Source organism: Meles meles, chromosome 1, assembly GCF_922984935.1.
Source record: "Meles meles chromosome 1, mMelMel3.1 paternal haplotype, whole genome shotgun sequence".
Classification (NCBI taxonomy): domain Eukaryota; kingdom Metazoa; phylum Chordata; class Mammalia; order Carnivora; family Mustelidae; genus Meles; species Meles meles.
The window spans coordinates 200,107,782-200,365,809 of record NC_060066.1 but is presented as its reverse complement, the minus strand read 5'-3'; the positions used below and the strand labels follow the sequence as shown (position 1 = coordinate 200,365,809).

General features: G+C 45.2%; 4 protein-coding genes and 1 non-coding gene across 12 annotated transcripts; 1 reads left to right on the top strand and 4 right to left on the bottom strand.

Moving 5' to 3' along the window:
- Positions 1 to 8,434: 8,434 nt before the first annotated feature.
- TEX46 (testis expressed 46) lies at positions 8,435 to 10,916 on the bottom strand. Its single transcript, XM_045982300.1, has 2 exons — positions 10,740 to 10,916; positions 8,435 to 8,632 (listed from the first exon to the last, which is right to left on the bottom strand). The coding sequence occupies exons 1-2, from the start codon at positions 10,914 to 10,916 to the stop codon at positions 8,435 to 8,437; spliced, it is 375 nt and encodes a 124-aa protein (XP_045838256.1).
- Positions 10,917 to 15,365: 4,449 nt separating this feature from the next.
- KDM1A (lysine demethylase 1A) lies at positions 15,366 to 77,323 on the top strand. Of its 4 annotated transcripts, XM_046023721.1 has the most exons (21): positions 15,366 to 15,869; positions 25,007 to 25,172; positions 39,153 to 39,212; positions 44,597 to 44,730; positions 48,664 to 48,742; positions 49,313 to 49,405; positions 50,284 to 50,390; positions 52,367 to 52,448; positions 53,598 to 53,692; positions 61,132 to 61,143; positions 63,613 to 63,755; positions 64,120 to 64,210; positions 65,412 to 65,546; positions 66,283 to 66,356; positions 67,311 to 67,422; positions 71,075 to 71,207; positions 72,851 to 73,038; positions 73,678 to 73,792; positions 75,067 to 75,194; positions 75,838 to 75,984; positions 76,859 to 77,323. In XM_046023721.1, the coding sequence occupies exons 1-21, from the start codon at positions 15,519 to 15,521 to the stop codon at positions 77,042 to 77,044; spliced, it is 2,631 nt and encodes an 876-aa protein (XP_045879677.1). In that variant the 5' UTR covers positions 15,366 to 15,518; the 3' UTR covers positions 77,045 to 77,323. The 4 variants fall into 4 exon arrangements, with proteins under 4 accessions (XP_045879677.1, XP_045879693.1, XP_045879684.1 ...); XM_046023737.1 differs by lacking the exon at positions 39,153 to 39,212 and having other exon boundaries at positions 15,367 to 15,869; XM_046023728.1 differs by lacking the exon at positions 61,132 to 61,143 and having other exon boundaries at positions 15,367 to 15,869.
- A 1,372-nt stretch (positions 77,324 to 78,695) lies between these two features.
- On the bottom strand, positions 78,696 to 181,051 carry LUZP1 (leucine zipper protein 1). 5 transcript variants are annotated; one of them, XR_006820874.1, is made up of 5 exons: positions 174,996 to 175,037; positions 109,550 to 109,655; positions 84,101 to 87,288; positions 81,383 to 82,638; positions 78,696 to 80,400 (listed from the first exon to the last, which is right to left on the bottom strand). XR_006820874.1 is itself a non-coding variant. In XM_046023701.1 (5 exons), the coding sequence occupies exons 4-5, from the start codon at positions 87,167 to 87,169 to the stop codon at positions 82,483 to 82,485; spliced, it is 3,225 nt and encodes a 1,074-aa protein (XP_045879657.1). In that variant the 5' UTR covers positions 87,170 to 87,288; positions 97,615 to 97,664; positions 109,550 to 109,655; positions 180,857 to 181,051; the 3' UTR covers positions 78,696 to 82,482. The 5 variants fall into 5 exon arrangements, 4 of the variants coding, with proteins under 4 accessions (XP_045879657.1, XP_045879666.1, XP_045879643.1 ...); XM_046023701.1 differs by lacking the exon at positions 174,996 to 175,037 and adding exons at positions 97,615 to 97,664; positions 180,857 to 181,051 and having other exon boundaries at positions 78,696 to 82,638; XM_046023710.1 differs by adding an exon at positions 97,615 to 97,664 and having other exon boundaries at positions 78,696 to 82,638; positions 174,996 to 175,031.
- LOC123928858 lies at positions 160,803 to 160,880 on the bottom strand. Its single transcript, XR_006815834.1, has one exon. It is a non-coding gene; the product is annotated as a small Cajal body-specific RNA 20 (non-coding RNA).
- Positions 181,052 to 197,872: 16,821 nt separating the features above from the next.
- On the bottom strand, positions 197,873 to 216,403 carry HTR1D (5-hydroxytryptamine receptor 1D). Its single transcript, XM_046016470.1, has 2 exons — positions 216,283 to 216,403; positions 197,873 to 200,181 (listed from the first exon to the last, which is right to left on the bottom strand). The coding sequence occupies exon 2, from the start codon at positions 199,476 to 199,478 to the stop codon at positions 198,345 to 198,347; it is 1,134 nt and encodes a 377-aa protein (XP_045872426.1). The 5' UTR covers positions 199,479 to 200,181; positions 216,283 to 216,403; the 3' UTR covers positions 197,873 to 198,344.
- Positions 216,404 to 258,028: the final 41,625 nt, after the last annotated feature.

The following is a 258,028-nucleotide window of genomic DNA, read 5'->3' as shown; positions in this document are numbered from 1 at the left end:
TTAGCCCCAACTCACCCTTTTCTGAAAGGCTCAGGAAGGACAGGGCAACTCAGGCCCGGCCATGGCTGGCCAGGGTCTCCAGGAGTCCCCGTGGTCCAGGGGACAGGAATGGCGTCCTGGGCTCCGAGATGCAGACTTCACCCAGGCTCCCCAGGGCTGGCAGATGTAGCGCGGATTACCCCAGCACTAATCCCTCCACGTGCCCTCCACCATTAGGATTAGTTCCAGGGGTCCCTGGGCGGCAGGGATGGGGGCACATCTGTCAGGGAGCCTGGGCAGCACCGCATGATCCAAGATGCTCCAGGCTGGTGGGCAAGGGAATGCTCTCTCCGGAAGGAGTGTCTCCCAAGCCCGGTGTGCCAGAGAGATGACCCACAGGCCTCCCAGACCCATCCGTTGCCCCCACACCAGCTCCTCAGCTGCCTCTGAGGCACCTGGGGTTCCAAGGAACATAGTTTGAAAACCACCAGGGGTCAACCCAATTGTTAAATATTCAAATAACCAGTTCTGTCACTGCTCGTGTAGCCCTTTTTATTTCTTCCTCTATGAAATGGGGATAATCCTATCTTGGTGACCGGGAGGATTAAAGGGCAGCATCCTGGTGAAGCAGGTAGCCTAGGACCTGCCACTGAGTAAAGACCCCATAAAGGCCAGCTGCTTGTGACCACGTAGCTTTGTGGTGCAATTCTACCCAGCCCCCATGTCAGACATCAGATCCTTCTCAGTGAACATTCTAGAAAGTTACTATCCCATTGGGTTTCCTTGAGACAAAAAGGGTAAATGTATTTGCCTTCCTGCCCCTAGACACGGCTGCACATTGGAATCACCTGGAGAGCTTCAAACCCACTGGTGTCTGGGTCCCACACCTAGAGATGCTCAGGGACGTGGCCTCGGTGGTGCCACCATGTGGTCAAGGTTAGGAAGCACTGTCCCAGAGCAGGATGTCTCCAACTCACTTTAAATGTCTGTAGGAACAGCCTGGGGTCAAGTCGAACTGCAGGCTCTGAGTCAGGGTGTCGGAGCAGGACACGAGATTCTGCACCTCTAACCAGCTCCCAGGTGAGGTCAAGGCTGGGCCATGGACCACATTTTAAGGCGCATGTCTCTTCTACAGTTCGTGGATCACACCAGCTTCCATACCCTTATCTCAGTAGGGCCCCACAGTTGCCTCCCAGCCACCCCGTGGTTGACAGGACTGGAACGATTCTCCCCACTTTGTTGATGCTTAGGGTCCCCTACGTGAAGGGGTGGAGGCAGGCCTTCTGGATCTCAGTCTGCGTCCCCTGTGACCAAAAATCCGGGCTGGCCCAGAATAGAGACTTACTAAATTAGAACAAGAAGAGGGCTGGGTGGTTTTGCCCCAGCTGCACGTTGTAGGGCTGGTGAAACCGGCTCTGAGGGAGGAGGTGACTTCCCAGAGTCACATAGCAAGCTTAGGGACAGCGGCGGGGTGGGAACCAGTGTCTTCTGTATCCAGCCACTTGGTCAGTCTTTGCCAGGCAGCCTGCTGCTGGGTCACAGATTGTGTGCCGACACTGTTTCCTGAATATTGGGGCGCTTCCCATGTTGTCTCCCACCTCCTCAAGAGTGAGGACCACATCTCACTCTGGTTTGTCCCCAGATCGGGGCCAAATACTCACATCAGTCCACATCAGGGTTCCACACCTCTGCTGACAAAGACCCTCACCCCCAGGACACCAGCTGCTTCCGGAGCTCCTCCCTCCCCAAAGCAGCCGCCTGTCCTCAACCCAGCCCAGTTTTGCCCCTTCTGAAGTTAGGCCAGGGAGAATCCGCAGCATGTCATACAGCAAAACGGCCACACGGTGGCAGCAGAGGCCCGTATATAGAACCCTTGGGCCCAGGAGCGCTTCCCTTCCTCTAAGCGTTTGTCCTGGGCTTTCTGTGCAGGAGCAAAGATAATCCCCACAACAGCCCCCTGAGGGAGGAGTTGTCGTCCTCTTTATACAGGAGAGACATCATATCCGTCCTTTACTTAAATAACCTTCCACGGCTGCCCATTGCTCTTCGGAAGAATCAAAATTCATCCCTTGAGTCAGACTGCGGGGGTTCGAATCCCAGCTCCACCACTGACTACGCGCCCTTGGTTGGATTTCTTGGGCTTCTGTTGAACCCCCGTGTGTCGATCGGTAAAGAGAACAATAAAATAGAGCCTGCCCCCTTACGGTGAGAGTGTGGATTGCACCAGCTAAGCACATGTGAGCCACTGTGATGACCAACATCCCATTACTTCTCCTCCCAGTGCTCCCCGCTCATGCCCCTGCGGCTGGTCCCTTCCCCTCTCTTCTGCCCCCCTTCCCTTCTCCCCCGCCTCCCCTTCCAATCCCTTCCACCCTCTTCTCTCCATCATTCTCGCTCTAGTTTCAGAACTCGCTCCAGCTGTCCCAACACTTCCTGATGTCTCTTCTGAAGACCATGCTCAGGTTGTTAGAACTAGGAGCAGGACTTGTAACACAGAGGGGTAGAAGGGGCTCCCGAGTTCAAGTGGACTGTGGGCTTGAGGGGCTCTTGCTGGCTTCCTCTGTCTGTCCCCGTCCTGAAACTCTCTCTCTCCGGTGGTCCCCGTGGCTTGCTGCCCAGCTTATTTTGAGATTGCTCTCTTGTCCCCAAATCCACTCCAGAACATCCCCAGAGAGAGAAAATGACTATACCTACCCTCAGCATCAGGATTGTTTGGAATGGAGAAAGGGGTCAAAAAGATGTCAAGGACAAACTAAACTTGAAAAAGGAAATATCTTTCCCAGAGGATCTGGGGAAGATACTTAGCATTTTTCCCCAGTCAGGCTCATGTTGATTAATTGATCCATCTGTCCACTCACTTTCCTTTTCTTTTTTTTTTAAGATTTTATTTATTTATTTGATAAACAGAGATCACAAGTAGGCAGAGGCAGGCAGAGAGAGAGGAGGGAGCAGGCTCCCTACTGAGCAGAGAGCCCAATGTGGAGCTTGATCCCAGGACCCTGGGATCATGACCTGAGCCGAAGGCAGAGGCTTTAACCCATTGAGCCACCCAGGTGCCCCTGTCCGCTCACTTTTCCACTGAGTCACCAACAAACACTTACCAAGGATCTACCATTTGCCAGATCTTATGCTCGGATCTGGGGGTGGACATAGGGCAAAGCAGAGGTAGCAACAAGCACTCATTGTCAACACATGTGTATTTTTAAAATTTATATATTTAAGTAATTTATACACCCCACATGGGACTTGAACTCATGACCCAAGACCAAGCGTTACAGGTTTTTTTGACTGAGCCAGCCAGACACCCCAGCACGTAGTTGTTCAGCACCTACTAAGCGCTGGACACTGTTCTAGGTGTTTGAACTATCTCCGTGTCCCTGACCCTGTAGAACTTCCACTCTAGCAGAAGCAGCCAAGCAAGTAAGTAGTGCGTTAGACCGTGTTGCAGGCTATGCAAAGTAAGCAGAGCTGGAGGTGGGGGTTCTAGGGTTACACTGGGAGATCAGGATGGCCTCCCTGAGAAAGAAACATCCAGTAAACCACCCAAAGGAGGTGAGGGAGTTAGGTATATGGCCAGGAGAGGAAGAGTCCCTGGTGGGGGGAACATCCAATGCAAAGGCCTCTCAGAGGGTGAGAATGTGCCCAGTGTGCCAGAGGAAAAAGCAAGGAGATGGGAATCTGGAGCAGCCTGGGGGGCAGGGCAGTCAGCCAGGTGGGAAAGGTAATGGGCAACCGGGTCATGGGAAACCTCACGGGCTGCCGGAAGGACATTGGTTCTCACTCTGAGTGACATGGGAGCCCTTGCAGGGTGTGGAGCAGAGGAGTGGCAGGACTTGACTCACATTTTTTTTTTAAGATTTTATTTATTTATTTGACAGAGAGAGATCACAAGTAGGCAGAGAGGCAGGCAGAGAGAGTGAGAGGGAAGCAGGCTCCCTGCGGAGCAGAGAGCCGGATGCGGGACTCGATCCCAGGACCCTGAGATCATGACCTGAGCCGAAGGCAGCGGCTTAAACCACTGAGCCACCCAGGCGCCCCTTGACTCACATTTTTAAAGGACCACTCAGGCTTGTGTGTGAAGGGCCAGGATAGGGGCAGGGAGGCAAGGGCTCTGTTCAGAAGCAGCCGTGGAGGCGCCTAGAGTCCCAGACTCTGGACATGTTTCAAAGTTGGACCCCGTAGGACTCGCTGGTGAATTAGAGCAGAACAGGAGGGAGAAGACTCAGGAAGGGCCCCAGAGGTTTTGGCCTAAGCCACCAGAAGGGGGAAGCCTGTGTGGGGGAGGGGTTTGAGGCAAAGGGACAGTGTTCAGGACTGTCATTAATTCTGAGCTGAGTGAAAGTACAGAAGTAGGCAATGGGCCATTTGAATCTGGAACTTAGAGGTCCATATCAAAGATATAATTTAGAAAATCACTGACATTAGAAAATAGTAGGGAATATTTAAAGCCATCACCAGGGAGTGAAATGAAGTGAAGGAGGGTGTGAGCCCTGAGCCCCGAGGTCGAGGAGCTGTGAGTGCAGGATGAAGGCAAAGACCACGAAGTCAGGCATCATGGGTGCGAATCGGCTTCACCGGGGGACCCAGACGCGGCGGGTCAGCAGTTAATGAGGTGCTGGTGCGTCGTGCAGTCTCTCATCATCATATGGAGAGATGTTCAAGGGTCAGGCATAGACAGAAACAATCCTGGTGTGTTCTCCAGAAGGTTCCCCCCCCGCCCCAACTACTCTACTGTATAGACTGAGTGAGGTCAGCCTTGCAAGTAAAGAAAAGCTGGTCTGAGCTCAGGCACCAGGGAAATTGCTTGTGGGGCTAAGGTCCCTGAAGACCCTGAGGGAAGGGGAGACCTTGTGCAGTGGTTTCTGCTTTGGGGAAGGGAGCCCTCGCGTGGAGCCCACCTGCTGTCATCTCATTGCTCGAACCTGGAGTGAGCCCCCAGGGTCTTCCCCTACAATCCAGATTTTTCCAAGGTCCATCCCCTGACCTAGGGCTCATCAACATAAGCCTGCCTACTAGGGATGGAGCTCAGTAAGGGTGTAACAAACAACAGGGGTGGAAGTCCTACCCCTGGGCTCCTAAGAGAATTTCCAGCTGTTGTTGGCATTGAGGGGGTGGGGAGACACCAGAGAGGGAGGGAAGAGCCTGGAGTGATGGTACAAAGTCCACAATGGCCGTGCAGTCCACACCAGATGCGAGTGGATGGATGCGAGTGGATGCGAGTGAGGGATGGAAACATGGTTGTGGAGGCCCAAGACACAGCTGTTGGTGACTGTGGCCAGCTAGGAACAGTGTCCTTGCCGTTGTCAGAGAATGAGTCGCTGGTAAGTCTCCTATAGTCGGGGATGGTGCAGGGTCGGGGGGTGGTCAGTGTGGAGGTATGTTCAGCACCGTGATAGGTTCACGCCGTAGGCTCTGGCCTGAGCAGCTGCTCGAGGCCCTTCGGTGCTGCCTGGCCCACTCTGGAAAAGAAGGCAAGTTTATTCAGCCCTGCACCCTGGTCTTTTTCCTCAGGTCTCTGGCGTATGTTTTTGATGGATCATCGCCTGTGGACTGTCGTGAGCCTGGAACGAGCCGGATCACTTGTGCTCTCCCAGAGCCCTGCTCTCTGCCAGAACCCAGAAGTCAGCATTCTGCCTGACACATTCAGGTGTACCCGTCCCTTTCCTAGCTGCCCACAGATGATGAGGGAGTGCTGATCTGATTGCATCTTGAACGAGCCATACCAAAGCTCCCTCGCGCCCACCCTCTGCAGGGGGTAAGTGTGGAAGAGCAAGAGAATTCTGTGTTGACGGGGCCCACAGCTGGGAGGCAACAGCTACAAACAGAGTTCCGTCGTCAGATTGTATCATATCGGGGAAATCTCAGCACCTGGCAAAGGTGCTCATCAGAACCTCAGGAATCCAGCTGGGTGAAGAGAATAGCCCCCCATATCCTAAATCAGGTCTACAGCAGTCAGAATCCACTGCCGCCAACTTGGCTATTATGAACCGGTCAGATGCCCACGTTCTTGAGATAGACCTTGAGCCACAGGCCAGCATTTCTTGCAAGTGAGTCATACTGTGTGAGTACGAGTGACTTCCTGGGTCAAGTGGATCTTCACTGGGCCACCTCAGGCCTCCGTGATGGTTTCGTTATTGGTGGGTCCAGGTAAGGATTTAGTGTCCAGTGTTTTATTGTGAGCTCGTTCACATATCACCTACCTTTGGACTTGGTGGCCAAATTGCTTTATCTGTTTCCACAGCAGAGATGCTCCTGACGGTCCAGTTCTAGGTGGTCCCATGACCTGGCCATACAGCAAGACCATTAGCAATGGCCCATGAGGCTACGTGAAATAGACTGTTGACGAAGGTGTGAGAAGTATCTAAAGAGAGTGCAGTCCCCCTGGGCTGGAAAACTGGGGATGCACCTCCCCCCGGCTCCAAAGGGAAACTGGAAGAAGAAGGTCCTATGGAGAGAGCCTCCCTGAGTGACCCTCTGTGAAGGAACCCAGCCAGCCCTAAAGCAGCCTGATGCAACCCCAGAGTGGAGAGTGGACTTGCAGAGGCAAGGGGAAGGTACCTGACCCACAAGGGAGGCTTGTGGTTTTAGGTAGGGAGGTCACGGGAAGACAGACCTGAGGGCATGTGGTCACTCACCAAACCCTCACAACACGCAAGGAGGGTGATAGTGCTACTCTCCCCATTTGACAGTCGAGTGAACTGAGGTACAGCGAGAATGAACAACTTAGAATTGTCTGAGAGCACACAGCTGGGTGGGGATAGAGGTGGGATTTAAAGTCAGGCTGTTAGGATCCAGAGATCCTGCTCTTAAAAAAAAATAGGGTATAGGAGAGTCATCATGAAAGGAGGGTGCAGAGAACCTGTCAGGACCCATAAGACTGTGATCAACCATCAGAAATGCTATTTAGGAAGCACTGACTGACTGTGGGGCAATAGACAGAGGAACAAGATGCTGTCCTTGCCCCCAGAGAGTTTATAATCTAGTTGGAGGATGGCGAGGGAATCCAGAAATGTGCACAAATCAAATCCCAGCAAATGTTGATACTTTCTACTGCCAAACTGAAAATAAAATGCTGGGAGCTCACCAAGGACAGATACTATTCCCTGCTGGGTTAGGGAAGCTTTCCAGAGGTGTAGTTTAGGAACTACTAAAGAAGTTTAATAGTTGAAAGGGGAAGATAGGGGTGCCTGGGGGGTTCAGTTGATTGGGCGTGTGCCTTTGGCTCAGGTCATGGTCTCAGGGTTTTCAGGATCCTGGGATCGAGCCCCGCATCAAGCTCCCTGCTTAGCGGAAAGCCTGCTTCTCCGTCTCCCACTCCCCCTGCTTGTGTTCCCTCTCTTGCTGTGTCTCTCTGTCAAATAAATAAATAAAATCTTTTTTTTAAAAAGGAGGGGGGAAGATAAGGAATTCCAGGGAAAGAAATCATGCAAGCAAAGATGTGGATGTGTTTGGGGGATGACCAGCCATCTGATCTGATTAGAAATGCTTTTGGGTGGTGCCCCAACAAGGCACTAAGCCACACCGGATCCCACGGTGAGGTAGTGATTTCCTTCTAGTTCTCCTTATGGAGAAAAGTCTTAGCTTGGTGCTAACGTATCTCTCAAACACTAATAGTTACTGATCTCTCTTTTTAAACCCAAGTTCCCAGGCTCAGACTTTTCCAGTGGGCAACCAAGCTCTGGTTGGAAATTTAGTAACATGGTTCTGTCTTCACTGTCTGCTGCTGCTGCTTCTTTGACAGTTATGTTCTATTTTAGCCAAACGATACAGCTTTTTAATGTACAGTTAGTTATGTTTATTATGGCTTTTCTTTCACAGGTACATTTATTGAAGGAAACGAGTCCCTTTAAAGGGAAGATATTGAGTTAAACATTCAAGTGGTTCGTGGCTCTGGCAAAAATTACACAGGGGGCACCCGATGACTGACGTTTAGGATACTCCAGCACATGTGGGAGGGCAAAGGGTTGGGGGGAAAGCCTGGAAAAGGGGTCGGATCATGGAGGATCTGAACACCACGGTAAGGAGTGTGGCCTCTCTTCTGTCAACCACAGCAGGTGTAGGCTCAAGAACAGGCAGTGAACTTGTGCACTTGGCAGAGCTTGGCTCTGGCCTCGGAGCAGAGGGGAAGGGGAAGGGGAAGACTGGGAGCTGCGGCAGCCCAGGAGCGGCCATTATTAAGACTCAAGGTGAACAGGGACAGGGCCCTGGACTAGGTTAATGTGGTCAGTCGAAAGAGAGGAGGAGCCGGGTTCTGGAGCCCCCTCAGGTTGTTCTTAGAGCGTAACACGGCTGACCGAGTGAGGACTGCTTTCTTTCCCAAAGGCGATTGGCCTTTCAGCCTCCAATCCTGCTCTCCAGTGTGATTTACTAAGAAAATCCAAGAGTCTCTGACTGGGTTTTACTGAGTAAAGGTAACATCCGAAGAGGCCAGCCCACCCCAGTCTGTCGGACCTCTTTAGGGGGAATTTGAAGTGCAGTCAGAGATGATGGAGAAAACTGAGTCATGTCTCCTTACTCTGTTTTTCCTCATGGGGAAAGTCCGCTGCCGGCTCGACCTCTTGCGATGACTCATTCTATTCCATACGATGAACATCTGATTTTCTAAGACCTTCAGCTTCATTTCACTGAACATAAGCCGTTCAAGGACCTTGTCCTGGAGGGCAAAGCAGGCGTGCAATCTCTCGACTTCTTTCGTGTTCAAGACGTGGCTGTTGGGTTTGACTTCAGGAGGCTTTGGTTTCTCTGCCTCTTCCTAGACTCCCCGCACCCCCAAAAAGAAAATGTTGGTTAATAGCGATTTATAAACAGCCCGTTAATCAGTCCACACAATCAGCCTTCAAGGAGAGCATCTTTGCTACATCTTGTGGGTGAGAGAGTTGGGGTCCAGTGGGGAAAGGTCCTCTTCTCACTTTGGGAGCCCCTGAACTCCTAGGACCCATACTTGCCTTTGGTTCCTAGGAATAAATGAAATGACCTGCTCATCTGTACTCACAGGGAACAGAAAGCACTTAACCAAGATATGGCTGTCTCCTGGAGAGTGTGTTTCTCCCAGTGTGCCTGAGACTGTTGTCTGGCCTCATAAAAATCACCACCTGCCAGCTTTTCCTGTGGTCTCATGACACGCTCTGATCTCTATAATTCTCATCTTTTTCTACACCATTAATAATACTTAATTTTTTTTTTTTGGAGTCAGCTACAAGTTCCTCATCGTTAAAACCATTTTAAATATTTCAGGCGTGCAGGGGCACTTGGGTGGCTCAGTTAGTTAAGCATCTGCCTTCAGCTCAGGTCGTCCTGGGATAGAGTCCTGCATCAGGCTCCCTGCTCAGCGGGGAGCCTGCTTCTCCCTCCCCCTCTGCCTGCCGCTACCTCTGCTTGTGTGCTGTCTCTCTCTCTCGAGCCAAATAAATAAATAAAAATCTTAAAAAATTAATTTCAGGGTGCCTGGGTGGCTCAGTGGGTGAAGCCTCTGCCTTCGGCTCGGGCCATGGTCTTGGGGTCCTGGGATCAAGTCCCCCGTCGGGCTCTCTGCTCAGCGGGGAGCCTGCTCCCCCCTCCCCCGCCTGCCTCTCTGCCTACTTGTGATCTCTATCAAATAAATAAAAATAAAAAATCTTTAAAAAATTAATTTCAGACACGCAAAAAAGTGAATATTACAGCAAATACCCACATTCCCATACCAGCATGAGAAATAAAATGTGACAAATGTAACTGGAGTCCCCTGTGGGTCCTTCTCATAGAGTTCCCTCTCCCTCTGAACCTCATCTCAACGGCAATCCCGAACTCAGAAGTTGTTTTTCCCATATATTTCTTTACAACAGTGGTTCTCACTGGGAGGCTCTTTTGCCTCCCCCACCGGACATTTGCCAATGTCTGACATTGTTGGTTGTCACAATAGGGGGGCCGGGAGGTGCTCATAGCATCTGTGGGTAGAAGCTAAGGATGTCACTAAACATGGTACAATCCACGGGACAGGCCCTCACAGTCAAGAATTATCTCACTCAAAATATCAAACGCCCAGAGATGGAGAGATCCAAACTTAATATATTTTCCCTATAAATAGGCATCCATAGACAAGGCGGGATATGGTTTCACGTGCTTTTTTAACTTTTCATAAAAGGTGTAGTAATCTGCATACATTTCTGCCATCTTCCTTATGCTGTTCTAGAGATGCGTCTATGTTCTACCGGTATCTTTAGTTCATCCATTTAAAATTTTTCCACTTTAACGTAATGGTTACTGTTGCCAAACCATGTTGACATCAGACATGAAGTAGGAGTGTCTGGGATGGTCCCCCATTTTTTTAACAAGTTTTTTTCTCTTTGTTTTCTTTCTATTGAAGTATGACTAGTATATAGTGTATACTAATTGTTGTATACTCGGGTATACAACATGGTGATTCTATGACTGTATAAATACATTTTTCAGTGCTCATCAAGATAAGTGTACCCTTAACCCCCTTTACATATTTCATTCCTTCCCCACCTACCTCCCCACTGGCAACCACCGGTTCTTTGTTTTGTTTTGCTTTTTGTCTAGGGATGGTCTCTATTTCACAATCCAGGCAACTGACGCCTTGTAAAAGAAGTGCTTTGTCCTCCATCCCCCAAGTGGGAGTTGTAGAACAGGGGCTTAGACTCAGAGCTGTGAATATTTCAGTCCTGCCCCCATTATCCTGACATCTTTTCTGTCCCCCATCCCCCAGTCTAGCTGTAAATATCCCATCATCCTTAGCTGAAGCTAAGGCCCCTCTTGCTCACCTTCGGGGGCTCTGGGGGAGTGGGCTTGAGTTCATGCTTGACCAACCAGTTGCTAAGCAACAGCAGAAGGAATAGGAAGCCAAACAAGGCTGGCTTATAGCCTATCAGCCAAGCCACCAATGCTCCTACGGTGCCAGAGGAAGCAAGTATCCCATGGAGATACCTAAAAAGAGACATTATTTCCCCCAGCATTATGGCTTGGAGGGACCCAGGCCCCAAGACCCTGCCTTGGTGACCCCTCTAGGACAGTTGCCCTCCATGACAGGAGCTGTGGCTGCTCCCTCCTCCGAGTCATAACCAGCTGCCCTGCTGCCGCATAACAATAATATTAACTATTCCTATGTCTTAAGCAGCCACTATGTGCCAGACTTTGACAGGCAGTTTGTAAGCAATATCTCATGATGTCCTCATAACAGCCAGGTGATGCTGGCTAGAGTGATACCTCATTTATTCAACAGTACTTCTGGGCCTCGCCCTGGGAATAAAATGGCCACAGCACAGAGTCCTTACCCTCATTGTGAAGGAGACTGCAAAGAAAAACTACCCAAGATCTGGAAATAAGACGAAGAGATTACTCCAAGCTTGTCTATGCAGTCATATTAGAATATTGTCCAGTTGGTCTACCTGCTGGTCATCTGATGCTTTAAGGGAAGGTAACTTTGACAGTGCTGTTTAATATTGGTTAGAGTCCTGACTCTGTGAAGTCAGATGTTACCTTTGTAAAAGTTGGGTAAGTTGCTCCAGCAATTACACTTCGGGATATAGATCTAAAATAATTGAAAGCTGGATCTTTTTCTTTTCTTTAAGATTTTACTTTTTTATTTGACCGAGAGTGAGCACAAGTGGGGGTGGGGGCGGTGAGGGAGAGGGAGATGTAGTCTCTCTGCTGAGCAGGGAGTCCAATATGGGGCTTAATCCCAAGACCCTGGGATCATGACCTGAGCTGAAGGCAGACGCCTAACCAACTGAGCCACCCAGGTGCCCCAAAAGCTGGGTCTTAAAGAGCTATTTGTACACCCATGTTCATAACAGCATTATTCACAATAGCTAGAAGGTAGAAGCAACCCCAAAATCCAACAACAGATGAAGGGATAAACAAAATGTGTGTACACATACAATGGAATTGTTCATCCTTAAAAAGGAAGGAAATTCAGAAAATCCTGAGGGCTATTGCCACGTTCTCTTTTCCCACCATCCAACGTAGAACTGCTGCCAAGGGAAAGACCATCATTCTCAAGGCTGAACCCTCAAATACAATAGAAAATGCAAAGGCCGAGAACCAGGAGAAGGAAGGAATTCCTCCCGATCAGCAGAGGCTGATTCTCATTGGCAAGCACCTGGAAGGTGGACATACTATGTCTGGCTACGACGTTCGAAAGGAGTCCACTCTTGTATTGAGACTTTGTGTTGGCATAAAGAAAAGACAGAAGTCTTAGACCACGCCCAAGAAGAATAAGCATAAGAGAAAGAAGGTTAAGCCAGCCATCCTGAAATACTATTTTTAAGGGAGATGAGAAGGGCTACATCAGTCACCTTTGCTGGGTGTGCCCTTCAAATGAATGTGACGCTGGTGTTCTTATGGCTAGCACTTTAACGGATGTTATTGTGGCAAATGTTGTCTGACCTACCGCTTCGACAGACCAGAGTACACGTAATTGTATATGGGTGGAAAAAAGACAGGAACTAACATTAAAAAAAAAAAAAAGGAGGAAGGGTGCCTGGGTGGCTCAGTGGCTTCAGCCTCTGCCTTCAGCTCAGGTCATGATCCCAGGGTCTTGGGATCAAGCCCCGCATAGGGCTCTCCACTCAGCGGGGAGCCTGCATTCCCCTCCCCCCGCCTGCCTCTCTGCCTACTTGTGATCTCTCCTTCTCTGTCAAATAAATAAATAAAATCTCAAAAAAAAAAAAGAAGGAAATTCTGACATACGCTACAACATGGATGGACTTTGAGGTGATTATGAAAGCAGCCAGTCACAAAAACACAAAAGTCATCTGACTCCACTTACGTGAGATACCCAGAGTAGTTAAATTATAGAGACAGAAAGCAGCATGGTGTTTGCTAGGAGCTAGAAAGCAGGGAGAAATGACGAGTCATGGTTTAACGGGCACATAATTTTATAAGATGATGAGAGTTCTGGAGATTGTACAACCATAAGAATGTAATTAACTGTAGTGAACTGTACACTTACAAACGGTTAAGGTGATAAATTTTATATTATGTGTCTTTTACCACAAAATTTTTAAAATGGGTTAAGTTGCAAATGATTTGTTGTTGTTGTTGTTGTTTTTGGAAATAGAGGCAAATGAGTTGCGTCTGATAGAAAAGAGAACCTCAAAGTCTATAGTTTTATGTCCTTGGAAGATATTGAAACCATTTGTTTCTTATTTAACTTTGCAATTTTATTCCAGCATTGTTTTCCACTGACTAGTGACTATATATCAGATTTTCATGTTTTCCTTTGAGCCAGCATTGTCATCTTACTGGTTCTCTCAATAATGAATTAAATAAATCTTTGACATACGCTCACTATTTTGTATGAGAGTTCTTCATGTTGAAGTTCAATTTTAATGGCTATGATATTCTAATATATTCAATTAGTGGCCATTGTTGGGTCTTTAGGTTAATTCTTCTTTGTTGCTATTATATATAATTTGAGGTAAACGGTACTAAAGTTAAATCTTTGTACACATACTTAAATAGTTTCCTACAATATCCTCTGGAAAGTGGAATTGCTGGATTAAAAAATATACATATTTTTAAAATCTAATTTTAAGTTTTATCAAATTGTTAAATGTACAATCAGATCTACAGGGTTTGAAACAAACAATCTTTGCTGTATCTGTCCTTTTCCATCCTCAAGTTATATGACCCAGACAACTCGTTCCAACTTTTTAACTGTTTCTTCTGGTATTTATCTTGATATATCTAAATTGTATGCTTGGACTGTTAGTTCTTGATTTTTCAATTTTGATGTTATATATTATCTTTTTATGATGGAAGATGAGAATTTAGTTCCCATGCAGAATCTCCCCCATTCCCATTTCGTCTCTGATTCTGTAAACCCCTCTCATTCCTTTCCTCCACACACCTTTTCTTTCCTCCATCCTCTCAGTGTAATTCTATCGCTTTGATTAAAACAATATTAATACTCATGTTATTATGGCTATGTCAGTGTAGTTCATAGCTAAGCCATATGTTGAACTATGATTACATTTTTTTTTTTCTTGCACAGCTTCTAAGTTTCTTGGACTTAATTGTCTCTTTTTTCCTGTTTGCCTAGTTTTAAAAAAAATTCAACTTACTTGACGTAAAATTGACATAAAGTAAAATATGAAAATATTTTACGTGTAAAGTACAGTGAGTTTTGACTAACATGTACACCACCTAATCAAGATTTAAAAAATTTTTTTTCCATCAACCCCAGCAAATTCCCTACTGTTTTGCAGTCAGCCCTCACTCTCATCCCAAGTCATCACTGATTGGATTCTATCACTAGAGATTAGTTTTACCAGTTCTTGAACTTCACGTAAATGGGATAATTTTTTGCAAAATTACAGTTTGAAGGGGTGCCTGGGTGGCTCAGCCAGGAAAGCTTGTGACTCTTGAGTTCCACCACACGTTGGGTATAGAGATTACTTTAAAAAAAAAAAAAAACTTTTTTAAAAAAGAGAATCATAGCTTGAAGAGAGAGAGATATACAAAAGCAATTATAGTTGTGTGTAATAAGTAGAAACAAGGTTGAAGAACACAAGTTGTTCCAGTGTTGGGTCACTAAAGGAGTCTTGGAGGAATTAAAAATACAAACCACCATCACCATCTGCAGCACTAGGAAGAATTAACCTGGAATAGAAAGAGGTGTTATGGGGCGCCTGGATGGCTCACGTGGGTTAAAGCCTCTGCCTTCCTCTCAGGCCATGATCTCAGGGTCCTGGGATCAAGCCTGCAGAGCTCCCATCGGGCTCTGCTCAGCAAGGAGCCTGCCTCTCTGCCTACTTGTGATTTCTGTCTGTCAAATAAATAAATTAAATCTTTAAAAAAAAAAAGAGAGAGAGAGAGAGAGGTGTTATGTATGGAAGACAGGGAGTGCTAATGGGAGGGAGGTCCAGACAGAAGGAAGCGACGGAGCACCGCCCCGGAGGCAACAGCAATCCAGTTTCGACTCAAACGTGGATTTCCTAACTTCTGTCCATTTTATTACCACGAAATTAATTTTCTCTCCAAGATTTCCCCAGAGCAAGCAGGACAATTATGAAACAGTAAGATGACGTCTCAGATACGGTTCAATGTTTTCCCCTCACTAAACTGTAAACTCTTTGAAAGAAAAACTTCGTAATCAAGCCCTTGTCACGTAGTAAGCATTAATACTGGTCCAACTGACGAATGAATGAAAGAACGAACGAACGAATTCACGGGTGTATGCAAGTCCCTGGAAGAAATGGTCGCCTTCGGAGGTGCAGTGTGGCCCAGAAGCCCCAGGACCGGGAAGGTGCTGGGGCCGACTCCAAAGGCCAAGGCGACGCTCTAGGAGAGCATTGGGCTGCGTACGGTGGTGTCGCTCTAGCCGCGAGGGCGCCGCTCTATGGCAGCCGGGGAAGGCGGGGCGGTGGGCGTCCCGGGCCTTTTTGTCCCGACGCGGCTGGAGCGCGCTCAGCGCGTGCGTACGCGGCGTCGGTTGGCAGCGAGCTCCCGTGTGAAGTGAGGCAAGGCGAGGCGCCTCCGGACCCACGGACCGACAGACCGAGCGGCCCCTCCGGCCGTCGGCGGCCAGGCGGCCAGAGATGTTGTCTGGGAAGAAGGCCGCGGCGGCGGCAGCGGCGGCAGCCGCGGCGGCGGCCGGGACTGAGACCGGCCCCGGGGCAGCGGGCGGCGCGGAGAACGGCTCCGAGGTGGCCGCGCCGCCCGCGGGCCTGTCGGGCCCTGCCGAGTCCGGCCCGGGGGTGGCCGGGGAGCGCACTCCCCGCAAGAAAGAGCCTCCGCGGGCCTCGCCCCCCGGGGGTCTGGCGGAGCCGCCGGGGTCCGCCGGGCCTCAAGCCGGGCCTACCGTCGTGCCTGGATCTGCGACCCCCATGGAAACGGGAATCGCGGAGACTCCGGAGGGGCGACGGACCAGCCGGCGCAAGCGAGCGAAGGTGAGCCGCGACCCCGTCCCGCGCGCCTTAGCCCCGGGTGCCCGGCTCCCTCGAGGTTGCCAGCCCCCGGCCACCCCCACCTCCCCAGCCCGTCTGGTCTCCACCGCAACCTCCCCACCAGCTGGGTGGGTGAGTGGCTGGGTGTTTGGGGTGAGGGAGGCGGAGGGCTCGCGCCGGCTGAATGCGCTCTTTGTGCGGGGACCCGGGCGTCTCGGGAAAGGGGCACTGATGGGAGGGGTGGTAGACTCCTTACATCTGTACACCTTTTCTTTTCTGGGCTGGGAAATATGGCTCCCTGACATGGAGTTCTGGCTGGCGTTGCTGGAGACTGGCACGGTTTGTTTGTCCGCAGATGTCTGGAGGCCCCCGGGCAGTGTTTAAGGAGTTTCAGCCGGGCGCGCGTTGAGGCTGTGGGGGTAATGCTAAAGAAATGGCTTTAGCTATGGAGACGGAAAAGAACATTTTTTTTTTAAAGGCCTGCTGTGCGCTAGTTTTCCTCTTTTTACTCTCTCAACGATCTTTTAACATAGAATATTTACAGATGAGGAAGCTGATGAAGAGAGCTAATGCCAGTTAGTCAAGGTGCAAAAATATATGGGAAGAAAAAGACTTGTCACCCGAACAGTGTATAGAGACAACACCTGCCTCACATCTCCAGGCGCCAGATGCTGCGTTCAGGGCGTCACTAACATTTTATTTTTGCTAAACACCAGTGGGCAGGTATTGTTAGCCCCGCTTTAGGAAATGAGTAAGCCGAGGGCACACAGTGGAAGCAACTTGCCCAAAGTCGCAACAACTAAGTCAGTGGTGTAACTGGAATCTAGGCTTAAATTGTAAGAAGGTAGCCTCGGCCTCAGACAAAGGACCACATGGAACACCAGCTGTGCAAGGCCCTAAGGCAGAACTAGGGCATGGACTTTTTAGACTTGGGTGTTTTCTGGAGAGTTATACTTTTAAAATAAATACTGAAAATCATGCAATTCATATCGTTTATGCATATAACAAGTTTTCTGTCTGTATATAATTTTTAAATGGATATGTCAGGTCTGCGTGCGAAGAGCTTCTTGAGAAGAGCATTAGCCAGACTGAGCCCTCAGATTCAACTGCCCACTTGAGACATCTCTCCAAGAATAAAAACCCTTTGCTTAAAAAAGGAAAGGCTTTTGGGGGCTTTTATCAACGCATAGGTTAAAAAAGACACAGGTTGGAGACTCCCAACTCTCAGAAATGAAACAGAGGGCAGAAGCCCAAGGGTTTTCTTTTCCTTTCTTTTATTTATTTATTTTTTAAGATTTTATTTATTTATTTGACACAGAGATCACAAGTACGCAGAGAGGGAGGGGGAAGCAGGCTCTCCACTGAGCAGAGAGCCAATTCCGGGCTGGATCCCAGGACCCTGAGATCACGACAGGAGCCAAAGACAGGCTTTAACCCACTGAGCCACCCATGAAAAGGGTTTTCATTTTACTATTTTAATAGGAAGTATGGCCAGAAACCATGTGATAAGATATTTCTTTCTTTCTTTCTTTTTTTTTTGGTGAATGATTTTTTTTTTAAGATTTTATTTATTTATTTGACAGGCAGAGATCACAAGGAGGCAGAGAGAGAGGAAGGGTAGCAGGCTCCCTGAGCCACATCCCCAGGAAGTGGGGCTCCATCCCGGGACCCTGGAATCATGATTTGAGCTAAAGGCAGAGGCTTTAACCCACTGAGCCACCCAGATGCCCCGATAAGATATTTCTTAAAAACAGGTTTATTGCAGGGCGCCTAGGTGGCTCAGTCGTTAAGCGTTTGCCTTTGGCTTAGGTCATGGTCCCAGGGCCTGGAATCGAGCCCCACATCGGGCTCCCAGTTGGTTGGGAAGCCTGCTTCTCCCTCTCCTACTCCCCCTGCTTGTATTCCCTCTCTCACTGTCTCTCTCTCTCTTTGTCAAATAAGTAAATAAAATCTTAAAAAAAAAAATCAGGTTTATTGGGATAAATCACACGATAAAATTTACCATTTTTAAGTTGTATAATTGAATGGTTTTTAACATATATTCACAAAGTTATGTAACCATTACCATAGTCAGTTTTAATTTCGGGACATTTTCACCACTCTGAAAAGACACCTCTACCATTGGCAGTCATTCCCCATTCTCCCCAACCCCCACCCCTGGCAACCACTAATTTATGTCTGTATGTATTCACCTCCATTTTATATAAACGAAATCAGACAATATGTGCCCTTTGTGTCTTGCTTTAGTCTGTTTTCAAGATTCATCCATGTTGTAGTATTTCTATTTGGTATTTGATGGCTCTGTGGCATAGTAATGTCCCGTTATATGGATATACCACATTTTGTTTCTCCATTTATCATTTTGATGGACATTTGGGTTTCCTCTTTTCGGCTGTTGTGAATAATGCTGCTGTGAGCATTAGTGTACAGTTTCTGTGTGAACACAGGTTTTCAGTTCTCTTAGGTATATACTAGAAGTGGAATTGCTAAGTCATGTGGTATCTCAGCGTTTTTTTGTGTTTGTTTCACTTATTTAAATTCAGTTAACATATAGTGTATTATTAGTTTCAGATGTAGAGTTCAGTAATTCATCAGTTGCATATAACACCCAGTGCTCATTACATCATGTGGCCTCTTTATTTCAGTTGTTGTTGTTTTTTCTTTTAAAGATTTTGTTTATTTATTTGACAGAGATCACAAGTAGGCAGAGAGGAGGCGTGGGGGGGGGTGGGGGGAGGAGGGGGGCTGTGAAGCATGCTCCCTGCTGAGCAGAGAGCCCTATGCGGGCCTGATCCTGGGACCCCGGGACCATGACCTGAGGCAAAGGCAGAGGCTTTAACCCACTGAGCCACCCAGGCACCCCCCCTTTTTTTTTTTTTAAAGATTTATTTATTTATTTATTTGACAGAAATCACAAGAGAGGCAGGCAGAGAGAGGAAGGGGAAGCAGGCTCTCCGCCAAGCAGAGAGCCCAATATGGACCTCGATCCCAGGACCCTGGGAGCATGACTTGAGCTGAAGGCAGAGGCTTTCACCCACTGAGCCGCCCAGGCGCCCCTATCATGTGCCCTCTTTAATGCCCATCACCCAGTTATCCCATCCCCCGCCCTTTTTTAAAAAGATTTTATTTGTTTGAGAGATAGAGAAAGAAGGAGCATAGGAGGGGCCTAGGGAGAGGGATAAGTAGCCTCCCTGCTGAGCAGGGATCCTGGTGGGGAGCTTGATCCCAGGACCCCAGGATCATGACCTCAGCTGAAGGCAGATGCTTAACGACTGAGCCACCCAGGCGCCCTGATACTGTCTTTTTTATTATAGCCATTCTAGTGGATATGAAGTGGTGTCTCATGATGGTTTTGATATGCATTTCCCTAATGACTGATGATACTGAACATCTTTTCTTATGCTTATTGGTCATTAGTTGTATTTCTGTGATGAAGTGTCTGTTCAGATCCTTGGCTTGTTTTTAACTTGGGTTGTATTTTTATATGGTGATTATGAAAGTTTTTTATTTTGATGTCCAATTTATCTATTTTTCTTTTGTTCCTTTTGCTTCTGGGGTTATATCCAAGAAACCGTTGTCTGATTCCGTGTCATGAAGATCTGGTTCCATGTTTTCTCCTAAGAGTTTAGGTTTATTGGATCTATGATCATTTTGGAGTTAATTTTTGTATATGGTATGAAGTAGGAGTTCAACTGCATTCTTTTTCATGTGGATATCCCCTTGTCCCTGCACATTTTACTGAAGACTATTCTCTCCCCCTTTGAATGGTTGGTACCCTCATTGGTTGGCCATAAATGTAAAGGTTTATTTCTGGACCGTCATTGCTGTCCCATTGATCTGTATTTTTGTTCTTATGCCAGTACCACATTGTCCTGATTACTATGACTTTGTGTAATAAGTTTTGTGTGTGTGTGTGTGAAATAATGAGTTTTTTCTTTGTGAAATCAGGAAGTTTGATTTCTTCAACTTTGCTCTTTTTTCAAGATTGTTTTTGATATTCTGTGCCCCTTGTATTTCCACATGAATTTTAGAATCAGTTTATCAGTTTCTGAAAAAAAGGCAACTGATACTCTGATTGGGATTGCCTTGAATCTGTAGGTCAGTTTGGGACATATTATAAGATTTCTGTCTTTATAATTTTCTTGTGTTTAATTCCTATTATACTGTTTTTCCATTGTGATTAGCTTTGAAACTCTAAAGAGAAAAGTGGGTTACCTGTTTATTTGGATGAGCAACTAGGAAATAAGGTACTAGGGAAACTCATCTATTCCTGGCCAGTCTTGGGAGCCAGAGGAAACAGACCTCAAGGGATAGAGTATGCATTTAAGGAGGAAAAAGCAACCTGAGTCCAGTATAGACTGACCTTGCCTCAAGAGTTTTGAGGTATATGCAGGGGGGTATATCTGTATGTAGAAATGTAGATTTAATAGGGGACATAGATACAGATGTTTATATATATAGTTATGTAACTAAAACAAGGTTCAGGGTATTGGAAGAGGTCTATGCATTAAGGTCCTTAAAGCTTAAGTTTCATTAGTTCCAGAATATAGTCACCTCTGACTGTGTATGCTAATATTATGGTAAATATTTAAGATTTGGATTTGTTAAGTTGGGTTGGGACTTTAGTTAGGAACTTTAGGGTTGGGACTTCAGGAATGGTGGCGTTCAACTGGGGCCTTGAAAAAGCACAGAATTTAGAAAAATATTCGGAAAAGGAGTTAATTTTTCTCCCTATGATTCATTTTCCTCAGGAAAATAAACCGTACCTTGTAAGGTTTTTAGGTTTAGATATAATGTAAACTAAGCACTTATTATGGTGTCTGGCTTAGAGTAAGATGCCCAGTAATTAAGTACTACCAGTGGAGAAAGGTAGTGAAACATGCTTAATATATTCTGGGGTTTGAGAATCAGCAGGGAGTCCAGAATGGACAGTCGAACATTGGGATTAAGGGCAAATGAATTTAATTACAAATGACATTTTTCTAGGAATAAGATAAACTGGAGGGATCAGTAGTATTTAGGTTGTAGAGTCATGTCCAGGTTATAGAGAGAGCCAAACACTAAACCTGTGCTAGTCAATATGGTAACCAGTAGCCCACATTACTAGTATGACTGAGGGAACTGAGTTTTTCTTTTAAACTTGAATCACATGGTTAAGTGCTCAATATCAATAGCCACATGTAGCTACCGCTGCCATATTGGAAACACAGATCCAAACGTTGCCATTATCACAGAAAATGGTATCAGACAGCACTGTACTAGACTGAGAAGTGCAGACCTTAAGTGCTGTGACAATTCAGAGAAAGAAAAGATAGTATTTGCAAGTTTGGAATAGTTAGGAAATAATTTGCAGAGGGGATGAGCTTTGAATTCTGGCATTGGATTAACAGAAGCAGGTGGGAGAAGCTTTTAAGGAATCCATAGAACAACGTTGAGGACTTTTTGACTAGTGTGTAAGAAAATGGCTAAAAGTAAGTTCATCTGGTTAGAGCCAGACAGTTTCTATGCTGGTTTGAAAAATTTGGCATTCACCTTTAAACTATCTAAAAATATCACGTATTTGGGAAATCAGTATGGCAGTTGTGCCCTAGCTGACTTAAAAGGAAGAGAGATGAAAAAGACTGGAGCCTTAAGATAATTGGAAAGTGAATGAAGCTGTGGCAAGGGTGAGGAAGAGAAGGGAGAGACTAGAGGTGTAAATTTCAGAGTCATCTGACTTATATCTGCCTGTTGGACATCTTTATGTCCTTTGTTGTAAGTAGTTGCAGAACCTCCAAAGTCTTCGAGGATTTTACTTAGGGATGAGAGGGCCTCAGTACTTTGTGAGTATTGCTTTTCTCAGGGGAATAGTTTTTAATTTTTTAGACATTGTAAGATTCTTTCAGATGGTTTAACTTTTTATTAAGTAGAGAAACTCTTTTTTTTTTTTACAAAATAAAACTTTATCCAAAATCAAGTAGTATTTGCCTGTTTTACATTAAGTTTTTTAAAAATTTAATTTTTATTTATTTTTTTAAAAGATTTTATTTATTTCACAGAGGGAGTGAGAGAGCACAAGCAGGGTGAGCAGCAGCAGGAGAGGGAGAAGCAGTTCCCCGCCAAGCAGGGAGCCCGATGCAAGGCTCGATCCCAGGACCCTGGGATTATGGCCTGAGTCAAAGACAGATGCTTAATCAACTGAACCACCCAGACACCCCTATATTAAGAAGTTTAACTTTATAACCTTTATTTTAGTTGTCAGTCTTTGAGAAAATGAGGCTTTTCTTATATAGAGAGATCACCAAATTTGACAATGGAGATTAAGCTTTATTGTTGCCATCTTATTTTGGTCTCAGAACCCGGTTTTATTATTTCAGTTGTTTATGAAGTATTGTGAAGACCCAGTGCTTGATAAGATCCAGTGATTGAGAAGTAGTGCAAATGGTTGTTGTTTTAGCTTGTCTTGTCATCTCAGGACACTGTCTTGGTTGAACAGACTGCAGAAGAAATTTCATTGTTAGGTCTACCCCAGATTTATTACCCAGGCATTACAAGTTCATGTGTTTGTTGTTGGTCTCCAAAGGATTATGGTTTGGAGTAACACATATAAATATGTATTTAAATGACATCCTGAAGAATCTTAGGGTTCTGTGAAACACAGATTTTTTTTTTTCCTTGTTTTTGCTGTTTTTAAATACTACCTATAGATATTTTTGCTCCTGCTTTTAGGTGCTTTTCTGATCTCTTTCTTTCCCTGAAAACTAAGAACTCTGTATTCCTTCTTAGTAGCTACTACTTCATGAAAAGATTGGGTTAAACAATGTTAAAAGGAGTGTTTTTGCTGCACAACTTCTCAGTAGCTTTAATGGGCATTGTGATTGTCCTAGAGGGGGCCTGCAGTGTTTCCCAGACTTGATCATGGGTTTTTCTTCAAAGGGTATACAGTCCTGTGGAACATCCTTTGGAAAGAGCTGAACTACTGCAGTAGAAAGGATCTTATATTATTTCAGAATTTGCACATTGCCCAGTTCCACGATAGGCATTTGTTAAGTGATTATTGATTAAATGGATGAGATTGATGAACAGAGGCTTAAAGGGCCAAATCTTTGGGGGTAGGGAAGGGGTCAAGAACTGTTGAGGGCTAAAAGAAGGGAAACTGTATACTCATGTAACATGTATTACATTTTCTGACCCCTCTCCCTCTTTGAAACTTTTCCCTCCTTGCAGCTTTTTTGCCTGTTGTCCTGAGATCTGTTCTTACAGTGTATCTTAATCAAGTAGGGTGAAGTTTACTATCGAGATTTCTAGAGGTTTTATTGTAAAGTCTCTCGATTTACCTGATAAGGCCAATAGTTTTTAACTAGAATTTCAGCTTATTAAGGGCAAGGAGACTTTCTTTTATAATTGTTTTCTCTGTTGTGGCCATGTACTCAGTGTTCTGTATTTGATAGATGAAACTATTATTCATGTGTTATAAATAAGAATCTTATTAGAGTATGGATCAGAACTGATTAATTTATCCTTAATTTTTTGTTTCCATTTTCTGACACAATCCAATTTACAACCCCTAGCCACCCACTCCCCTGCCTGACTGTATTCATGTCATTGAAAGAAAGAAAGGAAGGAGGGAGGGAGGGAATAAAGAAAGAAAAGAAAAGAAAGAGGCAAATATAAAAGCCGGCCATATGGAGGTATTTCAAAGATATTTCAAAAATTAAAGTAGATTACACTTGTTGTAATCCACAGGACTATTAATTTCAGAAACCAAATAAATTACATTTAAATTACCAAATAAATTACAAAATAAAAAAACAAATAAATTACAAAAAAAAGTTACATGTGGAAACCATAATGTCTTTGCTCTGTCTCCAGATCTAATGAATTTTTATTTCATTCATTTTATTGTTTCATTGAATCTGAAATAGAGAGCTGTTGTTGCTTAGGTTTCCTGGAATCTTTCTAGGGTAGGAGTTACAGTGACAGTTAGTGTTCTAAAGTTGATGACTGTTTGTAATACCATATTATACATTCTGGCAAATAGGTCCATTATAATCTTCCCTATCTTAAGTTGCTTTATCCCCAATAAGACAGTCGCCAAGATTGTTTCCTCTTTATACTTATTTCCTAGTTCTCTCCTTTTATAACCAGAGTGTGAATTTGTAGTAAGACCAGTGGTCTCCATTTCTGTTTCACTTAATTTGTTGTAGTAAAGATTCTTTGCTTTCATCATTCAACTCTCTTAGGTCACCGGTTATTTTTTAAGCAAATGTACTTTTTCATAGTTTTAGTTTGGCTGCTGCCATTTGCAGTTTTTATTAACTGCCATTTCTCCCCATTTGGTTTCTGGGATTTTGCTGTTCTGCCATTCAATAGTAGAAGTAAGGCCTGGCCTGCCTGACAGTCTTTTGTTATTTTGGTTAACTGTTTTTTGTTTGTTGTTTTTTTTAAGATTTTATTTATTTATTTGACAGAGATCACAAGTAGGCAGGAGGAAGCAGGCTCCCTGCTGAGCAGAGAGCCTGATGCAGGGCTCGATCCCAGGACCCTGAGATCATGACCTCAGCTGAAGGCAGAGGCTTTAACCACTGAGCCACCCAGGCACCCTTGGTTAACTGTATTTTTAATCTCAGGGTTATTTTAGTCTTTGTTGAAACTTAAGTACGTGAACATGATGTATACATACATGTGAATACATAAGCACATACAAACATACCTGTATATACATACACATATTTTGAAAGAGTCTCAGGAGTTATAGAGAGCCTCAGATTCATCTAAATGTCAGTACTGTGATGTAAAATTGATAGATTAAGCTAAATCTGAACTGACACGAGATTGTTTCATGAGAGATTTTAGGTGTTTGGCTTTGTTTTGTTAGGTTTGTTTATTTATTTATTTATGTAATCTCTGCACCCAGCATGGGCTACACGCGAACTCATGACCCTAAGATCAGGAGTCACGTGCTCTTGCGACTGAGCCAGCCAGGTACTCCAAGATTCTGTTTTTAGTAGCTACCTATTATGAACTAGCTTGTTCCTTGTTATTTGCTTATTTAAAATTTGAAGTTAAAAGGCAGTTCACATTCACTGATGGTTCCAAATTGAGTCCCTGGTTTTAGATGTTCACTATATTTAGCTTTCCCTGGTGTAATCTCCATATAGGTAGAGTACAGAGAGATGGATGAAAGCTTGGCCAACCTCTCAGAAGATGAGTATTATTCAGAAGAAGAGAGAAATGCTAAAGCAGAGAAAGAAAAGAAGCTTCCTCCACCACCCCCTCAAGCCCCACCTGAGGAAGAAAATGAAAGCGAACCTGAAGAACCATCTGGTGAGTTATAGTAACCAACTAGTTTTGTTTTATCTTGGAAGTAAGAATAAATGGATTAATTCCTATTCTGTAGTGTTGTTTATGTCTTTATCTTCAGTTTATAGTCTGTTGGCCGTGTGTGTCTGTAGTGTATGTATGTGTGTATTTTTGCACGCACACTTGCATACAAATACAGTGGTACTGACATTTTGTGTGTGTGTACACATGTAGAAGGAAAGTAAAAGATGGGGATGGAAGGATAGTGACGGTATAAGGCACTTGGAAGTTGGAGAAATAAACAATTCGAGAAAACATACAGAAAGCCAAATCTGAAGACCAAACCCCTCAGATTCATCTCTGATTCAGAATTTGTAGATTATTCTGGTCAAATTATGCATTTACCACATAGTTAGATACTTTCTGATAAAACCTTCAGAGTGGGGATCATTTTTGAGAACAATTTCCTGGTGAACAAATGTTAAAATACATTATAAAGTCGAGAAGAAAAGGACTTAAGTGGCTTTTCAAATGGCCATTCAAAAGAATGGTAGAAGAAAAGGTTATGAAGAGATTCTAAACTGAGTCTTCCTATGACAGTGGAAGGATTATTGGGGACTGTGATACTGGTTTCAAAGCTTCAGACATCTTCGAAGAACTCTCACTAACGTCCCCTGAGACTAAGTCCTACTGAGGATACCCAGACCAAGTAGGGGTACACTTCTGGTTTGGAGAGACCAAACAAAAGCAGAATCTTAATTAATTTTTCATATCTTCTGTCCTTAATGGCATTTCATTAACTTTTTGATTTTGAATTTTTACTGAGTTCTTCTCCTTAACGTTCTTTTTGTATTTCTAATAGATCCAGGCTCATTTATCTCTCTAATTCTTCTAGTCCTGCATCTTTTAAAAACAAAATGTTTGTTTCAGATCCTGTCTGCTGTGTCTTGCATGACTATCATAGGTACCCAAAGAGACATATTTAATTTGAGAAATTTTACTTTTGTTTTAGTTTTTGGGGGGCGGTTCTCCCCTGTGATGTCATATAAATCACCAGATGTTATTATTTTTTAAAAAAAAGGATTCTTACTGATGTATCACTTGAGAGAATTACAGGTCAGGTGTTATTTCGATTACAACTTACCAAATAGATTCTGGCCGAAACTCTCAAAAATTAAAATTTATATTATTGTAAAATGTAATAAAAACATGGTTTGAAAACATTTAAACAAGATGATTAGATTCTGGGTTCAATTTATCTCAGGAATCAAGGGTTTTCTAAGAATGGTTTCCCTAAAACTTGTTAAAATGACTTCTTGGGGAATTACTGGCAGTGATCTGTTACCTCTGGGTAACCGCAAAACACCACCTCTCTTTTTGTTGATTTTTTTTTCTTTCTAGTCTTTTATATTTAGCTCTCATCCCTTCTTTCTGCCATTGTCTTCAACTTCTCCCTTGATTCTCTATTCCTTTTTCTTCTGTATTCTTCTGTGATTCTTGCCTTTCTTTTCTTCTACCTTTGCTGTGGACTTACTGATGAATAAGGTATATGGGGGTAAGCCTTGATATCTGTCATAGTTCAAGAGGCTTCTGATTTCTTGGCTGAGTGTTCTTCAGTATGTGACTGGATAGTTTAGATGCTGCTCACCCTCTTGGTGTGTGGGTAGTTGTCAGTCTCCAGTGAACAACTAACTGACTTATACTTTCTTGTTCTTCTGAACATTTTAAACCTGGTGTTGATACTTTCTTTCATGAAAAAGAAAAGGTTTTTTATATTGTTTTTATATGTTTGTTTTTCCATTAATGTGGAATGTAGCGCTGTTGCTACAAGAAGTAAATATCTTATTAAAGAGGTTTAGGATTTGGGGAACCATCTTCATGCTATTATGTTGTGGTTAAATTTTCATCCAGTAGTTTAAATAAGTTATATTAGTATTTTGGGAGAAAGTTGAAGTTTGAACTATCTTCAGTGCTCAGATATGTGTTGATAACAGCCAAAACTTGCAATATATTATTCGTGATTATGAAAATAAAGTTATTTTTCCTTTAAAACAATTTGAAATTTAAAAAAAGATTTCCAGGGTGAATTAGGGAAGTATTTTCCTCAGAAAAGTAGTGGCAACCTACTGACCTATTTAATTTAGAAATAAATTGGGCCCTATTAGTGAATCATAAAATACTGTCAAGTAAGTTCAGGCGTTGAAAAGCTGTCCAGGGTTTCCAGATCTCTTGTCCTATCAGAACCAGCTCTTTCACTTGCGCTTTCATTCAAAGATTGACTAGAACCATTGTCCTATGGGTATCTTAAAATCTTTGAGAGAAGACGCGGGTCTCATTCTTCACCAAATATTTTTATCTTAATCATTTTAGGTAATAACGAGAAAGTTACTTACTCTTTATATAAGTATAAAGATATAAAACCTTATATAAGTAAGGTTTGAATACATTGCATTTTTACCAATTTTTAAGTTTGCTTAGAAAATTTTGCTTGGCTTTCCACAGTGTTATTCTTAAGAATAAAATTATTTTTTAGCGCTAGGTATTCCAAAGTCTGTTGAGTTGGACAGTATTACTGGGGAAGATTCCTTTAGGAGAATTCTGAGAGGAGGCCAGAAAGGAAGGTTGGAGCCTTTGTTACCAGGCTGAGGAGTTTGAACTGTGTGTCCTTTAAACATTGGGAGGATCTGGCTGGGGTAGCACTGAGGTATTTTGTATTTTGAGTGAGAGGCATTGTACCAAAATACGTTTTTGGGAAAAATGAATCTGATGTGGTCTCTAAGAGTAAACTAAAGGAGTAAAGAGACTGGCTTGGAGAGATGATTTAGGTTGTTTTGATAATCAAGTTTAGTGAATTCTGGTCAGTGGGGAAATGTTCTCGATATGAAAGTTGAATTTTTATGGTAACAAGATGTTTGGGTTTTTTGTTTGTTTGGATTTATGTAATTGGGAAGAAGTTTTGTTGTGGCTTAAAAATTATTTTTAGATTTGTCTGTTTTTGATGATATCTGGATGTGGCCTGTAGTCTGTGGTAGTTACATGAGTAAATAATGTATTTTTCATACTAAGTATTGCTGCTTATATTTAAAGTTAAAATGATTTGTTTTCCTAAACATTTCCGTGTATTTTTACATTTACTGTACACGTCCGAATGTATTTGTTTTAACAAATGATGCGTTTATTTGGTTTCCTAGTAGTTCTTCTATTAAGATAAAAAGATAAAATTTTCTCAAAGTCATGCCAACTAAACCTGAAAAGTCTTTGGAATTGAGTGGTTATTAGTAGTGTCACAGAGTAGTGGAGCATCTGTAAAACAGAGTAAAAATCTCTGTTGGGTTTTACTGGTTTAGAATAATACCTGTTAAAGTAACTGTTAAAGTAACCTTCTGTTAGAGAATTGCTTTTTTTCCTTTCTTGGTTCAGTTGGTACCCTGTGTGCCATTGATTCTTCAAAGAGGTTTTACATATGAATGGTTTGCTAGCACTTAGCTTTTTTATTTTCATACAAAAACATTTTTTTTCCTCACTCTGTTGCCTTACAATAGTTGAACATTTTCAGAAAAGTCTTAGTAGTTTCTGAATCTAAATTTTGTGTAGGCTAGCTGTTAGGAACTCTGGTTTGGAAAGATATTTGGGGTTAGAAGTAGCTTAGTTGTGTAAAGCTTAAGACTTAAGGAAACTTAGGGGCGCCTGGGTGGCTCAGTGTGTTAAGCCTCTGCCTTCCTCTCAGGTCATGATCTCAGGGTCCTGGGATCGAGCCCGCAGAGCTCCTATTGGGCTCTCTGCTCAACAGGAAACCTGCTTCCCTCTTTCTCTCTCTGCCTGCCTCTCTGTCTACTCGTGATCTCTCTCTGTCAGATAAATAAAATACTTAAAAAAAAAAAAAAAGACTTATGGAAACTTGCTTTAAAATAATAAAATGAAATTTGAAATGGGCTATTAAGATGCTTTTCTCAAGATTTCTTCAAGTTAATGAATTTCAGAGATATCAGAAGTATGTTTAAAAATAAATATGTAAAAGCAGGTGCACGTGTCTCATGTACCATTTTTCTTTTTCTTTCTTTTTTTTTTTTCAAGATTTTTATTTACTTATTTGACAGACAGAGATCATCACAAGTAGGCAGAGAGGCAGGCAGAGAGAGAGAGAGGGGAAAGGAAACAGGCTCCCCGCTGAGCAGAGAGCCCGATGCGGGGCTCAATCCCAGGACTCTGGGATCATGACCTGAGCTGAAGGCAGAGGCTTTAACCCACTGAGCCACTCAGGCGCCACTCATGTACCATTTTTCTAAATCGGTGATATGCTCTTTACTGTAATGAAGCTCCATCAAATCATTGGTTAATTTTGTTAGATATGGTTAGCTGATTGATGACAGCTCTGTATAATAATCTATTTTATTGATTCTATTGAATGACTCTAGGAAGAATCACTTCATCTCCTTGTTTATATTCTTTTAAGAATATGTAAGAATTCTTTTTTTTTTTTTTTAAAGATCTTATTTATTTATTTGACAGACAGGCAGGCAGAGAGAGAGAGAGAGAGGAAGCAGACTCCCTGCTGAGCAGATCCCAGGGCCCTGAGATCATGACCTGAGCTGAAGGCAGAGGCTTAACCCACTGAGCCTGACCCCAAGAATATATAGGAATTCTTATAAGAATGTAAACAAAAGAAAAGTACCTGGTCTCTGTTATGCGGGGTAATTATGGATGTGTGTATGTGGTATGTGTGTTTGAAAGAGATGTAGGCTGTTAGACAGATTACAAAAATCATTGATGTGAGAGATTGGTATGACCAAAAAAATTGGTGGTTTTTAATAATTTTGGGACCCTGTTCATGTAATATTTATACTGTAGGTTGAAAGAATATTTTTAAAAAGCACATGAAAGGAGATGCAATATGAATTAGTAAAAGTACCAAATAACAGAAAATATACAAAATATGTGTGTATGGATAGAAGAATTTAGTTTAAAATGCAATTAAATTTGATCACAAATACTGTTTTAGTGAAAATATTTATGATAAAAGATTGATGACTAAATACTTTATGAATTGATTATTCAGTATAGCAAAAATCTAAAAGGCAGAATCTTTTGGACTAGTCTTTAGAACTTAGTATAATAGAATTTGACCAGAGAAGAGTTGAAGATGAATTTCCTTACTTTAAAAGAAAAGAAAATCAGTGGTCCTAATATTTGTGTAATGGCCCTTATATTTTTATAGTTCTTTGTTCTTAAGATCCTGTTTGAGGCAGTTGTACTGATAATAGTAGAAGTCCTGGGTTTGGTTGGCAGCATGGATAGTTATGGTCAGTGTTCAGTGAATAATTTAATTTATCGTGCCATAACTATTTTCAAGTGGCTTCTCCCAGGGTTTCTCTTGATTTCCCTTGTCATACCTTCAAGCACAGTCAAATAGGAATACCTTTCAGATTTCATGAGAATGGATTCAGATGACCTCCACCGGGAGGATTATAGAGTTCTGTTATATCCCTATACCCAGCAGGAGACCCTCTTTTGTAGATTTACTAGAAGTTGCTAGAAATTCATTCCTAACAGAGTTGTTTATGTTGCCATTTTGTCCTGCTTGTGTCAGGTAAGTGCCTGAAAATCATGTGAGTTCTCATTATATGAAGTATGGTTCATACATTTAGAAAGCAGACCTAGGAGTAATTTTCTTGCATAGCATTATTTCAGTGTTCTGATTTGGAACTGTGCCCCAGAATAATTTACTGGAGAGCTAAGTATAAAAAGTCACAGGCTGAAAAGGTGTAATCTAGGTTAATTCAAAATTTTTATATTTTGAGAGGTAACTAAAAATGGGTCAAGATATATATCACTATGCAACACATGGTCCCCATTCACAGATAATTTATGGCCTAGTATGAGTTGTAAGTGCATACATAAATCCAATAGAAGGTGAAATAACTCTTAAATATCACATTTTAGTATAAACATTTGGAGGGACTTAGAGGCAGAAAGAGTGGAAAGGAAGTAAGTCTTCCTAAATCCTTGGCTTAATGGAAGAATTTTTTAAGAAGTCGTGTGGAAGGAATTTTTTTTTTTTTTAAGATTTTATTTTTGAGTAATCGATACACCCAGCGTGGGGCTTGAACTCACAGCCTCCAGATTGAGAGTCAGAAAAAAAAAAAAAGAGAGAGAGACATTTTCTACACAAAGTAAAATTGCCCCGAATTTGGCAGTTCCTCATTTACTTTATTCTACACATTAATTGTAAACCTACAGTGCTTTGTGCTTTGTTCCAGGTGTGGTTCTGGGTTCTGAGAGTTCAGAGCTGAAGACTGGGTCTTCCTGCAAAGAATTCATAGTCCTGGGCACCTGGGTGGCTCAGTGGTTTAAGCCTCTGCCTTCGGCTCAGGTCATGATCTCAGGGTCCTGGGATCGAGCCCCGCATCGGGCTCTCTGCTCATTGGGGAGCCTGTTTCTCCCTCTCTCTCTGCCTGCCTCTCTGCCTACTTGTGACCTCTCTCTCTGTCAAATAAATATTAAAAAAAAAAGAAGAAGAAAAAAAGAATTCATAGTCCACTTTAGGTTTACGGGTTTAATATTTGGCTACAATGGAGAAACAGTACAGTAAACGTGTATTCAAAGTATGGTGAGAATACAGAAGTAGTTTTTAAATATTTTTCCTAAAATTGGATTTTGGAAGTTTTATATTAAACGTGAAGGAATTCAATTAGTCCCTTATGAAGCAGTTAATATCCTTATCCTTGATTTTTAACTGTTTACTGCTTTTGGCTGATAACCATTGAATCAGATGCTGCCAGTTTTATGTTCTGTCTTTAACAGATTGAGCTGCTTTTCTTAATGATTCCCTTTCACTCATCGTTTTTTTGTTTTTTATTAAGACAAAATGGTACTTTGGTTAGCTGACAACTTTATTTGTATAATTTCCTTGAATTCTTTTTGCTACCATCCTTTACTTGGTATGGTCGTGGTGTACTAGAAGAATAGGGTACTTGGTCTGTGAGGACTTGCTCATCTCCAAAATGGGGCTTGGTATGGGGATCAAAAGAGAATTCCACCTTTGTGTATTTATTAAACACAGTGTTGAACTAGGAATAGCCTGGATTGATGTCTTATTCAGGAAAAAATGAGGGTTGGTTGACACCTTATCACTTTTGGAAACTGGAAAGTATTTGTGGTAACCCATTTTCAGTAACATGTCACTTGCAAAATCACTTAAGCTTTTGTATGTTAAATCACAGGAAGAATGGCAAATCTTGGTACTTTCCTAATATAAATTTTCTCTCCTCGGAGTAACCTAATCAAAATCCATATATCAAATACTGAGATAAGCTAATGTTAACATTTTTGCAGTATTTCCTAATCACAGAGGTCTTAAACATTTAAAGATAGAGTGGTGTTTTTGCTTTCATTTGTTTGGTTTTTTTGTGTTTTTTTTTGCATCTTCTGATACGTGAAAGTAGAATACATGTGATTAATTAATGCCTAAGAAGTTTTATCTCCCTCGTAGCAGTGTAGACTCAAATCATTGAGGATGGGAAGAGCCCCTAATCATGATCTGAGAAGATGTAGAGATAGCTAGCATTCTGAAAAACTTACTTGAGCAGGAAAAAGGGATTCTTTTGTTGGAATTCTTTCGTGGTTATCATCAGTTATGAAAAGTTACTATGGTTCTTTTAATAGGTCCAGGGTAAACTTCAGTATTGACCTTTTTAGAAACAGGTGAAGACTGCCTGGCTGGCTCAGTCAGAAGGGCGTTCCACTCTAGATCTCTGAGTTGTGAATTTGAGACCCACGTGGGTGTAGAGATTACATGCGATATGTAAACAAACTAACTTAAAAAAAAAAAGTAAGGTTTGTTGTTAATTACTCAAACTCATTTTAAGCTTGGTAGTTAAGCAGTAACAGCATGTAAATTGTAGACTTTGTCTGGAACATTTTGAAAAGTGAACTAGAAACCAAGATTTTACAGCAAAATAGGTGAGGAAAATCCTGCTATTGAATGTGGGAAACAGTATATTAAAAAAGTTAATTCTTCCCATTGGAAGAATTCTTCTAAAATCTTTGTTTTCCTCATTGGCTTATAGGGCTTTTACTTTGTGTAGGGTTTCTGCTACTGAGTTTCTCACTTCTGCCCCATTGTTGTCTTTTGGTGCAAATCAGCAGAACTACTGCTTCTCCTGGGGGCAAAATGAGAAAATTTTAGGCCCACTTCTCCCTCAAGCAACACCCATTTTCTTGCATTCTAGACCTTATTGACAGTGTAACCTTAAGATTGCTGTTTTAGTTGGAATCCTTAGATTCCATTCATTCTGGATAATTTTGTTGGAAAGTATTGATCAGTGTTAGCTGTGTTAAAATGCCTCTGATGTGCTTCAAAGGAATGCCTGAGGCTTTTCCTTCAGGTTAGTTTTATCTACCTCTGTGAGCCCAGTTCATTTCCCTTTGCATTTCTTTGAACTGCTGTAGATGATTTATTCTTCTGCCCAGATTCATAGTCGAAAAGTTAGGAAGGAGATACATTAAGAGCAGTATACTTGAGGATGTTTTTATTTTATTTTATTTTAAAGATTTTATTTATTTGACAGACAGTGATCACAACTAGGCAGAGAGGCAGGCAGAGAGAGAGGGGGGTGGGGAACCAGGCTCCCTGCCAAGTAGAGAGCCTCATATATATGATGCGGGGCTGGATCCCAGGACTCTGAGATCATGACCTGAGCCAAAGGCAGAGGCTTAACCCACTGAGCCACCCAGGCGCCCCGAGGTTGTTTTTAAAGCCACCTTTCACTACAAGAGAGGACTAGAAGTCAGCATGAAGTGGAGACAGTCACCAGTAACTCACTACCTTTCAATTATTTTAACTTTTTCTTATTATTTGTCTGTGTTGACCAATTCCTCTTTGAAGCTGTGACTTTGCTTTTGAGATTAGTCCTACATTTACAACTGATTCAAACTCTCTGAGCCTATTACTATTTTTTATTTTTATTTTTGTCAGAGAGAGCATGAGAACACAAGCAGGGGGAGCAGCAGGCAGAGGGAGAAGCAGGCTTCCTGCTAAGCAAGGAGCCTGATGTGGGATTCCATCCCAGGACCCTGGCATCATGACCTGAGCTGAAGGCAGACAATCGACTGAGCCACCCAGGCATCCTTCTCTCACTGTATAATTATCTCCATGTTATTTTAAAGTTTTGACCCCATACTAACTTTGGAGTTCTAGTCTTTTTTTCTTTTCAAGATTTATTTATTTATTTGGCGGGGTGGGGGGGGAGAAGAGAGAGAGAAACCTCTGAGCCTGACATGGGGCTTGATCTCAGAACCCTGAGATCATAACCTGGGTCAAAATCAAGAGTCAGCTGCTTAACCAACTGTGCCACCCAGGTGCCCCTGGAGTCTAGTCTTTAATTACTTTAAGGACTTTAAAGACTAAGTAATTAAGTAAAGAGCATTTCTTTTTAGTTTGCCTAAATTTTCCCTAAATTCCCCATTTTGTCCATTGTATTACCATTCTTTTTTTTTTTTTTTTTTTTTTTTTTAAGATTTTATTTATTTATTTGACAGTGAGAGAGATCACAAGTAGGCAGGGAGGCAGGCAGAGAGAGAGGAGGAAGCAGGCTCCCTGCGGAGCAGAGAGCCCGATGCGGGGCTCGATCCCAGGACCCTGAGATCATGACCTGAGCCGAAGGCAGAGGCTTAAACCACTGAGCCACCCAGGCGCCCCCATTGTATTACCATTCTTGAACTTTTAAAACCTTGGAGTCATCTTGATTGTCCCTTACCCTTTGATCAAGTCTGTTTTAAAGTCCTGTATGTTCCTGTGAACAGCTTCTTTGACTTGCTATGCCTTATCCATTTTCATTGTTACCTTTTTATTCTAGTGAATTTTGCTTCATATCTAAATTATTTAAACAGCCTTTCAGTTGACTCTTCTTTATCTAGGTCACCTTTTCCCTGTGATCCATCTGGTACAAAGTGACTACATTAGATTAATTAAAATATCACTTGTTTTGCTGCCTTTTCCTGTGACAGATCATACAGTTCTGCCCCATTACTATTAAGATCCAGTTTAGGTTTTGGCACTGAAAGCGGGCCATTTTACCTATCCTGCTCTTCCACATCTGCAAGTACTGTGTGGTTCTCTGTACATTCCCTGTCTGTGCTTGTCTTCTTGCTTTTATAAGTGTTCTGGACCATGCTGGTGGTTTTTGCCAAATCTCTGGATTTGTTCAGAAAAGCTTTCTTGATTCCTCGAGTCTGTGTTCTCTTCTTGTTTCCCTAAAAAATAAAGTTTCTTTCAGGATATTTTTCATCTTTCCCCAATTAGATTATAAGCCCTTTGAAAATAGGTACTTAATGTGTTCAACTTTCTACTTGTGCTCAGCTGTTTTGGAATAGGTATTTGGTGAACACTGAATTAGTGAGATTATTTAAAATATAAACTAAAAAAAGTGTTAATAGAGTGGAAACTTACGTGTTCAAAGATGATTTAAACTTTCAAGTTTGTTTTTTTTTTCCTTCTCTGCTAATTTGTCAGATTTAATTGAAACCATTAGCTTGGCAGTCACTTTTATTCTATAAATTTGTACAATTTTGATTAAATTTTGGTAACTTGATTTTCTGTTTAAAAATCATTGCTTCCCAGAAGACTTAGAAGTTTCTCAAATTGTCTACAAAAGTTATAGATTTGAGTGTGATTTCAACAAACTGAAGTCAAAATGTGGATCTGTTGGTCAGTGTGTTCCTGGGAACAGCACATCAGTGATCCTGTCCTTCATGCTTGTCAGATGAAAATATGTGAAAGACATCATAGATTTCCTTTTAAGATGTTGGAAGAGTGATCTGCTAGGGATTTGAACAAGATGAGAAAGCATCCAGTAGTGGGACTGTAAATAAAATACTTCACTATTCTTCAATAATGATCTACCAGGTCTGTGGGAGGTTTATTAGAGAGCAGCCGAAAGGCCGCTATGTAAGCTAAACCAAAGATTTTATTTTCAACTTGTAGAAGACATGCACAAATACAGGTATTAAGGGTCTGTACTTCAAACTTGAGGAGTATGTGTGTGGTGGGAATGAAAACAAAAGGTCTCCTGTGCAGTAGTGCCAAAATCAAGGTGATATGAAAGAGTTGCTTTTGTATATTTCTATTTTCTATCTTGAATTTGAGCTCATGCAGGATAATAACTATACTTGCCTGCTGTTCCTTGTCCTTGTGCCACTGTCAGAAGCAGAGTCGCAGGCCAGAAGGACCCAAAGAACAAGTCAATATGGCATTTTATATGTTCTAATCAGAGGCAATCCTGGATGGAAAGTTAGCTGCAAACATTTGTATGTGTGTTGTTTTTAAGAAAATGATGGAAGAATTGGTCTGGAATACCACTGATGCTGTTACCTGTCTTTGGAGAAGTAGGCACCCTCCAAATACTGGAGTGTTATGATTAGAAAGTAGCAATCTCATCTCTAAACGTTCATCAAGTTAAGAGACACGTTGTTTCTTTACTTAATTATAAGCACTTTTTGTTTTGTTTTTCATCATTTCTTGCATGTTTATATCACTTATTTGGTTTTCTCCTATTTCTCTGTTTATGCAGTACTTTGGAGTTTCATTTCTATTTTGACTTTCTGCTGTTAAAAGGGATCCCTTTAAAAAATCATTGCAAGGTATTGAATATTTTTCATATTACTCCTACATATTTTTATCGAAGAACAGTATCTGAGTTTTGTTCCTTTTTTCAAAAGCAGAAGTCAAAAAAGACCTTGCTACCTTGTAAAAGAGCAATGTTGTTAAGCTTTTGAGCACAGAAGTCAGGCTTAAGAAATCCACATTTGTATGGAATTTTTGTCTAAAGACTGTGACAGTAAACAGTCAACCAAGGGCTACCTGTAGGTTAAACTAAATTATTTTAGCATATTCTATGACATATAGTGGGGGAAGAAAGCAAATGAGAGAAATAGGAAGGAGAAAATAATTCAGGACTTAATGGCTAGCTTGAAAGTGGTGTTTGTTTTTATTTTTAGAAGTGATGAGATGCCTTCCTGACAGGAGACTATAGCTTTCATTCTTTGCCAACTGGGCTACATAATTTGAGAGAGTCAGGAGCTTTATTGTTCATAGTGCTTAAATGTTATTCTTGGAAACTGTATTTATATCATTGTTCTGAGCCTCTCTCTCCCTGCCTGCATAAAGATTTTATTTGAGAGTGAGTGAGGGAGTGAGAGAGAGCACAAGCAGCGGGGAGGGGCAGAGGGAGAGGGAGGAGACTCCCCATGAGCAGGGAGCGGGATGTGGGACTTGATCCCAGGACCCTTAACCGAATGAGCCACCCAGGCGCCCACCTCTCCCCCTTTTTAAAATAGGATTCAACCTTTGGTCCAGGGTGGTTCTGTTCGGAATCAAATAGAACAATGACAGCTTCTTAAAAAATAAAATAAAAATCTAAGTTTTTTAATGAATAAATCTAGAAGTTAAGAAGGAACATTTTTTATTTAAATTTTTAAAAAAGATTGTATTTATTTGAGAGAGAGTGATTGAGAGAGCAGAGGCAGAAGGAAAGCAGACTCCCCACTGAGCAGAGAGCCCAATGTGGGTCTCCATCCCAGGACCCTGGGACCCTGAGCTGAAGGCAGATGCTCAATTGACTGAGCCACCCAGGCACCCCTTATTTAAATTTTAAAAGTAAAATTTAAAATGGAGGACCTGCATTTTCAAGATGTTTGCAGACTGGATTTTGTAAGGAGTCATCTCCTTAAAATTATATGCCCTTTTCCAAAGACTGTAAACAAATCCTGTATCTTGAGCCTTGTCTGAGAGCCATACCCTTCTAAAACCTCAAGCAAGGGTCATTAAGACAGGAGCATAGTGAAATAATTTTAGAATGAGATTCTGTCCTGTCCTCAGAACATATACCTTCTAGTAACACATTCTAATGTCAGAAATCATTTCTATCTAAGTACCTTCAAATACGTGAGGATGGAGATGTCATTTTTACTTTCCTGCTCCCTTTTAACTCAAATAGTGGTTAATCAGTCTGCTTTCTCATTGAGATTCTTCTAAAATAAACTTTTAATGATGCTTGTCTAGTTTTAGATCATTGGAGAGTATTTTCGTATCTTTCAAAGATCATGCTGTAGTTTTCTCATAGTGTACTAGGTAGCTAGAACCTTAAGAAGATCATAGCATCTGTCTTGGTGATAGATTTTGGAAGAGTCTGGAAGATGATCTATTCGGATTTCGTCAGATTGAACTTTCAAGCTGTGATACCTTTCTTGAAGTTATTTCTACATATTAGTCACTGAGGAAAATCTCTTAGCTGGCTTATTACGTAGCTTGAGGTAGAAGCTCCCCCATATCTTGCCTTCCTCCAGCCCCTACTGTGTGTGTCTATCTACATTACTTGGCATATGACTGCAGGGTGTCTTGTGGTGTGTTTGAAAGTTTTACTAAGGAAGCACTGGTGTATTCAGATCTGGTGCTGTCTGGCATGCATTGTAAATGAAACTTGTCTTGGAGCCGAATCTTTACAGCCCCTGCTTTGAAGTCAAAGGGAGAATTTTTCATTAAAACTATGTCTTTTGCCTGTTATTTAAGTATATTCTCTGTGGATAGAAAGGTAAAGATAAAGGGAGATTGAGCAGATGCTGAATTGTTGGAGCTCTAGACCCTAGAGCCCCTGTGACACCTAACTCAGTCTAGCAACAAGTAGTAAAACACGTTTGGAATTCGTTTCTTCCCCCCATCCAACCTTGATTCAATAAGACTGACAGCAAGGATTTAGTGATTAGGAATACTGTGTATTTTGTTCTGCTACCTTTCAACAAGAATCAGTGTGTAAAGTTGAAATTTTCTGACCAGAATTTGGAAGACTATGATGTGATTCCCTGGGCCTGATTCGAGAAGAAGGAGCTCTCTCAATACGGTTTTACTAGTTGGTGGTGAATTTGTGAGTCGCCAACTATTAGGCCTTTATGTCCAGATATTATCTTAATTTATGGAGTAAGGTCCCTGAGTTCTCCTCTTTCCTTCCACAGGGCAAGCAGGAGGACTTCAAGACGACAGTTCTGGAGGGTATGGAGACGGCCAAGCATCAGGTGAGGGTGGCATTAGATGCTTGCCACTTAGGAGCAAGAGCCGCCAAGTCAGGGATTGATGCTTGCAAGTGTTTTTGGCTGTGGTTTCCACATTTTAGCCAGAAGCGCAGGGCAAATAGAACCCTCAGGACAGAGGAGTAGAGTAGGAGAGCGTGTAGCCAGAGCAAAGGCAAGCAAAACCTTTTGAAGTCCTCAGGCCGATCTCAGCCCTCCACTCTTCACGTGTTTGAGGAGATGGCGGGTCCTTTTCTTCCCGGCAGCTTTTACAGTACTAGGAAACATGATATAAAACATAGATTTAGGAATCACGGGACCTTTAAAAAGGAATATAGCTAAATGCACAGAGAGGAGAAGCCATAGGCTGAAAGCCTTCAAAAAAAAAAAAATAAGGAAGGACAGAAAGTCATTCCAGGACTAGTTAGAGGAATTATTCAGGCACGGGACTCTTCAGAGATGGTTGTTAGATAGTGTTGGATACAGTTTTTCAATTAACATTATATAGTTAATTATTTTGTAGTTTAAACATTTGTCACGTGAAAATTGCTTTTTTTTTTTTAAAGTTGAAATGCTGTTTCTTTTCAGATCGAACTATGATATTTTTACTTCTAGGAAAAAGTAAAGGGTTAAATGATTGATAGGGCCCACCTAGAGCTATTAAAGTTTGTTCCAGGAATCCAAAGCGGTATGGCTGGATTTTATCCTTTGCCCTGGATGTCTTTGTGTGGTTCAGTGCTCAAAGCTGACTGATAACATACATTTTGAAAAAACTGGAATAGGTATTACTTCACTTTTGGAGTTCGTCACTTTTCAACTGTTAAGTCTACTTTAAAATTGTTTGTCTTTTGCAGTTGTGTACAGTGGGTCCGGGAAATATTTATATTTTACTCTTGGGTCAAAGTTCAGTGTTAGTGAAGAAATTAGTATATAGGGGATCCAGAATGTTAGAAGTAAACTTGTTTAAATGCTGTCCCAAGGATTGGAGGTTGACAATAAGTACATGGTTCTCTTAGAGGAGTTAAAATCCTCGTTCAGAGTCTCTGTGGCAGATAAACGTTCAGGAATGCTACTCATCACATGATGCATGATCGGCTCTTCCATAGAACTGTTGGGGATCAGGGATAGCCTGTAGAGCTTGAATCTTGAAGAAATACGCTGAGTTTTCTTACTGCTTTTTGTTTTAACGTGGATAAATTTACTCTTTTGCTTTAGTAAACAGTATGTTGTATTGCTGAAAGTAAAAACAGACTTCCGTATAGAACTGTGGTACTTCTGACTTACTGTTCAGTAGAACATGAGGTTTTTTGTTTTGTTTTGTTTTTTTAAGTGTTTCCAAGAATGGTGGGGACTATTCTTAACCCTTTAGGATCTCTCTTTGGATCTTTGCCGTGTTCAGAAGCATGCCTTTGTGAGATGATCAGTTAGAAGGACGTGCTTATAAGCGATCAGCATTCTGTTTTTAATAAACCAAATGACCGTCATGAGTATCTTGGGACCAGGATCATATCTTAACTTCTATAAATCCACATCAAGCTGGTGTATTCATCCTACATCTTAAAAGTTAGAAGGGAACTTAAGGTCATTTTCTCTAGCTTCCTGCTGTCAAACATTATATTGCATCCATCCCTGTTTTATGGATTAGGACCCGAAATACAATTAAAATGCTATGACGGAGGATACACCAACAGTTTGGAGGAGTGAGAACCCAGGGATCTTCTCTAGAAGTCTAGTCTAGAAGACTAGTCCTTACACCCTCCCTCAGAATCATTTAAAGTGTATATTTACCCTAGAAATAAAAGATGTAAAGCATAAGAAATCACATGATTCTCCTCCTTTTTTTTCTTTTTCTCTCCTTTCCCTCTGTTCTTAATTCTGTTTGTCTTTTTAAACTATTATAGGACTGGATATGGTGTATCCGTAGGTACTAATTTGAAGTCATCTCACACGTAGGTTCTTGTCAAGCTTTTGTTTTCACTCATCAACTAGAAATCTAGTTTTTCTAGTTAATTTATTTACTTCATGAAAAAAAAAGGCAAGTATGTTTCATGGAGGCCTTCTTTTCTGTTGATTTTTATATCTCTGTTCCTCACTCTACTCAAAATGCTACCTGTATCATCAGAATCAGGGAGGAAGTGGTTTCATGGAATAGAGGAGTTCTGTCCTTCCCATCCCCTGCCCCTTCTTTGCGTCTCTAATCTATCAAAAAAGGTCTTTGCGGTCCCTTAAATATTTTATGACTTTTACTGTGTCTTCAGAGAAAGTGCAAGCCGGTCAGACCATTAGAAAGGGCATTTCTGGTTTAGCATGACTGCATTTTGAAGGATGATGCTGGAATTTCCTGTGTGAAGTATAGGGAAAAAAGAATTGAACTGAGGGGGCAAGAGAGATACATAGGCAGTCTTGGGGCTTCTAAAAAATTAAGGTTGCCTCTTTGAAACATTCTCAATTTCCAGAATAACCAGACTGTGTTAAATCCACACAAACAGCAAGTATAAATTACTTTTGAATGAAATGTACTACTAGTACTTCCCTTGTAATAAGGATATTATTAAAGTTAATTGTGTTCTTTAAGATTTTTTCCTCTAAAGGAGATACTTATGAGTTCTGTTGTCCAGAATGGCCTATTAGTTCATTTTGGAAATATCCTATTAAAAGACTGCATTGATTGAGCTTCTGAATAGCTTGGGTTCCAAGTTAACATTTTTTGTTCCTTTGATAAAGGCTAGACCTTTTCTTAAAGTTTTCACCTTTATATTGATAATGGTCTTCCTTCCTTGAAATAATAGTCTTCAAACTAAAAACCAAAAGGGAAAAAATAATTGAGTTTTTAGAAACTTTTTCATTCTTAAAAATTGACAAGTATTTAAGAATAGGTGTTTTCGGATATTATGTGGAAGATAGAGATGGAGAAGATTATTATTCTGCACATAGTTTAGCGCATACTTTAGTGTCACAATATTCGGCTTCTTTAATTCCTTTTGGTAATCTTTGGTTATTAGATTTAAAGATCCTCTTAAAACTGCCACATGACTTATGTAGATCACATTTCTTAATTGTTACATAGTCTCAAGGTTCCCAAAGTTAGTCAACTAATTTAGAGTGATATTTTTTTAAGTTTTTTTTTTTAAGATTTTATTTATATATTTGACAGAGAGAGATCACACGTAGGCAGAGAGGCAGGCAGAGAGAGAGGGGAATGCAAGCTCCCTGCTGAACAGAGAGCCCCATGCAGGGCTCAATCCCAGGACCCTGGGATCATGACCTGAGCTGAAAGCAGAGGCCTAACCCACTGAGCCACCCAGGTGCCCCTAATTTAGAGTGATTTTTAGAGCACTTGGAATGAGGAGCCAAGTATAATTCAAAATTTAGTGTCTTTCCCTACATGGTTTTTTTTTTTTTTTTTAAGATTTTATTTATTTATTTGACAGAGAGAGAGAGATCACAAGTAGGCAGAGAGAGAGGAGGAAGCAGGCTCCCTGCGGAGCAGAGAACCCGATGCGGGGCTCGATCCCAGGACCCTGAGATCATGACCTGAGCCGAAGGCAGCGGCTTAATCCACTGAGCCACCCAGGCGCCCCCATGGTTTTTTTTTTAACTGTCATTGGCAGTATTTTGCAGTAGGATTGATGTTCAGTGATGACTTAATAAGCATGTAGAAGGTATAGCTAAGAAAACTACCCCTGTTTGGGGGAGGGAGGAGTCCAGTTTATAGAGTAAATTGATTGTCATGTTAATAGTATACACTTATGAAGGTAACGTATTTTAAGAAATCTGTTCTGAGTACTTGGGATATATAGATAATTGTTATTATAATGTGACATGATTTTGTTCTTGGCTTGATTTTTTGTTTGTTTATTTGATTGGGGGTAGGGGACTAGGGACATCAAAGCTATGTGCAGTTTTAGAAAAATTCACATTACTGAAATAACCTACCCTTGTTCCCAGCATTTCTTCTCTCCTTGCCTTAATTTCATGTTCCACTCCCAGTAATACGGCTCTTACCGATTTTGTTTTTCCTTAGGGAATAATTAATTGTCCTGACAGTCTTTAATTTTAGGTTGAGATTCACTGAATGAGAGAATTGCTGATTTGATTTTATAATGTGAATAGAGTACATGTGCCTTCGTTATCTACTGTGAGTGGATAGATTTTTTTCCTTCTCTGTCAAAATTATTGTTTCTTAATGTGCCAGCCATATTACTTTAGGCATTTTTGCTTGACCTCTTGTTAACCACTTTTGTCTGAGTTATTGCTTATAAATGTCTTTGTGGAGACAGCTCCTTAATAACTTAGCTATCATTTTCTAAATTACATCTTTACCTATCTTGTTCTTTCTATTTTCTTAATCTTACTTTGCCTTTCCTTTAATTTTATTTCCATTATCAGTGTTTCTAACTTCTTGTTTTATGTGTTTTAAATGATTAAATATGGATATCTGGTGTCTATTTCATTACTTATATATAACTATTTCAGTGATACTGAATTTTGAAACTTTATGTCTTGATATTTGCATAAGCTAGTGGTTAAATATGACTTTTATAAAGTGATCTTAGAAATACAGGTAGAATACATGTAAATGTGTTTCTAAGGACATCTTATGAAGATGTACTTAACTATCAGCTTATAAAAAAGAATCGATTTAATACCCAATTTTAAGTTTCAAAACAATGTATATTTTACTTTCACAGAGGGTATGTATATGTAGTATATAGTATATATAGCGACATACTTGTGTAGTATAGTAAAGGGTTGCTAATGTTTTTGCTGGGAAAGGTAAATTCCTTGCTTTTTTCTGTGTCCTCATTGTAGTCTGCCTAACTTATCTCACTGTTTGCCAGCATTGCATTGTGGGAACTAATGAATGGTACCACTGACCAGATAATCATGCGTTTCTTACTGTTGGTGATTAAATCTTAAAGTCCTCTCCATGTTCCCTGCTGTAATCTTAAAAGAAGGCATGTGGTTGTGTTTTTCATTCTATAGTCTCTTTTGCTTTCCTTTTAGTATGTTTTCCTTTATTCTGGTTCCCTAGTTTTCAGATTCTGGGAACACCGTCAGTGATGCTAATTTTAATTAGAGTACCTTCCAGTATTATAAAGCTATTTTGTGGATGAAGAAAATACACTGCATGCTCTGTTCTGTTTTCAGAGATACAGTGTTTTGCTCATTGGTAAAATGTAATTTTTGGAACATTATGCTCAAGAGTAAAGTAAATTCTAAAGATGTTTTGGCTTTTGAGCAAAATAAAAGATTTTTAAAGGAGGTGAGATTGCTCTGTGAATGAGGCAGAGCTTTACAGAGGTTCTTCAGGCTAAAAAGGAGTTTCATTATCCCTGGTTTGGTATTCACTTGCACTTTTCCCAGAAGTCCTTTGCTTTCTTTGCTAGGTGTGGAGGGTGCAGCTTTCCAGAGTAGACTTCCTCATGACCGGATGACTTCTCAAGAAGCAGCCTGTTTTCCAGATATCATCAGTGGACCGCAGCAGACTCAGAAGGTTTTTCTGTTCATTCGAAACCGCACAGTAAGTTTCCATGTCAGCCTTTTTTCTGTTTGGATTATTAAAAAGCATGTATTACTTTTATGGACAATAATGGCAAAAAAAGAAAGGGAAGAATTACAAAATTAGCTATAACATGTACCATTACCCAGAGATAACCATTGTTAAAAAAATTAGTTTTTTCCCTTCAGTTATTTTTTTTTTAAGATTTCATTTATTTATTTTGACAGACAGAGATCACAAGTAGGCAGAGAGAGAAGGGGAAGCAGGCTCCCTGCTGAGCAGAGAGCCTGATGCGGGGCTCGATCCCAGGACCCTGAGATCATGAACTGAGCTGAAGGCAGAGGCTTTAACCCACTGAGCCATCCAGGTGCCCCCAGTTATTTTTTTAAATATGTATTTAATTTTTGTTTTTAAAAATTGAAATGCTGTTTCCATATATCCTTTGGATCCTTTTCATTTTTCATGACCTCATAAACAAAGAATCTTCATTTAAACTTTTAATTTTTTAAGTAAACCAGGCCACACTTGGGGCTCAAACTCACAACCCTGAGATCAAGAGTTGCATGCTCTACTGACTGAGCCAGCTAGGTGCCCTGAAACTTTTTTTTTTTTTTTTAAGCAGGGGAAGGGCAGAGGGAGGAGGAGACAAAGAATCTTAAGCAGGCTCCATGCCCTGCGCAGAGCCAGATGCAGGGCTCGGTCTCAAAACCCTGAGAGCCTGACCTGAACTGAAATCAAGAGTCAGACGCTTGATTGACTGAGCCACTCAGGTGCCTCCCCACACCCTGCCTCTTTCCCCCCCCCCACCCCTTACTATTTAATTATTCTAGAGAGAGAGAGAGCATGAATTGGGGGAGGAGCAGGGGAGAGAGAGATAGGGGAAAGAATGCCAAGCAGACTCCAACTGAGTCCATTGTGGGACTTAATCCATGACCCTGAGATCAGATCCTGAGCTAAAACCAAGAGTTGAGTGCTCAGTGACTGAACTGGCCAGGTGCCACCCCTCCCCCCATGTTTTTCAAATTTTTAATAATCATTTTGTCTGTCTTTCCCAGGATAAGACAAACTCTTATTCTGTTCTGCTCTTCTGCTTCAACCTCCTCCTCTGGCTAAGTGCTTGATTTTAATGTCTGCATGATATTTTGTCTGACAGTTGGGTATACTGTTAAGTTAGGCATTTATATGTCCATTTGTGCTTTATTAAGCTCTGAACAGCTTTATACATTCTTGACTATCTCTGGTTATTATTTCCTTATGACATATATATCTATATCTATATATATACACACACACACACACATATGTACACATACATATATATAAACCCGAATACAATACATACATACATATATATATACATATGTCAATTGGTATAGATAAATGATAGATGGATATGGTCACATTGCTTCCCAGAGAGACTGAATCAGTCAGCATCCCTATTGCCCTGCCCATGCTTTGGTTATTAAAACAATGATAATTTGTGCTGCTATAATAGACTAAAAGTTTTTCATTTCTTTTCCATTTTCAAAAGACTGTTTTTTTCCACATTTATTAGTCATTTTTTATTTCTTTGAATTTTTCTCTCATGGCCTTTATTCATCAGAAATTTTGAGCCACAGAGTAGAGGAGGGCAAGGTACTGTTCAGAATACATTCAGTGTACTCTAGGGTGATACAAAGTAAAAGAAATTTATGTTGTAATTTCAGCTACTTTGAGTATAGCTCAGAGATGTCATTTTAGCATGTCTTCTTTTAGCTACCACTAACTTCTTTACTTTGGCTATTAGTTTGCAAAACCCCTGCTGAATTTAGATTGTTAGCTAGAGTGGGTGGTGGGTTATACTGGGTTTTCATAGTACAGAATAAAGGGATTTTTGAATGAAGAGAAAACAGGGTGATTTTTTTAAAAAGTGAATGGAAACTTTTTAATGTATATTTCTGACGCTTACTTGTCTTAGAATCAGCTTCTGTGTATAACATCAATATTTGATCTGAATGGTTTTTTTAGGGGGCACCTGGCTGGCTCAGTCAGTAGAGCATGCAACTCTTGATCTCAGGATTATGAGTTCAAGTCCCATGTTGGGTATAGAACTTCCTTAAAATTGATTAATTAAATTCTTTTAAAAGTGTATTTTTTTAGATAAGGTCATTTTTTGTTTCATCTGAGGAAAGTTTTCACTCTTTACTTGAATTTGAGTGGTACATTTACAGTGATGTCTGTTTTCTCTGATTTACATTCTGTGACCAGAATCTAGATTGGGAGAAGGAAGGACTGGCCCAGGTTAGTTATGGGCCTCTGGCTATAAAACTGAACATAAATCATTCTCTTACAAGAATTGTGTCCGTTCTTTTGCTTTCAGATTTTGAAACCACAAACAACTTTAGGATTATTGAGCTAAGAACTATGACCTGAGCTTTATTATTTTTTTATAGGGTGGACAGAGGAAGAAGGCTTGTATTGAGGGGTGAGGAGCTTGGGCCTGTTGTGTACTTAAGGAATTCCATTTTGCCCTGACAGTGGCCACAGAGAAAAGTAGAGGGTGCTTATGAATTTGGTCATATCTTTTTTGTAATTGGGTTTATTTACACACAGCCACATGTCTTTGTTGACACTTGTCTATGGAGCAGTTAATTTTTAGCTGGGACTTAAATATGGTGACATTTAGTTGGTCTGTGGCCTGTTCAGTTTGAAGAGCATATGTGTTAGAGCCTATTGATTGTACCATGATATTTTTCGTTCCTTATCTTAATGCTTTTTCAGCAGTATTTGAAACAACTGACTACTCCTTTCTTCTTCAACTTCCCTTCCCTTAGCTCAAGATGATATTCTTGTTCTTCTGCCTCTCTGGTTGTTAACTTCTCTGACAGCTTTGTAGGCTTATCTCTATTTTTTTTTTTGAGATTTTATTTATTTATTTATTTTTTTTTTTTTTTTAAAGATTTTATTTATCTATTTGACAGAGAGAAATCACAAGAGAGGCAGGCAGAGAGAGAGGAAGGGAAGCAGGCTCTCCGTTGAGCAGAGAGCCCAATGCGGGACTCGATCCCAGGACCCTGAGATCATGACCTGAACCGAAGGCAGCGGCTTAACCCACTGAGCCACCCAGGCGCCCCGAGATTTTATTTATTTGACAGAAAGTGAGGGAGCATAAGCAGAGGGAGTGGCAGGCAGAGGGAACGGGAGAAGCAGGCTCCCTGCTGAGCAGGGAGCCCAGTGTGGAGCTCAATCCCAGGACCCTGAGATCATGACCTGAGCCGAAGGCAGACACTTAACCAGCTGAGCCACCCAGGCACCCCAGGCATTATGTGAACTCATTGGAGTTCCTTAAGGCTCGTTATGGTCTTTTCCTCCCTCTGCTGTGTATTCTCCCAAGGAGGCCTCTTCTGCACTTTGGCTTCAGTTATCCCCAAAAGCAAATGGCTCCAGATTTTAACTGTCCTCAGAACCCTACCTCTGTATCCAGATGCCACTCTTGTATCTCTTGTTTTTTTTTGAAACTAAACCCACCTCTTCTTTCAGTGACCCTCATTTAGTGAATAGCATACCAACTCATTTAGTCATGCAGGCTAAAAACTGGAGTTTTCCTTGGTACCTTTTACCTCCCTTCCATCTTCACCTATCTAACTGATCATTTGATTTCATGGATTTTTATCTACTCAGTATCTCTGGAGTCAGATAACCCAGTTTAAATCCTAGATGGTCCCTACGAGCTGTATGATACTGGCAAGTTACTAGGGTTTTTGGGTTTTGTTTTAGGCTGAGTATCTTCCAGCTTCTTCAGTTATTTACTCATTTAACATGGTTTCGTGTTTCATCAGTTTGTCAGGAGTATAACCCTCTGCTTCAGTGAAAGGAAAACCTGTAGTTGAGGCCTTAAAGTTGAAAAGATATTTTAAAGTGGTCATGTGGTCTACATCTACTTGTGTAAAAAAAAATTTTGTCATTTAAATACAGTTGCAGTTGTGGTTGGATAATCCAAAGATTCAGCTGACCTTTGAGGCTACCCTTCAGCAGTTAGAAGCGCCTTACAACAGTAAGTAGTGTTTTCCATGGGACTAGTTTTGACTCATGGTTCACTGATAATGAGTTTTTTCAGTTCATATTATCATCGTACTTTACCTTGTGCTATCCAGAAATAAGCCTTATAAAAAACTATTATGTGTCTTTGTAATTATTTTCTTGGTTTTTAAGTTGTGAGTTCAGGAGATTGCTAATAATTTCACCAGGACTGTGTTCCAGCTTTAATCCCTGGAGTACTTTGTTGACATTTGGCTGGCTGGCTGGCTTTCTCATTTTCCACTTACCACCCACAAAGTCTTGAAAAGTTTTTGCCAATGTAACTGATTATAACTGCTTTAAAAAGGGTTGGTTTTATCCTTTATTTCATCTGTAATGGAATGTCATTCTTAAAAACTCCAATAGGCATTTGGGACTACATCACAGACTAAAAGTTTTAGGAATCACCTTTCTAAAGGAGTCACATGATCTGAAGCTTATGGAAAATATGTATAGAATAACTTCATGATGGAAAAACAGAGTTAAAGAGCTTTCTGTTTAAATTGCTAAAAATATGAACATGTTTTAAAATTCATCTGTTCTGTAGGTGATACTGTGCTTGTCCACCGAGTTCACAGTTACCTAGAGCGTCACGGTCTGATCAACTTCGGCATCTATAAGAGGATAAAACCCCTACCAAGTAAGGACCTGGCAGATGGACTTCATAGCTTTAACTTAGAGTTCTAGGACTCTCTTTTATTTTCAGGAGGCTTTTGTAGCATTTTATTTTGATTTCTAAGTCTAAATTTGGAGTCCGATATTCACAAACTTATCTCATTATACGTCAGATTTAAAGTAAAATCTCTTTGTAAATATGCATTGCCTGTAATTTCTGGTTTGATAAGTGTACTTTAGTCAAAGATACTGAATTTCCAACATAAGAAAAATCAGTCAGAAAACAAAATTTGTTAAAAATGAGAGAAGTCTTAAAAAAAAAAAAAATGAGAGAAGTCCGTTATGAAAGCAGAGATTTGAGGTTTTCTTTCATTGACCAGTTCTTTATCCTGGGAGGAATCCAGGAGTTAGGGGTATTTTGAGAAGTAGCACTTCTATTTGTTTTTAATTAATTTATGTTTGATGCTTTAATAATTTTAATAGTTCTTCAGAAAGGGATAATAAGGACAGCAGAGGTAGAGCTTAAAGAAAATGGCTTTAAGAATAATTTGGCTGTCAGGTTGTCCTAGTATAACTAAGAGATAAATGAAGCAGACTATTCATAATAAACTAACCAGTCACAGATGCCAAAGCACATGACCGCAGTGTAATGAGAAAGTAAATCTTTAACGATAAAGGATTTCATTTATAGGTTTTTAACATTGAATTAAATTTTATGTTTCAGTTATGTGCTAATTTATTTACGTAGTTTCTCTATTTGGAAAATAAATGAGCTGTTTACTTTGTAAGACATCATGACATGTTGAGAACCTAGAGGTTTTCATGATGTAAAAAATGGTAAAACAAACTCTTAAATTAACCTACAACAAAATACTGTAATTTTTGTTTGTTTTTTACTTTTAGCAAAAAAGACAGGAAAGGTAATTATTATAGGCTCTGGGGTATCAGGCTTGGCAGCAGCTCGTCAATTACAAAGTTTCGGAATGGATGTCACACTTCTGGAAGCCAGGGTAAGAATTTTATAATGTATTTAGAAGCCGGACCTAATGGAAATAGGTATTTATCAATGCAATAAGAAATTCTCTATTGCAAGTTAGTGAATTCTACAGCTTGAAATAAACCAAACTGATTTGTATACTAAAAGTATTTTAGAGGGTGCCTGGGTGGCTCAGTGGGTTAAGCCGCTGCCTTCGGCTCAGGTCATGATCTCAGGGTCCTGGGATCGAGTCCCGCATCAGGCTCTCTGCTCAGCAGCGAGCCTGCTTCCCTCTCTCTCTCTCTCTGCCTGCCTGTCTACTTGTGATCTCTCTCTGTCAAATAAATAAATAAAATCTTTATAAAAAAAAATTAAAAAAATTAAAGTATTTTAGATAATGTTACTTATATTGGATAAAGCATTTTTGACAGTGAAACTTTGGAAGGTGCTCAGTGAGTATGAAGACTTTGTAAATGATCCACATAACCCTTTGATGGATATTTTCAGGTTACTGCTTCTTGCAGTTAACTTTCAAATTTGGGGCCTTCATGGACATGCCCTTTGTAGGTGGCAGTTATTTTTAGTGGTGGAACAGAGTGGATTGTATTCTCTTTTTGATAGTAAAAGAAAAGGAGTGGTCTCAGGCAGCAGCCATTTTTCTTTTTTTTAAAGATTTTATTTATTTATTTGACAGAGAAAGAGATCACAAGTACGCAGAGAGGAAGGCAGAGAGAGAGGGGGAAGCAGGCTCCCTGCTGAGCAGATAACCGATGCGGGGCTCGATCCCAGGACCCTGAGACCATGACCTGAGCCGAAGGCAGAGGCTTAACCCACTGAGCCACCCAGACGCCCCTAGCCATTTTTTAGTGCCTGATGCAGCCAAGATATGTTGGTTCCCTTATCAGTCCTTGAAAGAGAAATGGAAATTAAAGGAGGAAAGGGATGATGGCCCAGAGTGGAAAAAAAGAACATCATGTTAAGTTGGTACTATTCAAATTATTTTCATGAGTGATTTTTGACATTTTGTATTCTTCCAGTGGCTTATAGGCTTCCTTGGACTTAACAACATTTAAAAAACAACACTTCTCGGATAATCTAAACAATCTAAAATTTGTAGAGGCTTTCAAAATGTTTTGTGCAGTACTTCTAAGTTGCTTTTTTATAAATTGTACATTTAAAAAATATTTTTTCAAATAAAGTATGGGAAATCAAAATAATTTTTAATATAATCTTGCTAAAATAATATTTCATAAGTAATTTAGGAAACATTTGTGTGTTCTCTTATCCTGTGTACTAGCAATACAGTAATGAATAATGGGACCATTATGATCCCTACCCATGCGACTCTTAATCTAGCTTACAGGTTTTTAGTTTTGTTTGCTTTCATTTATTTGGAGGTTAGAGTAGTCTCAAAATATCCATGACTGAAGTGTCACTACAGCTCAGTAATTTTTCCCCATATTTGAAAATCCCGAGTTAGCACAGATAAACTTGGGCCTGTTGAGAAATGAGAGATATTGTCAAAAGTTTATGCTCCGTACACACTCTGCCCCTGGGCAGGGGCTGCACTAGAGGACCATTTGTCAAGAAATCATCTGTCATTCACAGGTGACTTTGGGAATGGGGGCAAAAGTCAGAACATGGTGATAAAAAGATGGCGTGTTGCAATTCGTGAGCCGATATTTTCTGTGTGAGTGGCCCTTGCTCAGCCTGTACTGTAAATGGTATTAGAGACAATTGAGTAGAGAGATAATAGTACCTGTGGCTAAATATGTCTGGTTGCCAAATTGTTTCCTATCTCCTATCACTTAATTCTGTGTCATTCATTACCCTACCACTCCCTCAAATAGTTAAAACTTTGCTGGCTCCTTGTTCCCACACTGCATACCATATATACTCCATACCTTTCTTTTTAAATTGTAAGAGACAGAGGCCTGGGGTGGTACCATGCCAGGTTCTTATGGTTAAAATAGAATTGATGATTTTAGCCATTTAATTTCTAAAAAACAGGATCGAGTGGGTGGACGAGTTGCTACATTTCGCAAAGGAAACTATGTAGCTGATCTTGGAGCTATGGTAGTGACAGGTCTTGGTAAGTAGTCCTTAGTTTTGTGCCATTATATAAGATCGTGATTAAGCTAATGTTTTAAAGCCATCAATGTGGTTTTAAAATATTTTGGTTTAAGATACTGTTCTTAGTAAGAGGTGAATTGACAGATACTGTCTTCCTAAAAAGATATATCAATATGTACAAAATTTAAATTGTACATATGTTTTGACTTCTAAGAAATTATCTTTAGAAAATAGACAAGGTGGACCATGTTGTATGGAGCTTTTAATTTTTTAAATTTTATTTTTCTGTTAAAAGATTTTATTTATTTGTTTGAGAGAGCGCATGCAGGGATGCCTGCACATGCACAAATGGGGAGGGGACAGAAGGGAGAGAGAACCTTAGGCAGACTCCGAGTTGAGCACAAAGTCCATCGCCGGGCTTGATCTCTTAACCTGGAGATCACCACTTGAGCTGAAACCAAGAGCCTGACGCTTACCGACTGAGCCACCCAGGTGCCCCTGGAGCTTTTTAACTGTGGCATGTAGCAAAACATTAGAATCCATGGTTCCAGTGATTATATTGTTATACAAAGAGAACCATATAGCCACTAAAAATTATGTAGCTTTATATTAACATGAAATGATGGCCACGGTTTATTGCTAAGTTGAAAAAAGATGACAAGACAATACATGCATTATGATCCTTATGTGTGTGTGTGTGTATGTGTGTGTGTGTGTCTATAATTTTATGCCTGTAAAATCTAGAAGGATCTATGATAAAATGTTTTTTAAAATTGATTTGAGAGCGAGCGAGATAACAAGAAAAGCATGAGGGGGGAGGAGGAGAAGCAGGCTCCCCACTGAGCAGGAATCCCAACATGGGGGTCATTCCCAGGACCCCTGGGATCATGACCCTAGCCGAAGGCAGATGCCCAACTGGACTGAGTTACCCACATGCCCCTAGAATCTATAATAAAATGTTAACATGTGGGGTTATAGGTAATTTTTTACTTCTTACGCTTATCTTACATATTCCATATATTACATATTATTTTACTAACCATTTTTTTTACCTATAATTCACGTACCCTAAGCTTTGAGTATTTTAAATTTTGAATAAAAATATTTTTGCTTTGATGTGTTCTCTTTTCATAGATATGTTGAATTTAATAGTTTGAGTTTTTTTTAGGAGGGAATCCCATGGCTGTGGTCAGCAAACAAGTAAATATGGAATTGGCCAAGATCAAGCAAAAATGCCCACTTTATGAAGCCAATGGACAAGCTGTAAGTTGAGGACAAACAGATTTCTTTGGTTCAATTGAAACAGCAATTTGGGGAAAATGTGTGGATGAATATATACACATATCAGTAAGAACCTGAGGGTAGAAATTATGTGAAGAGATTATTATTGCATATATGCAAATTTACATGCCTGTTTAGGCATTTATCTTTAGACACTTAATGAAGGCTAGCTAGACAGTTGATTTTTTTTTTTTTAATTTGGCTGTGGCCGCCTACTCGAAGAGACCTGTGGAATTGACACCTGATTCTTCATTTCTTTGTATTGTGCTTCCCATCCTGTGCTTTAGCTCTGTGTGCTTTTTATGACTTCAGTTTTGTGTGTGTAGGTTCAAGATTTTGATGAACTAATAGCCAGATGATAATACTGAACTCAGATGCTTAGGTAGATGAAAGTATTTGTTGACCAGAGGCAGAGAAGTTTCCCATACTTAGTAGGCAGTAGCATGGCAGTGATGTTTGCTATGGGAGAGTAGGAGTAGTTTAACACAGCTATGTTGAGAGGCTTAGACTATGTAAGTCAGTCCTAATTTTGGGGGGGGGGGTGGATTGCGATTCAAAAGGTCATATTCAGAATTTTACCAACCTGCCCCTATCAGGAATGAGCAAGTTTGCCATTCTCAGGATATAAGCATGTTACCATCTTTATATTTTGAGGAACGGAAGATTCAAGATGCATATGACAGTTTAGCTATTGTTGCTAAAAGTGGTAAGATCCCAACTCTTGAATTTAGTCTGCTACATCCAATGGACATCCTCACTAAAGCCCTTAGGCTTTGTGGGGTTCATACCAGAGGAGGACAGACTTAAGGGAATGCTTTGGCTCGTATCCTCCCCATTCTGGATTCAAATTCCTCCCAGGACTTGTTTTGGGGGTGGGACATCCTTCTGTCAGAGTAAACAAAATAGAATGAAGAAGAGAAAAAGGAGGAAGTAGAGCTTAACTCAACAATTCAATAAATTTTTGTTACTCTGCAAAGATCTGTAAAGGCTATAGAGATGAATAAGACAGTCCCTGCCATAGGAGACCCCCAGTCTAGTGGGACTTGTACATAGATAATTGTTTCCCAACTTTTTATTACGGAAATGTTTAAATCTATACAAAAGTAGAAAGAATAGTATAATAATGGACTTTGATTTATTCTAGTCTTGTTGCATCTATTCAGTCCCTTTGAGGTGTTTTTGGTCTGGAGTATTTTAAAGCAAATCACAGTCAACCAGCAAGTATTTATTAAATATGTGCCAAAATATAGGCATCGTTCTCAGCAATAACTGTGTATTCCCTGCTCTCAAGTGTCTTAAATTCTAGTGACTCTAGAGATCTTATGAACCCAAGAAGGTCAGGAATTACAGGGTCATTAAATTCTGTGGTACACCCCCTCCCGTGAAAAAACACACCCCAACCAGAAACGTACTACTCATGCATACACCAGAACACAAGGCAGATTTGCTGAGGGTTAGATAAAAGGATAAATTGCGATGGAAGAACCAGTGGGGGCGGGGGGGGGGGGGGGGGGGTGGAGAAAGAGTCAAGGTCTCTGAAAGTGGGAGGGGCAAGAGCAAGGAGAGATTTGGAGGGAAAGAGCATTTGTGAAGGTGGCTTAGGACTTAATGGAGTTGTAGAGGAAGGTTTAAGACTGAAGAGAGGTCTGTGAAGGAGGGTGCGGTGGCAGTGGGGCTGAGATGCAGACTGCAGTAGAGGGCGAAGGGTGTTGCTCACTGGGCTGACTTGGAGGCTGGGACCTCAGAGGGCTGAGAGCAAGAGCAGTACCGTGACCAGAAGGGTGTTTCAGGTAGGTGGGCGGGACTGTACAGAGCTGCACTGGAGCAAGGCCTCTGAAGTGGGTATTCGTGTCCTCAGGGAGTACCGCAATCTAAACCAATGGTTGTCGCTGATCTTTGAGACACCGGATTTTTCTTCAGACGTTCCTGAGTATAGAACAGCTTTATTTAGTCTAACAGTAAGAAGTTCTTTTCTAATAGAAATATCCAGAGAAACTGTCTCTTCTTTCTTGGTATTAGAGGAACTTCTAACATTTTTAAAACATTCGTTTCTAAATAGTATACCAGTACCCCCTCAAGTGTAGCATGCAGCTGGCTGCTAATTCATGAACTAAGTGCTGGTTACCAGTTCAGGATGAGACAAATACATAGCTTGTGCCAGAACGTAAAATTAACTACATTAATCACTGCTAGTTCAAATGATGACTTGGGGAAGTGGGATGCGTAGCAAGACTTGAGTAAAAGAAGTGATGCTCCAGTTATGATCTGGCATAAGCTCCTCTCACCAGGACCAGCCCTTTGAGTAGCACTGTAGGAAACCTCTGTTGAGGTGGTGTGTGGTTTTCAGCATTTTATATATGCAGGAATATTTTTCCAAGTGAAATGTGCAGTTGTCCCTCAACTCTGATCTTTGCAAAAGGAGGTCTCTAAGTCAGTTTGTATTTGGTGCAGTAGCCAAGTGGTGAGAAGGATTCTTCAAGCACTCTCAAATTTAGGAGAAAATTCGTCACAGATTTGAGTTCTGTTTACCTTAAGTTAATCAAACAGAAGAAGTCATGCTAATGTTTCTGTAGTCTAGTTCAGAGTAGAAGTGGACAACTCTTAACCAGTAGATTGGCTTTTGGCTTATAGGACAAGAACTAAAAGCTTACTGTTCCATTAATTTTGTTTATAATTACAAATATGTTTCTTGACTTTTGGAAACCTGAGGAGTAAGTACATAGGTCAGTTGCTTCATTCTCTCATTTCGCAGGGGAAGCATCTAAAGCTCAGACATGGTCACTCCAGTCAGTAATTTGTAGGCCCAGGATACATTGCCTGCTAGCCCAGATTGGGTTCCCTGGCAGACACATGTTGTTTTATTGTGCTTTGCTTTATTGCATTTTGCAGAAATTGGCCCCTGCCTTTTTATACAAATGGAAGATCTATGGCAGCCCTGCATAGAGCCAAGTTTTTCGGCACCATTTTTCCAACACTGTTTGCTCACTTAGTGTCTCTGTGTCACATTTTGGTAATTCTCACAATATTTCAGATTTTTTCATTATTATTCATTATGGTACTACGTAATCAGTGACTGCAACTTACTGAGAGCTCGGCTGATGGTTAGCATTTTTTACTTTACTTCAGGCATGTGCATTGTTTTTTAGATACAGTGCTGTTGCACACTTAGACTATAGTACAGTGTAAACCTAACTTCTATATGCACCGGAAAACCAGACATTTGACTGACTTTGTTATGGTGTTCTGGAACCAGACCTGCTGTATCTCTGAGTGTGCCTGCCCTTGTGCTGCATGTCTGGCCGACATTTCAGAGAAGATGGGGACTGGAGTCGGTGCATTCAACTCCAGCTGCCTGTGTGACTTCATCAGCTGAGTCTCCTTCTCCAAGAGCTTTCTTTTCATAGTTACTCTAAGGAGGCAACAAGCCCCCCCCCCCCCACCCCGTCCCCCCAGAGTGGACATTCACTCAGTCATTGATTTTTCTTTAATCAACTGTTGAGTGAAATGGGATTGTCTTCCTCCATTCTTCGTGCACAGCCTCGGTGCAAAAGAGGGTGATTCAGTGGTTCTGTTGTTAGTACATAGAAATCAATTCCCTCATCTGCACAAAGCCAGCAGTTAAACTAGAGTGGCAAATATCATTTGCAATATTGTCTTTAGGAACTGTCACCAAACCTAGTCATGTTGCTGGTATACAAACAAAAATCGCACAGCAAGTGGTTTCTGTTCTGTTACCTTGTTATTGTTTTAAACACAGTCACAAGAATCCCTGAAAGAGTTCACTTCCTTATTCTCTCCAGTCCTGCGCTGGCAGGTAGAATGTTGAGCTTCTGTGTTTGTTTTTGACAGAAGCTGCTTTTATGACTCCAGATGACTAGAACAAGGGCTTTCTTATTTGGTTCTAATATTGGATGTCCCTATAAATAGAAGTTATCTTCTAAACCCGTAAGAACAGAGCTAATACAGCAGCTGCCCTCAGACTGACTGATGCTGGAGTTAGACTCTGAACTCTGCAGTGATCAGCTTTAACTGGAAATGGAGATAGTTGGGAAATAAGGTAATTCATATTTCAGGAATATTTTGGGAGTCATCAGTGAGGAGACTGAAACATGGATTGGCGGGGAGATGGGGTAAATATTTTCAGTGTGTCTCCTAGACAACTAGTAACTCAGGGGTTTTAAATTCTAGTTTTGTTTTGGCTTTTTTGAGTAATGAAACAGCATCTTAAATTACTTCAGTCCTATAGTATTTTGCATTATAAAATCTCTGGTCTCCATTGAGGGGAGGGAGTTAGGTGTTTTGTTTTTTGGGTTTTTTTTTTGTAGTCTTTGTTTTGTTTTGTTTTGTTTTTACCAAATGAGGCCCAAAGACTCAGTAACAACTTGGAGAAACAGATCTTGATTTTTTTTCTTCAGAATAGCTCATCTGTTATGAGGAAGAAAGAACACTTGAAAGGTAAAGAGTGCCTTTCAATTAATCGGCCTTTTACAAAGGCCATTAATTGGGTATACTCCATACCTACCTCAATCAACAAGTTTTCATTTGCACTCATATGGAGTGATGCTTAGATTAGTTATACTTTTGACACAGGCCTGCTGGCCTTTTCAGTTTTCCTATTCTTTTGTGGAAACAGTTTTGGTATTTTTTTTTTTTTTAAGATTTTATTTACTTGAGTGTGAGAGTATATGAGCTGTGGGAGGAGGGAGGGAGAAGCAGACACCCCAGGTGAGTAGGGACTCCCTGATGTGAGGCTTCATCCCAGGACCCTGAGATCATGACCTGAACCAAAGGCAGAAGCTTAACCTACTGAGCCACCCAGGCACCCCGAGTTTTGGCATTTTAAAGGTGGTTTTTCTCTACCTTTAAAATCTTCCAATCCCTGCTTTTTATAAATGTAAAAATACTATGCTTTCAGTGTTTCTAAAGTTGCAAAATAGTTACTTTCCTTTCAAATATAATACTGACTTTGCTTTTCTAAACTTTACTAATTTATTCATTCATAAGAATTTACAGAGCACCTCTGCCGTGAGCTAGAAACTGCTAGAGTGAACTCCTTGGACATGCATGTGCCGTCTCCACACAGCGTAGTTACTGCTTTAGAGAACTCTGTTGTTTATATCCCCTAAAAGAGTCTAATGAAATGAGAAAGTGGGGGTGGACAACTGTCTCCATTTATAAAATCACAGTGAATTTTATTTGGATTAAGGATATACCTGTTGTCCTTATTCTGCCTTTAAGGATAATAGCCTATCTCATTTCCTTTATTTGGGAATCTGAATTAGAGACTTCAGATGTAAATTTTTCTTCCAGGTTTTACCAAAGGAACTAATGTTTTTTGTTTTTTTTTTTTAAGATTTTACTTATTTATTTGACAGAGATAGAAAGCACACAAGCAGGGGGAGTGGCAGGCAGAGAGAGGGTGAAGGAGAAGCAGACTTCCCACTGAGTAGGGAGTCTGATGTGGGGCTCGATCCCAGGACCCTGGGATTGTGACCTGAGCTCAAGGTAGACGCTTAACGACTGAGCTATCCAGGCGCCCCCGCAAAGGAACTAATCTTAATCTTTCGTTTTATCATAATTCTAGATTTGGCCATTACATCTGTTTTTCATTGTGTAACTCTTCCTGAGGCTTTCTCTGGCTAAATCTCCAACCTTTGGGTGCCCGGAACCTAGCTGCACCTAACGCCCTTTTGCTCTGCTGCTGGAGAGCTTCTGCACACTGGAAGCAAGAGAAATGGACAGGGTTTTGAAGACTTAAAGGGTTTGTGATGGTAGAGTGTAACCAGAGGTAGAACTGAGGAGAGCTGTCCTTCCTCTGAGATGACTTCCTGCAGGATTAGGACCCAGTCCAGAAAGTCACTTGACTCTCCCTAAATTTATTCTGCATGGGCTACATACCCAAGCTGCTGTTCCCCACCCATGCTCAGGGATGCTCCATGTCATCTCTACAGGACCAGAGCACTTAGCATTGTACCTGTTTAGGGCAGTGGGACACGACAGATTCTTAGTTTGAAGGAACTGTTCAGAGTCTTTCATAGAGAAGTAAATGGCTTTGAAAAGTCATAATCAAAATCTGTTTCAAAAAAAGGTCTGTTTCAAATGATATCCTTTTTGCGAGTCTTTGCTAGAGAACAACATTAAAGATACTTTCCCGGGGCGCCTGGGTGGCTCAGTGGTTTAAGCCGCTTCCTTCGGCTCAGGTCATGATCTCGGGGTCCTGGGATCGAGTCCCGCATGGGGCTCTCCGCTTTGCGGGGAGCCTGCTTCCCTCTCACTCTCTCTGCCTGCCTCTCTGCCTATTGTGATCTCTCTGTGTCAAATAAATAAATAAAATCTTAAAAAAAAAAAAAAAAAAAGATACTTTCCCTTCTGAGTTTGCTGTTCTGTTCTCAGTATGTTGTCGTAGAAACCCAGCTGCCAGCAGACCTGCTGCTTAGCCCCATGTAGTCGTTTGCTGAGTTCCTTTCTCAGGGTGCAGTCGAAGAAGCTAGCATAGAATAGGTAAAAGTGAAAATTTTTGCGACCCGTGTTTGAAGATTGCCAATATTTCGGCTCCTTTCCATAATTATTTATGGAACTAACAGTTCAGAGGTTCTCACCGAGGGGAGGGCAGTGACCCAGAACAGGTACTTAAGAAGTGCTCAGGGGCTAGTCAGTTGCTAAACTTGTTTTCATTGTGTGAGTATGTCAAATAGAACATATCTGACGAGCTTAATTTTAGAAGCAGATTCAAGATTTAAATATACCAAAAATACATTTTGGTTTTTTCCCCAGTGTTGGTTTCCTAATGGACAACTATTTGCTATTTTCCAAATATTTTAATTTCAAAGTGGGATTCTAAAGTTAATGGGATTAAAATCCAGGTTTGAAACTTATCCCTGGTCTCTTTGGCAACAGTCCTAAAATTTGCTTAACCAGGTGGAAAATGGTGTGGCCTCGGTCCTCTTCTCTCCTGTTCTGGAGAGTGGAGTCTCCAGTTAGAGCAGGGGACCCAGTCAGCCGGCCAGAGATGCAGCCTGCCATCCTGGTGTCAGTCAGATGAGGCAGTCATCTTTCAGTTTGGTTTTTGTTTGTTTTTGTTGTTATTCCTGTTACTGTTCTGTGTTTTTCCTTTTCTCTTTTATTGAGTTTTGCTTTATTCCTCACTGCTTTCTGACACCATCTCCCTTTACCACCCTCACACCCCACCCCGCAAACTGCCTTTCTTTTGCCCATTTCTGTGCCTTGACTTTCCCATTTCGGTCTCTATACAGTCTGTTCCTTGTTTCTCTGGTGGTTGCAGCTTCTGAGCTAACAGGATGCTTCTGTCATGCTGTGTGTTTGAAGCCTTGATTTTACTGCTGTCATACGAAACTAAACTTGACGTGGCTGTTGGGCTGTTATTTACAGTTTATTTCTCTCTCTGCTGCACTGGTTAAAAGGACACTGTCAAGGTATTTTTTTTTTATAATTTTTCAAATCATTTTCTTCACTGTTTACAATAACCCATTAAAAGCTTGAAACTTAGATCTTTCCCTTCCAAAGATCCTCTCCATCATACATTCACACTGGTTTGTTGTTGTAGAGTTGCGCCTATATGTTGGACTGGTGCCATTTGAGTTTTTGTCATTGAAAGCGCATGTAAAAAGGTTTTTTGTGGGGTGGGGTGGGGGTGGACTAAAGGGGAAAGTGTTATGAATCAAGTGGGCTGCTCAGCAAACAGAGGGAAGAAACAAAAGGTCAAATTTGGTCCCTCTAACCTTGACAGTGTCCCTTTAAATGTTTCTCTACCACACACCCTGGACCCTAGTTACTGAGCCTGAGTGCTGCGTACTTTTTCAGTATGAACTTCCCTATGTGACTGTCACCCTAGCTACAAAGATTAAAGCTTGTCTGAAGCAAGCCATCCAGTTGACACTGGGAGAGCTTTAATCTGTACCATTTGCACACTGTGTATTGGCACATTCTGCCCCATTGCAGAGGCACATGTGATCTGGTCCCTCTTGCTTCTGTAGCATCCTCTTGCTAGGCTTTTTTGAAGCCACACGTAGAAATATCACTATTTTGTACTCGAGGAAAAGCAGTCATGCACACTGCATCTGAGATAAGTTCAGATCTCATAGCTATATAGCGCTCATGTTAAAAATGTCATTGTTTCCTTTTTAAAAGAAACGCCAAATTTAGAGTTTCTAGAACCATCTTTGGTAACATCATTGCAGGAATCACACTGAGCAAAATTTCAGCATTGCTGTGAGCTGCTCTGTATATGACCCATCACATCAGTGAGGAAAGCGGCTAACAGGAAAGTAAACGAAATTCCTGACAGGAGGGTGTCTTCCGTCAGCTGTGATAGCTGCGTCATCAGAACAGTTAGGGATGTCACCGGGAGCTCCTTCCTTTGGCCATGGAACTGAATGGGTAGGTCAGACGTGTTTGATCCACCAGGTCTCAGGTACGACTCGCACAGAAAGTGCACCAAGCATCCCAAGTCCGATTCTCTGCCTTATTTCTCAACCAGAAGATTCTGAGGGATTTCTGTTTCTTAGGCCAAGGGCGATTCTCTAATTCATAAAGATTTCCTAATCGCTCCCACCTTTGGCCTTTTAGAATTTGATACTTTCGAATGTGATTCCGACTGGGTCAGTTATGGGGTCATATTTACAGTTCCAGAAGAGAGTTGCGGTTCTTTGCCCTTTCTTTTTTGGGTGCAGATGATACTTCTTGCCGTGTTCTTTTGCCACACCGTGGCTCATCCTGTAGAGATAATCGTGTGACCCCCTCAGTGAAGGGGCAGAGACTAGGTCCTTACAAATTGTCTGTTTAATTGGAAAGGGCAAAAGCGCGGGCATTTCAAATGAGAGGAGGAATCTCACTGTGGTGATCTCATCCACAAGTTCCCCCGATTGTAAAACATCACTCCTCCTTGGCCTCAGTGTTTATTAGAATGTTCTTTAATGCTGTCTTCTTATTACCAATTTTGGGTTGGCTGTAAAGTGAAATTCCATATTTTGAATCCCATTTCCCAGTTGATGTGCAGTTAATTCTAGCAAGAGATGCTTGCTTTAGACATACTTGCTTTGGATATGCTTTTCCCTTCTTGCTGCTGCTGTGAATTCAGCAATAAAGTTGTAGATGCAGTTTCCTTTAGGACTGAATTGAGCAGCAGCAGAGGGATTCGTGTCAACCAGCTGATGGTATCAACAGGCAGGGGCACAGCAGGGACTAGGAATGTGATCTTGCAGCTTGATGATCTGCTTTGCAGTCTGCTCTCTTCCTGCACAGTAACGCGCCAGACCTGGTGCCTCAGTCACGCATAGTCTCAGCGCTTTGGACATTCAGCTCTGAACTTAATTGGTGCCATAAAACACACTGTTACTCTGCAAAAGCATGAAGGCGCTATTGTGTTCTTACTCATCGTCGTGAGTTTCACTTCTCTCTTCCTACTCCCACATCTTGAGGGAAAGGCAATACCTTGGGCTTCTTATTTTTTCATCCTGCCCTTTTTCTGGAAGGTCCTCAGGTGTGTTGACATAGTTTTTGTTCTTTGAGACTTTTCCAGTGTGTCGTTTGCATGTCAGCCCAGCTTCTCTCAGTGCATGTCAGCGCCAGGACACCTTGTGCCCCACACTACCTGAGTTAGCACCAGCTAGCACCAGTCTGAATTCTATGGCCATTAATAGAGATGGAGTCCAAGCTTGGAGGCCAAAATTGGGAGTATAGAAAATATCAGGACCAAACATTTCATACCTCATTTAATGGAGTTGACCACTTCATAGAAAAGAAAGTTGGCATCATTGTCCTCAAAGGTTCCCCCTTTGAGGTGCATATTTTGACCTTTGAAACTGTGGAGCATTTGTGTTTTCATGGATGATTATGTTCAGTCTTATTATAAGGACCAACTCTGCTATACTTCGGATTTTCAGGTTCCTAAAGAAAAAGATGAAATGGTCGAGCAAGAGTTTAACCGGTTGCTAGAAGCTACGTCTTACCTTAGTCACCAGCTAGACTTCAATGTCCTCAATAATAAGCCTGTGTCCCTTGGCCAGGCACTGGAAGTTGTCATTCAGTAAGTACTTTGATACTGCTTATTGAATAGTGAATTCCACTTAGAGATTTGCTGTTTATGCTTTGATGTTTTCAGCAGGTCTTATTTGAGTGAGTTTTCACGTATTTTCTTGTGAATTAATTAAGTCTCAAAACCATTTTTGAAAATGATCCTTAAGACCCCTCTCAGTTCTAAAATTCACAGCTTTTATGGTATTGAACTATATTTAACATAGCCTAGAAAACAGTTTGCCACCTGCCAACTTTCTTGTTCCAAAGTATTAGAAATTTCAGTGGGCTTTGATGTCCTTGAATGTTTTTGATACATTCCTGTCTTGGGTACAAAGCCGGCTGTGTGACCAGGCTGTATGTATTGTCTCTTTTAGGTTACAAGAAAAGCATGTCAAAGATGAACAAATTGAGCATTGGAAGAAGATAGTGAAGACTCAAGAGGAGTTGAAAGAACTTCTTAATAAGGTGAAATTTTATATTTTCTTCATAGCTGAAGATGTATTAGTGCGGGTTGGGGGGGCTTGAGAAATTTTCAGTTTTGTTTTTTTCCCTCGCAGTCCCCACGCAGCTGGGACTCATTATTCTTTAAAAAAAAAAAAATGACTAACAAAAGACACGGTTTTATCTGTCTTTCGGTATGGTATTATTGGCAAGTTGTTGCCAGGGGAAGTAGATCTTTCCTGTGTCAGTTTCCCTTTGGCAAAGCTAGCCCAGTGCCCTCTGCTGGCTTCTGTGATGAGAGGGAGATCAGCTGTGCTGGAGTCGAATTCCCACTGAGGAGGATGACAAGTCTGCATCCGGGACCATAATTCATTGCCGTAATTATTTCGCTTGAGGTGCCAGTTATGGGGATAGTCCTTAGTGGTGTGTCTGCTGAGGACTCTTCTTTCCCACCACTTCACAGCGTCCTGGTTCCAGACTGGGAAACCATTTGTTCTCTCCTGATCCTGCCAGCTGCGAATGTAGTATCAGCTTAGGGAGAAAAGATGAAGTGGGACGGCCCTTGGGGGGAGCTTTTTAATGCAAAATCTGGATGCATCTTGTGACCATACTCTTGCCTCCCTCTCTCACTGTGCTTTGTTTCTTCCTCCTGTCCAGTGAGAAGAGGTCTGTGCCCACCTTCTTCATGGATTGTGTGTGGCACGTGTGAATTGAGCAGAGGCTGGAGGACAGCCAGCTGGCAGGATAGCTGTGGGGCCCAGTGCCATCAGAAAGCTGAGAGGCTAACATTAGGAATGGCTCTGGAAGGTTCTGTGTGGTGGTATAGCCTTTACATAATTTAGAAAACAAATCATGACAATTTGTTCCCCAAAACAATAAGTTTAAGTGGTGCTTTGTCCTGGAATTTGATTTTTATATACATATATACATACACACACACACACATTTTTAAATTAATGGAACATTTCTGGTTCTCTCTTTGTTTTAGAAGGCAGGGATGATCTTACTTCTCTGATAATGGTGTGATTCCTATGTGTTGAACCGTATAGGATTTTTTCCCTATTCTAAAATGTCATGATGTAGAAGAGGTATTGAAGAGTCTCAAGGACCTTGCATTGTAACCTGTTTTGGTGTAACTAGCAGCTTAGGGGGAACTGACACATGTGATTTGGAGATGGATTACATCACTATCCGAAATGGTAAATGCGTATTTTTTCCCTCTTAGATGGTAAACTTGAAAGAGAAAATTAAAGAACTCCATCAGCAATACAAAGAAGCATCAGAGGTCAAGCCACCCAGAGATATCACTGCCGAGTTCTTAGTGAAAAGCAAACACAGAGATCTGACTGCTCTGTGCAAGGTGGGGTGTCCATACCTAGACGGTTTTCCTTGGAATCCTAAGAAAGAGCATAGGTCTGGGAAGCGCTGGAAAAGGGAGAGCCCCTGACTAATCACGGGTGCCTGTGGTAGGAAGAAGAGGATTTAATACACAGGAACCAAGGGGACTGAATGGGTCAGTTTGGTTTGAGATCTGCTTTTTCTGCAGAATTTCTACTTTGTTTTCACAGTCTTGTGCTTTAACTTACCTACATCTCAGTGCAGCTCCCTGTCATAGTTTGTCCCTGTCAGCTTAGAATAGTAACATAGACTGTCGTCATTTGATACCAGAACTCTCTGGTTGAAATCCCTCAGTATCTCTCAGCCACGGGAGCTTAGATTCCGTGACCACCTCATCTGTGACACAGTGTTAATACTTCTCCTTTGTAAGAGATCTAAAATGCTTTGTCCTGTGCTAGGGACATGGGAAATGCACAGGAAGTCATAGTTGCTGGTCTTTCTCACTCTTTCTTTGTAGCGCACTAGTGTGCTAGTCTTCCTTTATCTCCTCCTCCTGCACGCCCTCTCCCTCCTCTGCATCCCGCCTTCATTCCAGGCTCACATTGTAACTGGTCTCCAAGAACAATCAAGAGCCCTGATCCAGCCTTAAGCCGAGGCCCACTCGCAGATGTGACCTGGACAGGGAGGTGGTCCAGGCCTTACACTTTGAGGTATAAATGAGATTGGTCTCTGACCCATTAATCTCTTAATTTTACCAGGAATATGACGAATTAGCTGAAACACAAGGAAAGCTAGAAGAAAAACTTCAAGAATTGGAAGCCAATCCCCCAAGGTGAGGAAAATACACAAATGTTCAAAGGATAGCAAAAGCTATCCTTTTGCTCTTCTCTGTCATATTTAGAGGGAAAATTACAAACCACTGTGGGCTTTTATTTATGTCCAGTGAATGGATTGTGATTTTAATGGGTAGGAGTGCCCTATTTAAATACATTTGTTTTTGAAAAGGTAACCTTTCTCCATAAGATACCGTATTTGAATGAAATATACCGTCTTCCTGTGAGTGGAGTAGAAGGTGGTATTGCTTTAAATTCCCCTAATTCTGATGACTAGGAAAGTATTCTACTTTGTTTCCATTGGATTTTTGATAGTGAGAACTTACATGCTGGTACTGTCTGTGCTCCATGGTGCATCTGGCCTCCCGTACTTCTGCTCTGTTCTGGAGCTGGGGATGCTACCCACTCTTGCTTTTTTTTTAAAAAAAAAAAATTTTTTTTTTTTTTTGCTTTATTTATAAAACAAATAAGCTTTTATAATGCCAGGTACTGATATGAAGAAGTTTTTTCTTTTTAAGATTTTTATTTATTTGACAAAGTGAGAGAGCCAGCAAGCGAGCACAAGCAGGGGGAGAGGGAGAGGGAGAAGCAGACTCTCCACCAAGCAGGGAGCCCTATGTGGGACTCAGTCCCAGAACCCTGGGATCAGGACCGGAGCCGAAGGCAGATGCTGAATTGACTGAGCCCCCCAGGCGCCCTGTCTCCACCACCGCCCCACCCCCAGGCAAATGAAGCCTGATAGTAATTCGCTTTATGTAGTGCGCTTGGCACTGCTCTTGCCCGGTAATAAAGGAGTTTATGAGACAGATAAGGTCCTACTTTTTGACTTGTAATTTCTTTGTATAAGGCACACAGTACCAGGCTTAGGTTTCCTGTTACTGAGATGGTCCCCATTCGCCCACTGAGGATAGTAGTCCTTTAGTGACCTGTCCCTCTCTGTTTTCATCTTGCAGTGACGTGTATCTCTCCTCAAGAGACAGACAAATACTTGATTGGCATTTTGCAAATCTTGAATTTGCTAATGCTACACCTCTCTCTACACTCTCCCTTAAACACTGGGACCAGGTAAAATTCCTTTATCATTTATTTTGTTGCACATTGTCTTTGAGAGGGGTCTTAGGAGAAACTTAATTTGTATGTGTGTGTGTTTAAATAGCTTTGTTAAGAGAGGATTTACATTACAGTACAGTTTACCTATTTTTTTTTTTAAGATTTTATTTATTTATTTGACAGACAGAGATCACAAGTAGGCAGAGAAGCAGGCAGAGAGAGATGCGGGGCTCGATCCCAGGACCCTGGGATCATGACCTGAGCCGATGGCAGAGGCTTTAACCCACTGAGCCACCCAGGCGCCCCCAGTTTACCTATTTTAAGCAAACAAGTTCAAGTTTTGCCAAACATACATAGTCTTGAATCACCACCATAATCAAGATACAGAACATTTCCATCCCGGAAGGTTCTTCCTTGCCTTTTTGCAGTCAGTCTCTAGCCCTCCCACTCCTGGCCCAAGACGGCCCCTGATTTCCTTTCTGTCACTGTAGTTTTGCTTTTTCTAGAATTGCCTATATGTTGAACCATATGGCATATGACCATACAGAATGTAGCGTTGTGTGTCTGAGTTCTTTCACTTAGCAGAGTTGCTGAGATTCACGTGTGTTGTTGGCATATCAGTGGTTGGTTTCTTTTCATTGTTTAGTCTGTCGTGTGGTGCGCGGGAGATGGCTTGTCCATACACTGGTGCACCGGTGGGCACTCGGATTGCTTCCAGGCTTTTTGGCTATAAGTGACTGGAGCTGCTGTGAACAGTCACATCTTTGTTTTGGGTATATGTCTAGGAGTGAGATTGCTGGGTCTTAAATGTAGATTTTTTTTTTAAAGATTTTATTTGACAGAGATCACAAGTAGGCAGAGAGACAGGCAGAGAGAGAGGAGGAAGCAGGCTCCCCGCTGAGCAGAGAGCCTGATGTGGGGCTGGATCCCAGGACCCCGAGACCATGACCCAAGCCAAAGGCAGAGGCTCTTCCCTCTGAGCCACCCAGGCGCCTCTCAAATGTAGATTTTTAACTTTATAAGAAACTCCAAACTATTCCGAATTGCGTTCCCACCAGCAGTGTATGAAAGTTCTAGTTGTTCCACATCCACACGAACACTTGGTACTGGCAGTTTTTAAAAAATTCAGCCATTCTAATGGGTGTATAGTACATTTCACTGTGGTGGTTATTTGCATTTCCCAAATGATGGGTGATGTGAAACACCTTTTCTTGTACTTACTGGCCATTTGTCTGTCAGTTCTTTGGGGAAGAAATCTGTTTAGATCTTTTGCCCATTATTTTATTTTTTTAAAGATTTATTTATTTATTTGACAGAGATCACAAGTAGGCAGAGAAGCAGGCGGAGACAGAGGAAGGGAAGCAGGCTCCCGCTGAGCAGAGAGCCTGATGCGGGGCTCGATCCCAGGACTCCCAAGACCATGACCCAAGCCAAAGGCAGAGGCTTTTCCCCCTGAGCCACCCAGGCGCCCCTGATCTTTTGCCCATTATTTTAAAATCTAGTTGTCTTCTCATTAAATTGTGTAAGAGTTCATTATGTTCCTTCGATCCTTGATATAATTCCTTTGTCAGATTTTTGTTTTGTAAATATTTTCTTCTGGTCCTCCCCCCCCCCCCCCATTTTCTAAATGGTATCTTTCACAGAGCAAAACTTTTTAATTTTATAAACTTCGTATTTCCTCAACTCTCTTTTGTAAGCTTCATGCTTTTTGTATCCTGAAAAATCTTAGTCTAAACTTAGATCACTATATTTTCTCTTGTTTTCTTCCTGAAGTTTTATGGACTTAGCCCTAATGTTAGGTCTGTGATTCATTTTGAGCTAATTATCGTGTACAATGAGGTATGAGGGTAGGGTTCATATTTTTCCATATGGTTTTGTTTTGGTTTTTTTTAAGATTTTTATTTATTTATTTGACATACAGAGATCACAAGTAGACAGAGAGGCAGGCAGAGAGAGAGGAAGGGAAGCTCCCCACTGAGCGGAGAGCCCGATGCAGGGCTCGATCCCAGGGACCCTGAGATCATGACCTGAGCTGAGGGCAGAGGCTTTAACCCACTGAGCCACCCAGGGGCACCTCCATATGGTTTTCTAATTATTCTAGCACCATCCTTTTTCTTCATTTGTCTTGGCACCTTTTTTGAAAATCGGTTGACCATGTGTGAGACTGTTCATGGTTACTCCTTCTAGTCACTCATTTGTCCACATGCCACTATCATATGGTCTTAATTACTGTTCCTTTATGGTATGTCTTGAAATTAGGTAGTGTAAGTTCTTCAACTTTTTTTTTTTTTTTTGGTCTACTTTAAGTCTTCTGTATTTCCATAAAAATTTTAGAATCAGCTTAACAGTTTCTATTAAAAAATGCCTTCTGGGATTTTGATTGGTATTGGTATATCTCCATTTATTTAGGTTTTCTTTAATATTTTTCAGCCATGTTTTACCGTTCTCAGTGTACAGGTTTTACACTAGTCAAATTACTGTTAAGTATTGTAAGTGTGAGTTACTCTTGAACTGCTGAGAAGTCACCGGGCTTCTTAGAAATTAAATGGCTCAATCTCTAAATCTGAGACTTTGGCCAGACCTAAGACTACAGAAGTAAATATTAGACTCCTACTCACATATTTTCATTTCCGTTGTACATTTTGCTCATAAAATTAGTTCAAATTCTTAATCTTTAGGTTATACTTCTGTATTCTTTAGTGTTTGACTTAGAGTGAGGATTGGACCTATTAGTGGTAAAAATCTTACAGAATTCCAGTTACAGAATAGGTAATTACAGTTGTTGCTGTTGTTTTTCCATGTAATACTAAATTAGACCCTTGTCACTGATTTATCATTTGAATTTTCAATATATATCCATTCGTCATCTTATTAAATTCCGGGTGTAGGTGAATTGAACTGATCAGTATGGGGAGCAGATGAATCAGTCACTAAGTAGTGAGAGTTCTGCCAACCCAATATTTTTATCTAATTCAAAAGACTCATGCTTGTTTTCTACCAGAAATTTCATGAGATTAGAAAATACTGACTAGCCTTCAGAAAATTTTTCAGTAAATTCAAAGAAGTAAGATCATTTTGGGGCTCCTTCCAGGCCACATGTTGACTTCTTTACTCTAGGGAGCCTCTTGGGCCAGTCTTTATAATCCCAGATTGTTTTTATCTAGTTTGACCAACTTTAGTTTTGGAAGTCTTCCTCATCTTTCAAGTCTGTAAGTTTAAGAAATAAAAACTGATTTTGCTCTTAGGTAAAAGAAAACGTAATTAGGATGGTGAATCTGATATTCTACCAAATCTGTAGTGCATTCAAAAGCCAAACATCTGAATTTATTGAATCCTCTTTCTCCAAGAGATCCCACCCTCCACCCCCAGGTAGTCTGGACTGAGGGGTTGGGTGTGAGACTGTGAGGAGAAAACTCAATCTAGAGAAGAGCAAACTGCCCTAATGTTACTGCCCAGAGATGGCCATTAGGGACACGTAAGCATTTTGTCTTCTCCCTCTAGTTTCCTGGGACAGCTGTCACTGAATACTGAATGGTGGTTCTTTGATTTCTGCCTTAGAATATTGGCTGTTTTCCACAAACAGTTGTTTTTTAGTGTTAATCTTACAGAATTCAGGATGTATGGCATAAATTAAGGAAATATGGATGGACTTTTCTGTCCTCTTTAGGATGATGACTTTGAGTTTACTGGCAGCCACCTGACAGTGAGGAATGGCTACTCGTGTGTCCCTGTGGCTTTAGCGGAAGGCCTAGACATTAAACTGAACACAGCGGTGCGGCAGGTTCGCTACACGGCTTCGGGTATGTCCCTGCTTCACTGGGGTGATAAGTCTCTGACTCTGAAATATGGTACCAATCTTTCGTTGAGTTTGACCTACAGGAAAAAAATCAGGTACATTTCCTGATAAAATGTCATATCATGTAAACTATGACTCGTAATTTTAAAAATTTGTAATGACAAAAGGATTGAGCCTGTAGAGCCTTTGGGCAGTCTGATCCATCGTTACGTAAATCAAAAAAATTGAGGCAAGTTTCCAATTTGTGTGTGAATTACTTTGATATCGTAACAACTGCCAGTGAGCTTGGACTTTTTTTTTTAAAGATTCATTTATTTGAGAGCGAGAGCAAGCACAAGGCAGGGGTGTTGGGGAGAGGGAGAAGCAGACTCTCTGCTGAGCAGGGACCCTCACATAGGTTCGATTCCAGGACCCCGGGATCACAACCTGAGCCAAAGGCGGACTCTTAACTGACTGAGCCACCCAGGCGCCCCACAGAGTGTATTCTTAAAGACTGGGATTTGGGCCTCTGGGCACAGTGGGACCCACTCCCTATATTTTACCCTCTGGGTCTTCCTCTTTGGATCCATTCTAGCCTTTCCTGTTCAGAGGGGCTAACTGCTCAGGCTGGTTTCTGGTACTGGGAGCATCACACTTCAGAGATGGCGTTGCCCTGATTCCCACAGGCAGAAGGCTCAGTGCTCACTGTTGCTGGTTTCGGGGCACATTTACTGCAGAGCACACAGAACCTGCTGTCCACCCATCTCTGGAATCAGTAGTCGAGAACTCTTGATGAAAGCTAATAACTGCACTCCCCTGCCCAGGGCCCTCATGACAAGTGGCGTTGTGGCCATAAACCTTGCTTGCCCATGGCCGCTTTTCTAGAATTGCAGAGACGACCGCAGATGTTCTTATTTTTACAGCCCCCGAGACCATTTTCCATTTGATTCCCCTCATTTGCAGCTTCTAGGTGATGTTGAGGCATGTAGCCTTTAAATAGCCTTCTGCAGGAAGGTGAAGAACAGTGGGAAAGGGGACATGAACCGAGCTTTTCTACCAGTTTTGAGCTGTTTATGTATTTTCTGAAATTTTCTGAAATAAATGGGTACTTACTGAAGAAAATAGAGGAAAAGGCACTCTTTTCAGTGCCGTTGCTGTGGTCCACTCTGAGCTTTCTGCAGACTCTGGCAGGCGAGGCCTCCCAGTGCCATCTCCGGAAGAGCACGCCCTGCGCCCCGGTGGCACCCGTCGGTCTGCACCGCAGTCTTCTGGGGTCGTTCCTCTCGGTCCTTAGCAAACACCTAACCACCGTGGGGCGGCACTGCTTTTACTGTTACAGACCTTTATTCTTCACTTTGGTTGCAATTTACTTAACTCTTGGTAACTAATAAGGCTGTTAGCCTGGAAGATGACCAGTGTATGAGGAAGGGAAGACACGTACGGTGGAGAGCCGGGACTCCGGAGCTGACTGTTAGCGTTTGAGTCCTGGCGGTTCGTACCTGCGGGGCCCTGTCTAGTCACTTCGCCGCCACCTTGGTTTTCTTGTATTAAAAAGTGAAGAGAACAGGATATTAATGGGATCGTATGTAGATGCTCCCACGCATTGAATGTTCTGTACCATCCTTATCGCCAGTCGCCAGTAAAATCTTTTCCCTCCAACGTCTCTAGGGTGTGAAGTGATAGCTGTGAACACCCGCTCGACGAGCCAGACGTTCATCTACAAGTGCGACGCTGTTCTGTGCACGCTGCCCCTGGGGGTGCTGAAGCAGCAGCCCCCTGCCGTCCAGTTTGTGCCGCCCCTTCCTGAGTGGAAGACGTCCGCCGTCCAGAGGATGGGATTCGGCAACCTGAACAAGGTACTGGCCCTGGGCATCTCTCCACGGGCCCGTGGTGCGGTCCACGAGGATCATCGGGGTTTGCATTTCTGCACATTTGCTGTGCTCTCGGCTCTGAGAGATGAGGGTGAGAGGCCTGTCATTCGCTCATTTCCTTTCATTTCAGTGCCTGATTTTTTTAATAAATACACACACAGATAGATAGATGATAGATAGATAGATAGATAGATAGATAGATAAGGACCGAGTCTTCTGGGATCATTTTGCAGACCTAAGCCCACAAAAACAGCTCTAAATGTCTTTAATAATACATTCATGAGGGCGCCTGGGTGGCTCAGTGGTTTAAGCCGCTGCCTTAGGCTCAGGTCATGATCTCAGGGTCCTGGGATCGAGTCCCGCATCAGGCTCTCTGCTCTGCAGGGAGCCTGCTTCCCTCTCACTCTCTCTGCCTACTTGTGATCTCTCTCTGTCAAATAAATAAATAAAATCTTTAAAAAAAAAAAATACATTCATGACACGGATTTCTGGGCTTATGCGGAGAGTAGATGAGAGGAAACTTTGGTAACGCCTGAGAAGCAGTATTGGTGTCGAGGCCCAGCTCTGCTTCAAGCCCTGCTCTCTGAGCCCTGTCATCAGTCACAGGCTCCTTTTTTACAACAGGTGGTGCTGTGTTTTGACCGTGTGTTCTGGGATCCAAGTGTCAATTTGTTCGGGCACGTTGGCAGCACGACGGCGAGCAGGGGTGAGCTCTTCCTCTTCTGGAACCTCTATAAAGGTAACTGCTTCCTGGTTCTAATTTTTTTCATATTCTTATAGGAATAGAGAATTAGGAATATTCTGGGTTTTCTCAAATACATATTGTATTGCTTTTTTTCACTGATTCAACCAGCAATCCCAGAAATTCCTGCTAGCTGCTGGGGATATGGGAAAAAAAAAGTACCCATCATCAAAGAGCTCACATCCTAGTGGGAAGTACACTAAGGAGGCGAGCCTTCTAGGAACAGGGCTGTAAGTAGAGGCCCAGAGGGAAAGCCCAGGGCACTGCATAAGGAACATAAAAAGAAGAATCAACCCAGCCAGGAGGCGCAGAACCAGGGAAGCTTCCATAGGGGAACTTTATTCCTAATTCTCAGACTTTTGTACCTGACTGGCCCCTGAATCTTTGACTACTTCCTTTAGAACACATGTATCAAATCCCTGCCTCCTGTTTTCATTTCTGTTATAATTGGATTGCTCTCCTCTGTGGGTGCTTGAAACGTTTGTGTGTGTGTGTACAAGTAGACCTCCTGTCTTCTACCTCACGGTGTCTGTGTGTACTGTGTGGTCTGGGCCCGCAGAGCTTTTTTTCTTCTCTTTCTCCCCAGCGTAACATACTCTGCCCAGCCTTTCTGGCCTTGACCTGCCGCTCTTTCAGAGAGGCCTTCCAGGACACATACTTCTGCCTCAAACTAAATTAAGTCCCTGTATTCTTTTCTCTGTATCTTTTTTTTTTCTTCATTTGCTTTTATCAGCTCGTAATTACAGCCGTGTGATACATCTCTATGGATCCGTGGGGTTCTTCAGTCTAGCTTTTGTGTCCCAGCATCTCGTACTGTGCCTGTTACACAAGTCTGTTGCCTAAATAGTCTCCCAATGAGTGGGCGAAGGTGGTGATGGGCTTGGAGGGGCTTGGAGTAGTTAGAAGGATGTAGCTCTTGTCCTGGAGTCTAAGAGTGGTCAGGGCTAAGGACTCTATGCCTAAAATATAGGATTACCTTTTGGGTTTTTTAGCAGGGTCTGAAGTTATGTCTTCAAGATTTCTGTATTCTGCAGATTATAAGCGGTTAAGTACGTGAGTCACACTTTACTGACTAGAGTTTGCCAGCTGCCTTCTGAGGGATAGATTTTGAGTTGCAGTTTCAGAAACAGAACTTGTCTCTTGCAGGAGTGTTGCATGTCTGTCTGTTGGTCCTCCTGTTTCCGGGTGCCCAGAATAATGTAGGGCCTGATAAAGAAGTTCTTGAGAAGAGTCTGTAGGAACCCCTGGCATTGTTCTTTCTGTTTCTCCAGCTCCAATACTACTGGCGCTAGTGGCAGGAGAAGCTGCCGGTATCATGGAAAACATAAGCGACGATGTGATTGTCGGCCGGTGCCTGGCCATCCTCAAAGGAATCTTCGGCAGCAGTGCAGTGCCGCAGGTAAGAAAGTGGGAAGGGCCACGTGGGGATCAAGGTTCACACTAGCGCAGGGTTTGACACAGCAGTTTCAGCCGGAACTGAGAGGTGTGCTGGGTTTCCATGAAGACGAGTGTTTGCGGTCTGTGTGTAAATGTGGGATTCAGGAAAACCCCCCCACCCAGCACCTGGGCTGGGGGACTGAGAAGGGTTTGCTGCATATCCCTGCTGGCCCCATCCGGCACACCTGCGTGTGGAGTCCTGCCACTCCCGCCTTTGAGTCAAAAGGGTCAGACTCCCTCATGGAAGAGCAGCTTGGCACTTTGTTCGGTTCTTTAGGCCCACTGAGAGAAGCACTAGATCCTTATGATTCCTTTGAAAGAAGGCACATTAATGCTTCATGGGAATTAATGAGAAAATAAAGGTCAAGTCCTGGGGAGATCTATGGATTTCCTAGGCAGGGGAACGTGGATGCTTAGTTGGAAGCCATTTGCGTTGTGTGTTTGAAAGCGGAAGCATCCATCCCATGGCTGACTCGTGTCTCCTGCCTCTTTGCCTTTGCTCCTCTGTTGTATCCCCACCCACCACAGCTTTCCCACCTTTCAGAGAGGACTGGTTTGTCCTCTGCCCTGTAGTTAGTAACTTCTGCTCGTGCTTTTTTCTTCAGCCCAAGGAGACTGTGGTATCTCGCTGGCGTGCTGATCCCTGGGCCCGGGGCTCCTATTCATATGTAGCTGCAGGATCTTCTGGAAATGACTATGATTTAATGGCTCAGCCAATCACTCCTGGCCCCTCAATTCCAGGTGCTCCACAGGTAAGAAACTGGCAAACTACCTGGGCTTATTTGGGAAAAGGCCAGTATCCCAGGATTTCAAGGTAAACAACCATGCCACAGGGGGGTTGTTTTTGCCGGCGGGGGTTGGGGGGGGTTCTGGTGCTGGTGGTTAGATTTTAGTTGTTCTCTCCTTGGACCCTTTCAAATAACCAAGAGCAACATAAAAGGGAGGATCAGTATTACTTGTGTCTGATTCCTCACATTCTGGCACTGTAAATCTGGGCAGTCCATATTCAATTCAGAATGGAAGAATCCATAGGAGAAGCCAATTACTTTTCCCTTATTCAAACTTTTTCCCCTTAAAAAAATTTTTTTTAGTTGCACCCCGTTTTGTAATGGCTCACAGGATTGTTGCAGGGTGTCCGTCACTAGGGACATGTCAGTCTCCAGGACATGCCCCTGAGGGGTCCTTGTTTAGATGCCAGACCCAGCTCCAGAGCTCAGGACCCTGTGAGCCCGCTCCGGAGCTGAGAAGCAGGGCTGTTCCTGAGTTAGACGCTGGGTTCTGTGGCAGAGTAATCAGGAACCCCTGTGCCCCAGGAGGTACTGTAGGAGGCAAAGGAAGCTGTAGAACTGGGTGTCCCCCAGCATCCAGTGATAAGTAAGAACAGGTTCAGTCCTGCTTTACTCTAGGACTAAGGCTGACTTGGCTGAGTTTTACTGTTGCATTTCTACTTTGGTCATTTCTAGAATACTCACTGATGAGGGAGATCCTTTTTGGTAGAATGATGGTCTGTGACTGGCGGGGCAGCCTTCAGAGGCCAATAGGAATGTGGCAGTTCAAACACAACAAAAAGGAAAGTTCCTGTTTGCAACCGGCTGATGCTTCTCTCCATTTGTTTTCCTGCAATAGCCAATTCCACGACTCTTCTTTGCCGGAGAGCATACGATCCGGAATTACCCAGCCACCGTCCACGGCGCTCTGCTGAGTGGGCTGCGAGAAGCAGGAAGGATTGCAGACCAGTTCCTGGGGGCCATGTACACTCTGCCTCGCCAGGCCACACCAGGCGTCCCCGCACAGCAGTCCCCAAGCATGTGAGACTGATGGGTTCTGAGGGAAGCAGACACTGTGAGTCTTCTGCCGTGCGAGCAGAGCTCTTGGAGCAATACTGGATCCCACTAAGGAACTCATGATGCTGGGTGGCCAAGGTGGTGGCCTCCTTTGAGTGACTTAGAGCTAGAGGGGCAGTTGTCCGTTAGTGTGGAAGTCGGTGTTCTTCCTCAAGACTGAGGTAAGCAGGTGTCTTGAGGGGACATCGTAGTCTCTTGGTGTGTGGTGGTTTTTTATATTTTAAAAATAAAGCTTCATATAAAATTCTTTTTCATTGTTTCCCCTTTAGATTTATATAGCGGGTGCTGTGCCTTTAGAAATGCCAGTTTTCTCCATGTTTAAATAAGGAGGATGTTTATATAAAGGCAACAGATGGCTTGGCCAGGTCTCAAGGTAGGGTTGAGGGGAGCTCCGCAGAAGCAAAGGGCTTCGTGATCCTTGGAACTAGGGTGTTCCCCACTGGGACTACGTATGGGGTGATTACGCCAAGAGTATAAAGCTACAGGTCAAGCCTAAGGAATCAGAGGAGACTCTGAATTTTTAAAATAAAACAAGGCACAGAGTTTGGGTGGATCTCTGAGCTACTACTATTCCGGCTTCACTCCCCAGGTTCCCTCCATGGGTCTAACTTTCCACTCTTGTCCAACACACTGGCATAGAAATTTTAGGAAGTGTTACACAAGGAGATCGAGGGTTTAGGTGACTTAGCTATCATTGTCAGTCTCCTAGCGCTGCTGTTGGCAGAGGACCACTGCAGGCGCTGAGGAAGATTCCATTTCCTTGCCTTTTGAGCTTTTTTTGCGGCCCCTTCCTCCCTTTTCAGAGCACATCACTCTAGTTCCCGCTTTGCTTGTTCTACCGTCCTGTCTCCCTCGTACAAGGATACTTCTGATTTCATTTAAGGCCCACCCAGATCATCTCCCCATTTCAAAATCCTTACTCATGTCTGCGAAGTCCCTTTTGTCATATAAGGTAAAAACATTTTTACAAGGGAACAGTAACTGTTCCTTCTCAAGGGCTCCTAACACTGTTACTACAAACGCGCGTACATTATCTGTTTGCTTTTACTTGTTAGTCAGTTCTTCCTTATAATTAGCCTAAATGAGGTTTATTCTTAGTAAGATTTGAGGGTTGTTACAGGGTGGGCTAACAATAGGATAAAGATGGAGGTAAAGGGGGCTTCCCCTAGTCTTCGAGTAACAGCGGCAGGGAAGTCTGTACACCAGGACCAGGGCGAGTGGTGGAAAGTATATAGACTTTGAACTACGACCTGTGTTTAAAATAAAACAAGGCACAGCTCTGCCACTCGTACTGTTACCTCAGGTGGGGGGTCCAGCGTTAGGTGCTTTAGAAGTTGTTTTTTTAAATAAATGGCATAGGTACCTTCAGACAGACCCTTCCATGTGCGGACAGACAAGCCTAAAACTAAGAATCCCAGCAGCTGTTTGCTGCATGTCAGGCCAGTTATGTGGGTGCTAGGCGTGTCCTCTTCCAAGCCCCAGCATGTCGCCTGTCCTTGCATCAGCATCACTGAGAAGTTGGTTTATCAAATACAGTGAGATACACTAGCTGCGCCGATGCCCAGACGACAGCTGTACTCAGGTGACGACAAAAATGGCACCAGGGACTCACACACGAGCACATGGAAACTAGGGAGCTTTATTGGTTACATATTGTGCCGCAGAGCCAACAGCAGAGCCAGCAGCCAGCATTCGAGCCCGAGGATACGTGCAGACAGGCAGCTTCCACTATACACATGCACCCAAGGCGCCCTGAGTCCCTGCTCATGGCTTCGCCCTGGTTTCCAGCAACAGGGTCCGGCCTCCTTGGTCCCAGGCTTGGAGCAGGAATGTAGAAGCTGCTGCACCTAGACTCCAAGGGGCGGGGCTGAGGCCAGAGCGCCTGCCGGAACGAGCAGATGTGGACTGAGAGACGGAGGCCCCCCCAGCAGAGGGGGTCTCTGATGCATCGACAGTTTTGTGAGGTCTACTCTCCCAGCCCTCCCAATCTTTAAAATACAAAAAAATAGACTTTATTCTCTTAAAAATACATTCCTTTCAGTACATGTTCTGAGCTGTGAAGCAGCAGGAAAATAGGGCCCCTTCCTATGATCTTGGCTATGAGGCTTCGAGGAGAACCCTGGGCCCCACCCGGGGTTGTCAAAAGATAATCCCTAAAAGCAGCTCTTCCCAAGCAGTCCTGTCAGAGTAACAACAAATCCCACATCCACAGAGGCTCTGGGTCCCTGTTCCTTACTGGGCAGGGGTAGCACTTGCCACTGACCCACCACATGTAGAGCACTAAAGCTGCCCCAGGATCCCAGGTCCTAGACAACAAGAGGAGGGGGAGGATTTATGTGTGGACCTGCTGGTGACCGAGGCCAGAGTCTCGGGCCCAACTGCAGATCCCCTTCAGCCCGCGCTGGCTCACTGTCAGGCTAAAGCAGAAACAGCCATGGCTTCCTCAGGTGGTTTTAGTGCCAGAGTGGTGAGAGCGTGGCCTCTGATATGCAGCCACCTCGCGTACTTTCTCCAACCACGCAGCTCTGAGCACAGGTGCCCCGGGGACCCCCCCCCCCCCCCCGCAGCTAGCCGCCGGCCAGTAAGAGCTGGGGTTAGAGGCACGCTGCGGTGGCGGCTTGTCCTGAAAGTGGGTCTGTTGGCTGGGACGGCAGGGATGTTTGGTTGATCGGACAGCTATTTAATCACTAGGTCTCCCCTATTTGGTGAAAGTTTCCTCCAGGACCCCTGACCGTGAGGTCCAGATGGTCACACACAGGTCGCTTTTCAGAAAGGGGCCTTCGAACTTTGGAATTTGAGAGCCAGCCTTGCCAGCCACTTGAAACCTAGAGGAACCGAGCCTCCAGCCTTCGTTTGCTATTATAAATGGTATCGTCTGCAATGCTGAGGACACTTAAAAATAAAATCTATTTTATAACGGTTCTAGAAAGTATGCAGAGTAAGGAAACACAATATTTATCCTGAAATAATTGTTACAATCAAACCCTATTGCACTCAGATTTTTAAGACAGCAGCCCCCAGCAAGAGGGCAGCACCGCTGTCCTCTTCCACAGAGCATCCTGGGGAGTGGCAGATGTTGATGCTGCTGCAATGTGGAAAGATCCAGACTTTGGCACCAGGAGCTACAGCACCAGAATCCAGGGCTCCAACGCCCGAAGACGAGAATTATTGGCGAAATCTCTGTAGGCATGGCTTGGCACCCTTTTGTTTCTACCAGCAGAGAAGAGCCGCAGAATTCGTTTCCTGTAACCTCAGCTGACCACCGCAGAGGCCCATTTCCTTCGGACTCTCAAGGTTGCCAGCCAGTGAAGAATGGCAGGGAGGCTGCAGGGGAGAGGGTGCAACCTCAGGTAAGCTAGTTTCTAGCCAGTGACCCGGGAGCAGCAGCAGGTAGAGATTCTGAAAAGAGCATCTTGAACTGAGCGTGTGAGGCAGCAAAATGGAGAAGCTACACGGCAAAGCCCTCAGACTGGCAACAACTCCAGAAAATGGAAGTCGGCGCACAACTTTCCTGCCCCCGAAAGGGAGCTAGGTGTGCCCCCACGCCGTCTCCAGGGTCACTAGGACTGATGGCACACAAGGGCGTGATGAGCGCTGGTTCCCACCGAGTGCAGGCCGGGAAGACGCTCGCAAAGCACAGCAACACGAGATGGCGGACTGGTGGCCAACTGGGGTCCCGAAAGCCAGGGAACGCTACGGGCCGCGTGGGCATAGAAGCCATCTGATCCCCATCTGATCCAATCCCTCCTCTCACAGACCAGAAGAGCGACCAAGCTTCACGGAGTCCATCCACATGATGTTTAAAACACGGAAAGAACAAAGGCCCACGAAAACATGGCAGGAGGGAGGACACCTTCCCTGAACCCATCTGGATGCTACCTTCCAGAAGCAGAATGAGACCCCACAGGACAGTGTAAACAGAACAATCTCAGAATGCCAGACTTAGGACCCTTAGAGACCATTTCAAAGAATTCACTTTACAGATAAGGAAACTGAGGCCCCAAGAGGACAGTGACTTGCCCAAAGTCACACAGCAACACAGTACAAAGCCATGAAGAAAACAGCTTTCCTGACTCCTAGTTATGCTCTTTCCCTAGGAAGGAACAGTGTCTGCGTCATTACAAGTAGCCTTTGAAAAGGGATCCCTTCTTTGAACTGCGTGTTATACAAAAAGCCGTGCCAAGAATATATGGTTCTTTGTAACTGCCGCCCCCCCAACCCCCCCGGTGACTGGTATAAGAAAACTAATCAATTGTTTATTTGTGTGGCTTCCTGAAAGCTTTGCTGCCTTTTGCATTGTACAAACCTGGGGCCCTCGACAGGCATTTAGTATGACCTGTCCTCCAGTGAAGTCCTAATGACAGTTTGCAGAAGCCAAGGGCCCGCTCCTGTAGGAATGCCTCAGCCTGGTAAAGTGCAACACCTCCTCCCCGGGGCGCGAAGGAAGAGGAACGAGTCGACGCCTCTCATGGAAATATTGCTTTGTGGAGTGACGGCAGACGCTTCTTCCTGCCCACTTTCCCCCTTGCTGGGCACTTCCTAGAAGGCAGAGTACGCTGGGTCAGGCCCAGTTTAGTTCCGGAATATTCCAAAGGGTGGAAATGCCAGAGTTGGCCTAAGTCTCCAGCCGAGGGAGAGGGGCAGGCAGTGCCAGCAGCATTATTGGTGCCCAGGAAAGGAGATGCGTGAGGCTTGTGCGCTTCCAGGTGCCTTTGGAAGGTGAGCAGAGAGCCAGGGAGGGGGAGGGATGACATCATTCCGAGAGGTGGGTACCCGTGTGTTCCGCCCCAGGGGGCCATCGTCAGCCAGGGGGCCGTGTCCGAGAAGCGCCAGCCTGAAGGTTGCTCCCACAGTCCCTTAGAGGCAGCACAGACCTCTTCTGCTGTCCAAGTCTGAGGAACGCCAAAGGGGAGAGGAGCGGGTGCCCCCCAGTGGAGCCAACGGCTGCTGAGTCTCAGCAGGTACTCGGGCCCCTAGAGCAGACAAGGAGTGAACGGGGTGCGGTGAGGAGACCAAGAAACTAGCCGCGCTGAAGGGGTGCCCTCTGCCCCACCGAGGAGCAGAGAAGGGCCTCCGGCTGCTGTTGTGCTGTGAGGATACAAGGGCTTTCTATAGCTTTCCCCATCTGGGGGCCAGCGGGGCCTACGCGACCTGGGGACAGGGACGAGGAGAGAGGACTCATGCGTCGGGGAAGGCTGAGCCCGCGTGACTTATGTCCAGCTTGTAGTTTCTGAGCCCCTCTGGCCAGTTGGCAAAATGACCTGAGCCACAGCCTGGTCTGCCGTCGTCTCCCAGCCAAGGCCTGGTGTCTAGCCGGGTTAACGGGCCTTGCATCCTTCGTAGGGCAGGAAGGCAGGAGAGAGGAGAAGCGGGAGCAGAGGAGACAGCAGACCTCACCCAGCTGGCTCAGTTGTCCTCGGCGCAGGGCCGGGCTGGCCGTAACCGCTCCTCGGCCCAGGCTCGCCCCGACTCTGACGGCCCCGGCTTTGCAGGCAGCTCACACCGCTCCAGGGGGTTGTGCGGTCGCCTGTGGACACCGGGTGTGCAGTCGTACCCGTCCTCCTGTGCCAAAAAGGACAGAAGTGAGCTGTGGAGGACAACAGCAAGTGACATGCTCATTCCCTACCCCAGGCCAATTTAAACATTCTTTGGAAGCGAGGAGAGACCACACCCCCAGGCTGCTGGGGCTTGTCAGGTGGGACAGGGACTGGGATGGGGGCACGGGGCCAGCCCCATAAGCAGGGGCCCGGCACTCCTTGCGTTCTGCCTGTGCAGGCTGTGTGCTTCTTGGGGTGAGCCATTTCCCTGCTTGGGGAGTGAGAAGGTATACTGGAGAGGAAGCCAGACCAGGCTCTTCCTACTTCCCACCTATAAACTACCAAAAAGCCAGGTCTCTTCCCTCTCAGGTCCTGTGCATATCCCTCATCCTCCCTCAGATAGCCAAAGCTTCGGGGACCTAAACACACTCCCCCCCGCCCTTCACTCCTCTTGTACCAAAATTCTGCCTTTTCAATGTTCTCATTGGTCCTTCGAGCAAATGCAGATCGAAGAACTCAAGTATGAGTGAGAAAGTTTCAAGTTGGCAGGGTAGAAAGTGCGGGATTCAGAAACAGGAAACAGGAATCTTCGATTCACATCTTAGCTCTTCCAATTCACTCAGGTGGCCTTGGGTGACGCACTTTGGGTCTCTGACCCTCCATTTCTAGATCTAAAGAATGGGGCTAATACCTGCCCACAGGGCTCTTGGAGAGACGGAGACGGTGGGGAAGTGCTCTGTCAGACGCTGAGTGCCCTGTGAGGGCTTACAGGGCATTTGGAGTTAACGCACCATCGCGTGCCTTCTAAAAAGGAAACAACATCTGCGTCCAAAACGTCCTGCGTCCTCGCAGGCTCCGAATCGAGACACTCGCAGAGGCTGCCCCTTCACTTCCCTGACGCTCCGACCCTCACATGAGGCGGCGGTTGTGGATTTCTCACTCCTGGAATGAGCCTACTATACCGGCCCGCCCTCAAGACGGAGGATCCGATGACTTAGACGCGTGTCTGGGGCAAAAGAGAGTGATCCGTGGGCACAAAAGCGTGTCAGCAGGGCCCAGGAAAAGCCCTCATTCTCACGCCCCACGTGCCAGCAGCCAGCCGAGCTCCACTGGGGAGACACTCCCCGGCTCTCCTCTCTGGCCGCGGCTTCCTGTGCTTCTAGGTGCTGCTCTGGGGGGCTTTAAGGGGAGTTCCTTTGGCTCCTCTGGCAAACCCAGGGGATGGAGGCCCGATCTCTTCCTTTTGTGTGGCCTTCATACACGGAAGAGACAAACTGGCACAAGGGTTTGGGAAACTCGTGCTGCTCCCTGCTGAAATACCTTCTTCAGCGTACTGCCTTCTTCAAGGCCAAACCCACCTGATTCTCAGTTCTCCGAGCAACCCAGCTCTCCCCGTTATTTCCCAGCCCCATAATCCTGAGTCACACTGGCCAGAGAAAAGGAAAGTGCAAGGGAGGGAGGGAGAGGGAAAGGGCGGGGGGGCTCACCGCGCCTGCCGCGTGGTTCCAGGCTGCCGCAGCGGCAGCATCTCCCACCCGGTTCCGACGACTGAGCACCTCGGACACGGTGAGGCTACTCTGGGTCCTTCTGGAGGCAAGCTCGGGGGCGTCCCCTGAATTTCCTGCCCTTTGAGTGCCCTGCTCACAGACGTACAACCTGGGCTGTCCGAGGTCCGAGCAGTCTGTGGCGGCCCTCTGGGTGTAGGCATTGGCAGCTTCCACGTTTCTCCCTACTCGGGCCGGGGGGTCCTCTGAGGAGTTCAAGTCCCGCCTGCTCTTCCAGGCGTTGCGCACCGTGACGTGTCTGGTGTCCGCAGAGCCCGCTTCGGAAGGGGCGCTATGGCTTTTCCACCTGATTGTCTCCGCTGGGGGTGCATGGCTGTTTCTCTCCGAGGGATCTGATGGCTTGATTATAATGCTGCTCCGAGAGACCACGGTTTCTGGCCTGTTCTTCGGGGGCCCATCTGCCGTCCTTTCAGCTTCCGTGAACTGCAGGGCGATGTCGTGTTTGTGAATGGAGAGCTCGAAGGGGGAGCTGACGTGGTTGCTGACCGCCGTGAGCTCTGCCGGCCCCACCTGGATGTTGCTGGTGGACGTGTGCCTCTCCCGGGGGGCCTCGCCCGGGCTAGGTCGAGGGCTGCTGCTGTCAGAGGGGTAAATAGTTATGCTGCTCGTCACCTTGTTGGGGCCTGGTTTGGAGGTGGATTTCTGCTTCTCTGTGGCGGCCTCGGTTCCAGATCCTCCCATAATTTTTTTCACATCCTTATCAATGATGACGGGTTTGATGATGGCTCTGGACCGCAAGGCCTCTCTGGGGCTGAAGGGCCGTTGGCTTTTGACCCCAGCGCCGTTGGCATCTGGGAACTCGACGGCATTGGTAGAGGCTCTGACAGGCTTCACAGATTCATTTTCTGTCCCGACATCTTTATCATTCTCAAACAGGGAGGTTCTAAGTCCTCCTCGCGATTTGGCTTTTTCCCTCGAGCTGGGCTGGTGTTTGGGCTCTGGCTCCGGAGTGATGGTTGTGTTTACCAACTTGGCAGTAACCAGAGAGGCCGCATCCCCATCATCATCGGAGTCCGCCTTCTCTCTGCCACTGGCTTTGATGACTCGGCACCTCAGGGCCTCGTGCTGACTGCTGTCTTCCATCACAACGGCTACGGGTTGATCGATGCCTTCTTTATTGGGGGTTGAAAAGCCCTGAAGGATGTTCTCTTGGCTTCTGGAGCTATAGGGATATTTTGATAAGAGTGGAGGCTTAGAATTGGGGCAACTGCTATCAGCCTCTGGGCCACTGGCAGCCTTTTTGCCCTTGCAGAGCCCTTCCGAGGACGATCTCCGAGATGAGGCCAGGGATCCAATCCCCTTAGGACTGCCGCAGTCTGCAGCCTGATTTAACGGACTTCCGTTGCCGGGTACCTGCCCCCTCTTGCCTAAGGGGGCCTCCACGGAGGTGTCAGAAGCCTTGTCACCTCTACCCAGTCCGTCACTGGGAACAGACCCATGGGTGGTATTGTCACTAAACGTTCGTGTTGTCTTCTCCACTTTCCCCTTCAACCCACTCTCCGCTCCTGGCTTGGGAGCGCCCTTCCAAACCTTGCTGTGCTCCTGCGCCGCGGGCGGGTAGCGGCTCAGCACCGACGGCTGCTCCCTGGCCTTCCTGCCTTCACTCTGAGAAGAGCCCGACACGTATCGCTCTTCCGTCCTTCTCGTCTCCTGAGTCCCACTGTCCGCAGCCGCCCCCGCGTTGGAAGCTTTGGCGGCCCTCCTGTTGGTGAAACTAGGAGAGGAAACCTGCCTGTTGCCCAGAGAATAGTTGTCATTGTTGAGAGCAAACTCCCTGTTGCGATGCCTCTCCCGCTTGTGCTGAGGGGACAGCTCCCGGGTCGTGTGCTTGGACACAGGTGCCTCAGTCCCGTGGCCTCTCAACTTAGTCCTCTCGTGCCTGCCTTTGCTGGACAGGAAAGCCTCGTCCCCTTCCAGCTCCCCGTTCTCTAACTCTTTCTGTTTCTTGATTTGTAGTTTTATCTCCTCCAGCTGGCTGGCTAAGAGTTTGTTCTTATTTTGTTCACTTAGGTAATTATCCTGAAGATCATTATTTTTGGCCCTCATTTTCTTAAGCTCTTCTTCCAAAAATTCAAAATGTTTGATTTGTGTCTTAAGTTTCTCAATCTCTTGGTTAAGGTCTTTCACTTTGTTGTCTTCCTGATTTCGGTTCTTCTCGTTTTCAGATTTGTTTCTGGTTTCGTTCTCCACCTGCTTTAGATAGTCCAGAGCGCCCTTCCTCCTCGATTCTTTGCATGGCAGCGTGGAGCAGATCCCGTCCTCAATCCGCAGGTCGTTCCTTTCCAGAAGATTAGAAGCGTTCCTGGTATAATCTCGGTTCATTTTTTTGTTCTGCTCCAGTTTCTGGGTGAGCTCTCTGATCAGCTTCTCATTTTCTTTCTCCTTTTCATTCAAGTATTTTCTCTCACTCACAAAGCTCAGAGTCAACGACTTCAGCTTTTCTAACTCTGACACTAAACTCTGCTCCGTTTTATCCAGGCGGTCCTCGGAACATTCCAGTTCTTTCACTTTGACCCTGAGCATTTCCAGCTCGGAGGAGATCTTCTTGGTCAGGTTCCTCTCCTCATTCAGACTCAGACAGAGTTGGGTGCAATCATTCTTGCTCCTGCCAAAGGCCTCCTCCAGCTTCTCCAGCTCGGCCATCCGTTTCTGAAGCCGCTCGATCTCAGACTTCAGCTCCCGGGTGAGGTTTTCTTCCTCTTCCAGCTTCTCCTTCATCAGCCGACACAGGTCCTCTGCCCTCTTGATTTCCTCATCTTTGCCCTCGATTCTCAGCACTCGCTGGCGCAGCACTTCGATCTCTGCCAGCATGCTGGAGTTGCTGCCTTCCGCCTGAATCACCTTGTCCTGGAGGTCCAGGAGCTCGTCCTCTGCTTTCTGGAGGTTTTTTGTGGCTTCCTCCAGCTCATCGAGACGGCGGCTTAGACTCTGTAACTTAAACCGCAGGTGGCGGCTGGAGGCGGTATCCTTGTAGCTTGTAAGTTCAGCCATGCCTGCTGCCAGCTGCTGTGCGCTCCCAGAGGCATCCAGTTCCGCTCGAGGGGACGGGAAATGGTTACCTTTCTCCTGGTGTCCACAGCCTTCTTTGGCAGCTGGAGACCATTATCAGTCTACAGAAAGAAAAGCAGGAAGCATGTCAGGCAGCAGATCTAACATCTGTACTTCAGCCCCCCGTTGTTTTAATTCTTGTGCCTAGAACATAGCAGGTGCTCAGATGTGTTGAATGAATTTTAATAATCCTGCAGGAATGACTAATACTGAGGTGACTGTCTAGCTTAATCCTAATGAAGAATGCTACCAGTGGCCGCACGGCAAAAATACAGAGGGATGCCTGATTCCTCTTTACCGTGTGCCACCTACATACTCCCAGGACTGTCCTTATGTTTCTGCAAATCACTAAGTAAACAGCTTCAGTTTTACTGAGTTGTAAAATGGGTATAATGATCCTTACCATATCACTCCCCGTTATTGTTCCCAGATAGTGTGCAGAAACCTCTTGGTAATAAAGCAGTAAATAATCGTAAGATTATTAAGAACTATGACAGCTTCAGGGAACAGATTAGTGAATGGGACGCCTGGGTGGCTCAGTGGGTTAAGCCTCTGCCTCCGGCTCAGGTCATAATCTCAGGGATCAAGCCCCACATTGGGCTCTGTGAGCCTGCTTCCCCCCCACCCCTCTCTGCCTGCCTCTCTGCCTACTTGTGATCTCTCTGTCAAATAAATAAAATCTTAAAAAAGAGAAAAACAGATTAGTGAAAAAGAAAATCACCTCACTGACATTAGGGAGATAATAGGACCTAGGCTCTGGGAGGGGAGAAAGAAATACCCCTGGAGAATTTATAATTTGGGGCGTGCCTTCACTTGAGTTCTGAGTTCTGAGTTCAAATTTAGACTGCCTTGAGTGGTCTGGTATCAACTTGTCCTTGCTGACAATCTAACCTAAAATGGTCTCAGCCTCGTAAAATCCCTGGGAAACCTACCAGAGGTAAACAGAAATACTCTGGAGAGATACACTCTCTACCCAGGTCACACAAGAGTCCCACAGATAAAGTCCCGCTGAACCCTGGGTTTACAATTCTCAATTATAAGGACGGGCACCTGGCTGGCTCAGTCAGTTAAGCATCTGCGTTTGGCTCAGGTCATGATCCCAGGGACTTTGGGTCCTGGGATCAAACCCAGCGTCACACTCCCTGCTCGGGGGGGAGGGGGGGGGAGCCTGCTTCTCCCTCCCTCTCTGCACCCCACCTATGCTCTCTCTCTCTCTAGTGCTTTCTCTCAAATAAAAATCTTTAAAAAAAAAAAACAAACAAACCATAAGGACCGCTCTTTTTACTATGACTGAATAAAGGATATTTATACCAATAAGAACAAAAGTTTGTAAGACAGAGACCCTAAATTAAGCACATTCCAGTGTTTACAGTTAAAAAAAAAAGAAAGAAATCCAAACCAGATTAGAAAGAGATGGCATCAACTAAGATCAGAAGATTTTAAAATTAACCAAAAAGAATCACTAGAAATGGAAAGAAAAATGGCAAATTCGATGCAAATGAAGAGAGTACAGTGGTTGAGAAGAGATCCAAGATTACAAAGGGCAGCACAAACTTAAAAAGATTTTGTGAAAGAAAGTCTCATGTGGCACCTGGGTGGTCAGTCAGTCGAGCACCTGACTCTTGATTTCAGCTCAGGTCTTGATCTCAGCTTCATGAGTTCAAGCCCCCTATTTGGCTCCATGCTGGGCATTAAGCCTACTTGAAGAAGGAAGGAAGGAAAGAAAGGCAAGAAAGAAAGATTAATAGATGGGGAATAAAGATGTCTAAAAAGGAGGAAGTTTTTAATGTGTGACCCAAAAGGAAGGAACAGAGAGAATGAAGGTGTTGTAATATTTGAAGAACCACCAGTATTTTCCAGAGTTGATGAAAGACAGGAAGCCTAACATTCAGGAGGTAAAGTCCCAACCAAGCAGGGCAGGAAAGTTAAATCGGCACCTAGACTCGTAAGTAAGGACACAGCAGGACACCACCAAGAGGAGAAGCAACAAAAAGGAAAATCATCGTAACCTAGAAGAAAATACCCGGAAACTATGAAAGAAGATACAATTAGAAACCCTTTCAGAACAAAACAAAAAAAAAAGAAAAGGAAAATAAAAACCTAAGTGTTTATTATTAATAGACCTTCACTGAAAAAGCTACTTATGGATGTACTCAGTATCAGAAACTGGGGCAGCACCTGGGCGGCTCAGTCAATTAAGTGTCATGTCGGTCTCTTTATTTTGGCTCAGGTCGTGATCGCAGGGTCGTGGGGATCAAGCCCCACTTTGGGTGCCATGCTCAAACGGGGAGTCTGCTTCTCCCTCTCCCTCAGCCCCTCCCCTTGCTCTTGGATATGTCCTCTCAAAAAAAATCTTTAAAAAAAGTGAATATAGAAATTGATCACTTAAGGCAGGCATGACATGCAAGAAGGAACGGAAAGCAAAGAGATTTTTCTTTTAAGATTTTATTTGAAAGAGGGGCACCTGGGTGGCTCAGTGGATTGGGCCGCTGCCTTCGGCTCAGGTCATGATCTCAGGGTCCTAGGATCAAGCCCCGCATCGGGCTCTCTGCTCCGCAGGGAGCCTGCTTCCTCCTCTCTCTCTGCCTGCCTCTCTGCCTACTTGTGATCTCTCTGTCAGGTGGATAAATAAAATCTTAAAGAAAAAAAAAAAGATTTTATTTGAGAGAGACAGCACATGAGAGTGGGGGGTGGGGGGAGTCAGAGGGGAAGAAGCAGACTCCCCGCTGAGCAGGGAGTCCGACTCAGGGCCGGATCCCAGGACCCCGAGATCGCGACCTGGGCTGAAGACAGACACTTAACCGAATGAGCCACCCAGGCGCTCCAGGAAAGCAAAGAAATTAACCCACACAAGCACTGGTTCAGTTAAACAGTAAACAAAAATTAACTGGGGATAGGAGGGGAAGGAGGGGTAGGGCAGGATAAAACCAAAGCGGAAATGAACTAAAATGCTGGGTAATAACATGTAAGTCATAAAGAAAGAAATCAGGATTCAAGTGTTCTTAAAAAGTTGTAGTTTGGGGGAAGAGGACAGAGTAATTTTAAGTAAATTTAGAATGTGTTAAGAGTAACTATTAATCATATGTCTGATAAGGCATTAGTAAGCAGAATATATATAAAGAACTCCTACAACTTAACAAAAAACAAGTAACATGATTTAAAGATGGGCAAAGGACTTGAAAAGTCCTTTATCTTTATCCAAAGATAATATGGCCTACAAGCATATGAAAAGATACTCAACCTCACTGACATGAGGGAAATGCAAATCAGAATCAACAAAGGGAGATCACTTCATGCCCATCAGGACGGCTACTATCCTAAAAACCAGTGTTGGTGAGAATATGGAGAAACGAATCCTTGTACACTGCTGGTACAAAACTAAAATGGTAATGGTAAAAAAGAAATTAAAGAATTACCATATGACCCAGCAATTTCACTTCGGGGTATAAGTACAAAAAAATTCAAAACAGGATCTTGAAGAGATATCTGAATGCCTGGGTTCACAACAGCACTATTTGCATTGGCGAAGAAGTGGAAGCAACCCAAGTGTCCATCAGAGGGTGGATGGAAAGACAAAATGTAGCAGATGCTACAGTGAAATAGTCATCTTAAAAAAGGCGATTCTGTCACCTGGTACAACCCGGATCAAGCTTGAGGACAGTGTGCTAAGTGAAACAATTCAATCACAAAAGACAAATACTGTATGATTTCACTCATGAGGTACCTAGAATATTCCAGTTCACGTAAAACGCAGCAGAATGGTAATTGCCATAGGCTGGGGGAGGTGGAAATGGGACTGTTACTTAACGAGTATAGAATTTCAGTCATGCAAGATAAAAAATGTTCTGGAGATTGGTCTGTACAACAATGTGAATATATACTTAACACTACTGAACTATAAATAATGAATATGATAGATTTTATGTTACGTATTTTTGCCACAATAAAAAAAACAAAAAAATCTTAAGGCAGGACAGAAGTAAAAATCAAAGAGAAGGTAGGGCAGACTTGCAGTTTCTAGCCCAGCATGTAGGGAAATCATCACTGTGTCTGAACATATAAAAAGCAGAACAGACTGAAAATTCACAACTCTTCTTAGATCCATGAGAGAAATGAGGTCACAAAAACCACTGCTCCAAAACTTAGACGAGTGGATGCAGGGAGTCATAATTTAACACAACAGAAATTCACAAGTGCCAGTTCCCGTGGGCACTCGTGAATTTCTGTTGTGTTAAATTATGACTCCCTGGGAAACCTAACAACTTGCTGGAAGCTCAGTGAGGACGGCTCTGCGAGCTGAGAGCAAGAGGGAATCTCAGTCTTGAGGGGAACGCAGCGCAGCCGGCTTTATGAGCTTTACCTCCAGAAGCCCTACAAGGCTCTCACAGTGAGGATGAGAGGAAACTCCCTGTGCACCCAGCAGGGGAGGATTAAAACAAGTATTTTGAAACCAGAGCCTGGGGGAAAGGAAATACCCAACTCTGGCTCCGGCTCCCTCTAGCCAACCTGTACCACCTAAGGGGCATGAGAGTTTGAGGGGAGAAGGGGAGAGCACCATCACTAAAGGCCTACTTACCTCAGTCATTTTTATCCAGGACATCATGTCCTGCTTTCATCAAAAAATTACAAGGCATGCGAAAAGGCATAAAAAACACGGTTTGAAGAAACACAGCAAGCATCAGAACCAGACTCAGATATGGCAGAGATTTTGGAATTACCAAAAATTTAAAACAATGATTAATACACTAAGGGCTCTAATGGAAAAAGTAGATCTCATACAAGAACAGAAATGGAAATTCTAGGAATCAAAAAAATATTAGAAATCAAAACCACTGTAACAAGCAAAGAATGCCTTTGATTATCTCATTAGTAAGTACACTAACAGAGCTGGGTAAAGGACCTCTGGGCTTGAGGGTATTCAATAGAAACTTCCAAACCTGTAAAGTAAAGAGAAAAATTACTTAAAACAGCAACAACAACAAAAAAACCCAGAACATCCAATAAGTGTAAGACAACTGCAAAATTTATAACATTTAATGGGAATACGAGAAGAAAAAATTTGAAGCAATAATGACAGATTTTCCAAACACCACCAAGCAGGATAAATGTCAAAAAGAAAAACAAAAATCAACACCTAGACATAGCAAATTCACACTGCATAATATCAAAGACAAAGAAAAAATCTTGAAAGAAGCCAAGGGGAAAAAATCACCTTATCTATAGAGAACAAAGACTAGCATTACATCTGACTTCTCAGAAGTCATGTAAGTCAGAAGGGAGTGGAGTGAAATACTCACAACGTTGAGAGAGGAAAAGAACACCACCAGTCTACAATTCTGTACCCTACAAATGTGGAAAAAAAATTTTTATACCACTTCAAAGATGAAGAAAAAAACAAAGACCTTCTCACACAAATAAAAATTGAGATCTGCGGCCAGTAGACCTGCCTTGCCAGAAATGTTAAAAGAGTTCTTCAGTTAAATTAAAAATTCAGATCACATAAAGGGAGAACATTAAAGTGAAAGTAAAATAGCACTTTTAATTTTTCTTACTCTTAATTAACAGGTAACAGTTTGTAGAAAATAACAGCAACCATGAGGGCACCTGGGTTGCTCAGTCGGTTAAGCATCTGCCTTCGGCTTAGGTCATGATCCCAGGGTCCTGGGATCAAGCCCCACATGGGACTCCCTGCTTCTCCCTCTCCCTCTGCTGTTCCCCCTGCTTATGTGCTCTTTTTCTGTCTCTCTCATAAAATAAATAAAATCCGAAAAAAAAAACAGCAACAATGTATTCAATGGTTACAGCTTATGTATAAATAAAATTAATAAAGCATTGAAAGGGACCCAAGAGGAAGTAGAAATAATTATAAGACACTTGTACGACTTATAAATGCACATTGTAAACTGAAGGTCAAACACTTAAAAAAAATGTTTAACTGATATGCTAAGGACAGAAACTGGATCCATAAAAATGCTCAACTAAAGCCACAAAAGGCAGCAAAAAAGACAAAAAGGAACAAAAACAAAAAGCATATAATCACTTTAAACATCAACAGTCAAAATATACCAATTGTAAAAAATTGGTCAGAGTAGATAAAAAAAATCAGGACCCAACTATACATTTACAAAAACCTACTTTAAATTTTTTTTTTTTAAGATTTTATTTATTTATTTGACAGAGAGAGATCACAAGTAGGCAGTGAGATAGGCAGAGAGAGAGTTGGGGGAGGCAGGCTCCCTGCTGAGCAGAGAGCCCGATGTGGGGCTCGATCCCAGGACCTTGAGATCATGACCTGAGCCGAAGGCAGAGGCTTAACCCACTGAGCCACCCAGGCGCCCTACTTTAAATTTTTTTTAAAGATTTTATCTTTAAGTAATCTCAGCACCTAAAGTGGGACTCTAACTCACAACCCCAAGATCAATAATAGTCATGCACTCCACCGACTGAGCCACTCAGGTGCCCCAACAATTTCTTTTAATTCCAGTATAATTAGTGTACAGCATTATATTAGTTTCAGGTGTATGATACAGTGATTCAACAATACTATGCCCTACTCAGCGCTTATCCACTTAAAATTTTAATAAAGATACATAATGACTAGGGGCTTCTGGGTTGCTCAGTAGGTTAAGCACGTGACTCTTGATTTCAGCTCAGTTCAAAATCTCAGGGTCTCTAAAATAAACTAATCTTTTTTAAAAAATCATGATTAAAGTATTGCTTGTAATTGATTAATGATTAAAAGTAAAGGGATGGAGAAGGATCTGCCATGCTAACTAATCCAAAGGAAGTTGGAGTAGCTTCATTAATTTCAGACAGATTTTAGAGCAAGTGAATTTATCAGGGATAAAAACATCGTGATAAAGGAGTCGAACTTTTCCAAGAAGCCGTAACAATCCTTAATGTATATGCACCTAACAACGGAGCATCAAAATAGGTGAGGCACGAACTTACAGAACTGCAAAGAGAAACAGATGAGTCCACTACTACAGCTGGAGCCTTCGGCACTCCCCTGTCAGAAATGGACAGACTCGGCAGGCAGAAGATCAGCAGGGACATAGCTGAAGTCAACACCACCATCAATCAACTGGATATGATAAACATGTGTAGACTATTTCCTCCAACAACAGCAAAGTACACATTCTTAAGTTCAGATGGAACATTCGCCAAGAGAGACCACATTCTGGGCCATAAAACACAACTTGAACAGAATAGAAATGATATCCTGTGTACTATCAGACCACAGTGGAATTAAGCTAGAAATCAGTACCAGAAAGACAGCTGAAAAATACCCAAATATTTGCAGATTAAACAATACATTTCTAAATAATACATGGGTCAAAGAAGAAATCTTGAGAAATTTTAAATATTTTGAACTGAATGAAAATGAAAATACAACTTTATCAAGATTTGTGGCGTATACCAAAAGCAATGTTTAGAGGCATGCATCTATCAGGAAAGAAAAAAGATCTACAAGCAATAAGCTAAGCTTCCATCCTCAGCAAACAGAAAAAGAAAAGCAAATTAAAACCAAAGTAAACGGAAGAGTGGGGTGCCTGGTGGCTCGGTCAGTTAAGCACCTGCCTTTGGCTCAGATCGTGATTCCGGGGTCCTGGGATCAAGCCTCACGTCGGGCTCCCTACTCAGTGAAGAGTCTGCTTCTCCTTCTTATTCCCCCTGCTTGTATTCCCTCTCTCACTGTCTCTCTCTGTCAAATAAATAAAATCTATTAAAAAAAAAAAGTCGGAACACCTGGGTGGCTCAGTCTGTTGAGTGTCTGCCTTCAGCTCAGGTGATGATCCCAGGATCCTGGGATCGAGTCCCACATCGGACTCCTTGCTCAGCCGGAAGCCTGCTTCTCCCTCTCTCTGACAAGTAAATAAATAAAATCTTAAAAAAAAAAAAAAGTAAACTAAAGAAAAGTCAAATTGAAGCAGTAATCAACTAGTTCTTTGAAGAGATCAACAAAATCAGTGAGCCTCTAGCCAGGCTAATGAAGGGGAAAAAAAAAACCACCAGAAATTATTAATACCAGCAGTTAAAGAGGGGACAGCACTAGAGATCCCATGGATAGTAAAAGGATAATAAAGAATTATGAACAACTGTATACCCACAAATGTTATAACCTAGATGAACTGGACCAATTGCTTGAAAGATATAATATCCCAGAATTCACACAAGAAGGAAACAGATCATCTGAATCGACCATATACCTTGTAGGACCCAGGGAGGACTATTTCTCATCTATGAAATGGAGACCTGTCCATCTTCTGAGCAGAAGAGTAACATATTCTGACACGGATTTAAAGGGACTGATCTGGACTATATCGTTTCACTTACACGTAGTTGAAAAACAGGCAAAAACTAATCCATGGTGATCGTGGCTACCTCTGGGGAGACCATGACTAGAAGGGTCATTAGGGATGGCAGATTCCTGCCATCAAGCTATATAACTTAAGGTTCGTATATCCTACGTTACACCTCAATAACAAAAAACAGAGATAGATGACCTGTGAAACAAGATACAGATTGACATGACTGCTGTGCTCAAAACAGACCGCAGCGGTTAAGGGTGAGAACAGGAATCCAGGCAAAAGGCAGCTGTGGCCTGGCCCAGGACAGCAGCCACACACATGGTAAGAAGTGGTCTGACTCCGGCCATTTGAAAGGAAAGGAGAATCACAGCACCTGCTCTTAGGCTGCATGTGAGGTGTGAGACCAGGGGATTAAGAATGACTCTGAGGGCCCGAGCTTGCGGGTAGGGGGAAGCGTGCAGTCAGCTGAGCATCCAACTGCAGGTTTCCGTTCAGGTCATGATCTCAGGGTTGTGAGATCAAGCCTCGCGCCAGGCTCTGCACTCAGCAAAGAGTCTATTTTCTTTCTCTCTGCCCCTCCTGCTCATGCTCTCTCTAAATAAATAAATCAGTCTTAAAAATAAAATAAAAGCTCTTAAAAGAAAAGAATGAGACTCCAAGGGTTTTAGTCTGATTTTGTAGGACTGAGTTGTTATCAATTCAAACAGGGATGACTGGATGGAGCAGTCTGAGAAGGAAGATGAGGAATTTGGTTTGGGACGTATTATTTATGAAATATGAGTTAGTCATCCAAATGGGGACACTCAAAGGCTGTCGGAATATACGGGGCTGGATTTCAGCAGAGAACGGGGTGGCTGTATCAATCTGTGAGTCAACAATGAATGGATAGCTGGGAAAGCCGTGATCTGGGGAGACTGTCAAGGAATGAGTGAACACAGAGAAATCAAGAAGTCAGAAGTCTTAGCCCCGAGGTGGCCAATATTTTTTTACAGGTGGAAATGTAGAGAAAGCAGCGAAGACCCAGGACAAAGCTGTGAGGTGAAGGAACACAGGGAGAGAGTACAGGACCATCGGGGCTCAGCAAAGGAAGCCTTTCAAGGAAGAAGCGTGCTCAGTTCTGTCGAGTGAAGCTAATGGCTCAAGTGAAATGAAGCCACGACCAGACCAGAATTTCCCAACTTGGAAGTCCCCCTGCCAAGAGCAGCACTGTGAAGCGATGAAAGTGAAAGTTCTATCAGAACGAGGTTGAGAGACACAATAAGGTGATGACTTAGAGAAAACAAGTATTAGATGATTTCTGAATTCTATTAAAAGCAGAGCAAGTAAAAATAAAAATGAATACATAAATAAGCAGAGCAAATAGGCAAGGAGGCCACTAACAGAAAAAGTGGTATTTAGGTTTTTTTGGGGTTTTTTGAGATGGAACAAAAAGTATGTTGGCATACTGATAAAGAGTATGATCCAGGAAAAAACAGAAAGTTGGACAAGTTCTGAAAGACAGGGGGAAACATTCTAGAGCAACGTTCTTGGGTAGGAGAGAGCAAACGGGGCCGCGGCATCAGGTACCAGCAGCAGCGCTGGAGAACAGCGCATGCGTGCTGACCGGCAGGAAGGCAGAGGACGCGTGCGTCTGCTCACGGGCAGGTGGGAAGGCAGGTGTGGTGGTAGGAGTCCAGCCAGGTTCTCTTCAGGTGGTTGTGTGTCTTCACTGATGAAGAAAGCAAGATCATCATCTCAAAGTGGCAATGGGGGAGGAAGTATCACCAGTTTCAGATCTGGTCAGCCAGGTGAGCGGGAAACAGTGCATTAAGGGCCCACTTAAAATTCATGGTTAGGATTTAAAGTGAATCCCATCGGCAAGGCTGTATTTCCATATCTTACTCAGCCGACCAGAGGAAGGCACAGAGGAGACCACGCTGGACGGAACCCTGCTGGAGCTCCATGAATATAACAAAGCAAGAGAAGGCCACAGGAATTGCAGGCACGGGCAAGAGAATGCACGCTCGTTCAGTAAAGAGGGACAAGAACAGGTGGAGAACAGTGAAAATGCCATCGGACCAGATGAACGGAACGTACCAACAAAGGACGGAAGGACCACTGGAGTCGGGGGTACTGGCAGCAGTGACCTTGAAAGACAGGAGACGGTCATCAGAGAGGGATCTATCTCTAGGAGCTGAAATTACCGAGGGGCTGCAGACATGGAGAATGCCAAAAACTAAGGTAGGAATAGGTGCCAAAGGATGTTTCGGGCAGTGACACTACTCTACCGGACACGGTAACGGGGGACACATACTGTGCATGTGTCCAAACCCACTGGATGTGCTCCCGCAAGAGCGAACCGTAACACAACCAGGCTTGGGGGGATTACAGCGTGTGAGTGTAGGTTTGTCGGTCATCACATACACCGCTCCGGTGAGGAATACTGGTAACGGGGAAGGCACGCGGCCAGAAGCATATGGGAAATCTCTTCCCGTCAATTCTTCTGTGAACCAAAAAATAATCTAAAATAGTCTTTTTTCCTTTTTTAAAATATTTTATTTTTTTAAGTAATCTCTATGCCTACATTGGGGCTCCAACATGCGACCTCAAGTCAAGAGTTGCATGCTTCACCAACTGAGCCAGCCAGGTGCCCCCCAAGATCGCCTTTTGTTTTTAAAGATTTTATTTATTTGAGAAAGAGCACACACAAGCAAGGGGAAGCGGCAGGCAGAGGGAAAGGGAGAAGCACCCGATGGGGGGTCTCGATCCCAGACCTGGGCTGAAAGCAGATGCTTAACCAACTGAACCACCCAGGCACCACCCGAGAGAGTCTTAATAAAAAAACAAAAATAAAAATCCTAAAGTTTTTGGGCATCGATGACCATGATCATGGGACTGCTGGGAACGGGGATGGGCTAGGAAGATCCCTGGAAGAGAGAAATAACCGAGAGGCAAAGGCACTGCAAAGGCCACAGAACTGTACCTTGAAAGCACCACAAATTAACAGGACCAGAGCTGGAAAGAGTGACATTAAGTACAAAGCTAAAGTCACTGAGAACTCAGAGGCACTTCCGGGGCTGGGGCGTCAGAAGGCGACAGCAGCACTAAGGGTGTGTGGGGGGTGATGGTCTGATGAGATTAGATCTAAAACTAGGCAGAAGGAGTGAGGGAACATGGTCTGAGCCCTAACAGGAAAAAAGCTACCACTCAGAAGCGAAGGACCCACTCAACAGCGAAGGACCCACTCAACAGCGATCCCACAAGAAAACCCAGGACCAAAGAGAAAGACTTGAGGGAATACCAAAAGCCACTAGTATCCCACCCCAAGATCCCTCTCCCTGGCCGCACCGTAAGCTACCAGCCACCAGATGGAGCCCATGCACAGTCCTAAAAAAACCCTGGCAAGGCAGTGAAGGTGCTAGAGGTACAGGGCCTCCCTGCCTCCCTCCCCCTGGCTCCGCTCTGGGACCCTGCCCTCCCCCTGGCTGGTCCTCCCTCTCCACCACTCTGCTTCCTGGGTCCATCTCTCTCTCCTGCTGCTTCTCCCTGCTTCTTTTGGTCTCCTTTCTCTTTCCAGTTTATATGCTTCCTCACTCTCAAAAATGGAATGGGGGAAAAAAAACCTACATTTATATATTTTTATAAGAAAAAAACCTTTCCCTTCTTCCCATCTACTTTTCCTACTTCGGGTGCCACTTGTTTTTGCCCTTTTGCCTAGAAGTCCAGTAAAAACACAAAACAAAACACCTGACCAGTGCGCACACACAGGGTGAAGGCAATGGGAGCTGAATAAATATGGGCCATACTGATTTTGAAAAGGTTCTGTACTGGCATAACTTACTAGAAGAAAAACATGATGTTTCTACTAAGTATGGTGAATCAGCTCATCCTCATAAATATGCTAGAAAGCCATTAAATTGTACACTTTAAAGAGATGAACTTTGAGATGTAAATTAGATCTCAATAAAGCTGTTTAAAAAACAAAACAGGGGCACCTGGGTGGCTCAGTGGGTTAAAGCCTCTGCCTTCAGCTCAGGTCATGATCCCGGGGTCCTGGGATCGAGCCCTGCATCGGGCTCTCTGCTCTGGAGGGAGCCTGCTTCCCCCTCTCTCTCTGCCTGCCTCTCCACCTACTTGTGATCTCTGTCTGTCAAATGAATAAATAAAATATTTTTTAAAAATAAAATAAAAAACAAAACAAAAAAACAGCTTACCCCAAACTGAAACATCTCCCTCAGCAACTCTCACTTACACTATAGTTTTCATAAACAAATTTCCTTTTCTAGAAGAGAGAAATGTTACTTTTAGTACAGCCCGTCTACAAATTCTAATTCTGAATTAGTAGAATGCAGGAATCCTATTGCTTGTTTATTCATTTTGCTTTTAGTTCCAGTTTTACATGTTCTGGTCAAAACTCAGACATGAACCAGCGAGCGCAGCACAAGAACTGAAAAAGATAAGCCCAAAAATTATGCAGAAAATACTTACTGGCGACACGAAAAGAAGGAGCTCTTACACATCACTACTTAAAACCCTTTCAAGGTCCTTGCTGCTCTCGGGATAAAGACCAAAGTACCCAAGGAAGCCTGGGAAGCCCCGAAGGATCTGGCCCTGCGCCTCCTCTCCAAAGGTCCTGTGACTCCTGCAGCCCACAAACCTCATCCTCCCTCCCCTTCAGGCCTTCACTAGTTTGACTGGTCGTCTCCAAATCCTGCCTTGGACAATACGTCCTCCTGGAAGCTCCTGGAGCACGTCCCTCCCCAAATCGCAGGCCCGATCGGGCCTCTCCTCACTCTTCCAGTGAGTGTGCTGTACTGGTCCCATCACAGCACACAATGCAGGGTATTCAAGTGGTATCGACCCCTTCTGTCTCACCAACTTGTTCCTTATTCAGACGGTATCCTGAGTACCCAGCAGGAAGTCTAGCACATAATTAATGCTTAAAATTTGATGAATGAATGGCTGAAGGAGCCCCCCAATTATTAAATGACTTAGCCCTTTGCCACTAACCATTAACACAAAATAATAAAAATGATGTCAACAGGCTACTCATGGATTACAAAGGCAAGAACAATTGCCAAGAGCAGATACAGTCGCAGGGGTATCAGGTCCTGCGGTGATGCTCTGAATGACCTCATCCCAAACCCAGGGCCACCTGCAGTGTCTCCCTCCGGGGGCTTTTTCCTGGGGGCTTTTCCCTGCTCGAACACTGCCCCTTCTGGCTTTCAGGTCTATGCATAGAAATGGGGCCTAAATACCAAAAAACCCACATCATTCATAGGCTTTCTAGCTCTAGTTATTGGACCACGTGTTGGAAAGAAGGGGAAAAAGAAAATCTGGATCTTCTTCCACTCCGTAGAATGGGATTTCAGAGCCAAAATATAGTTCAAAGATCATTTAGTCCACTGGTTTTCCAACTAGGCTCAGCGAATCCCCTCAGAGGTCATCCAGGGCAAAGACAAGAGAGAAGATCTGAGCAGGCCAAGCTTCAGCTCCGTCATTCACTTCATCAACCAAAGGAACTCCTATTGGTTTCTTAACGTACTGGGTTCCCCCATATGACAATAAAGAGTTCCACTGCTTTGATTTATAATAAAACCACCTCCTATCTGGCCCAATGCCCTTGTTTTAAAAATGAGCAAACTGAGACTCAGAGGTAAATACTGTGGTTTCTCTGGCAACTCTAAACTCTAAAAGACTAAAGGTAAGGACTTTAGTCTCCCGACTGTCTCTTTAGGATTCTTTCCATTGTATAGAATCATCTTCCCAGAAACTCTGAAGCATTTTTACAAAGTGAGGAGCTCTGATTATACACAGACCAGTAACCAAAAGGTGCAGAGGACAACCCCCAGTGGAGCATTACTGTACTACAGACAATATATTAAATAATTAATAAATACATATAGCATAAATGCTTTCTCTAAGAATCCCAGATCTACCACTTACTTTTTCTTAAAACAAATTACCTCTCTGAGGCTCTCTCTTCCACAAACTATGGTAATCCCAGGAGATATAAGGGACTGAGCAGAATGCCCTGCGCATAAGTCACAACCAACAGTAGCTATCCACTACTATTCTACTCAGCCTTCACAATAACATTATGGGATTGGGACCTCTGACCTCCGAAGGTCACACGGCTAGCAAGGAGGACAGCCAGATGGTGAACCCAAGTCTACTTCCATAATCCGTATTCTTTTAAGAATGTTACCCTGTTGGCCAAATCAGTGATCTCTGTGCCCCAACCTTCCTCTGAGCAAATAAAATACCAACCTGACCTACCTCACAGCAAAAAAACAAAAAAACAGTCTGCTAAAGAACTCTGAAAAGTCCTGTGCAGACCTAAGGTTAAGTTTCATCCGGAAAATCCTCCTAGAAATAGCCTCTCACCCAAATCAGCCCTTCTTCACCCAGAGAAAACAAGAATATTGACTGAAAATGGGGTCAGAATGTCACTTTTCTCTGCTCTGTTGGCCCTAAGCATAACCGGAGTCGGAAATGCTTTGCTACCTCCAACACCATCCAAAAGGAAGCGGTAGACACCTCTCTTCCCAGTGCCTCCCACATGCTCTAGTTCATCCAGGTAAAATTCATTTACTTAAATAGACATCTATGGAACACCTGTGATGCACCTAGTATTTTTGCCAAGTGCTAGACAGATTATCATGACCTGACCCTTGCCCGGCCCTTGGACAAAAGAGAACCAATCATAAAACAAAAACAAAGCAGCCTCCCCGACAGTCCTAGACCAACCATACAGCGCCGATCCTCCTGCTTCCTGTCCTCCTACGGTCCACAGTTTACCACTTGATACATGCTGCACTGGAAGCCGGAAGAACTGACTGACTGTGCCCAAGGGTGGGTTCTGGGAAGGAAATGACTGACAGTAAACCTCAGGAATCATAGGAAAGTGAAGAGAGGGAAGGGTTGTCCCATCCTTTAGTGCCAACATGCCCCCCACCAGCGTATAACTCAGTTCCAAGTTCACCCTAGAAGGATCCAGCACCAATTCCCGCTCACTCAGGGTTCCTTTCTGCCAAAGCTCTTGAACCCGGTTTCCAATGGCTCTACCCAGCACCTCGGAGGCTGGCTCTTCTTCCTGTCCTCCTGGGCCAGGAAAGTCTGAAATAGAACATAATCAAACCTGCCCTGCCTTTTCCCCCAACACAGCTACCATGATTCACACTTCCTCTTCCCAACAGTCCCTGAAAGGAAGGGGTCGGCAAGCTCCGTCTTCAGAGTCTGCCAGTACCGACTGTGGGGAGCACGGAGTAGAAGGGCGGAGCCGATATGTCATATACCTGAAACTAACACCATGCTGCGTGTTAATTACACTTCAACTTTGGAAAGTATGATAGTATCCACAGAAGTAGACAACTTAAATAGTAAATAGTTTAGGTTTTGTAAGGCCTAAGTTGGGGTCTGTCCCAACTACTCAATTCTGCCACTATAGCATGAAGCAACTGTACCCAATGTGTAAGTGCTCGACATCGTTGTTTTTAACAATGTAAATCGTTGTAAATTTCTAATCGTTGTAAATTTGTAATCAATTTGATTTACAACAACAGGCAGTGGGCCTGTGGACTACTATTTGCCAACCCCCAATAGAAAGAAAAATGGGAAGACTGTGTTTAAGCAGCTTCCTCCTGACCACTTCTGGTCACGTGTCTTAAACTCTTGGGCTGTCCACATCTCCCCTTCTTCCTCAGGGCTTCTATGTCATGACTGGGCTTCGATTATTTTTCCCAGAAGCACAAATTCATGTCTTTTCGATATGCAAACCTCAAGCGTTAGGAGCCGACCTAGCACAGAAAGATTCCCCAGGTGGGAAAGGACTGAGAGACCCTGTGATCTAACCTCCCGCTCTCTGCAGAAAGTACCTTCGGAGTAGCCACTCCACTCCTGTTCAAACACTTGTAACAACAGGCAGGACATGTCTTTCTTCCCCAGACAATCATTCCAACTTTGGACAGCTCCTTTTCTTTCTTTCTTTCTTTTTAAGCACACTTAACTACTTGGTTACTGCCTGACCCTTTCTACTAGAATGTAGACTCCATGACGCCAGAAACGCAGGTTTTCGTTTGCACATGCTTTTTACTGCTGTCTCTTCAAACTCTGCATGGTGTCCAGTGCGTAAAGGGTATAAAATAACTGTTTTTGGAAGGAAAGAAAGAAGGAGGGAGGGAGGAGAGAAGCAGAAAGGGACAAAACATCACTGCATCTGGGAAGCTTCCCCCCACAAGACGGAGCGGAGAGGCATGAGGAGGAGGAGAGCGGGTAACTGGTGAGGCTGGAGGGCAGATGGCGCAACGCAGGGACCCTCGCGACCCGCCAGCAGGCACAGAGGCTCAGGTGGCCATGTCTGAGGAACGAGTCTACAAGTGCGCTCTCAGCTTCTCCCCTTCCTTCGGGTGGCCTCCGCCTCGTTCCAGTGAGACCATCTCTCACGGAGCGGCCGGTCCTCTCATGTCTTCAGACAGCCCCACCCCCCCGCAACATAGTGCGGCGCCCTATGCCGTGTGGGAGCTCCTGCCGTTGTGCCCACCGTGCTCCCTTGCTCGATGCTTGTACTCCTCTCCTGGGCTCGGGGCTCCGAGGCCAGGGACTTTGTCATCCTTATTTTCCCTTCATGGGCACACAACACTGATGGAGCAAGGCAAGGAAACTTACGAATGTTTGGAAAATAACTGAAGCTACTGTGTCCTGTACTGACCAAACTATATCTAAGGAATTGTCTCCAGATCTGGGTACTGCATTCAAGGAAAGAAACCCAGACTATTGCCCCAGGTTACAAATGTAAATGTCAAAGAGGTCAGGCCAGTAATGTCAATGAGTGACGGGGCCTGGGAGGATACTGGCTAAAAGGGGAAATCTTGTGCTACTTATATCTCAATCTCTTCAATGTGGCCAACTAATTCAACAAGGAAATAAAAAGACCACCGCTGTACAGACCCTCCTCAACACATCCTACATGTCTACAAATGGCCATGGGAAGCAACATGCTTGGGACAAAGGGATTTCCGCAAGGGAGCCACACAATGAGAGCTGCATTTGTGGGGGGCCTGGGGGGAGGTCCCTTAAGCATCCAACTCTTGGTTTTGGCTTAGGTCATGATCTCACCATCGTGAGACGGAGCCCCACATTGGACTCCATGAAGTTTCTCTCTCCCTCTGCCTCTGCTCCTCCCCACACCATGAACTCATTCTCTCTCTCTCTCTAATAAATAAATAAATCTAAAACAAAACAAAACAAAAAAGAGCTGCATTTGTGAAAGATCAGTCTGACAGGATAAACTAGGCAGCTATTGTAATAGTCAAGGCAAGAGACAGAATAAGGCCTGAACTAAGGCAGTACCCGTGGAGTAAAGGGGTGCGGGAGGATTTGAAAGATGACCTGGTTAATCCAGCTTTAATAATGAACCTAAGACTGCATGAACTAATCTGGCAGCCACACTACCAGTTTGTAGGTTCATACTGAATTTTTTTTAAAAGATTTTATTTATTTGACAGAGAGAGATCACAAGTAGGCAGAGAGACAGGCAGAGAGTGAGGAGTAAGCAGGCTCCCCGCCGAGCAGAGAGCCCGATGCGGGGCTCGATCCCAGGACCCTGGGATCATGACCTGAGCAGAAGGCAGAGGCTTTAACCCATTGAGCCACCCAGGTGCCCCCATACTGAATTTTTAAAAAAAAATAAACTGTTATTAAGTCCAATTAATTTTAATAACCTAAATATAGGACTTATTTCTTATATCTTTTATAGGCAGCATGGTATAAGGATTAAAGATTAACAGACACTGTAGCTAGACAGCCTCAATTCAAACTCTGATTTTGTCACTTACTAGCTGTGTGATCTCAGATAAGTTACTTGACTTCTCTGTGCTTCAATACCTACCTTTGAGGGTTACTGAAAGTGTGAATGAGTTAATACATGACGTGCTTAGACTAGTACCTGTCCATCTTAAGTGCCACATCAGTTATAGCTTAAATTATTAACCATTTTTCACATTTCAACCACTTGAAAGTTAGCTTCAATCAACAGTTTCAATTCTCTAAATACTTCTACACATTCCGGCTTGCAAATATTCACTGCAAATATGACAGGCATATCTTTTCTCTATCTGACACTTATTCCAAACTGTTAAAATGTAACGAAGAACAGCCATCCAGAACTCCACTGAAAACAGTCCCTCTTGGTAAACACTGATCCATTATTAATACTTACATAATACCTACTAGTAAGCCAGCCCAAAATTTTGTCTTGGGATCACATGAGAAAGTGTTAAATACCTAACTGTAGTACTAACACCACAGTATCTCCGTAGCATATTCCGGACCATCTAGCCTAGAATCCTTGCAAAAATGAATTGTCCTGATATACAACAAAACGTTATATGCAGTAATCATCTATGGATGGTCTGATTTTTTCCCCCATTATTTTTATTTTCTGTATTTCTATAACTTGTAGTGATGCTATAGTTTAAATAAAAACAAGGCACACCATGGGTGCCTGGGTGGCTCAGTTGGTTAAGCAACCACCTTCAGCTCAGGTCATGATCCCAGTGTCCTAGGATCAAGTCCCATGTCAGGTTCCCTGCTCTGAGGGGAGTCTGCTTCTCCCTCTGTCCCTCCCCAGCTCATTCTCTCAATCTCTCACTCTCAAATAAATAAATAAAATCTTAAAAAAAAAAAAAAAAAAAAAGACAAGGCAGAGCTTAAAGAAAACAAAGAACTGTTATCAGTTAGCATGGCTTACTTAGGGAACACAAGTGGCTTCTAGGGGACACTGTGTTCTCATCCTCTGCTCAGTTTTAGAATTTCACCAGGGATTACTGTCAAGTGTCCACTGATGCCCTCAAACTCATGTGACCTAAAGGTTAAGTCCAGAGAAATCAAACATTTCAACAGGGAGAATCAGAATTTGACTCTACCTTCAAAATAAGTCCAGAATCCACTGCTTTCTGGCTACACACCCTAGGACCCTAATCCAAGCCATCACCCCTCCCCTAGACTGTACTGATCAGGGCAAGACCTTCCTAACTGGTCTGTCTTACTTCACACTGCCTGCCTTGCCCTCCCCTCCGCCCCCCACCAGTCTATTCTCCCACAGCAACCAGACGAAGCCTTTCAAAACAGAAGTCAGCTCATTCACCCTCTGCTCTGACTCTCCAGTGCCTCCCCCATCTCACTCAGAATAAAACACGCTCCAGGGGTCCTACCCGGGCTCTGAGCGGCTCCCTGACCTGGGCCCCACTGCTTCCCTGCTCTTCCTCCGACTACTCCTTCCCTCCCACTCCACTCCAGCCACACAGGCCTCCTTGTCAAGGCTCATACCTCAGGGCTCTTAAACCTGCTGTTCCTCTGCCTAGGATGCTTTTCTCCCAGATATCCCTGGCTGGATCCCTCACCTCTTTCAGACCTTGCCTGAAACTATCACCTCGGGGCGCCTGGGTGGCTCAGTGGGTTAAGCTGCTGCCTTTGGCTCAGGTCATGATCTCAGGGTCCTGGGATCGAGTCCCGCATTGGGCTCTCTGCTCAGCGGCGAGCCTGCTTCCCTCTCTCTCTCTCTGCCTGCCTCTCTGTCTACTTGTGATCTCTCTTTCTGTCAAATAAAAAAAAAAAAAAAAAGAAAGAAAGAAAGAAAGAAACTATCACCTCCTCAGAGGCCCTTCCTGATCTCCTTACGTCAAGGAGCAGCCCCCAAGCTCCCTTATCCCTTGGCCACCTTACCCGGCTTTTGTCCTTCTGAGCATATATCACCTAGCGGACACTATTTCTCTACTCACCCGTTTGTTTCTATCTAGTTATTTATTTTCTCTTTTTATGTTTCTACCCTTCAGTATAGAATCCTTGAGAGCAAGGACTTTTCCTGGTTTGTTTAGTGCTACATTATTGTTTTGTTGAGAGCTGTTTAGCTCCAAGAATTGTGCTAGGCATGGAGTAAGTGGTCATTGTGTATCACTAGAACATAAGCCCAGGACATAACAAAGTACTCTACGAACAATAGGTATGAACAATTGTCAAAGAAAATGATTACCTGCCCTGTCAAATTCAGCAAGTATATTAAAAACCACAGGTGCTTCTTAACTACACAGAACACATGCTGCTGGAGAGGAGGTGGGCGGGGGCTGGGCAGTAAGGAGAGCACTTGTGGTGAGCACTGGGTGTTGTATGCAAGTGATGAATCACTAAATTCTACTCCTGAAACTATTATTACACTATATAGTAACAAAGTAGAACTTACCTAAAAACTTGAAACATAAAAACACACGTAGGAACAAAACACTGCTGCTCCCATGAAGAGACTGAAACCATCCGAAAGATCAACGAACAATGAATGCCGGCTGCCACACCACCCAACCAGAACGAGTTTCCTCACCCAGTCCCCTAAGGGAGGAAAAATACTCTAGGGAAAGGAACAGAACAAGAATCCTGAACCAATTTTTTTAAACATTTTTATTTATTTATTTGGGAGAGAGAACAAGCAGAGGGGAAAATCAGAGCAAGAGGGAGAAGCAGGCTCCCCGCTGAGCACGGAGCCTGACACGGGACTCAATCCCAGGACCTGGAGATCATGACCTGAGCCAAAGGCAGACGCTTGCTTAACTGAGCTACCCAGGCACGCCAAGAATCGTGAGTCAAGTAACAGGGCAAGAGTTTGCCTTGAAGTTTCCCACCCCCTTAATAAGAGCCTGAGCTATGTGTGACGTACCCCCTTTCCTGGGAGGGGTCACCCTGAGAGTGAGAGGTCTTGCTGAGATTCCTTTCCTACATCCTGTCCTGTCACTGCTATGCCTAGAACCAGGTCCCAGACTCAGTCTTCGGCCTCCCCATGGCTTTCCCTTTCCAGAGAACCTTCCTCTAGCCATTCTCCAGCTACCACTGATGACCCAGACCCCTCCATTCGGTCCTTTGGCCACACAAGTGTGAGCTCCTTCTACTTCCTCACTGCACTCTGCCTTGGGCAGCAAAAACCAATAAAATAAAAATCAATATATAAATAAATAATCAATAAAATAACTAGCGTGCAGAACCCAGAAGGGCCAGGAAAAGGAGCTAAGCTGTCAACCACAAGGGGTTTTTGTTTATTTTGCTTTGCCTTTTTTTTTCAAGATTTTATTTATTTATTTGACAGAGAGAGATCACAAGTAGGCAGAGAGAGAGGAGGAAGCAGGCTCCCTGCTGAGCAGACAGCACAACTGGGACTCAATCACAGGACCCTGAGATGACCTGAGCTGAAGGCAGAGGCTTAATCCACTGAGCCACCCAGGCACCTCTGCTTTGCTTCCCCCCCACCACCAAGATTTTATTTATTTATTTGACAGAAAGAGATCACAAGTAGGCAGAGAGAGAAGGAAGCAGGCTCCCTGCCTAGCAGAGAGCCTGATGTGGGGCTCAATCCCAGGACCTTGGGATCATGACCTGAGCCTAAGGCAGAGGCTTTAACCCACTGAGCCACCCAGGCGCCCCTGCTTTGCTTTTTAATGAGTGAGTCAGTCACTGTCTCAACCAAAAAAAGTAACTTTCTCAAAAGAGAAACATTCTGGTACAATGAAAAGTGAAATCCAGTCCTCCCCTTCACTCCCTGTGTGAAACTTAAAGTGCTGGCCAGACCTATTTCTGAAAGTTGTTGACTAAATCCAAGGACTTTTTTACCTTGGGTAGGTTGGCTGGTTGGCTGATTACATTAGAAAACAAATGAAGGGGGCCGCCTGGGTGGCTCAGTCAGCCAAGTGTCTGCCTCCAGCTCAGGTCATCATCTCAGGGTCCTGGGATGGAGCCCCACGTCAGGCTCCCTGCTGAGCACAGAGTCTGCTTGTCCCTCTCCCTCTCCGCCTCCCCCCAATTTGGGCTCTCTCTCCCTCAAATGAACAAATAAAATCTTAAAAAAAAAAAAATTAAGTACTTAGCACAGTGTTTGGTTCAACAACAAGTATTAACTTTCCTCCGCCTCTTGCAGCAGTGCAGGAATTACAGAGACTTCAGACACCACGCGATTCCATAGGGTTGGCCAGGCTTCACTCTACCATATACTTACCATTTAGGTAATTTAAGCTTTCTGTTAATGCCTCTGGTGGCTCCCCTGGTGCTTGCTGTCTTGGAAACAGGCACTCGCTATCTTTCAATGGCAGCTGCCTCTTGACCTGGGCAGAATATAAACAGAAAGCAGAAAGCAAGACATAGGTAAAGCGGGAACTGTACCAAGACCGAGCCGAAGGGAGAGGTGATTTCCCCTTTCCTTTCAGATGGTCTCAAGTCAGACCGCACTTTAAGTGACTTAAGTGGACTGCCTCCATAGTCCCCAAAAGTCTAAAACTCATGACATCTTACAGCTTTACAGCTTGGGAGGGATCTCAGAAATCAACTAGTTAAATACCCTCAATTTAAGGGAAAAAACTGAAATTTGGAAAGGGTGAGTCACACAACTGCTTAGAGCTAAAGCCAGGATTCCACTAAAAATACGATGTTCTAGAAGATGGGTAAGGAAAAAAACCCAAACATCTGTGGAGTACCTACCACACCCTAAGCAATATGTTTTATATTTTATACAAGACAATAATACAATAATATCATCCCCTAAGAAAGAATCTAAATTTCAAGAAGTCAGTGATTTGTCCAAGGTCTTACAGCTTGCTAATAAATGGCCGTCAGGATTTAAACTGACGCCTGTCTAACAAGAAAGCCCCTTCACCAGGCTGACCCTCATAGGGCTGCCTTCTAGATGTGGTCCTTCAAAAGGCCCTTGAACCACCCAGTATCAATTAGAACCAAATAGAGCTTCTCTGTCTGCAAATTACCCTCTGGTTTTAAAACGAGCGTTCTGCCAGAGACCCGAAAGATCTACTAACCCACTGAGTATTACCCCTAAAATGTTTCAGAAGAATTACTGGAGGGAGAAGATCTGGGGCAAACTTCTGTCTATCCTTGTCTTGCCAAAGAAAGGAAAGATACCTTCTGCACTGGAAGTAAAGTTTCTATACTTGGATCTTAAACACAAACTAACTCCCTTCTTTCATCAGGACTGCACATCCCACAGACTACCTTGTGACCTCTTTCCGAGGCTGTTGGTTCCTTCAGTCTGACTCCCACACCTCCACTACCAACCCCATTAACACACGGCAGAGTCCATCCCTGCCTCTGTGCTCCTAGAGAGTGAGAAGGCTGAAAACAGATAACTGAGTGATACTTTTTTTTTTTTTTAATATTTTATTTATTTGACAGAGAGAAATCACAACTAGGCAGAGAGGCAGGCAGAGAGAGAGGAGGAAGCAGGCTCCCCGCGGAGAGCCTGATGTGGGCCTCGATCCCAGGACCCTGGGATCATGACCCGAGCCGAAGGCAGAGGCTTTATCCCACTGAGCCACCCAGGCGCCCCGATACTTTTTCAAATGGCTTTAAAAGAAACATGAGGGGGCCACCTAGGTGGCTCAGTTGGTTGAGCATCCAAGCCTTGGTTTTGGCTCAGATCATGATCTCAGGGTTGTGAGATCGAGTCCCCCATCAGGCTCCTCATTGATCCTTTCTCTCCCTCTGTCCCTCCCCACTCTTGCACATGCTCGCTCTCTCAAATAAATAAAAAAGTAAATCTTTAAAAGAAAGATGAGAGCCTGAAGCCTCAAGCCAGTAAGACCAGAACAAAAAAGAAGGAGTGACAGGCAATAAAAATAGAAAAGTAGGAAAAAGGATCTACACCAGGGTCAGCACCCAAGGGATGGCCTGAGTGGTGTGGGATAAGTTTTAGCCCCCCCACCCCACACTTTTTAAAAAGTCAGTCTAAGTACACCATGTATAATTGCTATTTCAATCTGCTTTGTCTCCACACGGCCCAACAATGACAGCAGCACCACTGCTGAGAGCTGCTGTCCCCACGGCCTCCTGCCACATTTCCCGGCCAGCCACTAAGGCCCAGGGGGCTATTCCTTTCAAAACACGATAGAATGCGCTGCCCAGAATCAAACAAACAGGAACTCCGATGATCTGGATTTATTTTCAACTGTCTACATTCTCTCCTTATTTCTAAGGGATGAAAGCAAAAGCAGCAAACAAGTGCTTTCCTTTGCTCCTGAATGTCACTTATTTCTTGCATCCTTGGCATACTGGCCTTCTGTCCCCAGAACAAGAGGAGGACTGTAGACTCCGCAGACTCTGCGCTGTTGCAAATTCAGAGCCCGTCCCGCCCCGCAAGACCCACCCATACCACTTCCCTCTGGCACCCCTTCTGCTATTTCTCGTCGTTCACTTTTGCTGGAGACAGTGGTAGCAGTCTGCGTGTGTGGGTAGTGTCTGTCTGTGTGTCTGCCTGTCCAGAAGCAGAGAAGAAAGGACCCTTACAGTTCATGGGGAGTCCAGCTGCCTCATGCGCCAGAGGAGAAAGTGAGTCCCGCTTCCCTAAGTGAGAAGAGACCTAGCCGAGGTTGCGAAGCAAGTTAAAATGAACACCGCTGAGTTCACCTGAGCTCACACGCTGCACTGAACAAAATGTGTCCGATCAACCTCATCTGACTGCTGCAGACTGAAACTCTCTTAAATATGTATCACGTTTGTTGCCAAAGCACTTTGATAATGGATAAAAATGCTACTAGGTAATTCTGGCTCCAGTACCATCCTCCGACAGACAACGATGAACTCTGGATAAAACGTAAAAAACTATCTGAAGTGAACAAAGGCAGATCTAGGAGAGGAGTCAAAAACTGGGAGAAGGGGCTGGGACGGGACAGTTCCCCAGGTTCGGAGCTTTCATCAGAGGGCAGACCGGCAGCAGAGCCAATCAAAAAACAAACTCCAGGCTTTATCTCTGGAGGAACCACAGACAGAGTCCAGAGCAGCCACAGGTAAGAGGAAATAAGAGAGAAGAGGGCCAGAGGAGCAAAGTCCCAGGCGCTCTGTGTGAACTCCATCCAAACCTCTAGCTGAGCCCCGAACCGTGCACGCGCAGGGCAGAACCCCAGCACCTCAGCCAAGGACTGAAGCACTGGACTAAGATTTGAGTGCACACCTCCCTCCCCACAGGAGAGATAGACCCTGCAGAGGTAACCGTCTGCTAAAATAAAAACATCACCAGAAATCAGGGTCTCCCCAGCATAACATCCACACGCATTCCTGTTCGGGCTACAGTCCCAGATCACGTGAAGAACTAGAGAAACTACATCCATTTGCAAGGAAAAAGATCATTAGCAGAGGGCAACTCCAAGATGATCCAAATACGGGAATTACCAGACAAGGACATTAAAGCAGCAATTACAACTAAGCAGAGGAAGTGAAAACATTTTTATTTGAAATGTGGCAATTTCAGAACAGAAATGTAGTACCTGAAACAGCCACACAAAATCCTTTGAATGGGCTTACGAACAGATCGGTGATGGCTGAGAAGAGTCCATGATATCTGCAGATCAAGAGAAATTATCTAAACTGAAAAACTCTGGGCTATCCGCCGCAGTCTCTAGAAGAAACACCCTTCAGCCCTTCGCCGGAGTGACACAGTGACACCTTGACTTTCGATCACCAGAGAGAACCAGACTAACTAAGGATCCCGCAGACACTACGACCCTGCAATTCTGCTGCAGCAGGCCACCCTCCTTTCAACTCATTAACTTTCTGAGGTCTTCCGAATGTGAGCCAGGAACCAAGCTGAAGATGGCAAATGAGAGGGCGGGATAAAAATTTAAACCTGAGAGAGCCAAACTACCCCAAGTCCTAGGAGTCCAATCTGGTGCCCGGCTGTGTCTGCTGAGAAGCAGAAAGTGAGGAGACAATCATTTTTTCCGCTAGAATTGTTGAGGGAGCATTCTGAGGAGTGTTCAGGGAAAAAAGCGAGGAGGGATTTATGTTTTTTCTGCCCTTTGCAATCTCTTCACCAAAGAGCCAACCCACAAACAAGCTGATGGCAGGACAGAGTGAGCCCCGTCACTGGGTCTGGGGCTGAAAAGTGGCAGCAGCTTGGGGAGAGCCAACCCAGCGCCACCCACGTTGGTAGAAGCAGCTCAATCTGAACGCCATCCCTGACCAGCTTCCCACACTCAAGTCACTTCAAGCTGGAGTTCAAGACTAGGGGAAAAACACAGGCTGCAGAAGACAGGTCTGAAAGCCCTGCTTTTTTCTCAATGCCCCCTGAGCCCCATCCCACCTGCCCACGAGGGGGGCAGAATCCGGAGCAAGTGGGAAACTGGGGAAAGGGTGAGGAGCCTGGAATAGGGAATTCACAGCCACCTGACACACTGTCAAGTTCACCCAAGTCTTTCATACTCATCTGAGTCTCCGTTTCATTAGCCAAACAAAACACTCAAGACAAAAATCATATTTAAGGGCCTTTCTTGAACACATATTTAAGGGCCTTTCTATGAATCTTTAATATGCTATCTCTGTGTGTCCTTGAAGAAATTATCAATAATAGGTCCCAAAGGCAAAAGTGGTAATGTTCCAAGTCACATGACTTACTAGACTACCTCAGGGTTATACTATTATTCATTTTTTAAAGAATAAATTAACAGTCTTATTATTAATTCTTAAATTTTACATTAATAACAGATATCAATACCTATCTATGATGGAGGTCTGCTAAAATCGTGTTCAATTTGGGCCCCCTGGGTGGTGCAGTCCGTCAAGCTTCCGACTCTTGGTTTCGACTCTTGGTTTCGGCTCAGGTACATGATCTCAGGGTCATGAGATCCAGCCCTGTGTCAGGCTCCACGCGCAGCACAGAGGCTGCTCGACTTTGTCTCTCCATCTCCCTCTGCCCCTCTCCACCACTCACATACTCTTTCTCAAATAAATAAACCTTTAAAATAATAATAATGTCTGACTCTCCCAGGATAACTCTTTTATCCATGTAACTCTTGGGACAAGAAGGCAGATACTCTTATCCCCCACATGACAGATGAGCAAACAGATTAAGACCTGGGACTCTTTTATGGTAACAGAGACAGGACTAGAATCCAGTAATCCCATCTCTGAGCTTCACCAAAGAAACCAAAGAAAGCTTACCAAAGAAACTTCACCTAACAAAGAACCAAGAGTCTAAACGAGATTAAAATTAGAAAGAAAGGATTTAAGAACTTTCAAACACTTTGGAACCACTTATTAATAAACAATTGATAAGACTAGCTTGTGATTAGGGCATCTATTTAGAAGCAGGCCCTCAAGGACCGCCACCTGCCCGCCGTTTCCTTTTCCAACAAGTAGGCTATAATTGAGACTAGGCTTCCTTGCAATTAGCTCGTGTCTGTGGGGCTTTGCAATAGAACCACATGTCTAAAATTGTTGGGTTTAGACCTGCTTTAGAAAGCTGGCTGAATCAGAAGAACATGCTGGCTCCTTTTCACTCCTAGGAGTCTTTAATTAGGCTATCAAGGGGCCACAAGGATTAGGGCAGGTAATGGCAAATGTAAACAGCAAGTCACAACCCCAGCCTAAGGAGTAAGAAACCGAGAAAGTGCTTTTATTACCCAATTTAATCTTCACAGGAGCCCCCTCAGGTAAATACCACCATGATTATTTTATAAATGAGGAAGAAATAAAGAGTCGAAGTCACATAGCTGGTATGTGGACTCTCACCTAGGTATTTCTGACCCACAATTTGCTTTCTTCTCTGCATTAAACAACCTCCCCAAGGACTCTTTGAGCTCTGACCTTCAAGAAAGCCAGTCCTGATCCACATCCCAAATATCACAAACAGACAAGAGCTGATGATGGGTAGCCTCTGCATTCTTTCACTCAGTCATGTACTCACACAGATGCTGACTGCCTACCGGGCATCACGCTCTGAGGTGAGCACCAGGGATAAAACGGGGAGTAGGAACAGAACTGTCTTCACGACATTTACTGTACAGTGCAGCGGGGAAACGCTGATTAAAGAATCACACGAGTAAATTAACAGAAGCTGACCCATTCACAGAGAGATCTAAGAGGCTGCCTCGCGTTGTCAGGGCGTTTCTAAGTAGAAGAGGGAGCACAGGGAACCCAAGGAGCTAACTGGATGACAACGAAGGGGGGACAAGCAGACGCATGACCGGAGACGAGGATGGAGACACATGCAGAGCCACACAAGGCACCTGGAGACCAAATCACGGATTTGGGTCCTGATCCAGAGCTACAGAAAGTCTGTTAAGTGCTAAGTAGGGGTAAAGTGTGTACATTCCAAAAAGGTCCTTTCAGCTTCAGTATGGACCACAGATGGAAGGAGAGAACAATGGTGCCAAGGTGCAGAGGGAGGCCAGCTCCCGGGCCGGGAGGCACAGTGGCAGGAAGAGCGAACCGCACGCGGGGGTACACAGCACCTACTATGCCCCAGGCCCCATTCTGGGCACTTTGTAGGAATTCACTAAATCCTTACAACAGCTCTATGAAACATACTATTATCCCCACCTTATAAAAGAGAAGTTGAGTAAGTTAATGGTATTACATGCCCCCTTCGTGTGCTCACTTCCCTCATAATCAATCCCTTGCAAACATCTTTCATTCACTTGCCCCCACCGTAGTATTCAACTAATTACACTTCTTCTCACTAAACCAAACTAACCACTTCTCCAGGCCCACACCAAAGCAGCTAAGTTACCAACTAAGCTGTGTCTCTAGAGATAATGCCAACTACTGATTGGCATCATCTTAAAAAAATTTAAGGAGGCTCCATGCCCATCGTGGGGCTTGAACCCATGACCCTAAGATCAAGAGTCGCATTCTCTACCATCTGAGCCAGCCAGGTGCCTGCATTTTAAATTTATCACCACAAATCTCAAACACAACCCTCCACGCTGCCAGCAATCCTACGACATTTCCCTTGCTAGGTTCACTCTGCGACTCCCCCAAAATAACTCTTGCACATCTTTTTCTTTCTCAATAAACCTCCATCCCCTATCAGCTAAATAACTTTGTCCCCAAGAGGCAACACTCAGACCAGTCATTTCCTAACTCCAAGTCCAACTATATACCAGCATTCTGCTTTCCCTATTGTTACAATGAAAAGGCTTTGCTTATACATGACATACAACTTTTCATGTGTACGATGCATCGGATTCCCTCTTATCTTCAGAAGCAATGTCCTCTGCTAGCTTATGTCATTTTTCTCCCGCGCAGACTCTCAAATGCCCCTACCCAACAAGCATGCGGTGCACAGGCCAGCCCTGGCTCGCAGAGTCCTACCAGTGGGAGTATGGAACTGAGACAGGCACCCGGGCATCTGGGAAGCAAGCTGACCTGGCAGTGACATCCAAGCACAGGCACCAAGGACCTCTCAGACAGGGTCTGGACCAGTGAGGGTCTGATCGACTCACACAGTGCATCGCATGGGGAGTGAGTTACAGACAAAATGCACACAGTAGTCCCACATGTAGGTCCCAGATTGGAAAAAATTAACTGGCCCTGCAGCACCTATAGCTTGAGAAGCCACACTCTAGAAGAGTGCTTCTCAAACTTGAATGAAAAGTGCACCCGAATCAGCTGGGGATTCCCTGAAGTGCAGACGAGAACTCTGTAGGTCTGGAGTGGGGCCTGATGGTCCGTATTTCTAACAGGTTCCCAGATTAATCCAGAGGCCACATTTGGAAAGTGAACAAGATGGGATTGGGAGGGAGACAAACCATAAGACACTCTTAATCTCACAAAACAAACTGAGGGTTGCTGGGGGGAGGGAGGGTGTCGAGAAGGTGACTGGGTGATGGACACGGGGGAGGGTATGTGCTATGGTGAGTGCTGGGAAGTTTTAAGCCTGATGATTCACAGACCTGTATCCTGGGGCAAATAATACATTATATGTTAATAAAAATAATTAATTAAAAAAAAAAAACAGAAACTGGGGCGCCTGGGTGGCTCAGTGGGTTAAAGCCTCTGCCTTTGGCTCAGGTCATGATCCCAGCATCATGGGATCGAGCCCCGCATAGGGCCCTCTGCTCAGTGAGGAGCCTGTTTCCCCCTCTCTCTCTGCTGCCTCTCTGCCTACTTGTGATCTGTCAATAAATAAATAAAATCTTAAAAAAAAAAAAGAAAGAAAGAAACAATAAACTCTTCCTTGATCTCACACCTCCTTGCAGCTAGGCCAGCCCCAGTGTCTCTGCGTCTCCTCACAGCAAAACCAAGTGGTCTCTGCTCTCCACTTCCACACCCCTCATTCTCAGTTCACGCCAATCAGCCTCCTGTCCTCAACGCTCCTCAAAAACTGTTCATCAGGGCCAAAGGCCTCAACACTGCCAAATTCTATGTGGTCTCTTCCTCACCCACCAAATGGCATTTAACACAAATAACCACTTTCTCCATCAAAACCCTTTCTTCCTTCCTTGGTTTCAGGATATCGCACTTTCTTGATCTTCCTAGTCCACAGGTCAGCCTCAGTCCACCCTGCCTTCTCCTCTACCTGGCCAGAGACAGTCCCGGGGCCTCTCCTCTTTACCTGTACCCTCCCTTCTTTGGCAATCTTCTCCAGTCCCATGACTTTTAATATCAATGACCTCCAAATTTTTATTTCCGGCAATGACCTCCCTGAATTCCAGAAGCATATCGGACAGCCTTCCTGACTTCTCTACCTGGATGTGTAACCGATATCCCATACCCGTATCTTCTCAGACTCTGGATGGTACCTACCCCCCACCCTCCTTTCCCCAAACTCATTCCTCTTTACATCTTCCCCCAATTCACAATACTGCCATTCACCCAACTGCCCAGGCCGAACACCCCATCATGCCAGGTGTCTCTTTCCCTAACACCCCACCTGCAAAAAATCCATCAGCAGGTCCTATGAAGTCCATTCCAAATCTTCTTGAAACTCTCCCCCTGCTCTCTACATCTCCTACTAGCTCCTGGTCCAAGCTACTGGACTTTCACCCTACCTACTGCAACAGCCTCGTTAAGTCTCCCTGCTACCAACTCTCCCCTATATATACAGCACTCTCCAGATAGTGGCAAATTAAATTTATAAACATGTGATCAGTCTTGATCTGATATCTGATATAGTCAAGACTCTATTCTGCTTAAACATAACATAACAAAACACCTCTCACAGCTTTTCCTTTCACTTAGAATAATCTAAAATCCTCACCAGAGTCTACTAGGCCCTGTGGGATATGGCCCTTACCTACCTCTCTGACCTCATCTCCTCATCCCCCTCCCCACCTCCCGCTTCTTGCACCCAGTGTTCATTCCAGCCTTGGGGACTTTGCACGAGCTGTTCCCTCTTCCCTCTGTACACCTGGCTCCTTTTGGTCACTGAAGGGTCAGCTTAAATTCTGCCACCTCTGTGAAGACTTGACCAGACAATGTAAGGTGGCTCTCCACCTGTAACATACCACGCGCTCCTGTGCACCTGCAGCACTTAACCTTATCTGGCATTTTGTTTACTCTCTTACTGTTTGTCTCTTCCTCCCCACCCCTACCCTCACCTTCTGTCTCATCCCTATATCCCCCGGGGTTTCCATCCTAGAACGGGGCCTGGCTGACAATAACTAGATGGGTCTGGAGCACAGGGGAGCAGTCCAGAGGTCCAATACATAAATTTATGAGTCACGTCCAGAGGTGTGGTTACTGAAGCCGATGGGACGGATGAGATCACCGAGGCAGAGTGTCTACTATGAGCAGAGAGAAGGGCCTGGGACAGTAGAATACTTCATAGCTGTAGAATGGGTGAGCCTACAAACACAGCCCAGAAGTAGGAGGAAGAATAGGACAGTGTTACGTCACCGGAGCCAAGACAAGAGAGTGTTTCTGGAAGGAAGGCGTGGTCAACAGCTTCAACTTCACTGAGAAAATGACCAAAAAAAAAAAAATCTGTTGAATTCGGCCTCATGGAGGACATGAGTGACCTTACTGAGAGGTGTGCAATTAAGTAACAGAAAGCTGCCTGGGACAGGCTAGGTGGAGGGAGGCAGTGAATACAGACAGCTATTCAGAGAAGTTCGGCTATTTCAAGTGAAGACGACGGATTCAAGAGAATGCAGGGTGGAGGACACCTGGTTTCATCTGTTTCTGCTTAAAGGGGGCACCTGCCTCATGTACGAGAGGCAAGTAAGTCCTGGTGGCTGCAAGTCACCCAAAGGCTTCGAGCCTTTTTCCTCAGCTTAGAATTCCACTCTCCTTGGATTGATTCCCAAATGTGCAGAGTAACAATCTGGAAGCCCTTTTTCATACGTACATCTCATCTTCCTCACTACAACAGGAGATAAAAATGCCCTTCTCTACACTTTTCCCTTGGTGTGTCAGGAACAGAAGACGTGGCTATTTATTACTGGAGGACCTGGGTTTAGGTTCACTCTGCCCTTTTAATTTCAAGGCACATTTTGGGGGAGTCAACATGATTTCTACCCCAGCAAGAAGTTTCTTTCCATATATAGATATAGTCTCTAGAGCTTCCCTTTGTCTCTATTGCACACTCCTCCTCTGCCTTGCCTGCCGCCCAGGCAACACACTATAATGGAAAGAGACCACATGGTCTCGGAAGCCAGGCCACCTTGGTCCCCCTACAATCCACTCGCACTTGAGGTGATTCCACTTCCCGATCTCAGGTTCCTCGAATGTACACAGAAATTATAATATCTAAACTTCACGGGGCTGATGTCGGGATTTTAGGAAAATACATCTTGAGTATACACACATGAGAATACGCAGAAAGCGTATTCTACAAATGTGAATCCGATTTTCGTCTCATCACATTCTGATAAAGCGTTACATCCCCTGCACATTTTTATTTAGTTTCTCTTTCCCTCCAAGTGTACCACGAAGCCCTAAGGAAAGAAACCTTGAGAAATTCATTGGCCCAGTTCCAGCAGAAATAATTTTAAAGAAGTACTAAGAGAGGCGGGCAGGCCCAGAGGTGTCACTGGGCAGCATCTAAAAGGGCAGGGAGGATGCCCCCATCAGAAGACCTCAGCCACCCCCCTGCCTGGTTCTCTGAGTCTCCCCACAACCCCTGGTCCAAGTTTCCTACTTGTAGCCCTGCATGTGTCTCTATATCTTGTCCTCTTCGTAAGTCCTCCCTGCCAGCAAGTCTCAAGTCAGCACCTTCAGTATTACACCCCAAACAAAGAGCGTGCACACCGAGAGCACACGTGTACTGGGCAGCATGCTGGGCAATGAAATCCTGAGAACCATCCATCCTGTGTACTGGCTCTGTAACCCTTGTGGATTACTATAATTCTCTGAGTAAAAGTTTCCTCATTTGTAAAACAGAAGTGACCAATATATCTGGACTATATAAGATTGTAAGGATGAAAAGAAATAACATATGTCGAAGTACTTTGGCCGGTATAAAACACGGTCATTGTTATATTACAGGTACACCCCAGAGAGCTGCACAGTCTACCTTTGGCCAGTGTAGGTGCATTACTAAGAAAGTCCTCAGTCCTGGGACGCCTGGGTGTCTCAGTCGGTTAAGTGCCTGTCTTCAGCTCAGGTCACAATCCCAAAGTCCTGGGATCAAGTCCCACATCTGGATCCTTGCTCAGCGGGGAGCCTACTTCTCCCTCTGGCTGCCCCTCCCCCTGCTTGTACCCTCTCTGACAAATAAATAAATGTTAAAAAAAAAAGAAAAAGAAAGAAAGAAGGAAGGAAGGAAAGTCCTTAGTTCTGGAGTAGTCTGTTTCATGATCTATGGCTACTTGTCTCTACTTCAAGTTTTCCCATCCCTGGCAGCCGAAAATTTATATTCTTTCTAATTTCACTTGATTCTCTTTTCTTAGCAAGGATTCTTTAACTTTTCTGACTAAATGGCTCCCTGTCCCCAGAATGGTAAAGACCATTGGCCTTGATGCTCTCTAAGGGCCCTTTGTGGCTCTAACATTCTAAGCCTCTTCATCCTTTGCTCCCAGAATACTTTGTCCATCTCTCTACTTGCACAATTTCCAGTCTACTTTGCATTATAGCTTTATTTTATACCATCTCCTAAGGAGAGAGTAGAAGGTTGCCTGAGTTTTATGTTCCCCATAGCACTTAACATGGAACTTTGTACACAGAGCTCTGAGCTCCAAAAATATTGGCTGATTGACTCAAAGCTAATTTCTAATTTTTTATGCTTATTGTCCATACCAAACAATAATTATAGACTACCCTCTTATTCTTTTCTGCTTTTTTGTTACCTCTACAGGCCTGGCACAGTGTGAAACATATTGTCAATATTTTTTTTAAAGACCGGTGATTGGTTTTTTTCTTGGCCAAGGTGAAAAAGCCCTATCAACCTATCCTACCTACGATTTTTAACAACTTGCTCTGATTACTGACAAATACAAACATGACATTTATCACTGTCACAGAAGGAAACTGCGTAACAAGAGTTATGCACAGAGTTATTACACAGATAGAAGCAAATGAAATGCACAGGTTGAAGGGCCTTGTTCTCCCCAGTGGCATCAAAAATATGGTAAAGGGGCGCCTGGGTGACTCAGTGGGTTAAAGCCTCTGCCTTCAGCTCAGGTCATGATCCCAGGGTCATGGGATCGAGACCCACATCGGGCTCTCTGCTCAGCGGGGAGTCTGCTTCTCCCTCTCTCTCTGCCTGCCTCTCTGCCTACTTGTGATCTCTGTCTGTCAAATAAATAAATAAAATCTTTTTAAAAAATGGTAAAAAGGCAAATATATTGATAGTCAGCAGACCTGGACTTCAGAGTTTATCTCTAGAAGATGGGCAGTCTTTTTTTTTTTTTTAATGACTTTATCTACTTGACAGACAGAGATTACAAGTAGGAGAGAGGCAGGCAGAGAGAAAGAGGAGGAAGCAGGTTCTCTGTCGAGCAGAGAGCCCGATTTGGGGCTCGATCCCAGGACCTTGGGATCATGACCTGAGCTGAAGGCAGAGGCTTTAACCCACTGAGCCACCCAGGCACCCCCCCCCCACTTATTTTGCATTGGCTTTTATTTATTTATTTATTTGAGAGCAAGAGAAAGCATGAGAGGGGGCAGGTTCAGAGGGAGAAGCAGACTCCTGGCTGGGCAGGGAGCCTGATTCGGGACTTGAACCTGGGAATCCAGGATCATGACCTGAGACAAAGGCAATTGCTTAACCACCTGAGCCACCAGGTGCCCAGATGGGCAGTCTCCCTAAAATGGCTCCCAATGATCTCCACCTGCTAGTGTCCATGTTCTATGTGGGCTCCTCCCCCTTGAGTTTGGTCTAGGCCTCATGACTGACTTCTAACGACAAGAACGTGGCAAGAATTATGAGATGTCATTTCCGAGATTAGGTTGCTGACACTTTCTCTCTTTCACCATCTCTCGCTTTGATAAAACTAGCTGCTGTGGAGAGGCCCCTATGGCAAGGAACTGAAGGTGGCCTCCATCTGTCAAGCAGCAAGAGTTTGAGGCCCTCGATCCAACCACAAGAACCCGAATCCTGCCAACCACCTCTGAATGAACTTGAAGCTGGCCCTTCCTCAGTCACACCTTGATGGCTGACGTCTTGATCATAGCCTGTGTGAGACCTTAAAGCAGGGGATCCAGCTAAAACCATGCCTGCCTTCCTAACCTACAGAAACTGATATAATAAATGTGTATTGTTTTATGCTGTGACATATAACTAACATACCCTGTATATTAAGGGGGGGGGCACCTGGGAGTACATTAAGATCCAACTCTTGGTTTCATCTTAGGTCATGGTCTCCAGGTTGCAGGATCTATCCCTGCATCGAGCTCTGCGCTGGGCATGGAGTGTGCTTGAAATTCTTTCCCTCTCTCTCCACCCCTCCTCCAGCTGGCACTTTTTTTTTAAGATTTTATTTATGTATTTGAGAGGGCTTGAGAGGGAGAATGAGAGAGAGAGAGCACAAGAGGGGGAAAGTCAGACGGAGAAGCAGACTCCCTGCCAAACAGGGAGCCTGATGCGGGACTGCATCCTGGGATTCCGGGATCATGACCTGAGCTGAAGGCAGTCGCTTAACCAACTGAGCCACCCAGGCACCCCAGCTAGCATTTTCTCTCTTTAAAATAAATAACTAAAATCTTTTTTTTTTTAAATATTTTATTTATTTGACAGACAGAGATCACAAGTAGGCAGAGAGGCAAGCAGGCTCCTTGCTGAGCAGAGAGCCCAATGTGGGGCTCGATCCCAGGACCCTGGGACCATGACCTGAGCCAAAAGCAGAGGCTTTAACCCACTGAGCCACCCAGGTGCCCCAAATAACTAAAATCTTTAAAAATATTTTTTTTATAAAAAAGGGAGGGGATGTGGAGAGAGAACCTATGGATTAAAAGATTCTTTAAAAGACATACAGACCTGGGGCACCTGGGTGGCTCAGTGGGTTAAAGCCTCTGCCTTCAGCTCAGGTCATGATCCCAGGTTCCTGGGATTGAGCCCCACATCAGGCTCTCTGCTCAGTGGGGAGCCTGCTTCCCCCCTCACTCTCTCTCTCTGCCTACCTCTCTGCCTGCTTGTGATCTCTGTCTGTCACATGGATAAATTTTTTAAAAATCTAAAAAAAAAAAAAAAAAAGACATACAGACCAATCACAATGCATGGATCTTAACTGGGTCCTGATTTAGACCAACCATAAAAAATAAATGAGATTCATTGATGAGAAAACAAAAATCTGAATGACTGTGTATCTGACGATATTAAAGAATTCTTAAGTTTTTTAAATGTGATTATTAAAATTGTAGGGTTTTTTTTTTTATTATTTTAAGAAGCCCTTAACTTCTAAAGATCTGTAATGAAACGCTTACAGATAAAATGATACAATGTCTGGAATCTGCTTCAAAACAATACAGAATGGGGTTAAGTGGATAAGGGTATGGATGAAACAAGATTGCGCATGAGCTCCTAACTGTTGAAAGGCGGCAGGGGGGGCGGGGTGTGCACGGAAGTCCCATTATGAAGTCTCCTTTCATATAAATTTGAAATTTTCTCTAACAGAAAAACCTAAGAAAGGGGAGGGGTTGGGCAGAATCCAAGAGCCCAAGGGCCTTCTAGTTGTGACAATCTAGGATTAGGTACTAATCCCAAAGTACCTCAAAGCCTTCCATATAGCCACTCTGACATTCCACAGGTTTCCTACACTGGATATACCAGTCCATGCCAGTGACCAACACTAACGACTTTCCCACAAAAACCCCGTTGAGCACTTAGAGCTGATGAATTACTTAAGATTATTAGCACAATTTGGCCCAGATAGGTAAAGAGGATGGAGTGATACAGTGGCTAATTGCTAGAAGATGCTTGGCACAAACTAGAAGGAATCACCCTAGGACTTCCTGGTATGGGAAACCACCCCTGCTGTGATTCACTGTGGCCTGCCTTGGGACACTCCAGCCTCCCACCTACGCGGGTGTTTTAACATTTCCTCCATGTGCTATGTATAGACTTAATTTCTTAATCCCTTTAAGTTTTCTTTCAATTGCCATGAATGACCTATTTTCCAACTTCCAATTGTGTTCAGCTAATTAAAAAAGAACAACAACAAAAAAAACCCCTCATGATCAACAGTTCTACAAGAAAAGAACTTCAACAGGGAAGACATAATTTCTTCTTTTTCATGTCAGAGTCTCTGATTCTTAGGTTAGAAAATCAACCTTTGAAGTTCCTACTAAACAAGAAGATTCACAGCACAAAGTAAAATCAGGACAGAGAAGTGAGAACTTCATGACTATAGAATATAGTCATATAGGGGCTAGAATAGCCCCTAGCCTTCACTTCTCCCTAAAAGAACAGTCCTGAGATTTATACTCTGACAGGTTTTCAACCTTGGCTAATTATTAGAAAAACCTAGGAGCTTTTAAAGATATCATTACTGTCTGGCAACCGACTCAATTTCTACAATGAGTCAATGCTATGAAAAAGGGGGTCAGAGGAAGAAGGAATCTACATACAAAGAAACTTAGGAAACATAATACTGTGTGGCTGGTCAGAGCCTTATCCCAACTAACTGCAAAGACTTTTTCAAGACTATCAAGGAAATCTGATTATGATCTTATCTAGATATTATTAAGCACCTGTTAATTTCATTAAATATGATAATGACATTATGGTTATGTAAGAAAATGTCCGTATTTAAAGATGTACATAGGGGCACCTGGGTGGCTCAGTGGGTTAAAGCCTCTGCCTTGGGCTCAGGTCATGATCCCAGAGTCCTGGGATCAAGTCCCATATCAGGCTCTCTGCTCGGTGGGGAGCCTGCTTAGTTAGCCCTCTCTTTCTCTGCCTGCCTCTCTGCATACTTGTAATCTCTGTCAAATAAATAAATAAAAATCTTTAAAGATGTATATAAAAGTGTGTAGGGGTGAGGCACCTGGGTGGCTCAACTGGTTAAGTGTCCGACTCTTAACTTCTGCTCAAATCATGGTATCAGGGTTGTGAGATCAAGCCCTGTGTCCACGCAGTCTGCTTGTCCCTCGCCCTCCCTCTTCTGCCCCTCCCCGTACATGCGTTCTCTCTAATAAATAAAATAAATAAAATCTTTTTTTTTAAAGTGTGTAGGGGTAAAATGACATGATTTCTGGGATTTGCTTTAAAATTCTTCAACACATTAAAAACAACAGAAATGAAGCAAATGTAAAAAAATCTTGAAAATTACTGAATATAGATTTATGTAGGTTCACTATATCAGCCTCCCTCTTTTTATGAATGTTTGAAATTTCTCATAATAAAAAAAAATTGGGGCTCCTGGGTGGCTCAGTCATTAAACGTCTGCCTTTGGCTCAGGTCATGATCCCAGCATCCTGGGATCAAGCCCAACATCGGGCTCCCTGCTCCAAGGGAAGCCCGCTTCTCCCTCTCCCGCTTCCCCTGGTTGTATTCCCTCTCTCACTATCTCTCTCTGGGTCAAATAAATAAATAAAATTTTTTTAAAGTTTAATTAATTAATTAGTTAATTAATTAATCGAGGTGCATCTGGGTGGCTCAGTCTGTTAACCATTTGACTCTTGATCTCAGCTCAAGTCTGCATCTTGGCTAGGGGCTTGATCTCAGGGTTGTGAGTTCAAGTTCTACACTGAGCTCCACACTGGGCATTGGAGCCTACTTTAAAAAAAAAAAAAAAAAAGACTGAATGCTAACACCTAGTACAATCCAACTCTTTAGCAATACCTACCAGAGCTGACATATGACCCAGAATTTTATTCCTAGGTATACACCCAAGAGAAGTGAGTACATACATCCACCAAAAGACTTCGAGTATCCATGGTAGCTTTGTCACAGAGCCCAAACTGTTAAGATCCCAAACATCTGGGGTGCCTGGATGGCTCAGTCAGTTAAGCATCTGCTTTCAGCTCAGATGTAATCCCAGGGTCCTGGGACTGAACTCCAGGTTGGGCTCAGCAGAGAGCCTGCTTCTCCCTCTCCCTCTACCCCTCCCCTCAGCTCCTGTTCTCTCTCGCTCACTCTCACTCTATCTCAAATAAATAAATAAAATCTTAAAAAAGAAAAGATCCCAAATGTCCATCAACAGTAGAATAATAATTGTGGCACATCCAAACAATAAAACATTACATACTCCTACATACAACATGGATGAATATCCAATACCCAGACACAATGTTGAGCAAAAAAACCCCAAAGACTGCATACTGATTCTATTTATATTCTATTACACGAAACTCAAGAATACACAGAACTAATCAATGGAGATAGAATCACAATAAGTGGTTACTTGGGCAGCCAGTACCCATGAGGAAGAAACACAATGAAAGTTTCCGAAGTTCTGAAAATATTCTCTATCTTGACCTGATACATATCTTGAAGTGAGCAGTCTTTCCATGACAGTATCCATATATAAAACTTCATTGAGTATTGGGACACCTGGGTGGCTCAGTCAGTTAAGCATCTGACTCCTGATTTTGGCCCAGGTCATGATCTCAGGATTGTGAGACTGAGCCTCTGGGCGTAGAGCCTACTTAAGATTCTCTCCCTCTCCCCCTCGCCCCACTCATGCATATACTCTCTCTTTAAATAAATAAAATCTTTTAAAAAAATTTTTTTAATGAGTCTGCTTCTAGAAGCTTGGCAACAACAGAGGTTTCAAACTTTCTTGAGCTACTGCAGATTGGGACAAGTTCAGTGATCTGAGCAATTAAGAGAAAGAAAAAATAATCTTATGTTTTCTGAGAAAGAGATAATTTCTAACTCATGTATTTATTCCCTTTGTGGAACATTAAGCTAAAATTATCTCAATAATGAGCAAACAAATGCGGGAGTAACAAGCAGAATCCTAGATATCAGTATTTTATAAAAGCTCTGTAACCAATTCTAATGTGCCGCCAAAGTAAGGACCATTCTTCTACCTCAGCAAGCTCAAACTTAAGACTCCCAAGGCTTCCTCTTTTCATTTCAGTAGAACTGTGAGACAAGGTAGTAAGAACAGAAGCTTAAAAGATGGTGGAACACAGAGGACAGACAGAGCTACCTCTTTGAGAAGAGGAGGGATCTAGGGCAAGGGAGAAAAATGCAGGTCAGTGCAAATGGAACAAGAACAAAGCTGTATGAGAATGAATTTCACAATTCCTATTTTAGTTCTAGCTTCACTACCAGCAGGCTTTGGGGGTGACCTTAGGCAAAATGCTTCTTCTCTTCAGGCCTCCCTATGATTTCGTACAGCTTTTAAACAAAGTCTGGAGAGGAGGGTGAGAGGAATCAAGTAAGAACAGGCCCCTGTGGAAGACGGTAGGATTGCCTCTAACATAGACAACACTTACCATCCTATATTGTAATTATCTACTTGTTTATCTCCCCCCACCAAACTGTGAGCTCTTAAAAGGCCAAGATTATAGCATCTCATCTCCAAATCCAAGCACATGCATAGAACTCAGCACACAGGAATAGTTCAGGAACTACTCAATGGCTAAATAGTTGAATACGACAAGAAGTGCCTATATTTATGCTCTTACAAGCACAGGTGTACTTACATAGGAAGAACAATTCATCTCCCACATGTAACACTGAGTAATAACATTGAATAATATTATTTTCTTTATTAACACCAACTAAAGGAAGTCCAGATTCTAGGATGCCCAGAATCATCAGAAAGGCTCCCCTGAGATGTCCTGCCAGAGGCCTCAAAACCCATGCTTCTTCCTCCCTAAAAAATATGCCTAACACTAATACCTAATGCTTATACCTTATTTCATAGTTCAAAGCACTTTCATTCCCATATACCCAAATAATTCTCACAACTCTATGAGGCAGTATTATCAAACCCATTTCATACATGAGGAAACAGGAAAGCTTTCATAAGGCAGCCCCTGTCTTCAGCGCCCAGAATGAGAAACAGGAACATCACCAATTCCACTTCCCCAGTCTCCCCATAGATCAGTCAGTCTACTATCAATTTGCTTTATTAAGCTAACTACCTCTTAAGTTTTCCTTATCCCCATGAGAATCAGTTATACAGATTTTTTTTTATTATTTTTGAGAAAGAGAGGGGGAGAGGGAGGGAGGGACAGTGGGAGACAATCTTAAGCTGTCTCCACCACCAGTATGGAGCCCCACAAGGAATTTGATTAGAACCCTGATGTCATGACCTGAACAGAAATCAAGAACCAGATACCTCATCGACTGAGTAACCCAGGGGCCCCGACAGATTACTTTTATTATGTTTTAAGCAAAAAAATAAGGCCAGCCCAGGGAGAAAAATCCCAAGACTACAAACAGCCACACTTTGTCAAAAGCTGCTGGCTAACCTCCCTGTGTATAAAGCTAAAGAAATCAGAGCAAAATTTGCTCCAATGGGAAGCTCTAAACCCTGCTGACCCGAGAGCCCTGCCGCACTGAGGGTATCCGCCAGCCATGCACAGCTGATTCAGTCTACTTGCTCTAGTATTTTCTCACTAACTCAGACTGTTACGTTTTCTCCGTACCACTGTGAATTCTCACAGAGCACAGGTCACATCTTCCAGTTAGGAAGGTCCTGCTTCTCTAAATGAGTACATAGTACCCAAAATCAGACCACTAAACATTTTTTGTGCCCCAGTAATTGACATAAACTGCCTTTCCCAAAATTAAAAATTAAACTACTTTAAGTAATTAACAGGCTGACATTTTTCTTTTTTTTTTTTAAGAGTTTATTTATTTATTTGACAGAGAGAGATCATAAGTAGGCAGAGAGGCAGGCAGAGAGAGAGAGGAGGAAACAGGCTTCCTGCTCAGCAGGGAGCCTGATGTGGGGCTCAATCCCAGGACCCTGGGATCATGACCTGAGCCGAAGGTAGAAGCTTCACCCACTGAGCCACCCAGGTGCCCAACAGACTGACATTTTTCAACAGAACAATACATATAGAATCTAGATTCTCTAAGAAGCAAAGATCAAAGGGCACTTAGCACTACCATAATGCCAGGCACACATTTTAGAGGCACTGAATTAAAGTACGCTAAATAAATGATAACTTAAAGCCCATTAAAAATCACTTAAGACAGAATAAAATAACTAAGGACCAAGAAAGATGGGCACAGAACGCCAAGTTAACTGGAAAAATAGCAAATCAGATTCTAAGGCAGTTTCACCCAAGGTCATGCTTGGAGTCCCACAAGGGATCGCTCTAAATTTAAGCACCACATTACACCTTCACAGAGACCTACAGCCCCAGTGCGTGCATGGGGTGGGGGGGGGGGGGGCGCGGGCGGCTGCGGCTAGCATATAGGTTCTCTCACCTAGAGGAGCGTATCAATCAGCAACAGCTCTCCCCCTCCCCCCAGTTACTCCCCACTCACATGCCCTGAGGCCCAGCCACAGGACTAGAGAGTTAAGCCAGGCAGAGCTAAACACAGGAGGAAATTAGCATGCCACCTGACACTTCTCTGGCACAGCCGAAACTGATTAATTTAAGTTACAAACATGACCAAAGACTCCACTATGCTGGTGAAACTACTCTTATTCGGCAAACTAAAAACAGCTTATTTATCAAACAGGAGCATTCCTCAAGTGCTTTTGCCCTGTCACCCATGCAAAGCTCCATTTCCTCAAATCCCTCACCTGAAGTGTTTTCTCAGAGCCCCATCTGCCCACCTCTCCACCTGCCCCACTCCTCACCCTAATCCCCTGCACAGAGGAAGAGACCTAAACTCCTTCACCTGAACTCAAACTTTTAAAAAGTTTGTTTCTAGTTATAAGCATGTACAAAGCTTGGAGGCTACTGCTTTGTGTTAAGCCCCAACCAGATGGGCTCCGCTGCAGCAAATAATGAAAAGCAAAGAAAAAATGAAGGACAAGACAGGGCATGAGCAGGAAGTCAGCTAAACGCTTTTCATTCAGGCAGGACTGGAGGGAACCCCACCCACTGGGAAGGAGAAAGCACGAGGTGAATGGTTTCCAGTATAGAGCCAGACTGTATCTGGCTTGAGGTCCTTACAACACAACCATCAAGCCTGCTCTGGGGACAGACATCCCCAAGGAGCTCTGAGTACCCTACAAGAATCATTAAGCTGTCCTCGGGTTGACGTGACATTTTTAGGGGGAACAAACTCTATAATTTAAGCTGAACAAGCCAAGCTTAAACCACAGATTTTCTACAGCCGAGGGAGGGGCTCAAATCATTTCACTAGGAAGTGGGAGCTCAGACAGAAGCTAGAAATCCTGTCCTCAGTAGATCTCCCTCCCGCTGCGCCCTGAGGTAAGCTGGCACGCCTCTTCCAAAGGTGGAAACTAACTGTGGACTTTGAACTTCCTTATAGCCCCTTGTTCTCTGCAATAGCATCAGAAGAATGCCACAGTACTATGCCACCCTGCATGGTCTGAACAAAGCATTGGCTAGTCAAGAACAGTTACTTGGGATAAACATTAATATACTCCCCACGGATCCAACTTCAAAGTCTTGTTTCACTCCTGGTTTAACCTTCTACATTCTCTATAAAAACAAAAAAACAAAAACAAAACTGGCTTATCTATAAAACCCACACTCTCAGAAACATTCCTGGGGGGGGGGATTTTAGCTTGAGACACCCTCCCCCCCAATACACTATGGTAAAGTTCCTATACAGAATCTATGCCATGCGTCAGAACAAACTGTAATTGCAGGCCTTCATAGACCAGCGTCAGAACCTTCCAGGATTCATGAAATCAAAGAATATCAGTGCTAAAAAGATCTTCAAGGATCAATTAATTACCCAGCCTTTCATTTTAAAGACGGGGGAAATAAGGTCCAAAGAGAGGAAAACGAAGACTTGGAGCAAAACCGGACCTAAAAGCTAGGTGTCCAGCATCCCAACTTAAACCCCTGAAGCCACCCCCATACCTCTTCCTAAGCCTGAGTTTATGGGAGTCAAGTGGCTAAGGAAAGGGAGGGAAAAGCAAGCAAATCTATGGCTCTAATCAAAGATAACAGCTCCGTGAACTCTCCTCTCCTCTCTGCTGCTTTGCAGTGAGATTCAGGGCCAGTTTCCGCTCCTCCACACACCTTAATTTCAAGAGCTTGTCTCTTAAGCATTACGTAATTTTTACTAAGAAGCAAGATATAAATTCCCACCTACACCTTCCCTGGGCCTCCCAATCACTGGCCAGGCAAAGTCAAAAACAACCAACTGCTACAATGGAAAGGCTACAAGAACCCCGCAGCAGAACGGGAACAGCCCTTGAGGGAAGAGACACATTTAAAAAGATGACTCAACTGGCTGACCCTACTGAAGGGAACTACATCACCAGACTTCATATTCTAGTACCCAGTCTCTAGGCCTTGGAGAAATTTTGATTCTCTGAATCTTGGTTTCTTTAACAGTAAGATAAAAAAAATACAGACTTTCATTCATTCAAAGGCCCTTTCAAGTTCTAGAAGGCTCCACCTCTGTCCAAGAGCCCCTGCCAAAGAAAGGCTGTAACCACAATAGCACCCAAGAGGCAAGGTACAAAAGGCTTAAGCTGGGAGATGGGCCCTGCAGAGGCTTCAAAGCTAGCCTTCCCACAACCTGACAGTAAACATCAAGGGCGCCACTAAAATTCAACATGGCGGAACAGTGCATACTTTCTTCAACAGTGTGCCCACTAGAATGTTGGCTGTGACGCCTTTAAGGATCTGGTTTGACCATCTACAGATGGTTTAAATTTGCCCCTGCTGATTGCTTCCAGCCCCTCCAGTGAAATCAAACTGAGTATTTATTGAGTGTCTACCACTAAATATATTAAATACTTTCCCAATATCCTCATTCTCTATGTTCCCTTTGATTTAGCAGTTACATGTTAAAGACCTATGAAAAAATGTAAAACGCTTAATCACAAGTAAATAACTAGAAATTTCAATTAACAGAAAACAAAACAAGACAAAACGTCTGCGCGTCAGCAGGCTTTTTCCTACAGCATCTCCGTCCACAGCCAAGCCAGCATTCCCCTTTCAGAGACCTCGCCTTCCCAAGGATAGGGCTGGTGCTGAAAACGCCAAATAATGTAATCAGAGGACCAGTTCGGTTTTCTGGTGGCTCATCAACAAAACTTCTTAATACAGAGGCTACAGTGTATCAGAGATTAAAGCCAACAACTGAATCAATGGGAAAGGAAATGCAAACTCAATGTAAATTATGAAAAGTAACGAATCTTAAATAAACAAGTACTTGCCTGCCAACCCACTTAGCCTGGGATAAAGACGATTTCTATCAACAAGATTACAAACAGTAATTTTCAAACCTCAGTATGGATACGGAATTACTTGTTAAAAATGCAGATTCCCTGGGACCATCCTCAAAAATTCTCATTAATTGGATCTGTTGTAAAGCCCATAGATTAGCATTTGTATTCTGATACAGAAGGTCCAAAGACTATGCGTTTTCAAATACTGTGAGGAAAAATGACATTGTTAGCTCTCCTGGACACCTAAATGTACTTTTTCTGGGAGGTGTAACCTACACTGTGTGTTCCGAGGACACCCAAGTGATTTTCAACAGTACCAGACCTACTCCCTCCCATACTGAGAATCAATATGGGCTGACTCTAAGCACGTTAATAAGGTAATCCCCCTTCCACCTCCTAAAGCAACTTCCGAAGTCAGTGCCACCTCCACTCCTCGTACCAAAGACCCTTCTAAAAGGGTTACTGACACACACCATTTGGGCTCCTTTTCTTGAATGGTCACTCACTGGCTTCATTCTCCACTGCGTGTTACTTCTCAGAACTCTTCCATTCCATCCTACCTAAAGTGAGATCCTCTCTAAAAATAAGCATCCCTTCTCTACCTTGGTCCTTGCTTCTTCTGTTTTATTTCTCTTCGTGGTACTTAGCATTACCGGAGATTCATTGTATTTTACATTTATTTACACTCTCCCTTACTAAATCATTAGCTCTACTAGAAAAAGGGCTTTCCCACGACCACCACTCTATTCCCAGCACCCAGAATGGTACCGGACATAGAGCAGATGCTCAATAAGTGTTTACAAATGAATAAAACACCATTCCAGAAATCAAAATAAGGGGGCACCTGGGTGGGTTAAAGCCTCTGCCAACGGCTCAGGTCATGATCCCAGGGTCCTGGGATCGAGCCCCACATCAGGCTCTCTGCTCTGCAGGGAGCCTGCTTCCTCTCTCTCTCTCTGCCTGCCTCTGTGCCTACTTGTGATCTCTCTCTGTCAAATAAATAAATAAAATCTTAAAAAAAAAAAAAAGGAAATCAAAACAAGTTACTGGTCTTCCAAACCATTCAGTCTGCCTTCCATAAGCACCGCCAGCACGGTCACCCTTCAGAAGGAAACCTCGCTCAAGAAGCTGAATCTGGTGCCAGCCCAGAAGGGCATCCTGCCACACGACTTTCACCGCCCTATGGTAATGTGAGATTCCCCCCCCCCCAATGAACTGCAACAGAGGTTTAAAGGTCCAGGCTACAGATGTTTCCAAATGACTTATATTCCATAGGAATGACTTGGCTTCTACTATGTGAGAAGTCAAATGCAATGTTGGCAAACACCAGTGTGAGAGATGCATGTTTCAACAAAAGCAGAACATGGTATGTTGGCAGCCAAACATACTTCACCCGATTCTGCAATAGGTCAGCCAAACACTTGCTGTCAAGACGCAGCTATCTCTCACCGCACACATTTGCCTCTTCTTTCGTTTAAGGGCCATAATGACTTATTAAAGACAGACTATACCAAGTGGTTCATATACATTACCGTAATCCTCTTTTTTTTTTTTTTTAAAGGGATATAGTCAGCTCCTTCTCTTTCTTTTTAAGATTTTATTTATACATTTGACAGACAGAGATCACAAGTAGGCAGAGAGGCAGGCAGAGAGAGAGAGAGAGAGAGAGAGAGAGAGGAGGAGGAAGCAGGCTCCCTGCCAAGCAGAGAGCCCGATGCGGGGCTCGATCCCAGGACCCTGGGATCATGACCTGAGCGAAAGGCAGAGGCTTTAACCCACTGAGCCACCCAGGCGCCCCACATTACCGTAATCCTCTTAACAATCCTACAAAATAGGTATTATTATCCCCATTTTATACATTAGGAACTTGAAGTTCCAAGGAGTTAAATAATTTAAACTAATGAAAAAGTATCAGGGGGGGCCTGAGTGGCTCAGTGGGTTAAGTGTCTTGTCTTTGGCTCAGGTCATGAGTCCATCCTGGGATCAAGCCCTGTGTCTGGCTCCCTGCTTAGCAGAGAGTCTACTTCTCCCTCTTTCTCTCTGCCCCCCATTCATGCTCTCTTGCTTGCTCGCTCACTCTCTCCCACCACCAAATAAATAAAGTATTTAAAATAATAAAATAGTAGCAGGTTAGGTTCTGAATTCAAATCTACTTGACTTTAAATTCTTGCTTTTTTCATTTTTTTTTAAAGATTTTTTATTTAAAAAAAAAAAAAAAGATTTTTTATTTTATTTATTTGACAGAGAGAGATCACAAGTAGACAGAGAGGCAGGCAGAGAGAGAGAGAGAGGGAAGCAGGCTCCCCGCTGAGCAGAGAACCCGACGCGGGACTCGATCCCAGGACCCTGAGATCATGACCTGAGCCGAAGGCAGCAGCTTAACCCACTGAGCCACCCAGGCGCCCCTGCTTTTTTCATTTTAACACCTTCATCCCTCAGGCTCCCCCCATCGTCTCCCATCCCCTGTACTAAGCCTGGCACATAGAACACATTTGATAAAAGTTTGCTGAATTCGGGGCGCCTGGGTGGCTCAGTGGGTTAAAGCCTCTGCCTTTCGCTCAGGTCATGATCCCAGGTCCTGGGATCGAGCCCTGCATCGGGCTCTCTGCTTGGCAAGGAGCCTGCTTCCTCCTCTCTCTCTGCCTGCCTCTCCCCCTACTTGTGATCTCCGTCAAATAAATAAAAATAGAATCTTTAAAAAAAAAAAAGTTTGCTGAATTCTTGAGAGTTAAATAGGACATTTTAACTCAAAGTCAAGAATCTGCCTAAGATCAGGGGCGCCTGGGTGGCTCAGTGGGTTAAAGCCTCTCCCTTCGGCTCAGGTCATGATCCCAGGGTCCTGGGATCGAGCCCCATGTCCGGCTCTCTGCTCCGCGGGGAGCCTGCTTCCTCCTCTCTCTCTGCCTGCCTCTCTGCCTAGTTGTGATTTCTCTCTGTCAAATAAATAAAATATTAAAAAAAAAAAAAAAGAATTTGCCTAAGATCAAATTCTTCAGTCCAACTTCGGTTAAAAAAATCATGTCCATTCAACTCCCTTTGAATAAGTAATGGAAAACATAGTTTTTTCAGTTATTCCAAAATGGAACCTATCAAAACATAATTCATTACTATGGAAATCTGGATATAAAGCAAGTGAAATCATAAAAGCGATGTTGTTTAGTACATTTGGAGGCAGACATGAAGTAAAATCTGAGTTCAAGTTTCAGCTGTTTCAGCTGTAAAATAGTGATAAATGCTCTTGCCTCCCCACCCAAGAGTAGTGCCCTAAAATTTAAGTGTGATAATGTTTAAAAAAACACTTCATAAACTGTAAGGCGTTACACAGAGATAATTATTACTGTGATCTGAACCTTGACAGCAGAATAAAAATCTGGTATGACTCAACCTATAAGGCTAGCGTTATTTAAAGTTCTACCACATGTGGAAACAATGTAAGAGGTAAATGTCCTAAACTCCAACTAGTCCTAAACTTTCCTAAAGAAAGGAAGGATGTGACCTAGAGAGTACTATGTTAAGTGAAATAAGTCAGATAAAGACAAATACCATGTGATTTCACTTACATATGGAATCTAAAAAACAAACGGACAAACAACAAAAAGAGAAACTGACTCGTAAATACAAACAATAAACTAGTGGTTGCCAGAGTGGACGGGGTGGAGAAATAGGTGAATTTATAAAATAAGTAAATTTCCAGTTATAAAATAAATAAATCACGGGGATAAAAAGTACAGCATAGGGAATATAGTCAAAAGAGAAAAAAAGGAAAGGATGTGAAGTCCTACTTCTCCAGCTGTACCATTAAGTCTCTCAACGGCAAAGAACTGGGACATAAACATCAATATATTGTTTTGTTTTGAGAAGGACCATGAATGATCTCACCATAATGTACAGAGGGGAGAGGGATGGGGAGTCTGGGTTCCTCTATATCCAAATAATTCCTTCCTTTCATGCTAAGGCACTTACCTACCTATTCAAATAAATCAGATTTATAAACCAGAGTGATTAAAACAAGAGTCTAGATGATTTCTTCCAGCTTATAAAAGCGATGACTCTTAGGGACAGCCAATAAACACTATCACAGCATAAGTCTATATACTGGCTTAGTCCTCCATCAGCTAAAGAGAAAATAAGCAGAATACTGAAAAATTTTTCAATAATCTTAAATATCTTAATCTTAAATAAAAGACTATATAGCTTTAGTCCTAGTTAATGTCATTAAGTGCATTTATCAATGATATGGCTGAGATTGGTAAGAAATTCTTAAACCAGTGGGGTTTGGTAGGTGAGACAGACAGTGAGTTAGCTAATTAGTTAAGGAGCTATCTGGATTGTATGTGGTTGTATTTTTTTTTAAGATTTATTTCTTTTAGAGGTGGGGGAGGGGCAGAGGGAGAAAGAGAGTCTCAAGCAGATGCACAGCCCAAAGGGGGCTCAGTATCAAGACCCTGAGATCAGGACCTGAGCCAGAACCAAGAATCAGAAGCTTAACCAACTGTGCCCCCCAGAGGCCCCAGAGGGCTGTATTTTAAATAATGATCAAGATAAGAAAATCTCACCCTTGGGCTCACATTCTCTTTTTGGCCCTCAAACATAAAAGTAACCACTGCCTTATCAAAATCTAAATTATAAAGATGACAATGAGATTTGGAATCTTGCAAACTTGCAATTTTAAATTGGCATGGCCTTTCTTACAGTTTCAACACTTCCCGCAATCCATCTCTCAACAACAAAATCCAACTACTCAGCACCTACTAGGGATACAAATCCCACCCCATCAAACTGTCCCAAGGAACTAAGACCACTTAAAAGAATTTTATTCCCAAGCTCATTGGTTTTCTGCATCTGTTTCTATATCTACATACAAACCATGTGCCAGAATCACAATTTTACATCTGCGAGCGATCAAGGCAGTTAGAATTTCAAAGAATACAATGCACATTGGGGCGCCTGGGTGGCTCAGCAGGTTAAGCCTCTGCCTTCGGCTCAGGTCATGATCTCAGGGTTCTGGGATCGAGCCCCGTATCCGGCTCTCTGCTCAGCAGGGAGCCTGCTTCCCCCTCTCTCTGCCTGCCTCTCTGCCTACTTGTGATCTCTGTCAAATAAACAAATAAAATATTTTTTAAAAAAAAGAATACAATGCACATCATAGCAATAAGTATTAGTTGATTAACAGATTCAGAGTACAAGGCACTAATGCACAAATAAGATTTCTGAGGAGCACCCATTACAGCTGAAAACTGAAGCCTAAATTCCCATCTGTCACATGAGGCCCTGGCATGCCAGTCATTATTTTTTCCTTTTCCCTGGACAGACTGATCTACTCATTATTTCCTGAGGACAAATTCCTTCATGTTATACCTTTGCCTGGACATCTCCCCTGCCCAGAATGGCCATCATCTCCTCCTCCATCTCATCAAATCTGTTCAAGAAACAATTCAACACTATGTCCTCTTCGGTGGAACTCTCCCATACACTACTCATTAATTCTTCCCTTTTTGAGCACCAACTGCTGTCTAGCATATAAGCACATACTACCATGATGGAGGTATTATTCTCTTATAATACACTCACGTGTGTGTGTGTGCGTGTGCGTGCACACGCACACATGTGCTTAAAGATTTTATTTATTTGAGAGAGAGAGGAAGCATGAGTGGGGGCAGGCAGAGGGAGAAGGAGAAGCAGACTCCCCACTGAGCAGGGTGCCCCACGCAGGGCTCAATCCCAAGACCCTAGGATCACAGACTGAAAAGCAGACACTTAACCATCTGAGCCACCCAGGTGCCCCTTTTTGTGTGTTTATACCACATCACTCCAACTATTATGCAAAAGTCCTCCAGGTTAGTATACACTTGTCATTCCTTTATACTCCCACCAGTATGATGTTGCAAATGTAACAGTTATTCAGTAAAGATCCCTTTAAGGAAAAAGAGTATTTCCTCTTATCTAATACTGTGAAGTTCCCCACGAGAGCATGAATACTATTTTTCTACTACTTTATCTCCTGCAAACACCTAACAGACACTAAATGCACTGAAATAAATGCTCAATTATAGTCTTCTAGCACATGATCCCAATTACATCTTCAATTAAGTCAACAAACACTCATTAAGTATCTACTATGAGCCACGCACTAGGCTAGACATCATTCTCATTTTCAATTTGTCATGTTCACGGACATGCTGAAAGGTCCAACACTTGACCATAATAAACTAAAGAAGCCCTGAACCTCCTCCCCTGCAATGAGATGACCTTATTTTATTGACCAATGAAATCCAACTAATTGCAGCTACCTACAGGGCACCACACAAACATGTGGTCATTTTTCTGTCAGAGACTACAAAGAGCACTTCACTGCTCAATTATAGGTCAATCTCCCATCAATAACTGTTCTTCAAGAGAATATTTCTCAAACAACAACTATGAAAGACAACCTTGAGATATCTGGAAACATCAGAATATGAACTGATGTTATATATTAGAAACATGCTTTTGCGAGGTGTGATGACAGCACAGTGGTTATGTAGTAGAGTATCCTTATTCTAGGGAGTTAAACATCTGCAGTTATCAAATAGTTAAGAAAAAAATATTTGTATATAAACATGTATTACATAAGTACGATAAGGCAAACAGTTAACAATTATTGAATCCAGCTAAAAAGTATAAGTACTTTTTAGATTATTAGCTTTTTCTATAAATTCAAAATTTTTCATAAGAAGGTAGTGAGGAGGGGTGCCTGGGTGGCTCAGTGGGTTAAAGCCTCTACTTTCGGCTCTGGTCATGATCCCGGGGTCCTGGGATCGAGCCCCACATCGGGCTCTCTGCTCAGCGGGGAGCCTGCTTCCTCCTCTCTCTTTCTGCCTGCTTCTCTGCCTACTTGTGCTCTCCCTCTGTCAAATAAATAAATAAAATCTTTAAAAAAAAAAAAAAGGTAGTGAGGAAAAATGTTTCTCTTAAAAAATTTTTTTTCTAAGTTGTAACTACTTGGGTTTTGGCACAAGCTTTAACGTGTAACTAGACAAAAATTGATCAAGACGGTACTATAGGATCCACTAACGGAACTACTAAACACATGAAATACTTACAAGAGGTAAGGAAGCGGAAAAACTAGCCATTGCAGAGACAACTTTCAGTGCAGACTAGGCCAGGTCCTTCTTAAGCAGCCTTGGGCTCAGAAGAAGATACTGTATTTTAGAACCCTGCTTCTAGAAAGCAGCTATTCAGTATAACATGTGCAGACCCAAACCTTCAGCCTCAACCTCCTGGGGAGACAGTCTGTGATGGGAAACAAAACCACAGAATCACAGTAACAATATACATATATTAATAGGGCTTTCTAAATAAGCTCACGAGTACTATTCTGAAAATACAATTTGTTTTTTATTGCTATTGTTACTTAAGCAGATGTTAAGAACTATAATCACAAACACCAATGTAATAACCAACTCAGAAAAGGACCATCAGTAAAAGCTAAAACCACTGGGTAGGAGAAAAAGATATTCACAATGTCTCAAAGTCACTCAAACTTACAAAGGGGAGGTAAGCACCTTTTAATGAAGGGTCAAATTTACCAGCAACAATAATGAAGCAGAGTAACGTTATGTGCCTTCCAATATGATACAAAGGGAACCTCACAGCATCGTCTATGTACTATTTCTTACCAAAATGTGCACCCTGCATCTCAGCATGAGAAAACAGACAAATCCAACTTACAGGACATTTTAACTGGCCTGGACTCTTCAAAAGAGAAAGTGTTATTAACGACACACACCAAAGTTAAGAGTGGAGATTTTCTAGATCAGGGTCTTCAAACTAAACTTTTACTGGAGTACAGCCATGCCTATTCATTTACATATTGTCTATGGGTGCTTTTCTCTTCAAGAGATAGCATGGCCCACAAAGTCAAAAAGATTTACTATCTGGTCCTTCATAGAAAAAGTTTGCCAACCACCACTCTAGATTAAAATGGACATGAGGACCAAATGTAACAAGAAATCCTTGAAGTGGAGGAGGGGGGGTCAAGAGGGTGGAGAAGTAGCAGACTGAAATGACGTCAGGTCCCAGGAGTTCAGCTAGATAGTTATCAAACCATTCCGAACACCTACAAACTCAACAGGAGATAGAAGAGAAGAACAGCAACTGTAGGAACAGAAAATTGACCACTTTCTGAAAGTTAGGACGTGCGGAGAAGTGAATCCAAAGTGACGGGAAGATCGACCCTAGGGGTGAGGTGGGGGGGTGCTGGCTCCCGGCAAGCGGTAGAGCAGCAGAGCACAAATCAGAACTTTTAGAAGTCTGCTCCACTGAGGGACATCGCTCCAGAGGCTAAGTGGGGGTGGAGCCTTCACGGGGACAGTGTGGTCTCAGGTCCTGCGGGGTCACAGAAAGATGAGGGATGTCTGAGGGTGACAAAGCTGCCAGGTATTGGAGTGGGGAAGCCAGCTGCAGAGCCGAGGAGTGAGCTTTCAGATCAGGGTTACCTTAAACCATGATCCAAGGCACAGTCATACCACTGCTCTTCGAGCAGGGACCCCACAAGTGGCAGATCCTGAGAGGCCCCCTCCTTCCTCCTTCAGGAGGAGTGGCTCAGGAACATGCAACAGGAATCTGCTGGGCTTGGAGACTTTCAATGGGGTTGTGCGCCAGAGACAGAAATGCTTGCTCTCAGTCCAGGTGAGCACAGAGCACAGCCAGAGGCCAGAGACAGGAGGGATTGACTGCTTTTTTCTGAAGGTGCACTGAGGAGCAGGGCCCTGAGCTCTCGGCTCCTCCAGGCCGGAGATTGGGAGGCTGCCGCCATCTTCATTGCCATCTTCATTTCCGTCCTCTAAAGCTCTATGGAAAGTGTTCAGGGAACAAAAGCTGCCTAGAGTGAACCTAAGCAGATTACTTGGCCTGGCCCCTGGCAAGGGTGGTGCAATTCCACCTCAGGCAAAGACACTTGAGAATCACTGCCACAGGCCCCTCCCCCAGAAGATCAGCAAGAACATCCAGCCAAGATCAAGATCACCAATCAAGGAGAACAGCAGAACTCCAGAACTAGGATAAAATGACAAGGTGGAAAACTCACCACAAAAAAAAAAAAAAAGGGGGGGAACAAAAGGCAGTACCAATGGCTATGGACCTAATCAATACTGACATTGGTAATATGCCAGATCTAGAGTTTAGAACAATGATTCTCAAGGTGCTAGCTGGGCTCAAAAAAGGCATGGAAGATATTAGAGAAATGTTGTCTGGAGAAATAAAAGCCCTTTCTGAAGAAATAAAAGAACTAAAATCTAACAAAGTTGAAATTAAAAAAGCTATTAATGAGGTGCAATAAAAAATGGAGGCTATTACTGCTAGGATAAATGAGGCAGAAGAGGAAATGAGTGATATAGAAGACCAAATGACGGAGAATAAAGAAGCTGAGCAAAAGACAGACAAACAGCTACTGGACCATGAGGGGAGAATGAGAGATAAGTGATACCGTAAGATGAAACAATATTAGAATAATCAGGATTCCAGAAAGAAGAAAGAGAGGGGGGCAAAAGGTATATTGGAGCAAATTATAGTAGAGAATTTCCCTAATATGGCAAAGGGAACAAGCATCAAAATGCATGAGGCACAGAGAACTCCCCTCAAAATCAATAAAAATAGGTCCACACCCCATCATCTAATAGTAAAACTTACAAGTCTTATGACAAAGAGAAAATCATAAAAGTAGCTCGGGACAAGAAGTCTGTAACATACAATGGTAGAAATATTAGACTGGCAGCAGACTTATCCACAGAGACCTGGCAGGTCAGAAAGAACTGGCATAATATATTCAGAACACTAAATGGAAAAATATGCAGTCAAGAATACTATATCCAGCTAGGCTATCATTGAAAATGGAAGGCGAGATAAGACGCTTCCAAGACAAACAAAAATTAAAAGAATTTGTAAACACCAAACCAGCCCTACAGGAAATATTAAGAGGGGTCCTCTACGCAAAGAGAGAGTCTAAAAGTAGTAGACCAGAAAGGTACAGAGACAATACACAGTAACAGTCACCTTACAGGCAATACAATGACACTAAATTCATATATTTCAATAGTCAGCCTGAATGTAAATGGGCTAAATGCACCAATCAAAAGACACAGGGTATCAGAATGGATTAAAAAACAAGACCCATCAATATGCTTTCTACAAGAAACTCATTTTAGACCCAAAGACACCTCCAGATTTAAAGTGAGGCGGTGGAAAACAATTTACCATGCTAATGGACATCAAAAGAGAGCTGGGGTGACAATCCTTATATCAGATAAATTAGATTTTCAGCCAAAGACTATAATAAGAGATGAGGAAAGACACTATATCATACTTAAAGGGTCTTTCCAACAAGATCTAACAATTTTAAGTATCTCTGCCCCTAACATGGGAATAGCCAACTATCTAAACCAATTAATAATAAAATCAAAGAAAGACATCAATAGTAATAAAATAATAGTAGGGGATTTTAACACCCCCCTCACTAAAATAGATCATCCAACCAAAAGATCAACAAGGAAATAAAGGCCTTAAATGATACACTGGACCAAATGGACATCACAGATAAATTCAGAACATTCCATCCCAAAGCAACAGAATACACATTCTTCTCTAGTGCACATGGAACATTCTCCAGAATAGATCACATCCTGGATCACAAATCAGGTCTCAACCCATACTAAAAGACTGGGATCATTCCCTGCATATTTTCAGACCACAATGCTCTGAAGCTAGAACTCAATCACAAGAGGAAAGTTGGAAAGAACACAAGTACATAGAGGCTAAAGAGCATCCTACTAAAGAATGCATGGGTCAACCAGGAAATTAAAGAATTTTTAAAATTCATGAAAACAAATGAAAATGAAAACACAACTGTTCAATATCTGTGGGACACAGCAAAGGTGGTCCTGAGAGGAAAGTACATAGCGATACAAGCCTTTCTCAAGAAACAAGAAAGGTCTCAAGTACACAACCTAACCCTACACCTAAAGGAGCTGGAGAAAGAACAGCAAAGAAAGCCTGACCCCAGCAAGAGAAGAGAAATAATAAAAATCAGAGCAGAAATCAATGAAACAGAAAACAACAGAACGGTAGAACAAATCAACAAAAGAGCTGGTTCTTTGAAAGAATGAATAAAACTGATAAACCCCTGGCCAGATTTATCAAAAAGAAAAAAGAAAGGACCCAAATAAATAAAATTATGGAGGAAAGAGGAGAAATCACAACCAACGCCAAAGAAATACAAACAATTATAATATATTATGAGCAACTATACGCCAGCAAATTTGACAATCTGGAAGAAATGGATGCATTCCTAGAGACGTATAAACTACCAAAACTGAACCAAGAAGAAATAGAAAACCTGAACAAACCCATAACTAGTAAGGAGATTGAAAGAGTATTCAAATATCTCCCAACAAACAAGAGCCCAGGGCCAGACAGCTTCCCAGGGGAATTCTACCAAATGTTTAAAGAAGAATTAATACCCAGTCTCCTGAAACTGTTCCAAAAAATAGAAATGGAAGGAAAACTTCCAAACTCATTTCATGAGGCCAGCATTACCTTGATCCCAAAACCTGACAAAGACCCCCATCAAAAAGGAGAATTACAGACCAATAACCTTGATGAACACAGACACAAAAATTCTCACCAAAATACTAGCCAACAGGATCCAACAGTACATTAAAAGGATTAGTCACCATGACCAAGCGGGATTTATTCCTGGGCTGCAAGGTTGGTTTAACATCTGCAAATCAATCAATGTGATACAATACATTAATAAAAGAAAGAATAAAAAAAGAAAAGAAAAGAAAGAACAAGAGCCATATGATACTCTCAGTAGATGCTGAAAAGGCATTTGACAAAGTACAGCATCCTTTCTTGATCAAAACTCTTCAAAGTGTAGGGATAGAGGGCACATACCTCAATATCATCAAAGTCATCTAAGAAAAACCCACAGTGAATATCAATCTCAATAGGGAAAACCTGAGAGCTTTACCCCTAAGGTCAGGAACATGGCAGGGATGCCCGCTATCACCACTGCTATTCAACACAGTACTAGAAGTCCCAGCCTCAGCAATCAGACAACAAAAAGAAATAAAAGGCATCCAAATCAGCACAGAAGAAGTCAAACTCTCATTCTTTGCAGATGATATGATACTTTATGTCGAAAATCCAAAAGTCTCCACTCCAAAACTGCTAGAACTCCTACAGGAATTCAGTAAAGTGTCAGGATATAAAATCAGTGCACAGAAATCAGTTGCATTTCTGTACATCAACAGCAAAGCAGAAGAAGAGAAATTAAGGATTCAATCCCATTTACAATTGCACCCAAAACCGTAAGATACCTAGGAATAAACCCAACCAAAGAGGGAGAATCTGTACTCAGAAAACTATAAAGTACTCATGAAAGAAATTGAGGAAGACACAAAGAAATGGAAAAACGTTCCATGCTCATGGATTGGAAGAACAAATATTGTGAAAATGTCTATGACACCGAAAGCAATCTACACATTTAATGCAATCCCCATCAAAATACCATCCATTTTTTTCAAGAAATGGAACAAATAATTCCTAAAATTTATATGGAACAGAAAAGACCCCAAATAGAGGACTGTTGAAAACTGTAAGCCAAAAGTTGGTGGGATCACAATTTCAGACTTCAAATTCTATTACAAAGCTGTAATCATCAAGACAGTATGGTACTGGCACAAAACAGACACATAGATCAATGGAACAGAATAGAGAGCCCAGAAATAGACCCTCAACTCTATGGTCAACTAATCTTCGACAAAGCAGGAAAGAATGTCCAATGGTAAAAAGACAGTCTCTTCAACAAATGGTGTTGGGAAAATTGGACAGCCACATGCAGAAAAATGAAACTGGACCATTTCTTTATACCATACACAAAAATAAACTCAAAATGGATGAAAGACCTCAATGTGAGACAAGAATATCCATTAAAATCCTTGAGAACACAGACAACAACCTCTTCCACGTCAGCCACAGGAACTTCTTCCTAGAAACATCACCAAAGGCAAGGGAAGCAAGGGCAAAAATGAACTATTGGGACTTCATCAAGATCAAAAGCTTCTGCACAGCAAAGGGAACAGTCAACAAAACCAAAAGACAACTGACAGCATGGGAGAAGATATTTGTAAATGATACATAAGATAAAGGGCTAGTATTCAAAATCTATAAAGAACTTATCAAACTCAACACCCAAAGAACAAATAATCCAATCAAGAAATGGGCAGAGAGGGTGCCTGGGTGGCTCAGTGGGTTAAGCCTCTGCCTTCAGCTCAGGTCATGATCCCAGGATCCTGGGATCCAGCTCTGCATCAGGCTCTCTGCTCAGCAGGGAGCCTGCTTCCTTTTCTCTCTCTGCCTGCCTCTCTGCCTATTTGTGATCTCTGTCAAATAAATAAATAAAACCTTAAAAAAAAAAAAAGAAATGGGCAGAGGACAGGAACAGACATTTCTGCAAAGAAGACATCCAGATGGCCAACAGACACATGAAAAAGTGCTCCACATCACTCGGCATCAGGGAAATACAAATCAAAACCACAATGAGATACCACCTCACAGCAGTCAGAATGGCTAAAATTAAAAAGTTAGGAAACGACAGATGTTGACAAGGATGTGGAGAAAGGGGAACCCTCCTACACTGTTGTTGGGAATGCAAGCTGGTGCAGCCACTCTGGAAAACAGCATGGAGGTTCCTCAAAAAGTTGAAAATAGAGCTACCCTATGACCCAGCAATCACACTACTGGGTACTTACCCTAAAGATACAAATGTAGTGATCCGAAGGGGCACGAGTATCCGAATGTTTATAGCAGCAATGTCCACAATAGCCAAACTATGGGAAGAACCTAGATGTCCATCAGCAGATGAATGGATAAAAAAGATGTGGTATATATACACAATAGAATACTATGCAGCCATCAAAAGAAATGAAATCTTGCTATTTCCAATGACATAGATGGAACTAGAGGGTATTATGCTGAGCAAAATAAGTCAATCAGAGAAAGACAATTATTATATGATCTCTCTGATATGAGGAATTTGAGAAGCAGGGTGGGTAGAGAAGGAAAAAATAGAACAAGATGGGATGAGGAGGGAGACAAACCATAAGAGACTCTTAATCTCAGAAAACAGACTGAGGGCTGCTGGGGGGTGGAGGGGTATGCAGAGGGTGGCTGGGTTATGGACATTGGGGAGGGTATGTGATATGGTGAGTGCTATGAAATGTATAAGCCTTAAAATTCATATACCTGTGCCCCTTGGGCAAATAATACATTATATGTTAATAAAAATAATTTATTTTTAAAAAAGAAATCCTTGGAGTCTAAAGGGGGGGGAAGCAATAAAGAACATTTATGGAACAACTGGGATATCTGAATATGAACATTAGAGAAAATTGTGTCAAAACTGAATGCAGAATTATTTAGTGGTTATAGGCTATGATGTACGCAACTTGCTTTCAAATGTTTCAGAAAGAAATAGGCAAACAGAAAAAAAGCAATTATGACCAAAAAGTAACAATCATGAATCTAGATTAGCAGTTCTCAAAGTTTTGATCTCAGGACTCCTTTGCACTCTTAAAAATTACTGAAGACCCCAAAGGGCTTTTGTTTATATGAATCTAGATTTGCCATATAAAAAATTAAAACTGAGGAAATTTTAAAACAGGTATTAATTTTCAAATTACAATAAACTCATTATATATTACCGTAAGTAACATTTTTATGAAAAGTACTTTTCCAAAATCAAAAAAAATTAGTAAGAAGAGTGGCACTGGTTTTGCACTTCTGCAAATCTCTTCAACCTCTGTTGCAATATCACACCCGTTTCTACATCATGCTTATAATATGGCATTTTGTTGTATGAGAAGAAGATAATAGCTTCACATACTATGCACTTGAAAAAAGAGTGCCTTGACAGCCTTTTCAGATGATGAGAGAGACATTCTTCTATAATAATACACCATAACTTGACAAGCAGTAGTTCCTCGCAGGTTAGTTGTAATATGGAATCTGAAGCCATATCCATAGGAATTTTCATATGCTGTTACATTAAAATCCATTGGTCTTTCTTGCACTTCGAATGGATCTTTTAATAAAATCATACCTTGGGGTACCTGGGTGGCTCAGTGGGTTAAAGCCTCTGCCTTCAGCTCAGGTCATGATCCCAGCATCCTGGGATCCAGCCCCACATCGGCTCTCTTCTCAGTGGTCCCCCTCTCTCTCTCCACCTGCCTCTCTGCCTACTTGTGATCTCTGTCTGTCAAATAAATAAATAAATAAAATCTTTAAAAAAAAAAAATCATACCTTGATTATTTCAAGCGTTCTGCTCGAAACTGATATTGACTTGGGCAGAACGCTCATGAGAATTGGCCGGAAAACCCCCGGCGAACTCGCTTCCTGCGACACAGGTCTGCAGGGTCTCCTCCTGGGCCTGGCCTGGGATCCCAAGTTTTCCGGGCTCCAATCCTGCCAGAAAGCCCTCAGTGAGTCAAGTGCATGTGAGGTCAACGCCTCCTGCTACTCAGCCTCCTGGGGATAACCTCCCTGGTGCTGGCAGATGGGGCCTGCTGTGCCCCTAAGCCCGGGGCCTAACCCTTGCTTGGTTTTTCAGTCTTCCTTTCCCAGGGCCCTGTCTCTTGAGCCCTCAACTGGGGGAACCCTGAAACATACCCCATGAGTCCTCCCGCCACCTAAGTGGAAATCGTGCCTTTCGGAGCTGCAGAAAACCCTCAGCGCAGGAGACACCTGCATGCCCCCGCCAGAGGCCGTCTCCCACCATCAGTGCCACACTGGGCCGAAGCCTCGGAGGCTGACGCCCAGTCACAACCCCTCCCTCAAATCTCCCAAATAGATATCTATTTGGGCAGAACACTCGTCAGGACTAGCCAGTGCTGGGTGGCGATTTGGACCGCACTGTCCCCTGTGGGCTAGAGCGATTTCTCGTTCGGTGCATGTTGCAGCCATCTGGAAAACGGGCGGAGGCTACGCTGCCCACCCGAGGGCCCCTGCACAGGGGAGCTTTCCCTGAGCAGAGCTGAGAGAGGGGTTGTGGCGGGTGTCAGCCTCCGACTTTTCAGCCAGTGTGGCACAGAATTGGGGGATGGCCTCAGTGGGGGCATGAAGGTTTCTCTCGCTCTGAGGGTTTTCCGCAGCTCCGAAAGGCACGGTTTCCTCCTGGGTGGCAGAGAAGTGGGAAGCCTGCTTCTCTTCCTCTCTCTCTCTGCCTACTTGTGATCTCTGACTGTTAAATAAATAAAGTCTTAAAAGAAGAAGAAGAAGAAGAATCCACGTAACAAGGAACTACAAACAACAAAACAAATACAGATCTATAGTCCCTTGTTTTGGGCTAAATATATTTTGGGATTCAGGATTTTTTAGATTTGGAAAGATAATGTAATAGGGACCAGGGCAATATGCTATAGGCAAACGCATCAATATTTCCACAGCTTAAATATATGAATAATCCTCGGGCGCCTGGCTGACTCAGTCAGTAGAGCATGCCACTCTTGATATTGGGGTTGTGAGTTTGAGACCCCACACTGGGGGTAGAGTTTATTAAAAAAAAAAAAAGTGTGTGTGTGTGTGTATTCATATATATATGAATACGCAAACTAAGTCGGATAAATAAACATCATAAATAGCCTCACTTTAGGGGCACCTGGGTGTGGCTCAATCATTAAGTGTCTGCCTTCAGCTCAGGTCATGAACCCAGGGTCCTGGGATCAAGCCCCACATCGGGCTCCCTGCTCAGCGAGGAAGCATGCTTCTCCCTATCCCACTTACCCTGCTTATGTTCCCTTTCTCACTGTGTCTCTGTCAAATAAATAAAATCTTTAAAAAAAAAAAAAAAAAAGCCTCACTTTAGTTCAGGTCAGATTTTGCTATCAACTGAATCATGTTTTTCATTTAAGCGCTTTCTGAGTTTTGACACTGCACATAACTAACTGCAGGCTCCTTGGGAATACGCTATGCTCCCATTCAAATAATTCCATCAGCCCACGCTAGTACCTATTTATGGGGCAAGGTTAGGTAGAGAGTTGAGATTTTTCAAGAGAACTGTATTTACTTGTGATTCCAATGAAGTTGCATATTCCATTGAAGAACTGGTAAACCCACATTAACAGGAACAGGTGGTTAGGAACAGGCACAAGGCCAATATAAGTCATTTTCATCAGGGGCGCCTGGGTGGCTCAATTGGTTAAGCGACTGCCTTTCGGCTCAGGTCATGTCCAGAATCGAGTACCACATCAGGCTCCCTGCTCATCTGCTTCTCCCTCTGACCCTTCCCCCATCTCATGCCTTCTCTCTCTCATTCTCTCTCAAATAAATAAATAAATAATCTTAAAAATCAATCAGTCAATCATTTTCATCAAGAGTCAGTAATCAGAGAGACCATGGGTAGGGACAGCATAACACCAATAGTGTTGGACTGGAATTGTTATAATAAAATCACAGACAGCCAACGGAGGACCTTAGAGCTACATATAATTCTCTAAGGCTGAAAATAGGTCCTTGAACAAAAAAATAATTAAAAATTAAAATTATCCATCAATTTATACCTAAAATATGTAAAAAATATATGTCAATCCCACTTAATGCTACAAATTAATTAAAGATCAGAATTTGGAGGCAAATTATTACAACCCTTAGCTGAAACACTGGCAAATTCCTGATACTACTCTTAACCAGACTGTAATTTAGTAATCCATAGCAAAGTGGTATACTAGAAATACCAAACTGAGAGTCCAGGAGATCTCCGTTCTCATCTCAATTCTGCTACCAACTAGTTATACAGCCTGAACCAGGTTCGTAGCAGACACTCAGCAAATGTAAATCAACAGCCCTAACCATTTTATGTTTCTAATTCATCACTTGTAATAGAGAATACTGGATTAAAAGAATTTTAAGGGTCTCTTTTAGCTATAAATTCTTTAATAAAAATCCAGGTTTATTTATATGACTGGAGCTGGTCAGAATTTACTATGACAAGTTTCAAAGAAAGACAGGGTTTTTTTTTTTAATCTCTAAAATGAGAGATTTTATTTATTTATTTGATAGAGAGAGATCACAAGTAGGCAGAGAGGCAGGCAGAGAGAGAGGAGAGGAAGCAGGCTCCCTGTGAGCAGAGAGCCTGATGCGGGGCTCAATCCCAGGACCCTGGGATCACGACCTGAGTCAAAGGCAGAGGCCCAACCCACTGAGCCACCCAGGTGCCCCAAAAGACAGGGTTCTTGATTGAAGAAAATAAATTTTCTAGCAAAAGTAACAGCATGCATGAGAGTTCTGTATTAAGAACAAATGAGACAGTATAATCTGACCTATAACACGTGTCCCCAAGGACCTTATCAACTCAAACAACTTTAGTGATGACTGTAAGACTACCTAGTCCAAATCGTTCACTTTACAGGTGAGGAAACTGAGAATTACATTATATGCCCAAGGTCAAACTATCTGGCTATAGCAACACTAGGGCTAAAACCCAAATTTCCCTAATTCCCAGTCAAATGCTATCTTTCTTATAACTCAAGGCTTCTACAATGCATAAACCAGTGCTACCTGTAGTACAGCAATTCCTTCACTCAACATATACTTTTTTAGGACCTCTAGTTCTCCTGTATCATGTAGACATAGGAGGTAGGCAATGAATTTTAGGCAAACAGATCCAAAATTCAGGAGTGCCTGAGTGCCTCAGTCAGTTAAGCATCACCATGGCTCAAGGTCATGGTCCAAGGGTCCTGGGATCAAGCCTGGAATCAGGCTCTCTGCTCAGCGGGGAGCCTGCTACTCCCTCTCGTTTTGCCTGCCACTCAGCCTACTTGTGCTCTCTCTCTCTCTCTCTGTCAAATAAATAATCTTAAAAAGGGGGGGGGCATCTGGGTGGCTCAGTGGGTTAAGTGTCTGCCTTCAGCTCGGGCCTTGGGATCAAGCCCCTCATTGGGCTCCCTGCTCAGCTGGGAGCTTAGTTCTCTCTTCTGCCCCACTCATCCTTCTCTTTCTCTCTCTCTGTCTGAAATAAATAAATAAAATCTTTTTTAAAAAGGAATTTATTTTAAAAAAAGATCTAAAAACTATAGAGAATATATCTGCAAATCACTTATCTGATGAGACTAGTATCCAAAATATACAGAAACTCTTATAATTCAACAATAAAAAGACAATTTTTAAAATGGCAAAGGATTTGCATAGGCATTTCTCCAAATATATACCAATGGCCTTATAATAAGCACATGAAAAGCACATGAAATCTTTTTTAAAGATTTTATTTATTTATTTGACACAGAGAGAGAGATCACAAGTAGGCAGAGAGGCGGGCAGAGAGGGGGAAGCAGGCTCTCCGCTGAGCAGAGAGCCCGATGTGGCACTCGATTCCAGGACCCTGAGATCATGACCTGAGCCAAAGGCAGAAGGTTAACCCACTGAGCCACCCAGGCAGCCCGAATCTTTTTTTTTATAAAAAAAATTCTAAAGATTTATTTTTTAGAACACAAGCAGGAAAAAAAAAAAGATTTTATTTATCCATAAGTAAATTTTATCCATAAATAAATGATTTTATTTATCCATAAATAAAGTTTATCCATAAAATAAATATTTATTTATTTTAGCGAGAGTGCACACAAGCTGGGGCAGAGGAGGGGCAAAGGGAGAGGGAGAGAATCTCAAGCAGTCTCCTCCTGAGCACAGAGCCCCATACAGGGCTTGATCTCAAAACCCTGAGATCATGACCTGAGCTGAAATCAAGAGTCAGTCCCTTAATGAAGTAAGCCACCTAGGCACCTCTGTTGGTTTTATTTTAAAACACAAAGAGACACCAAAGTGAACTTCTCACTCACGCCCTTTTGTGTTGGAAAAAGAAAATACCAACACAAGATTAATGCATAGAAGTCTCAATTCATTACTTACTGAACCAGGCATGTGCTATAAAATGGGAATACAGAGAAAATACTCTGTTCTATGATATTCATAGTTCATTATAAGCAGACAAAAGTAAGCAAATAATTACAACAATGTGGTAAAGGCAGCAAGTGTTTCACAAGATGTACAATAACAAAAATACAGAAGGAATGGATTGATAGTGAGAGTTAGGAAAGGTTTCACAGAAGAGACCCAAATGAGACCTTAAGAAGGAATAGAACCTCTCCAGGCAGATCATGAGGACAAAACCACTACGAATCAGTCCATGCTAAGCATCACAATGGCATTTAGAAGTAGGACAAATCATTTCTCTGAACTGATCTACAAGAGCTTCACAGTAAAATTCAAGCTAATCTTTGAGAATGAGTAGAACATGATTATGTGTAAAAAAAGAAGGGACTGAATCACAGGCAAAATACAATCAGAAATGCACATATTTAGCTTAGCACAGCAAGCTAAAATTCACAGACTGCTGAAATTCACAGGTTGTCGGTGTTGGTACAACTTAGGTACTATTTTCATTTGTGTCTTCCAAAGAAATACTGCCTCTAGCATTTTAGTTGCTCCGGTTCTTTTCTGCACATGTAACATCTGTGTGCCAGCTAGCGAGCTCGCTCTATTCTCACTTCCTCTTTACAACAAACCTGAGCTAAGTACTAATATCCCAATTTTAACAAGGAACTCAATCAACTACAGGAAGGTTAGTAACATTTCACAGTACTGTTTCCTGCATTCTGTTCAGTGTCTCAATTAATCCTTAAAACAATCCTAAGAACTAGTTATTATTAGTACTTCTAGTCTATAGATGAGAAAACTGAGATTCAGGAAAGTTAAACAAATTTGCCCAGACTCACACTGGGAATAAAAGGCAGAACTGGGAATTCAATCCAAGTCTCCATGATGTCTTCTCCTGGATATATCATTTTATCTATCCTTAATCATTATTCAGTCTAATTCAACTTGCTTCAGTTTTTATATTCTGCATCCCAGTGACTAGCAGTAGTAGTAGTCTCTTGCATGGCAGCTCCGATATACATTTGCTGAAGACGTTGTTCCTGTGTGTCAGAGCTAAGGGAAAGCTAACAGCCGTTAGCTGGAGAAATCCTGGCCAAAAGAAACCCAACACAAGGTCACTTCTCAAAAACTCTTTTTAGTTTTTTTTCAAAGAGTAGGGGAGAGCCTCCAATGCTACAGCAGACTAGCCTGAGGGAGAGATGCTAAGAAATCTTTCCATCAAAGAGATGGAAAGGCAAGTCTTCCCAGGATCTGGTTACAGCAATGCAGAGACCATGCAGTTCACACTGCAGCAAAATCCCGTGCTGACAGCTGAGCTAGATCAGGCCGCATGAAGCTGTTTAAAAACAAACAAACAACAACAACAAAACCCCAGAAGCACTTAAATCCTAAGCACGCCTCTAAACAACCGCAGCAAACAGACACAGGACAAGAGAGTGGGGATCAGTGAAAGCAGTTCAAGAGTTAAATCCATAGAACGACTCACATGACAGCACAGCTCGAACGGGCAGCTCACGCCTCCCACTCGGTTTACCTTTTTTCCACATAGAAAAGGTAAGCTGTTTTCTCAGTTCCCAGAGAATCGGATACCCTTCAAATGTTGTTTCTCAGCCTGCTAGATGGCCACACCAGGACATAGGAATGACGCAGCAACAACCCCCTCTCACAGCAGGAAGGGAATCAGGGACTAGAAAAAGAAATGAGTAGCTGGGAATGATCTTCCTTCCCGGTCCAAACACCACAGGCTTATCCTACTTACACAAGCAAGAGAAGTGACTATACCATGACACTCATCCCAAACCTTTTTTCCCTCTTTCAGACCGGGGTTAACTAACCTTTTAAATTTAATTCCATAATTTTCTCTTGTGTCCTTCAGACAAGTTGCTTCATGGATTTCTCATTTGTAAAATGGGACTAAATATGCAAAATTCTAGACTCTACCTCTCACACAGGAATGTTATTTGAAGGAAATGGTATTGAAGGTACTTGCAAAAGTTAAAAACATAACAATAGCCAACATTTATTGTATGTTTACTTCGTGTCATTCTAAGCCCTCCGCATCAACTCCTTTACTTCTCACAACACTAGGAGGCAGATACTATAAACCCCATTTTTCAGATGAGTAAACTGAGGCACAAAGAGGTAGAGTTTCCTGAGCTTACACAAAAATCACATGGTAGAGCTGGAATTCAAACCCAGGTCACGTTGGTCAGTAAATGTGAGTGGTAATACTAAACTAAAATAACTGTAACGTATAACGAAAATTATGTTAGAATAGGATAGCACATAGCTTAAAGAAGCAAACACAATAACCTAGCCTAACATCGATATCCAAATTCTACTTTGTTCTCACCACCGTATACCTTCATCTGTACACACTGAACTCAGCATGTAACAGATACATGTATGTGGCACAGAGGCTCTGGAGTCAAACAGACCTAGTCACATATGTGATAGCATGTCGCTAGCAGTATGGGCAAGTTACTCAACTGTGTTTCAGTGTCCTCACTGGTCAAACAGGGATAATAGCTACCACGTAGAATTATTTAAAGAAGGACTAAATGCATTATAAAATCATCTGAGGATAGCAGCTGGCATTATAGGAAGTGCTAATAACCGAATGTCATTAGCTACTATTGTTAATAACATTTCACTCTGCCATTTTACCTATTTTTCATATAAATAAACGCTTTAAAAAATGTGCTTCAAAGCCGTCACATCATTTTGAAATAGGCAATCTGTACTGGCCTTCCCATTTCAGTATCTCCATAGTTCAATAATATTTTCTGGTACATTTAGAATCCAGGGAACATGCTAGTGATGTAGCTTCTACCATTCTGAAGACATAGCTGCAGTATTTCTTACATGTCAAACAACATACCACAGACTCTTCTCTCTTAACAAAAATTGTCAGATTTATCTCAATATGAACTATCACATTTCTGACTAATCTGTAAACTGACTCTGAGACTCACTGTGAATGGCTTTTTATCAAAACACCTCAAATTAAAATAGTAGTATCTTTTCCGAAGTTACTTACTTCACCTCATTTGACAAATCTGAAGCCCAAGACATAAAGTGACTCGCTCAAGTCTATGTAGCTAAAAAATGACAAAAACTGAACCAGAACCTCCAAACTCACTTAGTCCAGAACCCTTTATCATCTGTCTGGGCTGAGTAATTCCATTTCCTGTACAGGAAGGTGATAAACATCTGAGAACAGAGAATGACTCAAATCTCTAAGGCCAAAAAAATGTTCGGGATACAAGGCTTCTATGATCATTTAACAGAGCAAACAGCAACAAAAAGTGGCATTACTCAATACTGTTTCCTTCTCAAAAAATCATGTCATCTCAAACCTTCGCTCTCCTACATCTGTGTTATCCTAACCCACATTTGCTAATGCCCTACTTCCCAGCTATCTCTGCAACTTTCTGAAACTGTCCTGGCAAATTCAAGTCAAAATCCTAATAACAAACTCTAGGGAACTGTCACCGTCCCGTGTTATTATAGCAAATACTCCTGAAAATAAGTGGGGCTTAGAAATTCTATTATTCTGAAATTCTCAGTGTAATTATTTTTTGCTGTGACAGAATCTGATGTGGGATTTTTTTTTCCAGAAATAACTTTCCATAAAAATACTAAAATAAGAGAGAAGACATCAAAATTTTCTTATGAAGGCCACTTACCTGATATTCATTAAACTTTCCCATATTTTCTGGAGTATTTCAAATATCACATGAGTTTACCAAAGAACTTAATTCATAACACTCTTTCCAAAAGTCCGCTCTAAAAAAGAAATGTCTGCCTTTATGTACTACAGTGTTCAAGCAGAGTCAAGAGCAGAAGTGGGCAATCCATTTTACAAACAAGCCACAGCAGGATTAGGGAGAGAGGAAGAGAAAGAACAGGAAAACTAGCAAGTCAAATCAATTATTTACTTAAAAGTCCACAGGGTACAGAGCACTATGAGATGCACAGTGCCAACCTGCTCCACCCCTTCTCTGCTAGTCAGTACAGGCCCCGAGATGAACACCAGAGTCCAACAACCAGCCAAGTTGCAGGTAAAATGGCCTTACCAGGCTCAATGGGCCAAACACGCATATTTTTAACTCCAAGTCAAAGAAGAGAGGTTCTAGGAAGAACATGATCAATACCTTAAATATTGACAAGAGATTATGGAAGGCAAAGGCTATGAAAATGACTGAATATATGGACACTGGGACTTTTGAAAGGGCATTTACAGTACAGTGTTGGAGACAGAAACAAGACGGGAAGGGTGTTAAAGAACAAGGAATATGAAAGAAAAGGCTGCATACAGAATGCTCTGTTTTTAGATGTTTGAGAGTAAAAGGAAAAAAATATGGCAATAACTCTAGGAGCCAGAAGGGCAGGGGGATTTTATTTATTTAGGATAGAAAAGACCTCAGTGTATTCCCAATCTCAAAGGAAGGACTCAATAAAGAGTGCAAGGAATGCAATCGACAGATATAAGACAGACAGGGAATTAGTAAGAAGTCACAAACAAAGTGCGTACTAGGGAATGGGATGGTGAAGAAAAGTGATCCTTGTGGATCCTGAAAGTCAAACACAATGAGAACAGAGGACAGCGAATGGTAGGGACTTTGAAAAATCAGAAGCCATGCAAAAATGGCCAAAAAAAATGGTCTAGAAGCAACAGTGAAAGGCTGTATTAATTGCTGCACAGTCCAAGGAATGACAAAATATTCAATCAGCAAAAATACAAATAATAGCATTCATTAGAGAAAAAAAACTTGTTTTCACTTGTGTGTTAGGAGATGGAGGAAATGTTGGGAGAAAAGATTAAGAACCTAGGACTTTAATCACTTTGTGCACAGGTTCTACTAGACCAAATACAAGCAGCTGGTAAAGAAACAGCAGGAATGAGGTGGAGAGGGGTGGGGCTGTGCTTTAGAACACGGAGAAGAGAGAACATTGAAGAAATAAATTATCAACAGCACACATGAATAAAAGCTAAAAACTTTTATGGCTGTGGATAATGGGGAGCGTTAAGAAAGGCAGATACGCCCCCCCCCCAAAAAAGTGCTAGATATGAATGACCGCTAGTCTCCAGCACTAACTACACTTTCAAGCAGACTGACCTTTCCCACTTTCCCAGAAGCTGGACCCTGAAACGTCCTTAGATGTCATTTGCCAGACTAGCACTTTGCCGAATTGTATCAGCAGGGTGCTTGTTTTCTGAATTGGACATTTATTTTTATGAAGGATTTGTTGAAAGCTCTACGAAAGGATATGAGAGACATTATCCAAAAGATAAGTGACTGTCCTTGACTAGAACTAGGGCTAGATCATATTTGGTCTTCGTTTTTTGTTTGTTTTTTAAAGATTTATTTATTTATTTATTTATTTGACAGAGAGAGAGACACCGCAAGAGAGGGAACACAAGCAGGGAGAGTGGGAGAGGGAGAAACAGGCTTCCCACTGAGCAGGGAGCCTGACATGGGGCTGAATCCCAGGACCTCAGGATCATGACCTGAGCTGAAGGCAGACACTTAATGATTGAGCCCCACATTTGGCCTTTGAAGCCCTCCTCCCACTACTCTTGCACACACAGGATGGAAAAGGCTAGATAACACCATTTAATATGTGGATAGCACAGCACTGATTTGAATTACCACCTAATCAATTATTTCTTTCCCTCTCCTTATTCCTATTCTTATGACCTCTAATCCAAGAACAGAGTAGAAGAAAGAACATGGACTTTATGTCACATTAATGGAGAATCCTATTTCTTAAACCCCTATGAGCTTCAGTTTCCTCATCTGTAAAGTAGGAGTAACAATACCTATTTCATGAGGCCGTCTGAAACCCTGAAGAGTTAGCAGACATCAGGTGTAGATACTAACGAAATGATAGATAATATATTCTACTATAACATCCTGCAATGACAAAAACTGAAAGACTATTTTAACTATATCATGATAAATTAAACCATCCAAGGTGAACCACTGTATTGCCACACTGTGTTGTCAATGTATGCAGACAAATTCCCCTAAATGAAAACATTCTAAAGCCATCAATGCATCCCAAAAATTCCTCCATACTTGACATCTCATCGAACAACAATATTATTTATTAGGATACAATTTCTGTAACTAATAACTTATGTAAAACATTTAATGGTTTAAAATGTACCATATATATCATAATATATATATGTGTGTATGTGTGTGTGTGTGTGTGTATATACATATATATATATATATATATATCCCCCCAAATAAATGTTTCCAAAATAAAAGAAACCTTTTAACTCCCACTTCAATCCCAAGTCAATTTTAGAGACTCGCAAATTTTAGAGACTCTCAACATATCTCAAATAAATGCTGTCATGGGGTCCCTGGGTGGCTCAGCGGTTAAGCACCCAATTCTTGGTTTTGGCTCAGATCACAATCTTGGGGTCATGAGAAGGAGCCCATGTCTGGCTCAGGGCTCAGCAGGGAGTCTGCTTGAGATTCTCACCCTCTCCCTCTGCCCCTCCCCTACTTACACCCTCTAAAATAAATAAAATCTTTAATAAACAAATGGTGTCATAAAAGCATGTGGAGATAGAGTAATATTTAGCAGAGAACGAGGCAGAAAGGCTGCCCCCTTTGTCCCCTTCTCTAACTTCAGTTAACTAGTTATCACAAATGCCCCCCAGTTTCACCAAACTCATAATCTTACATTTACCTTTCTTTATCCACATCATTAACTCCTATCTCTTCCTTCTTCAAAACTTTTAATATACTCCTTTTTTTTTTTTAAGTTCCTAAATTCAGGTCCTGATAGTATGCACATCTGAATTTCTACAAAAATCCTTAACTGGCCTCCTTTCCAATAACACCTCCTGATTAATTAGTCTATAATTCTGTATTGATCAGTGCCTTACCTTTATAAACCTTCAGTGGTTCCTAAAGGGTAGCAAGATCAAGTCCTAATCCCCCAGTATAGTCTTCAAGACTGTTCGTAATTCAAGATTTACCTCACTAATCTCATCTTCTCCTTGTCCATAATCTAAACTCTATTACTGGAGCAGACAAGTATTCTTTCTGCTTTTTTCACAGTTCCAAAGAAAATGGCTTATTATTTTTAGAACAAAATACGATGCTTTCACAACTCTAATTAGTGAAAAACCGTTAGAACTTTTAGAACAAAAAGGCTAAAAACTTTTCTAAAGCATTATTTTGTCAGCTGATGAAGCAGGCACTCAGCACAGAAAGCTTCCCACCTGCAAGCTTGTGGAGCCAGAGGAGTCTAAGCTAAGGGCTTAGCAGCGGGGCTTGCGCTCGCACCCAATGTACTGAGTGTCAGGTCTGACCTCCTGGCCCTGAGGCCCTCGATGCTCCCCCTTCACTGCCCACTCACGGCTGCTTACCACCCCTCACCTCACAATCCGGTGTGGGACCCTATACAGGAGACACAGCTCTCAGAGGATGGATGGAGTGGGCTGGCTGGCACCCAAGCTGATCCAGGCAGGGAAAAATGGTGACCCTCCTCAAGTGGCGTCAGATGCCCCTTCCACAACAGAAGTCCCCACTTTGGGACACCCTCCCCTCCCTCAGTGATCTCGCCTGGGGCCAAAGTAGTTGTTTAGTAGCAGAGGAGGAGGTGAGAGGCCCCAGTCCCTCACAGGCATCTCTCTGGTGGATGACAACCTGTATAGGTGTGTTTACTTGTTAGGTATTACAGGCAGGGCAGGCAGGGCCCCAAGCTACTTTGGGGGCAACACGGGCCAGCAGAGAGACTGGCACTATCCAAGGAGAGCCAGAGGCCCCATGCCCGGTGCCACTACTTCAGATTCTAGTCTGGCTGTGGGGTCGGTATGCCTGGTAGAGACCAAGTCGGAGGCTACCAGCAACTACAGATGTCTGAGGCAGGGAAACAAAGTTGCCAGCTCGTGGCAGCCCCAACAATGATCCTCAAGGGTAGAGCAGACAAGTATTCTTAGGTCTGGTCAATAACCTACGTTTATCCCAATCTCAGTATCTTCGTTGTTTTGTTGCTCTGGCCTGGAAAACCATTCCCTTCTTTCTGTCTCTCCACGTTGTATCTACCCATCATTGTCAAACTCTAGTCTAACTGCCTCCATGGAGACCTCACAGACCTCCCCAGCCCAGACTAATCTCAGTAAATTCTTCCCTGTAGCTTAGCACAGACCTCCTAGAGCAGTTACCACTCACTGTACCAAAGATTTGGTGGCATTTTCATCAAAGAATACTAAATTTTCCATAAGGCTAAATTATTCAGTACAAAGACTTTAATCTGAGAGGATGCCCTTTCCCTTCTGTTTTAAAATGTTCCATCTTGGGGCACCTGGGTGGCTCAGTTGGTTGAGTGACTGAATGCCTTCAGCTCAGGTCATGATCCTGGAGTCCCGGGATCGAGTCCCACACAGGGCTCCCTGCTCAACAGGGAGTCTGCTTCTCCCGCTGACCTTTCTCCACTCATCCTCTCTGTCTCATTCTCTTGCTCTCTCTCTCAAATAAATAAATAAAATCTTTTAAAAAAATAAATAAATAAAATGTTCCATCTTTTCTGATACAATTGTATCAGATGAAAGGGTTGTTTTTCTTTTTTGTGCCCTTACTTGGAAAACAAAAAGTTCTTCTGAAATATGAATGGTTTATTAAATGAAAACTCCAGAATCACCAGCCAGTATCACCCCTTTTGGCATTAACATATAATGTTAATTGCAAAACCAGGTACTGTCTCCCCAGTTAGAATGTTAAATTCCTTAGAACAAGGGCTATATATGGCACTTCTTTTGTCTTCTTGTTTTGTCCACATTAATTAGCCCTGGGTTAAATACACAACAGGTACTATAAATTAAATAGAATTGACTAAATTACTGGCCTTTTTTTTTTAAGATTTTGTTTATTTATTTGACAGAGATCACAAGTAGGCAGAGAGGCAGGCAGAGAGAGAGGAGGAAGCAAGCTCCCCACTGAGCAGAGAGCCCAATGCGGGGCTCGACCCCACGACCCTGGGATCACAACCTGAGCCAAAGGCAGAGGCTTTAACCCACTGAGCCACCCAGGTGCCCCAATTACTGGCCTTTAAATTTGATGTGAAACTGACCAAATACATAAATGAAGCCAGTGTTCCTTATCTCCTCTCTACCTCTTTTCCCTAGATTCTCTGCACTCCTCTCAACTTACCCACTTAACAGCCATGTACTTCTCCTATTTCTGCCCTAATCCACTCCTCTTGCCTTTTATGATTGGAAATTTTATCCCCCCCCTTATTATTTGCCTCCCATTAACCACCTCACTACTAAGCCATCTATTTTTTCATCATACTGCTTTATGATCCTGATAGTCTCTTTCAAGTCATGGTGGAATTCAGTTTTAAAACGAGTCTAACATAATCATCAGTCTTCAAGTTCCCTGCAAAAAAAAAAAAAAAAAAAAATTCAGCATATGCTGGAAAGTATCTAATTTTATCAAATTATATTAAGAATATCTCACATCGTACTCCAGTACAGCTGTGGTAGAAAGCATAAAAACTGGTATTCCTGACGGCCTGAGCAGCTCAGTTGGTTGAGGGCCCCACTCCTCGTTTTTGGTTTTTTGGGTTGTTTTTTCTTAAGATTTTATTAATTTATTTGACAGAGAGAGAGATCACAAGTAGACAGAGAGGCAGGCAGAGAGAGAGGGGGAAGCAGGCTGCCTGCTGAGCAGAGAGCCCGATGTGGGGCTCCAACCCAGGACCCTGAGATCATGACCTGAGCCAGAGGCAGAGGCTTAACCCACTGAGCCACCCAGGTGCCCCCCATTCTTGGTTTTGGCTCAGGTCAAGATCTCAGGGGTCCTGGGACAGAGTCCCACCTCAGGTTCAAGATTCCCTCTCTCTCCCCTCTCCCCCTCCCCTTCGCTGTCTCTCTCTCCCAAGTAAACCTTTCAAATACAACAACTGGTATTCCCAATACAAACCTACCATCAAGTACTACTTTGTTACACAAACAGCCTAAACTACCTCCACAATATCTTACCTATTCAGTCAGCTTTTGTATACTCTGGAACATTTTTTTTTTTTTAAGATTTATTTATTTAGGTATTTATTTGACAGGCAGAGATCACAAGTAGGCAGAGAGGCAGGCAGAGAGAGAGGAGGAAGCAGGCTCCCTGCTGAGCAGAGAGCCTGATGAGGATCTCGGTCCCAGGACCCTGGGATCATGACCTGGCCAAAGACAGAGGCTTTAACCCACTGAGCCACCCAGGTACATTTTAAAGACACTTAATACATCTTTAGGTTAATCAAGATCTAAAAATGATATTCTTCCTCTCCTAGGAAACATAAGCCAATGCTGACCTCATTTACTTAGGGAAGAATGATCTGAAATGCACACAGTTCATAAAAGTTGTGCTCACTGTAACGTTCAATTGCAAGCTCAGCGTCAAATTCCACCTTGGCATTCATCAGCTGTGTTGACTTTAGGCATCCTGATCTCCTTTCTTAAGGAATTTTTATCTACTAAATGGGGATAATAATAGTATCTACACCAAGGAACTGTTGAGAGGAAGATTAAATAAAGATATAAAACGCACTTGAATACAGCAGCTGGCATATAGTTAATAATGTTAGGTTTTATTATTTATTGTTCATCCTCAATGACACAGAATCCGCAGAAAATTTTCAACTCTAATTCTGCTTATTCACTGATACTAGATACAGATCACTAACATGATCCAAATAAGATAAACACCCCCAGGTAATCAGAAGGACATACATTTGTGATAAAGCTGTTCCAGGGTTTTAAAGAGCCAAAAATTAACTACATTTATCTTGCTCAGCATTTAACTTACCCAGTTAACTTGAAACTGGATAAAACCAGATATTTCTTTACTTTTAGAAACAGGATATGGGGGCATCTGGGTGGCTCAGTGAGTTAAGGCCTCTGCCTTCAACTCAGGTCATGGTCCCAGGATCCTGCTTCCCTCTCTCTCTCTCTCTGCCTACTTGCAATCTCTTTGTCAAATCAATAAAATCTTAAAACAAAAAAAAAACAGGATATGTTGTCAGACCTGGGTGGATGGTACCAATTTTCTATCTGAACTCTTCTGCCTCCACAGAAAGGCCACACACATAACATAATGCCTGGGTAAGTGGGTCACCAAAATATATTTCACCTTTTAATTATAATGAGTTCAAATCTGTTCCTATATATATATTTGCCTCTCAGCAGACTAAAAATATTCTTTCCCTTTTTAAAAAACTGTCTTTTAGACAGAAAAAAAGAGACTATTAAAATTTACAAATAAGATACTATTATTAATACAAGATAATGTTCTCATTAGACTTTCAACTCAATCAAGAGTACAAGTTAAACAAGTTATATTCAAACAATGATTTTTATTTATAGGTTCAAAATAAGTGCTGTTAACTCAAGTCATGTTGGGGAGGAAGAATCTCTTCCAGGAATGCCACCAAGCCTCAAAACCTTTTTGAAATTCTATTTGCAGATTCTCAAAGATGAGCCTCACACACAAAATTCCTAGTCTCCACCTCTTAGAATGACATCTCATTTATGACCAAAAACCACACGGATTACTCACGTCTTTCACCAGACTTGCTTATCTCCAAAAGTTAAATATAACTCCCCTGAAAAGAAGACTTATCAGGATTAAGAATGTGCAATATGCTCTAAAGGCAAACTCAAAAGAAGTATAGCACAGCTTGGAAATCTCATCAAAATAAATATATATTTATTTCCCATTTTGGAAACGTCTGGTATTTGTTTCTATTTTTTTTTAAGATTTTATTTATTTATTTGACAGAGAGAGAGAGCGAGAGATCACAAGTAGGCAGAAAGGCAGGCAGAGGGAGAGGGAGAAGCAGGCTCTCCACTGAGCAGGAAGCCCGATGTGGGGCTCGATCCCAGGACCCTGGGATCATAACCTGAGCCAAAGGCAGCCGCTTAACCAGCTGAACCACCCAGGTGCCCCTGGTATTTGTTTTTTTGTTTTTTTTTTTAAAAAGTCATATTACCGTATAGATACCTCTCAGAGATGACCATAAAACCAGAGTTAATGAAAATGGAAGTCTGAAGTATCATACCAGATCTATGCAAAAGCAACAAATGAAGTTGTTTAATTGAAACAATTAAACTATGCTGCTTCTGTAACACTGGCTCCCAGAGTGCCTCTGAAGGAACAGTGTTTAATATGGTTATTTATATCCATCCTTCTTGAAAATTTACATTCGGTTCATGCTGGTTTGGGTAAACTGAAATTCTCCAAAAGAAAGAATTTCCAAGTTGTCTTTTGGAAAAACAAACAAACAAACAAAACCAAACTTGTCTTTTGTTCTTATTTTCATTGTTTAAAGGGATGGATTTGGGGGCGCCTGGGTGGCTCAGTGGGTTAAGCCTCTGCCTTTGGCTCAGGTCATGATCTCAGGGTCCTAGAATCGATGAGCCCTGCATGAGGCTCTCTGCTGGGCAGGGAGCCTGCTTCCCCTTCTCTCTCTGCCTACCTCTTTGCCTACTTGTGATCACTCTGTCAAACAAATAAATCTTTTTTTTAAAAAGAGAGAGCTGGATTTGGAGTAAGAGAGGAAATTATCCCAGCTTAGTTCACCTAAACCTGACACATCCTGCTCCAAGTACCTGGACTGTAATCTACTTAGCACACACTTCAAAATTTGGTTAATATCTTTCTCCTAAAGAAAAAAAAAAATCTGGTATAGAGGTAATTTATGCCAGTATTTCAGCAATTGTCAATCAAAATTTTCTAAAAATCCCAAATCTGACCCTCGACAGCTTTGTGACACTGGGTAAGATACACAGTTTCTCTGTGTCCCAGTTCCTAATCTGTAAAATGGGGCTAAAATAATAAACAATATATCTATTTCATGGGTGTGGTGAGGATTAAATGAGATTATGTGCCTGACACATGGCAGGTACTCAATAAATATTTGTTAAACGGACAAGTAAATGAAATAATGCACATAAAATGCTTAAGATAGCACCTAACAAATACAACTAATGTTGTAAAATCACTTGAGATCTTTACCTAGAAAAAGCAAAAGTAAATGGCTAACAATATTAATATCACCAGCCCAAAATTCTATAGCCAGACTTAATATTTTTCAGTGATTTTCAAGTAGGCAAATAATTTTCAAGTATTACAATGGTTTGAAATAGTCTCATGATCTTACAAACAGTAGTCTCAATTTCCAGTTGCAGGGTCTCTGTTTAAGTGAGGAAGGGCTGGCTAGAACATCCAGAAATTACCTCTCACTTGTACCAATTACAACCACATAGCCAATACTTGGGGCTAAGGTTGAGTGATTCAAGAAAAACAGATTAGTAAATGAAATTAAACTAGTCACTGAGAAAGCCCCTAGCTTCATTAGAAGTTAGTAAAGTTAAAATTAAGCTTTAAAAAATTCTTGGGCCACCTGGGTGGCTCAGTTGGTTCAGCCTCTGTCTTTCCCTTGGTCATGATCCAGGGGTCCTGGAATTGAGCAACACTGGGCTCTCTGCTCAGCGGGGAGCCTGCTTCTCCCTCTCCCTGCCGCTCTGCCTACTTGTGCTCTCTCTCTCAAATAAATACATACATACATACATACATATATATATGCATACATATTCTTGAGTTTTTTCTAGTCTGCCCAGTATACAAAGATGTTACTGACTTTAGACTAAATCATATTAATTTTAAAACAAATAAGAACAGGCCATTTTTTCTTCTATTCTTTGGGTAAACAAAAATGTAAAACTGAAATAATGGCCAATATTTACTATGTACCAAATGTACTAAATGCTTCTGTACATTAAATTATTTAATCCTTACAACCACTCTTCCCATTGGAAAGACAGAAAAACTGAGGCTCTCTGAAGCTAGGGAAGAGTGAGCACAAGCAGCAAGATCAGCAGGCAGTTTAAACTGTATAGTTTTAAATGACCTTATAAGGTAAAGTGCTATTTAACCAAAATGGTCAAAGAATGAGAATAAGACACAAGTAGATAACTAAATGCCAAAGAATCAGAATATAATAAATCACACTTACTAAAAGTTTACTCGAATAAAACTAAATGACTCAGGAACACACTCCAAGATCTCCTGATGCCTAGAAGCCAATGTTATGAACAACTGTGAATATGAAAAGTGCAGGAGACTGGGTTGAGTACATACTAACTTTGTAATCCACTCTGAAAGTCACTTTTTACAAGATCTTATTTATTTATTTGTCAGAGAGAGAAAGAGAGCGTGTGAGCGCACAAGCAGGGAGAGCAGCGGGCAGAGAGAGCAGACTCCCTGCTGAGCAAGGAGTCTGATGTGGGACTAGATCTCATGACCTGAGCCAAAGGCAGATGCTTAAAGTCACTTTTTACAACGAATTCCCCATAGTTTATCATTTGTCTCCTCACGTTTTAAAAGAAAAGCTCAGTTATTACAGTCAGTGGTAGTATTTTATTTTGACCTAGTTGGGGTAAAAATTGAAGAGGCTGGTTTCATAAAATATTTCTAAGTTGTTAATGGAAAAAAATAACAGTAAGAGATTAGGAACGATTGTGAACAAAATTATTCCAACAACTTCTCTCAGAAACTTCCTTAAGTACCTCTGCTCCAATGTTTCCACAAAAACAACTACTAAATCACCCCACAATCTTCTGATATAATTCCATCAGAAAAGTCAAAATGGGGTACCTGGCTGGCTTAGTCAGTAGTGTGTGCAACTCTTGATCCCCAGGTCATGAGTTTGAGCCCCATGCTGAGTGCAGAGCTTACCTAAAATTTTAATTTAAAGAAGTCACAATTATCATTGCTTTAAAATATGAATTAGGCTCCTCTTAAAAAGGTTTTACATGTATCACTCCATTTTGGCACATGTATATTAAGTTGAATCATCCCAGTTACAAGGAACTTAAATTTGCATTTAAATCGCCTTAAAGGGGGCGCCTGGGTGGCTCAGTGGGTTAAAGCCTCTGCCTTCAGCTCAGGTCATGATCCCAGGATCCTGGGATTGAGCCCCACATCAGGCTCTCTGCTCAGCAGGGAGCCTGCTTCCTCCTCTCTCTCTGCCTGCCTCTCTGCCTACTTGTGATCTCTATCAAATAAATAAATAAATAATCTTTTTTAAAAAAAAATAAATCGCCTTAAAGTATGCACAATATTAGTACCTACATTCCTCTGCCTTTAATAAAAGAGGAGGAATTACTACTGAGAGCTCACTGACAAGTCAGAGAAGGTACTGTTAATTGTCTCGGAGTCTTCACACGACATCAAAATAAAATGTTATTCAACAAAATATAGCTCAAGTGAGGTATTACCCTGTCTCTTGTTTCAGTTAATAACTCCAATCTGAGAGCATTAGACAAGCACTGATTAAGCATCTAAGAAAAAACTGTGCATAATTAGTTATTTGCCGGTGACAGATTCCAAAGGAGTATCTGCTTTGTGGTACCAGGACTGGTCTTCAGTACTTTTACACTCTGATAACTGCCAACCAACCTGAAGCAGCTGGAGCTCCCATTTAGAGAAAACACTAAGAATTCTAATAAAGAGTCCATGGTTGTTTTGTTGTTTTAAGATTTTATTTATTTGACAGAGAGGACAAGCAGGGGAAGCAGGCAGAGGAAGAGGGAGAAGCAAAAAAGAGTCCATGTTAATAAGCCTAAGAAATTAAAATTGCTACCTATACATAAGCATCATTACGATCAATCATCAAAAATTCTACTGAGGGCCTACCATGTGCAAAGCCCAGTTAAAAGAAATGAGGGGAGTTACCAGCTAAAACAACTTAGTTTCTGATGAAGCAGCTTCTGATCAAATTAGGTAAAGATACAAACTAGTTAAATTGACCAAGAATATAAGGGGTACTGGCATTACAAGCTACAAGATTTGCAGGAGGGGAGCCTTGGATCCAATTAGGTAGATAAGACACATGCTAGTGTGACTTACCAAGAACATGAGGGGTATCAGCAATAAATGTCAAAATTTGAGAGAAGAAAGATTTACTATGGCGAAGTCAGCAGACTTCATAGAGGGGAACATGAGCTGAGCCTTGAAGGATGGAAAAGTTTAAATAGTTAAACAGCATAAGAGAAGAAAAGGACAAAAGATAATGGAAACAAAGATTCTGAATTGGGAAAGTGGTCATTAAATATTTATTAAATACCGACTACACGTCAGTCACTGTCAGGTACTAGGGATACACTGATGAGCAAAACAGAGGAGTTCCCTGCTCTTTTGAAGTCTAGTGGGGAAGGCAGATAATAATCATGCAAGCAGCTATATCATTATAAACTGTAATAGGTGCTATGAAGGGAGGCAACAGACTCCAGTAACAGGGAATAACGGAACAGGACAAGGCAAGATAAAATAATGAGGGAGGGTATCTCTGATACATATGCTGAGGCTTGAAGGATGCAGCCAGGCAAAGAACAGGGGAGAGGGTGTTCAAGAAAGAGAGAGCCACAGCTTATACGTATAAAGGCCCTGTGGTAGGAAGAAGCCTGTTAAGGGTAAGTAAGCTGCTGTGACTGAAGCATAATGGCCAACAAGATTGGTATAAGGTGAAGCTGGAAAGGTAGGCGGGACCAGGTTATATAAGACATCATAAGCCAAGATAAAGAGTTTGAATTTCGATTTTATTTCAAGCCCTAAAAAAACCCTTAAAAGTTTCTGCATACTCACAAACATACTGTTGAATAAAAAGAATCAGACCCAAAAAATATCTACTATGTGATTCCATTTTTACAAAAGTACAAAACAGGCAGAATTAGTATATGCTGTTAGAAGTTCTGCAGGGAGATGGACGGGAGACAGGAACTGGAAAGGAGCTGGATGGGGGCTTCTGGGTACAAGTAATACTGTTTCTTGATCTAGGTGCAGGTTCCACAGATAGATTCAATTTGTAAAAAAAAAAAAATCAAATTGTAATATCTCTCTCTATATATGTATATATTGCACACACATGTTCTCTCTCTCAAATAAATAAAATCTTTTTGTTGTTGTTGTTTAAAGATTTTATTTGTCAGAGAGAGAGACCGCACAAGCAGGAGGAGCAGCAGGCAAAGGGAGAAGCAGGCTCCTGCTGAGCAAGGATCCTGATGTGGGACTCCATCCCAGGACCCTGGGATCCTGACCTGAGCCAACAGCAGACAGTTAATGGACTGAGGCACCCAGGCATCCCAATAAAATCTTTATTAAAAAAAAAAAAAAAATGGGAGGGGTGCCGAGGTGGCTTGGGCCTCTTCCCTCAGCTCAGGTGGTGATCTCAGGATGCTGGGATCAAGCCTCAAGTCTGGCTCCCTGCTCTGCAAAGAGTCTGCTTCTCCCTCTCCCTCTGACCCTCTTTTGGCTTGTGCTCTCTGTTTCTCAAATAAATGAATAAAATCTTAAAAACAAAACAAAACAAAAAAACCCCACAGCAATGCCTTAAAGATCTGCAATGCTTGCTATGCTTTGAATTATATTTTAATATGGTATTTCCAAGTTCTTCCCTTGCTTCCTCAACCCTAATACACAGAGAGTATAACGAAACGGATCCCAAACTTGAGTACCAATCACTCTGAGCTCAAATCATTGGTCTCTTCCCCTCACTAGCTCTGCCAGTAACTACTCTGAGCTCAGTTTCCTCATGTATAAAGAGGATAATAACTACCGCACAGAGTTATTATTTTCTCCCTACCATCACCCAAAATATTGAGTTGGCAGACTGGTATTTTAATTTAATTATTATTTCCTAATGTTATACGAAGGGCCTATGGCTGATGAGATTCCATTCTCAAGACTGACAGGTGGGAGAGAAGGGCTGTAAAGTAGTCAACATGTGGAAACAGAATGGATAAAGAGAAACAAGTAATAAGAGATAAAAATGGGGCTGCTTCTAGGGGCACCTAGATGGCTCAGTAGGTTAAGCATTGGACTCTTGATTTCAGCTCAGGTCATGACCTCAGGGTCAAGCCCCTCAACCAGTACTGAATCTACCTGAGACTTCTTTTCCTCCCTCTCCCCCTCCCACCTCCACTCACATTCGCTCATGCTTGGTCTCTAAATAAAAAAATTTTCATGGGACTGCTTCTAGAAGCTTGGAAACAGGGGCTTCAAACTTCTTCCAAGACAGACTTGGGCTTTAGCAGCTTGGGACAGGTTCAGTATCCTAAGAAATTAGAGGAGGAGGAGTGCCCAGGTAGCTCAGTCAGTTAGTTAAGCATCTGACTCTTGATTTCCACTCAGGTCCATGTTCTCTCGGTGGTGAGATCAAGTCCCATGTCACGTTCAGCACAGAGTCTGCTTCTCTCCCTCTTCCTCTCCCCTTTACTCCCCCTCCAACCCCCGTTTTCTGTCTCTCCCTCCCTCGAATAACCTTAAAAAAAATTATGACAAGGAAAAAATAGTCTTAAATCTTCCAAGAAAGACAATTTCTACCTGATGTATTCCCTTTGCAGAATATTAGCTAAAATAAGTTAAACACTAAGGATATTCTGTCATAGGTGGAAGGGCAAGGCCTTCAATTATTTTACAGCATCCCCACCCTTAAGAATTATTTGAACTATAAGGTATAAGTATACTTCCTATACACTTCCTAAGAACAGCCAAAGATGTTGAATTTTTATACTGCAGAGGTACTATATTAAAAAGGAAACAAAAATACAAGTTCAACTCCTGAATAAATCTTTGGGTAATTTTCCCCCACAATGTGTATCCTTGTCCTAAAATGAAAACCTGATTCCTCATGAATTTCTCTCCCCTGATCTGCCAAGTATCCCTATCTCTACCTGTCTATTCTTCACATGCACCTCACCAATAAATATCTACGATTTCCCTATTTCCTACAAAGTTGGCATACTGACTCTCTAGTACTCACTCTGATCTCACCAGTTTGAATCTAGGAAAACAGAAACTTGACAGCATTCTCAGGATCACTTAGCAAACCAATACCTTAAAAACAACACAGAGTTTAAACAAATGATGGCAGGTATGGGGATTACAGAACTGCATACATTTGTCAAAGCTCATCAAACTGCACACTTAAAACTGCACACTGATGAATATTACTGTATGTAAATTACACCTTGATAAAGCTGATTTTTAAAAAAAGAATGCATGTATTTCCTCAGCAAATATTTACTAAGCATCTATTATGTGCTTCAAAGTTTATACCAAATCTTTCAGCTTGACTATCTGGGTCTTACCTGTAAGCAATAAGTTTTCAGAAGCTGACCCTGTCCCAAAAAGCTGTATTACATGAAAAATGGTTCTGCTTCTGATCATGAATGTCACCCAAATGATGGCCTCTACAGTAGAAGGGCCACTAGCAATCCATCATCTTCCATTTATATAAATGAAATCTATGATCACCCAGGTATCTGCATTTCAATACAAATGCTTCCATCATAAAAAAAAATACATATATTAGGCACCTACTGCATATAGGACAAACCACTAGCACCACTTCTTTGAAAACCAAAAATATCTCAAAAGCATACTGACAGGGCGCCTGGGTGCTCAGTGGATTAAGTCTCTGCCTTCTGCTCAGGTCATGATCTCAGGGTCCTGGGATTGAGCCCCACATCGGGCTCTCTGCTCCGCAGGGAGCCTGCTTCCTCCTCTCTCTGCCTGCCTCTCTGCCAACTTGTGATCTCTCTCTGTCAAATAAATAAATAAAATCTTTAAAAAAAAAAAAAAGCATACTGACAACATTGATGGAAGAAAAAGCAAGCAACACTACCGGGGAATAAACTTAATGGACTTATGCTACAGTCCAAGGTGACCCAGTGGCTGAGTCTGAGGCCTAGGAACTAATGCACTGTGCATAATGGAGATAACCATGGACCTCAGAAACAGACTTGGGTTTGAATTCCAGCTCCACTTCTTACCAAGTGTATCTGTAAACCTGGGGAAGTCATTTTACCTTCCGACCTTCAGTTTGTCCATCTGTGAAGCAGGGTAGCCAAATACCACCTCACAGCATTGTTGTGAAAATTGTATGAGATCTATACCACCGAGCACAATTCCTGGGCACAAAGTAGGCAACTCAAAAAAATAAGCTCCCTCTCTTGCTCTTAAATTATTTAGGAGTAAGAAAATACCTGTTAATCAAGGCTAGTTCACAATCCCTGTTAGTAATCACAGAACAACAATGAACCTGTACATGCTACCTTGTTCATATTCTAATCAACTCCCTCCCCATCCTATTTCCAGTTTTTCAAACTTTAGTTACTATGTTTAGAAAAGTGATTTAATTTTAGAAACCTGGAAAATTCTTCTGAGTAAATCGAGCAAAACCTTAATCTGCCCCAAGGGGAATCCTGAGCAAAATAATTATTTCTGACAGAAGAACTATCTATGGGAGTTACCTAATTTAACCACACGAATGCCGCCAAAGCTGCACACAAAGTGACAGAATCCAATCTGGAACATACGGTACAGATTCTCCAAAGGGAACTATCCTCCTAAAATCCAAAGCTGCCCCTCCCGACCTACCTAATCTGAGCCAATAAAATCTTACTAGGGGATCTGAATTCCCCCAACTCTGACTCTCGTCCAGCTCCTTAGGCCAGAACTGCAGCAGTCCGTAAAATGCCCCGAACTAACCCCACCTCTGAAAACATCCCCAAAAGGCAGGGAGGTCCAGAGGGTATTTTCTCCTCAATCAAAAGATAAGGCACCAGAAGCTCAGAAGCACAATCCCCTTCCCAAGGTCATTCAAGTCAGCGAAGGTGTGACGGGAGAATCTGCAAACTATCTCTGGCTTTCTGGAGATTACACTGCAGGGTTGGTTTTTGGTTGGTTGGGGGGGGGGGGGGGGGGGCGCGCTAGTCTCTCTCCTTCTCCCACCCTTAAGTGTGAGCACTGGTCTCGGCATTTCCGAAACAAGCCACAACAAGCTCTGCAGTGTTAGGAAAGGGGCTGACGCGACGAAGAAACAGATGCTCCAAAGCAAGATGGTCTTTCTCGGCTCGCAGAGCCTCCTCCAAGGTTATTAAGAGAAACCGCAGGTACCTCTGAGAGCTCTCACGCGGGCTGCGAACCCCTAGCCCGGCCGCTCCGGGACGCCGGCTTCCCCGCAGGCAGCGTCCGCAGCCAGAGGCCACGGGCCCCAGAAACCGCACTTCATTCCTGCGCTTGGGGAAGCCATGGCTCCTTCCCGGCCGGGGCAGGGGCGGGTGTGCGCAGGGAGGCGGGCCGCGCGCGCTGCGGAAAGTTCACCGCTGCTGCGGCGGCGGCGGCGGCGGCGGCGGGCGGGGGGCGGCCCCGGCCCGACTCGCCCGCGTCCCCTTGCAGATTCCACCATTAATTAGTCCTAAGGACTGTCTACTGGCAACTTAAACAAAGCGAATGCCTCGAATTCCTTCCCGGCCCAGCGGTCTGGCTGCGAGGCCAGCATCGGCCGGGACGCGGGCCGGCGCGGCGGGCCGACAGCTGCTGCGGCGGCGGCGGCGGGACCCCTCCCCAGCGGCCCGCGCCCCCGCAGCCCGGTCCAGCAGCCCAGCCCGAGCGCTCCCAAACCTCCCTCCTCCTCCTCCTCGTCCTCCTCCTCCACCTCGGGAGCTCCCGGGCTCTTCCTGTAAGATCACTTCCTTCCTCCCGGGTGCCCGCGGGCCCCGCGCAGCCCCCTCCCCGGCGGTCCCGGCCCCCCGCCTGGCCAGCCGCTCCCCGCCCCCACCGCCCCGCGCTCCCTCCCGCTGAAGCCCAAACTCGACCCGAAACTCTCCTCCGCCCCCCGAAAATGTCCCCTCGGCTCTCTGACCCAAACATTTCTCCTCAGATTCTCGCTCCCACCAAAAGTCTCTCAGAACCTTCCCTCCCTCCAACAGAAAAATTTCCAACTCCAAAAAATTTCTCAAGGTCTCGCCCCCCCCCCAAAAATCTCCCCTTCCGAGCCCTTTCTCCAAAATTCCGCTCCAACCGCCCCCCCGCCCCAACTCCGTATCACCTCAGCCCTCCCCCGGGTGAGCCCACCGGTTCTGCCCTGTCGCTCCTGGGTGCCCCGACCCCTTGCCCGGGCAAGCCGCCCCCTCCGGCCGCCCTCCTCCGGCCCCGGCCGCCCGCCCCAGGCTCCCGCGCCGCGCGCTTGCCGCCTCCCCGCGAACCCCTCACCTCGGCGACTCCGGCCCGCGCTCCCGCCCGCCGAGGGATCCGGCGCTCCGCTCCCGGCAGCCGGCGCCTCCTCCGGCTCCCCGGGACTGACAATGAGGGGCGGGGCCTGGGTGACGTCAGAGACTGGAAGGCGGGGCCTCCTTTGAGGGGCGGGGCTGGTAGGAAGTCCCGCCCCCTCCGTTCTTCAACCCCCTTCTCCTCGGACTTGGACTTTGCCAAGTTTTTATAGCTTGATGAGCTAGGTGCCCCGGGCCTGTGCTAGGCGCGGTGCGAAATCGAAATGGCAGACGAGGAAGATGTACTGCTTTCAAGAGGGGCAGTCCCAGGAGGGTTGTGAGGATTAAATGAGATAATCCATGTAAAGGTGTTTAGCCCAGGGCCTGGTATGGAGTAATCACTCAAAGAATACTATTTCTATTACTCAACACAAGTGGAAAAGGCACTCAGCATGGAGGCATGGGTTCCAGTCCCCAGCTCTGCTATTAATTCATATAATAGCCCTAGACAAGTCTTTTTCACATCTATGTGGCCCTAGACAAGGCTTTTTCCATCTATGTTCCTCACTTTTACCTTCTTTAAGATGGGAAGGAGTGATGACCAGATCATCTCAAAAGTCCCTCCAATAATTCTATGACACATTTCCAGTGAAACTAGTACATGCAAGGGACCTAGGGCTCAGAGAAGTGGGGAGGGGGCCTTTGAAGGGAGCTCAAATCCCACACCCAGCCACAGATACACTCTCCCCATAGATGCCCTCCCACGTGCTGGCACAGAGCTGCATTCACAAGCCAGGACACAGATGCACTGAGGGCTGCTACTTCTCTGACTGCAGCAGCATAGCTGGTCTCTTGAGACATCTCTTGTGTAAGCTCCTTATTGCCTGCGGAATAAGGGCCAAAACCCTGGCCTGGTCTGGTCTCTTCCTACCTTTATACACACACACAGACATAACACACACTGTAAAGTTTATCCAAACTTCCACTCGCACACCCACTGCTTTCCCACATCTGCCCCATGGCTCATGCTCTTCCCCTGCTGTCTCATCTCAACTTACAACTCCTCCTACTTTCCCCCAACCAGGCGCCCACTCTGCCCGCTCTCCATACCCGAATACCTGTGCACGGTGTTTAACTCTCATGTGGTCATGAACACATTGTAACTTGTGTCAAATTGACCTCCTGTTTGTTTCTTAGCACTTCCTCACCTCCTTGAGGTCAGAAACCACACATGGTGCCAGAAAACCTTGGAAGTATACACCCTTGTTCTGGCCCATGCTACCTGTCTTTGAGCTTCATTCTTCTCATGTATAAAATGGGGCTATGAATATAGTCCTTGCAGCATTTGTTCTGAAATTACATAAAACACTGTGTGGAAAGCACCGGGCACAGTGTTCCAGAAATGATGTGGTTGTCATTCTTATTTTCATCATTATCACCAATATTATTTCCAGCTCCTAATAGCACATAGCACCCCTAGTGATACTCCTCCCAGTCATTTCATAGGGTTAGACTTGGACGTCCCAAGAAAAGAAGCTCAGAACGCTGCCATCGGAACAGAAACCAATGTTCCAGTTTCCAGACTGCAGGGGCATTCTGCGGAGTCACATCTGACACCCCAGGGCATCTGTGTCACTCAGCCCCCGCCTGAGTGGGGGATAGCTTCGAGTTTTCTCTGCAAATGATTTGCAGCAGAGCTGACCCATTTCTCCCTCGTGCCTTTCTGCTCCAGCTTCCCTGACAAAGAGATAGATCTGTGTTCAACAGGGCTTGGCATCTCTGCAGTCCTCGAGGAGAGCTGCAGTAAGAGGCTGGGCGTTTCCAGAGTGCTGGCCTGTGGGAAGAGGGAAAGGGCTTTGGGGTTCTGATTAATTTCCTGAGCTGCAGACAGGCAAATGGCTGTCCTGAAATGCCTGGGCTGGTTCTTAAGGGCCCGTAACAAAGTGCAGCTTATTTTTAGAAGAAGAGATTCAAAAATGCCACTTCCCATGAAAAGTAGGCATGGCCACAGGATGGCTGCAGGCAAAGAAAAGGCCTTTACTGAGTTCCTCCTGTGTGGGAATGCCGATTTCCAGGCATTGCAAACCATTGGCAGAGAGAACCCTACAGGGGAGGTTCTGAAGACAGAACCTTCTCTCCAAGACCCACAAGCCCATCAATCATGTATTCATTCATTCATTCACAGCAAGAATTTTGCCACAGGAAAGCTCAGGATGCAAATCTCGAGACCTTGGGCTTTCAAGTCTCTGCACCTCAGTCTGTCATCTGAAAAATGGGAATAATAATAGTAGCTATCTCATACAGTGGCTTTACAGAGGATTAAATGAAATAACATGTGGAAGAGGTTAGTTCGGAGCCTAGCACCTAGTTCATGCCCCTATATGGTGGCTGCTGTTCTATTCCAACACATCCTCCCAGTAAGGCCTGTCCTGTGCTGGCCTCCGGGTTGGATGTAGGGGAAACAGGGAGTCTTGGCCTCTAGAATCTCACTCAGTAAAAGGAATGGGGTAGATTTTTGGTTCCAGACACTTCGGCTGCGAAGCAATTCTGCTGTAAATGTTTTCACCACATAACCCATTGTCCCTCGTGCAGTTTTGCCATAAAAGATCAAAACAACTGGTTGACAGTTTGGTTTGATCATTTGGTTTCATCAAACTGGTAGATAAGTTGGTTTCATTTCTCCATTGACTCAGTACTCCTATTTTTATATTATATAAATTGTAGCCCTCAGAATGGTCAGTACAGTGGTACACAGAGCTTTGAATCCACACTTCCCAGAACACTTTGGAATGGCGAGCAAGGAACATGGGACAATATGCCCAAACCAGACAACAGTGTAGAAGGCTTCCACAACACAATAGAAAGCTCAGTTACAAATATGCAATCTACTGTTTGGAGACTGATACCTCACTTAAGGAAGGAAGAAATTTTAGTGAAAAAAGGAAAAGTCTGGGGCGTCTGGCTGGCTCAGTAGGAGAGGCACGTGACTCTTGAGTTTAAGCCTCACATTGGGGGTAGAGATTACTTAGATAAATAAACTTTATAAAAAAGGAAAAAGAGTAAGAGTAGGGTTCAGAATTATAGGTGCAGTGGGATCTCATGGTTTATGCATACACTCAGTAACATGCATAAAAGTGGAGAATATAGAGAATGAAATAGACCTTTTTTTCATTCTGATTTGCTTTTCTCTGTGGTGTGTGTATATAACAGGAACTTTCAAAAAGACTCTGCTAAATTCTAAGACAGGAGAGGGGATGAAAACAGCTACAAGGCAATCAGCAGTGGACATCTGAACCATCTGTGCCTACTCCCATAGAAAGTTCCACAGTTTCCATTTCATTCCAGGGAAAGCCCCTACCCAGACAATTCTCTAGCCCTTCACTACACTTGAACTTTCAATGCTACAGCCAAAGGTAAGACTCCTAACAAAATTTCTGGAAGCCATGGCAAGGCCAGTAGGAAAAGACTTTAAAGTGAGAAGAATTTTTTTGCTGCCTGCCCTGTGCCGCTCCCAAAGAATAACAATATGTCAGCATCTTTTGTCTACTGTGCCTAAACTTGCACTTTCGTTTTTCCCCATATCTCTCCTGCAAATTAAATTTTTTACAAGGAGCTTACATTATGTGGTCATCAGAAAAAATGCAGTAAAAATAGGTATAAAAGTAAAGCTAACCAAGCTCATGTTGGTCAACTTTTGCTGGTTGCAAACAATAAATTATAACAATGTGGTTGAGGCCAGTGCTAAGTTTCATAGGAATCATAGAAAGTGAGAGTGGGAAGGAATAAAAGTCGCCCTCAATTTCTCCTACTGTCCCCCACCCAGTGGCATGATTTCCAGTCCCTTCATATAACAGGCCACCCACCAAGACCTGTATTTCATTCATTCATTCAACAAACACTTATGGATCCTTTACTGTAAACCAAGCATCATACTGGGCACTTTACAGATACTATCTCATACAGGTTATGGAGGTCATTATTCCTGCCTTGCAGATTAGGAAAACAAGGCTCAAGGGAAGTAAAGCAACTTGCCCAAAGTCTCACACCTAGTGGGATCTAAACCAAGACCTTCACAACATCAAAGCCCATTTCCTAAAGGATGTGGGCTGAATTCCAAAGGGATTGACTTATGTCCTTGGGCAGCCATTATTGCGTGGGTGGCCTTGGCCAAGTCACTGAATTCTTCTCCACACCAGTGTCCCCATCCCTGCAAGATAAGGGTTTACCCAGATATTTTATGTAAGTTATGCCCTTTTTAAGTCATAACACATAATACAAAAGGAAGGGGTTCCACCAGCTCTTGAGGGACTCTCACTCATCTTGAGATCTCTTGGTGCCTTCCCTATTAACATTTATCCCCATTAAGACATTTATGGTTCCTTACCGAACTCTATCATTACTCCCACCAGCCTGGGACCTCCTCCAGGACAGAAACACAGAAACGACACTTAGTCATTTCTGATCCCTTTCTGCCCCCAAAGCAGCATCTGGCATGCAGCCCTCCACTCCCTCCCTCTTCTATTTATTTCTTAATAAATGGCTAAGGGCCTAAGATGCCCCAGGCACAGCACAGACTAGAAGACAGCAAAGGGCCCTGCTTCTTGGAGCATGGCTGTTGGGGTAGAGAGACAAAATAACATTAAACACAACTTGTTGCTTAAAAACAATTGTATTAAGCACCAGGGAGCATCAGGTTTGGGGGATGTGGAGTGGGAACCTAACTGAATCCAGGACACAGGGAAGCCTTCCTGGATGAGGGGGGCTTGAGGCTCAGAAAGACTAAGGAATTTGTTCAAGGGCACACACAGCAGCTAAGTACAAAAGCTGGGATTTTAACCTAGGAACACCTGACTCCAAAGTCCATGCTGTACCTTCTAGAGAATTCTGCCTTCCGTATCCTCCATCTTACTCTTCCCGGGCTTTTATTAGTGAAAGAGGAGTCGGGTCTGAAGCAAGATTTTTCCCAGCTTTGGGGATCAGACACCCCATTGAGAATCTGGTGACTCTGTGAAACCTCTCCCAGGAATTACATGTATAGGACACACCCACAATATCTTGCCTACAATTTCAGGGCATCCTGAGGCCCAGGTTTAGAACTCACACCATGGAGGACCACAGGACCTTAGAGATTCTAGAACCTCTGAAAAGAGACTCCAGGATTCCATAGGCACCCTCAAATCCCCAAACAGACCCCAGAAACTCTATGGAAAGATTCTCAAGATCCAGCCAGAAGATCCTGGGATCCTGCAGAGAACCCCAGTCCCACCAGAGTAGGAGCAGGGCCCTGCAGTGAGATTTTCTTTTTTCTTTTTTTAAGATTTTTATTTATTTATTTGACAGAGAGAGATCGCAAGTAGATAGAGAGGCAGGCAAAGAGAGAGAGGGAAGCAGGCTCCCTGCTGAGCAGAGAGCCCGATGCGGGACTCGATCCCAGGACCCCAAGATCATGACCTGAGCCGAAGGCAGCGGCTTAACCCACTGAGCCACCCAGGTGCCCCAAGATTTTCAAGGTGCTATAGGCAGCTGAGGAACCTCAAGTCCTCATGAAGCTGGGGTCCCCACTGAGGAACCCGTGACCTTGGAAAGCCACGGTGCCAACCCTTTTTGGATACTGACGTCTTTAAAACTCAGAGCAAAAACGCAGAACACAACATGTTACACGCGAAATCAAGAAGTTCACAGACCTCCGGGAGCCCCAGGATTCAGACCTCCTGTTCTTGAGCTTCCACTCGAACCTAAGCCCCCCGGAACCCCTCAGGAACCTGGACCAGGACCGCCGACTGAAGGCGCACACTTCAGGGTCCAGCAGCCCGCAGGTCGAATCCCGGCCTCGCCGTTTGCGGGCCGTGACCTTGGACCACTCACCGACAAACCCTCAGGCCTCAGCGACCTCTCCCTCCACAGTCCAGCCCCGGCGTGGGCTCCCGAGCCCGGCGCGGCGGCGGCGGCGCCTGCGGGACTCAGCCTCGGTGAATGGGAACCTGCGGGCACGCTGCGCGGGGAGTGCGGGCGGCGGGGGAGGCGGCGCGCCTGCCGCAGTGACAGCTCCGCGCCGCGGTGGGCCTGGGAAGCCTGCCGTGCGGGGCGCGCTCGCGGCCTTTCCCACCCACCGGGCAGGGCGTGCCCGCCAGCCGGCTTCCTGCAGTCAAGGGCCGGGGAGGAGGGAAGGCGCGGAGGGGCCCGGGGCCTGGCAGGCCTGGTTCCTGGCTTTCTCTCCCCATTTCCTGAGCGGGACCGCCGGGGGATGGGACCCAGCACAAACCTCCTTCCCGGGGAGCGCGGCCAGGAAATCGCGTCCTTGTTAACTCAGGTTCCTCCTCTCCGCCGGAAGGTGCCGACTGCCATCCACAAGCTTTCAGTCCTTAGGAACTGGGTGTGATGTGACCCACTTACCCCGGGAGGAAGCCGAGAGATGAAACGGCAGACCGACCGCAGACCCCGCAACACAGCAAGATTCCAGCCCTGCGGTGGGAGTGCATTAACTCCAGCCGACGGATGGGAAAGCCGGGGCTTCCAAAATTGAACTGACCTACGCAAGGTCGTCATTAACATACTGCTTGGGATAAAATGAAGTGCTTACTGCATTTCACTGGGCTGTAAATGCTCTAAATATAAGTGTGCCGGGGCGCCTGGGGGGCTCAGTCGTAAACGTCTGCCTTTGGCTCAGGTCCTGATCCCAAAGTCCTGGGATCCAGCCCCGCATGGGACTCCCTGCTCCGCGGGGAGCCTGCTTCTCCCTCTCCTACTCCCTTTGCTGTGTTCCCTCTCTCGCTGTGTCTCTCTGTCAAATAAATAAATAAATAAAATATTTAAAAATAAATAAATAATATGTGCCATTTAAGTCCTTAGAAGCTACAAAGAAAACATTGTCCCTATTTTAGAAATGAGAAAACTGAGAACCAGAGAGGCCAAGTGGCTTCTCCAATGTCACACAGCTAAAATCAACAGAGTTAGAAATTAAACTCCAGGGGCACCTGGGAGGGCTCAGTCCCTTAAGCGCCTGCTTTCAGCTCAGGTCATGATCCCAGGGTCCTGGGATGGAGTCCCATCTTGGGCTCCCTGCTCAGCGGGGAGCCTGCTTCTCCTTCTCCTCCCTGCTCATGCCCTCTCTCACTATCTCTCTCGTGTGCAAGCGAATAAATAAAATCTTAGGGAGAAAAAAGAAAGAAAGAAATTAAACTCCAGTCTCCGTTTTCCAAAGCTCAGACCTTTCCTCTATCCTTTTCCCCAGATATCCTGCTTCAACACATTACAGCCAAGTAACCTGGGGGCCAGAACCTTGTCTCATTTGTTTTTGGCTCCCCAAAACCCCACCTAGAGCTTGGCATAAAATAGGTGCTCAGCGATGACTATGGAGCCCAGTATGGAAGCTGGAAGTTGGAAGGACTGGTAGGAGGCATCTAGCTTGACTCCTTCTGAGAAGAAACTTCAGCCAAGAGAAAATTCTGCCTCTGTTTGCATACTTCCATCATGATGAATTCTCTCTCTCCCATAGTAGTCCTTTCTCCTGTTGGACAAACATGTTTGGCCCAAAATGTAAATACTGCATTTTGCTCCTGGCTCCCTCTAAGTAATGGAAGATCATTTCCCTCCCCGTGCCTGCAATATACATTGCGTGGTAATCTTAGCCATTTTATAAGGACTGATGGTTCAAAAATGTTCAGTTCCTTGTGAACTGGAACAACGTCAGCTGTTCACCAAAGATGGGCGCCTCCCATGGGTAGAGTTGTTTCAGAGAAAAGCAGCCCAGACTACATTTTCTAGCACCGCTTGTAATTAAGTATGTGACTAGTGTTCCCCATGGGATGTGGGCAGAGACAATGTGGGCCATATCCAGGCCAAACCCAAGTTAAGAAGTATGTACGCTTTCTCAGAGCTCTACCTTTTCTCTATCACCTGCCAACTGGATGCCTACCCTAGGGTGGCCTCAGAAGACACATCCAGAATGTGCCAGAGCCTTGGTCAGCCTGGGTCTCCCTCAATCACTTGACTAAATGGGGCACACAGTGAAATAATGTCCACTGTACTAAGGCATTGAAATTTCAGGATCTCTCTATGAGAGCAGTTAGCATAATTTAACACTGGGACTAACCTGGGTTCTTTGTTATCTGCCACATCATGGGGCATGGTGTTGGTCACACAGAAGATGTTCAAAAGACAACCACATAGTACCGACTGTGTCCGGTAGGCTCAGCTGATCAGAAATTGTCTCTGTTCATGTAACTGATTTATTCTGTCCTGCCTATTCCCCAGAGCATTTTGAGGTAGTTTCCAGTGCAGCCTCAAGCCTATCTGATGGACAATTAAAGAGCAAGAATCAACGAGTAATGAAGGCCTTGACCAAAGGCCAGTGGGGAAGGAAGGAAGAAAGGTGAAAAATTGACTAAATATAGCAGAAATACTAGGTTAAGTTTTCTAAGGATAGCATTGTGATACACCAAAACAAAAAAACACAACAGGGATGCCTGGGTGGCTCAGTCAGTTAAGTGTCTGTCTTTGGCTCAGGTCATGATCCCAGAGTCCTGGGATCCAGTCCCATATTGGGCTTCTTGCTCAGTGGGGAGCCTGCTTCACCCTCTGCCTGCTGCTCCCCCAGCTTGTGCTCTCTCTCTCTCTCTTACATACACACAAGTAAATAAATAAAATCATAAACAAACAAACAAAAAACCATGGCTGAGTTTCTGGGGGCGGGGGGCGTCAACCATGGCTGAGTTTCCTGGCAGTCAAGGCAAAAAGGGAAACAAGATGAGTTACAGATTCCATGGGAAGTAGCAGACATGTAGTCAAGCACACAAAACCTGGGGCCAGACTGACTGTTGTTTTGAAGTACAAGTCTACCACATACTAGTCATGTGACCTGAGGCAGTTGTTTAATTTCTCTGTGCTTCTGTTTCTTCATCTGAAAAATGGGGATAATAGAATAACCCCTCTCTTTGGGTCATTGGGAGGATTAAATGAGTCAAAGTATATTCAGTTCTTATAACAGACCTGTCATGTAGTAAATTCTGTGTACAAATTAGCTATTACTATAGTCTGATGGGACTTGACTTGAGAGAGAATTTTTTCTCTACACTAAACTCTCAGAGGAATGTATTATACAAGAGACACCCTCAACTCAACTAATAAGGTGAGCTGTTTTATGACATCTGCTGGGCCATGAGTCACATGGTTATCTCTCTTACTGGCTTTTGGACCAGACAAGCTTTGGTATCCTACTCACAGGAGATATCTGGGGGCAGGTTGCTTGAAGGTAACCTGGTCTCTTTCTGCTGACCTGTCCACAGGATAGCTAAGTGATGGAGTCAGACACAAGGAGCAAAGGAGTTGGTTTTAAACAGACCCAGGTACACTGGTTAACTTCTTTAAGCCAGTTCCTTCATTTGCACAGTGGACACAATAGCCAACAGGACCTACCTAAGAGAGCTGTCATAGAGATTACATGAAAGAATTCTGCAAAGCGCTTGCCATAATACCTGATACAAAAAGAAGACTGTAGTGCATGAGCACCCACAAAATAAGGAAGAACCTGAGAAAATAAAACAAGCAATGTTGCCTGAGACCCCTAGAGTAAGGAGAATAACTTCAGAGCTTCAAAAAGTAGAACAAAAATGGCTACATTTCCCCAGAATGTAGCCCCGGGCTGATCAAATCATCATTGCTCTTTGCTCTTGGCTTTTAATTCAGTATGGTGTGTGCAGCCCAGGCTGGCCCATTTTTGGAGCCATCCTGGCCTGGAAAGGTGTCACAGAGCCAGAATGACGCCCATGTCACAGCAACAGACTCTGTTTTCAAGTGGGATTGAGGACCTGAAGCTCCCGCTTTAGGCTTCCACGTGATGGGTAGCAAGCTCTGTGCCAAGCCTTACTGAACACATTCCTCTGTCCAGCCCCCCTCCCCCAAACAGCTTCACGGAGGGAGACCTATTCAGAATCACACTTTACAGAAAAGGAAACTGAGGATCAGAGAAGCAAAATGACCTGTCTCTGGTCACACAGCTAAGAACTGGCAGAGCTGGGATATAAAAGAGATGTGTCTGACTCTATCACGTGTTCCTAACCATCAGTCTACACTGCCTGTCCCCTCCACCCAGACCCAGGATCTTGTCTCTCTTTTCAGCCAACCTCTCTCTTGCCAGGATATTTTCATCAAGGATCTAGGAGACACTGCTGCTGGGACTCCCTCTTCCTCCTGTCTGGCCTCAGGGCAGCCCCTTACCCTGGGGGAACTAGCTCATGGGCAAGACAGACAAGTTTCCCTGGGGTGCTTCAAGCTGATCAGAAGCTCCGAGTGGGTGAAATATCGGCCACCATCACTGTCACCTGAGTTCAGCCTGCAGCTCTTTAAAAAAAATATATATATATTTATTTAACACACACAGAGAGATCACAAGTAGGCAGAGAGGCAGGCAGAGCGAGAAGGGGGGGGGGAAGCAGACTCCCCGCTGAGCAGAGAGCCTGACGAGGGGCTCGATCCCAGGACCCTGAGATCATGACCTGAGCCAAAGGCAGCGGGTCAACCCACTGAGCCACCCAGGCACCCCTGAGCCTGAAGCTCTTATTTGCTCAGCTTCGTGGTTGGTCTCTCTGCCTCCAGGCTCCCCCACTTCCATTCCTCCCTTCATACACAGCCGGAGTGATTGCTCTCCACACTTATCCACCCAAGTCATACCCCTGATGAATAATCTTCAAAAGTTCCTGTTGTTCCCAGTTTAAAGTTCAAAGTCAATAGTTTGTTTTAGCTCCCAAGGCCCAGCCTCCTCCTCCAACACTCTCTTTCCTCTCTGGCATCCTTGGCCCCCCATGGCCCCGAACATTCCTGGTTGCCAGCCTCAGAGCCTTCTCAATAGCTTCCGGTGTGATACGAGATGGACCGATGTGTGGATGAGTGGCCAGGCCTTAGCTGGGCTGTGAGGCTGTCAGGTGACATTAGCCTCACCTTCACCTTCTTCTCCAGGTGGCAGCAAAGACTTCCTGCCATTTGACGAAGGCTTCCCTGCTGGGGAGGGGGGAATTGCCCACCATCCACCTGGGAAAGGGACCAATCAGGAAGAGACTACTCTATGTGTCAGAGTCCAGATGTCAGGAGGTAACTTGACCAAGCGGCAAAGAGGAGCTAGGTTTCCTACAAGTCTGTGGGATACCGATGTCCAAGTTTTTAACAACTGCCCTAAGCTTGAGGCAGAATTCACCGCTGCATATGTTTTTTTGTTTTTTGTTTTTTAAGATTTTTTTTTAATTTATTCGACAGACAGAGATCACAAGTAGGCAGAGAGTCAGGCAGAGAGAGAGGAGGAAGCAGGCTCCCCACTGAGCAAAGAACCGTATGTGGGGCTCGATTCCAGGACCCTGAGATCATGACCTGAGCAGAAGACAGAGGCTTAACCCACCGAGCCACCCAGGCGCCCCGCGCTGCATATGTTTTTAATGTATACAGTTGCCGGAGTGCTCGTCCAGAGCTTTTCTCACCTCACCATTCCCACAAGCAAAGGAAAATTGTCTGAATGAGAAAGGTACCCACCCACCTTTGATTCCCGCGCCCCTCTCTGGTGCCCCTCCGCCACCTGGTGGTCATACCGGGAATAGACCAGGATTTTTTTTTTTTTTAAAGATTTTATTTGTTTATGAGAGAGAGATGAGAGAGCACAAGTAGTCAGAACAGCAGGCAGAAGGAGAGGGAGAAGCAGGCTCTCCGCTGAGCAGGGAGCCCGATGCGGGGCTCGATCCCAGGACCCTGGGATCATGATCTGAGCCAAAGGCAGCCGCTTAACTGACTGAGCTATCTGGGGGCCCCTAGACCAGGATTTCTGAACAAAGCTCTGAAGAAAGAGGCCTAGTGTGGGTCCACTTAACAGCAACATTCCAAAGGGTGGTATTTTCATCTCAGTCTACATCAAGACTCTCCCCAGGGCTCACTTGCTCCTGAGGTTCTGAGAAAGGCAGAAGTTGATTCTGTCTCACTTGGGTCTGTCCACTGCCCCTCTCTGGGCTGTTTCCTCAACAGTAAAAATAAGAGCAGGAGGGGACTGGGCCCTACCAGCTCTAGTATTTTAGGATCTATATCTAAAGTTCACCAAGTTGGGGCGCCTGGGTGGCCCAGCTGGTTCAGTGTCTGACTCTTGGTTTCGGCTCAGGTCTTGATCTCAGGGTCGTGAGACTGAGCCCCACATCAGGCTACACACCTAGCACGGAATCTGCTTGTCTCTCTTCCTCCCCTTCTGCCCCTCCCCGCCCTCTAAAATTTATAAATAAAATCTTTATAAAGTTCATCAAGTGACCGGCGACTCTGCCTCCTTCCATTGCTCAGTGGGTAGATGTAAATTCCCCAGAGGGCTGGGAAGTTGCTGACTTATTTACTTTCTATACCAAGTACTTTACACATGGAAGATGTTTCATGGGGTTTGGAGCTGCATTAATGGAAGCACTGTATGTTTCGAGAGGGAGGGGATAGTCCTGCCCATGTTGGGAGTCCTGTGTTCCATTTGGGATTAGAATTTTGAATGGGACATGGGGAAATTGTCATTTATCCATAGAAGAATGAACAAAATAATGGCTGAGGGAGGACCACAAAACCACATTTTATGGGGAACAGTGGAAGGATCCAGAACACTGACTCCGTTATACAAAAAGACTCAAAGGGTACAAATGTCTACCCTCCAAAGTCTGAAGAGAACGTTTGGGGAAGAGGGCTGGGAGAACCAGGAATTATGGGCTACTACTTCAAGGGACAGAATTTTCTCCCCGCCGCCCCCCCCCCCAAATCAAAAGAGACTTTTAGTCTGAGATAAAGAACAGAGCTGCATTTGAATCGCAGTCTGTCCCTAATTTTGTAACCTTGGACAAGTTCCTTCATCACATTAAAACTTGGTTTTCTCATACGTAAAATGGGTATACTATGGAACATGCAGGACTGATGAGGATGGAATGATATAAAATATTTTTTAAATGCCTAGTGCAGAGAAACCTGGGTGGCTCAGATGGTTGAAATTTTTGGTTTCGGCCCAGGTCCTGATCTCAGGGTCCTGAGACTGAGCCCCAAGTCTTTGAGTCGCAGGCTCTGCACTCAGCAGGGAGTCTGCTTCAGATTCTCTTCCTCTCCCTCTGCCCCTCCCCCACTCGCTCACTCTCTGTCTCTCTCACAAATAAATAAACACACCAAAAAAAAAAATCATAAAAAAATGCCTAGTGCAAGGCCTAGCACCTGGTTAGTGTTGGCTGAGTGTAGCAATGATTAATAAAATAGAAAGGTAGTGAGCCCCGGTCACTGGATGTATGAGCTGAGACTTGCAGATACTCGGTAGGAGTGTCAAGGAATCAAGCAAGCGGTGGAGTGTGGCTCAGAATGGCAGTGTGGGCTGATAGCTAGCGGTACTGGCTCTTGGGTGGGTCACACTGACTAGACGTGAGTCTTGGCTTTGCTCTTTATTTGCTGTGATACCTCGGGACAATTACTTAACCCTCCCAAGCCTCAGTCTCCCCATCTGAAAAATGGGGGTTAATAGTGGCTCCCATTTAACCTACTTGTTGGGGGAAATCAAAGAAGTAAAGCAATCAAAATGTATGAGGTACTGCTCTGACACTAGTGATCTGATTGGCATTGTCCTGGATGACCTTGAATGTCCTCTTCCCTCTGATAGCCTCCTGCTCTAGAGTCCCTGGGGGGCCCAGGTAAAACAGGTAACTCCACTGTTCTAAGACTCCCAGACGCAGAGGACTGCAAGCCTCTGCTCCCGGTGGGTTGCAGTGTGACCCGGGGGCATTGTCCCTCCTCCTCCCCCCACGCCAGTCATCCCCGTGACAGGGAGGTGCCTGGAATGGTAGCTGTGGGGGCGGGGCACAGGACAGGGTACAGGATAGGCGCATTGGAGGATGGACTGTCTGGCTTTCTAATCTGACGGTGCACTTTGGTCTCCCGATAAACGGTGAACTCTACAAGGGAACCAACCGTCATACAGGGCACAAAAATAAGCCAGCAGTGTGGGGAGGATCAGAGGTTGCCAACTGGTAGCCCAGGGGCCAAATCTGGCTCACAGGTTTGTTTTGTGATTGGCATAGTAGCGCGATGGTTTGTCTGTTCTTTAATTAGTTGTCAACATTCAAAGTAAGGGGACAGGGTAGAAAAATCCAGATTCCTCACTCTGTTAAAAAATCCACAGCACTCGCACATGTCTGAACAACATGAGTCCGTGGGAGATGAGTAGTGACCGCCACCTTAAGATAGGGCATGTGAGCTCCAGGTCACCAGAGTCCCCATATCTCTCCCTTGTGTCACAGCCAGTCTGCTTATGAATGGCCCCCACGCCCCCTGAGCTGATGATTCCTGGGATAGAGGCGAGAGCACCAGCTTTGCAATGTGTCGGGACAGTGGGCTGTACCAGCCTAGTTAAGGGACTCGTAAGTGCTCCAAACTTCCTTTGCCCATCTGTGAAAAGGGGATCAGGACTCAGACTCCTCCCAGGGCTGATCTGAAGATTAAATTAAAGAAAATGTCTGTAAAGTATTAGAACATCATCGATGCTCAGCAAAATTCCTCCTGTGTGAGCTATGGCCGGGTCCCATTCAAGAATATCCCCTGGGGGCGCCTGGGTGGCTCAGTGGGTTAAGCCTCTGCCTTTGGCTCAGGTCATGATCCCAAGGTCCTGGGATTGAGCCCTGTATTGGCCCCTCTGCTCAGCAGGGAGCCTGCTTCCCTCTCTCTCTCTGCCTGCCTCTCTGCTTACTTATGATCTCTGTCTGTCAAATAAATAAATTTTAAAAAACTTAAAAAAAAAAAAAGAACATCCCCTGGTTTTGGATGCTACAGTGCTGGGCACAGTGCCAAGTGCAACCACCCTAGGAGGCTGACGTTACTGTTACCACGTGGTAGAGAAGAGCGCGGTGAGGCACAGAGACAGAAAACAAGTTAATGGAAGAGCTGAGATAGCCCCATCCGTCTGATTCCTAAATCTGTGGTTTTTTCATTGCTTTATGCTGCCCCTCTCAGTCCATGCTGTTTTGACCCTGGCCTCATCCCCTTGGGTTAACATGGTGGATTCTAGGCTATAACTATATGACTTGAATTTTGGCTCTGCTGCTTCCCAGAAGCATGACATTGGGCACATTATTTAATTTGTTGGGACTTCCAGTTCTTTATCTGGAGGATAATAAAAGGACCAATTTTATGCGGGTTAAATGAGTTAATGTTCATAAAAGGCTTAGGGCAGTACCTGGGTACACAGTAGGAACTTGATAAATGCTATTATTATTAATTGAGTACTGGCTGTGTGCCAGGTACTAAGAATACAGAGATCAAGGAGAGTCCCTGTGGAGCTCACGTCTGATGAGAGATCACAGGTCAGAGTGACATGTGCTCTAAGAAGTCTGGCTGTGTGGGGGGAGGGGGAGGGGGGTTATGGACATTGGGGAGGGTATGTGCTATGGTGAGTGCTGTGAAGGGTGTAAACCTGGCGATTCACAGACCTGTACCCCTGGGGATAAAAATACATTATATGTTTATAAAAAATAAGAAATAAACATGTGACCTTCTCAACAATAAAAAAAAAAAAGAAGTCTGGCTGTGCAAGCAGGAAGGGGGGTGATGATTAATTGTATGTGTCAACTTGTCTGGGCCACAATGCCCAGATATTTGGTCAAACATGGTTCTGGATGTTTCTTCGAGGGTGTTTTTGGATGAATGTACATTGAAGTCAATGGACTTTGAATAGACCAGACTGCCCTCCACAATGTGGGTGGGCCTCATCCAATCAGGTGAAAGCTTGAATAAAACAAAAGACTGACCTCCCCTGACAAGAGGGTATTCTCCAGAAGATGGCCTTAGGACTTGATCTGCCACCCTGGCTCTTTCTGGTTCTATAGCAGCTTGCCTTCGACTCAGAGGGTAACTTATTTTCTGAATCTCCTGCCCATCAGCTTCATCAAGCCTCTGCAATTATGTGAGCCAATTCCTTGAAATAAATCTCTTCCTGTATGTATGCACATCATATTTTGTCGCTCCGAAGAACTCTAACACAGGGTGGGGGGGGTAGTATCAGTACCTCTGGTAGAGCAGGCCCCCTTATCATGTTTGGCGATGCTGGCTTGGAGGAAGTGGTCCAAGGGCTCTGCCTCATCCTCCGTGGATATAACAGTTCTTCAGTGACTGGGATGCATTTTCTACGAGGATCCTACAAAGTTGGGAGATCAGCACGTATAGAGGCTGACAGAATCAGGATTCAAAAACTGTTTAATCTGGGGCATCTGGGTGGCTCAGCCAGTTAAGCGTCTGCCTTCATCTCAGGTCATGATCTTGGACTCCTGAGATCCAGCCCTGCATGGTGGTGGCGGGGGGGGGGGGCACCCCCCATCCCCAGCCTGCTCAGCAGGGAGTCTGCTTCTCCCTCTGCCCCTCCTTTCACTTGCTTGCTTCCCTCTCCTTCTCTCTCTCTGTCGAAAAAATAAATAAAATCTTTTTAAAAAACTGCTTAGTCTGTAAAATAATATGTAAGAACCTGCAAGGAGAAAATCCTGCCCTTGGGTTCAATTACACAGGTGTAGAAGTAGGGGCTGGGAGAGTGGCGCAATCTTAAAAGCACTAAGTGGGTACAAGATTTATGCTTTTAGGGTGTCTGGCTGACTCAGTCGGTAGAGAACGAGATTTCTGATCTCAGCGTCATGAGTTCAAGCCCCAAATTGGTCATGGAGCCTACTTAAAAATAAAAAAGATTTAGTGCTTTTAGTTTGACTGCAAGTGTAATATGGACCAATTCCTTCTTCAGTTATGTTAAGAGAAGAAAGGCTGAGATGAGGCTGATCAGCCTGGGGAGGCACAGTCCTGGCCTCCAGGTTTCAGAAGAGCAGGAGTAAGCCATGTATGTAGAAGTCACTAGAAATCAGATTGATGGGGGGGTGCCTGAGTGGCTCAGTCGTTAAGCGTCTGCCTTCGGCTTAGGTCATGATCCCAGGGTCCTAGGATAGAGTCCCACATCAGGCTCCCTGCTCAGCAGGGAGTCTGTTTCTCCCTCTCCTACTCCCCCCAGCTTGTTTTCTCTCTCGCTTGCTGCCTCTCTGTCAAATAAATAAATAAAATCTTCAAAAAAAGAAAAAAAAAAAAAAGAAATCAGATTTGGGGGGCACCTGGGTAGCTCAGTCAGTTAAGTGTGGGACTCATGATTTTGGCTCAGGTCATGATCTCAAGGTCCGTGTTGAGCTCTGCACTCAGCGAGGAGTCTGCTTGAGAGTCTCTCTCTCCCTCTGCCCCTCCTCGCCCCACTCTCTCTCTCCCTCTCCAAAATAAATAAATCTTTTAAAAAATCAGATTTGGGCCCATTGGGAAGAACAGTCAGTGCTGACCCATGATGGGCTGGGTGTTTCATGGAAAATGATCTCTCCATCACCAGGAATGTTCCAGTAAGTATCCCTTCTTGGTGGTGTAACCAAGACAGTGCCGTGGAGAGAAAGAGCACGCACTTTGGATGGGACAGAGGGAGGTTCGAACTGACTGGTGCCGCCTCGGATGCGTCACCCTCTCTGAGCCTTCATTTCCTCTGCTGCCACATGGTCCTGGGGACCTCACGGAGCGCTTGCACCATACTGGAAATCCCAGGCTCCCTGGGTCACCTCTCAAAGCAACCCTTGCGCATAAGCTGCTTACCACACTTGCGGGCACACCCCGAACATCCTCTGGTTGTCTCTACTTCCCTGCCCAAGGCGTCAAGCCTGTGCCAACCCGAGAGTGCCTCATGGCGCCCAGCCTCGCTGCCCTCCCCCCTACCTTCCGTTAGCAAGAACTCTGAGACAGGTAGCTCCCGGGAGGCAGCAGTGCCTCGGAGATGTGGTCAAGGACCTGGGGCCTGTTCTTTGCCCTCCGCCATTCTCAGGGCATCCGTGATGTTTTCCTACAGAATCACAGCACGGCTGCCCATGCTTCCCCTCCCCATGGGACTCCTCTTAAGCAGGAAGAACTTTTTTTCCCCTTTCCTGTCGCTCTCTTCCTGCAAGAAGTATCTTTCCCAAAGCCCCCTGCCAGCTCCCCCTTATATGCTGCGTGACCAACCTGTTCTGGTTTGCCTGGTACTTTCCTGCCTTTTACTGAAATTTGCAGGTCCTGGGAACCCCCTTAGTCCTGGGCAAGTCTGGCCGGTCGGTCTCCCTACTTGCATTCCACTGGCCAGGGCTGGCTCACGTGTCTATCCCTTGACCAATCCCTAGCAAAGGGTGTGGAAACCCGTTTTAAACCAATGAGAATTCACCTCCTGGGGGAGTTGGTCACGTTGTCATTGGAGCTAATCTGGGGTTCTGTGGGCAAGGAAGCGGGACTGGCTGTTAGGTGGGCACCCTGCCCTGTCCGCCAGGGTGCCCAGGTTGCTCCAATCAGAAATGAGCAATGAGCAGAGTCCCCTCCTAGCCAAGGCTCTACTCTCCCCCACCATCACCAGTATCACGCCGTGTGTTTGTGACTAAGTGGGAAAGAATTAGGAGCATGACAAGGATGTTGGGGGAGTGGGGCGTGGAGGAGAAAGGCCTCAAATACAGGATTCCTCTGTGGTCATGGGAAACAAGTTTATTTTTAATTTGACCTTCATGTGGCCTAATTACTGTGCAGTAATGATACCCCAGAGGGCCACTTTCAGGTAATAACAAAGATCAGAAAACAGCTGATCTCTCTCCTAAGCTGCCTTTGACTGTCAGTGTGTGGAGACTAGGGAGGAGGGGGTCATCTGAACAAAAGGACTGAAGGGCCGGGCTGAGTGCAGGCTAAGAGGTCAGCCCCAGCCCTGGCTCCTTGGAGACAAGGAGGTCACCCAGCCTCTTCACTCACCTTTGCATCAGCTACACTCTGACCTAGATCTAGTCTGACAACAGATCTCATGATCTGTTCCATGAGGTTCCAGCTCCAGGGCCTGTCACCTTGTCTTAAAATTTTAAAGGTGAAGTTATTGAGAAATCATTTGTAAACCTGGAAACAGTGTTCCATTCATTCATAATTCATTCATTCAAACAAATATTTATTATGTATTATGTGCTATAATACATAATACGGGTGTACTGGGTATTAAACAGTGAGCAAGACAAGTAAGATCTCTGCCCTGAACAAGTTGACACTCTAGAGGTGGCAGACAGACAAGAAGCAAAACGAACACATACACATCATCATCAGTAATAAGTACAGTAAAAAAAAAAAAAAAAAAAAGCCAGGAAAGGGGATAGAGAATGACTAGGTAGAAACAGGGAGAGGTATTTGCTTTTTTTTTTTTTTTTAATTTTTAAAAGATTTTTATTTTTTATTTACTTGACAGAGGAGAGACAGCAGAGAGAGAACACAAGCAGGGAAAGCAGCAGAGGGGGAGGGAGAAGCGGGCTCTCCACCAAGCAGAGAGCCCTACACGGGGGCTTGATCCCAGAACCCTGGCATAATGACCTGAGCAGAAGGCAGATACCCAATCGACTGAGCCACCCAAGCTGGCATCTATTTTAGTAAATAAAATTTTATTGGAATAGAGCCAAGCTCATTTATTTACATATTGTCTATGGTTGCTTTTGTGCCACAATGACCAGAGATGAGTAATCATAACAGATGATAGAATCTACAAAGATGAAAATACTATCCAGCCCCTAAAAAACAGTCTGCTTTCCCGATGAGATACCACTTCACACCCACTAGAATGGCTATCATCGAAATCCAATGAGGAACATCATCAAAAACCAGTGAGGATGTAGACCCATTGGAGCCCTCATGCACTGCTAATTGGAACGTAAAATGGAGCAGCCATTTTGGACAACAGTCTGGCAGTTCCTCAGAGGGTAAACAGAGTTACTGTATGACCCAACAATCCCATCCCTGGGTGTGTGTCCAACAGAAATAAAAACATGTGTCCACACAGAAATTTGTACAACATTCACAGCAGCATTATTTATAATGGGAAAAAGGGGACTGTGTCCATTGATGGATGAGTGAATAAGTAAAATGGGGTTTAGACATACAACTAAATATTAGGCAATAGAAATATAATAGGGTACATTCTCTAATATGGTTGAGCTGTGGGGGCACCTGGGCAGCTCAGTCAGTTAAGAATCTGCCTGCAGCTCAGGTCATGATCTCAGGGTCCTGGGATTGAGTCCTTCATCAGGCTCCCCGATCAGTGGGGAGTCTGCTTCTCCCTCTGCTTGACTACCTCCCTGGCTTGTGTTTTCTCTCTCTCAAATAAATAAATACAATCTAAAATAAATCATATGGATGAGCTGTGAAAACATTATGCTAAATGAAAGAAGCCAGCCACAAAAGAGTAGTTTGTTTGATTCCGTTTGTGTGACACGTCCGGAATAGGCAGTCTATAGAGACAGACAATAGATCTGTGATGTCTAGGTTCAGCGAGGCTGGTGAGTGTTGGCTAAGGGTGTAGGGTTTCTTTTGGGGTGATGAATTGATTGTGGTGATGGTTATACAACTCTGTGGTGATGGTTATACTAAAAGGCACTGAATTGTATACTTTCAGTGGGTGAATTATTTGGTGTATGACTTACGTCCCAATAAAGCCATGTTTTCTTTTTAAAGATTTTATTTATTTATTTGTCAGAAAGAGAGAGAGCACAAACAGGGGGAGCAGCAGGCAGAGGGAGAATCAGGCTCCCCACTGAGCAAGGAGCCTAATGCGGGACTCCATCCCAGGACCCTGGGATCATGACTTGAGGTGAAGGCAGAGGTTGAACTGACTGAGCCACTCAGGCATCCCTAAAGCCATCTTTTAGAAGGTTTATCGACTTTTGTTCTACATGGTCAAGGAAGTCCTCTGAGGAGGTGACTTTTGAGCTCCCTTTGTAATTGGCTCAAAGCTCTCAAACAGTAACAGAGGACATTTTACTGAGCACTTATGTGGCAGACGCTGCGGAAAGCATTTTATAATTACCACCTCATTGAATCCCCATAAAAGCCTATGGCTTAGATACTGACAACCCCATTTAACAGATGAAGAAATTGGAGCACAAAGAGGATAGGCAACTTGTCCTACGTCACACAGCTGATAAATGGCAGAACTAGGATTCAATTCTGGCTATTTCTGACTTCAAAGCCTATGTCCACTGAGCTAACCACTGACAGTTTCCCGTCCTGTCTCTGAATTCCTAATGTTTCCCGGATCAGGAATATGGCCCAAATTAAGATGGAGGAGATGGGAAAGAGAGTACAGTAGGAAGGTAGGAAAGGGCATGCCAGGTGGAGGGGAGAGCAATGAGCATGCTGAGAGGTGTCTCTGGGCTCAGGGAGGCACCTCACAGGGGGAGCAAGACACTAACATAGAGGTTCCCAAACTTTAGAGAGATAGAAATAATCTATTGCAAGAAGTCAGAGGGAGGCTTATTTAAAATGCAGATTCCATGGGGCGCCTGGGTGGCTCGGTGTGTTAAAGCCTCTGCCTTCAGCTCAGGTCATGATCCCAGGGTCCTGGGATCGAGCCCCGCATCGGGCTCTCTGCTCAGCAGGGAGCCTGCTTCCCCCCCCACCGCCTGCCTCCCTGCCTACTTGTGATCTCTGCCTGTCAAATAAATAAATAAAATCTTTTTAAAAATGCAGATTCCTGGGCCTCACTGTCGAAGATCTGATTTAATGGATCTGAGGTGGGGACCAGGAATCCAATGTTAAAGCTTGCTGGATCTAAAGCAGGTGGTCCAGAGAGCACTCTGTGAAATGTCCAGCAGGAACCTCAAGGTCAACACAAGACCTCTCTGTGGGCCCCTGCCCACTCCCCATTTTGGTATCCCTCTTTTCCCTCCCTTCCTGATATCCCATATTCCTGGCTTTCATTCTTCTCTCTGCGCCCAGAGACTCCCCACTGAGCATTCCAGACCTCCCCGTCTCTGTGCCTGCTCTTTCTTCCAGCTGGTGTGACCTCACCTACCTTCCTCTGCTCTGCTCCATCTCCCCCAAGAGGCCTCATCCCATCTCCCCTTCCTTAGCCTCCCATGCCACAAAGGTTCAGCTCTTGGGAGTCTGTCCCCTGTTTATGAAATCTTCCCTAACAACAGGCACATTTCTCTACTGCATCTATAAATTGGGGATAAAGAGTCAACAACTAAATGTGCACAAGGAACATTGTAGGCACCCCACAAACACTGCGAGACAATACAAAGCATTGTATTGCTTTTATACAATAACATACCTATTATTATCCCCATTTTACAGCTGAAGAGAGTGAGGCAAGGAGGTCTTCAAAAACTTGCCCCAGGCCACCCAGCTAGAATTTGGTAGTAACTGAATTTGAACTTAAGCAACAGGTGCTCAACTTTAATCATCATGAGACTGGCGTTCATTGTTATGATGAGGCTCCAGTGAGAGAGGAGATGCCAGCACGCTGGTACAGGGCCAGGCCTCTGGTGGGTGCTCAGTAAATGGTGGAGACTGAAGTGGATTGAAAGGTTCATCTGGGGACGGGGGGGTGGAAATTACCCAAAGACCTCACTGACCATGACATCTCATGCTTTTTATTTGATAAGACTCAGCATCTTAAGATCTCTGATGAGAACAGGATATAAAAAAAAAAATTCAAAAAAAAAGTCATGAAACAAAATTCAGAATGGTGTCCCACTCAAAGCTTGGTGGGTCCAAAGCCTGTCAATCTACGTCTTTGAGGGTGACTGTGGGTTTTAACTTTAGAACATTAAGGCGGTGCAACTCCTGGGGAAGGAAGTAGGGGAGGGGTAGCTGATCTTCCTGTCCTTTTTTTTTTTTTTTTTTAAGATTTTATTTATTTATTTGACAGACAGAGATCACAAGTAGGCAGAGAGGCAGGCAAAGAGAGAGGAGGAAGCAGGCTCCCTGCTGAGCAGAGAGCCCGACTCAGGGCTCCATCCCAGGATCCTGGGATCATGACCTGAGCCGAAGACAGAGGCTTTAACCCACTGAGCCACCCAAGCACCCCGCCTGTTGTTTTCTAATCAAGGTACCTCATTGTATGGAGACCCCTCCACCCTGACGCCAATTCTCTTTCAGCTCAGGTCATAACCTCATATACTCTCCTCCTCTGAGCTCCATACAAAACTTACGTAGACCAGAAAGCCTCCCATTTGAACCTAGGGTTTCTCTGTAGAGTCAGACAGCTTCCCGTCTGAATTGAATCAATGGGGAATCCTAGGGATCACATTTCTCCCAACATGGATGAGCCATGAAAATATGCTAAATGGAATCTTCAGTCTTGTCACCCTTCACAAAGCTGCCCCGTTTTGGGTGGCACAGAAGTCAAGAAGACAACAGGAAGAAGAACGCTGGACAATTCTATTGGTCGAACCCAAACCCAACATATCAGGATGGACCCAAATCTCAGGAAAAATAAGACAATTCCAGTGGGTTACAGGACACAACAGATAACAAGAGTCACCCTCAAATAAGACTAGAAGGTTTTCCGGAAATGGACAATTTTCTGAAACGCTTGCCGAAACTCCTTGTTAAACACAGTGTATATTATGGGATTGATGAGGGAGTTGAGATAGCCAAGCCAGGTGAAGAAGTCGAAGACGGCTGGGTGGAGCCAGCAGGAGTCCCGGCAGATGGGGAGGACCAGAGATGCAACAAAGAAGGGTAGCCAGCAGATGATAAAGGCCCCCAGGATGATCCCCAGCGTCTTCGTGGCTTTCCTTTCTCGAGCGGCGGAGATCCTCTTGCGCTCCAGGACACTATCAGCCAGCTTGATTTTCACGTGGTTGAAGAAGAGAGCGGAGCCGGCTGTGTGGGTGTGCCCCTCGTGGAGGCTGGGGCTGAGGGAGCAGAGTGAGGACCCCGCAGAGCCGGTGATGAGTTGGGCGGTGGTGAAGCGCTTCCCGTAGAGCGAAGGCGGGTTCAGGATGCGGTTCCGGGCGGCCATGTAGATGCGGCCATAGAGGATGATGAGCAGCACAGATGGGATGTAGAAGGCCCCACAGGTGGAGTAGATGGTGTAGGAGATCTGAGACGTGTTCACCAGGCAGTCCAACATCTCTTCGTGAGCTTTGGCCTGCCGCCAGAAGAGTGGCGGGATGGAGATGCAGATGGAGATGACCCAGACAGTGGCGATCATGGCGGCCGCCCGGCCCGCTGTGCGGCGTTTACTGTACTCCAGGGCATCCGTGATGGCCCAGTACCTGTCCAGAGCAATGACACAGAGATGCAGGATGGAGGCCGTGCAGCACGTGATGTCGGAAGACAGCCAGATGTCACACAGGATTTGGCCAAAACTCCAGGTGCGAGTGGTGGTGTAGGCGATGCTGATGGGCATGACCAGGATGGAGACTAAGAGGTCAGTCATGGCCAGGGAGCCGATGAGATAGTTGGCTGGGGTATGGAGCTTCTTGGTGAGGAAGATGGTGGTGAGAACAAAGGCGTTGGAGAGGGCTGTGGCCACTGTGATGATGGAAAGGAGCAGAGCAAGGGAGATCTTGAGGGCCCGAAGTGTCCCTGGACCCCAAGGCTCTGGGGTTTCTGTAGCATTCAGGGATCTATTGGCGGCCTCCCGGAGAAGGCCTTCCAGGGACTGATTTGGCGGGGACATTCTAGGTGGCTCTCTCTTCTCTCGGACTTGGACACACACAGCTCCCTTCACAGTTGTCTTGCCTACGGGACAAGGTCATCCTTCTGCTTCACGTTGGTGGGGGCTCTCCATCAGTATGGCCCACAGTGAAAAGACCTCAAGACTTGACTATTTGAAGAACAGTGAGGTGACAGCTGGTAATTAAAGGTCTTTCCTAAGCCGGATAAATCCCAAGACGTCTCACTATTCTGGAACTTGGCCCAGCAACTCTTCAAGCCCAGAGGACACATGCTGACTTTGTGAGACATTTATCAGGAGCTCACACTAATGTGGACAGTGCTTTGGGATTCTCACTTTTGGCATTTGGGCTCCTTCCAAAGCTTGAGGGATAAATGTGTTTAATGAGAACTTTGGAATTTCCCCCATCCTATTCTGAGAAGAGTCTGGGTTTCAGGTTGCCTCTGGGGAGCTTTTAAAACCAGAGACACAAAGAAGTACCAGCAGATTCTCAGAAGTAGTCCGGTCAACAGCTCACCATTCTCCTAAGTTCATCTTAACACATCATGAGGCAATTAACTTTGGTTCCTGTCCCACTGATCACTTTGAGCCCCAACAGACAAAACATTTTGGTTCCCAAGACTTGAAGTAGCATGACCTTAGAGAAGGCAAAACAAACCGATCACCGACGATTCATCGAGAAGGGCACACGTCCAGAACTCTGGGACTTAAAAAAGAAAAGAAGGCAAGAGTTAGGTTCTAGAAGGACAATTGAGACCCTTGAGATGAACTCTTAAGTTTAAAAGCATACTGCTTAGTGCTAGCAGTGACACAGTGAAACTAGCATTGTCAAAAGTGTCAGGAGAACACAGGGGAGAGCAACAAGTCCCACCCCCCACAATTCCCAGTGGGGGCAGAGCCTCTGGAAGCATCACAGGCCTGTTATAAATAATGAAATCAGCTTTGTAAATTATGAATCAGAAACCATCATTCTATTTGCTCAACAACAACGAAAACTAAACAAAATAACTCCGTGCACAGAAAAAAAGAGTCACCAGGAAAGATACCAAATTTTTACATTGTATTTCTCCCTAGAGACCTTTCTTCGATTATTTATTTTTAATTTTATGTATTTATTTGAGATAGGGCGAGAGTGAGAGAGAGAGTGAGAGAGAGCACGCACAAGCAGGTGGAGAAGCAGGCAGAGGGAGAAGGAGCTCTCCACTGAGCAGGGAGCCTCACGTGGGGCTCGATCCCAGGACTCTGAGATCATGACCTGAGCTGAAGGCAGATGCTCCCTCACACTGAGCCACAGAAGCGGCCCCCTTTCTTCTATTCCTAAAATTTTTTTCAAATTTCCTAGAGGGGGCATGCATGATTCTTAAAATAAACACAAAGACAAAAAACAAAAACACCGTTCGGTTAGCAGAGAAGTTAGTTGAAGAAATTAAAACAATGAGCATTTTTCATGGTGAAAGTTCAACTCCAGAAAATATATTCAGCTTTTTTTTTTAAACTAATCTTTTTTTTAAGATTCCATTTATTTGTTTGACAGAGAAAGACACACAGAGAAAGGGAACACAAGCAGGCGGAGTGGGAGAGGGAGAAGCAGGGAGAGCAGAGAGCAGGGAGCCCGATGCTGGGGCTCGATCCCAGGACCCTGGAACCAGGACCGATGACAAAGGCAGATGCCCAACGACTGAGCCACCCAGGTACCCCTATATTCAGCTTTCTAAATGGAAACTGGCAATGTTGTCACAAAAAACCCTTAAAGACTTGTTTTCTCTTCTATGTGCTTGAATCTGGGTTTCAGTATTTGGGACACGGGCAAGCCGAAGGTTTCTTGGAGCTTGGAGCTTCTGGTACAGATGATCGGGGTTAGATAAAGCAGATGGCACTCTGTGTAAGGACCATCTCTGGCACGACCCCAGCTGAAGACTGTGGGGCCTACTGGTAGCCCCCTGGGATGGAGCTGGCCAGGCAGATTTATATATACACACTTTAAACATGTGATTATGATTATATATGAATTTGTTTCATAGTTTGTATGTTTTGCAACTTAATATATTTTGAACTTTGTTCCATCAGTCATTCCCATAACATCATTCTTAAGGGCTGTATATAGCTCCAATGGGTGGCTACATTAAGAAGATTTCAATAGTCAAGGTCAGGAAGGATGGCGTTTCTGGTGGCTGGAAAGGCAAGAGCAAAGGGCCAGAGGTCAGCAAGTGCAAGGCCTGGGAAAGAGCCCAGCTGTCTGGAGCACAGAGAACAGAGGCGGGGTAGCAGAGAAGGCTCAGGAGGGGGCTGGCACCAGAGGTGGGAGGCAGCTGGGTGCAGGGGAGAGCTTGGCTTGGGCAGGACAATCTGGGCTCCAATCCCTCTTCTCTCGCCACCCTCCTGTATGACCTTGGGCAAGTCCCTTACCCCTTTCTGAGTCTCAGATTTCGTCTTCAAAACAGCCACCCTGCCTGCCTCGACAGCTTCCATCGCTCCTAGCAAGGCCGGCTTCTGAAACCCAGTAAACACTGAGCGATGTCAAGTCTCATTACCATCTGACTCAGCAGAGAGGCTCAGGGACTTGTTGGGAAAGTTCAGCCTGTGTCTGTTGATTGACTGATTTTTAAACCATTAAGAAACTAAACTACAGCAATGCAATAGTTTCTCTTCCAGTCCTCAAACTGTGGGAACTTCAGCTTTAAAAAATATATCTTCCTGGGGCACCTGGGTGGTTCAGTCAGTTAGGCATCTGCCTTCAGCTCAGGTCATGATCCAAGAGTCTTGGGATAGAGCCCCACCTCGGCTCCCTGCTCAGCGGGGAGCCTGCCTCTTCCTCTTCCCTTCCTCCTGCTCAGGCTCTTTCTCTGTCTCCCTCTCTCAAATAAATAAATAAAATCTTTAAAAACATATATCTTCCTAGAGGTGGGAGAACATTCTCAATTTAAGAAAACAAATCTGGGGCGCCTGGATGACTCAATGGGTTAAGCCTCCGCCTTCAGCTCAAGTCATGATCTCAGGATCCTGGGATCCAGCCCCTCATCAGGCTCTCTGCTCAGCAGGGAGCCTGCTTCCCCCTTTCTCTCTGCCTGCCTCTCTGCCTGCTTGTGATCTCCCCGTCAAATAAATAAATAAAATCTTTAAAATTTAAGGAAAAAAAAAAAGAAAACAAATCTGTTGGTTTTTTTTTTTTAAGGTTTTATTTATTTATTTGACAGAGAGAGAGAGAGAGAGAGAGATCACAAGTAGAGAGGCAGGCAGAGAGAGAGGGGGATGCAGGCTCCCTGCTGAGTAGAGAACCCAATGTGGGGCTCGATCCCAGGACCCTGAGATCATGACCTGAGCCGAAGGCAGCGGCTTAACCCACTGAGCCACCCAGGTGCCCCTAGTTTTTTTTTTTTTAATGTAGACTTGACCCCAGCATGGAGCTCAATGCAGATCTTGAGCTCATAACCCTGAGATTGTGTCCTGAGCTGAGATCAAGAGTCAGACACCTAAGTGACTGAGCCACCCAGGCACCCCCAGAAAACCAATCTTAATCTTAGCCTGCTCAAGAACATTCCCAAAGTTGAAAAGATACTATTATTATTATCATGATGATGTCTTTTATAAAGCTCCTGCTATGTTGCCGGCACTGAGCTAGCCCTGGGGCCAAGAGTCGCCCACAGTGACATGGGCATTATGGCCCCACCTTATAAGTGAGCAGAGAGGTGATGTCACCTGCCCAAGGTCACCCAGCTGGAAGTGGAAAAACTGGGTCTGGAGTCATTCTCGAGATTTCCATTCTTCTCCACACTGCCTGGAAGAAAAGCCTTAAGGCACATGTGCTTCTAGGAGTGAAACTGGTTTGGGGCCTCACAGGGATAGGTGAAAATGATGCCCTCTCTGACCCTCTCACTCCATGCTCCACCTCTGGCTGAATTTTCCTCCCACTTTGGCTCACATGGAAAATGTGAAGTTGGGTTGGACTGTTTGGAACGTTCTTCCTTCCAGACAGACCAGGTGCAGTCAATTCTTATGGAGGGCTGTGCATTTGCCTCACAAACCCATCCATGTGGCCGTCCCTTGGGTTCCAGGCATTCCAATGACTTCACTCAGTGAAAGGCGTGGGCTCAGAGAGGCCTGGGAGGCTGGTGGGTGACATCTTGGGAAGGACAAGGTAGCTTGCCTTGGTCAGGAAGGCTGGGCTGGAATTTTGAGGGAAGCCACATGATTCTGAAGCTGTCTCCTTCCTCTCCTGCCTGCTGTCCTTCCCCACCCTCAACAAAGTTGGGGAATTTTCCCACAATCCTGCTACCTTTGGTGATTAGAACCGTAGCTCTATAAGCAGCTGCCTCTCCTATCACACTTCAGATAATAAAACAACAAAAAAAAAATACAAATGAAAACAACAGTGAGATAGCAAATTCAACCAGCCGACAAGGAAGATGTTTTAAATCTGATCCTGCCACGTCACCCCGTAAGGGTGTGGACCAACGGGAATTGTCACCTACCACTAGCAGAGTGGAAAGAGGAGGAATCTCGTTAGCGAACACTCTGATATTATCTCATAAAGCTGAAGATGCGATGATTACCTCATGGCCCAGTAATTTTGCTCCCAGGTGTGGATCACAGGGAGGCTCTTCTTTGTGTTCATCAGCAGAGAGGAACAAGAATGGTCACAGTGGCATGGACTAGAAACAACTAGAAACCACCCACACATCCATCCACAGGAGAGTGGTAGAATGTGGTGTATCCCTGTGCCAGGGCCCCACGGAGAAGTCAACCTCAATAAACCAAAGCTGTGTTCAAGTGGGTGCTTTTCACAAGCAACACCGAGTGCCAAAGTCGCAAACACGCAGGGAGAAACAAAGTGTTTAGAGACATAAATATATATTGATGAAGCCATAAGGAAAAGCAAGGAAATGTTAACTATAAAATCCAGGATTGTGGTCTCCCCTGGAGGGGAAAGAAGGCAGGAATGAGATTGTGCAGGGGTTTTTTAAGGTGGTGGTAGGTATGTGGATGTTGATGATTATTCTTTGAACTGTATGTATGTAATAATATATACTTTTTAAAAAAATTTATTTGACAGACAAAGATCACAAGTAGGCAGAGAGGCAGGCAGGGAGAGAGAGGAGGAAGCAGGCTCCCCGCTGAGCAAAGCCCGATTTGGGGCTCGATCCCAGGACCCGGAAATCATGACCTGAGCTGAAGGCAGAGGCCTTAACCCACTGAGCCACCCAGGCGCCCGTATAATATATACTTTTTTTTTTTATAGGGAATGATATATTTGTAATTATTTCTCTTAGACAATCAATTTTGTACATTAGAAAAAAAAGAACCATACTACCAGCAATGACACGGACACATTTTGATGCAGTAATACCTGTTGATACATTTGAATCCAGAAGATCTGGGTTCTGGTCCCAGCTCTGCCACGGACCAGCAGGTAACTAAGGATAAGTCACGACTTCTCTTGGACCCTTAGTTTTTTCCTTGGTAAAATGGAAATATAAGCATGGGTATTCTGCCCCAAAGGATGTTTCGTACTTCCAATAAGATCACATATGTGGGTGCCTGGGTGGCTGAGCCCCCAGGACCCTGAGATCATGACCTGAGCCAAAATCAAGAGCCAGACACTTAACCGACTGAGCCAGCCAGGAGCCCCTCAAAGTATACATTTTAAGTGAGGTAGGATCAGGTTCCAATTCCTGTTGTTCCACTTTCTTGCTATGGCCGTTGGGCAAGTCATGCAAGCTCTCTGGGCGTGCACTGCCTCCATGATCGGAGCTGATAATCCGGACCTCACGGAAGCTTGGGGAGAACCGGTAAGATCATGGATCCAAAGACCTGACAGAGTAAATGATGACTTCTCTGGTTTCTCTATGATGTGTCCAACCAAATTCAGGTCTGCAGGCAATGAGGTCTCCTCTGTCTACTGTCCGACAAGCCACCCCTGTCTATTTTAGTGAGTCATGTCTGCCACTGTCAGAACTACCATCCATACCAGAGAGCTTCTCCCTTGTCGAACGCGCCCCCAGGAACCACCACGGCAGCAGCGAGGACTCCCCTCAGCCCAGTGGAGTCTCCCTGCAGAGTCTAGACCACACAGACCCCAGCCACACCATACACTCTCAACTCTAGCATCTCTCCAGCGAGAGGGAGGGAAAAAGCAGGGTGTCAATCTCTGCTTGTTGCACAATCCGCTTCTGAGCATAGCTGATTGGACTAGCGGACACATGACCCCAAGTGAGCCAACCAGATTCTCTCCCGGGAATTCAGCAAGGAGACTGTGAGCAGCTGGGTGGACTGACGACGGAGGAGGTGCAACCTGCAAGTCAAGGACCCCGAGGCTGAAATCTGGCCATGGCCAAGACCAAGGTCAGGGCAGGTTTGGGGGCAGCAGAAAAGCCATAGGTACATAAGAAAACAGGTCGGCAGAGAAAGGCAGGAGAAGGGAGTATACAGAGAAAAGAGCAGAGAGACAGGGGAAACTCCCTGTCCCAAGAGAGGAAGAGGAAGGAACCTTCCAGATCCAATGGCACTCCTTCCTATTCCTGGATGTCCATGAGCAACCTCTGTACCTAGGAATCCTCACTGATATGGGCTCCTGCTTTTCTCGGTGGAGTCAGTTTAAATGGACTGAGAAACAGTCCAACGGACCCTGGGAAGTGGTAATAAGACTGAGTTCCTTTTCCCCCAAACAGTCCCAACTGTGGGGTGGCCGCAAGTCATTTCACCTCCTGGGCTTTTCTTCTTCTGTCTGTAAATTGGGGTAATAGCACCTTTCTCCCAGAACTGCTCTGTGGGTTCAGTGGGAAGGATGAGAGCCTGGCCCACAGCAGGGGCTCTTTGTAGCCCTTTTAACAAGGGCTCCCTACACAGGGCTCATTCTGTTTGCAGAAAGATCAGTCACCTCCCCTTTCTGAAGGATCTTTATTTTAACAGTCATAAAACCTTGCCAGAAACCAAGAGGATATATGGGTTTAATGTATCCTCAGAAGCCAGTCTCATCCTTTTGGAAGGAAAAAACCCTGGGCTCTGTGATAAAGATTTGTTACAGTAGGATAAATCCGCGACACTTCCGCCCCCCAGAAAAATCCGTGCCTGTTATTTCTCTAGAAGCCGTGTGGTATGGCCGAGGGAGCCCTGGATGGGGAAATCATTCTCCACAAATCTGAGGAATGCTTTATATTTTACAAAGTGGATCCACAGCTATGGCCCTCTCCTCTCCAGGGCATGGGACCTCCCTCAGCCTCAGTTTCCTCCTCTGTAAAATCAGGGCATCAAGTTTACCCCTCTGGGGGTGTTGTGAGTGTGAAGTAATATATATGGAGAAAACTGGAAAAGGGTTAACATGGGTGTGTCTGTCTGTCTGTATCTGAGCCCAAGAGCTGACTTCTAATTAGTTTCACAAGCAAGTCTATCCTTCACCTGTTTCTCTAATTATTAAATCTGGAAAATGTAGAAAGTTAAAAAGAGCCAAACCTCTGACCAAAACCTTCTACGCGCAGCCATATAACCAACAAAAACCCGCACGTATGTTCACCAAACCACTTGTGCAAGGATCGTTCACACAGGCACGGTTTAACAGCCACAGACTGAAAACTATCCAACAGACACCTGTCATAGAACGCAGAAATGAGCTGCGGCAGACTCACGCAGTAGAATGTTCCACACCAGCGAGAAGGAACCCCAGCTCCTTGCTACGCACAACCACATAGAAGGAACAGGCGTCATGTTGAGCCCAAGAAGCTGCGCATTATGACACAGCACGTGTAATTCAAACATGAAGATCAAGAACAGGCAAAACTGACCTACACTGATGCAAGCCCCGGGGCTTGTCCCTTCACCTCTCTGCGCTGTTTCTTCGTATGGAAAACAGGGGTGGGGGTGCTTGGCTGAGTCACTCAGTTGAATGTGAAACTCTTGATCTCAGGGTTGTGAGTTCAAGCCCCACACTGGGTATAGAGACTGCCTAAAAATAAAATCTGGAGGGCGTCTGAGTGGCTCAGTGGGTTAAAACCTCTGCCTTAGGCTCAGGTCATGAACTCAGGGTCCTGGGATCAAGCCCCATGTTGGGCTCTCTGCTCAGCAGGGAGCCTGCTTCCCTTCTTCTCTCTCTGCCTGCCTCTCTGCCTGCTTGTGATCTCCGTCTGTCAAATAAATAAATAAAATCTTAAAAAAAATAAAATCTGGGGTGCCTGGATGGCTGAGCCGGTTAAGCATCTGATTTTGGCTCAGGTCCTGATCTCAGCATCCTGGGATCAAGCCTCCTGTAGGACTCCCTGCTCAGTGGGGAGTCTGCTTGTCCTTCTGCCCCTTTCCCTGCTCGTATACTCTCTCTCTCAAATAAATAAAACCTCTAAAAAAAATAAAATAAAATACAATCTTTAAAAAAAGAAAGTGTGGACAATAACAATACCAACCTCAAAGTGCTGTTATGTTTGAGTGAGTTGAACAGAAAGCCCAGCCATATAGTAAACGCTCCATGGTTAGTTATAATGAACAGCCCCTCCCTGGCAAACCTGATTTAGAAGGAACACGTTAAATGATGCAATCCAACCCGATCGGCTGGGATTGCTGATGCCCAGAGAGGCAGATGTCTTGTCTAAGATCACACAGTGCCGTCTCCCACCCTTCTCAGCTCAGCTCCGGGCTTCTACTATCTCATGCTGCCTCCAACAGCACCCGTCAAAGGAGGGGGAGATCGCCTTGTCCCTCAAGTCTGGGTTCAGTGTGAACTAGCTGTGGTCAACAGAGTGAGGCAGAAGGGACAGTGAGCCAGTTCCAAATTTAGTTCTCAAGAGGCTGTGCATGTTTCTGCTTACACTCTGCCACTGCCATGAGCACATGTGGGGGTGAGCCTACCGGTCCCTAGAGGAGGCAAAGACACATGGAGCAGAGAGCCACTCCAGCCAACTGCCCCCCAGGCAGAGTCAGCCTAGGACAGAGGCTCTCAGAGGACCAGCAGATGCCTGTGTGAACCCCGCTAAACCAGCAGAAATGCCCAGCCAATTTCAGATTAAATCAGCCAGTCTCCAGATGCAGGACTCGTAGGAATAAATGTCTTCTTAATCCACTGAGTTTGGGGGTGGTTTGTTATATGGCAATAGCTGATATAGTCCCATCATTTGCTGAATTACTAAATTCTGTCAGTTCTACTGCATAAACCTAACTGTGCGTTGACTCTACTCTCCCTTCTAGCTCTGTTTCAGGCTGCATCTCCTCTGGCCTAAATGGGCTCTCTGCTGCCACTCCTACCCCATCTTCATTCTCTTACCACATCACACCCAGAATTTTCCTTTAATTTTTTATTTTTTACATGTTATTTATTTGAGAGAGAGAAAGAGAGTGAGAGAGCATGAACAGTAGGGAGGGGCACAGGGATAAGGAGAAGCAGACTCCCCACTGAGCAGGGAGCCCGACCCAGGACTCCATTCCAGCACCCTAAGATCATGACCTGAGCCCAAGGCAGATGTTTAATGGACTGAGCCACCAAGGTACACCAGGAATCTTCCTTTTAACTAAAAGTCTGGCCATGTCAGTTCTTTACAGTCCTCCAGGGGCTCCCAAGGCACCTGGGATTCAGCCCCAGCTTGGTCTAAGAGACCTTCACGACCTGGTCTTTATTTACATTTCCAGCATCATCTCCTGACCCAGCAGATCTGCTAGTCTTCCTGCCAGCACCCTGCTGCTTGAGCCCCAGTGCTGCTTTCTGCTCCAAACCTCCATCCCCGTTGGGTCCTCTGCCGGGAAGGTATCCCCTGCTCAGCCCTCTGGTTGCCTAATCCAGTCATGCTTCAGGGCTAAGCTTTGGCATCACCCCAGGAAGCCTTCCCTAACTTTCTCCCCCCAGCCCAGCTTGGGTTAGATACCCCGCTTCTGGACTCCTACACCATAGCTCTTACCTGCTGGACTGCCTCTGTCACTGGACCTTGAGTGCAGGGACCATGGTTTACTTAACCCCTAGAGCCCAGATACCTGGCTCAGAGCAAGAGGAAGGGGCGCTGAGAACAGAGCTTGGCCTGAGAGTAGGAAGCCCTGATCTTTGCTTCGTTCTGCCATAAACTCTGTGGCCTCAGATAAGTCAGTTCCTGCTCTGTGCCTCAGTGTCTCCATCTTGAAAATGCAAGGGTTTGGGGTGCCTGGGTGGCTCAGTTGGTTAAGCATCTGCCTTCAGCTCTGGTCATGATCCTGAGATCGAGCCCTGACTGGGGCTCCTTGCTCAGCTGGGGAGCCCGCCTCTCCCTCTCCCCTTGCCCTTCCCCTCTGCTTATGCTTTCTCTCTAATAATTAAAATCTTAAAAAAAAAAAAAAATCCGAGACAGGTGAAGCCTGTTTTCCAGACCTTTACAACAGCTAGGGAAGTCTGAGAAGGCAACACCTTCCTACTTACAGCTTTGCACTGAGTTATGACCAGTGTTCAGTAGGGAAGGGACCACCTTGAATGACTAAGCCTTGCACAAAGGCATTGCGGTTGACAACTCACCCGATTTCCTCCCATGCTTATGGGAAAGCGGGCAAAGGGGTTTTAAACTCTCGCCTTCTGCCTCTCATACTACAGCTTGGAGACAGACTTAGTACCCCCACTTTACAGATGGAAAAACTGAGGTCCAGAGAGGTGAAATGACTAGCCCAAGGTCATGTGGGTAATATGAGACACAGCTGGGAATGAGAGCCAGTGCTGAAAAACTCTAGGATAGCTATTACTGCTGGCCACACGTGGCCACTGAGATGGGCTGGAGTGTAAAACGCACCGAGGTTCAAAGAGTTTCAAAAAGAATGTAAAATATCTCACTAATAATTTTTTCTATCAGTTAGTTGATATTTTGGACATATTGAGTAAATAAAACATAAGTGAAATTCATTTCACTTTCTTCTTTCTTCTTCTTTCTCCTCCTCCTTCTGCCCCTCCCCCTTCTTCTTTTTCTTCTTTCTTCTCCTTCTCCTTTTAACACCGCTACCTCTAAATTTTCTAAATCTAAAATTACCTTTGTGGCTTAATTCCTGTTTCTATCGCATAGTGGTGCTCTCCAACCAGGGGTTCTCAACGGGGGTGATATCGCCCCCTAGGGGTCATTTTGGGACTCTGTCCTCAGGGAACTCCCTCAATCCAGGGGCGGGGCTGGGACGGTCTGCCGCGCTGCTAGCGTGCGGGCCGGAACAGCAGGAGCAGCAAAGTAACCGCTGGCGCTATTACGAGCTCCCCGAGCTCCCCGTGCGCCAGGCACTGTTCTCAGCACGTCTCCTTTATCCACTGCTTTAAGGCTGATCCCACCCTCTGAAGTCAGTCTTACTGGTGTTATTCCCATAGCCCGGGGCAGAGAACTGCAGCTCGGAGAAATGGCTTGCTGAGGCCCTGCAGATCTAGAATAGGAATCCAGCTTGCTCGCCTCCCTGCTCCACCGCTTAGGAAAGGTGAGTCTGTACCACTCCGTCCTCCACTGCACAAATAGCCCGCGCAAGCCTGCACATACTCACAGACTCTTTGCTGGGAACGTGTTGGATGCCAAGCTCCACCACTCGCACCTGAATGGGCCCTGACCCCGGGGAAGCATGCACGCCATCCTCCGCCTGCCTTTACAGCACAGCCCAGAGTGAGGACAGAAACAGCCTCTCACCGCAGCCCATCTCACACTGGAATGAACCCACGGGCTACCTAGGGATCTCAGGAAACGCGCAGGTGCTGATTCCATGGGACGGGAGCAGGACCTGAGATTCGGCATTGCAGACAAGCTGCCAGGTAAATGCGGGGCTGCTCCATGCACCACAATGAACCGTGGGGGAGATAACAGCAAAGTCAGCGGCAGGATATAAGAAGATCTGAGTGTCAAAGCAGGAAAGACTCAGGAATCCTTTAGTCCATCTCCCTCGTGGTGCTGACAGAGAGGCCCAGGGAGGGCAGGAAACTTGCCTAAGGGCACACAGCGAGTTACAGGCAGAGACCAAGTGTTCAGATTCCCAACAGTGCTCCTTCTGTTGCCTCGCATTTGCAGCAGGAACTTAAGACTAAGGACAGAAGTATCCAGAGGCTCTCGTGCCCAACTCACACCATATATTTTTGACATTTTCCAATCTCCCAGTCACCTCTGTCTGGGTTACCATATGAGGGGAGTGATTCTCAGAGCAGACTGGAGGGGCAGACCACACTTTGCCGGAAGCCTCTAGGGCTGCATCCCCAGGTCCTGGAGCTCACTCCTGGAGCTTACCACCCCCCCCCCAACCCCCGTGCTGCACGTCTGGGTCCCCAGACAGCACTTGAGCTGATGGAGTGAATAAACCACTTTCAGGACAAGCGAGATGCTGTCTTCTCCAGACTGGATAAACAAGGTATGAACAATAGGAATTCATTTCCTAGAAATGAAACACTGGATTTGTTAGCGCTTATGGGATCCAAACCTGCTCCCCACCATCTGCTCGCCCTGCTGGGAGCCATAATCCTGTGTTACAAGCACAAGCTTTAGAATCAGATAGACTGAATTTACTTCCCCGCTCTGCCATTTACTAGCTCTGTGACTCTGGGCAAGTTTCTCGACCTCTCTGAGCCTGTTTCCTTGTCCATTCCACAGCGGCTCACTTAAAGCCTCACCATGTGTTGACTTAAGCAATGCACACGTGGACCCTGTTCCCGGAAGACTTCCGGCAGCCCCGGGGAAATGCTCCCGGAACCTGGGTCCACAGACATCATTGAGGATGACATCGGAGCATGAAGGGAGCCCTGGGAATGTAGGAGAGACAGATGACCTGCTGTGACCCTGAGGCCCCTTCAGAAAGTAGCCCTGAAATGGAGTGCTAGAGGACAAAGGCAGTCAGCCAGGGGAGAGGAGTTGGGGCCGATGACAGCTATTCCACACATGGAAGACTCCTTGGAGAACTTTTCCCTTCATGCGCCCTGAATCCTTCTTCACTTCCCGTTGCTGACCTGTCCAGAGGTCGCACAGCCCTTCCCGCTCCTCTTCCTGTGCACTCAGCAGAAGACCCCACCTCCAGCATGACTCGGGCCTCCTTCTGCAAAAACACTGTGGTTCTCTCACTCCTCTGAGCTTTTACACAGGCTATTCCCTCTACCTGAAATACCCTTCTTCTCAGCTCCAGATCCACCTTCTCTGGAGGTTTCTCTGGACCCAAGAGATGGAACTGGTTACTCCCCTCTCCCCACCGCAGTGGGCTCATTTGCTGGTTACCTGTCTCCCTGTTGGACTTGATTTCTGCAGGGGGGGGGGGAGTGGTATACATGTGTCATGAAGCCCAGTGCCCTCTGTGAGGGGGACCCCTCATCCACCCACCCAAAGGCAACTTCACTCCCAGGATTGAATTCAACTGTCACCTCTTTGCTGAAACTTGTCCACTCGTTTCACCACATGGGAGTTTGGGAAGTCCCAAACTCGATACAGCCATCATCTTCCTCATCCACACCAGCCTCTCCTATTTCCTCCTTGGCAGGCACAATCCCGTTCCCATTCACCTATGCGCAGCACTCGGCATCCTCCCCCACCCCTCTCTTCCCAAGCAATTACCCAGTTATTAATCTTTTATGTCTGAGCAGGTTGAGGCTCAGAAAGGTTATGCAATCTGCTCAAGGTCACACAGCACATACATGGGCAGACCCAGGGTCTTGCTCTGAACAGCTCAGACTTCCTCCCTAGCCTGACCTCTAATTCCCTACAAGTCTTGTCTCCTCTCCCCTGACTTCCCCACACACTGTGGGGCATTCATGTCCCGGTTCAGGCTGACTCCCCTCTGCCTGAAAAAACAATCTTTCCACTCCCCTTCATGCATACCTGATGTCATCTGCCTTCTGCTTTGAAGTCCTTATTGAAAGCCACTTATTCCTGGGTCACCTGGGTGGCTCAGTGGGTTAAGCCACTGCCTTCAGCTCAGGTCATGATCTCAGGGTCCTGGGATCAAGCCCCATATCAGGCTCTCTGCTCAGCCGGGAGACTGCTTCCCCCTCTCTTTCTGCCTGCCTCTCTGCTTACTTGTGATCTCTCCGTCAAATAAATAAATGAAATCTTAAAAAAAAAAAAAAAAAGCCACTTACTCCAGGAAGCCTTTTCTGGTGAACCAGATGCTAAACCTTCCTCCTTGAAGCCCTCTCTGGACTCCAGGTCTGTTTGTGCCTCTCCCTGCCCATGCCTGGAAGCTCTTTGAAGAGCTAGCTGCCTATTCCCACCGCCCACCAGTGACCACGACACAGTAGGATGGCAATCAGTATAGAAGAACTCCTTTGTAAGGCTCCAGTGAGCCCTGAAGAGATAATAGCATTTGCACTCTCCAGTTTGAAACTCTCCAGTGGCTCCCATGTCAGAACAAAATCCAAAATCCTCAGCACTGCCCACAAGGCCCTACACTGCCTGCTGCCCAGGATGCCCACCTCTCTGACTTCGTCTCTTACCAGCTGCCCACCCCACACTTAAATATCACCTCCTTGGGCCGCCTGGGTGGCTCAGTGGGTTAAAGCCTCTGCCTTCGGCTCGGATCATGATCTCAGGGTCCTGGGATTGAGCCCCGCATCGGGCTCTCTGCTCAGCAGGGAGCCTGCTTCCCTTCCTCTCTCTCTGCCTACTTGTAATCTCTATCAAATAAATAAATAAAATCTTAAAAAAAAAATCACCTCCTTGGCAAAGCTCTGACCGACCAGTATAATCGAGTATCTCTCATTCTCTAGCCTATCATCCTGCTCGATGCTCCTTTTAGCACCTCACCCAATCTGATATTTTCTGCCCCTCTCTGCTTCTCTCGCCCCTACCCCCTGCCAAAACTTGCCTTCAGACGAGCCCATCGCTATATCCCCAGCGTCTAGAACAATGCGGGGCTGACAATACCTCGATAGGTCTATAGCCTGAGGAGAGATCTGTGCTAGGGACAAATCTGTATGAGTCACATGCACAGAGGTGGTAACTAAAGCCAGCGGGGGTGGGTAAGACACCCAGAGAGAGTGTCTAGTATGAGCAGAGCAGAGGGCCTGGGGGAGTAGAGCAGCTAATGGCTGTAGAAAGAAGGATAAACCTGCAAAAAGAAGAGATGAAGAAGGGAAAATATGACAGTGCCACATCGCAGGAGCCAGAAGTGTGTCCAGAGGAAAGGAGGGGTCAGCCGTGTCATCTGCTACTCAGAGAGAAAGTTCAAGACTGAACGATGTCCGTAGAATTCGGCTTGCTGGAGGACACCGGTGACCTTGGCAGACCCCTGCCCTTCTGCGTGCGCCTCAGACCCCTAACCATCCACAATGAGAGGGACCTCTCAGGTCCCGGGAACTCCCAGCTCTGAGAATGTATTTTCGCTCAGAGTCACATCACTTCACCAAGAACTGTCATGCATCTGCAGCCTAGGAGAGAAGGGATGACCCTGTCCGTTCACCCTCATTATCCGCCATGCATCTGACAAACTCTGAGAAGCACCCTTGTATTTCTGGGCCTGTTACTAGGTACCATGGGGGAGGAGAGGAAGCCCTAAGCCCTACCAGTCAGGTCCCGCTGGCCAGCCCCTCCCTTCCAGGCGGTGGCTAGATCCTGGCTTCCAGGATGCCTCCAGAGTAAAGACCACCCATTTCTCCCCACCTGCTGGACAGGACCAAAGGCTGGAGAAGGTTCAGCTGTCCAAGCTGCCTTGCTTGCTGCTGTCGGTAAAGAGTCCCTCCAGGTCTCTGTGAGGAAGGCTAAGCCCCTGACCAGTGGCTGTGCAGTCCAGAGGAGAGACATGTGCTCAATCAGAAAACACTGGAGGCTAATTCCAAGGAAGAGATTGAGAGATGACTCCCACTAATCAGAGCAATGATTTCCGCTAATGGCTGAGTTGTTGAGTGCCCAGGCGCTGTGCTGAGCAATGACCACATTGGATTTGCACAAGCAAGCCTGCAAGGCAGCATTCTTAACCCATTTCACATGGGAGAAAACCATGGCTCAGAGAGGTAAAGGGCTTTCCCAAGGTCAGGCAGCTAGTAAATAGCCAAGCCCGGTTTGCTAATGCAGTCAGTCTGATGGAGAGCACCTGCGCTGAACTGTTGAACTTCAACAGTGAGGCAGGGGGCTAAGTCTTAGATCCTCTTACAAGGAATGCGACCTTGGGCGAGTCTGAATCTCCATTCTCCCCATCTGCAGCAAAGCAGATTTCTAGTGCCCTTCCAGTTCTGACATTCCGTGATTAGCTAGGATTTATACAGAACTTTACAGTTTTAAAAAAGGCATCCTTACAGCAGTTCCTTTATTCCCACGGATCGTGCAGGGTGGGAGAAGTATCCCCTCCTTCTGATAGACGCGCAAACTGAAGTTCGAAACGATGCAGTGACCTGCCTAAGGTCACAAAGCAAGTCCGGGCCCGCCGGGCTTCGGGTCTGGAAACCGAGGCTCCACACTGGACGCCCTTTCAACTCCCCTCGGCAAAGGGTCGGCCCCGCGCTGCGCCGCACCCCGACTGGCCGACAGGGGGCAGCGCCCCGCTTCCCTCCGCCGCCGGGGCCACGTGGGGGCGTCACAGCCCCCGACCCAGGCGCGCCCCCCGCCCGGCCAGATGTCGCCCCCGCACGGGGGTGCCCCGAATGCGCTCCTGGGATCCCGCAGCCGTCTCCGGGCGCTGCCTCGGCCCCCACTCCGTCCCGGGGCTCCGGGACGGCGCCCCCCACGGACGCTCCCCGCGGGTCGGAGAGGTCCTCCGGGACCCTCTGTCCTGCGCGCGCGCGCTTCCCGTCCGAAGGCACCGAGAAGGGGGCCGCGCAGGTCACCGAGGCCCCAAGCCGTGGCGCCCCCTCCCCGCCCCAGCGCCCTCGGGACGGCCGCCGCGGCCGGACTCCCAGCCGCAAGGGTCCCGGCGCGCCCACCCCGGGCGGCACTCGGCTCCGAGAGCTTACCCGCTCCGGGCCACGCAGGTGCGGACCCCGCGCTCCCCCGCCCGGGTCCTGCTTCCTCGAGCAGCGCCGTGTCTCTCCGCGGGCGGCCGCCGCATCTCCGCCGCGACCCCCGCCGAGTCCGGACGCCGCCCGCCCTACCGCCCCAGGGGCTCTGCCCGGCCAGCGCCTTCGCGATCCCCGCCTCCCTCCGCCCCGGCCCGCGCCCTGCGGCTCCAGCTCCGCGCTCCCCTTCCCGCGCACGCTGCTCCTCCTCGCTCCCCTCCCCCAGCTCCTCCCCCGCGAGCCTCGCTCCCCATCTCGACCCCCCGCCCGCGGCCCGCAGGCTCGCTCGGCCCCCTCCGGCCCCGGCCCCGGCCCCGGCCCCGGCCCCGGCCCCGGCCCCGGCCCCGCGGGGAGCTCCGAGCCGCTGCCGCCGCCCCAGCCCCGCTCCCGGCTCCCCGCGCCGCACCTGTAGAAGAGCGGCTGGGGGGGGGGCGGGGGCTGGGTCCGCAGTGGGGGTGGGGGGGGCGGGGGCGAGGCCGGCCACGCCCAGAGCCCAGAGCTGAGAGCCGAGCCTCCTGTTTCGTCCTTCCGTGCCCGCCTCGGGTGTTCATCCCTAGTTGGTTTTTTTTTTTTTTTTCCCTTCTTCTTCTTCGTTTAACAAATAACTGTTGCTCTGTGTGTCAGGCATGTTCTAGACCCTGGGGACATGGTGCACTAAACATATGTGGACCCAGGGGAGCTTATATGAACGTGATAAGTAAAACATATAAAATGTTTGTGGAGGTAAATGGTATGGAAGAAAATGAAGTAGGGAAAGGAAAGAGAGAGGAGGTGGCCTCACGAGCGGAGGTGGGGACTGGGCGCTGCCCCAGTGTGGGGAACCGGGATTCCCAGCGAGGGGACCCCCCCCATACACACACACCCGAGGAGGTCAGTCGGGGTCGGTCGAGGTCGGTGGGGGGACTAAGGGAATGGCGGGAGCTGAGTTCAGGGAGGCAGAGGCCCCGTCCCAGACAACCAGGGCTGAGAGAGGGTTTGAGCACAAAGCGGACATGGAGAAGCGACCGTGGCCGAGACACAACGCTGGGCGCGTCGCGTGTCCGCTCCACGCGGCTCGGGCGGAGCTGGCCTTCCACGTCCGTACCGGCTTTCTGTCCACTTGGTTCTTCATGCATTTGGACGCCTTGTTATTAGGTCCATCCAGCATTAAGACTGTTACGTCTTCTTGATGAATTGACCCTTTTATCCTTATGAAGTGACTCTCCCTGCCAAGTTTCGGTCGTGAAGTGTCCTTAGCTGGGGAGAGGGAGAGACCAGCCGTAGGGTGGCCAGATCCACAGCCCGCAGGACGGTTGGACAGCTGGCCCACCCACCCGCAGCGCCTCCTCCAGACTTTCTTGTTGGTGTCCTTCCGTGTCCTTCTGTCTCCACAAATTCCCTTCCCACCTGGCCCTCCCCTCCTTTCTCCACACCTCACCCTCCTGGTTTACTATTGGGCCATTGGCCAGGGGCCTCCATCTCTCTCAGTCTCTCTTTTTTGGAAGGCTGTGATCAATGATCATCAATAATGCAAAAGTTCTTTTTATCTTAGTGCAAATCCCAGGCAAGTAAATCACTGGCAAATAGAACTTATGGGCAGCCACACCTCAGCCTCCTTCCCTCTACTCAGGTCCTGGGCTCTTCCCAAATAGGAAATAGGAAGATGGAACGCTGCCGTATGTAGGCATTTCCCAAAATAGGTGTTGCTGCTACTGCTGCTCCAAGTGGAACAGTCCTAGAGGAGGAAGGGGACCTGTCTACACAGCAGAAGTGACTGCACTACCACCAGGGGCCCGACCTGAGGTCCTTGATTTGGGAAACCCACATAGAGTAGCTACAGCTGGGGGGTGTCCTCAATGAAAAGACTCAGACAAGGGGGCGCCTGGGTGGCTCAGTCGTTAAGCACCTGCCTTCGGCTCAGGTCATGATCTCAGGGTCCTGGGATTGGGCTCTCTGCTCAGCAGGGAGCCTGCTTCTCCCTCTCCCACTCCCCCTGCTTGTGTTCCCTCTCTCACTGTGTGTCTCTCTCTGTCAAATAAATAAATAAAATCTTAAAAGAAAAGATCCAGACAGCCCCAGAAGCTGCCCTGACCAGGGATGAGAAACAGTGAAGAGAGAGGGGCAAACTTTGCATCATGTCCCGGTGTGCTCTAACCAGCTGACAGCATTTAACAACGAAGCAGCCCACGATGGCAAATCTTGCCTTTGGAAAGTTGGTCTAAGGCAAAGGCTGAAGGTCACTGCAGCCTCTCAGCCCTCACCCTCTGTCAAGTATGCTTAACACTTCTGTGTTAGGATAAATAAAACCACGTGTTAAGTAAGCCCATTCTCCACTCGCAGGAAGCTTACAGTCCAGGAGAGAAAACGCACATGCAGGTAAGCTCATCAGGGAGCCTGCTTCTCCCTCTCCCTCTGCCTCTCCCCCTGTTCACACACATATTCTCTCTCTCTGGATCGCTCTGTCTCAAATGAATAAATAAAACCATTTTAAAAATTAAAAAAAATTTGATTAGGGAAACTGCGTGTTGGTATATATCGCTAGAGTAGGGAGAAGAGGTCAGGATGCAGCTGGAGGGGCAGGAAGGAGCCAGCTCATAAAGAACCTTGAATGGCAGGTGGGAGACACCAGGCTTTATCCTGAGAGCCATGGGAGCCAGAGAAGGGCTCTGAGTAAGGAAGTGGTGTGATTGGACAGTGGCAGGTGGACAGTCTTTGTATCCTGAACCCTGATCCCTAGATGGGCATCATCAACAACTTTATCATAGTCCCCGTCACTGAGAAAACCCACAGCAATTCCCTGATGGCTTCCTGCCCCCTCCAAAACATCCTCCACATTTCCTTAAGACAGGCTTCCTGAAACACGTCATTCCTGGCCCGGACATCTCCAGCACCTGCCACCGCTCCTGAAGAGGTCCCAGCTTCCCCCCACCAACTTGGGCATTCCAAGCTCTTCCCGGTCCGCTCCCCCTCTGTATGTCCTGCCTTCTGTAACGGGCTCATGATTTCCCTTCCATTTGCAAAGTTCTCATCCCCATTTCGTGAGTTAGAATCCCTCTTGTTTCCAGAATATTCCATACCTCCTTACTTACCATGACACATCCCCTCCAGGCCCGGCTCTGAGATACACTTCTTTGCAGGGGCCATCCCATTCCTCCTGAATGGAAGTGGCAGTTCCTTCCTCGCAGGTCTGATGGCAGAGTGGAGGTTAAAAGGGTCGACTCAGGGATCAGACTGAGTTTTAACTCCTGATTTCACCACTCGGTAGCCGTGCAACCCTGGACAAGTGGCTTCAATTGCACGAGCCTCAGCTGACTCATGTGTAAAATGATCACAATAGTAGTACTCACTTCATGGGTTCATGATGAGGTCGGTCGAAACCAGGTACCAAAAGTACATATTGTAGCTCCTGGAAAATAGTAAGCTCTCCACAAGTGTTTCCTATCACCGTAATCATAGTTGAGATGCCATACCTTTCAGAATTACTTTGAGTCCATCTCCCCCGACACTGAGTTTTGGAAGGGGAGGGGTTATTCAGCTCAGTATGTCCCATGTTAGCATTGGGTCTGAAACACTATAGGCATTCAGCCAAAGACTGATGAATGGATGGATGGGTGGATGGATGGACAAACTGATGAAAGAAGACACCCAGCTTTAGGAGAGGTGGAAGCCAGGTTTGCCCTTTTCTGAACAGGGTTGAATGAATCCTGTGTCAGTGGACCGGTGTCTGGGGCAAGCTTTGTCATCAGACAATCTGTGGTTTGCAATTTCTCAGGAGAGATCTGTCTAGACAGAGGGCACATCAGGGAGGATCGAGGACTGCATGGGAATCAGAATCCAGGCAAGGGCTTTTCAGGGAACGAGAAGCCTAGCCTTCTCCCTCCTTTCTTCCTTCCTCACTGCTCCCAAGTTTGCTGAGCAAGTTTCCTGCCTGCTCCCAGCAGTGGAAATTAGTTTACAGGACAACAGAGAGGGCCCTTCACCAGGTAGTAGTAACAAGGGCAAAGGGAAGGATGGAGAATCTACCAATGAAAGGAGCCAATATATACTGAGTAGTTTTTACATGCCAAGCACTATTTTGCTTAACGTGCGTTGTCATCTCCATAATCCTGAGAGGGAAGGACTACTGTACTGCCACTAGATAAAGAAACAGACACAGAAGTTAAGTGACTTTCTCTTGCAAGCGTTGGGACAGAGTGGGACTTCAATTATATCTAATTCCGCAAGCCCAAGTTTTCTCACCATGAATCACGCATCTAGTGAGTGAATATTTTGATCACCTGCTCTTTGCACAGGGCTGTGATAAGTGGTTAGGGGACAGCAAGGATAATTCAGATGTGATTCCTACTCTCAAGGAGTTTATAACCTGAGGACAGAGGTGAAGCCTTATTTATCTTTGTATTCCCAGCCCAGTGCCTGCAATATAATGAATGTTGAATGCAGCATGCATTGTCAGAGCTGGAAGGACCTTTGAAGTTCAAGTTTATTGATCCTATGAATTTACAGATGAGACTGACAAGGAGGAACTAACTGGAGAGTATGGTCGGGAGCTTTGCGCTCTGGAGGCAGACCACTGGGTTTGAATCTCAGCTCTATTGCTTATCAGCTGTGTGACTTTGGGTTGGTCACTTAACCTCTCTGGGCTTCAATTTCTTTGAGGAAGGAGGATCAAATTGCTAAGAATTAAGTGAGATCATTCATGAGTGGGGTTTAGCATAACACTTAACTTGTAACCCCACGGCACATTTTGCTGTGATTATGATTAACTCGTCACACACTGAGTTAGTAACAGATTTCCAGTAAACCTTGCACTTCCTGACTCACAGTTCAGTGCTCTTTCCAGCGCCCCATTATTCCTTGTGTCCATCAGAGTGTGGTTAGGGGAAAACGAGAGTCACCTAGGAAGGGAGGTCCATGTGATCAGGTGTCTGCTGTCCTTGGGGACAAGTGTCCAGATGTCCGTGAGCCCGTATCTCAGTGCCTCCCACCACTCTTCCTCCCTGTCTCTGCTACCTTCCCACCCCCACCATCCCCCCTCACTCCAAACTGGAACACAGCACCGAGACTCCTGATAACATCCCCGTACCTCCCATCGCAATTTCCTCTGGAATCAGCCAACAGGAAATTCCCCGGAGCAGTGAGGAATGGATGTCCCAGGGACAGCCGTGATACCATCTCCAGCATCAAACCTCGGAGCAGGGAGAAGACAGGTCCCACAGGAGAGGTTTCTCTGTTTGTTTTCCTTGGGCTTGACTTCTAACCAGAGAATTTAATTAAGAGCTCGATGGCTTCACCCAGGGAATAGAAATCAAAGGGGACAGCCGGGATGAGGCTGGTGGCCGCCAAGAAAAGGAGGGAGGCGCCTCCCTTGACTCAGCTCTGTGAAGGGTTTAAGCTGCCGCAGAGAAGTTCAGCTCACAGGGGACATCTGGTCTGACCCCGAGGCGAGAATCTTTCCCTCTCGGAACAGGAGAAATTTTAGATTCTGCGGTACAAATAGAAAAAGGTTGAAATCAGCCAAGGAAATAGGCAAAGTGTGGTATTCTGGATGGCTCCCACTTGTAACCACTCCCCCTGTCTTCCTGGCCCTGCCGGGGATTTGTGGCGAGCCCGTGGGCCCGAGTTCAAACTCAGACCTTTTACCCTCCCTGAGCCTCAGAAGCCTCATCTGTAGAATAGGGACAACTCTACGGACTCTCACACAGTCTGCCTATAAAATGAGAATAATATCTTTCCTGCAGAGTTGACTAAAAGAGACAGGATGTGGAAAATAGAAGGGAAGACAATGCGTCAGGGAGATGAGGGCATGGGCTTGGGGTTAGGCCCTGGGGTTAGTAGAACACTCTAGCTCTGCGGCTCCCTGGCTGGTGAACCTGGGCAGGTGGGGCTCTTCTCATAGCCACAGTTTTCTTGTCTGTGAAATGGGGATGTTAGTCCCTACACGGCATCACAGTGAGGACGGAATAAATTAAGATGGAAAGGCCTCACACCGTCCCTGGCCACCCAGGTGTTCTTCAAATGTTCACTGAATGTGAACAGCCCTCGCCCCCTCCGCCACCACCAGATCCCTGGGATCTTTCGTGGGGGGAAGGAGTTTCTGAGGAGGGACTGTCTGTGGTCTGGGATAACTTCCTACCCCTCTGCTCTCTGAGACACGGAGGGGCAGGAGACTTAGTCATTTGCGAAGAGGAGGACACATTTTCCTCCGTGGGGCCAACCTAGACTGGGACTGGCACCAGATGAGTCATCCTCACAAAATCCGCTCATAATTTCTGTTTTTTGTTTCTTTTTTAAAAGGAGGTACAGTGGGGATCTAGAGTTGGGCGCCTGGCGGCTTAATCAGTAGAGGGTGTGACTCTTGATCTCTGAAAGGCAATGTTCAGCTTAGCCAGCTCTGATCGGTCATTTCAGCCAAAAGGATTTGTGATTTGTGATTGGGGGTAGGCACCCCCGTCCCAGAGGGGTTGAATTTCTGGGATCTCGGCTTAACTCAGGTCCAAGCCATCTGAGAAGAGTCTTGATGTTTCTGCTGCCCATAGCCAGGAGGAAGCCTCTAGCCGCTCAGGCAGACTTAGGAATCTCCTAGGGCCTACACAGAGAACACCACGAAGCTGGCTTTGAGCTCTGTGCACCCGGCCTTTAGTTTTTGCCAGGTGCCTGGGGCCAGGACCCCATCATCTCTCTGCTTATTTCCTGTCCCCATTAGGTCACTCAGCTCTCCTCTGGCCACCTCCTCCTCCAGGCAGCCTTCCCCAGCACCCTTTCCTGCTCACACTCCAGCCCCGTTGTACTCAATCCACCATTGTCTATCCTGCTTGCCACTCTACCCCGGGACCTAATGGATGCCGCCCATGCTAGACACAAGGTAGGTATTTCTTGAATGAATAAAATGATGTACGACGAGGCTATGATTTGCCCTCAAGGACTGTGGTGAGGATTTCCGTGTGTCTACATTCCGCTCGTCCGCTTTGCCGCTCTGTGACCTTGCTCATGTGTAAAATGGGCACAGTGGAAGCGTCTGCCTATGTTGTGAGGAGCACCAGAGGGGAGAACTATGTTTAGCGTAGTGCAGGGTGCCTAGTACGTGCTCAGTAAAAATCAAGTGTTTGAACAGACAGTAGTTGATTGAAAGGTTTACTCCATGTTTTGGTTTGTATGTGGAGAAAACTCCAGAACCAGCATATAGGAGGGAGGGAGGCTGTGGCAAGACGTGTGGGGTTTGACTGCAGGCAGGAGCTGCAGGGTAGATGAGGGGAGGGAAATTAGGACTGCTCCTGAGAGACACATTAGATACTCAGTGGACCAGTCCCTGACTCAGGGGGAGACACAGAGAGCATCGTCAGCCAACCCCGCCGCCCTCCACAAGCTCGTAATTCCTGTCCTTCTCGGAGCTAACAGAGCATTTCAGGACAGTCCTCCTCGGAACATTTCAATCAATAAGAGAAGGGGCTGAAGCCAGAGAAGGAGATGAGGCCAGGTCGGTCACAAGGGACCAGGCACAGTGCTTAAATAATTTCTTAACTTTCACAAGAGCCTTTGAGGAGGGAATTAGCAACCCCATTTTATGGATGGACAATATGAGGCTCAGAGGGCTGAGATAACTCCCCAGGCACCCCTTGAGGGGGAGGGGAAGACGTCTGCTAACCGCTCAGGCACCATGAAGAGCACTTTCCATACATGATTCCCAAGGGAATCATGAGGTCTTTATTTATTCCTCCAATTTTTCAGGCAAGGAGACAGCACAGAGAGGGTAGTGACTTGCCCAAGGTCTCACAGCTAATGCGTGACAGGAGGCCAGTGGTGCAGGGCCCACCCGCTTGACTCAGCCTGCGTCTGTCCAGCTATGAAGTAGGACTCAGAACTCAGACGAGGGGGATGAGTGAGGTCCTAATTCCCAGGGAAGCATGATGAAAGGTATGGAGTAGGGAGTGGGGAATTGCTACAGCAGAACGGAGATGAATGATGAGAGGGAGAGGCCAGGAGAGGGCCGGGCACGCTGACAGCTGGCTCCCTCCACAGAATTGCTTCCCTTCTCCCCAGTATGTCCCTAAAGCCCACCAGCCCCTTGGGCCTCCAGTGTTTTTCCTCTGTGTGTGTGTTTAATTTTCATTACAGAGAGGAAATTTGTAAGTAGGGGTTCTTTAATGTGAACTGAACAGAGAGAAGTTGGGCTGATGCCGTAAGCCTACTCATATACTTGTTTGTCCCCTTGTACCACGTTTGCTGGGACCCAGCAAAGCTGAAAGGCAGGATTTAATTCTAAAACGTGGTTTCCTAATAATAATAATAATAATCATAAAATAGGTGCTGGCTTCCAAATTCAGTCTTCAGGGACTGTGGAAAGAACAGCTTTCCCCTCTCCAAGGACAAGGTAGTTTGACAGTCTCTGAAATTTAAGGGAACTTTCTGGCATGGATAATTAATTGACAGACACATCTGAGGTTCCTAAGCATCCTTTTAAAATCTCAGGTGTTCCCTTGGGGCACCTGGCAGTCTCAGTCCGTGGAGGGTGAGACTCTTGATCTCAGGGTCGTGAGTTCGAGCCCCATGTTGGGCGCAGAGATGACTTAAAAATAAAACCTCAGGTGTTCCCCTCAAAACGGAACCTCCAAATTCCATGTAGAAATCAGAGTTCATTCCCGAAAGACAATTTTGGGGAGTTAGAGCTGGTTTTCGTCCATCTGACTGGAGAAATTGGAACCAGTTCGTCATATCCAGCATCAGCGAGGGTGTGGGTAAATGGGGTCCTTGGGAGAAGAGATACGGACACAGTCTTTTTTGGAACTTACTTGGGACAACTTGCCAGCAGCTCTCCAAAGGTTAAGCGAGTATGCTTTTTAACAGCGCCATTGCTAATGATCAGCTTAACAAAGTACTCTCCCCCACGCACACGGATGGGTGTTTAACACAGCGGGGAAGAAAATGAAGATGATCCAAATGCCTTTGCATTCCCTTTGGTTCAATCGATGATATTATATCTACATTATGAGCTTCAATAGAGCAGTTAAAAATAACTTGGTAGATTTCTGTGTATCAGTATGATAAACTCTCTGGGCGGAAAAAGATTATGTAACAAAAGCAAGTTCTAGAAGAGTCTGTGTGGTGTGATCCCATTCATGTATTCAATTCATGCATTCATTCAAACTACATTTGTGTACATTTACAACTATAAAACTGCACATAAATGCTAGAAAAGTAGCTGGGAGGGAACCAAGCTGTTCACAGTGGTCAGCGGGGAAGGGAGGAGGGTGGCGTGGTTGCGAACGACTTCCAACTTTTACTCTCTTACATGTACTGTTGGCATGTGTAACTATGGGATTTTATTTATATAAAATATATTTACATGAATATATGTGAATAAAAGAAAAAATTAATTGTTAGGCTTTTGAGCAAGCTGCTTCTTTACATCAGCAAACTTCACCCTCCACATTATATAAGAGAGGTTACTAAGGTAACTTCTGGCTCTAAAATTCTACCCCCAAAAAAAGCATTTTCAGCGAAACAGAGAATACTTCTATACAAAAGGTTTTCCAGCCTGCCTGGAGTGGGGATCATCTGTGAGTCTTGTCAAACATCTCCAGGGATTCTGAATCTAAAAGGCTTCTCTCAAACTACTGCTGAGTTATTTTATTTGTACCTTTTTCTTTTTTTTTTTAAACCAACGTGGTACCTAAAGGATCAGGAAGGGAAAGAGACCTAAAAGTCACAAAGCAGGCCTCCCCAACTCCTGGCGTTTCCTTTCCTCCCGCCCCAGGCCCCCGGGCAATAGAAAGCTGTCTCTTTCTCCCCCCTCAGCACCCCCCTCCACTCCCCAACCTTCCCACCCCCCCCAACCCCCCGCCATTGGATCAGCTGCGAGCGCCCGCAGAATCCAACCTCAGACATTCTAAAGCAGCGCTCCAAAGACATTTCCTCCGTGTGGAGGAAGAGTGTCCTTTGAGGAAGATGCTAAATTGCCTTAATTATGGTTCTTTCGAAAGCACAACGCGCCCATCTGCTTTCGTGGTGGGGGGTGCGGGTGCATGCTGAGCACTGATACAAATCAGCCCAAATGCAAACACAATTAGCAGGCCCGCGCAGCCCTGCCGGCCAGAAGAAGCGAGAGGGGGGGGGGCAGGCTCCTCGGGTGGGCAGCAGATTGGTTCGGCTCCAGGGCTCCTCAGAGCAGGGGTTCCAGGCGGAGCGTGGGGTGCTGCGGGCGGGGTGGATGTGCAGGGCGCTGTGCACTTCTAGGGACAGGTGGGGGGTGGGGGCTGCCTGGGCGGTGTGGACCCCGTACAACTCAATACGCATGAGAAGCAGAAGGGACTCCGGGATATCATCATGGCAAGAGAACGCGTGCTGGGGCCGGCAGCTCTGGATTCAAAGCCTGGTCTTTCCACTTCCAGGCTATGTGACCTTGGACAAGACATAGAGCCCTCCCTGGGGCTTCCCCTTCTGTAAGATGAGGACAGTAATACCCACTTCATAGGTTGAAGTGAGGAGCAGTGGGGTGATCCGTATAACCCACAACATAAGGCCAGGCTGGGTTAAGTGCTGGAGCGTTCGTGCTCCTCTTGTTTCTTTTCCCATTATTATTCACACACCCGCTCCGGAAAGGCTGAGCCCCTCGTTCTTTCTCAGGCAGGAAGGATGCAGAGAGGAAGTGAAACAGTGTCTAGAAAGGACAGCAACTTAATCTGTGTCACTCAAGGAAATCTGCTCGATCTTGGAGGAAGTCCCTTCACCTGCTGGGACTCAGCGTTCCCAGTTAGAACACCAGGTTTTTTGTTTGTTTGTTTGTCTTTTTAAGTGAACCCTACTCCCAATGTGGGGCTCGAACTCACGACCCCCAGACCAAGAGTTACATGCTCTACGGACTAAACCAGGCAGGTGCCCCTATAACACAAGGTCTTAAGGACATTTTCCCCCCAGCCAGCTAGTATCTGATGCAGGATGACACCACCAGGCTGTCTCCAGAGCTCTTGCTGATGGGATGACTGCAGGGGAGTAGAAATCTCCAGACACTTGCTCATCATGGGAAGAGTCTGACTGGGACTATTAAGGAGTGGGCTGAGAATGAGGATAGTTCTCTGGCAAAGAAAGGACAACTTGTCCAGCTTTTTTTTCATACAGAAATTGATGGGACTGTTGATGATAATAGCAGCTTCTGTCCTTTTTTTTTTCAAGATTTTAAAAAAGATTTTATTTATTTATTTGAGAAAAAGAGCCACAGGGAGCATGATCTGGGGAGGAGAGGGAGAAGCAGGTTCCCCACTGAGCGGGGAGCCCAACTCTGGGCTTGATCCCTGGGATCGTGACCTGATCTGAAGGCTTAACTGACTAAGCCATCCAGGTGCCCCTGAAGATTTTATTTATTTACTTGTGTGTGAGAGAGAGTGAGCACGAGTGGGTGGCAGGGGCAGAGGGAAAGGGAGAAGCAGACTCCCTGCTGAGAATGGAGCCCATCACCCACCCGAGATCGATCCCAGGACACTGAGATCATGACTCGAGCCGAAGACAGACGTTTAGCTGACTGAGTCACCCAGGCACCGGGTAGCTTCTGTTTTTTTTTTTTACTATTCTGGGCCAGGGACTATGTGGGGTATTTTGGATACATACAATCTTTCACTCTTGTAACGCTGCTGGAAAGGAATGACCCCATTTCAAAGATGAGGAAACGGGCATCTGGGTGGCTCAGTCGGTTAAGCAACTGACTTTGGCTCAGGTCATGATCCCAGGGCCCTGGGATTGAGTCCCGCGTCATGTTCTCTGCTCAGGGGAGGGCCTGCTTTTCCCTCTGCCTGCTGCTCCCCCTTTTTGTGCTCTCATTCTCTCTGTCAAATAAATAAATAAAATCTTAACTAAAAAAAAAAAAGGTGAAAAAACAGATTTAGAGAGCTGAGATCAAGGCAGCAGTGGGATTTGAACCCAGGAAGCTTTGGCATGAGATCTCTGGGCTTCATGCTACACTAACAGTTGGGAACTGCTTGAAATGTGGAAAGAAAAATAAACATGCAGATTTCCTCCTATGTTTTAAGCAACAGGCTAGACACTGTGTTTATTTCATTTAAACATTACAATAATCTTATAATGTAGCCATTAATGTTCTGTTTTATAGACAGGCAGACTGACGTTCATCAATGCTCAGAACTGGATTCAGGGTGTAACAACACAGAAGGGCTAGCTAGGGGGGTCTGAACCAGTTTTGGGGCTGTGGCAATCTGGTGATACCTACAGACTCCTCCTCAGAACATGATTTTAATGCAAAAAATAAAATACATAGGATTGCAGAGGAAACAAGTTATAATGAAATACAGTTGTCACAATGTCTTTTTTTTTTAATCCATGATGTAATAAAAGTACTTCTTTATGAGCACATTAAATAACAAGATCTGGCATCTGGTCTAATAACCATCCTAATTTCAGAGTCGTGATGATCATAAACAATATTTCAAGATATCTGCAATAACCATAATGTGATACCAAAATATCTATGATTTTTATTGGAAACAAAGACACAGGAATTGCTACTAATATGTAGTTTATTGCCTTCATTCATAACTGACTTGATTCTACTTTCCCATAGAAGATAATGAAAACATAGATGTAATTTTCCTGTATTTGAGTCTGTGTCCTGCTTGAATTCTGTCCGTGGAGCTCTTGGATGGCGGTGGGGGTGGTCCTGAAGTTAACACGGCCTGCCTAAACTGTAAGTATGGTCACTAGATTGAGCTGTATCAGAAATCAGACACTGTCATGCTTTGGTAACTTACCAATGGTGTGTTTCACTGGAGACCAAATGTTCAACCAAGTGTGTGATGCTCTCCAACTCCATTATGCACACCTGAGGGAAAATAACTTTTATTTGAATGACCCATCCAAGGGAACAGGACCACTAAGAGACACGTGATACTGATGCATGGAGGTCCCAGCTGGGTAGACCTGTCCTTTCTGGTTCTTGGTGGCTTCAGTGTGTGGCTTGAGTGCATGAAAACATGCAACCCACAACTTTTCAGACCATCTTCATTTTTTTTCAATCTTAGTCCTGGCTCTGTCTTCAATAGATAAGATTTCTTCTCTCTTAAATGGAAGACTTCATTTAATAAAGATTAAGACCTACCAAGGAGTGTAGCAAGCACTACAATATAAATTTTCTTTCAATATAAATTGAAATCATTCAATTTATATTTATTGAGTGTATTGTCAGTCTAGACTCTTTTGAGCTAAGCAAAACAAAAACAAAAACAAAACAAAAAAACAAAAACAAAAACAAAGCAAAACAAAACCAAAAAACAAATGGAGGGCGAGAAGGGTACTTATTGGCTCACATAACTGAAAAAGTCTAAGAGTAGCACCACTTCAGGTAAAGCTGGATCCAGGCTCTATTTTCTGTTCTATCAGGTTCATCTCAGACAGGCTCTCCATAAAGCAGCCACCAGCAACTTCAGATGACTGTCTCACCTGCTTAGCTACCTCAGCAGGGAAAAAAAAAAAAAAAAAGTGCCTCTTTCTCAATAGTTTCAGAAAAAAATCCTGAAAGTAGCCCTCTATGGATCAAGCTAGGTCATGTATTTGTCTCTGAACCAGTTATTGAGGCAAAATGCATGAAATAGGCTTGAGTTATGGCTGGAGCCAGTCCTACCCGAACCACAAGGCTTGGGGAGGGGGATTTTTCCCTTGCCCCAAGGGAAAATCAGGTCACTGACATGGATGCTGGGAGAGGGCAGCAGCTGATCTCTGTTTCGATTGCCTCCTATTCACCTGCTTGGTGAAGGAGGGTCCCCACCCTAACTAGTTCGAGATGGCTGAGCCCATGACCCTGACACCAGACAGATGAACTCAAACAGGAAGTTATTAATCAAACATACTCCCAGAGCCCTAGACACAGTCTGCCATCCAGGGCCACCCAGGGCCACCCAGGGGTTGCACTCAGGAACAGATTGATTGAGCAGGGGTGGTGGAAGGTGGCTTTGTAGTAAACCCGAGGGTAGGGTGACCCCTAGTTTCCTCAGGAGGATGTGATTGGTTTGTTTGAATAATTTCCCAGGCTGGCAGGGAGTTGAAATCAATCAGGCTGAGGACAGTGGGGGCAGCTGGCCCTGCTGATGGTGGAATTAGCAGGGTGGGGAGCCTTTCCTGCTGGGTGGGGGGCATATCTGGAGCAGGGGAGCAGGCCTCTGAGGCCCTGTGAGCTCAAAGATGCCAGGGCAGCACAGAATACTTTAGACCTTGTAACGCACCCTGTAAAGGGCTACCGCATGCTAGGTGTGCTCCTCAGCACTGGAGCTGCTGGGATGGGAGGGGACTCAGACATCTGCTGCTCCTGACTTTGAACTGGAGTCTGACTCCACTAGGTCTTTCCTGGATCCGACTATTGAAAACTGTTTCTAGGCCACCTGGGTGGCTCAGTCGGTTAAACATCTGCCTCCGTGTCCTGGCATTGAGCTCCGCATGGAGCTCTCTGCTTAGCGGGAGTCCACTTCTTCCTCTCATTTTCCCTCTGTGTTTTTTCTCTCTCTCTCTGTCAAATAAATAAAAAATCCTTAAAAGATTTTATTTGTTTATTTGACAGAGAGAGAGAGAGAGCACAAGTAGGGGGAGCAGCAGGCAGAGGGAGAAGCAGACTTCCTGCTGGGCAATGAGTCAGATCCCAGGACCCTGGGATCATGACCTGAGCTGAAGGCAAATGCTTAACCGACTGAGCCACCCAGCCACCCACCCCCAAATTAAAACAAAATGAAACTGTTTCTACTTGCCTGCCCTCTATGTGAATACTTCCGCAAAACCTTCACCCACAATCAGACATTTAGAAACTTCTTCCTCATATGGAGTTATCCTTGTTTTGCTCTAAATTCAATTCAGAAACACTTACCCATTGAGTGACTCACAAAATCTAAAATATTTACTATCTGGCTCTTAACAGAAAAAGTTTGCCAATCCCTGGTCTAGCATCGTGGATCTCAGACAAGAGGAGGCCAGCACGGGCGATAGGGCTGAGTTCAAATCCAGACCAGATTACATCGCCTCCCTGAGGCTGTTCCCTCGTCTGTAAAATGGGGATGAGAACAGTATCTACCAGAGGGTTCCTTTTTGGGGTTAAAAATATTCTGGGAGTACCTGGGGGGCTCAGTGGGTTAAGCCTCTGCCTTTGGCTCAGGTCATGATCCCAGGGTCCTGGGATCGAGCCCCGCATCGGGCTCTCTGCTCCGCGGGGAGCCTGCTTTCCCCTCTCTCTCTGCCGGCCTCTCTGCCTGCTTGTGATCTCTGTCAAATGAATAAATAAAATCTTTAAAAAAAATTCTGGATTTAGGGGCGCCTGGGTGGCTCAGTCAGTTAAGCATCTGACTTTGGATTTCGGTCTAGGTCATGATCTCAGGGTGGTGAAATTGAGCCCTGCATTGGGTTCCACGCTCAGCAGGGAGTCTGCTTGAGATTTTCTCTCTCCCTCTCCCTCTGCCTCTGCCCCTCCCTTCCACTTCCCTCTCTTAAAAAAAAAGTTATTGGGGCGCCTGGGTGGTTCAGTGGGTTAAAGTCTCTGTCTTCAGCTCAGGTCATGATCCCAGGGTCCTGGGATCGAGCCCCACATCGGGCGTTCTGCTGAGTGGGGGGCCTGCTTTCCCCTCTCTCTCTCTCTCTCTGTCTGCTTCTCTACTTGTGATCTCTCTGTCAAATAAATAAATAAAATCTTTAAAAAAGAAGTTCTTGGGGCACTTGGGTGGCTCAGTGGGTAAAGCCTCAGACTTTGGCTCAGGTCATGATCCCAGGGTCCTGGGATCGAGCCCTGCATCAGGCTCTCTGCTCAACAGGGAGCCTGCTTCCCCGTCTCTCTCTGCCTGCCAGAAAAAAAAAATGTTCTTGATTTAGGTAGTGGTGATGGTTACCCACCTTTGTGAACATATTGAAAAGCACTAGATTGCAGGTCACCTTGGTGGTTCAGTGGGTTAAGCGTCTGCCTTTGGCTCAGGTCATGATCCTGGGGTCCTGGGATCAAGTCCCGCATTGGGCTCCCTGCTGGGCAGGAACCCTGCTTCTCCCTCTCCCTCTCTCACTGTCTCTCTCTCTCTACCAAATAAATAAATAAATAAATAAATAAATAAAATGTTTTTTAAAAAAGCACTGACCAGGGCGTCTGGGTGGCTCAGTGGATTAAAGCCTCTGCTTTCGGCTCAGGTCATGATCCCAGGGTCCTGGGATCAAGCCCTACATCGGGCTCTCTGCTCTGCAGAGAGCCTGCTTCCTCCTCTCTCTCCCCGCCTGCCTCTCTTGCCTATTTGTAATCTCTGTCTGTCAAATAAATAAACAAAATCTTAAAAAAATAAAAATAAAAATAAAAAAGCACTGAGTTGTATACTTTAAAAAGTAAATTTTATGACCTGTGAATTATATTTCAATAAAAAAAGGGAAAAAAAGCTGACTTTCAAAAGCTGTCATAAGGATCACATGAGATAATGTAGAGTATAGCATAACTAAGAGGAGAGCATAGCCCTAACCCAGAACAGGTGAACTTCCCACCAAAACCAGCACCACCAGCACCAGCACCAACACCAGCACTGGGAGGTGGGGGACCATTTGAAAACAAACAGTTATCAAAAGATTTCACGTATCGATTGACCTCTGCTATTTTCTCTTTCACGATACCTAGAATAGTAAAGCATCTGGCAGGCAAGCGAAATCAGCATTCACGCTGAAATTATACTGTCCAAATTTAAAATGTTTATCTTTTAAGATAAAAATAAATTTCTTTTCCTTAAAATATGATCATGCTTGGCAGATTTGACTACACAAAAAAATAAACTGTTCTCCATGGCGCGTGACACTATACACAAAGTCAAAATAACAAATTAGGGGAAAATATTTCTACATAAAACAAAGGAAGGATACCCAAGAAGTAGCTAGGAGGAGGACAAAGAACTCACTGGAAAAACAGGCTCAGGGCACAGACAAGTCAGAGAAGGTGATGCCAATGGCCAGAGTGCTTGAGAAAAGATAATCAGCCTTGCAGAGAAGTCAGGGAAATGCACATTCAGAACTAGAAGCGCTATTTTTCTCTCATCAGATTGCCAAAAATGTTAGCAACTAATAAGATAATAAATAAAAATGAGTGTGAACCCACAAGTTGCTACAACCTTTGGAAAATTAATCTGGTACTATTTATTACAATTTAAAGTACAGGGGCGCCTGAGTGCCCCTGGTCTATTGAGTGTCTGCCTTTGGCTCAGGTCATGGGATCGAGCCCCACATGGGGCTCCCTGCTCAGCGGGGGAGCCTTCTTCTCCTTCTCCCTCTGTGCCCTCTCCCTCTGTCTCTCAAATAAATAAATAAAATCTTTCAAAAAAAATAAAATGAAATTTAAAGTATATCCATCTTTTGACCCAGTAATTGGAGACCCATGGAGATGGGTGTACAGATGATTCACGGAAACACTCTTTTTATAACAGCAGAACCCCAAAACTAGAAGCAACCTAAAGGTCCATCAGTGAGAGAAGGGCTGACTACAATAGTCCACATTCCACAGGATGTTCTTAACCATAGGCTGTTATCAACCACTACAAAGAAAGAAAGTGTTGCATATGGGTAGGAATGACCTCTAGACATGGCATTAAGTAAAAGAGGCAAGAGGCCGAACAGGATACACTATATGTTTCATACATACGATAATATGTTGTTATGGAAAATGGGAGGGACAGTATTGCCTACACATTTTCTTATCCATGCTTCGTATAGCTCCAGGGGGTCCATGAGAAAGGCAACGCTAGCCGCTTCTGGAGAGCCCACCGGGTGCCTGGAGGAGAGGAGTGGGAGGGAAACCCATCTTTGAATGCTTTCGTGTACCTTTGGAATTTTGACCTATGCGAATGTATTACTTATTAACATTTTAGATTAATTGAAAGGATATGCAGTTCCAAATATATTGGAGAGGCGTACACAATATATTGTTGAATGAAAAAAATATGTTCCAGAAGAATAAAGAATGATTTTTTTTTTTTTTTTTGTAGAAAAGGAAGAAAGAAGGGAGGGTAGGAGGGAGGGAGGGAAGGAAAGAGGGGTCACTAATACTGTGCACACATACACTCACATGTATTTATGTGAGACACAAGCAGGGTGAGGAGCAGAGGCTTCTGGGACATGTGCCAGCCTCTGAGCTGCACAGAGGCCCTTCCAGCTGCCTAGGGCTGTGCACGAGTATGGCCCCTGGAGAGCTGCTCCGTCTTCCTGAGAGTCCCATCTTTATGATCTCTGGAGGAGTTCGTTGGTCTCCCGTGACATCCCTCTGACACTTTGCTCTCATAGTGTGAAGGGGAGGGCTGAATCTCAAATGGTTCATCCCAGTGGGATTTCTGGGTGGCCTGGTTTCCACCGACCTGCGAGCTCTCTGAGATTAACTTACTGGGTAAGAGCTCCGGGGTCCAACAGACCCAGTCTTCAAGTTCACTTCTGCCGCATGCTACCTATGGGATTCTGGGCAGGTGACTCTCTAAGCCTCAGTGTCCCCATCTGCAAAATGGGGATGAGGGTGATAAAGCTTCGCTCCAGGAAGATGCTGTGAGAGGAAATGGTGCTGCTGGCCTGGCATGTGGTAGATGTGACAGCCAAGTCACTGGCCTTAGGCACGGTGGGATTACAGCGGGGGAGGGGGAGTGACGCTGTGGGGTTACAGCAAGGAGGCTGACGCTGTGGGGTTGTGGCAAGAGGGGGAGACTGTAGAATGGGATACACATGCCTCTGGCTCTAACTGTACTATGACCAGTGGTGTGACCTCATGGGTGTGGCTGGTCAGGGACAGTGCACAGGTGCTTTTGTGGGGGAATTTGTGGGCCTGAGCACAAGGGGAAAAGTGTCTAGAGCCATCTCTTGGGAGGGCCTAACACCACAGGCGGGTTCAGCCAGACCGACAGGCACCTGTCCGCCATCTTGTAGCCCGCACAGGTGGAAGGGAGGCGCTGTCTCCACAGAGGCTGCCAGGCTCAGTTTATAAAAATAACCCTCCCAGTCCCTCATGGGGCAGAGGCGGCACCCGCACCCCCGGCTTGCTCCTTCTCCTCACACCTCAAGTGAGATTAGACAAGCACAGGCATTAATTATTTCAGAAATAACCAAGGCAGCACTTGTCACCCCAGCAGCTGAGGCCGCAAGTGCCCAGTTGGCTTTAATTATTTTTCAGAGAAACAGTTGCCTCCATCAGTCACAGACCCACTCGGCTGAGGGCTCAGTGGTGGGGTGGGCTGGGAGGGGGCGGTGCCTGGTTCTGGCCTCCGCTCCGTGGGCACCGGCTCGGTGTGGGGGCTGGTCCCGGCAGTGACAGCCGGCTGGGGAGGTGGCTGGCGAGACAGGATTTGCAGCCAGGCCCCTCACCTCTTGGCCGTGTGACCTTCAACAAGGTCATACATCTTGACTCTGTCTCCTCACCGTAGGCTGTTGGTCAGGAACTTGGAAACATCACTCTGTGGGAACCTCCGGAGGAAGGCCCAGGGGAGGACCGTGGTCACTGGCAAACGGGACTCTCAAGGGTCCCAGCCCAGGTTTGTCACCTGCATGCCCTCCTTCCCAGAGCCTCCTACGGTTCTCTCCTTTCTCCAGGCCCACTTCCAGCGGCCACAGGGGGTCGGTGGCTGCTGTCTTGCTGCAAACATGGAAACTGGCCCCTGCCCGTCTGACCGGGCGTCCCCGTGAGCCTTTTCCCCTCCAGCGCTTTAGGCCGGTAACTACCTTCCCTCTGCCTGTCAGCTCTGTCAGAGCAGGCCCGATGGCGCAGCCGAGCAGGAGCGGGCGGACTAGAGGCACCCGGCACTGCGAAGGATTCTCTTCTTACGCCTGAGCCCCTCTGAGTCCTGGGAATTTCTGCTCCGAATTCTGGCCATTCCCAACCCTTCCTAGTGTGACCTTTCCAAATTCCTGACCAATATCCGTGTCTAAAGTCGGTTCAAACAGGGGCCCCTGGGTGCCTCCGTCAGTTAAGCATCTGCCTGTTTCTCAGGTTGTGACCCTGGGGTCCTGGGATCCAGCCGCATGAGGGGCTCCCTGCTCAGTGCGGAGTCTGCTTCTCCTTCTGCCTGCAAGAAGAGTGCTCTACAAGAAGTGTGCTCACTCTCTCTCTGTCAAATAAATACAATCTTAAAAAAAAAAAAAGGATTTAAAGTAGGTTCACATAGAGGCCCCCACATCCTGATTGACAGCTGACTATGGCCCGGTAACTAGACTCTAGAACCTCACTGCCTGGGTTCAGATCTCCACTCTACCACTTACAAGTTGTGTGACCTTGAGTAAGGTGCTTCAGCAACCCGTGACTCAGTTTCTCCATATGAAAAATGGGGATAATGATACACCAATATAATGGGGTTATTGTGACGTTTTACTGAGATACTGTATGTCAGTGCTTAGCATCATGCCAGGCCCTTAATAATGGCTCAAGAACTGTCAGCTAAGAACAGAACCAGATAGGTCATTACCACATACCTGTCCCCCCCCCCTTACAGTGCGAGCTTGTTGCGGGCAAGGATCACAATTGTTGGATACCTTGTTGTTAAGGTCCGTGATCAAAGGAACGAGACTGACACAAAGCGAAAATCAAGCAAAGTTTTATTTCGCGCCATGCATCAGAAACCAAACTGCATCAGAAACCAAACTGCATCAGAAACCAAACTGCATTAGAAACCAAACCGACTGGTAGGTGCCCGAGTCTTGCTGGGGACCACCACCTCCCAGTCGCTGGGGTCCCCCCTGGAGGCTCCCTGCCTCACCCTCACTGTACCACAGACCCACTCCCGGCGTGGCTGCACCGTTGGCTCTTGAGAGGCTGCTCCTGATGGCGGCGCTGCCCGAGGCGGCGTGGCTGCTTGCGGCGGCGCTGCTGCTGATACTCTGGCTCAGGGTGGCGTCGCTCGTGGCATCGCGGTGGCGCCGCTGCCGCTGCTGCTCTGGGCGGTGCTGCTCGCGGTGGCGCTGCTGCCGCTGCTGCTCTTGGCGGTGCACGGGGCGATGCCGCTGGAGTTGGCGCCGCCGCTGCTGCTGCTGCTCTGGGCGGTGCGGTGCAGGGGGCGATGCCGCTTGAGGTGGCGCCGCCACCGCTGCTGCTCTGGGCGGTGCACGGGGCGATGCCGCTCGCTGTGGCGCCGCTGCCGCTGCTGTTCGCGGTGGTGCACGGGGCGATGCCGCTGGCTGTGGCGCCGTTGCCGCTGCTGCTCGTGGTGGTGCACGGGGCGGCACCGCTCGTGTTACGGCTCAAGGCGGCCCCGCTGCCGCTGCTGCTCTGGTGCACGAGGCAGTGTCGCTCACTGTGGCGCCGCCGCCGCTGCTGCTCGCGGTGGTGCACGGGGCGGCACCGCTCGTGTTACGGCTCAAGGCGGCCCCGCCGCCGCTGCTGCTCTGGTGCAGAAGGGGGTGCCGCTCGCTGTGGCGCTGCTGCCACTGCTGCTCGCGGTGGTGCACGGGGAAATGCCGCTCGCTGTGGCGCCGCTGCCGCTGCTGCTCTGGGCGGTGCACGGGGCGATGCCGCTCACTGTGGCGCCGCTGCCGCTGCTGCTCGCGGTGGTGTACGGGGCAGCACCGCTCGTGTTACAGCTCAAGGCGGCCCCGCCGCCGCCGCTGCTCTGGTGCAGGAGGGGGTGCCGCTTGCTGTGGCGTCGCTGCCGATGCTGCTCTGGGCGGTGCACTGGGCGGTGCACGGGGCGGCGCCGCTCATGTTTCGGCGCCGCTCGTGTTACAGCTGGCGGTGGTGCAGGGCTCTTGCTAAAAAAAAAATACCCTCCTCCATCCAGCCTCACAGACCATCTTTTATAGAGGTGGCTGAGCCCCGCCCACACACAGGTGGCCAATCGGATTTCAACCTACCACAGTTAATATATGCACACCCCTCTGACTGAATAGGCTATCTGGCCTGGCCCGCCCCTATATCCGGGGTTTACAGTTCCTCTGCCTAATCAGGCCCCTACACTTGTCTGTGAAGGATACTAAAAAAAATTAAAAATAAAAAAAAATTAAATTTGCTGAATTCAGAAATGTGAGTAGGATTATAATTCTTTTTTTTGGTTGGTTTGTTTTTAATTTTGGGGTGCCTGGGTGGCTCAGTCGGTTGGGCTTCCTACACTTGGTTTTGGCTCAGGTCATGATTTTGGGGTCATGGGGATGAGCCCCGAGTTGGGCTCCTTGCCTAGTGGAACCTACTTTTCTCCCTCCCCCTCTGCCCCTCCCCACGTGAACACTTTCTCCCAAATGAATAAATAAGTCTTAAAAAGAAAAAATTCTTTTTACTTCCTTGAGTCATCCCTAAGACCAGCGTGGAGCTCAGACTCACGACCCTGAGATCAAGACTCATATGATCTACTGACTGAACCAGCCAGGTGCACCAGGATTCTAAATTTTTTTAAAGATTTATTCGTATATTTGAGAGAGAAAGCATGTGTGCGCATGTGCATATGAGGAGGGATGGGATGGTGGGTGGGTTGGGGAGAGGGAGAGGGAGAGAATCTCAAGCAGATCCCCCACTGTCTGCAGAGCCCAAGACGGGGCTTTCTCCTAGCACCCCGAGATTCTGCCCTGAGCCAAAATAAAGAGTTGATCACTTAACCAACTGAGTCAGGTGCCCGCCCCCCCACTTCCAGAGTTCTAATTCTTGATGTTCATGCCTTGGAATTTTGGGATTCACGTTCTGAATGAGTGATATTTTAGTACTTGATTGTTTTTATTATTTTATTTATTATTTTATTATTTAGTACTTCTCTTATTCTGCTCACACAGAGTTGCACATTGCTGAACTTGTCCTTTTTAGCACTTCATTGTGTGTTTTCATTGAATATTTGCCTTCCTCACTAGGCTATAAAACCCATGAGGGAAGAGATCCTGTTTTCTTTCATTATCTCTAGCTACCCATTGGCCAAGCATGGCGCCTAGTGTCCATTAGACACTCGGTGGCTCTCTGTCAACTGACAGATAATTTGAAAGCTTGACAAAAGGTATGGTCAGTGAATAGAGAAGCCTTGCTTTTTACTTTTTTTTTTTTTAAGGTTTATTTTTAAGTAATCTCCACATCCAATGTGGGGCTTGAACTCACAACCCTGAGACCAAGAGTCCCATGCTCCACCAACTGAGCCAACCAGGTACCCTGAGAAGCAATTTTTAAAAATATTTTATTTTATTTTTCCGAGAAGCAATTTTTTAAAAAGATTTTATTTATTTATTTGACAGAGACCACAAGTAGGCAGAGAGAGAGAGGAAGAGAAGCAGGCTCCCTGCGGAGCAGAGAGCCCAATGCGGGGCTCCATCCTAGGACCCTGGGATCATGACCTGAGCCAAAGGCAGAGGCTTTAACCCACTGAGCCACCCGGGTACCCCCGAGAAGCAATTTTTTAAAAAGACCAATGAAACACTAGTAAAATGTTAATGTTCTATATAATAATATCTTAAAATACATGCAATTAGAGGAAGAATTAGTTTAACACAAGTAGCCAGGTATCACTAATCCTTCACTGTTATCTATTACCAAAAGGCTTAACCTTGGCTTAGGCCTCTGGCTACAAGAGAAATATCTTCAACTCACTCTTCATTTCTTAACCATCTAAAACTTCCTGGCATGTACATCTACATACTTCTGTGGGATTTTCAAACACCCTACTAAGTAGCTCTGACATGTATTTTTTTCCTACTGGCCAGTGGTGTCCTTTTTGCCATAAACACCTCCTACTTTTAGTCGAGAGTGCTAATTAAGTGCTAAATAAGTCTTAAAAAGAAAAAATTTACTTTACTTTACTTTACTATTTTTACTTTACTATTTTCCCTTCTTTACTATTTTCCCTTCACTCTTTTTTCCACCCCCCCCCCCCACTCCCACCATTTCAATCCATACACAGAAGAAAAAACGAGAAGAGAAATCTCCAAGTTATGCAGTCTCTGTCCTCTCCAGTGGTATGACCCTTCTTTTTTTTTTTTTAAGATTTTATTTATTTATTTGACAGATCACAAGCAGGCAGAGAGGCAGGTGGAGAGAGAGAAAGAAGCAGGCTCCCTGCTGAGCAGAGATCCCGATGTGGGGCTCGATACCAGGACCCTGGGATCATGACCTGAGTCGAAGGCAGAGGCTTTAACCCACTGAGCCACCCAGGAGCCCCTGGTATGACCCTTCTAACTTTTCTTTTTTCCTGAGCAGAAAAAGACTTCTCTTCATTCTGTTAGCCTTTCATTAGTTATCTCAACTCTTCTTTTTTGGAGGAAATGGCTTCTAGAGTCTCCCCTTCCCTCCTGATCAATTACTTAGCTGGGCATACCATAAAAGAAAGCTTACATTAAACCATTTCCATAGCAACCTCACACACGGGCTCTCTGGTTCCAAAGCAATCGTATCCCTTTTCCAGTTACAAATTCAGGCTTGCCAGAAAAGTAACTTGTTCTGTAAAGGACACAGACAGAACTTAACACGGTTTGTGAAGAGAGATAAAATGATTATACAAGGTAGAGGTCCCCGGATAGAGAGCATGAGATGAGTCCTGAAAAAATCCTCGGTAAATCATGGTTATGTACATTGTGCTAAAGCCGTTTTAAGTCTGCACAAGGAAGCTTGTTGAATTATAAATATCAGGGAGCGCTCTCGTGTTCGGAGCATCATCCCCTACGTGCCAGACATCAGACTAAGTGCTCTGCATACATGAATCGCCTCCTTCAATTTCATCCTCGTTACATCCTGCAGAGATTTTTGCCCACAGATTGTCATTAGCGCCATCGGGCATCTGCTCCCATGGAAAATGTTTCGGCCCCCAAATTAACCAGCTGGAATTGAAGCTTTCATACACGTATTTCCTAATAAGAATAACAGCTGCCACTTATTCTACCATGCCCACCACCAGGAGAGTTGGCCACATCCTCTCAATTAATCATTAGAACAAGCTTAGCACATGGCGTGATCCCACTATGATAGACGGGGAAACTGAGACTTGGGAAGGGGAAGCAATTTGCCCACACAGGTAGGACATTATGAAGTTGGGATCTGAACCCAGGTGGGTTTAGTTCCCAGGCATGTGCTCTTGTCAGTCTCCCAGAAATGCTTCCAGCCAGAGAGAATAACATTACTCTTGAGAAGACACAGGCTTCCTGGTTGGTATGAATATCTCAGGTAGATTCCTTACTGGGGGTAGGGAATCCCAGGGCATGGGCTTTGGGAGGGAGGAAGGAGAAGCAGTCACTCCCCCCCATTTCTTGAAAGTGCTGAGCTTTAGTTGGTTCCTACCAACTGAAATGCCATCTTTTTCCCCTACCCCCTGGTAGCCTTTCCCCCTGGCCATCTCCCGACTCACCCTCCAAGTCTCAATGTAAAAGCTGCCTCTTCTGTGAAGCCTCCCTGATTTCTCAGGCAGATTTTAGTCTGACGGATCTGGCTCAGAGCTGTGGAAGCTGGCAGATTGCTTCACCTCTCTGAGCCTCAATTTGCTCATCTGCAAAAGGGGACCTCACAGGGTCCTTGTGATGTTTTGAGGTGCTAATTAATGTATAATAAAGCACACAGCAGAGCTCCTGACCATAATAAGTGCTCAGTAAATGTCAGCTCCTATTATTGGCTTCCTATAGTGTTTTGTTCCCATTTCCAATGCTGCAATGAAGTTATTTGTAATTTGCTTGTCTCCCCGAAGTTGGTTAGGTCTTGAAGGCATGACTCTCATTTTCTCCTCTGTATCCCTGACCTTGACACTAGTGAATATTTGTTGACTGAATGTATGAAAGGTTATCTGGGACCATCTTCCAGAACACTGGGCTCCTGGGAACCACAGCCTGCAAGAACTAGGGTGCTGGGGCTTCCTTGCACTTGCTTTTCAAATGTAAACCCCTCCGAGAAAGGTCATGACCAGTCAAACCTCAGCCAGGCTAAGATGACCTACAGCTGAGAAGGGCACAATCGAGAGGTCTAGGGCAGGGAATATATATGCTGGGGCAGGAAGATGGAAACACAGATGGGCCAAGTGCCAGCCTAGACTAGGTCACTCTGAACAAACTCATGGCACTTCAAATCGATTTTTGGAAGAAAGAAGAGTATACAAAAATAAATAAAATAACAGAAACCTTCTTTTTTTAAAAAAAAAAAGTCCTTGAATGTATCAATCTCTTTTTTTTAAAGATTTTATTTATTTATTTGACAGGGAGATCACAAGTAGGCAGAGGCAGGTAGAGAGAGAGAGAGAAGGAAACAGGCTCCCTGCTGAGCTGAGAGCCTGACACAGGACTTGATCCCAGGACCCTGAGATCATGACCTGAGCTGAAAGCAGAGGCTTTAACCCACTGAGCCACCCAGGCACCCAAAATAACAGAAACCTTCTTATAGGTCATTCAAGTCACGTGTGTTTCTGGCTCTCCATCCACTGATATAAGTTCCAAGACTGGTCATTAGAGCAGAAAGTAAAAAAGAACTTCAGCCTGTGGCAAATGTGTGTGTAAGGGGGAGGTGGGCGGAGACGTGGGAAGGCAGGGAACTGTTCCATGACAGCAGACCCGAGGCCACCCTGCAAGGCTGCAGGCCCCTTTGGCCCAGCCTCCCTCTTCCTGTGTTACTCACCACTGTGGCCTCCCAAGGAAATTGAGGGGACAGCCTCAGACCTGCCCAGGCTCGTGACTGCTTTCAGACTGTGGCTCTTCAGAGGGCATCCAAAGGGGTGGCTGAGTCTGAAACGAGAAACAAAGGAAGCAGCATCATTTCTGGGCAGACCTGGGGTCACAGATGATGTGCTCAGCTGTGTCCCCTGCTAGACTCCAAGTGTGGACGCGCTCCAATCACTGTCACTGTAGGTCCTGCCTGGCTTCTCCCGCTCCAAATGGTCATTGACACAAAACAGAAAATATGGAGAACCGGGAAGAACGTGGGAATCACCTGGTTCTGATCGACATTTCCAGAAGCGCCTGCTGTGTGCCTGACCCCAAGGAGCAAAGGATACTGATCATCATTGGTACCAAATGTGTGCTTGCTTGCCTTACATCAGGTGCTGTTCTCAGCACATTACGGATAAAATAGTTCAGTTAACTGTCACAGTCACGCCAGATGACGATGTTATTATTACTGCATTTTATGGATGAGGAAACTGAGGCATGCAAGTAATGATCAGTAACTTGCCCAAGGCCATGGAGATAGCAAACGGCAGAGCCTGGACTGGCTACCACCATGTCGTTCACCATGGCTGTCCTTGGAGCAGCCACTCTGGTGTGTTTGTGCAGACGACAGACAAGGAAACGGACCATTTCAAGGATGTGGAAGAGGCCACTGGCCTCACCCTCAGAGCTAAGAAAAGGCTTTTTGGAAGAGATATGTAAGCTGAGATTTGAGAGGAGAGGGGGTGGAAAGGAGATCCAAGGAGAGGGAACAGCATGTAGGGGGAGTGAAGCTCAGAGAAGACTGGTATCTCGCTCAAGGTCCTGCAGAAAGCCAGGAACACAGGCAGGCCTAGAACCCAGGTCCCAGGCCCTATATGCACGCCACCCAGTCCATCAGGATGCTCAGCGGCAGCAAGCCCAACCCGAGGGAACTGTGGCATTTCTGCCACGTGCCGTGGACCTTGGAAGGACAGAATGCGGACACTTCACTGGGAGCGTCATGAGATTTGCACAGACTCACCATGGAAGCAGACAAGGCGGTAGAGCAGAATTATTAGGCATTTGTGGATGAGGACTCTACAATCCGCACCTATGACACCACACCCCACACCCTTCATCGACTCCCCTTTACTCGCTCGTCTTACCCTGTGGCAGGCCGCAAAGTACTCCCAGAGGCATGTCCCTATCCTAATCCCCAGAACCTCTGCAGGTAACCTTGCTCTGAAAAAGGGTGTTTGCAGATGTAATTCAGTTTAGGATTTGGAGACTGATGTGATTATCCTGGATTATCCCGGGGGCCCTAAATGCAAACACAAGTGACCTTCTAAGAGACAGAGGCAGAATCGCGGTGTTGCATCCGGTAACGAAAACACGGAAGCAACCCCAGCTGTCCACAGACGGAGGAACGGATAAGCAGATGTGGTGTATACATATAGTGGAATGTTACTCAGCCTTAAAACGCTAAGAAATTCTGACACCTGTTACAACGTGGAAGAAACTGGAAGACGTTATGCTAAGTGAAATAAGCCAGCCACTGAAAGATGAGCACCGTTTGACTAGTTCCTCCCCCCCCTTTAAAAAAGATTTTATTTATTTATTTGACATAGAGAGAGAGAGATCACAAGTAGGCAGAGGCAGGCAGAGAGAGAGGGGGAAGTAGGCTCCCTGCTGAGCAGAGAGCCTGATGCGGGGCTCAGTCCCAGGACCCTGAGATCATGACCTGAGCCAAAGGCAAAGGCTTAACCCACTGAGCCACCCAGGCGCCCCAGCTGGCTCCCCTTCTGTGAGGGACTTGAGCCATCAGCATCAGAGAGACGGAAAGCAGAATGGGGTTGCCAGGGGTGAATGGGAGTCATTATCTAACGTGTACAGTTTCAGTTGTAGAAGACGAGGGTTTAATGGAGATGGCTGGTGGGGTTGGCCGCACACTGAGTGCCGTTCGTATCACTGAACCGCACACTTACACATGGTTAAACTTTATGTTACACGTATTTTTCCACAATTAAAAAATTGGGGGCAAAATATCCATAAGCAAAAAATACAGCAATAGCATTAACAATAAAGCCGTAAGAGGCTCCTGGCTGGTTCAGTCTGTAGAGCGTGTGAGTGGTGATCTCACGGTCGTGAGTTTGAGCCCCATGTGGGGCATAAAGTCTACTTTAAAAAACGAACAAACAAAAAACCAACCAAGTCACAAATCAGCTGTAAAAACATGAGAAGAAAGGCAGAGGGAGACTAGGCAGACACGCAGATGTGAAATGGAGCAGAGAGCAGCCACCAGCCGGGGAATGGCCATGGCCACCGGAAGCTGGAGGTTGGGAGCCTTCTGCCCTGCGCCTCCTGAGGGCCCACTGCCCTGCTGGTACCTTCTGGCCCCAGGAACTGTGATAGGCTGTGGCACCCCATCAGGTCAGTGGCACTCCGTGTGACAGCGGTCACAGGACATGAACCTGTCATCCCTTTTCCTGGTCTTTCTCCTCCGGGAAGGGATGGACGGGGATCAGGGTCGTCCCTGATTGAAGCAAGGGGACGTCCTCCACCCTGCAGGTCCCCTGTCATCCTGCGGCGTCAGCAGCAGCTGGGTCATGGAAAGCTTCCTCTCCTGCTCTGTGCCAGACCCTCACCTCCTCAGCCACGTCCCCGGACACGTCCCGGCCACAACCTGAGACAGCACTCAACCTCTCATTTATAGATGGCACTCCGCCCAGAGAGGGGCTGTGACCTGCCTGCGGGCACACAGGCGAGTCACCTCACCTCGGTGAGCCTCGGTTTCATCTTCCATAAAGTGAAAATAATAATAGCACTTCCTCCAGAAAGACAGTGGAGTCCAGGAATGGGGAGCATGGGCGACGAGCAGGTTCGAATCCCAGCCCACCGTGCCTGAACTGGCAGAGCCTGGCAACTGTGCCTCCATTTCTCCATCTGTGAGATGGGGATAACAGAGTGCCTGGTGCGTAGAGTCATAAGGATCGAAAGAGGTATTTTGCAGCGAAGGCCTAGGGTCAGTTCTGACACACATCAAGTTCTCAGTGAATGATATTCGTCATTGGGGATCGCCATGGGGTCGTCGGAGCGTGACACAAAAGCAGTCAGGGCCACACTGGGGGGCGCCAAGGACACTTGGCAGGTGTTAGGGCATCTGGCTGGCTCAGTCGGTGAAGCATCTGCCTTTGGTTGTGATCCTGGGGTCCTCGGATCAAGTCCTGCGTCCAGCTCCCTGCCTCTGCCTCTCCCTCTGCCCTTCCTCCCCCTGTGTGGGTACTCTCTCAAATAAATAAATAGAAATCTTTAAAATAAATAAATGGGGGCGCCTGGGTGGCTCAGTCCGTTAAGTGTCTGCCTGCGGCTCAGGTCCTGATTCCAGGGTCCTGGGATCGAGCTCCGCATCAGGCTCCCTGCTCCGTGGGAAGCCTGCTTGCCCCTCTCCCACTCCCCCTGCTTGTGTGTGCGCTCTCTCTCTCTCTCTCTCTCTCTCTCTCACTGTCTCTCTCTGGGTCAAATAAAGAAAATCTTTAAAAAACAACATAACATAACTAAATGGCACATGTTGTCTCTGCTGTTGCGTCTTGCTGAGGGGCAGGGGAGGACCGGGCTGCTGTTCTCTCACCACCTGTAGGCGCCTCACCTCACTCCCCGAGAGCCCGAGTTTTTCGAGCAGCGCCAGGCGCTTGTTCCAGACGCAGTTCTCCCAAGTCTCCCGAACAGTTGCCGGTTGTCAGCTGCTTATCAGCGATGAAGCCTCCTTTTTAGATATCAAGACAGAAATACATTTTGCTGCTGAGTGGAGAGGCGTTCAGACGGGCTGTCAGATTCAAGTTCTCAATGTTCTTTCCAGTTTGGTGAAGACTTTCATAGGCTTTTAGACACTGTTAAAGCCAGGGGGACCCTGGAGAAGTCCATTTTACATAGTGGAAACTGAGGCCCAGGAGATTATGGTGAACCAAGGGCAGAGACAAGGGAGACTATGTTGCATATATATATACACATATGCATATATATACATATGCAACATAGTTCTCTTAAAAATATGCTTTTTAAGATTCGCTTACGTATTTTAGAGAGAGAGGGTGAGCACAAGCAGGGGGAGTGGGGAGCAGAGAGAGAGAAAACCCTCCAGCAGACTCCCCGCTGAGCAGGGAGCGCCAACACCAACACGGGTCTCCATCAACTTGATCCCAGGACCCTGAGATCATTTCCTGAGACAAAATCAGGAGTGGGACACTTTACTGACTGAGCCACCCAGGCACCCCTGCATATTTGTTTTTCAACTTAAAAAGGAACAAAATACACCATACACACAAAGGAAGTATATATAATATATCTTACTATTTATTCTTTTTAAAAGGTTTTAAGTAATTCCCACACCCTACATGGGGCTCGAACTCACAACTCTGCGATCAAGAGTCACTGCCTCTACCCACTGAGCCAGCTGAATGCCCCTATCTCTTACTATTTGAAGAATCATATTGAAATCCCTGAACCTGCTATCTGGTTTCAGAAGTTAGAATTAATACCAATACCTCTGAAGCCCCTACTGCTGCCTCTATTTATTTATTTATATTTATTTTTTAAAAGACTTTATTTATTTATTTATTTGACAGAGATCACAAGTAGTCAGAGAGGCAGGCAGAGAGAGAGAGAGAGGAGGAAGCAGGCTCCCCACTGAGCAGAGAGCCCGATATGGGACTCGATCCCAGAACCCTGGGATCACGACCAGAGCTGAAGGCAGAGGCTTTAACCCACTGAGCCACCCAGGTGCCCCTGCTGCCTCTATTTATTTATTTTTTTTTTTTTTTTTTTAAGATTTTATTTATTTATTTGACAGAGAGAGATCACAAGTAGATAGAGAGGCAGGCAGAGAGGGAGAGAGAGAGGGAAGCAGGCTCCCTGCTGAGCAGAGAGCCCGACGCGGGACTCGATCCCAGGACCCTGAGATCATGACCTGAGCCGAAGGCAGCGGCTTAACCCACTGAGCCACCCAGGCGCCCCTGCTGCCTCTATTTAAATGGGGGTCTTCCAGGGGCACCTGGTGGCTCAGTCAGTCGAGCATCCAACTAATGATTTGGGCTCAGGTCCTGATTGCAAGGTCCTGGGATCGAGCCCCACATCCAGCTCCCTGCTCTGTAGGAGTCTGCTTGTCTCCCTCTGCGCCTTCCCCACCTCGCTCTCTAAAATATGTAAATAACTCAGTGGGAGTTTGCAGAGGAGTCAGCTGCCCATGGAACACAGAGGAGATCCATCAAAAGAATGTGCTTCCTAGTAAGACACTCATGAAGATCTTCTGGGTTCTCTGTGGTTCTCCGGGTGGAGCCAAGACACTAAGTTTGAACATGCCATCATCATCTTCAGAAAAAGACATTTTCCTTGGCGGCACTTTTAGCAAATGTTTGAGCCCCTCCATGTCATCTATGTCTCCCGCTGTGGGGAAGCTGCTAGAGCTTTCCCTGACTCAAGCGTCCCCACGTTTGGTTCTCACCAAGAGGAAGAGTAAACATGACCACCTCCTATCAGTTACGGTTTGCTGGCTGTTCTGTCGTTCTGGGCAAGGGGTTAAGAGGTTCATATATATTTTCTCAGTTTACAGGAACTTTTTCTAAAGATTTTGTTGGTTTATTTGACAGAGAGAGAGAGCACAAGCAGGGGGAGAGACAGAGGAGGAGGGAAAAGCAGGCTTCTCGCCTAGCACGGGAAGCCCGATGGGGGACTCGATCCCAGGACTCCAGCATCATGACCTAAGCCGAAGGCAGTGGCTTAAGCAACTGAGCCACCCAGGCACCCTGTCCACAGGAATTTTAAGAGGAATCACCATTAACGAGTTTTTCAAATGAGGAAACTGAGTCTCAAAGAGATGATAAAGTCCTGAATGAATCAGGACGGGACTGGAGTCAGGACTCTAACCCAGGGTTGGCCAACTCCAGGGTCAGAGCTGAGTCTTGAGGAGCCTGAAGCTTGGGTTATTTGGTGGCTGATGGAAGGAAAAAGTTTTCCTCAATTGTCTTAGAGTCCTGGTGGGGTCTGACAAAGATTAACAGAAGAGCGTGCACGTTTTTTTAAGACAAGTCTTAGAGGACATGGGAGCCTTCGCAGGGAGACAGCGACCTGAAGAAAAGAGTCAGACCGGGCATGGGTATGATTGGATGGAGAGTGGGCAGTCGTGCTGAAATGCAAGTTCTGGAGCGTGAGTTAAGTCTGGTAGAACCACAGGGCCAGGATGCCAGGATTCTTCTCAGCGTCCCTTTGTCTTGGGAGAATCAGGGCGCCCCTTTCCTCCGGGTCTGGGGAGGGCACCTCTCACCCATGGTGGGTTCAATGACCTGTTTCAGAGAAGAAGGGAGAGGAGGGGGAAGGTCAGAGTGACCTTCCTGCTCTGCCACTTTCCAAACTCCTTCAGCTGAAAATAATCAATATGTCCAAATGCCATATTTGGGGGTAGCCTGTCCTGAACCCCATCAGGGAACCGCCTTAAGAAAAGGATAAAAAGGGGCGCCTGAGTGGTTCAGTCAGTTAAGTGGCTGCTTTCAGCTCAGGTCATGATCCCAGGGTCTTGGAATGGAGCCCTGGGTCAGGCCCTCCGCTCAGCAGGGAGCCTGCTTCTCCCCGTCCCTCTGCCCGCCGCTCTGCCTACTTGTGCTTACTCTTTCTGCCAACTAAGTAAATAAAATCTCTCTCTAAAAAAAAAAAAAGGATAAAAAATTAAAGACAAATTTGAGGAGGAAAGTGTTAGAGGAAAAGGAGACAGGAAGAATTCTGAACTAACTGCAGTTAAAATATCTCGTCTCTGCGCATTTCACAAGATACTTACTCTGTGGACACCTTGTGAGGGCCTCTCCTGGGACTTCGGAGGGAGCTGGTGCAAGCCAGGGACTCTGAGGCCACGGCGTCGCTAGCCACGGGGTAAATGCTCCCGCGCCTTCTCGAGAGCCGGGTTCTCAAGGAGGATTTATCTCGCTCAACGTGTCGATAGTGCCCCAGCTGAGAAAAATTGTACCAGAGCGAGGGAACCTGAAGAAAGAGTTAACACAGTCCTCCTGGGCCAGATGGTCTCTGGCCCTGGAGACGGGGGATTGGGAAGCAGGGAATGGGGCGCCCAGCTCTTGGATTACAAATGTGACCTGAGTGGCAAGAGAGGGCGTCCCGCACTGACACTCCCGTGCTCCCCAACTCCGTCCCTGCTCTCTTCTCCAGGTCTCAGCCGTCTTTGGGCCATCCCTGCGCAGGGCCGAGGCTGGGCCCCCACTCCACAGGTGGGGAGAGGGCCGCGGGGTTTCTGCTGCAGCCGCAGGACTAGCGTGGGAGACGTTTAGCTTCTCCGAAAGCAAGCCCCCCCTCCACAAGGACCTGGGATCCTCCGGCAGATGCCCCTTCCGTCATCTCTTGAGAGACTGGCGTTAGCTCCCCGCCCCCCCTTGCCCCTCCTTGCCTCCAGCCGCATTACGCTTGCCCTCGCATTAGGAAACCCGAAAGGTGGCCTGCAGGCCCCAGCTTCTCCCCTCACCTGGAGTGGGGAGAGGACGACGTTTCGGTTCGCTTTGCTCAGGCTGCCTTCCTCCGTGCATCGTCTCCCACGCACCACGGCACGATGAAGCTTTGCATTCACTCTTTGCTGCGCTTGGGGTGAATGAGGCGTGGAATCCCCAGACACTCTCCCCCCACCCACCGCGCCTGCGTCCTTCTGGGGCAGGTGGCCCACGGACATCAAAAACGTCGGAAGCCACAGCCCGTCTCTCTTGAGGGAAGCTTGCAGTGAGTTGGGGAAGGAGAACGTGGGAAAGATTTGGTGCATCCGCCTCTCTCTGCCTTCTGTCCACAGGTGCAAATTAACCTAATTCCCGAGTCACGGCCAAAGCCACAGCCAAGACGGAAACGAGGTTCTTGGCATGGTTAAGTGGGAATGGTGGTACCTCCTTGACCTGCATGTTCGGAGTTGCCCAGATGGGGAATGATCCAGATAACTCAGTCTTTTTTTTCCCTCCAATTAAAAAAATTGTAGTAAAATACACCCAACACAAAATGTGTCATCTTAATCATTTTTGAATGTACAGTTTAGAGGAATCAAGTACGTTTATAATGTGGTGCAACCATTCCTCACCATCCCGCTCCATAACTTTTCATCTTATAAAAACTGAAACTCTGCCCCAGTAAACAAGAATTCCCTGGTCTCCCCCGCCCTCCAGCCCCCAGCAACCCCCTTCTACTCTCTGTCTCTACAAATCCAACCACTCTGCCTCATAACGGCGAATCATACGACATTTCTCTTCGGGCTTGGCTTATTTCACTTAGTGTCGTGTGCCCAGCTTCCCACCGCGGTGGAGCAGAGCTCAGAATTTCCTGCCCTTTTAACTGAATAATATTCAGCTGTATGGACACACCCCATTTTGCTTATCCATTCACCCACTGAGGGACACTCGACTTGCTTCCATACGGATGACTTAAAATTCTTTATACTTTCCATTTCATTTTTATTATAATTTTTTAGAAAATTTTATTTGTTTGAGGGCATGAGTGGTGGGGAGGGGCACAGAGAGAGAGAGAGAGAGAGAGAGAAGCAGACTCTTTGCTGAGCAGGAAGCCTAACTCGGGGCTCGATCCCAGGACCCCGGGATCATGACCTGAGCCGAAGGCAGATTCTTAACTGACTGACCTACCCAGGTGCCCCTATTATAATTTTTTTGAGTTTTTATTTTGTAAGTGAACTCAAGGGCCAACGTGGGGCTTGAGCTCTTAACCCCAAGGTCAAGCGTGGAGGAGGGAACAGCAGACACGTTAGACTTCAGATACATTAATACCTGTTGTTCATCCAGTTGGCGTGCCAAAGGGTAAGTTTGCAGAGGAGAACTCTTGGTTGGAGGTAACCCAGTGAATCTGGAGCTCCAAACCGAGATGCTGGGGTCCCTTGACCCAGCTGTGGGAAGGGCAGGGCTAAGCTGCCTCTGAGCCTTCAGTGCCAGCACAGATCTTGCATTTCTGCCCCTTTTTGTAGCCGACATTACAGCTTTATTCTATCCCACCCCATCACGACTCTTACTGCGTGTTCAGGACGCTGGGCACAAGCAACTCAGCTCTTCCCTTCTAGTTTAGTCCCCGGGGAGAAAGAAAACCTCTCTCTCAAGCTCCAGCTTAAAAAAAGTCTGGGGAGGGCTACTGATGGACCCAGCCTGTCCCCGCATCATGAGCGGCGCTGCTGGGGTCAACCCCTCCCCTCATGATGGTGCAGGGAAGGAGACCTGTTTCGGAAAAAAGGGGGTGTCACAGGCAAGGCTGCCAGGGACACATGAAGCGGGGTGCCCGTGCTCCAGTTTGTGACCACTGTAAGAAACCACAGAATGAACATGACATTGGGACACTTTCTAAAGACCACACGGAATAGAAGGCTTTTGAGTGGTACAGAAGGCTCAGGGTATAGTGCCGGGCGTTGCGGCCAAGGGCATCAGTGACAAAGTGGGAAAGAAAGTGATCCAGAATTTGAATGGAAAGGGGTCTTGGAGGTCATGTAGCCCAAACTCCAAGCCTTATAGAACATGTAAACCCCATCTTCAGGGTTCTCTGGAGCTTGTACGGTCCCTGCTTGAATACGGCGTGTAATGGGGAGCTCATGACCTCACATCCATTCCCGCTGTTGTGCAACAGCGTTGAGGTCACAGCATTTCCTGGAACCCCCCCCCTTGTCTCTGTGAACTCCCACCAGCTGGGGTTCATGCAGGCCTTTGGAAGCACTCAGAGAAGGCCAGTCCGTTGCTCCCCGAGGCCGTACTTGAACCAGCAATGTTCTAGAGCAGCTGGGCCTGTTTCTAGGGACGCCGCTGTGAGGACTGAGCGAGCACCTGCCTCATAGGGAGGACTTAGGAGCTGTCACCGACGATTCCTGCCGTCGGAAAACAGCACTCCTGCGTCCCATCCTTGTCAGCTGCTTGTTAGCCCCACGGTGATAACATTTATCGATCCGTATTTATTGTTCGCCATGAGAGAGCCCTGGGACCAGGTGCACTGTCCTCTCTGGGGTTCTCAAAACAGCTCTGCAAGTCGCCTGTGTCATGCCCACCTTCCAGAAGGAATGGGGTCGGGGACGTTAATGCCTCTTGTCTAAGATCACAGGATGACAGAACTAGGACAGGCACCAGGCTGCCGGACTCTGGAGGCCATCTGCTTTGCTCCCATGCGAAATGCTCCCTTACGCAGCCTCGTCTGTTGTGCCCTTGGGTCCGCAGGCTACTGGTTCCCTCTGGATGGTTCTGGTCTGCACGTGGTTCTCTGGGACCCCCTGCTGCGGGTATTGGCTACACCACTCCTTTGATAAACCCCAAAGCAGAATGGTTTCGATGGTATCTCCGGAAACTGGGAGGGTCTGAGCCCGGGCCTCATTCATCTTTGCATCCCTCCCCGAATAGCCCATGTTAAAGGAGCATTTTCCAAAAATGGGTAAAATCATGATCTGCACGCAGGGACAAAATGAACACACGTTAAAGATTTTATTGAACTCATTATGAATGAGGGAACGGGTAGGATTTTAAAATCCATTCAAAGTGGAATCCAAAGAATAGACATAGCTATTGATCAGAAATATTGATGAGTGGGGCGCCTGGGTGGCTCAGTGGGTTGGGTCTCTGCCTTTGGCCCAGGTCATGATCTCAGGGTCCTGGGATCGAGCCCCACATCGGGCTCTCTGCTCAGCAGGGAGTCTGCCTCCCCTTCTCTCTCCACCTGCCTCTCTGCCTACTTGTGATCTCTGTCAAATAAATAAAAATCTTAAAAAAAAAAGAAAGAAAGAAATACTGATGAGCGTGCAAAAGCAAAGCAAAATGGCTTCTCCGCCATTTGCAAGTAAAATCAATGGACCTCTGCCGGGCAGAATTTGTGTGTCAACAGACAAGCGGTGTTTTACTTTTCTATCAGTTCTCTACAATCTACAGAGTTGTAAAATAGCTCAAAACACGGAACAGCTAGATTCGGACACCCTGGAAAGGTGTGTGCAAGACCAAGGCTCAGCAAACTGACCCTGAAGGGCCAGGTTGTGGGCTACGTTGTCTCTGTTCTGACTATTCAGCTCTGTCCTTCGGGTATGAAAGTAGCCTCAGGCAATAGGTAAATGAGCATGGCTATGTTAAAAAATTTTTTTTTATTATCAGCATAAAAATGTGAATTTTAGGGACGCCTGGGTGGCTCAGTTGGTTAAGCGGCTGCCTTGGGCTCAGGTCCTGGGATTGAGTCCCACATTAGGCTCCTTGCTTGGCAGCACTGCCACTCTGTCTGCCTGTGCTCGCTCTCTCTCTCTCTGACAAATAAATGAAGAAAATTTTTTTTAAATGTGAATTTTATGTAATTTTCATATCACAAGATAGTCTCCTTCTTTTAGTTTTTGTCAACCCTTTGAAAATGTAAAATTCACTCCGAGGGCGGCAAAACCAGGTGGCAGCTGGGCTTGCTCCGGAGGGAGGAGCGTGGGGACTCCTGCTCCAGGCGGCGCCCTGGGGTAGACAGAAGAATGACCTCCCCCCCCCAATATGGCCATGTTCTAATCCCTGGACCCTGCGAATAAATACATCATGTTACATGGGGTGGGGGGGATTAAGTTTGCTCATCAGATGACCTTGAGATGGAAAATCTTTCTGGGTTTTGTGGAGGGACCTCGTGGGATCCCAAGAGTTTTTGTTTTTTTTTTTTAAGATTTTTATTTATTTATTTGGCAGACAGAGATCACAAGCAGGCAGAGGCAGGCAGAGAGAGAAGGAGGGGAAGCGGGCTCCCCGCCAAGCAGAGAGGCCCATGCGGGGCTCAATCCCAGGATCATGGAATCATGACCTGAGCCGAAGGCAGGCAAAGGCTTTAACCCACTGAGCCACCCAGGCACCCCGCCAAGAGTTCTTAAATGGAGAAGAGCTAGACAAGAGTCAGAACAGATAGGGGGCATCATTGGAAAGACTCAACAGCCATTTCTGGCTTTGAAGATGGATAGGGGCCATGAGCCAAGAATGCAGGCAGCCTCTAGAAGCTCTAAAGGCAAGGAAATGCCTTCGTCTTCCCTGGAGTCTCTAGAAGGAACGCAGCCCTGCTGACACCTTGATTTCAGCCCAGTGAGACCCAGTTTGGACTTCTCTCCAGAACTGTAAGATAATACATTTATGTTGTTTCAGGCTGTCAGGTTTGTGATCATCTGTTACAGCGGCAATATGTCATCTAGATCTTAGATTAGCCATCTCATGAAGCTGTCTCCTTCTTATCTAAAGGGTTCTGGAAATCCTAACGTGGCCCCCTGGTACAGTGTGAAAGTTGTTTAAGTGGGGACGGCGGAAGCCTGTCCCAAAGAGGCTGTTCTCTAAAGTGTCAGCAGTTTGAAGGGCCCTAGGATGGTTCTCTCCCACCGGGTGGAAAGAGGAGACTCTGAACACATAAACTCTTGGCTGGTACCTGATGGTTGAGCCTTCAGAGAAGGATCAGAGTAAAATAAAATCTAGATGACCTCATGGTGAAAGAGATCATACTTCTGTTTGTTCTAAGAATGTGAAAATCACACTCTTCTTTGATTATAAGATTATGGGAGGGGGAAATGAACTTAATTGAGTAGACTCAGATCCCTGGATAAATTTCTGGCCCCTTCAAATTTGTACCTGTTACTGTATGCATTTTGCAGAGTAATGGTTCACAGCTTTCATCAGACCCTCAAAGGAGGCTGGGTGCTTCCTCGAAGAGGTTAAGGACAGGTGAACCGGATGGGTTTTAAGATTCTCGCCAGCGCCGACATCCTGATTTTCGGAGTGGCCATGACTCCTCCTCCTGCAGCTTCCGTGCACCCCCCTCCCCCGGCCCCCCACGGCTCCAGGGCTGAAGCCGTCCACCCCAGCAGCACTTTTGTCTGTCTTCTCTCTAATAGGGGCACACCCATCCTCACCCCCTAGACTACCACTGCTCTGAACAGTGTGGAGTGGCTACATTATTTTTCTTTAACACACTCCAGCATATAGGGCCTTTTGTGGCTGTGCATTGCCCAAGTTGATTTTTCCTTACCCAATTATTTCTACCTTCCGGTAACCTAAATTCTACCTTTTCTATTTGGACTACCATTTCCTCTTTAAAAACCCTTAACTAGGGACTATGGTTTATGTAAAACTGTTTTCAAGGCAAAGGGCTGGCCAGAAACCCGGGACCATTTGAGCAATAAAATAATGAATGATAGTAATGGATTATAAACCATCAGATAAAACAAGAATCCGTGAGTCCACACTAACTAAATGAATAGAGGAGGAGGGAAATTTCTTCCTTATAGATTGTTTTAAAAGATTTTATTTATTTATTTGACAGAGAGAGAGAGAAATCACAAGTAGGCAGAGGCAGGCAAAGAGAGGGAGAAGTAGGCTCCCCGCTGAGCAGAGAGCCCCACGAGGGGCTCGATCCTAGGACCCTGGGATCATGACCTGAGCCGAAGGCAGAGGCTTAACCCACTGAGCCACTCAGGCACCCCTTCCTTATAGTAGATTAATAAGTAATAAACACAAAAGGAATATGCTAAAACCAGTGGATGAAAGTTTGATGAGGAACATAGTCTCAAAGGATATCCCCACAAATTACTTATTAATTTCAAAGGGAGAAATAGTAACTCCACAACAGACAAATCTGCAGACACCATCTTAACCAAATGAGTAAAGCTAACATCAGCAATATTGGGACAAACCAACAAATGTCCTTCCTGGTACGATGCACTGAGGATATGAGATCACTTCTGTGGTATTTCTTTTTTTTTTTTTAAGATTTTATTTATTTATTTGACAGAGAGAGAGAGATCACAAGTAGGCAGAGAGGCAGGCAGGGAGAGAGGGGGAAGCAGGCTCCCTGCTGAGCAGAGAGCCAGATGCAGGGCTTGATCCCAGGACTCTGAGATCACGACCAGAGCCAATGGCAGAGGCTAAATCCACTGAACCACCCAGGTGCCCTGCTCCTGGGGTATTTCTGCTAAATATGTATGAATAACCTAAATCTAACCGTAAGGAAACATCAAGACCATCCCAAATTGGTAGATAATCTACAAGATAACTGGCTTTGGGTTGCCTGGGTGATGCAGTCAGTTTAGCACCTGACTCTTGGTTTCAGCTCAGGTCCTGCATGATCTCAGGGTCGTGAGCTCGAGGGTCAGGGTCAGGCTCCCCGCCCTGCAAGAAGTCTGCTTAAGACTCTCCCACTCCAGGGGCACCTGGGTGGCTCAGTGGGTTAAAGCCTTTGCCTTCGGCTCAGGTCATGATCCCAGGATCCTGGGATCGAGCCCCGAATTGGGCTCTCTGCTCAGCCGGGAGCCTGTTTCCCTTCCTCTCTCTCTCTCTTCCTGCCTCTATGCCTACTTGTGATCTCTGTCTGTCAAATAAATAAATAAAAATCTTTGTAAAAAAAAAAGACTCTCCCACTCCCTTTGCCCCTCCGCTCCCTGTGCATTCTCTCTCCCTAAGAAATAAAAATCTTAGAAAAACCCAACCAAACAAACAACGAAGTAACTCTCTTGGACCCTTCAAAAACACCACACAAAAAGGCTAAAGGACATTTTCAAATTAGAGGGGACTAATGACTAAAGGTAATGTGTGATTCTGGCTCCGATCCAAGACTGGGGGGGAAGATAGCCGTAATGGGTGTTTTGGGGAGTGTTGACGACATTTGAAAGTGAGCTTTGGTTAGACAATAGTATTCTATCAATGTTCAATTTCCTGATTTCAGTACTGTGCTGTGGTTAAACAAGAAAATGCCTTTGCTCTTGAAAGATACACATGAAATATTTATGGGTGTAGGGACACCGTGTCTCCAATTAACTCTCAGGTGGCAGGAACACACACAGAGAGGGAATGGGAGAGCAAAGAGGGCAAAAGCAATTGAGGAACGTGGATGGATGTTATAGGGAGTTCCTTATACTATTTTTGCAACTTTTCGGTAAGTTAGAAATTATATAAAAATAAATAATAGAGGGACGCCTGGGTGGCTCAGTGGTTTAAGCTGCTGCCTTCAGCTCAGGTCATGATCTCAGGGTCCTGGGATCGAGTCCCGCATCGGGCTCTCTGCTCAGCAGGGAACCTGCTTCCCTCTCACTCTCTCTGTCTGCCTCTCTGCCTACTTATGATCTCTCTCTGTCAAATAAATAAATAAAATCTTTTAAAAAATAAATAAATAAATAATAAGGGTGCCTGGGTGGCTCAGTCAGTTATATGTCTGCTTTTGG

Excerpts from the sequence above, each read along its gene's own strand:
- KDM1A (XM_046023721.1), top strand. The coding sequence starts at position 15,519 with ATGTTGTCTGGGAAGAAGGCCGCGGCGGCGGCAGCGGCGGCAGCCGCG. Across the intron at positions 15,870-25,006 it reads GCCGGCGCAAGCGAGCGAAG|GTAGAGTACAGAGAGATGGA; the intron begins GTGAGCCGCGAC and ends ATCTCCATATAG. Across the intron at positions 52,449-53,597 it reads TATGGTAGTGACAGGTCTTG|GAGGGAATCCCATGGCTGTG; the intron begins GTAAGTAGTCCT and ends AGTTTTTTTTAG.
- LUZP1 (XM_046023701.1), bottom strand. The coding sequence starts at position 87,169 with ATGGCTGAACTTACAAGCTACAAGGATACCGCCTCCAGCCGCCACCTG. Across the intron at positions 82,639-84,100 it reads GGAACCACGCGGCAGGCGCG|GAGGACGGGTACGACTGCAC; the intron begins GTGAGCCCCCCC and ends TTTTTGGCACAG.
- TEX46 (XM_045982300.1), bottom strand. The coding sequence starts at position 10,916 with ATGTCTCTTTTTAGGTATCTCCATGGGATACTTGCTTCCTCTGGCACC. Across the intron at positions 8,633-10,739 it reads CTCCCCCAGAGCCCCCGAAG|GACAAGGTCCTTGAACGGCT; the intron begins GTGAGCAAGAGG and ends TTTGCCCTCCAG.
- HTR1D (XM_046016470.1), bottom strand. The coding sequence starts at position 199,478 with ATGTCCCCGCCAAATCAGTCCCTGGAAGGCCTTCTCCGGGAGGCCGCC.